Consider the following 247,730-nt stretch of genomic DNA (forward strand, 5'->3'; position numbering starts at 1 on the left):
AACTATTTCTTTTCTATGCATCATTTAGTATATCTTTACTTCAACACTGATTATGTGATCTGAACATGAGATAAAATAGCTTGTTCTGTTAAAAAAAATTCTAAATTTAAAGTTAGTTTTTTCTGTGTGAGATTATCAAAAGTTTTTTAAGTGTTTATTTTTGTTTTAATATAATTTCTTCTCTGTTAAAAATAATGAATAAATCAAATTGTTTTTTTTTATACAATTAAATGCATGTATTTTTTTAAATTATTTTTTCTCTCCATTCAATAAATATGATCTCAGTTCTTTAAAGTAGGGGTCACAATTATTTTCCAAAGAAAGGCACAGACGTTTTTTTTTTTGGGCTGCAGCAAATTTAGTTTTTATTTTAACTAATATTAATTTAATTATTTCTTATTGTAATAAGAACAATATCAATTTGGATTAAATTAAAAGACAAAATTTATGCATAATATTTTCCTGTTAACTAACATAGGATGTTTTTGGACCTTACTAAATTTAGAATTCGTAGCAGGATTTTAAATTTCCATGAGAAAAAATTAAGTTTAATATTTTCTTACCCGTATCTTTAAATTTTACAGTGCATTATGTTTGTTTTAAACATGCTTTGGTTAAAGAAAATTTTCAGTAAAAAAAATATCCTAATTTTGAAAAAGAAAAGTGTTTTGTCATCTTGAATTAGTAGCTCTATATATTTGAATTTAAATGTTATAATATTAGTATCTTTTCAAAGTTAAAATATAGTTTTTTAAATTAATTTTTGGTCAGGAAGCTATGGGCTGCACATTCAAGGGTCCCATACCATATTGTGAACCCTTACTTAAAAGCAATTAAACCAAAAGTTTATTGAGTGTATTTTGAGTTTTCATATTCTATAAGTTAGTGAATTCTTTCTATTTATTTGATAAAGGTTTAACTTATAATGTCTTAGAAAAAAAATTTTCTTTGACCCATATTATATGTTTTATCCCATTTTTTTCCCATTGTATTTTTTAGACCTTTCTATATCATTTTCTACTGCCAATTATGATTGATTGAATGTAAACAATAACAAGCTTCCTTACACCTGAAAAAATTCATAAAACTTCCGGTGTATCCTTCCATTTACTGTTATGCTTACAAGGTGGTATGTGAACAGGCAGAATATCCAAAGAAGTTTTATTATTGTGATTTTTGTTAAAATGTATGCAAAATTTTACCGTTCATAAGAGTTTTCTGTAATTTATAAGTTTGAACAGTTTGTGAGCCTAAAACAAATTTAAAAAGCTAATATCACAACAAATAAAGTTAGGTTTCCATTGTTTTCAGTGTTATGCCTTATTTGGCTATATTTGTGTAAAATATTGCAATTTGTTGTGTTTTAGGTACCATTATTGCAGAGTCTTTCAAATTCATTTGTGGTTTCTGTAAAAGCTGAATTGTAAGAACACGTTATATTGTAAGCATAAGTCTAATAATATTTGATGATGTGATTTTTCAAGCTTAGGCATAAAAATCAATTAGAAGTTGTAACTTGGAAAACTTACGACAAATTTCAATTCTTAGAGCCATCTGCTCTTAGCTTTACATGGTTAATGCTCCATATTAGTAGCTCTATTTCCATTTTCCGATTTCATTGACTAAACATTTTTGATTAGTTCTATTTTTTGCTTTTATGTGCATATGTTGGTTTTATTATTATTTATTTGTGTTATGGTATGATATTTGTAAATTTTTGGTATTAAAGTGAAATCTGTTTTGTTAAAAGCTTGGTTTATAAGTTTGAAATGTGTTAGAAAGTTTAAGTTATTGACTAAAACATAATACTATTTTAATTTATTTACTTATTTTATAATTTATGTTTTCTTAATTTTTTTTCATTATTTGCATATATAAAATACTTTCAGTTGTTATATAAATTCCAATCCTATTATATAGGTCAATCAAGGTATATTTTGAATAAAAAACTATTTTCTGATACAATGCTTTGATTGGATTTCCTTTCTGCAAGTTAGTGATATTCATTTAAAAATTATAGCAGTATTTTTTTTTGTTACCCAGTAATACTGTAGCTAAGTAATACAACTTTATTAGAAAGTGTCAAATGATTGATATACAATCTTTTCTTTAAATTTAAATTAGAAAAATAAATGTTTCTAATCATTTTTTAAAAAGGTAATTAAATTAATTTTAGTTTTTGTAGTTAAATGCAGTCACTTATAAATAGTTATTCATTGAAATCCTCTTCTTAATAATTGGAATTAAGAATTCATTCACACATGAAAAAAACAAATCTATTTTGTTTTCACTCAATTAATCAATTCTGAAAACATTCAACAAAACTAGATTGTGAAACGTTACATTAAAATAAAATTATGGTAAGGAAATAATTATATTTGTTTGATATCACTATTTTCTAATTGGTATTTGTGTGATCAAATTGAAAAATTGATACTTGACTAACGGTAAAAGAATTAAAACTGTTGTATAAGAGTTACAGTTACTGCAATCATCCCATATTCATGCGATAAGATTAAATTTCATAGCGCAGTTTCTAAAATTAAACACTTTTGTTTTTATCAGTTATAATTATTAGGAATTACTTTCAATTTAGATTCAATGGTTAAAAATATTCTTAAATCATATGAATTAAATAAAAAATTAAAATGAAATGTAAAGATAAAATTAAAATAGAGTAAATTTAAAAAAAGATCTATTATTTTAATCTGTAAATTTTTTTAATGAATTCTCTTTTTTTATGATAAAGTATATTTTCCCCCCATTTATTGTTTCAAACTTAAAAAAACTTTATTAACTTTTTGCTTTATATTCACTGAGTAATGCCAGAATGTCTATGGTGTTGCTCTCGTCAAAAATTTTAAAAATTAGAAGCAGGCGATTTAGACCTGATTAGTGAGATATTATTTAAATAAAAACTGAATATGGATTCAAAGCAGTGATTCATACAATTAAATTAGTAAACCAACTGTTCAAATGCGTAAATGTGAAAATAGTTTCAATTCTAAAAAAATCATCAGTGGCGAAAAAAAAGATATTTTTTTTTAATTTGAAACATAAACATTTCATTATTTTATGAGCTAATAAAATATACATTATTCTTTTTAATTTATAGATGTAACTGAATAACTTTTCCCATGGTTATAAATTACTTATTAAATTATGTTTTTTTACAATAAACAAATTGTGTACAAAGTAATCGCTATGAAAAATGTCTATTAAAATCCAGGAGTCACTTTTTTTAAAATCATAAATAATATATTTTAAATTGAATGTGTTGTTATAAATAATTGTCTGGAAAATGTTAAATGAAAGAGAGTATTACTAGCACAAAATGTCCAAACATTTAATTTATTAATAATACGTTCTGTTGAAGCATTAGTGCATTGTCCATTGCAGAAATAAGTGCAGTATCTTGATTGTTGATTGAATTAGTTTTAAAATATAATTTGTGTATTTTTAAAATACAATATTATTTTATAATATTGTAAAGAAAAGTTGGATTCATGAATTGGGAGAAAAACTTGATCTCATGTGTCTTTTTTGCTTTGTTTTCTTTTTTCAAATTTAATGACTTCCAAAACATTTTCAATTAAATTACTTTTTAAAATTTTTTTTATTCTAAATTTTTTTGTCGTTTTTTTAAATCTAGTGTGAATTAATTTCGTTAAAATAGATTCTGTGGATTCTCAATGAAACCAAACATTTAAACTCTGTTTAAAACCATCTTGTATTGTCTTCTTGCATTATCTTTAAAATCTGGTTGCATATTTTCAGAATCTTGAGAAAAATGAATTAAGAATTCTGCCACTCATTTAAAAAAGCAACGTAAGTGCGTCACGGTAGATTTCCAGAAAAGTGACTCCACAACTATTTTTCTTTCTATTGCAATTGCTATGAAATAGAATTTCAGAAAACTGATAGAACAAAATTTAATTTTGAAAATTATTTTTTGCAATGTGTAGCTTATCATACATAGATGCAAAAATCTCAATTTTGAATTTTTTGTCACTTACGTTGATTTTTCTATTGCACAGCAGAATTCTTTTTCAAATTAATCACTTTGCATTCATTTGTACTTTTAATTAAAATCCAAAACTGATGAAAACTTAAAAATTAAACTTTTCTTATCAACAATAACATGTATGAATATTTATTAAAACATCTTAAAGGAACAAAGAAATAAAGCTACACGTTTTGGGAAGAGTGAGCTTCCCCTCATCAGGCATTTAGAAACACTGATTTAGGAGGAGAGGCTTGTTCTTCTCGAAATATATAGCTTTTTTTTCTGTGTAGATGTTTTAATAAGGTTCTAAATGTTTCCACACCAGTTTTAATTTTCAATAATCTGTGTCCTGCTCTTAATGCAGGATATTTCTGTGATATATAAATTAAGACTGCTTTTTAATCTTATTTAATAAATTAAGTTACTTTGATTTGTTTTAGTTTTCAAATGATTGAGTTTAATATCGGTTCTTTAGATTTAGTATTTTTTTTTCTTAATAAATGTTTATAACGCCACATTATTTTCATTTTTGACAAGGATTCTGAAAATGTGGAAATTTTGACAAGGATTCTGCAGGGTGGAAATTTAAGAACATTTTGTAGTCAGTTAATGATTGTGCATTAGAAATTTTTTTAGCCACTTTAATTCGATCTTTTATGTGTAAAATAAATTTCTAAGTTTTGTTTTTGTTTGCTTTTTTTCCCTTATTTAAAATGCTCTAAAACAGGGGTTCTGAAAGTGTTTGCAGTGTTGAGAGAGAGGGTATTTTATCAGGTGCCTACGATATAGATTCTTGCCAAAATTTTTAAATTAACATACATTTCAAGGGGAAAAATATGAGCTTTATTCTCAAAAACTAATGTTTTAAATCGTTTGAAACTTATTATAAAAAAAAATTAGTTGTGGTAAAACTTAAGACTGTGATTCGAACACTAAACATTTGTCATACTTAGCAAGAGTACCTTTGTACGTTTTCCAACTGAAGTTTAGTGTTTATTTTCAATACACGTTATATTAATAATGTATATATTCTCCTTACTTCTATAATTTTTTATTCATAGCCTCATAAACACAAAATAGATTTAAAACAATGTATCACAAATGAATATTGTTTGATTACGGGGCAATGATTCCAATAAGTTTTGGAACCCCTGCTCTAAAGCATTACTGCTAATGACTTCTTATGATGTATGCTGTTAATGTGATGTATAATTTATTTATTGGTTTGAGGGAACAAATATGATTGGGTAAAATGTTTTGAATCAGAAATCAAGTATGTGACATGAATCTTTTATTTTACAGTATTTCTCGAGTTTTATACATGTTTTTTTCCACAACAATTGTAAAAAGCTCTTTGTACTCTAAATAAACACTTGTTTTTAACTGCATAAGTTATTTGTTTTAAAATCCAAAACTTTGGCTGAGGTGTACAAAAAGACTACTAAAAAATTTTTCGCAGTAAATTGGTTTTTATATCTGATTGTGGAATTACAGTAAGTTTTTAAAAGCGTATAGATATTCAAGTTTTCCAACATTTCTTTAATGGCCTCTTATTTATTTTTTTAGTAAATTGTATTACTTTGTAGGTAACTATTCATTTTACACATAAGATACAATCAACTAATTTTTCAATTCTGAGAATATTTTACTTATTTATTTGTATATCTTTTGTAAAGTTTAAAGAATTAAATTTATTTATTAAAGGTTATTAATCATGTTAAGAGGAATGCACTACTTGTGGAATATCAGTTCCGCAAGCTTTATTTTGGCTAAAATACTAAATGAAAAGAACTACCTGAAAGCATCATTACCAGTTCGCCTACCACCTCTTTTACGTAAAATCGCACAAAATAAGCTTTGAATCTTGAAATATAACTTAAAGAAAATTTATAATTTAACATTATGTTGATAATTTAACACAGTTTTCATTGCACATTGTGGTTTAAAGTTTTACCCTGATAAGTTTTAAAGCATCTTTTAAATATGCCACCGTTTTCTTTTCTCTCTCTTTTTATTTTTAAATTTTTACATTTAACAGTAGCTTTATCAGTGACACATAAATTTTTATATTTTTTAAATGTATCGAATAGAAATGGAAAAGTCATGGAGTTTCTTGTTTGCAAATTTTTATAAGGAAAACTTATTTTATCTACTGTATGCTGTCATTCAATTTAGACTTAGTTTAGAAAGTTATTTAAAATGCAATCCATATATTCACTTATAAAAAACTGCAATTTTCTAAAGAATTAAAATTCAAAAAAATTTCTCGAGTTTAGAGAATTTATTACTGTAATTAGAAAATTTAAAAGTAAATCCTTGACTTCTAACAAATCAGGAAGCACATTGTTAATATTTTACTAAATACAAAAATCTAGTGATGGTGTTCCAGTTTTTCATTGTTGTCAATACATTTTTATTGTTTTCTCTCTCTAATTTTCATATTGGTTTGCTTGACATCAGTATAAAACTGAAATAAGTTATAAAGTGATTATTTTCCATAAATATTTTCGTTCCCCTAATATGATGGTTAAAATTATCTTTTAAAATGCCCGTCAGTCAACATCATCATTAAATTACCTGTACTGTTATTACATTTATTATTTATTAGTGCAAATTCCATTAATATTGTATTATGAATTACGCTTAAAGAGATTCGTTAAATGATTTAGAACTTAATTTTTAGCTTCACGCAAAGTAATGAATGCAAAAATTGTATTAAAAATACATCCGTTTGGTAAGCAAAAATATTAAATCCCGACTGTTAACTCGCCAAATTCGTTATAACTTTTTATACTTTTAAATTTTAAATGTTATTTCAAAAAATGATTACTTAGAGAAATAATTTATGTTCACTTATAGACCTTAATAGTATCATAAGGGAAATATTTAGAAGTGGAAGCACAAGTGTTCATTTTAGTACATATAATTTTTGCGTATTTCACCATGTCCCCAAATTTTTTTTAGCGAATTGAAAATTTTTTCACATAATTATAAAATTCGTTTATCCAAAAATAATTCCATGCAAGAAATAACTTTTTTGCAAATGTTTATTATTTTTTGTTATTTTATTTAATAATAATCGAAAGTATACAGTTCGATTTCGCAGGAACTTTTCAGCCGATTTTGCTTAAATTTTGTATTTCACCATGGAAAATTACTTTCTTTAAAATGATGAAAACTTTTTATTCAACGTAATGCAAAATTGTTTTGACTATTTTTAAATAAAATAAATAATTATTAAAAATGATTTTTTCCTGTGGAATTATTTAAAAAAAAAAAAAAACGAATTTTACATGCAAGAAAATCTTCTGTTCGCTTAAAAAACTCGCGAGGTATGATGAAATACACGTAAGTATAATTAACATTAAAGGGTTAAAATTTTCGACTGCTCTCCTGACCAAACTATTTCTCAGCTTTCCGCACCCTATATTTTGGGTGTCAGATAACCGAATCAGTCGAAGAAAAAAAAAAGGTATTTTTTTTCAGAGAAAGTACGTTTTTGTCTCTCATTTCGTAACTTAAAATATCGTATGCACTGATTAATTGACATATTTGAAATCCCATCTTTAAACCATTATGATTCAGTCCCTAAAACGTGAAGATCCGATCATTAGATCAAAAGTTATTCAGGATGGTCCGTTTATTTTTTTCTTTGCACATTGATCGTGATAATCAAGGTAATTTGATTGAATTAATCTGCGTAATTTACTGTGCATCTTTTGGTGCCCTTGTTTAATTTTTTTAAACCTCATTTCTAATACATACTTGCGCTGCAAGTGAAGTACTTAGGGTACCTTGATTCTGACTTGTTGTTAAAACATGGCATTTGTTTACGTTAGCAACTGTCCTTTCCACTCTATTTCGAACAAACCAAGCCCATCAAATATCAATTCTCTTAAATGACGCATTCTATATTCTTTCACTAAGATTTTTTCACAAGGATTTCCCTTTATACTGAATATTTAACGCGTAATTATGCATCGAAATTGCCAGGTACACAAAACAAAAATATGTCACTGTTACAATAAAATGCATAAACTAATTATAAATCTAAGTTAAGTGAAAGATGTAGACGATGAAGAATATTTCAACAAATTCGATGTGCTGTACGGTGATGTATGTAAGTAACATCTCGTTAATTAACATTCTAACTTACTTGGAGAAACTTATCTCAACTTTAACACGCCATTTTGTTTATAAACGATCAGCTGGAGCTGACGTCAGAGGTTACATGTGTGGGTTTCTGTGATCTTCTTCTTCTTGAAGTGCAAGTTCCCAATTACGGCATTATTATTTTAGGTAACTATGTATTTTCTTTAGGTGATTTAATATTCTCATTTTGAGTATAATGAAAGCTAAAATATTATAAAAATCTTTACTTTAAAATTTTTTTTTCTTCTTCTGAGTCATGGTAACTTTTATGTTTAGGGCAACCTTTATAATGGTTGTCAGCGCATTCTTATTGGCCAGAAAATCACATAATCAACTTCTCTCATATGAAGAATCCAGAATTTTTGGTGGTTTTCAGAATAAAACTATAATATAAGTTACAAAGGTACTGTTTGCATGTAAAATATTTTTTTAGTCATAAATTAAATGCATTTACCTGTAATATTTTTTTATCCTCTTTTTTTTAAAAGAATTCTCAGATATTATTCCGAAAATGTAATCCCGAATAGAAGGCTCAAAACTAAAGCGGAGATTCTTTATTCTAATGTAATCCTGATGTTGTCGTAGGACATTAAGGCAAGGGGGTGCGATGGTTCTTGTTTTCCAGCGGCGTTATTTATTAGCAAGAATTCTATTTCTGCCACGCACATACGTCACAGCTCGTTTTAAAGGACACATTCACTCATGCATCCATTCATTCATCTACATATCGTAATTTTGACCTAAACCAGAGAACGATCAATCTCCACTTCATTACCCCCAGAAGTATAATTTCGTATGGGAACATGGAGGACTTTGTAACTCGACTGATTTAACGTGCACAAGTCACCATTTACTACACGGGGAAACTTCAGCAACTGGATTCGAAATCTCTTTCTCACAAACGTGAGTCCAGCACCCAGGGCCTATGTAATTCTGTGATATTACCTTATTGCGCAACATTTTATGGTTAACACATTCAAATCAGTATCTAAATTTATTAACCAATTTATAATTATTAAACAGTAAATAAATTATGTATACTATTATTTTAAGCTCCGATTAGTCAACAAATAAAATTAAATAATAAATAAAAAGTTGCAGGAAACTGTAGAAATTAACTTTTAAACTACAAATGAGTAATCCTTTAGGAGAAGGTCATTTAATAAGTTTTTAAAGCAATAAAAAATTCAATAGGAATAAAAAAAAAGGCAAAAATATATATATGAATATAAAATTTCCATGAAAACTGAGGAAAATGATTAGGTTCAAATTTTGTCCCAATCGAAACGGGAATAAAATATAAAAAACCAATTCTATATTAATACAATATAACATTTTGGGATTGTCCAATTGAATAGTGTTTAGATTAAATGCAACCACGCATCAAGAAGCAAACTAAATAAATAAATGAATAAAATAAAAATAAAAATTGAACAATCGTGGGGGTCGGTGAGCGAAGCGGAACAGAGGGTAGGGCACCCTAGTAATTAATAATACTGTAATTAATGAAAATAAAATTATTAATATCTTCAGTTTTAATGATAATAAAAAGTGTAATAAAAATATAATTAATAATAACAAGCTCTTATTTTGCAATTCATTTGTTTTTGGCACAAAAAAAAACTTTGATATTGAAAAACAATTTTTTTTTTTAATTGTTTCGAAAACTGTGTGTGAATACTATTACGTGCCAGTTTCTTTAACCAATTGGAAGTCACAAAGTCATCTTACCCAAGGAGGCAACTGTGTCACAGAAAACGATTTTTTTTTGTTTAATTCCACCTTCCACAATTCAAAAGAGAATTGCAAATACTCTATTTAATGCCCGCCCCAATTTAATGAACCCATATTTACCAAATTAACTAATTAATTTTGATTTACCACTTATTTAAATGAAGGCAAAAATATATATTTTATAACCGTTGTTGAACAGCCGACCCAATTTTGTGTTTACGACTACTAATGTTCAACCCCGTAGCCTTCCATTTTTGAACCCAGTTCGAAAGACAATGGAACTCCTGGATGGAGAAATTTTGCCTTCTCGGAGGACTTTTTTGATGGAACTAAACCGCATTTTCGTTACCTGGTGAGGAAAGCCCCGAAAACCTCCCACATTTAGTTTGACGGCAAGGGGACTCTAACCCATGATCCGCCGCCTACCACTGAGGATATTTTACGTCAGCACTGTGGTCGGTGCGAGCTGGGTGCGGAAGTCGTATCGACCAGTCATCGCTGGGATTCAAACCCGGTGCATCTCATTGGAAGGCAAACGCTCTATCCCCTGAGCCACCACTGCTTTGAGAAAAATATATAATGAATATGTACTTAATGAATAAAAATGAACTCGATGTAACGAATACTTTCCTTTTTTTGAAGTAGTTAAATTTATTGGTCTTTTAACCTCTTTAGCTAAAGGAAAAATTCTTTTATTTATTTATCAATGTTCCGAACATCTTCAATTTGCAATTTTAAAAAATAGTTAATCCTCAATGATGCCATTCGCTCTGCAGAAATTTATTATAGAAAGTTACTTATGAGAAAAAATTCATAAACGGCCAACACTTTACTTCTTCTATATTTGTATGACTATCTTGAAGTAGGTTGTTGTATAAGATAGGTGCAGAAATTTTTATTTTTAGCAACTGGTATTACGAATTGCACTCTATTGAACTAACAAAATGTTTGGAGCCTGGGAATTCCGTTAAATCGGGCTTTTGAATTGTATGATTTTTTGCTAAGAAAAATTGAATGAAAAAAAAAATATCAGGAAAAAATCAAACACAACGAAATTTCGCAACAAATCTTGAAAAATATTTATTATTTCTTCGAAATAGTATTTATTGTATCCGTAAATGAATAGTTCGAGTTATAACCAGTCTGATTTCTACTGTTGCGAGTTTTCAAATTTTTTTGTTCGTAGTAAAATCTGTAAATCCTTTTAAATTAGTAAAATAAATATTATTTTACGTGCTCAAAGTATGTTTTGAATAATTTATTTAAAAAATGTCCAAAGGATATAGGACTATTTAATGAAAATTAAGTTATTCAGAATAATTGAATAATTTACTGTTGATAAATTTGAGCTCTTTTGTTTTGTGGAGCCAAAAACTTCGTAGCTCAATTTTAGATCTTCTATAAGGTAAGAAGCGATCAGTTTTCATATTATGATAATTTGATAAATTATTTATTTTTTCTGGTTCTTCGTGTAATTTTGTAATAATATAATAATTTAATTACTGTATTCATTCATCTTCCTTTTTTATTCCATTCAGTCAACCTTCTTTCGATAAAAAAAGTTTGCGAAGTACATTAATTAAAATAAATTTTTAAAATTGAATAAATTTTTTTCGTGTTACAATCATTTTACAGCTTAATGTAATACTTTTATAAAGAGTAAGAAACAATGAGTTTTTTTTTTAAACTAAAAAGTGCTGCATTTAAAATTTTACTTGTATTTGATGTAGTTTTACAATAAACTATTACGATTTTTTTAGGTGGTTCTAAAAATTCATCATATATTTACTGGAAAAAATTTTTTTTTTGATAATATAAATTAGTAAGTATTATTTCTTTCGAATTTAATCAATGACATCACGTGAGTCGTGGGGGCTTAGGGGATAGTGCACTTGCCTCCGGATAAGGTTAATCGGATTGGAATCCCAGCAATGACTGCTCGTTACGAATTCCACACCCGGCTTGCACCGACCTCAGTACTGACGTGCAAGGGTTAGAGTACCCTTGCACCAGGCTACACGTGAAAGGTTCTTTTCTCCATGGAACGCAAATGCGGGTAAGTTCCATCAAAAGTCCTCCATGAAGGCAAATTTATTCCAATACTTGATCCAGAAGTTCCCTTGTCTTCTGGATTGGGTTCAAAATTACAAGGCTATGAAGTTTAACATTAGTAGCGGTAAACCCGAAATTAGGTCGGATATTCAACAAAGGTTATAAAAGAAAGCACTGTCAATCTCATTCTGTCCTAAAATTTTTTAATATGAAAATAAAAATAAAACTTACACGAGATGTTCACGGTATTGCATTGCATGCTTCATTATTTTTTTTATAATTATATCCTTAGTGGTAGACTGATCATGGGTCAAAAGCTTTTTGCCATCTGGCTAACCTTGGGACGTGTTCGTGGTTTTCTTCTCCATGTAACTGAAATGCGGGTTAGTTCCATCCAAAAGTCCTCCACGAAGGCAAATTTATCCCAATGCTTGATTCAGGAACTCTCACGTCTTCTGGATTGGGTTCAAAATTACAGGGCTACTAATTACTAGGCTCAAGGGAGAGAGCGCTCGTCTCCCAATGAGGTGACTCAGGTTCGAATCACAATATTGGCTCGTCGATGCGAATTCTGCTTCCGGCTCGCACTAATCACAGTGTTGAAATAAAATATTCTCTGTAGTAGACTGGTCATGGGTTAAAATCATCACGTCACTTGACGAACCGTGGAAGGTTTTCGATAATAATAACGTATTTTATAATTAGTTTTTTCTTTTTAGGAATCCTAGTTCTTTAGGTGTACAACAGAAGGACCTTTTTAAGGAGTGGAACTGCATTGAGTTGCGAAATATATATTCTAAGATACCGGCTGGTTTTTAGTAAGACATTGAAGAGTGTGTTACTTAGGAATTATTTAACGATGAGAATTATTATTAATACTATTTGTAAGTATAACACATTGTTTCAATGATATCTGTAATATTTTTGTTTTATAGAAATAGAATAATGTGACTACTAAGTAAATATAACAAATATATATATATATATATATATATATATATATAGTGAAACCTCCGTTAAGCGGACATTAATGGGACCAAAAAATTTGTCCGTTTATGAGAGTTGTCCGTTTATGGGAAGGGTACCCTAATAACGAAATTTAACACCGTAAATTGTTTTTTGAATATTCTCAAAGATGTAGAAATTATTAAATAATATCTACAAGGATACTGTAAATATCTGCAAGAATATTTATTTAAACAATAAGAAAGATAAAAAAGAATATATAAAGAAGTTTGATATAAATACATAATTCTGGATGTAGCTACAGATAAATAAATATAATTTTCCTATTAGCATAGATACTCAAGTTAGACATATGATACCAAATAGGAGCGTACTGTCCTCAGTCCGTTTCAATTATTAGGTTCACATCCCCTTACACCTACTTATCAATTGATAGGGAACATGGTTAATACCTTCTTGGAAAATAAACTTCCCATGATTCACAGAAAAAAGAGTAATGCATACCTGTAAGTCATGAGGACCTATGGAGATGATTATTCACAATTGATCAGCTATCAAGTGTCTGAATAAATGTTTCATTTATATAAACATCTCAAAGATTATACTTCCGTTTTCTTTTTTTTTACCCCAATTGTGTTAAATACAGTCTTCAAATTGATAAGAAAATTAAAGAAATTTCCAATGGGGAAGAAGCATTGAGAAAAGCAATTTCAACTTGAGGGGTCTCATAACCTGTGTGGTCCAGATGAAAAGATCAAAAGATGCCGATGTCAGAATTTTTTCAGGAGTGCAGTACCATTTTCTCTCCTTTCTTTACAAAGATAAGGCAAGGTGATAGGAGAAAGATTGATTTTTCGCTGGTGAAATAGCTTAACAATATTTTTAGTTATGGATAAGGCAAAAAGTTTTATTTACATGCTTTAAAAATGGTGAAAAGTTGAATTTTTTTAGCTTGTAATTTATTTAGAAAAAGTAGTGTCCGGTTTGTAGAGATAAAAAACAACGATTCAGGACCAAAATGACTGTCCGCTTCCGGTTACGGGAGTGTCCGCTTTGCGGAGAATGTACGTAATGGTTTATTCATAGAAGATTCCCAGGGAATTAAAAATATGTCCGTATTGAGAGGCGTCCGTTTTGCAGGAGTGTCCATAACAGGAGGTTTCACTATATATATATATATATATATATATATATATATATATATATATATATATATATATATATATATATATATATATATATATATATATATATATATATATATATATATATATATATATATATATATATATATATATATATATATATATATATATACCGAAGAGCCATTACACTATGACCACCCTCCATCTATAACAATGGGCTCGCCCAGGTTTTCATGGTTTCTCGCCCAGGAACAATGTTTTCATGGGGCACATTAGGACCCATAATCCTCATAGAACAATCCCTGAAAGTTACTTAAACATAGTTGCAGACCAGGTTCACCCATTCATGGCAACAGTTTTTCCTACGGGGGATGGTGTTTACCAACAGGATAATGCACCATGTCATAAGGATCGAATCGTCATGGATTGGTTCGAGGAACATTTCAGTGACTTTCAAGTCATGTCTTGGCCCCCAAATTCACTTGACCTTAATCCAATAGAATATTTGTAGTCCTACTTGGAAAACCAAATTCGTGCTACCACGCTACCCCCTCGCAATGTGAGGGAATTGCAGGACCAGTTGATGAGCGCTTGGTACCAGATACCTCAGACTACCTATCAGCACCTTGTGGAATCAATGCCACGGTGGGTGATAGCAGTTTTGAGGGCTTAAGGTGGTCCTTCGTGTTATTAGCAGGGTGGTCATAATGTAATGGCTCGTCGGTGTATATTCTTTTATTGTTGAAATATTTTTTCTTTGTATAGTTCGAGACTTTCAGTTATAAAAATTTCTTTTCCAGGTTTTGTTTTTTTTGTCTCTGTAACTTCGGCTAAAATTGCTAACAATGGGGTAAATGAAGTATTAATTAGAACAGTGAGATTCATTCCACCGATTAAAACTGTAACTGGGATTGAAGGTAACAATATTTCTTTTATAATTTACCTACTGATGAAGAATTAAATGAATAATGTATCAGTGATTTTAAAACGGTATATACAACATTTCTCTGGAAAAAAACGTGTTCGAAAAAAATTTCTATAATTTACAATAGTGTTAGTATTAAGTATTTTTTGAGTAATAGGTCAAGAATTAGTTCTTGTTGAGTAATGATAGTACTTTATACTTGTTATATTGGAGTACAAATTAGTTCGGTCAGTTTTCTTGCGATCAAAAATGCATTTATTGCAGAACAAAATGAATGGACAGATTAGTCAAAGTATTGTTCATCACTGGCTACTACTTTTTCCCACCTCTCAGGCAATTTTCGAATTCCATATCGAAGAAATGTCTCGTCTTTTGAGGTGATACAAGTTAGGAGCCAGTTTTCGATTTCTGCGAAAGAAGTGAACTGGTGACCTGCTAAATCATGCTTTATACGTAGGAACAACCAGTAATCAGAAGGAGCAATGTCCAGCGAATGCAGCGGGTGCGGTAAAATATCCCACTTGAGCGTTTCCAAATAATTTTTTACGACTTTTGCAGAAGAATAACTCTGTCATGTCTTTGCTCGTATTCTGGCCGTTTTTCTCGTAATGCACGGCTCAAACGAATCAATTGTAGCCTATAACGATCACCCATGGAATCAGCTCATAGTATACAACACTATTCACCATTCGTGAAACGTCGAAACCATTCCCTACATAATTTATCAGTTGGAGCATTGTCACCATGAATTTCTACAAGCAATCGATGCGCTCCAGTTGCACTTTTCTTCCAATTTAAGCAGAAACATAAAACCTCCCTTAAATGGTGCTTAGTTACCACAAAATTTGACATATTCAACAAAGTAAAAAACGGTTTTTGTATGAAACTCAAAGCGATATAAACTGAATATTATTGACAGATGTTTAACCTCTCTGAAACCACCGAAACCAGCTATCTCTATGAAACATTCAAACCATCTCTTAAAAACGGACCGAACTAATTTGCACTCCCAATATAATAAGTATTAGTATTAATTTAGTAATATTTAGTATTTGTTGAATTACGTTAGTATTTGTTGAATAACGTTAGTATTTGTTGAATAAAATTAATGTTTAAGTGTTTGTGGAACAATATAAGTAACTAGTATTTGTTTAGTATTATTAATAAATAGTACTTTTTTAGTAATATTTATAAATAGTATTTGTTGGATAATGAACTATTTTTACTTATATTACTACTTTAGTAATTTTAGTATTTGTTGAGCATTATTAACTTTTGGCTTCTGAGTAGTTAACATTTGTTGAATTATATTTGTAATTAGTATTAGTATATATAAAACAATATTAGTGATTATATATTATAAGTATAATTATAATGATTTTTGTTACAAACTGTTATTTAAAATTCGTTGAATGATAGAATGTAATATCTATTGAGTATTATTTGTAATTAGGTATTTAGTTTATGCTCTATGATTAGATTAATTTTCTATTACTTTTTTACTTATTATACTTCAAGTGGCTTAGATTTAAATAATTACTGGTTCCACGTTCCCTAGGTGCTTGAATGGTCTTTCAATCTTTTTCTTGCTCACCTCTTTTTTTATTTTGATTTCATGTATATCTTTTTTTTAAATGATATCTTATTTTATGTTGGTGTTGTAATTTTTCATTTCTTCCCCTTCAGACACTAGTTTAAATTCTTTTTTCATTTTGTGTCCTCGTGAGTTTTCTCGATTTTAATTTGCGCAGCACAGCGGCATCTGGCCTTTGTGACATCAAACTTACAAACATCTTTCGCCTAGTTATTTCAGTGTTGAAAATGCTTAATATGCTAACATGATGTAGAAGAAAAGCTAAGCGTTTAATACAGATGTTACAAAATTATGCGAATTTAAATTTCTGAGAAAAAACAAAATCTTGAACACTATTATAGTTTCAACGACGATAAACTTCTTTCGTTACTTACAAAGTACTATTAAGACACACTTAAGAGTATTTTATTTTATTTTATAACTGCCGTTGAACAGCAGACTTAATTTTGGGTTTACGACTACTAATGTAATATGGTGCCACTGAAAGCGTGACCAACAAATCTGCCCTACTGATACCTGAATGACAAGTGTCAATAGAAAGGGCATTGAAAAAAAAAACTACTAAAGTTCAACTCCGTAGCTTTGAACCCAATACAGAAGACAAGGCAACTCGTTAAGTATTGAGAGATATTTACCTTCGTGAAGGATTTTTTGATTGAACTAACCCCCAATATAATAATCGACTAGCCATCGCTAGGATTTGAATACGGTTCACTTCATTGGAAGGCGAATGTTCTATCCCCTGAGCCACCACGACCCACTAAGAATGATTTGCCTTCGTGCTATTTTTTTCAAAATTAATAATAATAATAATAATAAACATAGCGTTAAACTGAGTGGCCAATTCTAATCAAAGTACTCGCAATTAGTAGGCACTCGTACGGAAGAGTGCCCAATTAAAATGAAAACGTGTTAATTCCTGTAGATTTGGTTTACCATTTTTTTTATTGTTTACAACAATTTACAGTACAAAGGGCGCGGATTTTGGAGAGGATTTTGGGACAACCTTTACAAATCCAAAAATTTTCAATTGATTCTTTTTAATGCTTATTGCAGAATTTTAATTCATTTTTTTGTATGTTTAAAGGAAGGTAAAGATAAATGAGCATTTATATGGTAGAAAACTTAAATTTTAATGAGATATTCTACGTAGGAAACAAGACTGTTGTGAAAGTGGAAGAGACTTCCGTTCCACGTTTTGGTCGTTCACTGAGGAATTGGAAGGTTCTATCCCACGAGCCACTACGACTCAAGAGAAGTCAAGAGAGAGAACAGAAGAATTGTCGATATCCGAAATTGACGGATGATTCAGATATATTCTGTAAAATCTACCCATCTCAAATGTAAGTCTTTATAACTCCTATTTTGCCTAGGTTATCCAGTGTTTTTATTCAATTTTACATCAGATATGTTTAAAGAAAATTATCTTGTGTTTATTTTCATGTAACGCTAATTGTAGAATATTTAACGTATTTAAACTACTATTTTTTATTCTTTTGTGTGAAAAATTAGCTTACAGTAGTATAACAATTATTATTAAAGAAATAACGAACTATAAACCAGCAGTACTTTAGATTCCAATACACACTCACACACAATTCAGAACATAATCATTAATTTACTTCAAGGCTTTTATGCATCGTCTCTCGTGTATGTGGATATTTGGAACGGTAAATTTAGGCTAAACTATGTAAATGTAAGTTAGCTTCAAATTGGGGAAAAAATCTATTTTTTGTTATTTTTGATGTGTTAAATTTCAGACAAAATACGACATCATTATTTTTGTATAAAAATCTGAATTTCCAAAAAAAAAAAAAAAAAAAAAAAAATTTATATATATATTTTGAGCGCAAGGGGAGAAAAGAACAAAGCGTTTCCAGTTCAATAAACCCATCTTGTAAAGATCACTTTAACAGTATACAAATTAAATGCATTTTGTACGAAGTCTAACTCCTCATGAGAGACTTCAGCAAAATATTCCTTGAACTCATTTTCCAAAAATGCAGTGAGGTCTGAAAAAGCTAACATAATCTGACAGGCCTCATTTTCTTTCTTGGAACTAGAATGATTAGGATAATACCTACCCCAGCCCTAGTATGGGACACCTGTGTTAGTAGATTTCATTTAAATGTTATATATCTTTATAGAATATGTAACCAGACTTGCATGTTCGGCTACACTCTTCCAAAAGGCCCTACACGGATTTTGAAATGTTCTTTCGAGGATGATCGATGGAAGCCGGTGAGGAAATTTGAAAGTTGCAAACGTAAGTAAAAACACAGCGTGTTCGAAAAGTACGGGAAAAGTCAAATATCTCGAGAATAACGCACCAGATGAAAATTCCAAAAATACTCGTCTGAATTATTTTCAAAAGATGCATTTGATGATAATAAAACTTTACTGCTTCCTGAGGCAGGGCAAACGATCATGGGTCCAGGCCGAAATTGGAAAATGGGGATCATTTTTAAAGGTCATGTTTCAAAACATCAAACATATTAATTAATATTTTTTCAATCTAAAATACAATTCTCGAGATATGTCCATAAACAATTCGTACTCTGTTTAATATTATGTTGACAGCGCCATCTGTGAACCAAAATACAAAAATTATAGCTAACTTGGAGTATTTTTTCCCCTGCATAATCCAAATCTACAATAAAAAATAAGGGTTTCTGTTGTTTAAACTAACTTTCAAGCTTGATTGAGGCAGAGTTTGATCTAAATAGAATGCATCTTTTGAGAACCTTTCACACATGCAATTTTAAATTTTAAATTCAAGCGTATTTCGAGAGATTGTTGACTGCTACCATACTTTTCAGACATCCTGTTTATGTAGAATTTATTCCATCTGATATTCTATAACCATTACTCCTCCCTCGTTGAATAATTATTCTGATTCAGCCTATATTTAATTGTTCGTCTCTAAAATCTTGCAATTGCATCTTGGTCCATCGGTAAATGTTAATCTGGGATCTCGAGCCAATTTCGAGCTCTACTGGTGTTTGGTGTAAGAAAGATAACATCATTTATATTATTGTAGATTTCCAAACATATTTGAATTACGATCAAACTTTAAAAGCAAATATTGATCTAACTTTTTATAGCCATACTGTACATTATCAGAGTTTGTTTTGAATGATACAATGTTATAAAAATATTGCTCGTTATAATATCAGATTGATACTGCAATTCATAACATGGCTCCAGTTTGATTAATTGATGTATTTATGTAAATAAACCTTAATAAAAAGAAATGTTGAAACTCATATAAAGTAACTAGATAGAGGCAATGAATTTTGAATTTTTCTTTAATTTTTTTAAAAAGAGCAAAGCAATTTATTATTATTTACTAGAAAAAGAATGAACTGACAGGAAATATTTCGGTTTTTTGGAATCTCGTGATCTATATCAATGGTAATAAAAGCCATTTATATTAAACTCACAAAAGAAATAAAAAGGACAAAATATATAAAGTTGAATAGACAAAAATACAATGCATACAAATACAATGCAAGTGGCTAACAGGTATGCCATGTGTAAAAATTTGCAGGCACTTCATTTTGTGAGACATACAGGGAGAAAAATTAAGTTAAAAGGGATTCTCAGTATCGTTATTCGTAATTAAGAATTCCTTTAATTTTTGTTTTAATGAGCCTATGTTCGGTACTTTTGGCAAATCGGTAGGAAAGTTATAAAAGAATTCTGAAGCTATATAGCTGAAGTTTTTGTATAATATGTTTTTGTAAGGTATCGGTAATTAATATGTATCAAGGATATATGTTTTAATGAGCCTATGTTCGGTACTTCTGGCAAATCAGTAGGAAAGTTATAGAAGAATTCTGAAGCTATATAGCTGAAGTTCTTGCATAATATGTTCTTGTAAGGTATCGGTATGTGATACCTTACAAAAGTACCGAACATAGGCTCATTAAAACTTATATCAAGGATCTAAGTTTTAATGAGCCTATGTTCGGTACTTCTGGCAAATTGGTAGGAAAGTTATGGAAGAATTCTTCAGCTATATAGCTGACGTTTTTGCATAATATGTTTTTGTGAGGTATCGGCATTTTATATGTTTCGTAAGGTTTTCTTTGGTTAATATTTTCGCGTTTTTTTTCACTCTTTAAATGCGCGTATGGGATGAAAGAAGTTCTCGCCAATTTAGAAGACTGTTTCCTTAAAAATAGCATTTTTTTTATGATCGCGAGCTCGATAACTGCATATTAAAAGTTAACAGCTTAGACATTGCTAATGGAGTCGTTGCTAACGTTGTCTAAAGTTTCTCCGATAGTCTTATATAATTATTGGGTCAGTCCCCTGACCCGGAGCTTTTGGAGCGTTCTCCAAAAGCTCCCATTTCCATCAGTTCTAAGACAAACTGATAAGCTTTATTGGTTTTCATCGTAAGAGAAGAGTGAAGAAGTTCTTATCTTCCCTTTTTGTTATGAAAAAACGATTTTTTTTTTGTAGGAATAAAATGTTTTGAAAACAAACTTTTCATTTTAATACAATATATTTTCTAAAAATATACTGACAATTTTTTGTCCCTTTACATTAAAATAAAAATTTACATTTTGAAATGGAGAATTTGTTTGGCGCTTTAAACGGTACAATGAAACCATATTCAGTCGAAATATTCTCTCAGTTTGTAAAAATTATTCTTTATTCTTAATTTTATTATTCTTTAAGATTTAAACTTTTTTATTGCAATTGAATTATTTGAAAGAAATATTCAAAATTAAAAAAAAAAATTATAAGTAAATAAAGAAAAATGACTTCACGTAAAATTTATGAGTTCAAAAATCCAACTGTAAAATGATTAACAACCCTTAACCATAAACTTCTCAAAAGTTTCAGAAATTTGGAGCGAGTTTCAAAAGCTCCATGCAGGGAAGCATGAACATTGATTAATGAATGAAAAACTCAATTTGCCACCATGTTGTTAAATATTGTAATTACTTTATGAATAGTACCTGCGCTTTTGTTATGTAAACTTTATTTTGAAACTTATATTATTATGGTAATGAATTTTTCAAGTAAATCGGACGAATATTGAATACACACTTCTTTGCTTCTCTTTTTTGCCATATTCTTAAATACAGTTCAAAAATAGTTTAGAATAATGTAAAAATATACAACTAGCAAAGTAAAAAAATAAAAAAGCGAAACATCCTGAGTAAATTTTAATCTAATGATTCGGCTCACTAAGATGCCATCTTAGTATTCGAATCTTTAATTTAAAATTGTTTATAAATAAGTGCAGACGATTTGAAAATGGAAATGATATGAATTGGGATCCAAAAGCATTCTTTCGCTTTATAAACACTTCGAGTTGATTAAAATAGAACAATTTTTGTGACATGTATATTTATTTCGTTCGTCAGCATTTGTAGATTGTACAGTTTCCTTGGGACCAGGAGGTAAAATGCTTTGCCGATCTCATTATATGGATCACGGTCCAATCTGTGAGATATCGTGCAAGCACTATGAAGATAAACCTGCTATTGCCGCCAAAGAGTATCGATGTGACATAGATGGGAAGTGGCATCCTAAGTTACCTTTCTGTGCATCTCCTGGAACAGGTATGTTAATAATAAATACAGAGTGATCAGTAAGGTATTTAATCCATCTCGCTATGTATAAAAGCAAAAATTTTTTTGTGCCCATATTTAAGGTAATTAGCATATTTGTTTGGTTTAAAATCTTAGCATTTGTATTTTATTTTATAAACGTCGTTGAACAGCCGACTGAATTTTCAGTTTACGGCTATCAATGTTCAACTCCGTATCCTTGTAATTTTGAACCCAATCCAGAAGGCAACGGAACTCCTGGATAAAGTATTGGGAGAAATTTTACCTTCGTGGAAGACTTTTGATGGAAATAACCAGCATTTGAGTTACATGGAGAGGAAAACCACGAAAATCTCCCACGGTTAGACTGACGGCAAGGGGACTCTAACCCATGATCCGTTTACCACTGAGGATATTTTACGTCAGCTCTACGGTCGATGCAAGCCGGGTGCGGAATTCGAATCAACCAGCCATTGCCGGGATTCGAGCCCGGTTCGTCTCATTGGGAGGCGAGAGCTCTATCCCCTGAGCCATCACAGCTCTAGCATTTGTATTGTACTGAACAATTTAATAACGAATTCGGTACTTTGGATTATTCCGACGACCCTCACGAAAATGCGCAAATCCTTTGGCGCCATCATAATAAAAACCAATTTCCAAAATAAACATTATAAACACATTAAATGTATCAAATAATAATGATAATAATAAATGAATAAGAACAAAAAAAATTAAGTGTAAAAATACGTAATAAAAAGAATCAAAACGAAGAAAAAACCTCGATTTTTTTTTTATAATTGCACATTGTATTATTCTTGAATCTAACCATATATGTTATTATAAATCATTTCGGCGGCCAAAAATTCTTGATAGCTTTTAAAGCGACAACGTCAACAAACAAACAAGTTCTGCAGTCACAGCCACATAAATTCGTTTAAATCCAAGTGTTTTCGGGTAGCTATTTCAACACGCTAAGGAAAACTAACTCTTGTAGTCAAGGATTATACATAGTAAATATGATAAAATTATCGGATATTGGCGCAGCAGCTACCCTTTAGGCGATAATATCGGGTTTAGCGAAAATGGTCGACAACATAATCCCAAAGTGCCAGAAATTCACACTATAGTACCCATTTTTGCCAATTCTGAAAAATCTGTAATAAAAGAAAATTCAATCCACTCTCCATTGAACAATATGTGTTTGTACTTACATATTGTCTTGATTTTTAACTGTACGATTTATAATCTCTAAATGCTTGAAATTACACTTATTAAAAGAGGCGGATCAGCTAGTCGCCGGAGGGGCGGACACCGGTGTCCTATCTGAGTCAAAAGAACATTAGAATGAATGGTACTCAGTGCGGATGTTACGTCCGTACGAATGTAAAATTAACATTACGTCTATTAAATAGCAAATGAGACTATGTATTGGTCATTGTAATAGAAAGGTCGCAGTGAGGGGGATCGAACTTAAGAGCGTAAACTGCATTAAGGATGTATAATAAATTAAAAATATATATGGGTATACAAGGCTGTAACATCTTGTATAACTATACATATTTTTCAAATTAGTTTATAATCAAAATATAGGTTGGATAATTTTTCAATAACTACGAATGTGCACATTAAAAATAATTTTGATTTATCACTACACACTGTATGTTCCATACTGTATTAAGGGTGTATAATAAATTAAAAATATATATGGGTATACAAGGTTTAATGTAAACAAAAAAAAAATTATTTACACTAAGGTGCCAAATTTACATTTGAGAAAAAACATAAACCCGATCAAACTCTGACGATCGAATGTCTAAGTATAATTATTCTCTGCTCTGACTGGTCAGAAGGTATTTCGTTTTATCGTCACTTAAATATTAATTTTCGACCACTATTATACATAGCATTTTTTACTTTTCTATTTATAAATATTCTAAAAATATATATGAAGAGCGCTCATTATTGCTTATAGAACTACCCTGTTTTATGAAACTACAAAGTATTGTATTAATTCAAAATATCTACTCATTTTTTTCAGATCTCAACCTGGTGCCCCGTCCTGAAGATTAAAACTTTATGACTAAGTTTAAATATATGCTAAAAGGCGCAAAAGCCAATTTTTTTGTGAAACGTAGAATTAGTTAAATAAAAATATTTCAAAGCTTTTTTGTGTGTGTTTCTCTATCTTCTCAGGTTCAATAATCCGAACATTTTGTAAAAACAATTATTAACTTATATTAAACATTTATTAACTTAAAGAACAAATTTTTAACTTGAAGGTTAAGAACAACCAACACATTCTAAATTTCAATTGAACTCATCACTTTGTTAGTTACAATAGATTTTGTACAATTAATTATTTCAATTGTATTTTTTTAAAATTAAACTAGAAGCAGCAAACTTCTATCGAATGCTAATAAAATTATAACTAAATTATTAAATCTTAACGGCTACCGTTGTTTTCGGTGTTCAGCGTAACGTTAACTTGTTGTTTCTAATGCCACTTGCCAATGACAGCAAGCCTGGCAGATGAAACCAAGTGCATTTAAGGCAGAGGGAGCGTTTCTTGTTTTTCAGTGGAGCCAAGAATACAACTTCAGCCACACATACGTCACAGTCCGTTCATAGAGTGGACACATTCATTCAACCTCAGATCGTAATTTTGATCTGATCAATCTTCAATTCAGTAATCTCAGAGGTAAGATTTGTTATGGGAACATGGAGGACTTTGTAACCGGACTGATTAAACGTGCACCAGTCACAGGGAGTCTTCGGCGGCAGGGATCGAACTCACAAGCTCTTGGACATGGTCCTAACGCCCTACCAACCAGGCTATCCCGGTCATACGTTAACTTGTTTCCACCAGTTGGAAAAAACACCATGAGTGCGGGAAACAACAAGCTGCGGGATTGAACTAGAGTTAAAATTAAACTTGGTGGAAAAGCTATTCAATTCATTCGAAAGTCATTGCAACTTTAAATGCTTTTTTTCAGTCATAATAATAAGCATGTCGGAATGTTTCTTAACCATATCTCTAGAAATATACTGAATTTCATAGTTTTTAAGACAACAGGAATTGTGTTATGATGGAGAACAGTGTGCCAGAAATTATTTAAAGCAGTGGTAGACAGTGGCGTAGTGAGCTTAACTCGCGCCCGGGGCACAATACCTTTTTAGCGCCCCCCCTACTCGAAAACCATATAATATTATACGTAAAATATACTCTCAAATCAATAAATATGTATATAATCATCTAGAATTAGTTCAAAAGATACCTATTATTTATTTTATATATTTATAAAGAAATATTTTAAAAACACGCAGTTTTAAAACAATAAAAAGTAAATATTTATTATCTCTAAGGAGATACGTATTTTTAACAATAGTATGATTATAATACATTTATAAAACTAAATACTATGTATAAATTTTCCTTACTTTTGATGAAGCAAATTTATTAATAATATCATCAAAGGTGATCATTTCAAATTTTTCTCCTTCCACACTTAAAAATGCTAGGTCACTTAGGCGATCTTGTCCCATCGTTGGTCGTAGATATGTCAAAATTAATTTTAATTTGCTGAATGAACGTTTGCAGCTAACAATTGATACTGTGATAGTCAGGAGTATTTGAAGTGCCACTCTCAGGTTTGGAAAAACATCTTCTCCATACTAGATTATAAAAGTAAGAAATTCTAATGGAGTTTTGGGTTCAATTTCTTTTCTACTGCGGAGTAACATTTTGCAGTCACATATTTCGATAAAGAGTTCTATTCCATTGATATCTGTATTATAAAATTCACTCAAATGTTTGCAATTTTTTTCAAGGTCGTTATCAACATTATCCTCGTTTAATAAATTTTCAAAGTCTAGTAGAAATCCAAATTTGAAATTAAGATCACTTTATCGTGTACATATTTCTTGTTGGAGTCGATCAAAAACGCTTTTCCTAAAGCGAGAAATTTCACTTTCTGCTGAAAGACCAACATCTCGAGCCAATTCTTCGGGCATTTTGCGTCGTCTTCTTACACGCATTGTTGTATCATTATCCCATTTTTCACAAAGAAACTTCGCTTTTTCGATTGCCTCTTCACAGAGCTTGTCTCGAATTTCGGCTAGTTCAGTCGTTAATGATTCAAGATCATGGAACGCTTCTCTAAAATTCAGTCTAGGATCTTGTAATCTTAGCTGCACACTATCATTCCTCCTTAAGATTTCATACCAGAAATGAACTGAAGTTATGAAACTAAAAGTTAGTACATTTTGCAACAGAATTGTAGCTTCACTGCTAGTGTCACTTGTAGTGGTAGTGTCCTCTGCTAATTTTTCAAATACTTCTACTATATTCTCTAGCCCAGTCATGTCAAATATACGGCCCGCGATCGCGATATGTCACAGAAAGGAGAATCGTGTTTTTTAGAGCTTTTAGACTTCACTCGATTCCTCTACGGAAGTTTTAAAATGTGCACACTACATTTACAAGTAATTTCAAGGGCAGCGCGTGCCTAGACAAGCGAGAGAGGTAGACAGTAACGACATTTCTTAGCAGCAAGCGGAATCTTCGACTGGAATATACTTAACAGCACAACTACGGATGGCGCTACTGCCATGGCTGGCAATCATTCGGGCGTTGTAACTAAATTAAAACAGAAAACATCAGAAAATTTTGTGGGATTTCCCTGTATAATTCATCAGGAATCATTGGCATCCAAGCATTTAAAAATGGACCATGTCATGCTACCTATAATTAAAAATGTAAATTTTATAAGGAGCAGAGGACTAAATCACCGACAGTTCAGGCAGTTTTTACAAGATTTGGACGAAAAAATTTTTGATGTCCCTTATTTCCCTGAAGTTCGTTGGCTCAGTCGAAGAGTAGTGGATGGAAACTTTGTTATTGTTAAAATCAACATCTACAAACCTAACGACTTGGGACATTTGTTCTCGATGAGAGATATCAGGAGTTGAATCAAACAAAAGTCTATAATATTTATTTCTTTTGATATCATTTATTAGTTGATTTCGAACTGTAGATGCCAGAAGATGAATGAATTCATTTTGAATCTGTGTTGACAAATATGAGACAGTTTTTGGATTTTCTGTGGCATGTTTAAGATGATTTGCTAGTAGCGGATCAAACTGAGCTAAGTCTAAGTAAAGATAATAGGTTTCCTACATTTGTACCATCTTGAAGTGCTAGTTTTTCAGCAAGGCCTCATTATTTGTTTTTTTCTTACCAGGAATGCCTTGAACTTGAAAGGTGAACACAGTGAAATATACACTATAATTTATGCTAACATTAAACTTATAACATTTAATATTTCATAACATTTCATTTTTATTCTAAGCAGAGCGCGATGACAAGGGCGCAAAACTGAAAAATACACACACAAAATAACTTAAACGTTAATATTTCGAGTATTTCTCGAATTTGTTGCGGACTCCCGCAACCTGTCGCAAGTTGCACGGATACGTACAGTCACAGAAAAAAGTATCCGGAAAGTAACAATTAGAGAATTATTTATTTTTTAATACAGATAATTCTCAGGCACACAACAAAGACGGCGTTTGTGTCCTTTCCTAGAAACGACAAAACGCTGTATTTGTTCTGTGCCTGAGAAGTATCTATATTAAAAAATAGACGATCCTTCAGTTGTTATTTTCGGGATATTTTTTTCAGTGACTGTACATATAAGTACATAAGAGTGTTGTTGTTATCGTTTTCAAGCGTAAGCTACATAGCGTTTATAGAAATAAAAATAATTAGTGTTCTATTCTGAAAGAAAGAATGTTTGTACTTTGTACACAGCAAATATTCATTATGACATATTATTTCATCAGACAAATCAAGAAAGGAGATAATTTATGTAACCACACAGCGTAGATGCTATAAGGAAGTGCAGACAGACACAGGTCGAGTCAGTCCTGCCAGTAGAAAAGACGTGCCATTTCCATTATGAATATATTATTACACTTTTATTTAGACTATTAGTGTTCCTTTTTATTTACGAATTAGCATTTATTATATTACACTGGCACTAAATTTAAAATATATTTTCCAGAAATCAATTATAATAAAAATTATCCTACAATTTTTTGTTTTGCGGACCATTTGGCGCCCCTTTGCGAGTAGCGCCCGGGGCATGATGACCCCCCTTGCCCACCCCTCACTACGCCACTGGTGGTAGAACCTTTTTTATTATATAGATTAATTTAAATACTTTAGGGAATTAAAATACAGGGTAATAATTATGGAGCCACAAAAAAACTTTGAAGCTGTTAACGAGATTAAGATATAGTGGCCCTTGTGTATGGTTTCCTATATCCAATATTAGCTTTTTCAGTTAGAAGAGAGGTGCATGCGACCTAATTTAAACTATAAGGATTAAAATTTAATGTAATTCAAGCATTTTCAATGAAAAAGACGTATGAAATTTGAAACTAGTATACAGTTCTGCCTACTATACATTGAATCATGTTTCTCAGGGTATAATTTTACCCTGAGAAACATATATATTAAATCATTATTGAATAATAATAAGCTTGAAAGTTTTTGAAACATGCACAGGGTAGTTATAATTAAAATTATCTTGTTTATACCAATATCGAGAATGTTTTGGTTGATGGAGGCATGTGAAATTTTGTTGTGCATTATTTGAACTAGAAAAAGAATTTTGCAAAAAAAAAAAAAAAAAAAAAAAAAAAAAAAAAAAAAAAACTCGTTCACCAAACGACAATTTGACGATAGGGAATGCAAAAAGAACATGCAAGAAATAAATAGAATAAACGCTCCATCAGCCTTGCTTTCTTAGAAGTCTTGACACAGGACTTTTAGGGAAACAAGAAAAATAATGAATCATGCAACACAGTATCAATAATTTTATTTTGATATTAAAATTTTAGAACCGACAGATTGTAAGTTTTTTTTTGCATTATTTAATAAATTAATATATTTAAAATTTTGCTCTGGCGTAGTTGGAAACAGAGACAAAAATATATATTAATTTATTAAACCAGTATAATTACATCAAAAAACAAACATGATGGCTCAGGAGATAGAGCGTTCACCTTCAATAAGGTGAACTGGGTTCGAATCCGAGCAATGGCTGGTCGATATGAATTTCGCAACCGGCTTGGGCTGACGTGAAAGGGTTAGAGTACCCTTGTCGTCAGGCTAACCATGGGTGGTTCTCTTCTCCATGGATAGCAAATTAGGGTTAGTTCCATCAAAAAGTCCTCCATGAAGACAAATTTATTCCAATACGTGATCCAGAAGTTCCCTTGTCTTCAATATGACAAGGCTATGGAGTTGAACATTAGCAGCCGTAAACCCGAAATTGGGTCGGCTGTTCAACAAAGGTTATATATAAAAAAAAACACTGCCAGTCTCATTCTGTCCTAAACATTTTTAATATGAAAATAAAATTTACACGAGATGTTCATACATTGCATGCTTCATTATTTTTTTAAAAATTTTCCAACAGGCTCAAAACCTTATTTAATCATAGCTTTCAAAACAGCTCTAAGTTATAGATTTGCTACCTCAAAGGTTCATCAAACATATTAGCTCCGTTGTGATCACAATCACGGATACTTTATTCTTAAAATGAACTATATAAATCATTGAAATATAATAATTGCTACTGTATAATTTTTCAAAAATAAACACTTGAATATTTCTGATAATGAATGAGATTTCTATTAATGAAACATTTCAATTCTGGCACATGGATAATAAAATAAATGTAACTTTTTCAAGAAAAGGGCAAGTATTAAAACTGGCTCTTAAATGCGGGAGATGAAAACCTGTTCAACTATTTCAATTTTTTAAAACATATTTTAAGGAATTTGATCGGCATTTTAATCCATATAAGTTAATTTCATAGTACAATGTTTTGCTAATTTCTTAATGTTTTTGTATTGTCTAAACAAAACTGGTACAAAATCTAGCTATAGACAGAAAAATTGTGGCCGGTTTAATAGAGTTTAGACAGTTTAACCCACTGACGGTTCTGCATGTAAAAAGTCGCATTTTAACCTGCAGTCTTCTCTGCATAGCAAAACCGGTTTTTCCATGTTAATGGATAGGGGAACTGTGTGTAGGGGAGAAACGTTCTCCCAATTTTGCCCATTTCATTAACCGCCAGTGGGTTAAGATAAGATGGAAAATGTCATGGTTTTTACAAGACAGTCTCAAAACTTTGCCAAACCTGAAATTAAATAGCATAGATTGCATTTAATGGCAAATATATATTTAACAAGGTATTGTTAATGAAATGTATAAATCAAAGAAATAAGGCAGAAATTACAATAATGGAAACATTTATTGGCAATATTTAAAGGAAAATAAATAATAAAGTTACAATACTAATTTTGAAGCAAGATAAATAGCAAAAATTTAAAAGCAAATTTAAATAAGCTACAAAATCAATGTCAGATATCATAGAAACACTCGGAAAAAATGGACAAACAGATAAATAAAATTCTACGGCAACTCTACAATTTTTTGTTGGGAAAAACCGTTTATATTCTTATAAATTTTTAAAAATGTCAAGTGAAAAACATTGATCTTGGTACACCTTATTTGCACATTTAACAACAAGTATTTGTTCTATCATTATCACGGGCAAAGAGGAATTCATGAAGGATAACATTCTGATATTGCACAGTTATACAAATTCACCATTGACATCAAAGCTGAATGATCGCATAATTCTAAAATAATGATATCCAAATTAAGTAAACAGTAAAAGTGTGTAAAAAAACATACAAATAAAATAAAAGATATATAATAAAATAATATATTAAAAAAGTAAATAGCACATCTAAAAATCTAGCAATAAACCAGAGATTCCAGTGAATAGTTTACTTAGAAAAAAAGATAAAGAAAATAATGGATTTAAGAGCCAATGCAAGAAGAATAAAAGATAAGTTTCCACATCACATGAATAAAAATGGGACTATAATTCATCAGCTACACAAATGTGGATGGAGGCAAAATTGTCTGCTAAAAAGGGCAGAATTTGCAACATGCAACTAATGATGATAGTTCATTTATATAATATGCCAATGAAAAAAAAAGAACAAAGCAGTGAACACAATTTTAGAGGGGTTGCATGTAGATCCATCAGAATACAATTCAGATTTTGTCATTACTGGGTTAACATCAACACCCTGGACTTCATATATCTGAAAATTATACAAATAATTAATTAATAGAATTATAATTAGAAATTAAAAGAAATATATTGAAATAATATTTAATATATGTCATGAATTATATATTTTATTAGTAGAGAAATTTAAAGATTTGAATTTTTTTTTTTACATGAAACAGGAGTCATCAAAGTGTACTACATTTTAATAATGGTTTTTAACATAAAACATAACATTCCCTACTAGTCTGTATGCAGACAAATAAATATAAAAATTTAATTAAGACCAATTACAAAAGAAACCACAACATAATAATAATTTGTTTTGTGGGAAAATCAGTAGATGATAACTCTAAACTCAGTTTGAGATCCACACTTAAGCACTAGACCAAGTGAAAATTTCTAAATTTTCGTGTTATTGAGTTAAGATGAAAATTTTCTAATGATTTTATCAGAGATAACAGGATTTGAGATTCATTGTTATTGAAATCTGTTAACTTTATGGGTACGTTACAAAATCTTTTTACTATTTTATTATAAATTTTTTTTTTCTTTGCAAGAAAATATGGTCCTATGGTTCGATTATCCACCTTGGACAAATTTTAATTGGGGACGGACTGATCTCGGTTAATTGAAATATTTCTATTTTAGAGGTTACATCCTTTGACCCACTGAGCGTTAGCCCACCAGTTTTTCAAATGCTATTTAATAGGAGAGTAGTGTGTAGCAGGAAAATTTCCATACAATTTGACTTCGGGGCTAAATGATTGAAAGATTAATAAATATCTTTTTGCCAAATAATAAGAATAAAGATATTTCATCTTAAAATTCTTCCTTTACATCATTTTTATGGAGGCTTAAAAAACTCCTTTAAATTCAGAATGAACTTTAAATATCAGAAGTATTCAGATGAAAGACATCTAGGTTATAATAGTTTAACGAAACAGTGTTTTGTAATAAATAAAAGTTAAAATTATGAGTTTATTACATTTTTACGATGCTAACATCAACATCTCAGAAGCATGATTAACAGAAATACTACTAATGTCTGTTAAAAGATATGAACAACTTTTTGCACAAGTCAATCATTTAACAATTTTTTATCTCGTTTCACTCTACTTTTCAACACCGAAAATCATATTTCAAAGGAGTTAAAATAAGTTGACAAAATATGGATAAAATCAGAGTTAGAAATAAGAAGGTAAAAGTTAGGCATTAATGGCACCTAGTAATTTTTACCAGTTACCAAAAAGCTGTGTTTAGGTGCAATTTTTAAACTTTAAATTATGTTTGCTTCTGTGTAGCAGCTAAAGCAGATTTTCTAATGACATATAATCAATGTTGTCAATCTCACAAAAAAATCGATATTATAGAAAAAAGAAAATCAAAACATGAAATTTTTTATTCACAGTCGTGAACAGAAATATTATTTTTAAAAATTTAGACATTTTCCTAATCACTATTTATTTAGATCCAAGGTTTCCAAAATGGGCAATATCACACCTCCTTTGAGCAGTGAAGACTTTTAGAGGGGCACTAAAGAAATCAGAAAGGTACGCAGATTTATAAGAGGTAGTTAATGAACCATAGATGAAATAAACATTAAATGTACAATATAGGTCATCGTTTTTTATCGGAAAATTATTTATGTTTCTAATTCACAATATAATATTTGTTATTAAATCAGTTGTGTTATTAAAATTGCTTGTCTTAAAGAAAAAATTATTTTTAAGGATGACAAGAAATTTCTATAATACCCCTATGAATTTTATAATTTTCCAGTTGAATAGTGTCATGATTTTGGTATGGATGTCAATTTTTTTAAATTTAATTCCCTAAATTTCTGGCTCATGCCTTCTTGAACTTAATTAAACATGCCATTTTTTTTTAAAGAGTCAACATTTTACTCAAGAATTTCAAAGTCATTTGCACATGGATTTTGAGTAAAAGAACAATGAATATAGTTTTTTTTAAATTAATTTTATATGCCTTGATTCACAATGTTATAACAAATTATGCATCTGCAGTAAACTATTTACATTTCTACTCACCATATGATGATACAGCCTTTGATGTCTCGATAAGGATTATCAGATGGGCTCATACCAGTTACTAAAACATCAGCTTTTTGATGCTCATTACAGTATTTCATAAGACTAAAAACAAAAAATATGAATTAAGTTCTAGTTAAGTGAGTAGAAAACTTTTTGCACACAATTGTAAAATTCATTTACCCTAAGAAAATTCCATGCAAAAAATAACTTTCAGTGTAATTTTTATTATTTTATTTAAGAATAATTTAAAATTTTTTGAGCTGAAATGTATATAATTTTATTGCCTCATTTTAAAGAATGCAATTTTACACAGCAAAATATTAACTTTGAGCGAAATCGGTCGACTGGTTCCTAAAAAATTTAATTTTAAGTATATGACTTTTTTTAAAATCTTGTTGCCTTCATACAATTTTTACCAATATGCTATTCTGTATCCTAAAAATAAAGATTATTTTTCGCATAACACACTTTAGTTGCCTGAAAGAGAATGGCTAAAAACAGCATTAAGTAAACAGGAAGGAAATTGTTATAAAATTAATATCACTATAAAATGGAACAAAATAGCTATCTTAAATAATATACTATTTAAATAAACAGGATTTTATTTTTTACGAAATGAGATGAGAATTTCTGGGGAGATTTCCGTATCGTGATCTGTGGCAGAATAATCGTCAAGTCTTGGAAACTACCGGGCAGTGGCCGGCGAGAAACTAAAGAAAACATCACAGAAAAGGATAGGTATAACTCGTAAAACATCTACATGCTTTCTTAAAAAAATTTGCAAGTTCAAAATCTATTTGGCATCTTGGCGATTGTAGTTGGCGAGACAGATCACAATACGGAAATATTCCTGAGTTTCTTGTCAAACTTCCCATTTTTCGAGATTATTATCTTCTTTTTCAATGTTATTTAACTTAAAGTCACTTAAATTGCTCATATCATTTCTCTTTCCTTAGACAATTAATATTAACTGTATTGAAAATTATAAATATTAGAGTCAAATATCATAATATAGCTAGGAATATAGAAATATCATAATCCTGATTATACAATATAGGTTTAAATGTTAAGAGAATGTAAATCCGGTCATTAAAAATATTCTATTGCTCCCAATCGTTTGTAGCAACACCCATTATATTTTTCGAAATAAATTCTAAACACTCGAATCAAATAGAGTAATTTCTGAAAAATGCAAAAAATAAATTATATTTTACACTATAACTTAGATAAGTACTCTGTATGATAATTAAAAAGTTATCATTCGAGGATCGATTTCTATCGCTACATCTGAGTAGTTCCACTTACTCATCGCAAGCCTGGGAAACGGGTATTCTTTGAATATTAGCCTCCTGACGTAATTGGTTAACAGTTTTCTTCATTGTTTGAATTTGGGACATTTCAAATTTAACTTGATAGTTAGTAAAAAAAAGGTTTCATCAAAAACAGGCGTAAAACTTTATAACCAGACGAGTTTCGATTATTAATTGACAACAATTAGAGTTGAGTTGTATGGAATTAATAAAAGATTCCATAAACCGTGATGGCCCGATTTCGTTTTCGATCAGTGAATCACCTTAACAACCATTCTTACTACCTGCAATTTTTTTTTTCCAAGAGAAAAATTCCATGTGAACCAGATTGGTGTAAAATATTATCCCATGAGAAACTCGCGAATCAGGATCTTGCTCGCGCACAGTGAGATTGGCTCTTTATGGAGCATTCTTACTGTATGCGATTCATATAATTTTCCGTCAATTCAATTCGAGCGAGAATGCTCCCTGAACTTTATTTCTCGTTCTTAAAAAGGATTTGATTCCACAATAGTTCCACTTGGTTCTCAGTAGACTATGGAAGTCTACCATCATTGGCAACAGACAGAGGGTGGGTGACCATTTGTATCAGCTTGAGAAGGGATGAAAGATGCGCGGTATCGGTTTTTCCCCTCCTCTAAAAATCAATGTGCAGTCCCTGACGTGTATACTTTCTTAGCTTCATTTTTGATAAGTATATAAATTCTAGGAGATTATTATGAGGCATTCTGAATATTTATGTAATGTAAGAAATTAAATATGTATAAACCATGTTAATTAATATTGAATATGCGCAATGTATTCACGCATTACATATTCTAACATACACAAAATTCAATTTTATTTTTTGCCATTTTTTAATCACATTTCTATGATAAAAAATGAAGTAATATTATAAAAGTAACTAAATTTTATCCAAAATAAGTGGGAGAATCATGTCGTAGTACATAAGTCAAACTCACAGTCTATCTTATGATTTTTTTCATCACTATTGTTATCGATTATAGTACTACAATTTCAAAAATTTTTTCACTACAAGTCAAATTCATAGACTAGCAATATAAGAAGACTGATCTCGCAATTGGTAAAATCACATTGACTTTGAAAACCTTGCTTTAAAACCAACACAACAAAATAATTCAGACAGCTGCCTGAATTACTCCCTAATTAGGGAATAATTCAGGCAGCTGTCTGAATTATTCTTGAGAACGTGACGGTTAAGTGGAAGGTAAACAACGTTAGCTAATTATACCTATATTTGGCAATAATAGTAAATAGAAAAAAATTTTTTTTCTCAATGTCATTAAATTTCGGCATTGAAGTCATCTAGAATTTCACGTTTTCCTCATATAGCAAAATCAACGACAAATGTTGACTACCCTTAACGGCGAAATTACTCTTCTTTAACAAAATTAAAAATGGAATAAATATTTACAACATAGATTATTCAGATAGCTGAATAATCTATAAGAATATAACTATACGAATGAAAGCTTTCTTTCGTAGAGTTTAACCCTAACATCTTTTTGTTTTTAACATCGCTTTTTTACATCCTTTTGTGAGTGACCTATCTGCAGGGACCTTTTTTCTTCTTCTGGTTTTGTAAGACCATTTCTTCGTCTTTTAATGCTGGTTAAAATGAAATAAAAAATTTATTCCCAAAACTTGGTTTGGAATGTTATATATTTGTTAAATCATTTAGGGTTTTGATTTTAAGTTTAAAACTTTTTTTAGCTGTTCAATTAGTGCAAATTAATTGTGTTCTTTAATATTTTGCACATCGTCCACCGATGTTTTTTCTTCTATCAAAATAAAATTATTCTCATCCAAATTTAGGTCACAGAATACTGTTTCTTCTTGGCCATTATTTTTAATTTAATCTTCCTTGTTTTTAAAGTTTAAGAAAAAAGGATTTTATGGGACATTTTTCAACTAAAGCTTGCAAAGCTGTCTAGTGTTTAATAAAATCAAATCTAGTGTTTAATAAAATGAAATTTTCGAAGTGCAAAAATTTAGTTGATGAAAAAATATTAACTGATAATTTCTAGAGCAGATATCTTATTAACTAGTCAATATACCTTAAACTAATTTACAACATTTTTCACATCATTAAATGACATGGAAAATTGATACTGTTATCCAAATTTACCTTTTGTTTAATAATTAAAATTAGATTTTTCAAGTATGCAATCAAGGAATCATCGAACTCTCTAAAATATTTTCTCCTAGAAAATCACAAATAATTAACAAAGTAGTGTTCGATTATGAGAAAATGCTAAGTGCAATTAATTGAAAAAGTTTAAAGACTAATTTGATATACATTTTATTTAGAGGAGTTCATATTTATTGTGGATTGATGAAAGTAATTTCGAATAATTCTACTTTTTTTTCTTAGTGAATATTCCGTTTCTATTTTAGAATTAAATAAAAAGTACTCATACAAATTTGCTACGTTATTCCTTTTAAGAAACTATAACAAAATATTTTTAATTTGACCCCTCCTGATTAATTCATTTGTATATATTGCCATGTTTCCAGAATGAAATGAAAGCAAATTCGTAAAATCGTGATACTGTTCCTTTTCGAAGGGAATATTCTACACCAGGAAGATTGACATCGAGAATGAGTAATTAATTTGGTTGTGCCTGAAGTATACTGCCTGAAGTATGCACGAAAGATGTCAAAGACCGCGACTTTTTTTTCTTTTACTTCACCCATGCTTTGATGAAATTGATGTAGACCTGAGGCATGCGCAAACGTGAGGAATACTTACAGATAAGAAATATCCTGTACCACCATTCTAGACAGAGGTACTTTTTTATGAATAACAAATGAACTGGGTGTACTAAAAAGTTCTGCTATTGGCAATAAATCTTCTCTCTTCAACACTTTTATTCCCCTCCGCAGAGGATCAAAATTGTGATGGAATGTCTTCGGATCATCCTCCGGGATGTTTCTCAGACCGTCGCCAATAGCCCATTGTGCAGCTCTAGTGCGACGTAAATTAACAACAACAACAACAATCAACACTTTTACAATATGAAAAATTTAAATATTCCAATATTTAAATTAAAAAATCGAACGTGCTAAAGTCTTGAATTAAAACTAGTTTAAAGAAACTTAACATAATTTTTAAAGTAAACTTTTTTTCGACATCTAATGTTGCATTAAATAGAAAGACAAACGATTAAAATTGTATAAATCGTAATTTTTATCGAAAAGCTAGACTGACTCTTCATGCTTTAATTTGTTCTTAAATTGATATTAGTATTAATCTATATTTTATACAATGTATTTTTAGCATAACCAAAACTTCATGTGTTCATAACATATCTATATTAAAATGTCAAAATTCTTGAACAGACTGCATTTAAATAAACAAAAGTTGCAAGATTGTATTCAGCATAATAAAGTTTAAAATAGTATTTTTAAAATAATGAAATACGAAAACTTCCTGTAAATCTCGAGTATAATATGAATGATGAATGTTTTAAAAATTTTGAAATTTATTTCACTGAAATGCTGCTACGAGCTGGCATTTAATGGATGCTTTCTATACATTACGGGGACATCTATCTGCAACAGGAAAATGTGCAGGTGTGGATCGGAAGTTTCGAAACGTCTGGGGGAGTGTGGGGCATGAAGTGGAGGTGGTAGACTGCCGTTCTGCTTTCTCTTCGTGTTTCACACTCATTCAGCCGTTTCGGAACTTCTCGATCTATGCGTGGAAGTTTCTGCTGTGGATTAATGTCCTCACACTGTGTCGAAAGTTTAACGTTAAATCTTAGTGATTACAGCATTTTCGAAAGTAAGATATAAATTTATAAACTTATTCATTAATACACACTACGCGGTAATTTAGCATAACAACCAAAATTATGGCAACACATAAACATGAAACTACACGCCAAGTGTAAATTTGGCTGAACTATTAAATTTGCATTCGAATAATATAGATGTATTATAGTATATTATTTAGAAAAAAATGCTTTGTATTCCAAAACTTACTTGCACATTTGCTAAAAGGTCGCTAAAATTTGTATTAAAATATGTTTATTTAAATCTGGTCTATTCCTTTGTAAAAAAGTAAAATGCAAAAGAATTTTTTTTTTCAAATTAAAACGTGAATTTTACAATTTTGATATATTTTAAGAACATTTTCTTTGAATGCTTAATTCAGTACTATTATTCATATAATTTAGTTTTCCTTCTAAAAATCAAATTTGTTGCAATTGTTTTAATAATTTTGCACATAATTTATACTAGAAAAAAAACTGTTAATACTCCATATTATTTTTAGCAGGAAATATTTAAATCTTACGGTAAAATTTTCTTTGCTGAAAAAAAAATCCAGTGTTTTAAGAAGAGGCATGACTTATTCAATCCCCAAAGCATGGCAACATGGCATAAATGTGTTAAGATAAAATAAAGCAAAGAAACTTCAATGAATATTTAACTAGATATTATCCTGTTAATGAACTCTAAAAGATTTTGATTCAAAATTAAAATACAATGATATTTAAAGTTTAAGTGAGGTTAAATTTTTGAGTGAAGAAATATTAAGTAAATGTATTTATTTGAAAGGAAATGTGTTGATTCATAGTTAAACTAAGTTATATTAATTACTAAATAATGAAACATAAAATTTGATATCGGATTATAAACTATATTATTGGGAATCATGCTTGTAACATTTTTGAATTTGAAAATTTCAGGAAGTAATCAAACATCGGAAACCATGGTTAGTCAAAAACCGCTTTATTTGCAGGTTTATTAGTCCGGTAATCGTCTTGTGAATTATCTAATTTAGTTCAGCGTATAAGATTAATTTGAAAATATATTTTGTCTGTCAAGTTAGTTCCTTGACAGCATTGTAAAGGGTATGCATAAATAAGCGTCGGAAGTAGTACTTTACATAAAACTCCTGAACTTTTTGAACTATTTGGTCCATTGACGTGGGTAGTTTCATTCAATTCACCATAAGAAATTGTACAGAAACAATGCGTCACTTCTTTACGTCAGATGCGTAATATCAAGAACATAAAATACGTATTCGTAAATAGTTTAAGTACAAATTTGTACTTAAAGCGCTTATGACTTCTAAACTATTAGTATCATAGTTTGGATAGCGATTTCATTCTTTTCAGCGAGAAAATACAACGGAAAATGTCTCGCTTCCCTGTCTGAAATAAAACCATTTCTCTCCCTTAAATCATTCCAGTTTTTTTTTAAAGGAAGCAAAAGAGTGTTTGATTTCGTTAATGAAAACGTGAAGCTTTTTTAAAAAAATTTTTTTTCGTAAATTTTTCCGAAGAAACATAATTTTTTGCTATAACTACTGTACTAATATAAAAATGTGATTAAATGTGACGTTAACTACTTTTATACCTTCCCTATCCCCTTCGCACCAACTGGCACATAAGGCCTCAAGTCTTTCCAGGCATTACTATTCTGAGCTAGTCCTGGTGCCTCCTCACATCAATTTAATTTTGTTTTCATAAATTTTGGTGCATGTTTCCTTACCAAGCAAAGTCTCCGTCTTCCTTTTTAGCATTTTTCATCGAGTGCCCTAGTAAGTGCTATGTTAGCAGGGCTAACCCGTTTTGAACTAAGAGTATGTTCCGCCTGTCTCCATCTTCTCTTCAAAATTTCCTCATAAATCTGTGATAAATTTGCCTTTGTTATATTTTTATTTAAAATAATATTATGCCAAGGAATTTTTAAAACAATTACATTTACGCTCAGGGTATTAAAATTTAAATTAATCAAATGAATAAAAAGAGAACGTTATCGAGTGCATAGAATCCGAAAAATGCCATTTCATGTTTGGGAAAGATATTAAATTTACACGTCACCGCATTCTGTGCTATAAGTCAAGTTTCATTTCTACGAAAATGTGCAAACTTTTGATTTAAATAGAAATAAAAATAAACCTATTCTTTGAAAGTGTAGAAACAGATTTAAATAAAATGAAATTTAAAATTTCTAAAAGTTTATTCGATGAGCGGGCTGACTTTTCTCGTTTATATGAAATGTAACGTATTTGAATACATAAAATTATATAGTACCACATCTAGTGCGTGGAAATTTTTATAATAATATTCCCATTCAGACAGTTTTAAGGGTTTTATTTTTTAATCCTCAACTCAACGCTGTCAGACTGAGAGACAAACGGCAGTCTTGTTTTAGGCTTAAAGATTATCCACGCAAAATATAAGTGACATGAAAGTGGATATCTCGGGGCCCCAAGGAAATATTTTCCTAGATTGATGGAGAATTAGTAAATGGAAACTTTAAATTTCCTAAATATTAATGAATTTTGCGAAATCATTGTATTGTATTGGATTAAGTTCATCTTTTAAATTTCCTATTAATATTTCTGACATATATGGATGTTTTCCGGCAAATTGACGCTCGCTTTTTAATATAAATTAAGTTCAAATTAATTCCTTGTCGTCAAAAAATATAAAACACTCTCAAAATGCCTGCTTTTTGTTAGTGGTATATTTTCTAGATTTAGCATGCATCGGACAAAAGAAATTTTTCTTCAAAATTTCCTGAAAATATTTTTTGACAAAATGAGTTTTTTGACAAATTGACGCTCATTATTTAATATAAATTAATTTTCAAATGATTTCCGTTTCATTATAATTTCGCCATTCTCAATGTGTGCTATTTTATGTTATGATATATATTTTATATATATAGCGGGCAAGACAAGTTTTTCTTTAAAATTTCCTTAGAATATTACTTGACATATGAGCAATTCTACAAATAAACGCCAATTAGGCGGTATAAAAAAAAGAAATTTTTTTTTGGGGGGGGGGGGGAGGCACACTATTTCTACATTAATTTTCTTCTTTTTTACATCCTAAAAAAGCAAGAAAAAATCGTGAACATGAAATTTCTTCTTTGTGACATACTTTAAATGACAAAATACCAATTTTAAATTTTTCCCGATTTTTTCAATTTACGAGATAAATCTGATAAATCTGAGCCATTTATTCAGATAAAACGATTTTTACATAAATATAATATTATTATAATGTCTCTTTAAAATGTATTTATAGAGATTTCTTACTGTAAGATTATATTTTAGTATGAAAAACAAAAATAAAGAAATTTAATCGAAGTTCGTAAATTGAAAAAATCGGGAAAAATTTAAAATTGGTATTTTGTCATCTAAAGTATGTCACAAAGAAAAAATTTCATGTTCACGGTTTTTTCTTGCTTTTTTAGGGTGTAAAAAAGAAGAAAATTCATGTAGAAATAGCGTGCCTCCCCCCACCCAAATTTTTTTTGGCCGCTTAATTGACGTTTATTCGTAGAATTGCTCATATATGGGTATTTTCTGATAAATTGACGCTCACATTTTAATAAAAATTAACTTTCAGATTTCCTTATTTCTAGAAATTTTGAAACATCCTCATGTGTCATGTTTTGCAGTACAGGAACGTGTGTCATGTTTTACAGTATATGGATATATTCTTTGAATTTAGATTTGAATTTTAAAAAAGATTTTCTTTAAAATGGGTATAATTAATGGGTATAATATAATGGGTATAATATAATGGGTTTAATTTCTTAATGGGTATTTTCTGACAAATTGACACTCACTTTTTAATATAATTTAAATTTCAAGTGATTTCTGCATCGCTATAAATTACCAAACACTCTCGATTAGTCCTGCCTTTTGCTTAGAAATTTCTTATAAATAAATATAATATAAATATAAATTTCAAACAAATATAAATTTCTTGACGTATATGGGTATTTTCTGACTAATTGACGCTCACTTCTTATCATAAATAAAGTTTTAAGTGATTTTCGTTCATTCAGAAATTATAAATCACTTTGATATTGTCCTGACTTATGTTAGCGATATATTCTCTTAATTTATTATGTACTAACAAAACGAGTTTTTCTTCGAAATTTCCTATAAATTTTTATTGACATGCAGGAGTATTTTCTGAGAAATCGATGTTCATTATTTAATGTAAATTAAGCTTCAAATGTTTTCCATTTGGCCAGAAATTATAAAACATTCTCAAAGTGTGTTGCGTTATGTCAGCTATATTTTTTCTGGATTTAGCATATATCGGATTAAAAGAGTTTATCTCTAAATAATAAAGTATTTATTAATAATAATTAATTTCGTATTAGTTTATAAGAAAATTATTTGAATAGATGTTATTTAAGGAAATAAATGAAACATTTTCTTTTGATTTTATTTATTTATTTTTTAATATTACACTGGATGAAATGTTTCGTGAAAACTCAGTTAGGACGACGTTCTATGTACTGCCGCAGATGTATTAACAATTAAATATAATGAATCAAATTATTCGCAAGAACAGTGTGCCTAGTTATATTCCGCGTCTAAAATACAAGCAAATCCCCAAATCAGAAGCAGAATACTTGCATTTCTTATTCTATACCTTTTCTTTAAATAATAAAGTATTAATTAATAATAATGAAATTCTCTTTAATTTATAAGAAAGTCAGTGAAATAGATGTTATTTAAAAAAATAAATAAATGAAACATTAATTTTATTTATGTTTTTTTAACATTACATTTGGTGAAATTTTTCGTGAAAATTTAGTTGGAACGACGTTCTATGTACTGCAGCAGATGTGTGAACTGTATAAAATGCATAAAATTATTTCCAAGAATAGTATGCCTAATTGTATTCCGCGTCTAAAATTGAATCAAATTCCCAAATCAGAAGCAGAATAGTTACATTTCTTATTCTATACCTTATTTTTTGCCTTATCTCTAAATAATAAAGTATTCATTAACACTAATTAAATTCACTTCAATTTATAAGAAAAGCAATGGAATAGATGTTATTTAAGAAAAATTATAATTTTTTTTTTTTTTTTTTTTAACGTTACACTTGATAAAATTTTTCGTGAAAATTCAGAACGACCTTCTATATACTGCAGTAAATATATAAACTGTAGAAAATGATCAAAATTGTTTGCAAGAATAGTATACCTAATGGATATTCCGCTTCTGAAATATAAGCGAATCCCCAAATAAGAAACAGATTAGTTACATTTCTTATTCTATACCTAAGTTTTTTCTGATGAATATGTGCAATACGATGTTTATTTGAAGTTATGATTGAGTGCGATTCTAATAAAGTAATATGTATTCAGCAAAGTCCTATGTATGACTGATTACATTTCTGCAGCATGAGCTGTGACAGCAACAGCATCGCATTTAGTCTCTATTTTCCATGAATTTTCATAAAGCTGCTTATCCAGTCTCGATGCGTTCAGCGTCCATGCATCATATATGATTAAATGCAGCATATATTTTTCATGAACATGACACAGGTCTGAAAGCTTTTTAATCTTAGGTGTTGCTGCATAATAATTCCATCGTTCGTAATGTCCACTTAATTTGAAGAATAATTTGGGAATTAATATCATGTTCGTCTTGCTTTCGTGCACAAATTGGGATTGAGGCAAAAATTAGTTATTTTGAATTTTTTTCCATGATTTTAAATTTCTCATTAGCTCAGAAATTTTTGAAAAAAAATCTAAAATCTATAATATAAAAAATATTCAGGAATTCCAATTTTTTAAAGCTCATTTATAAAAGTAATATAGAAAAGAATAAAAATATAGTAATATAATATATAAAGCACTGGAAAAGCAAAACAGACTAATTTAATAAGACGTACCAAGTATGCAAATCGATGATTTCACATTACGAATTTATTTGGAATAATTAGTTTATTCTTTAAGAAAAGAACAATATTTATTAAAGAATTTCGAGCAAACGGAATCAAATATTGTGTCCATTTTCTTCAATAACTATGTCCATTTTCCTAACTACGCATTTTGAGCTGCGTCCTCTTTCTTACTCACGCATTTTAAGCTGTGTCCATTTTCTTAAACACGCATTTTAAACTAAGTTTATTTTTCGTAAAAAAGCGTTTTGAGCTGTTGCGATTTTCTCAAATACTCGTTTTGATCAGTGTCCATTTTCTTTAACACGTATTTCGAGCTGTGTCCAGACTCCCCTGATGTTATTTTTCTTTTTTTGTTGTTGTTAATTTTGCTTCTTTTGTTGCAATTCATGTTTGCCTTGGAATAATGTAAATTTTTATGAGATAATTAAGAACGAACTGTTTAGGGCACATTTTGTTTAAATTATTGTTTTTATGTTTATTTGTTCAAGAATTTGATTCAGATAATAGGAGTGCAGTGCCTGTTTTAAGTCAGATTGAAAATGTCCTTTAAAAAAATTAAATAAACAATTGTTAACACATATTACTTTGCTAAAATTTGCTCCATTTTAGCAAAGAAGTCAAATTATTTTATATTATTTAACAGGCAATTTGTAAATATGTTCTAATTTTTTTTGATGTGAGGTTCATTTAGAAATTGAAATAATGGGTATCATAATTTTGAAAATATCTATTATTAACATTGCATATTTATGGAAGAGTCCTTTTTTAGCATTAAAACAAGTATAATAGTCATCATGCATTCCCTTACCATTTATTTTTTTATTTTTGTGGTGGAGTCTGATTGTTTGATATGAGCTGGTGGATAATTTGTCACTTTTGTAAAATAATTTTTCATACAATTGAATTACTTGGAACAAGCTTTAGATAAAGGAATGATTGTCGACAAAGTTTTAACATTTCAGTTAACTGACATGTCCAGAGAAAAAAAAAAGATCACCTTACGTAAAAGTGTGTAGTGATCAAAATTAAAATAATACATATTAAAATAAGTTTCATTGCTCTTTGACTGATTATTTTTTAATTTACAACCAAATCATTCAAACACTTCTAACATTAAAAATTATCATTCATTCTTCATTGCTTTTTTCCCGAGCTATGGTAGGCCTGCTTGGTTATTTCCCAGCTTCATGAATATTCAACTTTTTTTGGTAAAATTACGAGTGTTGTTTCGAATGTTACTTGCCTATACCAGCTAGCCTGTTTGGTGAAACCAAGCGAAATTAAGGTAGAGGGGGCGTTTCTTGTTTTTCTGTGGCGCCATCTATGGCCAAGAATACAACTTCAGTCATGAACACACGTCACAGCCCCTTTTAAAGGGCGGATCCATTCATACATCCACAGATCGTAATTTTTATCTGAATCAAATAACGATCAATCTCCAATTCAGTACTCCCAGAGATATTGATTTTTTATGGAAACTTGAAGAACTTTGTGACTTGATTTAAAGAGCAACAGTCCCAATTTACAGCTCGGAGAGTTTTCGGCCGGTAGAAATCGAACTCACGACCTCTTTGACATGGGCCTTACGCGTTACCAACCAAGCTATTTCGGTCGCAAAACTATGAATAATGTGGTCTAACCAGAGTTTTAAAACACTTTCTTTATTTCAGATTAATGATTCATTAATTACCAAAATTACACTTGTTCTGAATGCTTTTCCAGCATTTCATATGATTAGGGCATTGCTAGATTCAATTTTTTTTTATTAATAAAACTGATAGAAGAAATTAATTGAAAGGCGAATAGAATTTACCAAGGAAAAATATTATTCTAATGACGAATTTAACCGCATTTAACCGCATTTTCAAAAATAGGAATTGCACTTCTTAAAAAAAATAAATTGAAATTTTCTGATTATACTGTTGTTTTTAAAATAATATGTGAAAAATTTAGGGAAAAAACAATTTTAAAAGAACGTTATTATGACAAATTTAATAAAGTCGATGTTTATGAAAGAGTTCTTGCTTTCCCTCCCTACAAGAATAAAGCAATGAAGAATGAATAATTTAGTCAGTTGTTAAAACTACAGCCTAGAGTAATATTTTTTTTCTTCACTTTCATACAAAGTAAATTTACTTAAAACGATTAATCTGAAAAGTTAAATAAAATTAAGCATCTTAACCTGGAAAGTTTGAAAAGATAAAAAATGGTGAAATGGAATGAAACTTTAACATCAAAAAAATATTATTCGTATAGCTTAAAGTTGTTCTATGGAAAACACATTGATTAAAAAATTCATAAATTTCTGAAAAGTTAGTTTTTTTGTCACGAAATTCCAAAAGTTTGAATTAGAATACCAAGCATAGATATGTGTTTTTAAATCAAATTATTTCAATTATTCGGATTTCTGAAATACTTTTTCTTAAAAATATATTTCATGTTAAAATTAAAATGTCAATTATTATTTATGAGTCTCAGTCGTGCTGTTACGCTTTAAGATTTTATACTATAGCACATTTCTAATAGGTTTTACGAATTACATGTCATTTATTTGAATTCAAATTTATTTTAATGACTTAGTATTTACTAAAAATATGTAATTTTTTTTAAGAAAAAAAAAGTTGTTATATGGATTTGAATGATTGTTTTGAATTCTTAGAATTTTGTGCATTTACAAAGAACCTAAGTTAGTAGCGAGCGAAGCGAGTTTGGTTTACGAAGCAAACCATATAAGATTGCGTAGCAATTTTCGGGGGTTGTCGAGCGTTAGCGATTAGGGGGCGCAGTCCACTAGTATTATAATATTACTTTACTTTATAATGTTATTTTGCTATGTTATTAGACAGAGGAAGGTTTTTGACGAAAGAACCGAAACTATACAGTGAGTCCATTTCCGTATCTGATTTACGCTGTGTTTACGTTGTTTTTCACTTTATTTTACATAGCGCAAAGTATAAGTTATTCTTTTGAATATAAGGATATCGTGAAAGGCTGTTAGCGTCAACAAGTAAAATTACTTCTCATTTGTTATTTCTTACTGTGTCACACATTTCATATTCTTAAATTTAAATATTTACACTCCAAGTAGAGTCAACTATTTTTCAAATCAAAGTAATCATTCATTTTATTACTATTAACATATTAACAAAATTAACAAATGAAAAGTATAAAATTTTCAGGGAAAAGCTAAAGATGAAAGAGAGGCTACCACTGGGGTAGGCGAGCGTGGTCTCTTAGTCTATTGAAAAATTTAATTTAATAATCCAATTAATAGTAATAGAATTAAAGTTTGAGTGTATTAATTTGTCTATTAGATAGATGTGTGTACACCGTAGGCTGGGTACCCGGAGTCGTTACCCTTTCCCTCGGACGTTACTACAAGAAAATTTATTCTACCATATCGTTATCGCGAAATTTAAAAAGTACCGATTTTTTTGAATGTCACCTGCCTTTAGTATAATCTACTTTAGTACATTCGAATGAGAGGTAAAACAATCTACAGAGCATTAACCCTGAAAAAATTATGTAAGTACTTAAAATGAATTTTTTAGAAGAAAAAATAAATAAATAGTAAATAAAAAAATCGATTTAAGTATAAGTCAAACGACGAGTGAGAGACGAATAAATATTTACGTTACACGCGAGGACAAAAATAAAAGCAATAATTCCTTACAAAATATTGTGAGACAACCCTTTCGTGTTGCTCTCATTTTTGCTTTTCAAACTCCCCCCAATCAATGTCGAACTTAAAACGGAGGGAGTTCATTATTTAAGAGACTCAGGAATGGCAACAGCTGAATCGAAATAACAGCATTCCCACGATAGGATAAAAGTAATGACCAATATTGAATTCGAAAAGCCATGCAATAAAACTAGGTCATGTATGTACTACTTCGGGCGTTCGATAGTTGTAATGATGTTTTCAAAGGATTCTAGTTCGTTTTCTAGTAAGAATTGAGAATAAGAATTCTAAATGTTACGATTATTTAACGTACTAAGAAAATACACACTTTCCTCTCGTCTTAGTATGTACTATCGCACTTAGCAACGAGCAAAATTACTTATGTTAAAAGAAAAGAAAAAACTAAGATAAGATTTTACTGCTTGTAGTATCATATATGGTATAACACTTTTATACCTACATTATAGCTTTACACCTCTTAAATAAGACTCTAATTTTTGCCGATTCAAAAATCCTTGAGCTGTACTTCGTTAGTTTTGAGAATAATTTCGTCACGAAATTACGTGGTTTGTCAAATATGACGAAAGTGTTTCCTCTACTCTAAACCTCGTCGTTGTAGGAGATTATTATCACTTTATCGTGAGCACTATGTTGGGGATTATTAGAAGAGTTATATGCACTAGGTGCTACGACATTTTTTAAAATATTTTTTTTATGGAAGGATGAAACATTTCTTTAATTTTGACAAAATTTGAGTTCTCGAAGAAACGAAGTTGATTATTTCGTCACCAACGTAATTTCTCCTCGGATCATATACCAGGAAACGGTTTCATCAAAAGGAAAGAAGTTCATTTTCTAATAAAAATTGAGAATAAGAATTCGAAATGTTGCGATTATTTAACGGACGAAGAAATTCACAGTTCGGTCACCGCTTAGCAAGTACTATCACACTTAGGAACGAGCAAAGTTACTTACATTAAAAGAAAAGTTTTTAGTGTCTATAGTATCATATATACATCGGATAACACCTTTATACACTCCCAGAATCCCTTCTTTTTTTGTCGATTCAACAATCCTTGAACTGTATCACATAAATTTTGAGAATCATTTCGTCACATCACGTGATTTGTGATAAAACGCGAACTCTCAAATATATGACGAAAAAGTTTCCTCTACTCTGAACCTCATCGTAGTGTATTGTGGGAGATGTACGGTGGTTAATCAGTTTGTCTCGTACAAGGAATACCCCGGTTTTTAATCCAGCATTGGACAGACATGGGGGTAATTTATCTCTCTGTCTTTCTTATGCTATTAGAGAGACACTGATGCACCAACATAGTGCTTACTATAAAGTGATTAATATTGCTGCTGTTGTTGTAGACCATTAAGCCATTGTTCTTGTTTTCCAGTGGCACCATCTATCCCTAAGATTTTGACTTCTGCACCCATAAGTCACACCAGTTTATAGGGCGGACCACATTCATACATCCACAGATCGTAAATTTGACCTGAATCAAGGAATGATCAATCTCCAATTCAGTAAGCCAGAGGTATAATTTGTTATGGGGACATGGAGGACTTTGTGACCTGACAGGTATAACGCGCATCAGTCACCATTTACTACACGGGGAGTCTTCGGTCGGCTGGATTGGGAAGTGATTATTTGAAAAGCTATATATATTAGGCACTACGAGTTTTTTTTTTTTAAATTTTTAGAACGATGAAATATTTCTCTCATTTTGACGAAATTCGTTCTTTCAAAGATTTTATTTCGTCACTAGCGTAACATCTCCTCGGATCATATACCAGGATACGGATTGATCAAAAAGGAAGAAAGTTTCGCGAAATTGAAGCATTAATTTTTTACAGTGTACTAAACTTCCGCATCGACTTTTTTTTTTAAAATTTTGGGAAAATGTGCCTATTATGTGTTAGTTCCCTAACTGTGAGGAATTTCTATTGCAGCAGGAGAGAATAGATTCAATCGAAAATACACGTGTAGGTTATTTGAAGATGACATTGAGAAAACAAAATCTTTCGATTGAGAATAGTGCGATTTTGGATGGTGTTTTGAAAAAAAAAATTCTTTCGTTGAATTTTTAAGCTTGCCATTGAAATGTAATAGGTTTAGCCAAAATGTGATTCATATACGTACACATGCAAACGTAATGGTTTAACACAATTTTCAATTATTGCTGGTACATTTTAACTGGCCAGAAAATCACATGTTAGGATCCAGCTTCGCCCATTGACTTCCATATTATTTTGTTTGTCGTCAGCATAAAATTAATAAAAGTCGTGTACCAAATTGGATACTTGCACTTCAAGAAGATCACAAATACCCACACATGTGACATATTACGTCAGATGATCGTTTCTAAGCAAAATGGCATATTGAAGTTGAGCTAAGTTTCTCCACATCGGTTGGAATGTTAATTAACGTGAAGTTAACAGCACGTATCGGTCATCGAATTTGTTAAAATATAATTCCGTCTCGATTACGGCTTTTACTTAACATAGATTTGTTTATGCACCTTATTGTAACCGTGATATATTTTGGTTTTGTGTACCTGGAAACTTCGATATATAATTAGTTTGTTTATGTTCTGCATGGCTCCTTGCCTGTCCTTGAGCTAAGTAAGAAATACATAGTGAAACAATTGAAAGCTCTGCTTAAGAATCTTTGTAAAAGAATATAGAATGAGTCACTTAAGAAAATTGATACGTAATGGCTTAACACAATTTAACAGCAAATTCCTCGTTTCAACAACCAATCAGGATCGAGATGCCAACAGTACGTCACTCTAACAGCAGGCATCCAATTTAAAGGTACCTGTACTGCTATTGTTTCATCTTTGATTTCGATTGTTTTTTAAATTAAAAATTTACAAATAAATTTTTTTTTATTTTTTATTTACTTCATTAATTTTTTAATTTTTTTTATAATTAAGTAATTTACGTTCATTTTAAGATAAAGTTATTTAAATCGGCGTGTAATCTTATTAACCGTTTCAAAATTATTTTTTTTTGTGCTATTTTCATTTATATACTATTATAAACTAAAGTTAAAGGGATTCGTTAAATGATTTAGAACTTAACGATTAGTTTCATGTACAATGCGTTTCAAGCAAAAGTTGTATTTTATATATCCGTCCCTTGGTAAGTGTAAATATGAAACTAGGGTTGTGAACGCACAAAATTTGTTATAACAATATACTTTTAATTGGACGTGGGAAGGGGGGGAACAAGCGTAAGCAAACATAATTCTTTTCAGTACATATATAAAAGAACAATTTCAACTATGGTAGACAAAAACTCATTTATGCCAAGAAGCAATTATTACGAAGCAATCATTAGGACTGGTGAGAGGTAGTGAACAGGAGGCTTAGTGCTCTAGTTTATCATAAAGGAAAATATAGTAACTGTTTAATGATTGTTGTCATTGATAAATTCTAAAAGAAAGAATGATATAGTTCAGTAAAGTTTTGTACTATCTTGGTTCTATCTCCTTAAAGGACATCTTTTCTAGATGTTGCACATTTGCTAACATTTTTATTTTTTGATATAAATAGTTCTTTTAAGTTTTGCGAATTTGGCTCATTAAATTTGACTTATTATTTATTGACTTACACCGGTTCATAATTTCTAAAAATAATGAACATCATAATAGTTATGTTCTAACCTTATTCTAACACATTTTGACTGCTTTTTCATTTGCAAAAAATGTACAAATAATAATGCATAAATTAATATTTTCTTCCCAAGTGAAGTAAATTTTTTTATTGTTAATATTTACTAATAACTTGTTATATAACTGTAAATAATGTAAAAAATATTAAAAATTAATTAAACAAATTTCTTTACACATTATTTATTCTTTTACAATGCAGTCATTTTGACTGCTTTTGGGCAATGAAGGTATATACTAAGTTTCAGTCTTTCTAGTGTTAAAAAGAGTGTCTGATATTATAAATCTTCCCTCCATATTTAAATAGAGCATGGTTATTTTGTTGATAAATGGGAAACAATTTGTTAAATTAGATATTTTCTAAACATTATTTATAACGTTCTTTTTTGCACTATATTACGAAAAACTGGTAAAAAAAATACTTCTTTTGTGACATGAAAGAAACTTTGAGTAAAAAAATGAAGAATAGTAGCTCCCAACGGTCATATTCGTGGACTTCCCGGATATGACAGACTACCCTGTACTGGAGTAAGTGAAGCAAAGCTGTTATTCACTGTTTAAAAAAAAAGAAAAGAAAAATCAATACCAAACCTAGTGGTCCTGGTCTTATCTAACTTCACCAAAAACAGCCCTAGACTATCAATAGCGATCTACAGTGGTTTCAAAACAAAGTTGCTGTTGTTTCTTGTTATTGTTTTCTCCAGTTTATCCTCAGAGTTTTCTGTTGTTGTTTTTTCTTTCTCCCACTTCCCTTTATTTCTCCAAATTTTCTTTAGGGGAATCCTACGTCGGGAGTTTCAAAAAATATTGTTTTCGGTTGCTAAGTTGCAATAAATCTGGAGTTTTACGGTTACTGCTAAAACGAAGTTTCGGAAAGATATTTTTAGCTTTGTTTTGGAAAATAATGACAATAAGGATAGTGAATCCCAATAAATAATTCGCAGGTTTTTTTTTTAAGTATTTCAAATACTATAACAAGTGTAGCGAAAAAGTGATAAATAATCCTAAAGTTATTTTAAAGCTGTTTGTTTAGATTGAGTGAATACACTGTAAAAAATAATTGTAAATTCTACATAAGAAAAACATATTTTTAATAGAAAAAAAAACTGTTTAAACAGACTTACTTTTTCTGTATATTTGATAGTTTAAAGCTGTTTTGTGATCAAAATGGTTTTTTGCTATTTTTTATCCTAATTATAAACGGATTAAAACCGCCATTTTATTTACATACTGTTATTTTTCATTTTTATAGCTTTGAACATCGTACAAGTAAAACTGCGATTTGACTTATTAATATTCTACCTTATTATTAAATTTCTTATTTGATTGGTGCAATAAGTGTAAAATCTAAAACAAAGGAAGACTGCTCAGATAACTTATAACGAATTTATTTATCATTTTTCATGCTAATTTTTCCATTTATCTAACATAAAATAAAGCTTCAGTGTTCAGTATACTAGTTTCAATAAACTTTAAAAGTAAGGGAGTGTCAGATAGTACGGTAAATTAAAATAAAATCAGTTTCTTTTTAATATTTTTAATTAATGATTACTTAAAATAATTTTTATCTTTTTGAAGGAAGCTAATTTAACAGGTGATTAACCCCTTGCTTGCGTTGCTCGAATTCAGTTCGGGAATTCCGTGAAACCCGATTCAGTTCCTCCAATGCATAATATGTAATTTACCATTTTTCTAATAGATGGCGTTTTTAAAAGTTTGTCAGTTTCGCGTCATTTGTTGGATGTTTGTAATTTGATATAAATACTAATGTTGATAGTTGAAATAAATGTTGAACAGTTGATACAAATAATAATATTGTTGTATTAGTTTATTATATTTATCTTGAAAATTATGCCATTTGATTTATTTTACTGTAATTTGAGGAAAAAAAAAACTACTGTAATCCATTTACATTTCTCATACACGTGAAATATTGATTATAGTACTTATTTCATTTAAAAAAAATTCTTCAAAAATAACATATTTTGAGCATTTTGAGGATAATAACAAACAAAATGAAAGAGAAAATTTTTCTCCCTTTTTCGTTTTTCTCAAATATATTTCACATACAAGGGGTTACATTTTTTGAATTGAAAACGAGATATCTATGAAGAAAAAAAAACTTTCTGCAAATATTGAGTTAATAGTGTTTTGACAATGTTTCGATTCTATATATGAATTTAAAATATTTTTTTTAAAAATGAAATTTCATGATATCTAATCAATATCGTTAATGAAAAATTTAATAATATTTCTAAAACATAGGATATCTTATCAGTATTACTAATAATTTTATAATTACAGTCAGTATCCTTAGTAATGAATTTTAATTTTTTCTATGAAATTCATCACATCTAATCTGCATCTTGTTAATAAATAAGAAAATTCATGCTATTCGACACTTCCCTAAATAATAAATGCTTCATAAACATTTGTATACTTAAACATCTGTACAATAAATTTCAGAATAATTTGTAACAACTGATATATAGTAACTGTTATTTACATCAAGATTTGGTAATAAACAATAAATAAACAAAAAAAAAAACATTAAAGATAAAATATAAACTCTGTAGAAATAAATAAGAATACAAATGAGTTTAAAATGCATTACAGATGATATTATAGTATCCGTTAAAGGTTCTAATAAACTATGATAATCATGTTAAAAACAAATGGTAAACAAAACATGAAACAATATATGGCACATTTTATGCGACTTAAAACGTAAAAATATGTATGTAATTGTCATTAAATTCGTGTATTCATTAATTTTTGTTGATGAAATTTTTAATGCCAAAAAAGTGAATATCAAAACTTTATAAAAAATGTATATAAATAAAAAAAAAATAATTTATGCCAGAACAAAATTAGTAATTTAAAAAATGACTTTGTGTCAGAAACAGTAAGAAATGAAAATTCTTTGAAATGAAAAAAATGAAGAAAAAAATGAAGAAAAAAAAATGAATTGAAGAAAAAAATGAATTGAATTTAGTTAAATCATCATTGACCATATTGTTTAAAGAAAGTTTTCGGAAAAAATGTTAACGATTTTTTAATCTCAGAAAAATATGGTAACACAAAAAATTACTATCTCAGAAAAATTAGAAATAAAAGAAATAATTTCATATTAGCCAAAGTTAGGAATTGAAAAATGACTTCGGGTAAGAAGTAAATGGGAAATGAAAATTATTTTATGTTAAAAAGATTTTATGTGAAAAGATTTTTTGAATTTAATTTAAATGTCATTTGACCATTATGTACAATAAAGATGTCAGAAATATGACAGGTTTTTAATGTTAAAAATAAGAGCAAAAAAAAGTAAATAAATAAAAAAAAATTACCATGGAAAATTTACAAATCGAATTTTTTTTTTAATGTTTGACAAAATTTTAAGAAAAATTATTTTTATGTCAGAAAAAAGTGTGAAATAAAAATAATTTTATGAAAAAAAATAATTTTACGAGAAAAATTATTTGAATTTAGTAAAACTGTCGTTGACCATAATCTATAAAGAAAGGTATCGGAAGAAATGTCAGGGTATTTTTTGAAACAGAAAAAATTGAGAACACGAAAAATTACCATCTCAGAAAAGTGAGGAATGAAACAATATTTTTATGTCAGCCAAAATTAGAAATTGAAAAATAACTTCATGCAAGAAGAAAATGGGAAATGAAAATTATTTTATGTTTTATGCGAAATTAATTATTATTACGATTTTTATTATTACCATTGATCATGATTTATAAAGAAAAATCTAGCAATATATAAAGAATGTTTCACAATCACCATTATTAATATATATTCAATCATTGCCAAAAATGAAGAAAAAAGTATACAGTGTCGAAACTTAATACTTAGGCGAGGAAAGAAGAAAACAGAACTTAAACAAAAGTTGAATAATAAGTAACGAGGAAGTGTATATTACAAATTTCAAGACCTGCACCAGGAGATCAAACTAGTTTTGATGCTCTTAATCACGTCTTCCTCAAATGTGTTTTATCAGATTTTAATAACTTTTTTTCTTGATTTAAATATTTATTTGTGATTCTTAATATTTATATTAAGACTGGTGATTACAAAACAAGCTGTATATAAATGTACAGTACATAAACTTCTAATCCACTTTAAATATTTTTAAAAGTATATGTACACATTTCTTTTTGTGAAATTTCATTAGTTAAAAATGATTGTTTTGTTTTGATTTATGTAAAATGTTCAGCAACAATAATGAACTAAGCAAAATATATTAATAATTAAGTTCATCTTAAAACGTAATGAAATTTTACAATACATTAATACTACAATACACTATTATACATATTTAATTTTATACAATATGTATATCTTTCAATACACTATTTGCGTACGTACTAGTTTTTAGTCATAAATTTTATTATCAATAAATTGAAGAAAATGATTCTGTCAAATTTAAATTTAGTGATACTGTCATGCAACTTCCAAACATCAAGAAAAATATAATACAAATTTTCATTATTCTTTGATAAAAAAGTTTACATATCAAAAGAAAAATTTCAATAAGAATGGATAAGAAAATGACAACAATATTATACATGATATGTATGTTAAATGCTTTAATCTACTTGTTCATATTTCTGTTATCCATGTCACTAAAAGTGTTATATATATATTTTTTTAAAATCAATTTTGAGTAACTATGAGTACGTGTCACTCTTTTTCTGTACCGTGATTTTAAAACATTTAAATAAACTGATATTTCACCCATCTGTTCATAAAATTTAGCTTCAAAACTTTTGTTTGCAATGAAGATTTTCTTTTTTTTTCTCTACGAAATTTTTGTAATTAATTTTTATAGATAAATCCGTGAAAGAAACGAAATAGTTTCGCCAGCTTATTAGTAGTCTGAATTTACCCCTTTTCTTTACAAAATTTTGGTTTGATATGTCTTTTTCCTTTTACAACGAAATTATTCACTTCCTTCAAATTTTTTTTTCTTCAGAAAAATGTTTCAGAAACTTCTGGGACTGATGTGAAATCTATACACTATAATCTTAATGAATTAAGAAATATTCAAAAAACTAAATGGAAAAAAAAATGTTAACAAATTTCTAAAAATGTAATTGAACAAAGGAACAGTTTTTTTCGATTATATCAATATCAACCTTAAACATAAAGTCTCAATATATATTTATTATGTAATATATCTACAACATATTACATATATGAGATAACGTAAAAGAAATTTCGCGTGAAAAATTTTTAAGAAGTCTTGTTACACATTATTTTCAAATTTAATTTACCGACGTCCCAAAATTTAGAGGTGAATTAAAAAATTGATACAAATAAAATGGGAAGAAGTAGAAAAGTATGTTTTTCATTTCAGAAAACAAATAATCTAATCGAAATTAGTTAGGAAGTTCAACAGTTAGCTCTGCTGATTAGAGAAAAACTATTAAACAATGTAATGTGCTGAATATCGGAGCATCTAAAATATATACTGAGGCATTGTTTTTGTCCTCAGACAACTTCACGTGATTGATATACGCAAATAGTATTTGTTCCAAAAACATTGTTTTTTAGTTTCTCCTCCTAGCTTTATGCGCCCTCTCTTGACGAAATTTGAAAATAATTTTGAAACTTTGAGACAAGAAATTTTCTGGCTTCCTAAGGGGAAGATACATTTCTATGTCCGTTCGTTTTTATTAATTTATTTCTGAAACTGTCGGGCATTTTTGGACACCTGTAGCAAAGATAACAGAAAACTGAACAAGTATTATAAATGGCATCTTTTTCAATCGGAAGTCCAATTTAAAGAAATGCCAGATTGTTTGAAGAATTGCTTATTGTGTGGCGCGTAGAACTTCTTCAGGGTTTTGATCACAAATGGCGAAACTGTTGGATGTTTTCTACCTTTACTGTCATTCAAGCATTTGTCGGCAGTAGCATTCCGCACACAAAAGAAGCCTTTAGTCTCATTATAGTAAAAGTTATCTTTTTGCACCCTGTGATCCAGACCAAGGAAGTCTTCGATCTTCCGAATTTCGCCATGAGGATCGACAATAAGATTGTCTCCATCAACGATATGTATTTGACTTTTGGGAAACGTTCTTAGCCACCTCGGAAAGAACAAAGAATACATTCCGATTCGAACAGCTTTGTAACCGACATTAACAGATCCATCAGTCCTCAAGACCAAATCCTCAAAGGATGCCAATGTCCTCTCTTTCCTCGCTTTGTTAGAGGCCAGCTGAGCGTAATCTGATATCAGACGAGTCACGGGTTCTCGGACAATGAGGAGGAGTTTCACAGAAGGATTCATCTTTCGAATGCGATCGGGGACAGTTGGAGTTATGAAATAGGCTGGACTTTTTTCGACAGTTATTTGCCCCGGGAAAGAATAAGGCATTTTTCGTCTGTACCAGTCAAGTCCCAAAGAGTATTTGTCATCGTCATCGAAGAAATGGATTTCTTCTGCTGCTTTTTGAATCATTGGGTGCAAATTGAGAAATTCTAGTAGAGCCCTTGTTCCACACTTGCGTACGCCTATTATGATGCACTGTGGCAAACGGCGTTTTGTTTTCGGAAAACGAAGACGAGCACCATCAGCTAACCTAAAAAAAAAATGAGGCAATTTATTTATAATCTTTTATTTATAATAGGTCATAAGGCATAAAGATAACACTGTTAAAAAGTTTGGACCGTGTTATTAATATATTAATTTCGTAAATTATTATTTCCCCCTGATTTCATGATAATAAGATTTAAGTTGAAAGGAAATACGGTTCAAGTTTATGTCTAATTTTCGGGGAATTTGGTTAAATGGAATTAATGGTATTTGGTTAAAAGGTTTATTTGGTATTATGGTATTATTAATATACCGATATTGTGGTTCAACACTTAGCTTATTTTTTTTAAAGTGACATGAAATAAAAAGGTTTAGTATCAAAGCTAAATAGTAATTGATTGCTTAGAAAACATTTGATTCTCAAAATGAAAATTTTGTCACTTGTAATCATCATTACGAAATATTTTCCACTATAAAAAGGATGCATTAATAGTGGATATTTTGCTCTATAATTGGTACTTTTTGCTTTGAAATACGCATTTTCACTTCGAGAATACTAGAACTATCAACACTTTCAACATATGATCATCATGGTGTAGCAGAACATGTTGTTGCTGCTTCTAATACAACTTGTCAAATATCAGTATGCCTACTTGGGAAAACTAAGCAAATTAAAGGCAATGGGTGCGCTTCTTTCTTTTCAGTGACTCCATTTATGGCCAAGAATACGATTTTAGCCACACACGTCACAGCCCGTTTTAAAGGTTGGACCCATTCATGCATCCATTTGTTCATCCACACATCACAATTTTGATCTGAACCAGAGAATGATCAATCTCCAATTCAGTACCCCCAGATGCATTAATTTGATATGGAAACTTGGAGGGCTTTGTGACCCATCATGATTTTTATTTTATATTTTATAATCATCGTTGAACAGACGACCCTATTTTGAGTTTACGGATACCAATGTTCATCACCGAAGCCTTGTAATTTTGAATCCAATTCAGAAGACAAGGGAACTGCAGGATCAAGCATTTGGATAAATTTTGCCTTCGTGGAAGACTTTCTGATGTAACCCGCATTTGCGTTACATAGGGAGGAAAACCATGAAAACCTTCAACGGTTCATCTGGTGGCATGGGGATTCTAACCCATGATCCGTCTACCAATGAGGATAGTTTATGTCAGCGCTGTGTGATCTGGAAGCGGAATTCGTATCGTCCAACCATCTCTGGGAACCGAACCCTGTTCACTTCATTGAGAGGCGAACGCTCTATCCCATGAGTCACCACGGCTCGACCCACCATATTTAACGTGTACCAATCACCATTTACGACAGGGGAGTCTTCGGCTGGCTCGGACAGAACTCATGATCCCTTGGGCATGGGTCCAACGTCCTACCAACCAGGCTATTTCGGCCTGAAACAGAATATAAATGTGACGAGAGCACGCTCAGATCAAATTTTCATTTCAAAATATTCAAATTAAAATTTACATTGTTTTTAGTACGAAGAACAAAATTTATAGCTATGTATAACAGTTTATAGTTTTCTGCATCTCTCTAATTTGAGGACATGAATGTCAACGAAACATTTCACTTTTGAATATAAATCTAAACATAGTTCTTTAACGTAAAATTTATAATGAAAAATATTCACTAAATTGCTACAAGTTGAATGTACCAAATATATGGTGCATAGTACTCGAATTCATGCTTCAATGAATCCTTCGAAATTGAGTTTGAGATACCTACATATAACTGAATAAACTACCCAATTACTATTCGAAAATATATAATAATATTAATAAAACATAGTTTTAAAAATTTATAAATATATTATTCCAATCAATATTCTAATACAGAATAAAAAATGTATGAATGCAATTCAAGCGTGTAGTATACAAAACCCAATTTTTGCGTAAAAATTTATTGAAAAATTTCTGTGTCACTATATTCTGTTTGCGTTTTGAATTATTTTGTTTCTATTGTTAGTTTTCATAAATATATGAAAATAATATAATAAAATAGAATAACAAATACAAAATAAAAAAAATTTTCTTGCGATCACATACTCCGCAATTTATATTCACATTTTATCATTTTATGAAAAAAATATTCTTTTTTATTTGTTCGAAACATGTTTATGAAAAAATAGCAATATGGAAAATATTTGATTGGCAATTTATTATAGGAATCGTTCACTTCAAAAATCTTTCTAGTCGTATTACTCACTGCAGTATATATACTTTTTATTGTAAGTCTTAGGATATTTTTCATTTTTGTTAAAATAAGCCTCATACTCTTACTTCGACTAGCGTTGTCATGGGGCAATATATTCTGCATATTTGTTCATCGAAAAAAAGTATATCGAACGAAATTTGAAAAGAGAACTACACAACATCGATGTATTTTTTAGACTACGAACATTTTTTAAGTTTAATAGAAAATTTTTCGAATTTAACTTGACGAGTCATTTAACATTTTTTTTCTCCATATTTTTCGATTCTATAAGTAGTTTGAATTTATGTGACGAGTAGTTTATTTTAGAGGAACCTTATTTTCATAATTTTCTATGATAAAAGTAGTTTGATTTTACTTGGAAAATAATTTATTTCATAAGAAGCATATTTTTTATAATTTTTTATTCTAAAAGTAGTTTGATTTTACCTGACGAGTAATTCATTTCATAAGAAGCATTTTTTTCCTAATTTTCTATATATATATGCTAAAAGTAATTTAAACTTTTTAAACTGGTAATTTATTTTAGAAAAGCATTTTTTTTAAAAATAATTTTTAATGCAAAAAGTAGTTTGCATTTTTTTGACGAGTAATTTATTTTAAGACAAGCATTTTTTTAAATAATTTTTTATGCTAAAAGTAGCTTTTTGGACGAGAAACTTATTTTAGAAGAAAACGTTTTCCCCATAATTCTCCATACTAAAAGTAGTTAGATATCTATTATTTTATAATTTCTTAATGCGAAAAAATATGTATAATTATAATAAAAAATTTGATTAAAAACTGAAAGATTTCAATTGAACATTTATACACGCGATATTTTGTTTGAAATCCGACATATTTTAGACAGATTGGAGTTAAAGCTGTTATAAATACTGTTTTTAAGCACAGTGTTCAGAATACAAAGTGAACATGACGAATAACTTTTGATTTAATGAACGGCTTTTCTTGTACTAACATGCAATCTTAAAGATTCTAGAGGTACACTTTAAATATGTTCTTTAATTTCTGCAAATGATATTTTAAGTTACGATGTCAGGTACAAAGACCAGACACGGAAGTCGGGAAAAGAACAAAAAGTGGTGTAATGTTTGGACCCCTTAACGTTAATTTTACTTTTTGCGTGATCTCGTGAACTTTTTAAACGAGTTGAAAATTTTTTGCACACAGTCATAAATTTCGTTTATTCAAATATGCAAAATACAAAATATGCAAAATATGTTTATTCCATGCAAAATATGTTTATTCCATGCAAAATATACATTTTAATAAATATTTAGTTTTTTTATTATTTTTTTTTTAATAATAGTCGAGAAAAGTTTGAATTATAAGGTATACAACTTTTATTTCATTCTAAAGAATACAATTTTGAAAGGTAAAATATAAAATTAGAACGAAATTGGTCGAATAGTTTCTGAGAACTCGAATTTTGAAAAAGTCATAGCTCTAAAAGTCATTTTTCAGGAACTATTCGACAGATTTTGCTCAAACTTATTTCTAATATTTATTTGATTTCTATAATATAAACGACAGATTTCTAATATTTTTCTTATTTAGAATACTTTCTCATTTAGAATTATTGTAAAAATTGCGGTTTATGGAATGTTTTATTTAGTTACGTGTTCCGTTAAAAATGGATTTTACTGTAATTTGATCAGGAATTTTTTTACAGTGCAGTGTGATTAAACAAATTGCTAATTTGATTACAATTTTTTTTGATTAGTATAGCAATGTCCACTTACAATAGTTTTTGCTGTGTGTTAGTTGAAGGATCATCTTTGTCGTTGAAGGAGCTATCGCAGATGATTGGAGAATAATTGTCAATACCACCCGCTTGAAATAGAACCTGTACAAATAAAATTGAAGAGGTGCACAGCAAAAAGATTAAACAAAATGATGGTGACAGACGAATTCTCTGAAAATAAAATAAAAATATATATTTATATTTAACATTAAAATTTTTTTTTGAATAAAACATTTTAAATTTTTATTTTTTTCAAAAATGAGGAAATTCAAATTAATTTAAAAATAATATTTTTTCCTTTAATTAGTACAAAAAAGAGTTTTAGGAAAAAAGCAACAAATTGTTTCTGAAATAATTTACTAGTTCAGTACACAATAACAAAACAAGACATGTAAAAACGTACCTGGGAAATGGTTATGCGCTTATGAGTAGGAACTGTTGTATCTTCAGGATTGATGAGCAGGGTTGAGGTAGATAAGGTACGGGAGCGCGGTGATTGTGATTGGTTATCGGCAGTTGAGTCCTGGTGATGGTGGTGGTTGTAATCAGAGATAGAGCCAGCTACCTCGATGCTCATACTGGGCTAACCCATCTAAAATATCAGGGAAGGAAGTTAGTGAAATATAAAATGTCAGTCAATAAAATAAAATAATATTGAGTCACCGACGTATTATTTATAAATTATATAAATTACAGGTTTATTTTTATAGGTATATCAATTTTCATAGTCCATTTACCAACACGTAAACTTACTGATTCTCTAATCCATTGCTTAGTGTATTTATTGATTACCTTAGATTATTTTTCATTCATATTGTCTTTTATTCATTCAGTATGCTAAGAATTATTCACTCAATTTATTATTCAGTTCATAAAAAATATTAAATGGCGAAAGCTTAAGCATGTATCCTTGACTAACGCAGGTTAAAAAACTTAAAATAAAGTTAAAAAAATTATTCGATTTGTACAATAAATTAGATTTTATAAGTTTATGAAAATGCTATTATTGACCACAACTTAACCATAACAATAATTAGCATAGAATTAACAAAGTTTGTGAAATAGGAGAAACACAAATGCAAGATCTTCAGCTATAAAAATGTAAACACTACTTATGCCGAGATTTTTCTTAGTGAGAACGTTGTGTAGCAATCATGGACAAAATCTGGTTTCAAAGAGAAAAAGGATTTTATCAAATTTATCACACTTACTATTAGCAATGAAGTAAATTTGAAAATATTTTCCCTGAACAATGAATTTTTAGACAAAATTTCCTTTGAACAAATTTTAAAATGTTTTTTTTAGGGGGAGTATATATTCAGGGTGTCAGGGTGTATAGTGTCCCACCTTAAATAATGATTGTCTCATTCATGAACTATGACCATATGATTCTTTTAGACGTGCTTTCTTTTAGACATTATAAAAATACAATTTTTTTACGTTCAATAAATGATTTTTCTTAAAAATTTTCAAGGTATTCCTTAAATGGGGAAACTAATTTCAAAGTAAACTATGTTAAATTTGATCCCTGTAAACAAAAAATGATAAAAAAATGATATTTTAAAATTTAAAAAAATTATTCTTATATTGTCAATTTACTATTCCAGAAAGCTAAAAATTATTAATAATCCAGTCAGGGAGAAAATTAATCACCTTGATTAACATTAGGTTAAATCATCGGATTCATTGGTCAAGTCTCAAATATACTTAATAATTAATTGTTATAATAAGGGAAACGAAGGAAATGAAAATAAAAATATGACCACCGTAGCCGACGTCTTCAGGGGGTACCGGCCTCGGTAGACATAAAAACAAAACGATTTCTAATTGAGGGAGAAGCAAATGCCTAAATTAACTCCCTCAGGCACTTTAGGCATTTGCTTCTCTCTCAATTAGAAATGGTTTTGTTTTTATGGCTACCGAGGCCGGTACCCCCTGAAGACGTCGGCTACGGTGGTCATATTTTTATTTCCTTCGTTTCCTTTATTGCTACTTTTTTATGAAATTTCTGTTGCTTTTTAGCGCGTTTTTTTCAGAGAAGTTTTATCTAGTTAGAATTAAAAATATTTGTTTTTTCTTTTAGTATTAATTGTTATAAATTATATTAAGAAATAAGAGATAAGAGTGCAATTTAACTGTATAAATACACCTCTTTTTATCACCCTTCAAATAATTTTTTTTAACATTATTATAATTTTGACGAATTAAAATTTTTAAAAATTATAAAGTTAAGAATTATAATTTAAAGATTTTTAAATAACTATTCATACTTTTTAAATAACTATTAATGTATTTTTCTAAATTTAGATATTTGTTGTTCAATTTATTAATGTAAAAAATTATCAATAAATTAATTTAATTAAGTGATTGCTGATAGGTGTTTTTAAGTAATTAAGTATTATTAAACAATTAAACTAATATAATATTCAAGATACATTAATATTATTCAAACGGCAAAAATACAAAATAAATAATATATTTATTTTTATTAAATTATCATTGAAAAAACTAATTTGTATATGTTTTTAAAAATATTTTTTCCAGAATTATGACGGGAAATTCTTATGTAAAAATAACGTAAAAGAAACAAACCTTTAACCTCTTTTTTTGACTTATTTGTTATGGTCACGTATGCTAGATTGCAGAAAGATCTTATGCAGATCTTCTATTTTAAGAGTTTCGAAGCCATAAATTTTTTTTCATTATTCAAAGAATGCACGTGTTTAGGTCTGACTTTAATTTAATAGTTAGCTTTACTAAAAATCTCGCAACTTAAAAGTGTATTTTAGAATACTTATTCAAATAGATTCAAATTTAACATAACAAATAATAAGAGCTAACATAATAATGGAGTTAACATAGCTAGAATTAACATGAAGTTAGCATAATAAATAAATAGCTAAATTCTTGAATATATATAGAAGTAGAAAATAAATTTATCTAGATATAAAAATATAAACAAAAATCTTGATAAAAATATATATAAAAATCTTGAATAGAAAATAAATATTTTAAGCATCCAAAAGGTTTTTAAAGTTAAGAAAAAATAAATATTCTACGGATTTAACTTTTAGTTAATATAGAGGTTAGCCCAAGATATTTATAGGTATGTTATTTATTTTATGGTATTTGACCTAGTGAAAAAGGTTCCCGAAGTTTGACTCACAAATTAAGTTGAATTTTTCATTATAGATTTTTATTCTTATTGGTTAGGAAATAATATTTTGTTTATTTCGCATTGGTTGCAGATATATAAATGATTAAAAATGTAAGTTTGGGCAAAAAAAATAAATTTTTAAAGACTTTTAGAAATTTCGCTAAATGAGCGTTAAATATAACATTTGGAAAAATCACGTTTAAGGTACTTAATAAAAAATTAACGCCGAACGAATCCCCGTTAGAATTCTAATTCAGCTAACCGATTGTTATTATAAAACATACCTGGAAAATAACTATGTAGGGGCTTTTTGAATTTATAGCTCAAAACAATGAATTTTAATTGTAATATAATAATTTAAATCTTTAAAGAAGCCTAAAAAATTGCTAAACCATTACTGACGCTAATGAATCTGAATTAATTTAAAAATTTTTTACTGATTTAAACGAAAAATAAGCTAAGTATTAAAACAAAAAAAACTATTGGAGTAATAGTAATAATTCGTTTAGGGGAAAAGTTAAAAATCATTACAAATTTTTATGCTAATGATGCTCAATTAATTTTATCGAATTAATTTAAATGAAAAAAATAGCAATAAGATATGTACTGTAAAGCAAAATTAATGGAGCAATGGTATTAATTCGTTTAAAAAAAATGCAAAAACTCGCCGTGTTACATTGACACCAGCGATGCGTAATTTGTTTCGGTAATAGGTACTAATTGAAATAATAAAATAAGCTATGTAATGAAAAGTAAAATAACTGAGAAATGGTACTAATTCGCTTAGGAATAAAGTAAAAAATCGTCTTACTTCTTTCGACGCCAACGATGCTCAATTAATTTTGATAATAAGTATTAATTGGAATTAAAAAAACTAAGCAAAGTATTAAAAAATTAAATTCATGTAGAAAATGTACTAATTCATTTAAAGGAAACTAAAAAATCTTATCATTATTGACGCCAATGACGTATTTTTGGTAATATGTACTACTGGTATTATGGTAACTAGTGCAGTTTCAGTGGGTACCAAATATACTATTATTGGAACTTTTTTTGTATGAGTATATTTTGTACCTATTAAAACTGTATCGAAACAGTGCGGTTTTAAAACAGGTACCGTAGAAAGAGATTTAAAAAAAACCCGAATGTCATAAGTATCAGAGAAAATGGCTTGATTGTGAAAAATTTTGACAGTCAGTTTGCCTCGAGCAAGAGTATCATGTCAAGTGATACTGAATGTATTTTTAATCTTCATTTGTATTGGCTGAAAACGTGTTTTGCTTAATCTGATAACGTAAAGTCCCCAGACAGGACAAAATATTGCAATAAATAAATTTAAAAAAATGGAATTATTCTAGTTTCATTAACTATGATGGTATATATCATTCAGTTTAGTAAATATTTTGAAGTGTTGTTCAGCTCTAACTAATTGATTATTTAAATTTTTTCCCTATGCGAAGAATGGGTATTCAGATAATAAAAAATAATAATAAATAGCAGCTTCAAGTGCAGTTTATAAAACTTCTTTTAATTTCTCAAACTTTCCGATTGATTAATGTTTGTTGTTCATCTTTCTACATTTAAATTAATCATTAGAATATAAAAGCTAATTTTAGTAGTTGAACCACTACTCGGAATCATAATTATATTTGCCGCACGCAAAACTTTGAAAAAGTAAAAGTTTAATCATAAGTAAAAGCCAGTAAAAAGCAGTTACTTTTATAAAAATGTTCGATTTTTCCTATTAAGTTCAAATTTATACAAGACCATTAGAACTGATTAATTTTTAAAGGGGGAAAAAGGAAGAACGCTCCATCTTTTATCTGATATAAAACATTTTGTTTCTATTGATTTGGTTGAAAATAGTTAGGGGAACAGATGGTGATTAATATCAGTGAGGATTTCTTAACATCATGTAAACTGCATGATGTTATGACTTATGTTTTTTATTAGTTTTTGAAATCTTGGAAACAGATAATGGATATTATTCCACATGTAACGAAAAACGCATTATAATCCTTTTTATTTTTTGGATCGTTTAAAACTCCTTATTAGTTTCTGTCCGTTAAATAAATTACTTTTACTTACTTACATTTACTAAAACGGATTTAACCAATATATTGCAACTAGACTTGTTTTTTGACTAAAAAATATTGAAGTAAATGCAAGTTCAAGAGATTTGGTTTTCATTAAACTATTTTAGTAAACTGTAAAACATTTTGGTTTACAGTTGTCACCATTTGTGATGTTGAGGTATACTAAAATTTCTTACAGTACATGTGATCATATTTTTTTATTTACTTTCCCACTGGTATGTTTTTATTTTTTGTACACTTTTTGTTTGTTAAATTACTGACAAGAAATGTTTTCATACGCATTAAGATCAATTTAATTGTATCATAGTATTTGCACTTAAAGAAGAGGATCACAAATACCCACAGATGTGACGTTAAAGCCACACCTATGACGTTAAAGCCAGCTGATTTCTTATAAGTAAAATGACGTGTAAAAGTTGAGCTAAGAAAAAGCATTTCTTTAAATAATAAAAGTTGAACTTTTAGTTAGGTAATGAGCATTAGAGTTACGTTTCATCAAATGAACCGTGGAATGTGGTTTGATTAGTTTATCCTGTTATTTCACACATAGTAAAAGATACGGAATATTAGAATATGGAATACTAGAACGCTGCCATCCATGCGTGAGCGAGAGCATCATATTTTAAGAGTCCAGGGTCACAAATTAAGGAGAGGTGGACTCGCTGGTACTCGAGCCCCCGTTCTGTCGATCATGAATTGACAGATTAGCCCTCTCGGCCATAACACGTACCAAGCTGCTAGGAACTAAGTAGCTTCATTAGTTGAGCTTAGTTGGTACTTGGTAGTATTCAGTTTTTAAACTGTTTGTTATTTTTAATAAGTGAATAAATCTCGAGTTATTAGAGAAATGGCTTAAAAATAAATTTATAAACGATTATAGTTCGTGTTTATGAAAACTCTAATGAAATAAACGCATCACTAAGTTCAATTACATCTCCAGTACAGTCATAACTTTTATTTTATCTTACGTGCATTAGAAACAAAATATATGTTGTGCTTAGTTAAAATAAAATATGTTGTAGTAGCATTTTTTTCAAAAAATTTTAAGCATTTCCTCCGAGTTTTGCTGTCCTTCGTTCGCAAGTACACATTAGTACTTAGTCAATCAAATGTGGCCGTAAATAAGAAAAAATGAGAAATAATGATAATAAATATGAACTACGAAATGATAAATATGAACAACGAAATGATAAATAAGAACTACGAAACACAATGATAAGTCTTAAAAGTCCATTTATTTACAAAATTAAAAGTAATGATAAATCATGTAAGTTCAATAATAGGAATCAATGATAGCCATAACTGAGAAAAAAAAGATAACCACATAACTGGAAAAAAAAATATTGGCTATAAAAGTGTACAAACTAGCACAATATGTTTATAACTTAAAAAAACTATTTAATTAATAATTTAACAAATTATGAGCATTTTTCCCCTAAACTAAATTTTGATATGTGCTTTAGTTTAAAAAATTTAAATTGAATTAATACAAAGAACCAATATAAACTACAACTTAACGTCGAAAAATAACTATTGAGAGCTTACGTTGGGTTTTTGAAGTCCCTAAAAAAGAGGTCAGGTTTTGGCATTCAGTAGTAAATAATTTATATTTCTGCGGCAATTTTGATGTGGGGAAATGTTAGAATATTACTATATATTTTCGCCTGTTTGTGTATGAAAAAATGAAAATATAATTATGGAAAATGCAACACAAGGAGAAAAAAAACTTTTTTCGTATCTAACTTTTTGCATTGGTTCTGATCGTTCACACGCAAATGTTCAGGTATAGTTGGAATGGGCATTCATGTTCTTTATAGATTTAGGTAATCCCTTAAGAAGAAAAAATAGTCGTCTGCAACCAAAAGAACATGTTCATTGTAAGCACTATCTCGTTAATCATTCTGTTCTTGTGTCGTTACCTCAGTCTCAGGAAGAGAAAAAAGGAGATCTAGAATAACATTCTCATTTACTCTTTTTGTGCTTCTTTTCTTTCTTTTCTAGAAGTACTAGATGTGTTCTGGAGTCTAAGTTGGTTAAGCACTGTTTGCGCAATCGAACACTCAATGCACGAGTTCGTCAACAGAAAAGATAGGGGGACAAAAGTTTGTATTCTTCATTTCAGTTCGTTAGCGTTATTCTTGTTGGACCAAGAATTGTATTTGTTTGGCTTAAATTACATTGTTAGGTGAGTGGGCAAAAGAACAAATGGAGTATAAATAGATATAATTTGTAGCAGCTCTTTTTCAATATTATTTAGCTAGTATTTCTTGGATGGAATTGATGTTACAGAATCCCAATAAAAATTTCAATAGTTTATATGAATATGGCAATTCAACTATATTTATTAATTGGAATGAAAAGTTTTGCTTAATTAAGTATGTAATATATTTAATAAAAAATAATTTCAGGTAGAATGTAATATTTTTACTTAACATTTTTGGAGTGAAGAAAAAATACGTGCGATTTGTTTGGCAAAAAGGGATTTAAAAACATTTTTATACTAATAGCATTAACATAAAATTCTTTTTTTCTAAGTTGATGAAACTATATCTTTTAGAGATAAATTACAAATTTTTTGTGTCAAAGAATAGCTTACAATTTGTTTGGAGTTAGAGAAATCAAAATAATTTTTACAATAGTAGGCACATCAAATTTTACTTCTCAAGTTCAATGCTAGTATTTTTTCCCCATGAATGGCTTATAATTTATTTTGCCAACGGGATTAAATTTTTATTCTAGTAGAGACATAAATATTTTCACTAACAAGGGAAACTAGGGAAGTGTGACTCGCCAATCTTGAAATAAACTAGTGGGATGTATGCCTTATGACGAACAATTTTAGGGGGCAACATTCGTTTCGGCCCATAGATGGTCTTGTGAGAGATAAAAAATAATTCAATATATGAAAAAATCGGTATTTTATTAGTTCAATGCAGACTATTAGTTATTGTAATTGTCTCACAGTCCAATTAATTTGTAATTAATTGGATAATTAATTAATTTTTTAATTAATAAATTAATCAGAAATTATTAATTAATTAATTGATTTGCAATTACATACTCCAATTAATTTGGAAAGTTCTTTGAAAAAAAAAATTTACAAAAATTTGATGTCAATTTTTTTTTATCTTCAAATTAACCTAACAGGTTTTTCTGAAAAACTGCAGATACATAAAATTTTCAAAATCAATTTTAACAATAAATATGCTGTGACATTAGGTCACAGCCTAATTTATAAATATCCTTTTTTTAATCAATAATACTAATTCTTTTAATTTTGTAATACACGTTTTATTTCATCATCTTTCTTTAGCCCCTTAAGCGGTAGCGCAATTTGGACATTCTCCCCCTAAAATTCCTTACCAGCTCCTTAAAGAGCCCCTTTATTTCGAGAAGTTTCCACCCTTTTTTTTTCTGAGAATTCCACTGGTCGTCGGCATCTTTCATCTCCGCGTGTTTGTTGTGTTTCTCAACCGTAACTTTTAACGTATAATCAATTTGTCGTCTCAACTCGTGATTTTTAGATAATTTAACTTTAACTTGCACAACATGCACTACAACTTCAACTTTAAGTTTTTGTATCTTATAAAAAGGAAGAGCGCGAAAGACGAATAGCTTTCGATAATTAGATGGTCAGATAATTTCCTCCCCTCCGCTTAACGGAGTTTTAACATTTTTTTGCTCCCACCTCCCTAAGGTGGAGAAGCTTTTTTTCGAAGGATGGCTTCCTTGCGCCATCTTTATTTGATGTTGGGCTTTGTTCTCTGAAAATAACTCAAGTGGCTGTTAATAACCATGCTGTCCTTTTCATTGTCTCTGATGAATGCTTACTAAAGGATTTTCCTGATAAATTGAATTAATGCCTACTAATGAATTTTCCTGATAAATTGGATTAATGCTTACTAAAGAATTTTCCTGATAAATTGAATTAATGCCTACTAATGAATTTTCCTGATAAAATTGGATTAATGCCTACTAATGAATTTTCCTGATAAAATTGGATTAATGCCTACTAAAGAATTGTCCTGATAAATCTCCAGCTTTTTTTATGATGATCCGCTGACCAACTACCGTCAGGGATGGAAATCCTTCTCAGTCATTTTCAAACTCCTGTTCCAGTCATCACTAGTTCCACAGTCTTGGGATGTGCCATTGATGATTTCTAAAATGATGTCGTGCCTCAAATGTGATGATTTTTGAATATATTTTTTCTCCAATAAAACAACAATGATTTTTTTCCAAAAAAAAGGAACTGGACTGCTTCATTTTCAATAACCAAAGTTTTTTGTTTTTTCTGTTTGTTTCATCCTGCCTCAGAGAACTGCTCTGAAGAAGAAGGTATGTTTTTTTGAATATACTTGTTATCTTCTGGAACGTATTTTTGAAGAAGAAAATTTACTATTTTTCTGGGTTAGCCAAACTTCGCAAATGTACCACTAACTATGTTTCACCCGGCCATTAATTTTTTTAGTTTTTTATTTTCTAAATTGTTTTTCATTTTTGCAACTTTTTCATTTTTATTCTATACCCAACCGTAACAGGGCATCTGGTGCCGTTCCGCTTTTCGGTTGGTGTATATAGTTTTTAACTATAATTATTTTGACCAGTGATTTCAAATTAAATTTTTTTACTATGAGTAATGTAAGATATTATTATTCAATGTTTTCAATAAATTTCAATATATACAATTAATTTCAATAAATTTCTTTAAGTTTGGAGTAGGAAATGAACTGTTTATTTCAATAGTTTTTGATATAATAGCCAAATAAACAATAATAAATTATGCAATGTAATCAAATTTTTTTAATAGACTTTATATTTTGATTGGTTAATTAATATCTTGTTTTGGTTATTTACTAATTTGTTTCATACAATAACCAAATAGATAATTTTTTTAAGTTGAGTTGATAATAATTATTTGTCATAATTTCTGTAATTGAATATTACAATTGTTTTATAATAGTAATTAAAAATAACGATTTTGATTAGGATGATTAATATAAATATTTTTGATTAAATAATAAGTAGTAATTGGATAAGATTTGGTAAATAATTTTTCATATAACAATTTAAAAATAAGATTCCTTTTATTTATAAAATTGATGTTTACATAAATTATTTGAAAAATATTTTTTTTCACAGCAATTGGTTAAAATAATAATTATTATTTAATATTTGGTAAATTTTATGTGAACTAAAAAAAAAAAAAAAAAAAAAATTTTGATTCTTATGCTTTTGAATCAGGTCATGTTTAATAATTTAATTGATTATTTTGTTGAAAGGTTATTGAATTGATTTTTAATATGTATTGCCAATGTCTTACTCTCCTATATTGCTAAATTATTAGTGTTCTAATATATTATACTACAATTACATATTTATGATTGATTGGTTTTTGAAAATGTTTGGGTATTTATTTGCACTTTGAAATAATTAATGACAATATTTTTTGCTAATGGTTGATATTTCTTGTTTATGCAAGTATATCGTTATATGATTAATTTGAAGGGTTACCTAATTTTTTAATTGTGTTTTTCTTGATACTTAAATTTATTATATTTCAATGTTTATATTATTTTCATGAGGTTATCAAATGGTTACAATTAGTAATAATACTTGTTTAATTGATACTATCAGTATTTAATTTTTTCATTAGATGACCCCAATTCAAACCCGTAATAGAACTTATTCTAATCATTAATTTTAACACCATCACTATCCCTAAGGTTTATCCTTATGGTTTAACAAATAATTTTTTTGATAATAATTTTTGTAATTAACTTATTGATATATGTGTGACGAGTGTTATTTGGGCATCGTTGTGTGTGATGCTGGTCATTACATATCCGTGGAACAGCGGGGTCTTGTAGCAGTTGTTATACAATATCAATGACTGTTGCATTTATAAAATTTATTTCTTCTAACTTTTTAATGTTTCTAATTTTACTAATGTGCTTTTAATTGAATGAGGTATTCAAAAATGAAGGGTTTTTTTAATGATGGAGGATGAGCAGTTTAATTTTGGATTTTTCTTTTGGTCAATTTTTATCATTTTTTTCAAAAAATAATTCTCTTTCCAAATTTTTTATTATCTAATGTTCTCAAATTTGGCTATCTCCCAATTTTTTTATTATGTCATGTTCTCAATTTTAGTGAATCAATGTTTTGATGTAAGATTTGCCAAGCTTATATGTTTGAATGCGTTACGATTTTCTTACTGGAGTATCTGATAATTTAATATTTACTTGAATTATTACAAAAAAAAAAAAAAAATTAAAATATTTGGGATAGTGAATTTCCTGAATCGTGTCTGGTAATACAGATGCATCAAAATTTTTTTGGGATTAATTTATTAAACTAATTGGGAAGAATATGTCCCGATTGCTCTGGGTAATACCTGAGCTCAACAATTTTTGCTGGTAAATTAAACCAGAATTTTTTTTTCCTTTACTTTTCCCTGGCCATAATAGAGCCAGACGTTAATTATTAATTTTAGTTTCCTGATCAAAAATGAATCAGAAGGTATTCCTGGTCAAAGAAACCAGAAGATCAATTATGATACCCTGGTCAAAGAACCGGATGATATATATGACATATATATATAATAATAATTTTAATTAAATAAATACTAAAAAAAAAAAAAAAAAAAAAAAAAGATGATTCGAGTCAATTATTAGATAATTGAATTGTTTTGATGCTCTTTGAGGAAAATCTTTTGCGTAACCTTTGAATATCCATATGTTAATAATTACTAAAGTACATAACTTTCACAATGTTACCTTCACTGTTAATGTTAAACTAATAATTAAATGTCTTTTGAGGTTAAACATTTTTTTGCTTTGTTTGAGAACATTCTTTCGTTTGTGTTGTAATAATATGAAATAATCATCAATTCTTTCATAATCAATAATACATTGATTAAGTAATCACTAATTTTCAAAACGAACAAATGATACAACGTTGTTCATGTCTAACTGATTGCAATTTTTTTTAACAAATATTTCATGTTAATATTTGTTTTTTTAAATTACTTAAACACATAATTGTAATTAATTAATGACGTCTGATTTTCGAATGCCAAATTTTTTTGTTTTTCGACCCTGTAGTTCTGTACAGTATTTTTTTTCCTTTTCTAGTATGTCATAAGTCACTATTATTACATACAAAAATTTTTTTTGGATTTTTTTGCAGAGTGTGAATTCTCTTTGCATTAGTAATGTATACAAGTACACCTCATTGTACATCTCAAGGTGTCACAACGGTTGTTATGATTTTGTTATTGTTTTGTGTTATGTTGTTTTATACAAATTGTTGATGCGGAGGTTGTTAATTGTATATTGTTCAGCAATTTTTGTTAGGTAATGCTTTTTGTAAGCAATGTGTCAAGGCCTTGTTTTGTGTTTGTTTTGTTTTTAGCAGTTTTTTTTGGTCAAAGTTCTGTGAGTCAATTTGTTGTTTTTTTAAGTGTTAAAATTCCTTGCAGTTTTTGTTAAGTTTAATGTTTTGCCTAGGCTTTTCCTGTTACAACTAGTAAATTTAATTGCAAATTGTTTTAAATTTTTTTTCAAGTCTAAAATTAATAATTTTAATGCACTTATTGCTCTCACTAATGACTTTGATTTGTTTCAGGTATACAGTTTGATGTGTACTAATTTTTTTGTCGTTTTAACTCGGATTACTACTTATCAATCTTGTTTGATTGGTTTCAATTTTTTTTCTCAAAATTCACTTAATGGATTGATGTACAAAATGTTGTACAAAGTTTTTTCGTTTAAGCTCGGAGTATTGTCAGTCTACAATGGTAGCCTGATTTTTTTCGTTTGTTTGCAATTTTTCAATTTTTTTTTCATAATAATTTCCAGCAAACAAATCAATTTTTTTTCAATTCCTTATTACAAGGAATAATTTGAGTTAATGTCCTTTACCTCAAAAATTGCTTTTCCACTATTACTAAGTGAGATTTTCTTTTTTGAATAATCAATTATCCATTTTACCTCCTTAATGTTATTTTCTTTGGAGAAGATTTTCTCAGTCTACTTCATGTAGCATGAATTTTTTTATACGGGTGTTATTGCACTTATAGGCATTCACATGCATCAAGGCATATGTTGTTTAAGTTTAATTTATAGTACATGTGTTGACGATTCATTGTCAAAATGTTTGTTTTCATGTAGCAAACAATTAAGATTGTTTTGTGTTTTTTTCGTCCATTTATCAAACAATTAACATTGTTTGGCCATCTCACTAATCAAGATGCAGCCATGTAAAGCTGCTTATATGTATGTGTTGTTATGTGTTACTAATTCTTTGTATGTCTTATGTTTGAGGCACAGCTTTTCTCATTTCAGACTCTTACTATCAAAAGTTTTGATATAGATTGTTATGTAAACATCTGACTATTTGTAAGTGGAGTAGTGGTGAACTGGAGTTGCAGGCTGTTAGAACTTAATTTCATTTATAAATTTTTTTGGATTAATATTTTTTTGGCAAAAAAAAAAAAAAAAAAAAAAAAAAAAAAAAAAAAAAATTTCTTCAAAATTTTTTTCTGCAGTGGGGGGTATAATGTGACATTAGGTCACAGCCTAATTTATAAATATCCTTTTTTTAATCAATAATACTAATTCTTTTAATTTTGTAATACACGTTTTATTTCATCATCTTTCTTTAGCCCCTTAAGCGGTAGCGCAATTTGGACATTCTCCCCCTAAAATTCCTTACCAGCTCCTTAAAGAGCCCCTTTATTTCGAGAAGTTTCCACCCTTTTTTTTCTGAGAATTCCACTGGTCGTCGGCATCTTTCATCTCCGCGTGTTTGTTGTGTTTCTCAACCGTAACTTTTAACGTATAATCAATTTGTCGTCTCAACTCGTGATTTTTAGATAATTTAACTTTAACTTGCACAACATGCACTACAACTTCAACTTTAAGTTTTTGTATCTTATAAAAAGGAAGAGCGCGAAAGACGAATAGCTTTCGATAATTAGATGGTCAGATAATTTCCTCCCCTCCGCTTAACGGAGTTTTAACATTTTTTTGCTCCCACCTCCCTAAGGTGGAGAAGCTTTTTTTCGAAGGATGGCTTCCTTGCGCCATCTTTATTTGATGTTGGGCTTTGTTCTCTGAAAATAACTCAAGTAGCTGTTAATAACCATGCTGTCCTTTTCATTGTCTCTGATGAATGCTTACTAAAGGATTTTCCTGATAAATTGAATTAATGCCTACTAATGAATTTTCCTGATAAATTGGATTAATGCTTACTAAAGAATTTTCCTGATAAATTGAATTAATGCCTACTAATGAATTTTCCTGATAAAATTGGATTAATGCCTACTAATGAATTTTCCTGATAAAATTGGATTAATGCCTACTAAAGAATTGTCCTGATAAATCTCCAGCTTTTTTTATGATGATCCGCTGACCAACTACCGTCAGGGATGGAAATCCTTCTCAGTCATTTTCAAACTCCTGTTCCAGTCATCACTAGTTCCACAGTCTTGGGATGTGCCATTGATGATTTCTAAAATGATGTCGTGCCTCAAATGTGATGGTTTTTGAATATATTTTTTCTCCAATAAAACAACAATGATTTTTTTCCAAAAAAAAGGAACTGGACTGCTTCATTTTCAATAACCAAAGTTTTTTGTTTTTTCTGTTTGTTTCATCCTGCCTCAGAGAACTGCTCTGAAGAAGAAGGTATGTTTTTTTGAATATACTTGTTATCTTCTGGAACGTATTTTTGAAGAAGAAAATTTACTATTTTTCTGGGTTAGCCAAACTTCGCAAATGTACCACTAACTATGTTTCACCCGGCCATTAATTTTTTTAGTTTTTTATTTTCTAAATTGTTTTTCATTTTTGCAACTTTTTCATTTTTATTCTATACCCAACCGTAACAGGCCATATGCATTATATAGTACGTGAAAGTAATTAATTATCCAATTAATTACAAATTAATTGGAGTATGAGACAATTACAATAAATAATAGTCTGCATTGAAGTAATAAAATACTGATTTTTCCATATATTGAATTATTTTTTATCTCTCACAAGACCTTCTATGGGCCGAAACGAATGTTGCCCCCTAAAATTATTCCTCATAAGGCATACATCCCACTAGTTTATTTCAAAATTGGCGAGTCACACTTCCCTAGTTTCCCTTGTAAGTTGGATGTCAATGTTTTTTCCCTAATTTGAAATATAATTTACTTGGCATGAATAATAGCTATAACTCGTTTGGCCCTAGGAGTTGCAATTGCACATTTCAGTAACGGAAGCAAATTTCACTACACTAAGTTAACTTAGCTAAGTTAAATTAGTGCAGCTTGGTTAGCTAAGATAACTAAACCAACCAAATTACAATAACTAAGTAAAGTTAGTCATTATAATTTGTTCTCAGTTAAACCGACTCAGTTAAACTATCTAGAATCGAAACGTAAAGTTCTAATTCATTCAGTTGAATGTTAATTAATTTCCAGAATTTCAAAAAAGTACTGCTATTTTTTTCTTAGCAGGAACGAGTGAATATTCTCAGAAAATGGTGTTTATACATTATCAATATTCTTTTTGTATAACCAAAACACCAAAAATTACTGTAATTTTCATCGAAGCAGTTTGGTATGACTTCTGGTAAATATAATAATACAATATGATTTTATAACCAAAAAACAGCATTATTATAATTTAAGATAACGCAAAAATTTTCAGTTTTACAATCTCTATTTTATTTAATAAATTCTTATTAACTTCTTTTTTCGTCGTTTAGTTGTTTTCATTTTAATGTAAGCCATAAACTGACATAGACCAACCTTTAAAGCTATAAAAAAAGGTATTCGTAACTATGCAAATGCCTGGACAATAGTCAAGGCTAAACTAAATCAGTAATTTAATCATTACGTATCAGGCTGTTCGAATATCCTAAAATGGACGCTTGGAGAAAGCGAGTTAGAATCCTACCACAACCCAGGAATTATCTATTTACTTACTATTACAAGCCCATATGCAGGCTGGTGCGCTCATTAGAATAATCGGCTTATAAGCTCTAGTTACGTTGAAGTGCAGATAGCAGAAGATATGGAAAGACGTCACTAAAATATATCCAGGGATACGAACCAGATACTCACCGGTTACAATAGCACAGTGGGCCAGCATCCAAGGTTTCGTGACCAAAATTAGTATTTCGATAAAATTTGTTTCAAAATTTGTATTTAGGGGTTTTTATGCGCAGATAAAATGAATTAATAGTTGAAATTTTGAAATACACTAAAAATACATAAAGAAACAAAATGACGGCTGAAATATGGCGAGCAAAAATAAAAAAAAATTATAGTACTTTTAAATAATTAAATATAGCAATGAAAATATAATAGTTTTCGTAATTTTTTATTGAAAATGAGAAGCAAATTATATTTTCGAAGTAATGTTACAAAATAGCGCGAAAACATGAAAAAAAACATAATGTTTGTTTTTCTGTATATTTAGTCCACCTTTGCAATACGAGCAAAATGGGGCAGGTTTTTTCGAAAGAAGAAACATCAAAGAAGACAACAAAAAGAAAGTTTAGCTAATTACCTTGTGGAACTTTTTGGAACTAATTTTCGAAAGTCATTCAAGCATTGTAAAATGCCAAATGATAAGATATAAACTATAAGTTTGCCAAGAGTATTAACTAATCCAACAAACTGAAAAATTGAACTATAATTTAACACTAATTACTCTGATAAAAATGTAACAGTAAGGTGAAATTCCGATATATATTTCTGAAATAAAAATTTAAAAGTTACATTTAAAACAATTTTTTAAGCATGTTTTTCAGTAAATTGTACTCTCGTCGGTTCAAAAAGTAAACTATAATGTTTGGAATGATTATGAATACTTAATTTGGGATATATTAAAACTGTCTACACATATTTCAGTTGAAAAATTAATTTTTTACTTTTGGCCAAAGATCATAGTCTTCTGGCCCACAGTGAATAGGTACGTCTTTCTGATGCACAACGATTTCGAACCCGCTACCTTTACTCTTAAAAGCGTTTGGGGGAAGGACAATACTCTTCGGCAAGTTCAATACCCTTATAACATTAGAACAGCATAATTTAGGCCCATATTTACTGTTTTAACTGTAAGAAAATAAATTATTAACCGTCATTTAACTCCTAGCAACCATTTAAATGAACCTTCATTTTAAATAAACCATAAACGTGCAATCAGGTTATAAGGTTTATTACTATTCTGTTTGGTAAAAGGCATAAGCATCAAAAGGCTGAAATTACCAACTAAATGGTAAAATAAATAATAGTTCTGAAGAGCCTTTTGGTAATTTTGTGATGAAAACTATTTATTTCGGCTAAATGTACAATATTTTATATTAAATGTATATTAAGAAGAAGTAAAATTTTGAAAATCGGAATTTATAAGAAACCGTTATCATAACAAGCGGAAAAATTACTAAATAAATGGTTTAAATATCATATATTCTGGTTTCCTTACCAGAATTATCCATGGAAGTATGTTTTTACCATATATGAATTTTGACAGAATTGTTTCTTCTTGTGTAATATATACATTATATAATATTTCAAAATCATTCTGCTGTGTTGAAAATTAGATTTTAAACTCGCACGCAATTTTTTCTTTAAATTTTAGAAGTTCAAATCGAAAGCTATTTTTAAATACTCTAAAAGGCAAAAAAAATAATTGTTTTGCCTTTTAGAAATCATTTTGCTATTTTAAAAAATTCCCTTTCTAAAATCGCACGCATTTTCCCTTTAATTTTAAATAGGAAAAACAACCGTCATTCCTTAAATTATCAAAAAATGCAAATAAGAATTAATTGTATAGCTTTTTCTAAGTAAGTGTACTATGTTGAAAATTCCTTTTTAGGACATTTTTACTTAAGGTTAACAATAAAATTAATTAATCTAAAAAATGAATTGTAATCCAAGGGAAAAGTCTTTAATGCCGTGAGCGAAATTGAAGCAAAATATTGTTTACACTAAGAATCATATTATTTATTTCTAACATTCTATTGTACTTCATCAAAAAGTAAAAAAAAAATGTGTATATATAGATTCTTTTAGCATTTTTCAAACATGTTCAAAATATTGGCAATCAATGCATTGATCTTTTTCAACTGAAAAAACTCACGAAACTATTTAACTCCCTTAATTAAATTCGTGGAACTGTAGATAAAACTTTATCGAGTGAGTTGACAAGTCTGAAATACATTTTTTCTTCCAGACATTAACTCGCTTAACGAATTGCTCACGCTAGAAAAAGTTGTCCAAAGATGAGATGGAAGAAATTTTTTTGGATGTCAAAAATCTTTTCAAAGTTCATATTGAAAATCAATTAAATAGCTCAGCAATTAAGTGATTCATATCTAGAGATTATCGCAATACAAAAAATAAATTATTTTCTATTATTCTGGAAAAATAAATTAATTGAAAACTAGTCGAAAGTTTTGAAGATAAATTATTTAATGTTTCGTTTTTTAGCACAAAGCAATTAAGATATAAGCTGTTTATAAGAGTTTTATCGGGCGCATTCATAAAAAATTCTAAAAATTAAGCATTATTCTAAGGAATAGTAAGTTTAAAAATGCTCCCTAAAAGAATTAAGATTGATTAAAAAGCTCTGTAATCAGGAGAAATAATGCTTTTTTAAGGAATAATAAGTTATTTTTAAAACTGCTTTGTTTGCATCGATTATAGACTAAAATATATTATATAAAAGTTTGTTAAGTGAAATAAATGATTCATAGTAATATTTCTTCAAAAAAATTATTCTTGAAAATAAATTTCAAAAAGAATTATGTCCCTTAACTATAGAGCTTTAATGCTAAACAATTTGTATGTTAGCAAATAAGCCTTATCCGATGGACGTGTGCCATTGTTGAAACAGGAACCATGAGGAAAATAACACATGGTATTGACATTGTGTATGTTACATTTAACGCTGTTTTTCAAAGTTCTGTCGCCAAGGAAAATAAAAAAAGACATAGTTCAAGTGCCTTACACTTGAAGCAATGATACGATTTTAAACTATATATATAATCTTGCCGGGCAGAATCTGGGTTTTAAAACAGACAAATAAGTTATTTTAAAAGTTATTAAAAATTTTTAAAAATTGTCAATTTAGCTACATTGATGAAAATTACCAAAATCACTGCCTTTTTCTCAGCTTTTGCAAAATTTTATAGGTCCAAGTAATGTAATATTGGAGTACGTTTTTAAATATTAAAAAATTATACCACAAACGCTTTTTATTTTCCCTAAACTGTGGCTTTTCGCCATTTTGATGCTTTGCGCCATTTTGAAAATGAGTGTTGACAGCGCTTGCTTGAGTAACAATTGCTTGACATGAGTAACAATTGCAACTAACAGCAGTTATAAAAATACTATATTATTCACAAAAAGCGTCATTTCATATTTCGAGGGTGTCTTTGAAAAACAGCAGAATACCAAACTATTTTTCATTCCGAATGGATATTCGAAAATTTGTCCATATTTGCTTAGTTTGGAGTCAAGTTATCAAAAATTAAGAATAAGAACTACAGTTTCGAAAACCATAGTTTCCGGTAAACCCTTACCAGAAAAAATTACCGAAGGAATGGTTTAAGTACTTTATATTTAGGTCTTATTAATCAGAATTATGGTTTTCGCTTAGCAGAATTGTCATTACCGTACAGTACGGAAATTTTATCAGAATTTTGTTCTCCGTGTATTCTATGCACTAACTTTAATACTAATTAATTCTATGCACTTTTAATTCTAAACTTTAATTTTTATTATTCTATGCACTGTTTATTGCGTTATATCCTTACAGATGTCGCTATATTTTTTAAAATGTCATTAATTTTTTCTAAACATCAATTTCTGTTAATTTTGTTTCAGGACTATTCCACCCTCTGCAACGTATTCAAATTAATAAATTTTTGTAGTCACGTGAAAACATTTTGCAGCCGTGTATCTACAGAAAAAAATTATGAAGAGCATTCCCTCTGTTGTTAAAGCATGTACTAAGAAGACTCAGTTATTTTCAAACCGTAGAAAAGTGGCAACAGTTATCAAATAAATGTGTACAGCGCCTCACTGCGGTGCGAAATACTACTCGTTAACGTCTTGTTTATATCATAAAAGAAAAGATCAAATTTTCTCTTAAAATATTTCAAAATTCACGCAATCCTATTTTGATTCAATTGTTTTTATTAAAATGAAGTACGAAGAAAAAACTCTACTTTGTAACTGTTACTATAATCGCACTATAGATAAAAAATGCACACAAGTTACATGACAGATACATTAAATTATAAATTGTGAAGTGGCAAATTAATAGCATAAACTGGTGTATTATTTTTGGAGTAGAAAGTATATTTTTTGGATCAGTATTGAATTTTTTGGAAAGTATTATTTTTGGAGTATATATATATAAGTTAAGAAAAACTATTCATAAAGTTTAAGAACTTTAAAAAAGTTTCCTTTATTTTTTCCTAAATAATTGTTTTTAAAAAACACTGCTGCATCTTTAAACAACTCACGCTTGTTTTGATTGTAATTTTTTGGTTGTCGCGAAGGGCAGAAAATAAATTAATTTAAAACCACTGATTTTATTTTTTAGCAATATTAAACATGCAGTGTTCAGTTTTTGTTTTGTCGGAAGGTTATTTTTGCCATATTTAACCGTTTTCAGACTAATTTTTTTAGTTTGTAAACTGTATAAAATTGCAAACATTTATACTTTTTGTATGGTATTTGCCCACAGCTATTTTTTAGTTTGTAAACTGTATAAAATTGCAAGCATTTATACTTTTTGTATGGTATTTGCCCTTAGCTATTTTTTTGCTTGTGAACTGTATAAAATTGAAAACATTTATACTTTTTGTATGGTATTTGCCCTTAGCCATTAATTATGTTTTTTTCCAGTTAAATTCGAAGTAAAAAATAGTTGCTTGAGGTAAATAGAAATATGCAGAAAAATTGCTTGAAACGCGTAAAACAGAAATTCACCCGAAGGTTTAAAGTTGATTTAGAACTTAAGCATTTTTTGTACTGACAAAATACAGCAAAAGTCAAAACTTTTCAAGATCATGATGACAGATCGGAAGTTTAGCGCGCGGCTACTGAATTTTCTGTGCTTGGTTCTAAACCCTAGCCAGCGGCTTTTAATTAATTTTTTTACAGAAAAAGTTAAGAACAGATTTAAACATTTTCATGTCGACATATTAGATTTAAAGCAATTTAAATAAACCATTTCATCCTTTTTTTTCAATTTTTTTTATGCCTATCATAAAAAAGAGCCTCGGTTTTTAATCATTCAAATGGTTGACAATTCAAATAGTTGAAAGAAATTAAATGCCTATTAAAATAAAACGAAATAAAAATTTAAAACGTTTAGTATTGTCACTTGTGGATTAAATACAATGACATGAAAATAAAGTAGTATTGTTTCTATTAATAAATGAAATTATTACCATGCACAGATTAAAAAAAGATATAGTGATAAATTAAGTAGAGGTTGCTGATATCGGCTTAACTATCCATGAGCTAGCTACGGTGCTACTTGATTTCTATGGATTATAAATATTTAAAGATTATAGTTATAGATTGAATTAGCGATTAACGATATGATATACATTTAATGATATATATATTAAATATTTTATAAAAATTGTTACATAAATTTAAATAGAAATAATAGTAAATTATAAATATTTAAAGATTATAGTTAGTGATTGAATTAGCGATTAACAATATGATATACATTTAATGATATATATATATATATAATGATATATATATATATATATTTCGACGGATTCAGATTTTTTAATTTCCAAAACGTAGGGGTAGCAGCAATATGGGTCATGGTCTCAATATTTTTGTCAGGAGAGCGATTCAAAGTTTTAACCCCTTAATGTAATTCTTTTGCGTACTGCACCATAAGCCGAGAACTTTCAAAGCAAATTTAAATTTTTTACAACACAGTTATAGAATCCGTCTATTCAAGGATAATTCCATATAGAAAACAACTTTTAGCTTTTTTTTGAAAATTTTATCTAATAATAATCGAAAAAAGTTTAAATTGTCGGGTATACAATTTTTTTATATCATTTTGAAGAATGTAATTTTACATGGCAAAACACAAAAACTCAGCTAAATTTGTCGAATAGTTCTTAAGAAATGGAATTTTATAAACACGTCTATTTTAACGTTTGATTTCTCAGGAACTATTCGACCGATTGTTTTGCTCACTTTACATCTAATTAAAGAGCATTCCAAGAACTTATTTGTACGAGAGAAGAAGGGGGTAAAATTTAAATTTTTTTTTTAATCATTCTGAATGTGGAAGAATAACATTGATGATATGTTTTGTTTAAAAAGCTTTTATTTATCAAATTTATTTAAGGTATCTCTAAATGGTAAATTTAGAAAAGAAAAAAACGAAATTATTATAAGGCTTAAGGATTTCAATCATGATTATATTAAAAGGTAGTTACGAGTAGCAACAGAATGTATTGTCTATTAAAATATACTGCTATTTCCATATAGTAATTAAATTTAAACTTTAACAATTTTAATCAATAATTTTAATTAATTCTTCCTCGCAAGTGTTAGAAGTCAATTAGAATAACAAGTGAATGAAATTTTAAATTAAGCCTAAAAGGTCAAAAGTGAAAATTTAAAATTAAATAGTTTTTCAATAAACTAGGCTTTCTAAGCTCTCTTTCATTAAGAAAACATTATTAGAAACGTGTTAATATTTCAATTCACACCCACGCACTAATTTGACAAAAGGAAATTTACATTCATTTTATTACTGTTGCACACCAAGCTGAAAAAAATAACCTTTGTTCTTATTTCCGCGCTCCAAAATGCATATATTTTTAAAACTTCAAACGCTATGTTGATTTTTCAAATCAATTTTTAAGTAGGTGTAAACAATAGTTTATTTATGACTTTGAGAACGTTAACTAAAGCAGAGAGTGTTTGGAGTAGTGAATTTAAATTCAGGTGTGATTAAAAATTGCTGAGAGCTAGAATGTGAGGTTTCTCTCAAGAGAATATTTGTTTACTTGCTCACCGCTCATAAATATCATATTTTGATTATAATCTTCCTTTTATAATTGTAGGCGTAAAGAAGTTTTAACTGAATGCATTTTTACGAAAAATATTTTGCTACATTTTAAAATGGAAATGATGGAATATTAAAAATGAAGAGATTGCTTATTCACACTATTTTTATCTCTTAAAATTTCTAATATTATGTAGATTTTTAACGGTACAGTTTACAGTAATAATTACCATTAAAATAATTGACTTACTTTAATTAAAGAAATATTACTGCACGAGATTACGTTATAATATTTCACGGTAAAAATGGATTTTACTGTAAAAAATGGATTCTACGTATGATGCACCCTAAAGTGCCGACATCCCAATGATTCACCCAATGATGATCGTATGATGTACAGTGCGCAAAAAAAGAAGAAAAAAGAACGGACCACCCTGAATAACTTTTGTTCTAATGTTAGGATCTTCACGTTCGAGGACTCATTCTTAATGGTTCGATGGGTTAACCTCAAAAATGCAATTAATAAGTTCCGACGATATTTCAAGTTATGAAACCTGACACAAAAACATACTTCCTCCGAATAAGCATACTTTTGTTTCGATGGATTCGGATGTCTTACCCCTAAAATATAGGGGGCAGCCGCAATCTGGGTATGTCAATCTGGGAAATATGGTCCCAATAGTAATCTCCGGAGAGCGCTCTAAAGTTTGGATCTCTTAATGTTAATTTTACTTTTTATGTATTTCGCTTTTAGCATATCTCTAGAATTTTTTAAGCGAACTGAAAATTTTTTGCACAGTTATAAAATTTGATTATCCAAAGAAAACTCAATGCGAAAAATAAATTTTAGTAAATATTTATTATTTTTCCATTATTTTATTAAATAATAGTCGAAAAAATTTTGATTTGTAAGTTACACAATTTTTTTTCATAATTTTATGGTGTGCAATTTTACATGGCAAAATACAAAATTAGAGCAAAATCGGTTGAATAGTTCCTGAGATATCAAATTTAGAATATTTGACTGTTCTGAAATTCAATTTCTCTGGAACTTTTCCTCCAATCTTGCTCAAATTTTGTATTTTGCCATGTAAAATTATAATCTTTAAAATAATGCAAAAATTGTATAGCTTACAATAAATTTTTTTTTGACCTTTATCAAATAAAATAATAAAAAATAATAAATATTTACTAAAAGTTTTGTTTTTTTAGATGGAATTATCTTTGGATAAACGAATTTTATAATATTAAGCAAAAAGTTATTGATTTTCTTAAAATGTTCTAGAGACATACGCAAAAAGTAAAATTAAGAGGTCCAAACTTTGGAACGCTCTCCTGACGAAACTATTGGGACCATATTTACCAGATTGCAGGTACTCCCTATATTTCAGGGGTCAGAAATCCGAATCCATCGAAAAAAAAGTATGTTTATTCAGAGAAAGTACGTTTTTGTGTCATGTTTTGTAACTTAAAATATTGTTTGCACTTATAGTCAGCATTTTTGAGGTTACCCCATCGAGCCATTAAGATTAGTCCTAGAACTTACAAATCCAGTCATTAGATCAAAAGTTATTCAGGGTGATCCGTTTTGATTTACGCACTGCACGCTAATGTACAACCTTAATGTTATTTCAAATTTTTTACAGTGTATCCTTTGTGTTGCGTAGATTAAAGCATTGTGAATAAAATACAAATAAAGTACAGAAATAGACATACTACAATTTCAGTTCTCTGAAAATGGACCTTCCTCTGTGTCTAAACATCAAATGACAGTAGAAAAGTATAGAGATAAACACGTGTAAGTAATTTAACCAATGGGAATGGAGGCACAAGTTTAAACAAGATAATTAAAAGAAGGGTAAATGACATGTTGGCGATTGTTTCACATTGATGGGCCTGAATCATGTTCTCAATATTATGAATTCGATAGAGCTTTGCATTCAACTCAATTTGAAAAAGAAAATAATAAATGGTTACCTTTCCTAGACGTTCTTATTAACCGTAATTGGAATAATTTTCTCACTACTTTTTATCGGAAACCCTTTGCGATTTCATTCCCTTGTCATTTTTTTCCATCTCACTCGCCTAATCAAAAGATTGCTGATTTATGGGCACTTGCTTAACAGTGCTTTTAAAATTAAGTTTTAGTTTACAAACTCTCCAAAAATGAGTTTATACAAAAATGGACAAATTCAAATAAACACGACATTTATCAAGTAGCAGCTAATGGCTGTGTAAGTGTTATTTATCTCTTATTTTTTTTATATTCGTTTTTTTCAGACTTTATGATAAGCTTCTTAATTATGCAGGGTTATTCATAATTCCCCCCGGGGTTTCGAAGCGTTATAGTAAAAAAAAAGAAGACGAATATGAAAAAAAGAAACATATGAAAATATTCCGGAACTATTCAAGTTTTACTTACATACATTACAGGTGTTCTATGTGTGAACCATTGGTCACACGGCATACATCAATGCGATAGTCCAGTTCCTGCCCGGAGGGAATTATGAATAACCCTGTATAATAAGTCACTTACTTATTAGTAAGCTGTATTTAGGAATTACTGGTACTGTTTATTGTTTGTTAGCGAATATATAACATAAAATTAGCAAATTATTCATACTTTTGTAAAACTTTTGGTCATGAAATAAAGCAAATTTAAACAAGCATCATTTTTGTGCAAATATTTATGAATTCGGATCAAATATAAAACTATCCTCAAAAATATATTTTAGATGTCGTTAAGGAGCTAAATCTTTTATTATTTAAAAAACTAGTAAAATAAACAGCTTGGTTTTATTTCTAAATGAAAGAGAAAACCAATAACAACGTTGGTTGGCCCTTGAAGCTTATTTATTATTAATAATAGTATACTATTATCGGATTTAAATGTTGCAAATATTTAAATGTAACACAGACAAATTCCTGTGCAGTGAATGATAATAATAAAAAATAGAAATTTTAAGTCTTTGCTAGTTATTTAAATTGTATTGGGTAATAATTGTGAATTAGTTTTAATGAAACTGCTGCTAATGCTTCGTAAAGCACGATTCTTTCTTACACACAGAAAAATTGCTTTAGCGTATCTTACGAAGTCGTAAATGATTGCTTATGACATTAAAATTAATTATTATATTTCATAATTTAATTTCAAGGCGTCACATTAGCCAAAAGTTGACAAAAGTATTGAATATTAATTTATTGCTTATACTAAGTTTTTAAATAATTCCAAACACAATGAAAAAAATGTATTTCTTTATTTGCATTACTTATAAAGTTTTGAGCGTGTTTTAGAATGAAAAAAGTTGAGGTTTTTCCAGAAATTTTTTTCTTTTTCACATTTATGTTTTTCTGATGTTAACATGCTATTTGAATCCCTAGGGATTATTTTTTCCTGCTGAAGATGGAACTTTAGGGTATTTTTTTAAATTCATAAACAACCTAAAATGAAATTGTGGATTGAATAAGCGTTTTGAAAAGTTTTAAAATTTTCACAGCATGTGTTATTTATATCTATGCATTCAAATTTTTTTTTACTTTTTTTCTTTTCAATTTTACATTAAGGGGACTTAAGAAAATTTTATAATTGATATATAAGCAAACGAATGCGTGGATAAACTGCATGAACTATAATGCTTTAAAATAAATTTTTACGAAAAATATTGCAGAAATTTATAGTTTGAAAAATTGGTAAATTGTACAGTTTTTAAATTATTAAAAAAATTGAGTTACATTACTAATTTAATTGATTTTTATTAAAAGTGTGCACGTCATTGCAACTGAAAAGATGTTAATTCTAATTTTATTAAAAAAATTGTTCTGAGGATACTTTGTTCTGAGAATTTTTAGACGAAAAATTATGTTTTAATGCGAATTAACATTTCGTACCAGTTAAGGACTGAAAAATAAAATTAAAAAAGACTATATTTATTTTTGAAAATAATTAATATTATTTGAAAGTCTTACAATCTCAAGAGTCGAAATAATTTGCTAAATTATTTAGCCTCATTTTTATGCTATAAGCTCCGTTTATTTGTAAATAACTGTTGTGTTCATGTCTATATTATTTCAACTTGGAATTGAAATGTTTTACTTATGGTACTGAAAGAATTCCTTAGAGCTTATTTTAAAATAGCAATTTTATGAATGTGCCAATAATTCTTTGTCTCTTTTCTAACATATTATGTTCTTAGTCTCGTGATAGTTTCCACATTCAAATGTATCATTTCTTATTTTCTAATATATGATTAAATTTCATATTTCATTACATATTAGAAAATAAGAAATGATACATTTGAATGAGGCTTATTATTTTGATATTAAAAATAGTTTTGATAAATCATGATTTAAAAGTGAAAGGAAAACTCTTCTTATAAGTTGTCAGCATTAAACATAGTTGTGATAAACGTTGCTTAATTATTGCTGAAATTTTTATTTATTTTTTATTCTTAGATCGTTTGTCCTAATTGTGATAGCCGGTGCTATTCACAACATTTATACTATAAAACATCCATATTTGTTTATATCAAATTCTAAGCTATTGAAAGGAGAATCTTTTTTCGATATCATCGATATTAAAGTAGAAAAGTTTTTTAAACGAAAATCACTAAAATGGATTATTTAAAAGTCTGTAAAGTAAAATAAATCAGAATCATATATCTTCCCAGAAATTACTCTTAAAAAGTATATTTCAAAAAACATTGTGTCCTTTAACTATAACAGCCTTAATGCCAAAGAAATGGTAAGTTTTCAAATGAGCCTTATCCGATATGGACATGTGCCATTGTCGAAACAGGAACCATGGGAAAAATAACACATGGTGTTGCCATTGTGTGCGTTTTATTAAAGCAGAATACCAAACGATTTTTCATTCAGAAAGGAAATTATCTTCCGTTTCTTTCTACACTTCGACAACAAATAGAACATGAAGTTTACCAGTCATAAAATTCTTTTTCATAAAATTTTGTTTGTTTATTTTTGTTTTATCCAATCTTCTAAATCTGCCTGAGGCTGATGGATCGAATCAAATATGCGTTCTACATTTCATTTATCTTTTAAGAATGAAAAGTTTCTTATTCCGAAGTTACCATGGGTTAAGGGATAAAATAATGGATTCTTTGGTCTAGTTGCCATTTTTCATCATAATGATGAAAGGTAAAATTGCCGATGCAATAAAGAAATAATTTGTTGTACATGCATTCACGAATTCCGAATTTTATATCTCTTGTGGGATTTCTGACACTATTAAATCTAATGCCGCGAAGAGAATTCTTATTTGAGTAAAATAGCTTTCGGGTACTTTCAAGTTCTGTTTTCAAATGTTGGCTTTAAGCTTTATGTATTTTTTTGATGACGCAGCCAGGATGTTTTATTATATTCTGCTTTAGATCATATCAGTAAATTACAAACACAAGATATATACTTAGCAGAATTAGATAGCTTTAAAAAAAATATAAAAATACGGTCGAAATTTGAAATTAAATTTCAATTTGTCTTCTGTCTCTGTTCGCAGATTTTAAGAATGAATCTAAGATGTTTTATTTTATTCTATTGCAGATTATATCATCGAATTATACTAAAAGATAGACAATTGGAAAAAATTAGATAGCCATAAGACAGTTGTTAAAGTACTGTCAAACTTTGAAATTAAATTTCAACTTATCTTTGGTTTGTGGTTAAATTTCAGTAATGTATCTAAGATGTTTTATTTTAATTCTATTGTAGATATCATCAAATTATAATTATAAGATAGATATTTGGAAAAATTAGATAGAAATAAAACGGCTGTAAAAGTACTGTTAAATTTTGAAATTAAATTTTATCTTGTTTTCAGTTTGCAGGCAGATTTTAAGGATGTGACTGGGATGTTTTATTTTATTCCATTGCAGCATCAAATTATTATACAGCATAGACAGTAGAAAAACTAGATAGCCATAAAAGAGCTTAAAAGCACTGTCTAGTTTTGAAATCTCATATAATCTTTGCTGCTCGGTTAAAAGAGGCACATTCTTTTGTGAATGTATGAACAGCACGTGATTCTCATAATTAAGTACTTCCGAAATAAATATATAATCATTATTTTTGACAAACAAAGCCAACTGAGCCACGATGGTTAAAATCTCAGGGGATAGAGTGTTCGCCTTTCAATGAGGCGAACCGGGTTCGAATCATGGTCGATACGAATTCCGAATCCGGCTTGCACCGACCACAGTGCTGACGTGAAATATCCTCAGTGGTAGACGGATCATGGGTTAGAGTCCCCTTGCCGTCAGTCTAACCGTGGGGGATTCTCATGGTCTTCCTCTCCATGTAACGCAATGCGGGTTAGCTCCATCAAAAAGTCCACCACGAAGGCAAATTTCACCTAGTACTCTATCCAGGCGTTTCCTTGTCTTCTGGAATGGGTTCAAAATTACAAGGCTACGGAGTTGACCATTAGTAGTCCTAAACCCATAAAATTGGGTTGGCAGTTCAACAACGGTTATAAAAAAAGAAAAATAAAAAAAAAAAAAAAAAAAATAAAAACTGACAACTATATACATAACTATATATATAACTCATTTTAGCCATGATTTAAGTATTAATTTGCTTTCACAGTACTAATTCGTGATAATCGTGATTTATTTAAATTCAATTTTTGAAGTTAATTACTAATATCACGAATGTTTTTGAAATCACTTTTGGCGAACTAATATGACGGTTCTACCATATTTTTATTAAATCTTACTACAAATCATCTCATACTGGACACATTACTAACATATTTTTGTCATTTACTAACCTTTCCGATAACATTCAATTATTAGAAAAGTCTAAACGAGAAATATTTTAGAAGTTTAACTCACTCAAAGAAATCTTAACCATACGTACAATAGAATTCCACTTGTGATAGTTAAGGTTTATCATAACAGTTTTCTCAATAAATTAACACTTAATACATAACTTTGAATTATTTAATTATTATCATTATTTTTATAATATAGTCATATATTATACATGACTATTATTATTATTTATTTAGTTATATATTACATATAATACACCGATAAAAATAAAATGAGAAAAGTATTACAAAAAGTATTGTTATTTGGACTTATATATGAGGTACAAATAATTTAGATTATTTTTTCTTCGGAGAAAAACTACTTTTGATTGGAAATTTTAAATTCAAAATCCATCATTATTAACGGAACGTTTGAGTTTTGCGGCCATCGTAGCAAACGATTACTAAAAGAAATAAATGAGAGAAATAGACATTAAAAATTAATTTACATCAATTTTATATCGACAGAATAATTCTTCCGAGCTTATTATGCACTTTTAAAACTGTGGTAAAAAGAGATTGTAGGGTAAACCAACCGGTGAAGGAACACTACCCAGTGAAGGAACATTTCATATATATTGATTAAAAATAAGAATTTGAAAGCTTTTATTTAGATTATTGGTAACAATAACTTACTGCCAAGCAATAGGAAGTCATCTAGCAATGTTTTGGATTACCTAGTCACGTAGACTTCCCTGGAAAATTTTTTGAATTTGTTATTATCTCTGCAACACCTTGTTTCTTTGAAAAAATTATAAGGTAAGTGTTTGTATTCATATGTTTGAAGTGGAATTAATTGCATGTAATAGTTTTATTTAGAATTCAAAATATAGTTATTGAAGTTACGTTTTATTTTTTTTAAATATCATAGCATAATAAAGTGCTGAGATAAGGGAATGTTGGAATTCACTGGATAACCAAACGATGAAAAACCAGTGAAGGAACAAATGTTCCTTTACTGGTTTTTTTTCTAAGTTAATAAAAATAAAAGATGAACTTCAATTTTCTTGTACCTTTAGTGATGTTCCGCACCAAAAGTATGTTGAAAATACGAAAAACAACTTCTAACCTGTGAGGGAACAGGCATCTTCCTTTACTGGGCATAGATTTCCCAGTGAATGTGTTAATATGTTGACACTTTAATTTTCAATTCATGATAACAAAAAAAAAGTTTAAATTTTCCAAGTATTTGTATGTTATAATTTCAAGAATAGACTTGTTTTTAAATATTTATGGCTCATAAATTCATAAAGAGACTTAAAAAATTACCAAAATTAAGTGTTCCTTTACTGGATGTTCATTCACTGGTAAGAGCTGTTCCTTCACTTGGTCTTCTAACTACTTGTTATTTGAACCTCCAAAACTTTAAAACAATATTATATAGGTTCTCTACAATTTTTTTACATATTTTGCAATTAGTAACAAATATGTTGACACTGTCATTTAACTAAAATTACGAATTTTGAAATTAATATGATTTTTTAAAAGCCAAGCGAAGCTTAAGTGTTCCTTTACTGGTTACTTTACCCTAGACATAAAAAATTAATTTCCATCAATTTTATATCGGCAGAATAATTCTTCCGAGCTTATGATGCACTTTTAAAACTGTGGTAAAAAGAGACTGTATCTCAGGTCTTTAAAAATAAAATGAGCATAATATTTCAAATATTGTTATTCGGAGTTATCTATGATGAGTAAATAATTTAGATTATTTTTTTCATCGGAGAACGAAGTAAAACTATCTTCGAGTTTGAATTTGAAATTCTAAACCCAACATTATTAACCGAACGTAAGCTACTATTGATGCAAACGATTACGGAATAAATGAATGAAATAAATATTAAAAACAAATTTCCGTTAAAAGAAAAGTATTTCTGAGCTTATGATGCAGTTTTAACGTTGTTCTTAAAAAGAAATGCGGGTTTTAATGGATTAGGAGCTATTAATTTTCAATAATACTTACAAAAATGAAGTACAAAGATCGTTATAAACGTAAATGGATACAACAACACAAAGACATTAAGAGTTACCTTTGACGAGTTATTCATAAAATAAATATTAAAACGAAATGAAATATTTTTTTATTGCTTTAAAAGTCGTTCAGTTAGCTATTACACTCATCGTAAACCGTTATTTTTGTATATGATGTTTCAAACTTACATTACATTGCATGACATAAATAAAAAATTAGAATGAATAGATGTTCATAACGAAATAGGAAATGAAGTTAATTTTTTGTGAAAGATTACTTGCATTTTTGCATTAAATAAAAGAAAAGATTTTTTAAAAGAGTTCTTGCATTTTTATATAAATTTAAAAAATCTATTAAAATTTCAGAATTTTTTTGTTTAGTTGAAACTTTCTAAAGTTTACTTTTTATAGGAGTGCGATGCTAAGCCTAATTTTAGAATTTATTTTGTGAAATTTGCAATATTTGAGTCCATAAGTGATTATAGAAATTAAAATTATAATAAAGTGTTCATGAATCCCTGTCAAAAATGGAAAAATGGTGTTTACATTTATTGGTAAGTATTAAATCAATGAAAAGTAAGTTTCTGGCATAATCCTCCATCCTCTACTTGAAAACAAATCAAAATATATAGAACTATTAAAAAAGTTATATTATATAGCACTGTTAAAAAAGCTTCAAAAGATCGAATGTTAATTCAAATAATCTCGAACTCAAAAGTATGAAAGTTGTTTCTGAATTCAAAAGCATTTATTAGGGATTGATTCGACATTAATTCGGCAAATAAAATGTTGTGCACAAAATGGCGCTCGACACCAAAATCATATCAGTTTTACGAACGAATGAAAGAATACGCACGAATGAAAGTATGAACGAATGAAAGTTGCGCACAATGAACAAACATCAACAGATATAAAGGAACAAATGTCACATTATATATTTTTCAATTTTTCTGAAAACCGCCCCACTATGCGCTTTCACCTAAAATGGTCTTTCTGTTATAAGAAACTCGTTATTAATATCGAGACAGTTAAAGAAAAATTCTAAATAAAAAAGTACTAAATAAAAAATACTACTAAAAAATAGCTAATTCTTCTTAATGCAAAAAAATTGGAAAACTTTAAAGAAAGGAAATTGTTTTCGCAATGTACGGTTAAATTGTACAGCAGAGATACAAAGTTATGGTATAAAACTATTATACAACCAGGACTATGTATCCGAAACTTGGACTCAAAAGTTCTGATTGTTTTCATTTAAAAAAAAAAGAGGCTAATATTGACATTTGTGAAAGAAAGATCTTGTTAACTATTTTTAACTGTGTTATAAAAGGTGATTTCTATAGAAAAAAAGCAGAATTTCACAGATATTTAAGGGACATTTATGTAATGAAATTAAAAAACAGAATGTGAATTGTTGAGCACATTTGCCTCTATAATACAACAAGCCAACGGGTGGATTCCATCAACATGGATTTTAAAAAATCAAAATAAGAGACAAGATCTGGCAACAGAGAAAATGAAATAGAAAAATGATCTAGAGAAGGCCAGGGCCCACTCCAGGTCTGCGTGCCAATGATGATGTTCTTATAGCAGTAAAGAATTTCTTCTGATGGTGTTTGTTTGATTAGAAAAAATACGCTTTGGAATAAGATAATATACTATACCATTTAAAATACTAGGATCTGAATTTGTCTTAGCGGGGTAATTCGTAAAGACCACCCTTAATATGCATTTTTAGTATCCATATAAAAAAAATTGCATATTTTTAGTCAAAAACTAATATATATGGGGGGAAAACCAATAGCGTTATCGAAATCTGATAGTATAGGAAGGCGAATGTAATAAACAGCAAAGCAGATTTGATCGAGGAAAGAATCAGAGAGGAGTTGATAGATGATTATTAGAAACACCTTAAAACTTGAACCTCCAATTAAACCTGTTTTGATGTAAATTACACTCACTATTCTCTAACTTAATTTGTCCGATTTCATAGCAGTTTTGTTTTTTCCTCTTTATAATAGTAGTTTGCGACCCCAATGCACATACTTTTTTAGTTTCATTTTTGATAAGGATTCTTAAAAATATATGATACATCTTTTATTATACACTTGCAATAAATTGTGGCCGAACACTTAGTTTATTATCTGACGTCTCGGAACTTATTGAACCACTATTTTCTGCAAATTTGTTGTAACCGTAATAAAGCGTCCAATTTAATTATAGTTTCGTGCAAATTAACCTTTTTGAACTTGATTACGCACTGAAAAAAAAGTATGGCGAAAACTACTAGAATATGGTAAAATTGGGTACTAGAATATGGTAAAATTGGGCGTGTTTTTGGCTCTATGGGAACACCAAAACACTCGGTTATTTTAACCGAAGTGTTTTGGTAATGATTCTGGTAAAGAGAACAATAAAAGATGGCTTTATAATTCGTGACAAAATTTGGTAAATGTGGTAAAATTGTATAATTTTACCATACAAGCACACCATAAAAACCATTCATTCGGTTAATTTTCGATTTACTATTTTTTTAACCATATGTGTGGTAATAATAACTATAATATTGAAAACCTGAATTTCTGGTTAACCATTACAGAAATATTACCAGATCAATATTCTAAATATCGTATATTTTGGTTTATTAATCAGAATGTGCTTTTTTAACCAGAATTTCTTTTTGGAAACAGAAATGTTATAATTATACAACACGATAACTTTACCAGAATTGTTTTCTCCATGTATAAACAGGAAATTTGTTGTAACCGTAATAGGATGTTGAATTCAACTATAGTATCTAAATTAAACCGTTTTGATCTTGACTAAATGATAATATGGTTCGACTTGAATGGGATAAGGTGCATAAATCATATCAGTGTGTAATAAATATGCTGTTTAAGTCACGATATGTCTTGATATTTATCAACACATATATATTTCTAAGTTCCTGACATATAACAAATAATAAATTTGAAAAATTTATAAATTCTATAGCCAATTAAGCTTAAAGTTTTTAAACGATATTTAAAGGTTTATTTTAAGATGTTTAAATTGAGCTTTCTTCGCAAAAATGTATGAAAAACCACGTATAGAGAGATGAAATGATTTATAATGCTTTTTTTTCAGAAAAAAAAATCAATAAATCACTATATTTTTACAATCAGTTTAAATCTGTTATGACGTGTTCTATGCTCATTACAACCTTCTAACAAGATTAAAGTCAATCGGCCTATGACCTAAGAGCCTTTTCAGACAGAAGAAAAAGGCCATAAATCTGGCATCGCCCTAGTAGCGTGATTGAAGATAGGTCAATTTCGACATAGATATCTTTACGATCCTCCAAAAAACGGCGATTCGTGCCTTGTTGCTGAAAAGTTACTTAGTGCGCTCAGTTGACTTATTCTTAGAATCTATTACGCTTTATCGTTCAGTAGTTCAAGAAAATATAACTTGTTCATAAACATTTCAGTTCTAATCTTTTAGAAAGTGACAAGGTAATTGAAATAGAGAAATAATGACAAGAGGAAATTTAGATGAAAATCTTGCCTACACGTATCTTGCCAGTTAATGATAGTAAAATTTTGTAGTAGTATTTATGGGGAAAAGTACGTGCAGAAATAGATAGTGTTTGCTTGTTTGATTAAGGTTAAAATTATGACAGCAACTGACGGTTCAAATGCGAAATTTAGAAGAAAATTTTGCCAACACGTATTTTGCCAGTTAATGATAGTAAAATTTTGCAGTAGTATTTATGGGGGAAAGTACGTGCAGAAATAATTGGTTTTAAAGATAGTGTTTGTTTCTTTGATTAAAGTTAAAATTATGACAACAACTGGCTGTTCAAATTTGAAATTTAAAATAAAATTTTGCCTACACGTATCTTGCCAGTTAATGATAGTAAAATTTTTTAGTAGTATTTATGGGGGAAAGTACGTGTAGAAATAAATGATTTTAACGATAGTGTTTGTTTGTTTGATTAGAGTTAAAATTATGACAGAAAATGGCGGCTTAAATGTAAAATTTAAAAGAAACTTTTGCCTACACGTATCTTGCAATTTAAAGATAGTAAAATTTTGTAGTAGCATTTAGGAAAGTACGAGTAGAAATAAATGATTTTAAAGATAGTGTTTGTTTATTTGATTAAAGATAAAATCATGACATCAACTAGTGGTCAAAATGTGAAATTTAGATGAAAATTTTGCCTACACGTATCTTGCCAGTTATTGATAGTAAAATTTTGTAGTAGTATTTATGGAGGAAAGTACGTGTAGAAATAAATGATTTTAAAGATAGTGTTTGTTTGTTTGATTAAAGACAAAATTCTGACAACAGCTGGCTGTTCAAATTTGAAATTTAGAATAAAATTTTGCCTACACGTATCTTGCAACTTAAAGAAAGTAAAATTTTGTAGTAGCATTTAGGAAAGCGCAAGTAGAAATAAATTATTTTAAAGATAATGTTTGTTTGATTAAAGTTAAAAATATAACAACAGCTGGTGGTTTAAATGTGAAATTTAGATTAAAATTTTGCCTGCACGTATCTTGCAGTTTAAAGAAAGTAAAATTTTGTAGTAATTAAAAACTAATTAAATCAAAACAAAAGTTTGAAAATTCTCTTATTCGGCAACAATCCAAATCAAACTTTTAAGGATGAAACTTACCGGATCGGTTAGTTCGTTTTGATCAAAGACGTTAAGCGTTGCTGTTAAAATCTTCGTTCCCTTATTAAAAAAACTGAAGATCCATGTTTTGGCTGCTAATTTTAACTTGGTCCTTCAAAGTTATCCTTACTTTTATTAAATCTGTAAAGAAAAAAGAATTTATAAAATACAGAACTAAATATAGAAAATATATAATATTAAATTAAAGATAATATAAAATATAGAATTTATATAATATACCGAAAAAAAAGTATATAAAAACTACTAGAATATGCCAAATTTACCGTGATTCTTGCTCTATTGGCTCGGTAATTTTTACCGAAGTGATTTGATAATGATTTTGGTAATATTAACAATAAAATAAGGTTTCATAATGTGTGAAAAAATTTGGTAAATCTCATCAAATTTGGTATTTAAGATTCCTTATAGCATGGCATAAGAATCATTTATTCGGTTAAATTTACTTTTCAGTTTCGTATTTTTTGTAATTAATGTGTGGTAATTAGAACTATAATTTTGAATACTGAAATTTCCGGTAAATTCCTCATTATATAAATGGAAAAATATGAAATCAAAAGCTCAAAAATCGGATATTTTGGAATTCATTAACCAGATTTATTGATTTTTTTTACCAAAAAAGTCATCACCATACAGTATGGAAAACTTACCAAAATTCTTTTTTTCACTGAAAGCTTTTATTGGTTAAAAATATATACACAGGAATAAAAAGTAACACCCCTCTGGTCTTTGTACTGGGATGTAATTTACATCTCACTTAATTATTTGTTTAAAAACCTAAGTTAGTCTGAGAAGAGGGGATATAAACTTTGACGAGTGCCATTTAATTTTATTTTTCAACAACGAACAGTGAGTCACTCACTATCGTTCACTTCTTGTTTGCTTTACTAAATGATGTATGCATACATAATGATGCATAACACGGGGTGTGAATAGGTGAGTACATGAATAATTAAGTAATTAGATGGATTAAGTGATGATTTTACGAATCAGCAAATGAACACATTAACGAATTAATGAGTCAATAAATAGGAGAATAAGTGATACAATATGCTCTACTGAGGTGTTATTTATGCACGTGGTACGGAAACTATATCATCTTGACTTTAGGTTCTGCATCAGTGAGTGATTAGTTGTAAGTTAGAAACATGACAATAAAGAAGCAAACTGTAGTCGTCCACTGCTTTATTACAAATTACTGAATTTTGAATGTTTTTAATGAATTACAAAATTATGCATTTATTTGCAGCTATTTAATGATTCGCTGATTTACTGATTCACCCCGAACAATCTAGTTGCCGATTCCTTGATTTGTTAATTAACGACTGCGATGTTTCTTTTTTTTCCTCAACCTCATTTAATTTCTCGTTCATTTCTTTTTTTTATTTTCGCGCTATATCAAGAACCATATATAGTAATAATATATACAGTTTATATTATATATACTCGCTACATATGTCATAATTATTGTTATATATAATATCTATAGCAATAATTGCCATAGCGACACGTTATTTAAAAAAAATATTAAATGACGTTTACTGAAGTCCATGTTATTTCCTAGACTAAAATTGAAAAAAAAAAACTAATAGGAGGCGATTTCATGATAGGCATATAAATAAATGAAATATTAAATTAAAAAATAACCTTTTAGTTTTCTGAATAATAAAATTTATCATTTAAAAAAAATAATTAGTACATTAGAATAATCAATATTCAAACATCATAAAAAAAATTCTGAAAAGTCAAAGCAAAGCAGAAAAAATAAGGTTACTATATTGTCAAAAAAATTATATTTTCTCACTATATTACATCCTTTCAAAAGGTCTGAAATTTCTTATTTTTTTATGATAAAAAGAACAAAATTAAAAATTGCAATAGGTACCATGTAAGCTGCAATGTTTTTTAAAATATTTATTATACAACAATATAACATCATCAAAAGCGTCTTTAAAAAAATAAGAAAAAAAACTTTCAACATAAAGAGTTTCATAAGGAGAAGTATTTCATTGAAAATGGAAATTTTCCCACCTACAGTCTTTTCAATCATATTTCACTTTTTCTCTTTTAAGCTCTATAATTACGGTATTTTAGGACAACAATTTATTTTTAAATAACCCAAAATTTTTCAAAAAGATAAGTTTTTTTAAGCATAGTTCACGATTCCAAATGTTTTTCTACACTTCAAAATCTTATCGATTTACTGCATATATATCTCATTGAAAAGAATCTATCAATAGCGAAAGGTTTCTAAAAACATTTATGCCTCACAAAGGCTATTTTTTGGCGGACTTTTTTTCAGACAATTTCCTTTTCTTTGTGCTGCATCAAGAAGAAATGTAGTTACTTCTTTATAAATTGCAAGAGAATTCAATGGTGGACAAAAGAAAAACTGAAGTGTTAGTATTGTCCTTCAATCACAAAAAACGGCAGACGATATTTTACTTCACTTGAAGTTTCAACTCTTGAAATGGAATTATTAAACACAGATCAATAGTATTTCAAAAATATAGGTGATTCGTAATGCTACTCTTTAACTCTTACTTATTTGAATTATTTATCTTTTAAAAGGAATTTGTTTTACTTTTCTTATGGAAACTAGTACATTTTTTTAAAATGTTTTTAATTTTCCGTCCCATTATTTTGACGATTAAATTAATTCCATTTTGTATTGGAACGATTTTCCTACTTTTGTTGTATCATAAATTTTGCATTTGCTACTTTGTTTACAATGAAAAAATAAAAAATAAAAGGTTTTTTTTTTGAATTTTCATTTTAGAATTTTTTTTACTGTTCACCAATTGATTTTTAATTTTAGTCTTACCTTATGTTTAAAAAATATTAAAAATGCGTGTTTATTTAAATTTTATTACAGAATTCTTCAAATCTATTCACCATTCCATTTTGTTTTTAGAGCAGCTGTTATTTTTTAAATTTGTTAATGAGAATAAACAAATAAATAAAATAAATAAATAAATAAAATAAATAAATAAAGTAAATAAATAAATAATATAAATAAATAAATAAATAAAATAAATAAATAAATAAATAAATAAAATAAATAAATAAAATAAATTAATAAAATAAATAAATAAAATAAATAAATAAAATAAATAAATAAATAAAAAAAATAAAATAACATAAATAAATAAAATAGCTTAAAGTAACATAAATAAAATAAAACAACTAAAATAACAAAAATAAAATAATATAACTAAAATGACATGAATGAAATAAAATAAATATACATACAAATAAAAAAATAAAAATTATATATATATATTTGTTTTTATTGCAGATTTTTTTTCTTTTATTTTCCATCACCTCTTCTGATGATTTAATACATTATATTTCATATTTTCACAGTTTTGAACTTTTTAGTTTTACCTTTCCTATTTTGTTTACGCTAAAAGAAACAGTAACTTTTTTATTGAGTTAAAAGAGTTTTTAATTATATTATTGATTTTAATGTTTTATTTATTAATTAAATTCCGTTTTATTAAATTCCGTAGTTAAAAATATCTTTTATATTCGACTTACTTCACCAACCATCCTGAAAACAAAAATTTGAAAAAAAGAAGCATCTTTTGTAGCAAATGAGTGCAAAAAAAGAACAACAGTTAAAAATGTAGCTAACAGAGAAGCTGCTTAGCCATGTAAGTGTGAGTGAGTATATACATAATTTGCATAATAAATATATTTTTTGCATTTTCAAATATATTTCTGTATCAAATATATTTTTATCGAACCTCAAATAAATTATTATGAAATAATTAATAGCCTAAAAATGTATTTATTCTTAAAATTATTTTTTTAGACGAGGTTTTAATGCCATAATTTGAATTAAAACGATTTTCCTAAAAGGAAGCAACAAATGTTTTCTTTAAAAAGAAAAAAAAACAGATAAATGATGTTAAAAGATAATTTTAAGTAACAGATAGCCATAAGGACTACTAAATTACACAAAATAGCATCCTTTTAGAAGGAGTAAAAATCTTCGTAGGCGCGCCTTGGCGCCGAAGATGATTGGCGCTACTTACTCAAAATAGATATCAAGAATATTGTCTTTATAAAATCTATTGGTAAAAAAAACATTTATCGAACAACGCCACTTTTGTATTCTGATAAAAAAAAAATCCCAATGAAAGGCGGTATTTAAATATCATTTTTGGAAAGCTTACTTATGCTGCTGAAAAATGTGTGTGTAATTAAAGAAAGCATTGTATTTATATGTAGTCTTATTGACGTGAAAAGCCGAGTTTGGAATTTTAGAGGTTTTGGAATAATCAAAGCCTATTTAGTAACATTAAAAAGAGTAATACAACTTTCTTTACATTAAAAAAATCGTAGGAGCCGCCATTGCTTCGGGCGCTCAACTTAATGTTACATTTTGTTTTGCTGCGAAAAGTTATAAAAGCTTTATGTTGGTACAGGTAAAAAAGTATATAACTTTATTTTTATACACAAGTTTTTCACAACTTTTAAGTTGTTAGTGAACTGAAGTGTTCCTATCAATTGCTTAAAAAATACATTGGAATCAATAATTCACATACTTGGATAGCAGGGGCAGATCCAGGTATTTTTCCTGGGGGGGGGTCTAGACTCAGATCCTCCCCCCACAATTAATTTTTTTTATAAAAGATTTTTTTTTTAAAATATTTTTTTTGAAAAAAAAAAACTGGGGTTTTTAATGCTAGTCTTCTGATATATTTTTTTCATAATGAACAATAGAACAATGCATAAATAATTCAAGTATTCAAAATCTTTAAATAATAAATGCTACGAGTTTCGCAAGTTTCCCATCTTCCCCTTTATACAATCCTTGGTTAAACCTGTCGAAGCACGCTTCAACATTATTAATGTTTTCAATGAAACTATGATGAATCTCGTTTTAATCTTTTGCATTATGATTCTTGAAACAGTGATGAACATAATTAGATGAAGGAAAAAAAAATCGATTTTTCCGACTTTCCTAGGTGTATATGCCCCCTTAAATGATTTTTAAAATATTTTACAAATAAATATTTAATAAATAAATATTTAATAAATATTTAAATACTTAAATAATAAATATTTAAATAAATATTTTTAAAATATATTATTTAGTATTTCTTTTGTAAACTATTTAAAAAATTATTGATATTTTTTTTTCAATTTTGACCCCTATGACCCCCCCCCTCCCGCTGGATCCGCCTCTGTTGGATAGCAATATCAGACGCATAAATATCTATGAGTATTAGAAGGCTGAGTATTAGAAGGTATGTTTTAGTATGTATTGCAACTAGTATGTTTCGCCCCGTTTGTTCTAGTCACGCTCAGTCAATTCTAGACAGAGACTAACAGCTCGAGAGAGAGTGTTAACTTCGGGAAGGTGTTAACCTCGGGAGAGGTGTTAACCGCGAGAGAGGGTGTTAACTCAGGGTTAACTTGAATCGCGTTTTTTGAAAATAATTTACCGCTTTGCCATAATTATTTCTATATTCAATTATTCAGATACTGGCCTCAAAGTTTAATGGTTATATTTTATAAAAGTTGAATCAGTTACCATAGATCTGTAAATTGATTTTGTTTCTGTTTTACTAAAGACTTTTTTCCGGCCAATTTTACGTTTGTGTATTTTAGGCGAAGGTAGTTAATGACATTGAAAGTTGTGCAAAATTTCAGTTTCTTTAAAGTAAATTAAAAGGTCATGCCAAATGTAGTACACATACATGTTGATTTTTTATTAGGTTCTCCTAATTGGTATATATTCACAGAATTACATACCTTTGTGGATCACGCTTAGCAAGAAGACGAATTCGGCAGTCAAAATCTAAGAAAATAGCCTAATTTCCAAGATTTTTAAATGACCTTTGACCTTCAATGCAAAGGTTCGCCGTAAGCATGTCAGAATAGTTAATGTGGAAGTAACAGAACACAAAACAGCGGTCAGCGCCGTAGTATACTCATTTCACAAAGCACATTTTATTTTATTTTATAACCGTCATTGATCAGCTGACCCGATTTTGGGTTAACGATTACTAATATTCAATTCCGTAGCCTTGTAATTTTGTGCTCAAACCAGAAGAACAGGGAGCTCTTGTATCAACTATTGGGAAAAATTGGCCTTCGGGGACGATTTTTTAATAGGACTAATCCGCATTTGAGTTACCTGGAGAGGGTACGAAAGCCTCCCACGGCTAGCCTGACAGAAAGGGGACTCTAACCCATGATTCGTCAACACTGTCGTCGGTGCAGTCCGGATGTGGAATTCGCATCGACCAGCCATTGCTGGGATTCGAACCTGGTTTACCTTATTGGAAGGCGAACGCTCTATCCCCAGAGCCATCACGGCTCGTTGTTAAATGTTTAGGTGAATCAGACTAAAAAGCTAATTTATTTATTAAACTTTCAGGGGAGTTAAGTCCCTAAACTGTGCAATTTAACTAATGTTATGCATGTTTTTCATAAGAAACCCCAAAAGAAAACACACACAAAAAATGCGTGTACATACGGAGATAGAGAAATACTTAAAAGTTACAACAAATACCATATATAATTTAGATGAGATTTCGCTGAAATAGAAACCATATTATTTGATTAACACCTGTTTGAATTGCCAAGGCTTTGGAGACCCTACCAATTTTGAATTCCTAAAAGCCAATTACTGAAACGTGTATTTCGCACATCCTGGAAGCCAAAAAAGAAGTTTTACCATCCATTTTTAATAAATTTAAGCATTTACGTGGAAATATAAATATCGGAGAATTCTGGAAAGAGTTCCTAAAGCAAATTAAGAGAAGTAATCCAGTTTCGTAGTTATAAGTTTGTGACATAGACATGCAAATACCTGACAATGAGCAGTGCGCAAAAATAAAAAGCGAACACGTTAATGTTTGTTTTAATGCAAGGTTGGATCTAATCACCTTTTCTTGAACTAAGACTTAATAATAGTGCTTGGATAGCTTAAAATTAAATATGTTAAGCGTCTGCACTAATTTATTAGTGCAAGCGATAATTTAAAAGTTATGAAGTCAGACACAAAAACGTACTTTCTTTAAATAATATGTTTTATTTTTCTGCTTTTAAGTTTTTTTAACCTTCATAATATGGTGTATATAGCCACAATATGGAAAATATGGGCCCGAATTTAAATCCGAAATGATAGAAAGATTGAACAGCTTTCTGCTAATTCCACTTTCTGCGAAATTCGCTATATCTCAGTACTCCTTACACCAGTGTTTCTTAACCTTTTTGATATAATGGACCCCTTTTAAAAAATTTCAAGAAGTCACGGACCACCCCCCTGTGAAAAAAATAATTGCAAAAAACATCAATTATTAGAAAACATTTAATTTTATTATTTTAATAGTATACAAAATTTTTAATGTGAAGGTTGCTGCTGCTTTTCCTTAATTAATAAATTGAATTGGAGGATGTTTTCGACAAAGCAACGTGCATATCATGTTCAACATTCAATCGATTTCGATGTTATGTTTGTGTTGTCACAAGTGTGGTAAATTCCACTTCGCAAAGATACATTGTAGCAAACGGAATTACAGCTGCCATTGCTCGCTTTAGAAGCAATGGGTAGACTTCCAAACATTTTAAAAATTAGGAGTAGTCAGCGGACCCCCAAAACTAACTCATGGACCCCTTTTAGGGGTTCATGAACCACAGGTTAAGAAACCCTGCCTTACACGAATCGAAAATTTTTTGCACGCAATTATAAACTTCCTTTATATAAATTTTTTTCATTCGAAAAATAATTTTTAATAATTATTTTTTTATTATTTTATTTATTAAGAGTCAGAATTATATTTTCACGATTCAGCTCTGCTAACTGATACAGCATTATGTACAGAGCAAATTCGGTCACATAATCTAGAGCAAAACCGCCGCGGACGGAGACTTCGTTTTTCGTAAATTAGACCAAAGCGTTACGAACAGAAAAGGTTCTGTCGTTATCTACGCGAGAAAAGTTTCTGTTAAAATTACTTCACTGTATATGACATTTCTAGCAACAAAAAAATAGCAACAACATAATTCTGGTTAATGAAACCAAAATATATGGTATTTAAACCATTCGTTTGGTAAATTTTCAGTTGATATGGTGACTGGTTAATGAAAATTCTAGTTTTTAAAATTATGATCCTTATTACAATATATTTAGCAGAAAATACAAACTTGAAAAGCAAATTCAACTGAATAAATGATGTTTATGCTACGTTCTAAGATATCATGATAAAATTACTAAATTTTATCACATATTATGAAAACATATTTTATTACTAATTTTATCAAAATCTTTACCAAAGAGCTGCGGTAAAAAATACTGAGAGATTTGCTGAAGAACATTCGCCTTACCTGGAATAAGTCTTAGTGCATGAAAATTTAGTGTATTCTCTAATATGTTGGTATAATTTGAACGTATGCATGATCTTCATATTACATCTAATTTCAACCCATTCAAAAAAAAAAATTCTTTTTAAAAAAATTATATAAGTTCTGAAAGAAAAGTTTTTCTTTAAAATATGTTGTATTGAAAAAATTTTTTTTTAAAAAAAAGTTCATTAATATTTTGAAAAATAAAATATTGCTTGACGAGAAAATATAACAGGTACCAGTAAGTCTTTTCTACTAACAAAAACGAAAACAGAAGGGTTCCTAAGAAAAACATTTTAATTAAAAACATCTCAATTTACATAACAACAAATATATTTCCGGTGTATTAAACTATCTTAATGGTTTTATCCACGTTTTTTCCCCCAAGAACACCAAAGAGATTAACCAAAGAGAATTCTTTTTGCCTTTTCTGCAAAATTTCTAAAAAAAAAAGGAAGAATTGTTCACTTTTCAAATTCAAACATCTCAACAAAAACAAAATAGAGAAAAAAAAATTCAATCAAGTACTCAACTAACTCTCTAAAACTAAATGTTGTTTTTTATGTTTTAATCAGCGATAGACTACAGGTGAGAAAAAAAGCACTTGGCATGTACTAACTATACAAAGTGCTTAGAGAGGATTTAAGAGCTTCTTGTTTTATACGTGGAGGATTTTCTTGACTAATCCCCGTAAAACGCTGCGTCTTTTTTCAAGAAATAAGGATTACGATAAAAACTTCAGAGGAACCTTTCTACGCATTAACCTAATTTAAACTAAATGCCTTACAGCTTCGTACCTGACATCTATTAACCAGTGTTTGTAGAGTAAAAGTTCTATCTTAAACTTACTATTTTATTGTTTATGCTATCAAAATAGCTAGTGTGAAATGAATCGTGTTGAATGTTTTGGGAGTCGTTTTATTTATTTAAATTTATTGGGCGCCATACTGAGTTATGTTAAATTACAGGAAAATTATCTATTCACATTTTTACGGTATTCTTGAACCTTACAAAATTGACGATGCAGTAAGAAGTACACGTTTACTCAAAGAGATACTCAAAATTGGGTACTTGAAACTAATCACATGATTCTGTCTAATAATGTGGCTCTACGTGGCGTGCTAACGTTACAGCTTTAAGGCTATCACACTGAAACAATTTTCAGATCAAATTTTTTTTGGTTACCTGCAAGCGACGTCATGCGTGTGCGTCGAAACTGATTGACTGGCCAAAGCCTTGACGTCGGTTAAAAGTATCCAATCGCTGCTGTTGATACTTTTTTCTGTCATTTAAAAAGAAATCAAGATCTAAACCAATTAATTTAACTGATACTAGTTTATACGTAGACAAATATGAAACAATTTGAACGTGTTCCGATAATGTTTTTTTCACACGCTTTGATCACGATCTTTTACATATTTTAATCATGATCTTCCTTAGTTTTGAAATCATAATATTTCCCAATTAACCTGGGTTCTTTTAAATTTTTTTTTGAGATAGAAAATAGCAGACAGCTTTTTTGATATACTTTTTAGTTACAGCAAATATATTACACGCTTCCGTGTTTAAATAAGAATAAAAAAAATTTAAAACAAATAACATTTTGTTCGAGATACTTATTCTGTTGACAAACTGCTTCACATAAACAATCATTATAGTTAGTTTTACAAACGACAGAAGAAAACATTATCCCAAAATTTGATTTATATAGCAACTGGAAAACATTGTTAAGTTTTTCTTATTTAACAAAACATTAGACAAAGGATTCACACGCAAATCATAACATATTTTAGCCAAATTTATTTCAACAAATTTTAACAGTTAGTGATTCTTTATTTTATAAGCAAAATAAACGGTTATTTGGATTCATGAGTTCAAAGTTAAGGCAGAAACGATTTGAGCAGTAAGAGAGTCTTTTTTATTTTCTTGGAATTTTTTTCTTATTCTTAAATATTTTAGCACATTTACCTAAGTACCAATTGTTTTAACTGTACTCAAATTTCTCACTAGATAATCTAGGAAAATGTTAAGTACGAAAAGGCAGAAGTGGGGTAAAAATGGGATAATAAAAATGCTATTAATTTAAAAAAAAATGTATAAGATTTTCTATTATATTTATCAAATCTTGTTAACGCAGATGGGAAAAATAACGCATTATACATGAGATTTTCAAGTTGAAATAAATAAATATTAAATGATTAAAACAATAAACATTTATTAAGTATTTTTGAGAACAATCACATTTTAAAAGTGTGAGCAAGAAGAATTGGCAAACAATTGTTTTGAGGCAATAAGTAAAGATGCTGCATAACCTTTATTTATTGTCTACAAAACGATAAAAATAGGTAAGAATTTCTTTTATAGTTATCAAATCTCTTGTTAGTGCAGTTGTGAAAAATAATGCATTATTTATGAAATTTTCAAACTGAAAGAATTAAATATTAAATGAAAACAATAAACATTTATTAAGTATTTTTGAGAACAATCACATTTAAAAAGTGTGAGCAAAAAGAATTGGCAAGCAATTGTTTGGAGGCAATAAGTAAAGAGGCTGCAAAATCTTTATTTATTGTCTCCAAAACGGTAAAAACAGAAAAGATTTTCTATTATATTTATCAAATCTCTTACCAATGCAGATGTGAAAAATAAAGCATTCTTTATGAAATTTTCAAGTTGAAAGAATTAAAATAACATTATTAAATGTAAAATTTATTAAGTATTTTTGAGAGGAATCATATTTTAAAATTGTAGGCAAAAAGAGTTGACAAACAATTGGTTGGAGACTATAAATAGAAATGGCGTAATACCTTTTTTGTATAATGATAGAGAAAAGTGAGTCAAAACTACAATCTTTATTCTGAGTAATATAAAAATCAAATTTTTAAGTTTTCTTTAGTTTTTAAATCTGTGCTTAGTAAATAACAATGAAATCAACAATAACATACATTTATTATATTGCATATATCAGGATATATTCATTGAGGAAACTGGTTTTTGTTTACTTAATACACAACCTCTGTCCTGATTAACTGAAAAAAATTATTGGGGCCATATTTTTAAGCCTCCCTCAATTCTCCTCTGTTTGTGTGGATTGAATTTGACAAAAAGTATACAGAATGTTGACTAGAGAGACTTCATTCTTTGTTTAAAAAAATCTCTATTCTGTTTAGTTGTCAAAACGTATGCATTTGACAAAAGCTAATTTTTTTTTAATCCAGTGCTGTCATAATGAACAGAACAATAAAATAATTATATTTTTACGTAATAACGTAAAATTCCAATTATTTTATCAAAAGTTAACCAAGAATTTCTGTTCTACTGACTTCAGAAGTTTCACTTGATGTTCTTTTTTAGCAGAATTGTTATTATTACAAATTATAATCATATTACCATATAAACCATACCATATAGCGATATCATAAACCCCACCGTAAACCATATAAAGCGTATGATACGTAAAGCTATGAATCGAAAAATGAATTAACGCTTTTTTGATTTAAATTTGTTGCTAAGTCTTTTTTTGTTTTCGAATTTAGGGCTAAGTAATTTCTTTTGGTTAGTAAAAAAAGGGAAAAAATTCTATTAAATTTCTTGGGTTACGTTAATTTGTGGAAAAATGAAATGGAATGGTATAAAAAATGAAAGCATAAGAAAATGTTTTGATTGCTTTTTTGAAAGGGAACTTATATTAAAAATATTCGCGTGAGAAAAGATTATATTCTATTTATATTTGTTTAAAACATGAAAACTCTAACAACGCATATTATACCGCAAAATTTGTATGCATTTGTATATGCGCGTATTATATAACGATTTTGGTTACTAGGTAATACAATGGTTTATAGTTTATAGCTTTTGAAATGATTTAAATAAATCAAAATTTAATTCCCTCTAAAGCCATCCATAGTTCTGTAAGGTTCGCATAAGTCTAATTTTATTATAGCAGAGAATAGTTTAACTTTTATATAAAAAGGTGGCAACATTCAGATATGTAAATAGAACGCTTCGTAAAAACATATATTTCGCTGTTATTATTTTTCATTAAATGCTTTTATAAAATATCTCTTCGCTTATTTACTGTATTGCATATTAATTAAATTCCTTGTCATTCAACTTTATCTTATAGTTCGTTATAGGATTTTTCAATAATTTTCTGCAATCTCATTCTTAAGTAAAATAACAACTCCTTTTGAGCTATTTTTGCATATGACATGAAAAATTTACATAATACGCGATTCCTTTATGGAATAAATTGTCCTGTAATTCTAACAATTAAAGTATAAATAAACGATTAAAATTGTATACTTTATGACCATATATGTCGATCAAATAAATTTTTAATTGAATGTTTCAATAATTCGCTTTAACCTCATTGTCGAGAAAAAGATTTATTTTATCTCTGGTTGGCAGAGACGCATTTGAAGTAAAAGGAAATTTATCATTTCTCTCTTATCGAGGGTAAAGTGGATCCCAGACGACTGGGTACTAAATCTAACAGTTGACGGCGAGATTGAAATTTCAAATTAGAGTATTCAAAAGACACACTCTGCTGATTTATTGAGTCTTCAACCCTTGTAGGAATGGAACTCTAATAAAAGGATTCAAACATTTTCTGGTTCAATCCCCCAAATGGTAGTTGCATCTTTGAGGAATTGAAATTTTCTGAAGGACTGGGAGAGACAGTGGTATAAATGTAAAACACGAAAGAGATTTTGAAGAAAGAAAATCAATCGGGTTAACAAAAAGCAAAACAACAATAATAAATCAATCATTCTGTTTTTTTAAAAAGTAACTTAACTGTCCAGTGAAGAAAAAAAAATTTATTCGAGAATAAAGTATGGCAAAAATAACGGTCTATGGTAAAATTTATTGTATCGTGCTATGGTAACACCAAATATCTCGGTAATTTTTGGTAATGATTTTGGTAAATCTAACAATAAAAAAACAATTAAATTTACCGTGACTTATCCAGATTAGCAATGCTATTCTGAGAAGCAAAGTATATCAAAAACGGTAAATTTTATGGTAAATTTTAGTGTGTTTCTGGCTCTAACGGAACACCAAAATCTCGATAATTCTTACTTATGTACTGTGACAGTGATTTTGGTAAAATTAACAGCAAAGTATAGTTTTATAATATGTGATAAAATTTGGAAAATGTGGTAAAATTTGGCAATTTTATCAAGATATATAGAGCATGGTAGAAAAACCATTTATTTGGATAAATATACTTTTAAGTTTTGTATTTTGCTCTAAATGTGAGAACTATAATTTAGAAAATCAGAATTCCCGGTACACCATTACGATATGAACGAAAAAATTACCAAATGAATGGTTTAAATACGACATATTTTGGTTTAATTAACCAGAATTATGTTTTTTAAACCAGAAATGCCGTAAGCTAATTTTACCAGTTTTTTTTCTCCGTGTAGTCAATAAATAATCTCCGTGTAGTCAATAAATAAGTATATAAAACAATGTTTTCCAAAACCGATAAACTTACTTTAATGAATGTTCGAAATTGTGGCGAAATTTTTCATTGCATCTAAGTACTTCAGTTTTAAAAATTTTAATACAATGCACAATTAATGAATATCTATTTCAAATAATGTTGCAGCTATAAAAAGTCTATAGAAATCGTATAAGTTTTCTCGCTGACAATAGTTTTAACTAAATAACAGTAGATATTATCAATAATACATGTGGGTAAAGGATTTAGTTGAATGAAAATTTTTTACACGAGTTCTAAAAATATTTATTTAAAGGTTTATTGAGGAATACCTTTAATTTTTTTCAATATTTTGTATAATATCTGTCATGGTATTTAGATACGATTTTGTTTAAGATAAAAAAAACACACACACACATCTTAATCAAGGAATTAAATACATTACGTTAATTTGGTTAAAACTTTTTAAACGCGTTATAAAATGCACCATGCGTTATAATTTATATAATTCTTTATGTGAGCAAATTAGAGTTTAAATGGGAAAATTAGAAATTAATGTATGAAAATATTTATTAAATTTAATTTAATATACAAACGCTTGTAGGAAGTGGATAAATTCTTCTTTTAAATTTCAATATAATGAGGTCTGAAAGAATAAAATGATAAATCATAAATTAAGTATTAACTATTAAAAATTTAGTTACGTTGTTTCGAAAAATAAATTTATCAGTAAAGAGGTTTTCTTTTCCTTAAATTATTAATGTAGTTTTAAAAAGAGGATAGCTTTTCTTTAGAGGAATATTTCCGATAACTAAGTATAAAATGAAAGTAAGTATTTATTCTTTCTTGCTCTATGTTGTAATAGATTTTGTAAGTAAATTAGTAAATATCTCATAGCTCGTTAATTATCGTTAAAATAGTTTTACAGCTTATTTGGAAAAATTCTTACGAATTTGTCTTCTTCTGTTGTGCTGTATAGTTACATTGTAGAGCAAATTAACTGCAATTTATTAATTTCTAAGGTAGTTTTTGAATGCATCTAAAACTTTTTACTGAACATTTTAAATAATAAGCATGATCATTATTCTTTTTATAAAGTGATGTTAGTTTTCATTTCTTTATAAATTCATAGTATGTAAATTCATAGTATGTAAATTAATTAGCATCAAAACCTCCTCGAAGAAAAATTAAATTATCCTTTTAATCTCAGCGCATGAATAATTTAAAAATACTTTTTAAACCTGAAGAAATAGAGCCGAGTAATAGGCATCTAATAACATGTTTTCGAGAAAATTAAATTTCTCTATGATCAGAAATGTTAATTAAAAGTTGGATTATTTTCTAAGCGAAAATTAATATGAAAAAATATTGTTAGGTTAAATATTTAGAAATATTATTGAGCCTTTTGCATAAATATAATCGATAAAATTGATTTATTATAACATTTCAAGTGGAAAATATTCATTTTGTTACATGAAACAAAAATTAAAATAAAAGTATGAACAAGTACTTTAAAATTAGAAAAATACTAAAAAAAGAAGCATTTATTGAATAGCAGGGTTAATTGAAACATATTTTACATACAAAAGAGTATGTAAGAGTAGAGTAGCTTGAAAAAGTAAGAGTAGCTTGAAAATGTTAACTCGTGGCAGAATGGTAACATGTTAGTTTTCAAAGTTGATTTTTTTTCGGGAATGCTATTTACATGTATTCATGTCCCGCAGTAGACTGATCGTTAAGACACGGTTCCCAGCAGATCACTGAAGGTAGGCATCACTGACTGTCAGTGTGCGGGTGGGTGACCTCTTGGATCAGTCTGCGTAGGGACCGATGGTGTGCGGTATTGGTCCTCGTTAAACTGTTCTACCGTAAAGTGCTCGACTTCGCGTGCAGGTCGCTGGGCTATTGAAGAGGGGGTGCCACCCCCTCTGCAGAGGATCAAAATTGTGGTGGCATGTCTTCGGATCATCCTCAGGGATGCTTCCCAGGTCGTCGCCAATAGCCCAATGTGCAGCTCTAGTGCTCCGTAATAAACTACTACTACTTATACGTATTCATTGAATTTAAAGAAATAACTTCAATAGAAATATAGATTATCGAATTGATAATCAGCCTTAAACTGAGAAAAAAAACAACAACCTTAAAGCATATTTTTTTTAGAATCCTCATTAAAAATGAAAGAAGAAACGTTTCACACAGGTTGCAAATTAATATTTAAGTGAGAAAAACAAAAATACTCTCGCAAACTGTCGAGCTGTCAGTGAGAAAGGCGGAATGATAAACATTAAACCAGTTTGATTGCTTGATGAAACCGTATTGGTCTTTTCTTCTAGCAATTTTGATGATTTCTGTCTTATTTTCTTTACTAGAAATTCCTTAGATTTCAATAGCGTTTTTGCTTTTTTTCTCCTTTAAATATCAATTTGAAACCCCTGAAGTGCTTATCTTTTATGTGCTTATATTTATGCATGATATCTATGCTTATCATATTATGTGCTTAAGCTTATCATATTATGTACTTAAGCGTATCATATTATATGCTTAAGCTTACAATATTATGTGCTTAAGCTTATCATATTATATTTATGCGCATCATTTATGTGCTTATATTATGCTTATCATTTATGTGCTTATTATTTATGTTATTCCCTTAGATATTAAATATATATTACTTAACTACCTTCTATATTTTAATTAATATTTAAATTTATTATTTTCATCAAGAATTTTAATAATATGCATCAAAGACGGTTATTTCGGATACCTTGAATGGGTAGTAATATTGAATTCCTTCACTTTATATATAGAAATATACATCAGAAACATTGGATAATTTGATGAGCTATCGAACTCTGCAGAAGTCGTTATAGTATTTTTTTTAAAATTTAAACCAACTATCCGGAATCCCTGAAACAAAATCTTTACGATTTTTAGATATTTTTCAATACCTAAAAACTTTGTTTTCTGTCAAATAACTGCTCAGTGGGAACACAAAAAAACTCGGTAAGTTTTACCGAAGACCTTTGGTAATGACTTTTGGTAAAATAAACGTTAAAAATGGCTAGATAACATGAGATAAAATTTGGTAAATGTGGCAAAATTTGGTAATTTTTTCACGACACCTTTGAGCGGGGCACAAAAACCATTTATTCGGTTAAATTTACTTTTCAGTTTTTTATTTTTTACTAAATGTGTGGAAATAAAAACGGCAATTTTAAAAACTAGAATTTCAGGTAAACCACTATCATATGCACGATAAAATTACCTTTTGGTTTTATTAATCAGAAACAAGTATTTCTTTTACCATTGTTATTACCATACTGTCATTTTACCAGATTTTTTTTTGTACACTAAAGTTAAAGGAACTATGGCATATTTCAATACCCATTAATTATATTTTAATGTTTTATTTAAAATTAAAAATAATATACTCTAATTAAATATAATTGCATGAACTTCGGTAAATACATATTTTAGTCATTTTCCTTCAGTTCTTTTATGTAATTGGGTAATTTTATAATTTTAATTTTCTTAATGATAGTGATAGTTGAAGTCAAGTGATAGTTGTGGTCAAAGTTGAAGGAACGCTAAAAAAAATTTGAGATAGCGAGTTTTTGAGATAACAAGTTTAGAAATGAATATGCTCTAAAAAGTAGAAAAATATATTGTAAAATATTACTCTAAAAAGTTGAGTCATGAAATATAAGAATAACTACTATTGTATGTAATGATAGTTGACTATAAGTCTAAATACAACTGAAATTTTATTTTTACAATGATACTATGATGCAATGATAATCTTATTTTTAAAAGTAAGACAAAAATAATTAAATAAAAAAAAATAATTGGTTTACAATGAACTTACATTGTGATTTTTGTAAAAAAATCAATTTTCTATTTCGAAAAAATTCGATATTACAGGTTTTGAGAAGAATCCCTTCGACATAGAAATTCAAATTCATATTAAGTAGATATGTATTGCCAATGGAAAAAAATATTTTTTGACATAACAATGTTTTCGAGATATCGAGAGTTACAAAAAGAATCTTTTCAAAGATAGTGATTTGCACCATTTCTCCTTGCATCAGCAAACGAAAGTGATCAAATGCGCCATTGGTGTTTAATGAAAAGTGATCATGAATTATTACGTTTTCGCAGAATGGTGCACAGATGGTCTCCCAATTAAATTGGTATCTGCCGAAGAGAGTGGCAGGTAATGTAAGTAGCAGCTTTCGTCCCAAAGGAAGCTGGCACAGAACATTAAAGTTACATATTTGATGTTATTACGAGGTGTTAAAGAATGTCTTTGTTCCATTTTAAGACAGCCTTTATCACCCTCCTAACAGAACTTTTAGATTTCCCAAATTTATGTGTCGCCAACACGCAAGCAAAATTAGCTCGGTTAATTTTTTTTTTGTCTTTTAATATTCTTTATCATTTAATGCAGAAAGTACCTCAACAGTTTGCCACACGTAAATTGAGCTAAATTTATCTAATACGTAATTTAAAAGAGAAAATTATATATTTTTTTCTAACTTTTCAATTCCATAAATTAAGTTCCCGTTGAATCGTAATATCATGCAAATTCGTATTTAATTTAATAATTTGCTAAATTGAATTACGCTTAAATTAATTATATTTTGTTGTTAATAAATTGTTGTTGTTTCTTATAACACTCGGACAAGTCAAACAAGCCAGCTAACTAAGCGAGGCCAGGTGCGTTTGACAAGAGAGCGCCGCACTGGTGAAAGTACATCTTAGTTCAGAGCATCATGTATAGATGGCAGCACGACACATTCATGATGCCACTTCCGCAATTATTGACATATATCTGAAGAAGTAAATTTTTTACAGATCCCTATACTCATGGTACTACTCAGCAACCGACCACAGAACTTTCGATTCCACAGATTTTATGAGCACGTATATAGCTTGTACTAGGTGGGTTTTAGAGGAGTAGAGGATCGAAACTAGGCTCCTCTGTGCCGGAGATCTATTATCCAACCTCTGGGCTACCATGGCCACTTGAACCATGGTAGAAATCAATTAAATATTAAAATTCAATTGATTTCTCAAGATCTGCTAGTGGTACGATTAAGAAAACTGGTTGCCTATTTCGTACCATCTGCTTCTCTAAATTGTACTGTCCTTGAACTTGAAGAAGAGTTATGAATTAGCAAATGAATATACCATGAAGTAACTCGAAATAAAGTGTTTGATATTAAAATTAGAAAAACAGAATTGCACTTTCTTAATTGTTGCGAGTTTAATAAAGGAAATTATAATTTTAAAAAAAGTTGAAATGAAGGATAACAGTTTGTTGCTTGAACGCTCAAATATGATTTATCCTAGAAAATTAAAGCAGAAGGTGATATTTGATTGTTACTATACTTGGAAGTAAAAACGATCTTGAGGACAATAGTACTAGTTTAAAAATAAGATAATTACCAGTATAAACAACAACTATATATATATACGAGCATAATAATAGATAGATAATAATCAATACTGATAGATAATCAATAAATAGAGTCAAACCACTGTTCAGCAATACTATTTATTTCTAAGACCTCGTTTACCTTTTTGAATTAGAGATGAGCTCGAGGTCGGAGCCTGTCCAAGCCCGAAGAATTTTAATCAAAACCCATTCCAGCAGGATATTCATAGGACTATTAGAGTCCGAGTTCGAGATATACGTTAAAAAAAGGTCAAATTTTGCAATCTCGTCACTCGCTCTTTCATGTCTAAACAACGAAATTAGTAATTAAAAAACTTTCTGTCACTAACCTGTGATAGAAAAAGCGAAGATGAAAACTGAACCTACTAAAATGCCAAGATAAGTAAAAAAAAGAAAAAAAAAGAAAATCGAAGTATTAAGATGAGTGAAAGTCATTTGACAATTAATGCTAGTCTCACAAAGCAAAAGCGTCGAACAAAAGAAGCCAGATCGCTGGAATCTTTATACTTTATAAATTTTAAATTTTTTTACTAAACGAAACTTTCTAACAACGGGACTAAACTTTTGTTTAAAAGTTGTAAAAAATTGTAGGAAAATTTTATCTAGAAATAGAGGAAAATTTTATCGAGTTTCTCCTAACCCGAAACATTTTTCCATTAAACGAGTCCGTGCCCGCGCAACATTTCCTAGAAGAAAGACTGCCTCAACACTGATCAATTTAGTGATTTGACGTAACGAACACAAACTGCGCAGTGGATGAAATAATCAGAAAGATGTCATTACATTTGGGCTGTTAAGCTGCGCAGTGGCGGAAATACGAAAGGTCTCATTACGTTTGGACTACTAAAGCATCAAATGTTTTGTTTATGGTAACCCGTGTTGAGACCTTCTCTTTTTTAGGAGGTATAGGCCCGCGTCGGGCCCCTGATCGGACTTTCAGGCTTGGCATTAGCCCGTCTTATCTCTACTCGCAGGAAAAACAGGCATTTCCATTTTTATATTATCTCTGGCCCATTTTTCCCATTTCGTCCATTAAAAACCAAACTCGTTCTTATTTGATGCGCCATCGGAATTCTAATTGGCTTATTTCAGATGGATGACAAATGTTGACATGGGCAATCATGGTGACTCTTCACTGTTTATTTTAGCCCTGAATATGGGATAGCAACACTAGGAACATACCCCTAACATAGACAACTACCTGATGTAAAGTATTCTTTCAAAACGTTTAAAATAACTTAGATTGGAAACTCTTGCGATTATAAATGAATTATTGACTGCTCAAAATTACCAAAACAAAGTAATTTGTCATCAGGCTATTAAATTTATCCGTATTTGTTTCCTTATGGAAATAATTCGAAAAGTCCTTTGCCATTAATGACTACCAATTTATAATCTTCATCGTTGTTTCGAATTTGGATGGTGTTTAGTAGAAGGTAATTTTCGAATAATGTTCTTAAACTCTCGAAAACTCCAATAAACCACTAAGACTTCAGATTAAGAATATGAGTCTTGGCTATAAGTTACTGGTATGACTTTTGACTTGGCGCGATTTGCTTTAAATTATGATGGCAAGTTATGAGAAAATAAAGTAGCAGTTCAATGATTAAAGATAGAGGAGGACTGTATAAGCAATTTCAATAATCAGTTTAACAGTTCAGCAATTATTCATTTTAGAAAATATTACATTAATATTTTATTATTTTGTTTCTGCTGAGAATAAATTAAAGTCAAATAGCAGCTACTTATTTGAGTAATACGAGATCATTATTAAAAATTGTCCCGAAACAAAGTCTAATACTATTTTCATTTCTGAAAAACTAAAAGTATGTACAAAAAATGGTTACATGGAAAAAAAACTCTAGTAAACTTTGCAGTATAGTTATGACATTTCTGGTAAAAATAAAAAATCATAAATTTGATTAATTAAGCCAAAATACACGGTATTTAAATGATTCATTTGGTAATTTCTCCGTTCATATCGAAACCCTAGCAGCAATTTTACCTTGGTCCCGGTTGGGTTCAAAATTGGCTCGATATGAGACCTATAAGAATATGCACCTAGGGACCAATATCAGGATGTCTAGATTTTTTAATATTGGTCCTAGAATCACCTATACACTGTCAAAAATTTCTCGGCAAAAATGGTTAAATAACAATTTATTGAATGGTTATTTTACCATATTTAATCAAAACTGTCAAATAACCATAAATAAAATGTTAATCAAACTGTTAAGTTTGAGAAAAACTGTTTATTGACTGCTTTCTCCTGCAACAACCAGAATTTTATACCAAAACTAGACCCACCTAATAAGCTACTTTGCAACTGCGTACATATCATAGCCGAGCGGGATTATCTATCAATCTCATGACCGGCAGTACCGGAGTTCGAGTCCTTGTGTTGACACCGCAATATTTCCTCCATTCTCTTCAACATATCAAGAATTTCCAATATTCGCACTCTCCAATGCCCATTACCTTACGAAAAACTGAGCTCCTGTGTCTAGTTACATAATTTTTTTTTTAACGTGTTTGAAAAATGCTAGTTGTAAATGGCTAAAAAACGTATAGCTTTGTATTCATGGTTTCATTACCATATTTTTTGTAAATGGCTTCAAAACCATAAAGGAAAAAATGTTCTTTACTTCAAACTTTACGGTTAATCGGATGGATAGACAGCTGCCAGTTATTTTACCATAATTTTAGAATAAAAATTTTAACAGTGTATAGGGCCTACATTGGGCAATTTAGAACCTACATTGGGTAAACAATGGATATAAAATATCTGATGAATTTGACAATTTTATATAGGACCGATATGGGCTGTAAAGTGGCAGTAAATTATCGGCTGAATCGGAATTTCTATATTGGGCCAATATCGGGAAAATAAAGGCCCTTTCAACCCTTACTAAGCCAAGATTCAGGAATATTGGCTCAATAAAGAGCCAAGTTATTTTACCACTAGGGAATGGTTTACCGGAAATTCTGGTTTTCAAAATAATATTTGTATTACCACAGATTTTTCAAAAAATATATGACCGAATCGGATATGAACCGATTCGGATACATATTTTTTTTGCCATGCTCTAGAAAATCAAGATAAATTTACCAAATTTTACCGCATTTATCAGACATTATCACATATTATAAAACTATATTTCGTTCTTATTTTTATAGAAATCATCACCAAAGCACTTCGGTAAAAATTACTGAGCTTTTTGGTTCTCCCATGGAGCCAGAAACACGATAAATTTTTCCATATTCTGCTATTTTTGACCATATTTTTTTAAAAAATTTCTGACCATATAGAATAATATAATTTTGAAAACTATTATTTTAAAGTAGGTAAGAAAATAATTCTAATTTTGTCAGATCTAATAGGAAAAAATAGGGCACATCACTTTCGTAAGACCGGAGGGAGGATGTCTTCCGAAACGGGGGTGATGGAAGTTTTGAACGAAAATTGTAAGCTCTACGCTCATTCTTTCCAAACTATCTTTATTCTACTTTGAAAAATGTATTTTATTTCATAATTTTATCCTTTTTAGTTTGAGTTTATTAATTTGTTTAGATCCGAAACACACTGAACGAAATTTCAAATGGCGATACATTTTGTTTGTGCCACTTATATTGTCTTCATACCGACAATTTTCCAACTAATTATTCCGATATAAATTTTTCATCTATTCCCAAGAATTTGAATTTGAAATAAAAGTTCATGAAATTAGAGTGTCTGCAACTTCTTTAGAAAAATATTGATTTGACGGAAATATAACTAGTCGACTTTAAAATTCTTTTAAAGAGTCGTAGTCAGTTTTAAAATATAAAACATAAACAGAACTTAATCCTTTATTTTAAATACACATAAATGCATACATTTGCAACTCCAATCAAATGAATTTTTTTATTATAAAGGTTAGAGAGAAACTGTATTTTGTGGGAATTAATTAAGCGTCCGCATTCTTCATTATTCACAATTTATTGAAAGTGCCAAAAGAGCGACAAAAAATCATTATTCGAATCATTCATTTAGTTAGGAGACAAAAGCGACTGTCAGCGAATGCAATATTCTATTTCAAAGAAATCTGCGGCCTAATGATTTTTTTTTATTTATTATAATTGCGTCGCATTTTAATTTGGTGAACAAAGAATTTAACAAGGAAGCAAGGTTAAATAATTTTCAATTAGTGTATAAAATTGATTAGCTTTTAAAATGCGTAGCTAAGTTATCTGCATTCATTTAGAAATGATGGTTTAAGATATTCATTGAAAAGTAATAGATAAAAAGATGAAGTAATAGATAAAAAGATATAAAGTAATTTAAATGTTAGGTATATTTAAGACGAAAAAAAAACAAGCCTGATAGTTTTTTTTAATGGAATTTACAAACACAGCATATAAATGCATATTTCCACATTGCGAACGCTATATAGTGTATTTCGATAAAACAGTATTTATTATAATGCTGTCTATGAACAACCTACTTAAACGGATTTGGGACATTAACTTTTATCTCAGTGTGCTTGCAATTTGGAACTTGACTTAGAGACTAGAAAATTTTTGTGTGTTTCAAGTAACTTTTAATTACAACAAACACGTTTTCTAAGAGAGTTTACTTAGTTAACCCTTTCACGCCGGGTGTTGCGCCTGAAAGCGGGACGGAAAAGAGAAAATACTGGTAGAAGAACTATTTCAATATTAGATAATATTCGGGAGGAGTTAATCTATTCTCAACAATAACAATTCACTGTAGGGAAATTTATCACGGCGAAGAAGGAATTCAATATAAAAATTGCATCCGTTAAAAACAATTGGTAGTTATGGATTTTTATTATTCCCGGAAAAAAACTAAAAAATGAAATTTATTTGTTACCAGTTTTTACACCGGTGCGCCGCCCGACGAGACAATCTAGCGTGACCCACCGGTGGGTCACCCCGGCGTGAACGTGTTAAACAAACTTACAGTACTTATGTAGCAGGATACAGGATACATTTTACAGGATATTTAGTGTATTTCTTTAAAGTTCCACAAAACTCAAATAGTTAGATATTTATGTGCCATTAACTATCTGAAAGGTTTCTTCCTTTCAGGGAGCATGCATGGCCTTTGTCATGACACTCACTTCATGCTATGCTTATAGTCTTATTTCATTCATAGCTGTGGGGAACAATTTTTTTTTTCTGTTGCGTAAATTTTTTTAACAGATTAGTACTTTTTCTGAATTTGATCTTGGATCGCTGATTCAAATTTGTAGTCGGTTTTTTCCCCTCCAAGCTGCAGTTTTTTTTCTTGTTGAAATGTACAAGATTTAAATTTTTATATAACAAGGAGTCACTTCAATGTTGCAAACTTCTAGGGAACTAAGGGCACAGCAGCAAAAATAAAACTCCATAGTAACCCATGTCCGGAAATGTCCTCATATGCCTCTAGGGGAGCTTCTCGATTATGAACTGCCTCTTCTTGTGCTTCTGAAGAGGTGATAATAGGGAAGTGTCTCTAGTCACGTACCAGCACGAGTTCCTATACAATATTAATCCTGATGATGTGTCCTAACTCCTAAAAAGACTTGTTGCAACATTCACGCGACTCCCTACCATATATAACGTTTTTCAACTTGCATATTTCGACAAAAATAGACTTAAAAATGTAATTTAAAAAAAATCCGTAGATTTTATATTTATTTTGTAAATGTCATTGAACAGCTGACAAAATTTGTTTGGGTTTATGACTACTAGCAATGTTCAATTCCGTAGCCTTGGAATTTTGAACCCAATACAAAAGAAAAGGGAACTTCTTAATCAAGCATTAGAAGAAGTTTGCCTTAGTGGAGGACTTTTGGTTGGAACTTACCCACATTTACGTTACATGGAGAGGAAGACCACGAGAATTTCCCACGGTTAGCCTAACGGCAAGGAGACTCAAACCCATGATCCGTTTACCACTGAGGATATTTCACGTCAGCACTGTGGTCGGTGCAAGCCGGATACGGAATTCGTATCGACTGGGATTCGAACCCAGTTCGCCTCATTGAAAGGCGAAAGCTCTACCCCCTGAGCCATCGTGGCTCTGTAGATGTTATAGAAAAATCCCCGTACCCGAATCAGGCAAGATTAGGTACTTGTACATATGCAACAAAAAATTTGTTCCCCAGTGTAATAGTTTTACGTCACGTCATTTTAGGTCAACATCTCTGAAGAAAGATTTTTCGCATTTAATTTCCCACCTTTTTAATAATTTTTAGCTATATTTAAAAATTTCGAAGAACAAAGATAAAATCGATTAGATTTTTACATAGATAATAGCTTTTTGAAGGTATACAAATAAAAAAGAATAACTTAATATTATTTATTAAGTAATAAGGTTGAACCAATATTGGCCAGTATATTGGACTCAGAAAGACATATTTGACCACGGGTTTAACGGAATGAGTAAATTTGGTATTTCAATGAACTCAACGAAAGTTTTAATTTTTTTTAAACGAAAATGTTTAATATTCGTAGGAGGAAGAACAGAAACTAATAAAAATAACTCGACTCTAAAATCGCAAGGAGTTAACGCTCAAAAAAAAAAAAAAAATTCTTTTGTGTTTTCAGCACCATACTTCCTTTCCTTAATTTCCATTATCTAAAAGCAAGGTCATAGTTGTTTAATCTTCCCAAGCAAAAGTGGGCATCATCTATTAACTCTCCATTAGGCAATGTTTTGCGAACATTTTCTGTTTTGGGGGACGAAGAATAATTCAAAAATCAATTCGCTTGATGCTTTATAATGCGTTTCTAATTTCCGTTCTTCTGCATTACTTGTTGTACACTTAGAATAATGATAGGGCATTTTCATTTTCCAGAATTTCAAATCTTTCAGCAGTCGAACGAAATCACTGATCGTTTTCCATTGAAAAATATTCTGCGTTTTAAATCTGTTCTCCTTGGATGACGATAGTCGATATGAAAATTATCGTTCCGGATGATTGATGATAGTGATTTAATTCTAAAATCGAAATTCATTTCTAATATTGAATAACACAAGTTTAATCAAACTGTTGAGACAGGAGAAATAATAATATGCTTGAAGGGCTTAATATTTATTAAACAAAATGCAACCATGAAAGGGTTCTAAAATGATATCGAAAACTAAAGTGATCAAAGAACGTTTTTTGAGACATAATTTTTTAATTCATAAAATCATCTCCAGCACTTAACGTTTTGATAAATAAATATATTTACAGCTAATAAATTAATATGGTAATTATTCGGATTGTAAATGTAATTCATCAGAATTAAAATTTTTTTTTATGTTTGGAAATGCATCTTTTTCATTAAAAAAATGTACTTACATACAAGGGTCGCTATAATCCATAAATATCATCAAGTGTTAAATTTAAACTTACAAAACATATGGTTTAAAAATATGGTGGCTGGGTGGCGCAGTTGGTTCGTCGTCGGCCTTCTGCACCCAAGTCTGCGGGTTCGAACCCCGGCCCAGACACAGGATTTTCGGGATGCAGAAAATCCTCAGCGGCCATGTCGTATGATTATGCGGCATGTAAAAGGTCCATGGAGTGCCTCATTGGCTCTTGGCATTTCCGGCAAAATTAAATTCCTAGTGCACTTTTGCATCCAAATAAGAGTCCGGTGCTGCCATCTAGTGTGGCAGAAACTAGACGTCCAATTTTAACATGACCAACGGTATCTCACCCATTGTGGTGGTCCTGAAAGGGTGGATACCACTTCTGGCACTAGGTCTGCTCATGTGTGAGCACTTGTGCAGCTCATTGGAAATAAAAAAAATTAAAAAAAAGATTAAGGTTGCAGTTAAATCGATTACCAAGATATACAGTGGATTTCCTGTGTCATTGACATATGTTATTTATTTACGAAGAAATTCTTAACTACGAAGCAGTAATTTCATTCTAAGTTTTCCTACAAAACAACTTGTATGATGGGAGTGGTTGGTCTAATTTAGTGGTTAGTTGAGTATAAAGCATATTTAAAGCATACTCTATTTTTTTCTTGCTATATTAAAGTGACATTGACCCAGCTATATGATGCCCACGATAAAGTGATTGTTAGAAAAGCTAGATATATTGCAATACAATATATATATATATATTTTTGAAAAAGATAAAATGACGAAATATTTTTTTACTAATGACGAAATTTGTTTCCTCAAAAAATGACAGTTACTTCGTCACTTTAGCGAAATATTCGCTCGAGCATATACAAGGAATTGGTTTCGTCAAAAACAAAGAAAGTTTCGTGAAATTTGAGTGTTCATTTCTTACAATGTATTATTATTCTATTTTATACAGTATTATTCTTCGATTACTTAAATATAAAATAATGACGAATGATTCACTAAAAGTCATTTATTGAGTGGAATTATTTTTGGAAAAACGAATTTTATAATTGTGTGCAAAAATACTTCAATTCGTTTAAAAAAGTTTTCAAGATATGGCGAGATATGCAAAAAGTGAAATTAACAATTAGGTGTCCAAGTTTTGGACTGCTCTCCTGACTAAAGTTTTTAGATTAAATTGCGACTACCCCTCATATATTTGGGGTAAAAAGTTTGAATTCGTCGAAAAAAAATGGAATGTTTATTGAACGTACGTTTTTGTGTCTGATTTTCCAACTTAAAATATCTTCAGCATTAATTAATTACTATATTTAAGGGTAACCCTTGAACCATTAAGATTGAGTCTTAGAACGTAAAGATCTGATCATTAGATTAAAAGTTATTCAGGGGAATCCATTTTCTATTTTGCTCGCAGTGCACATTAGTTCAAACTTTAAATGGAAGAGCATGTAAATGACATGATAAGAAAATAAAGTTTTCTGTTAAGCAGATTTTATTACATCTAACTATCAATAATTTCTTCTAATTTTTACATAATTTTTTTAAATAATTTGGCAAAAACACATGCACAGAGATCCAAATTTAGAAGCAGTAATTGAATTATTGGGAATAAACAGGTGGAAAAATCTAGCTCAAAGTCGCCCACCCTGAAGGCAGCTAATTGAGAAAGCCTTAGCCAGCACTAGGCTGTAGTGCTGACGAAGAAGAAGAACTATTTACTAGTTCATAAATCTACCACTGACATTGGATTTGAGATCTAATAGAGACTCGTTCACGTTGTTTCTTCTGTGTTTGTTCATTTTCTACTTTCATTGCATTGTATTGCATAGTATAGAAATAAATTATTATTATTCATAAATTATTATTAATGATAAACTATTATTAATAATAAAGTATTATTAATAATAAATTATCATTATTATTATTAAAGTGAGATATTTCCTTTCACTATAAGCTATTATATTGATTATCAACACAATTATCTATTTAAAATTGATGCACTGAATTATTTTATGATAACATAAATTAATGTATGACGTTCATTTTTCACGCATTTTTTACGTTGATTTTGTTTTTGCTATGAGAAACTTGAGGAAAAAAAATTAGAAAGACATTATATGCATTACAATGATTCAATTTAATAAAAATAAAAAATAAAAATAAATTTTTTAAACTTTCCAGACAATGTTCACATTTAAAATTCGATAATAACTAAATATTCTTTTAATGATTTAGTTAAAACTCATGCACTGACATCCAAATTTAGAAGCAGTAATTGCAAAATTATTAACTAGTTAATAATTCCACCGTTTTAATGAGACTGTCTGATGTTAAATGAATGTACAAGAGTAGATTAAATTAACTAAAGCAAGCAGGCTAATAAGGAATCCCAAATTATAATAGTTGTAAAACATTAAAAAAAGCCATCTGTCAGGATTTCGTGTATGAAACCATTAAGGGGCTGAGATTAAAAAAAAGTTTGATTGCATGGCTGTGATCATTTGATTATCAGTCCGACCATCTAGTTAAAACTCAACAGATTTCGTGTAAACCGCTGAGATGGTTTAGCTCGCTATTTTCTTGTTTTGTAGACTTTAGATAATAAATATTTTTAAATAAAGAAATCGCTCTTGGTATGTTATTGATGAATTTCATTGCAAATAAGTATAATAGTTATAAAACAATTTATCACCAGAGTAAAAAAAAAAAAAAACTTTTTTTAAAAATATCAACCTGCAATGAAAGAAAAGGTCTTAGTATGAAAAAGATCAATGTATAGTGTAATAAACACGGAGTATAAAAAAACATCAATTTACAGAATAAAACAAGCACTGAAAGAAGATCTGTTTGTAGTGAGAAACCAGCACTCAGTATATAAAAGCATCAATGCGCAGTATAAAATAAGGATTCAGCATAAAAAAATATTAATGTGTAATGTAAAATGAGAAATCAGAATGAAAATGCGCAATGGGGCTGTACACTGTAAAAAATGTTCATGTATCTTATTCTAAAAAGGGTGGTAACTATTTTACACAAAAGTGATATTCTACTACATCAAAAATTTTCATTTACACTATTTGATGTAAAGTAGCCGTCTCAATTTTTTCCATCCAGTAGCACTGAAATTTATAATTATAGTAATAAAGAATGCGCATAATGGTCCGTAGAGGTTTTTTCGATACAATATTAAGCAATAATCATTATTTTACAATGCTTAGAATAAAATAAGATAAAATAAAAATAATAAAATGAGTTTTTAAATATCTTTCTTAAAATAAAACATGTTTGTAAATCAAACAAACACGTAGCTCAGAGGGAATATTAAGACGAATTAGAAATAGGCCTAACAGAGCAGAAACGAATGGAAATTATACATTCCAAAATTATTTAATTCAGTTTAAGGAGACTATAAATAACCTAACTAAACTAAAAACATACATGTTAATTAGTAATCGATTGTAAATAATTACAGGCGTACCAAAAGTACTCCATTGGAGTTTTCGGCTGCGAAAATTTTTAACGTATGCGTGAAGGCGTGTGATCTAAGCCTAAACTTTTTGCACTTTAGGTGTTAAAATCTGTCACACACCCTCTAAATTGTATACGAACGCTTGATTTGGTGTCAACGTTGTAGAAAATGGTAATTCACGCAATTTTTTTGGGTTGTTCAATATCAAATTCAGAGAGATATTACGCCATAGTTTATACTGTGTATAAAGTAAGATGAACACTTGATAAACACAATGTAAAATAAACACTTATGCTCAAAAGATCAATGTGTAGTGGCTAATAAGCCTTCAGTATAAAAAGATTAATGGGCAGAGAACTCATGAATTTTCAAAAAGATCATTTCAATGCTGAACCATAATACTGCGCAATTATTGAACTGCGCGCTTAAAAGAATAGTTATTAAATGATATATAAAATTGTTTCTGCGAAAAACTAATTTAAATTTCAGTTTAATTAAAAAATAGACTGAGAGATATTGTAATTTAATTGAAAAAATGATAGCAAAATGTATTACAGAAAATTAATTCAAAAATTAAGCAGAATACTTTAATAACCTAAAAGGAAGCTGGAGATTAATCTTATTTTATTTATCATAATACCTAAACTGAATTTTGTAGCCCCTTACAAGGTCCTAAGAGGTGCAATAGAGACTCGTACACTTAGTTTCTCTTATGTTTGTCTGTTTCTTATTTTTATTATAATGCATTGCAAAGTATTGATTTAATTAAATTGTTTAATTTATAGCAGTTTATTCAAAAAATGATATCTTAATGCATTACAGAAATTTAATTTGAAAATTAAACAAAATACTTTAATAACATCAAAGGCAGATGGATATTAATTTTATTTTATTTACCATAATACCTTAACAGCATTTTGTAGCCCTTTAAAAGGATGTAAGAGATGCAATAGTGACTCGTTCAGTTTTATGTTTGTTTGTTTCTGTCTCTTATTGTATTGTATTGTATAGTATTCATTTAATTAAATTAATTTAATTAAGTTGATTTAATTAAACTGTTTAATTAAATTGTTAATTTATTGTAGTTTAATTAAGAAATGATAGCTAAATGCATTACGGAAAATTAAACTAAATACTTTAACATTAAAGGAAGCTGGATATTTGTAGAAATTATTTTTATTGGATTCAAGAACTGATTTTAATTAATAACATTACTAGAATACATAATTCATTTTCATTTCGAATTAGCTATCAAGAATAAGCACTCTGCATAATGACCGGATGTGAGCCGTGCCAAATCCCAATAATCAAAATAATTTTAACGAAAATAAAGCAAGTTACAGTTAGGAGTTCATAATGTCAGGCTTAGGGCAGATAAAGTTGACTTTTTCTCATTTAGATTGGTGCAGGAGATAAGAAAGATTATTATTAAGATTAAGAACATTTTGTAAATTTTTGAAAAGCAACTTATTAACATACGGATGGGAAAATGGACCACTCTGCGTTAAGGTTATCGATTTAACATTGTTATGGAAATGACTCATAAATAGGAAAAAAAACTCAACTAGACATTTCAAAGATAACAAGACTTATTTTCTAAATAAAATAATAAATTCGAAGTCTATTTTAAATGTTTGCAGTTATATTATTCTTGTTTATATTTTTACATTTAGGGTTATTATAATAAAATTAATAAAAAACATTTGAATTTCTATAACGAATATTTAGATAACGAGTATTAAACAATGTATTATAACGAATATTAAACATACGAGTGAGAAAATAGACCACTCTATATTAAGGTAATCGATTTAACATTGTAATGGAAATGGAAAGAAAAATCTATTAGACTTTCCAACTATAATAAGGTATATTTTCTAAATAAAATAATAATTCGAAGTCTATTTTATAAGGATGCAGTTTCATTATTCTGTTTTAAGATAAATTTCATAAAACTTCAGATAATACATTTGTTCATTTAAAGTTATTATTAAATTTGATAAAAAAACATAACGAATATTTGAATAACATCATTTTTAAGAGAATGATAACAGTTCGAAATATCTTAACGCAAATAACGCAATAATAGAATACAAAAAAGCAAAGTAAATATTTTTTCATTATTTTAAATTAAATTGCATCGATGCAATTTTGATAAGTAAAAAAATCTTTTGTAACGATTCCATGGAAATTGTAACCGTGTATGCATACGAATCTTAATTTAACTAAAAAGACAAACAAGTTTATTTAAAATAATAAAAACAAATAAAAAAATTTATTTACAAATTTTGAGAATAAAAATTTTTTACTCTAATTTCTGATTAAATTCTCAAGCGTTATTTAAGATTAAAACTATTCTTATAAGGTTTAAAAATTTAAAAATGCAGATAAATTAATCTCTTTTTTTAGTTTTATGAGGTTGGTTTTGATTATTTTACATAAAAGTATGTAACATATTTTATTGTTACTCTGTAGAGAATAAGTATTTTTTTTTAATCATAAACACCTCAAAGGCATCGAAATTTCAATAAATTTGTTTATTTTTCACATTTCCCATTAGTTTTAAACACGTTTTGTATAAAAGTTGCAATAAATAGAGAACTTAAAAAAAATCCCAATTCTTATTACAATCTTATCATTGACTAAACGACACAAAGGAAATTAAATTTATGTTTATTTCAATGGTACGGAAAATATTTACAAAGAAAAAAGAAGTTCGAAACGTGTCTCATTTTAAAGAAAAGAATAAATGCTAAACTGAGAGTTCGCAAATTTAATTCATACTCTTATGAAAGTAGCTTTTGGAGTTGAAGTTAAATAAAATATATATTATACATAAGTTTGTTGACTTTGTAAGTGTAAACATATATATGAAATTTTAATGGAAAATTGGGGAAAGTTTATTGAATAAATAAAAAGCATTTTCTTATTGAATAAAAATAGTTTTTATACAAGGGTTGTTTTTTAAGTAAGGGCCATTTTGTAGTGTGCGAGTATTTTTGTCGTGTACCGGCTTTCCTTGGGAACAACTGCGCTCAGTTGCAGCTGTGGAGGTGAACTGCATGGTCAGTTGTGTCTTCAATGTTCAAATTTAGCAAATCGCCCGCCACGCATAAGATAATGTCAGTGATGCATTTTAGTCAGCAAAAAACTTGTCTGCTGCATACAACCACAGTGCTGACGTAAAATATTCTCAGTGGCAGACGGTTCTTGCGCAAGAGTCCCCTTGCAGTAAGACTTACCATGGGAGGTTTTTGCGGTTTTCCTCTTCATGTAACGCAAATGTGGGTTAGTTACATTAACAACTCCTCCACGAAGGCAAATTTCTTTCAATATTTAGTCCAGTAATTCCTTTGTTTTCTGGATTGGGTTCAAAATTACAATTGAACCTAATTGAACATTAGTCGTAAATTCAAAATATTGAGACGGCTGTTCAACGACAGTTATAAAATAAAATAAAATGGTTGCTGTCGCATAAGCTGCAGTTTCCTTCAAAAATCTACTCTCTGTGCATTGTTTGCTTCAAACATGGAGAAATTCCGAAAATCCAAGAATTTGTTTTTTTTTCTTTCTTCTTTTCAATAGAATGTTTTTCTTAGACTTTTCTGTCCAATTTCAATCCAGAAAAAATCTATTTGTAAGATCTTTCGTAATTTAAAGAAACTTTAAGGAATAAAAGTAACGAGAAAAATAATTATAAATAATTTATGAGAAGACTAGAGCTATATCTGCATGTGAACAATTTTACCGTGCCTCTCTCTTTCTTAAATCAACAGTAATATTTTCTAGATGTTTTTCTTAAAATTTTACGAGTCAATGGGTTTGTGGATAAAATTAAACTCTGAAATCAAGCACTAAAACTCACCCCTATGACATCGATATTAAGTTATATTATGTGTTACCATTTTTCTCAAATAGATAACGGTAAATTTTTTTTCCATCTTTCTAATAGATAAATACTCATTTGGTTCTCACTGCTTCCTTTACAAATGTTTTGAAAAAAAATGCAAAAAATCAACATATTTTGTTATTTTATTAATAAATACAAGGAGCTAAAACAAAACATCATACACAAGTTTTAAGTTAAAATTTTACTTTTTTATGAGTAAAAAACATTTAATTTACCATCAGTTTATTAACCCAATTTATCTCGGGTAAACGGAAAAAGTTAAATTTTAGACTTCGTATTTGTTCACATTTTCATAATCTGAAAAATCACCTGCATTACTTTCGATTTCGTTAGCGAAAGCCATTTTTTAAAATTCTTTTTTCTATGTAAATTCAGCAACCATCGTATATACAATCGCACAAAAACACGTATATAGTCTCACTAGTGGCGTAGATTCAATGTATGTCTGCGGGGGTATATATATATATATATATATATATATATATATATATATATATATATATATATATATATATATATATATATATATATATTAATTCTAAATGTTTAAATTACAAAAAAATGAATCATGAAATTTTTTTATATCTAGATCCTACTTACTGTACAATAGTTCATTAAACAATTCAAGTTTAATTTCACAAGTTAAGTTAACAATACAACTGCACTCTCAGAAAACAAATCTCCCTTTTGACGATTCAGCATTCCTTGAGCAGTATTTTTGAGATTAATTTTGTCACAAAATCACTTCATTTGTGACAAAACGCGAACTCTCAAATCTATGACGAAAATGTTTCCTCAACTCAAAACATCATCATAGTGCAATCAAAAATAAACTGACAGAACTGTATGGTGGTCAATGCGTTAGCCTCAAACCTTTAGGATTTGGAATTCAAATTCAGTCTCTGGCATGCATTTAATTTCTATACATTTTATTGTGTTGTGCCAACTGCAAGTGATTGCAACAACTACAACTACAACAAGCCCAAGTTATAGTGATTATTGGAAAAGTTATATATAAGGCACTACCAGATTGAATGATGAAATATTTCTTTAATTTTAACGAAATTCGTTTCCAAGTAGAAGTGATAATATGCAATTAAATTAATTAAATGCAATTTAAATTAAAGTATAACTTAAATTTATGTCATTGTATCTTTAAACATCAATAAATTTTCTCTTAAAAAGCTTTTAAAAATGAATTTTTTTCTGCATTAATATATTACATTATTTTTATTCACAATAAATTTTACAAAATTGATAAATTTTTTTAACAACTTATAATAAGTAAAAGCTTTGATAGAAGAAATAATAAAAAGGAATTTTTATCTTAAAAAGCTAAAAAAATATATATATTTAACCATTTCAAAGAAATACTATCTGCAAATATTTATCATTTCATGAATAACGTATTTGTAAATAGACTTATACGTTTGCAGCCAACAGTATGGCTGTTTCTAACTCAAATATAAAACGCAAATGCGTTTTGGAATGAATAAATTCCGAAGTATAAAGCTCATTTTCAGTCTAGTTTATAAAGAAGATTCTATAAATATATAAATAAATAAAATAACTAAAATTGAGAAACTTTTCCTAATATGATATACTTTGAATGAAGTGAAATTGTAAAGAAATAAAAAACTCCCGACACAATAAATTGTATTTCAAATATTGTATTTTCATGACATATTAAGCATTGATATTTTACAAAATTTTAAACATAAAAAAGAATCAATCGGATCACGAAAATCGTGAAGTTTTTTATTCTTTAAGAACAATGCAATTGATTATCTTCAAAAGTGAAGAGAAACTAGGTTTCGTTTTATTCCCAAGTGATGATTCTTTGATATCTTCAAATAAAAACTTTGATACGAAAAATGATATCTTTAAATAAAAACTCTTTTCTCCTTGATCGTATTTTTATGTTTTCTTTCGAGTTTTGAAGTGATATCTCGTATCTGAAAACATATTAAATATATTTGCATGGAATTTTGAATTTAATTCGATATGTTTTAGTTTTTGATTTTACTTTGTTTTTATTAAATTATTTATTCATATTTAAATTATATTATATCGTTTTTTTATGTAACAAAAAAAGATACTGGCACCATTACAGCTGTCTCAGAAAATTTTCACCAAGTGTGCTTCTCACTCTCTTAGCTCAAAAACCATTTGCCAAATCAGTATGAAATTTCCCACATTTCTAGTAAAATGTTCATCAAACATTCGTATAGCAAAATGTTATCAATGCTGCAATTACGTTTTTAGTCATTTTACGCCAAAATTAAATATATGTCTATATTTTTTTTGCAGATACGCACTTATGTTTTTAAATGCGTAACGCATCGTACTGTGGAAAATGAAATTTGTTTTGGAATTATTTAAATAGTTTATATTGATGGTTTTTTGGACATTTCGGGGTAAAGGAAAAACCAATAGTAGCAAAATTAGACTCTTTTGTAGACAAGTACTATCATGACTGCAGATAAAAAATTTGTCGGCTTTTAAACTTCGAATTCTTCGAGTTGCGGTAATTTTGAAACTTTGCTAAAAAACGTAAAAAAAAAAAAAAAAAAAAAAAAATCCAAATTTGTTTCGTGTGGAGATCTGCAGTTTTACTTAGAAATTTCTTAAAAAGTAATTTAGTTCTGAAATTTTTTTAATTTTATTAAACACTAGTAACAATAAAACATTTAAAAAAGTTTTAGTATTAAACCTTAATATTTTTCAGTTGCATGAAAAAATAGAAGCATGATATTTTTTCAAATCTTTGGAAATTATTTATGAAAAATTAAGAAAATATATAGATTATAAAATTATTTATAGAAAATATAACGAAAAAGAAATTCAGTTTGAGAAAAGTTTTTAATTTTATTAAAAACTAGTAACAGTAAAAAAAATTAATATGTTTTAGGATTAAATCTATATATATTCAAATACCTCAAAAACTAGAAGCATGATATTTTTTTAAGTCTTTAAAAATTATTTATGGAAAATTAAGAAAATGTTTAGATTATAAAATTATTTATAGAAAATTTAAGGAAAACGTAATTCAATTTGAGAAAAGCTTTTAATCTTATTAAAAACTGGTAAAAAGGAAAAAAAATTAAAATATTTTATTTTTAAACCTATACATATTCAGTTACATCCAAAATTAAAAGCATGATATTTTTTTCAAATCTTTAAAAATTATTTATAGAAAATTAAGTAAATATATAGATTATAAAAGTATTTAATGGAAAATTTAAGGAAAAAGTAATTCAATTGGGGAAAAGTTTTTAATTTTATTAAACACTAATAACAAAATGTTTTAGGATTAAACTTTAATATTTTCAGTTATATCGAAAATTAGAAGCATAATATTTTCTAAAATCTTTGACAATTATTTATAGAAAGTTTAAAGTAAAAGTAATTTAATTTGAGAAAAGTTTTAAATTTTATTAAACACTAGGTAACAATAAAATTTTTTTTCTTAGGATTGAACCTTAATATTTTCAGTTACATCAAAAATCAGAAGCATCATATTTTTTCAAATCTGTAAAAATATTTTATTGAAATCTGGTATTAAATTCCTCTTAAATTTTTTGTAAAGTACAGCAGTATAAAAATAATTTACAGCAACGCCTACATTAAAAAAATAATAAATAATGATGCGCCATGGACAAAAGTGCATATACAAGCGTGGGAAAAATGCAATATTTTTAGCTTATCACAAATGTATATACAGTTAACAAAATCAAAATAAATAACTTTAACGTTAATAAAATCATTACCTTTTAATATCAAGTAGATATTTCGGTAACTTCCTCAATAATATACTTTTGGTAATACTAAATCTGAAACCTTTTTACACTCAAATGATTAATAAAATTGAAAGATCGTGTACAGGTTTTTTATGGAGACATCTTAAGTTTAAAAATAACACGAAGAGTTTCTCAGCTACTGTCCACTCTTTAAGCGATAATTTCCGATAAGCTCTTGATGGATAGAAAATCGCCAAACTAACATCTCTCACGCCGTTTTGGCTACAGGTTAGCCGACAATAATAGATGTATTGTATGTATTATCTTAAGTGTGCCGGATATCAAAAGAACATTGTGTATCAATAACTTAAAGAGCTATCAAACACTGAATTAATATGTTTATTTGTTTCTCTACATGTGTTTTTGTACGAATTGTCTATTTTCTAAAATATTTTTGTTTTTTGTTCTTTTGAATAAGTTCTGAAATAAATATCTGAGTACGTATTTTTTTGTATCAGAAAGTTTATTTGTTTTTAATACACATTTTAAAGTATGAATAAAAGAGAGATAATAATAAGCTTTTCATTAGAAACAATATTTTTCTTCGTAAAAAATTGGCATTATTTTTGAATTCTTAAATAAAAAATTTTTCTTAAAAATGAAACGATAACTAATTATCTAATTATTAGTTATCTACACTTGATATGATATCTGATTAAGTATCAGTTAAGGAATTACAATTATTAAAATATTCTAAAAAAACAAAATTAATTTAATTTTTTCGAATAAAGATTCTTTTTATCTGACACTTTTAAGAAAATGAGTAAAATTTGCACTTAATATCAAAAGTATTCTTAAAAGTATTAAAACTGTAAAGTATGCATATGCATTGATAATAGCACTATTATGTCAATTATGCATAAAGATTTTTGGAGCAGAATGTTTGTATATTTTGGAAAAATTCCAACCGCAGCTTTTGCACTTTTAGAATAGCTCGGAGTGATATTTTTTATTTTACTATACGATTATAATGATCATATAACGATGGGTGTAAGATTATACACGGAGAAAAAAAAATATGTTAAAAAAGCTCACTGTATGGTAATGATATCTGATAAAAAAACAACATAATTCTGGTTCATGGAAGCAAAGTATAAATTATTTAACTTATTCATTTGATAATTTTGCATTTCATATAATAACGACTTACCATAAATTCTGGTTTATATAATTATAGTTCTTATTACCACACATTTAGTAAAAAATACAAAACTGAAAAAGAAATTTATAAAATGGTTTTCATGAAATGAATTTAATGTGATTCTCTAAGGTGTCATGACAAAATTACCAAATTATACCACCTATACCAACATACATTTGCCAACCTATTCATACATTTGCCATTTTGCTAAATTTTACTACTTCATTTATCAAATTTTAAAACAATATTTTATTGTTAATTTTCAAAAATCATTACCAAAGCGAAAAGGTAAAAACTGCAGAGCTTTTTTGGTGTTTCCATAGAGCTATAAAAAAGGTAAATTTGAAACATATTTTGGTAGTTTGGACCATACTTTTTTCTCAGAGCATTTTTTGTTCAAAAGTTTTAGAAAAATAAGTTTCACTCTGCTCTCATTACAAATAAAGTATTTTTAATGCAGCACAAATCATTGAGAAATAATTCAAAAATCATTTAAACATAATTCAGCTTAACAAAAAAAAACACACCGAATTTCCATTTCTGCATCGATTTTTTATTGTTTGAGAAAATTTGGAGGTGTAAGTTTGGATAAATGTCTTGTTTGGAAAAAGGTAGAAGGGAATTGGCATCAATTTCCTTAAGATGTTAATTTTGGAGAAGTTAGAAATACCTTTTTTTGCTCTGAAATTAAAAGAAAACTTTAAAGCTGTAAAGCTTTAAAGCTGTAAAGCTAATAAAAAAAAACATGCTTGAGCAGCAATTGCATGCCTAAAAAGTGAGAAACTATTTTTATTCTGTGATATTCTGTCAAGGCGCAAATGGCAGTAGTTACTTCAAAAAATTAAATACCATGAAAATCTGGCTGCTTTCAAATAATATAAACATAAAATTATGAAGAGAGTCTTTTTTTAGCAGGAAATATAAATGTGCTTACATAAAAAAGACTTTGGAAGAAATAGAGACTGGTTAATTATAGTTAGAATAAACCAGAATTAAAACATTCATTACATAAAAGCAGTTACGAATCTAAAAAAAAGTATGGTAAAAAAAAACAGAATATGGTAAAATGTACCTAGTTTTCTGGCTCTAGGGGAACATCAAAAAGCTTGGTAATTTTTACCGAAGAGGTTTGGTAACGATTTTGATAAAATTAACAAAAATGTGGTTTCATAATATGTGGTAGCATGGTATTAAAACCATTTATTCGGTCAAATTTACTTTTCCAGCATTTTTTTTACTAAATATTTAGTAATAAGAACTATAATTTCAAAAACCAAACTTTCTAGTAAACCGTTACCATATGAACGGAAAAATTATCGAATGATTGGCTTAAATACCGTATTTTTTTCAATCCTTTTAATTTCTGGTTTATTTCGCTTTTTCGCTCTGACTTTATTAAAGAGATGAAACGCGAAAAGAAAAATGCACACAGTAATTAAACTTAACAACTGAAAATCCTAATACTAGATCAGAAGGTTATAAGCTGTTCATTTTCATCAGAATTCTACCCAACTTTCAGTTTTAAGTGTAGATAAAAAGATTCCCTTTAAAAAAACAATCACGCATTTCAGATCTTTTTAAGAATATTTCTCGCTACCAAGTATTAAAGCGCCTCACTTGAAATAAGTAATAAACCCTTCAAATACATTTTCCTTTTAATAAAATGATCCTAAGCTGAATACTCTCTGTTGAAAATTTTATGAGTTTTCCAATGAAACAATCAAATATTTTGGCGCTGTTCTGTTTGGCGCTCTAAAGGAGCCATTGATGAGTGCTGCAATATCAATAACTTTCCTGAGCGCTATAGGAAGAATTGGATAAGAGAGATGCTTCTGTTATGTTTTATGCTGTAAACATTGATAAAACTTGAATGGGTGCTGATGTAGGGACAGTGGAATTGGCTTATTTTTGAAAAGAAATTCCGTTGTGAAGTTGCTTAAGTAGCTCTTGGCGTCTTGTGCGGGGATGAGAAAAAGATGGAAGTAAACAGTTCTCTTCAGAATGGTCGGAATCGCATTGTTTATGATGCTCTTATGTCTAAAATTTATTCGAAGAAGTTTATCTTTAAAACTTTTTTTTATGAATAGTGCTTAAAAAATCCAAAATTCTATTTACATCTAAAACTAAAAGCAGTATTTCGGTTTAAATCTATTTCAAATATAAAAACAGTCACTTTATAATTTTCCAGATGTAAGAAATGTATGTAACTGGTATTTTTCCATTAGTCGAATAGGCTGAGAGTCAATTAAAATATTTTTGTTTTCGGGTAATGGCCATTTTGTTATGTGTTAAAAAAAAGTTGAATTTATTTGCGCTGGGCTAACGGAAAATTATTTTACCAAATTATTTTACGTCTGTGCTATAATCTTATTGTATTTTTCACCTTTGATTTCATAGTATCAACTCGGTAGGTTTAACACTTTTTGTCGCGGTTTTTAAGACTTTATTTATATTTAATAAAACCATATCACTTAATGACTAGAAGAATGTTTAAAATTTTATTTTTGCTGCGTTTATTTCCGAAAGATCTAAAGAGGATTTCAGTAAATATCTTTTCAAGATGATGCCCAATATTTAGTTTTTAAAACTGAAAAAAAAACATAACAGGTTGTGGAAAATTTATTTTGACGTTTTGAAATGTATCTAACTAAATAGTATACTAATAGTTTTTTCAATTGGTGCATGTTCTTTTTGCATTTAATAATCAGTACATTTTATTACACTATTAGTAAGACAGATGTTGATGTTTAGCTAATCATCAAATAGCATTTTTATGGTTTATTTTTTTAATAGTTTAAGACAGGGAAATAAAAATTTCCCAATATTTTAAATTTATTTTAACATCTTATTTAAATCTTTAGCAAAAAATGTAAATTAAAAAGAAAACGTTTTCTAACTAAATTTCTAATTAAAACTAAGCAGTATACTTTTATTGCTGTATGAGACTTTCAATAATTATAACGTTAAGGAATATTTAAAGACATTCACAAAAAAGTTTGATAATTAGACTGCTTTGTACTATGTGATAGAATAAAAAGGTTTTAGTTTTCACACGCGATAAAGTACGTACATTGGCCCAAAACTTTCTTACTGTCTTACATGATAAGTAATTATATTTTTCCTAACACGCAAGAATTAGTTATTTAAAAGCTGAACACCAAGTTGTAAAGTAATTAAATCAAGCAACACATAAAAAAGTGTAATGTATTTTAAGGTAGGAGTTTCCAACTTTATTTATTTGGGAACCTAGGAATTTTTGGTTAATTAACCTAGGAAATTTTGGTTAATTTTTATATAAATCATATTGCATTAATGCAGAGGTGTCAGACAGTCGAAAAACAATTTGAAAAATAATATTTTGATTTTATTTTTGCCTCCAAAATCTTACGAAGTAAGTAAAAAATATTGTTTAATTCTAAAAAATCTGTATGGTCTAGAGTAGACATTAAACAGGAAGAATAAAAAGCTTTAGTGGCTGAGAGTAAACATTAGACTGGAACAGTAATAAAGTTTTGGTGGCTGAGAGTAGACATTAGACTGGAACAGTAAAAAAGCTTTGGTGGCTGAGAGTAGACATTAGAGTTGAACAGTAAAAAAAGCTTTGGTGGCTGAGAGTCGACATTAGTCTTGAACAGTAATAAAGTTTTGGTGGCTGAGAGTAGACATTAGACAGGAACAGTAAAAAACTTTGGTGGCTGAGAGTAGGCAAGGAGGCAACACTGTTTATTAAATATTAATTGTTACATAAAATAGATTAAACGAATGAGTTTTCAAAATAAGATAAACCAATAGGGAAACAAACTGTTAAGTTATCAATGAAATATACCTATGTAAATAATAATAGGATTCCTTTATAGAAAGGAGATTGATAAAATAAATAATGATAGGAAAAAAAAGGGGTAAAACTTCAAACTTTTGTAACAGTTATACTATGAAAAGAAACCTCGCAAAGTTATGAAATAATTTTTTAATGCATGTAAAATGAAAAAGTATGAAACTCTTGCGAAATTAAATACAAAAAGCAGAAATTACATGAACAAGAACTCAAAACAAAGTTAATTTTTGTCTCAGGGAGGCATAATATTGGTGGAACCTTACACTTTAGAAGCTTAAAAGCTACTAACGATTCGCTCGTCTCCACTAGATAGTGTTCGATAAAAATAATTACGTACAAATCTATAATAATTTCGTTAAAAATACGCGAGAAGATTATATATAAAATTACAAAATCAGACACCAAAATTAACTCTTCAGTAATAAGCATGCATGATTTTCAATGGATTTGGATTATGACTCTCAAAATATGGGGAAGGGATTTTATCATAAGAAAATTATCACGAGAAACGTGGCATTAGAACCATTTATTCGGTTAAATTTACTTTTAAGGTTTGTATTTTTACTAAATCTGTGGTAATAAGAGCTGTAATTTTGAAAACTAAAATTTCTGGTAAACCGTTACTATATAAATATACCATATATAACAAAATTACGAAATGAGTGGTACCGTATATGTATTTTTTTATTAACCAATTTTTTTTCAATCAGAAATCGCACTACTACACAGTATGGTAGCTTTATCAGATTTTTTTATCCTTACAATAGATAAAAACCTAACCAACATTTATAGATTTTGATAAAATGATCAAATTTTTTGAAATAATGGAGAAATATGCTCGAGCAAAATAGTTTTAAAGGTTTATTTAGTTTCCATTTTTCAATTAATAAAAAATAAAATTATTATAAATATTTATTTATTTTTCATTTTTCAATTTATAAAAAATAAAATTATTATAAATGCATTTTTGCTTTTTATTTTTCAATTTATAAAAAACGAAATTATTATATGTTTATGATTAATTATGAAACAAAAACTGAATATGTTACAAAATCGGTTTAATACTTCCCTAGAAATAAAATTATTTAGGAGAACCAGCTTTTTTCTTACACTGTAAGAAATTACAGTAAAAAATATCGGCACTCAAGGTGCCGGTTCTATTTACCGTAGAACTATTTTTACCTGAACATGTTACGTAACATTAAACCGATATACCTTAATTTTTACAGTACTAATTACAGTAAAATCACTGAGTAACTCTAAGTAAATAAATATTACCGTAACAGTTATGGTAAAATATTTAATAGTGTACTGTAAAAAAGAATTTCACGGTATCCAAAGTGCCAGTACTTTATACCGTAATTTGATCAGATATATTTTTACAATGTAATTGCTTGTGTATCGAAACTGTACATTTTTTAAAATCTAACAATTTAAAATAATTTTGATCCCTATGAAATCAAATAACAAAAATTAATTACCTATATTTTTTGCACATTTTTGGATAGTTGAACTAGTTTTATATATGAGGCAAAATAATCAGTTTTTGTAATTAGTGCCAGAGATATGATAGAAAAAGCAAAAAGTAAAAATTGCATTAAAACACCCAAAATTTAGATAGCGTTTCTGACTAAACTGTCTTTTTTTATTCTTTGGCTTAACTTTTTTTCCTAAACTAAATTGGGACTACATTTTTAAGGAGGCAGATTATTTTAATCATTTGATTAATATTTACTTTGACTTCCCCTAAATATTGTTGACTGTAAAAAAAAAATCGAATCTAAAACGTCGCTTTTTCTTTTATAATAATTTTTTTTTGGCAACTACATAGGAATGACTAAAAATTATGTGAAATACTTTCTTACCAGTTTTATCTTTAAGTGGATAAAAGTTGCACTTACCGGTATATTTCGTACTTTTATGTAACTGCAATACATCCAAAAATTGAAACATGATATGATTTGGATTATTTTACAGTCCCTGAAAGAAATAAAATTTTATTCGTAAGTTAAATTTCATAAATAAATGTTTAATATAATTCAATTACAAGGTTGTAATAACTAAGATTTGCGCTATGTTTTAGATTTTTATTAAAAAACAACATCAGAATGTAGATAGATAAACTATTTAAAATCATTTGATTTTTATGTAAATAAGGCTAGATATATTTTCTTTCATCTTTGACATTATTTATTCATGTAATTAAGTTGGAATATATAAAACTAACTAAATTCAATTTTTATTAATTATTAGTAAATGTACAGTAAATGTTATCAATTAGTAGTATAAGCAGACTTGAATTGATAATGATCATTATTAAAAACCCTAATTATCTAAGAAGAAATTCATGTAGTCTACATTGAGAAAAAAGGTATGGTCAAAATTACCAGATTATGGTAAAATGTATTGAGTTTCTGGCTCTAGGGGAACACCGAAAAGCTCAGTAGTTTTTATCGAAGTGCTTTGGTATTTGAAAAATTAACAATGAAGTATGATTTTATAACATGTAATCAAATTGGAGAAATGTGGTATGTTACAAAGTGTTGATAGTTTTATTATGTTACCTTAAAGCATGATATAAAAATCATTTATTCGTTTAAATTTACTTTTCAGTTTCATACTTTTCTAATGGAGACGGTATACTCGTATAACGATCATCCGAAGAGGCTACAACAGTTTTGAGCAGAGGGCAAATGGTAGCGCGGAAAACTTACCAAATGGTTTAAATGCCGTATATTTTGATTTCAATAACCAGAATTATGGTTTTCATTACAAGAAATGCTAACATTCAGTATGGTAATTCTACAAGAACTTTTTTTTCCCTTATAGAACTTGAGTGGAATTTATTAAGACTGGAAATTAGATTTGGGTGGGAGTTCTTTTTCTTTTCTTTCTATTAATTACTTTTTAGTGTATCTAAGTGTATTTTTTTTATCGTCATAGAATTTTTAGTTAATTTTTGACTTTTTGTACTTGTTTTATTTTAATGTGCGTTGTTAGTGAGATGTTTTTTTGAAAAATCGACAAAATGGTTTACATGATAACTTCATTTTGAAGTGGCTAAAACACAAAAGACGAATAAATTCGTAATGTACCAAGTTTTGGTTGTCGTGTTAACTAAACAATGAAATTATCAAATATATAATACAAATTAAGTTTATGCCATATCCACAGGATTAAAAAGAGAAAAAAAAATCTTATTTGACGCAAAAGAAACTATCGATACACAAATAATGTACACAAATAAATAAAATAAAAACCGCCTACAAAATAAATAAAATAATTAACAAAATAATTTCGCTATGATGTTAATGACATTTCAGTATCTTTTTGCTCAAGTCTTTTTTGATAGAAACTTCTTTAACTCGTTCATCTCGTCGGACGAGATAACTCGTCTTCCAAGAATATTCTATGTGCTCTACTGTATTAGTGACTATGGTTATTGATTGCAATTGATTATTTTTTTAAAATAAAATAAGCAATTTTTAAAGGAATTTCGTTTAATTAAAGGAATTAATTTTGTTTCAACTTCAGAGCTCTAAGCGCAAAGGGTGAGACAAACTCGCGTCATAGCCCTTATTGAAAGTGTTAGTCATAAAATTTGAAAAATTTCTTAAAAAGTATTTAGATAAATAAATAAAATACATAAAATACATATAAAATAAATAAATAAATAAATATATAAGAATAAATAAAATATATAAAAATAAATAAAATCTATAAAAATAAATAAAATATATATAAATAAATAAAATATATAAAAATAATAAAATGTAAATTGTCGTGGTAGACTTCTGATTCCTTAGTATCTTCATTTCTAATTCCTATTCATCTCCCATTAATGAAAGAATGACTTTAACTACATAATTTAACTATATTTTTTTAATAAGTTATTAGATAAATAAATAAATTCTAAATGAAAATGTAGTAATATTCTAGTATTTTTTCAATAGGGACAGACTAAAATATAAAAAGATTCCTAATAAAGTAAAAATAAATAAAATGAAAAAATATATAAATAAATAAAAGATATCCCTTTTGAATAATTTTCAGAACACACACGTTTTCATCAGCAATTGTCTAAATTAGCCGCTCATAATGAAGGCATAAACAATTATTCAAATATGTCTACGCAATTTTTAATGTATTAGTAAATGAATAATGAATTTTTTTTACAGAAACTCCTATTCTAACTCATTTTGACACCCAAAACTGAAACTTTTTTTAAGTGCGAACAATATTTCTTATCACGTCCAAAAAATGCTTTTGCATTAGTTTGCTTTTTTTCTTTTATTTTTCTAGAAAAAAAAGAAAATTCTTTTTCTTTTCTCCCAATTGCGTTTTTTATTTTTAATGGCGTTTGTATTCTATACTCCAGGGTGCACGTCGCATCTGGTGTAAACGAGAAAAGAATATGTATTACTCATTCCAAGCTAATAAGCGAACACCATTTTCTGTTAGATAAGTTAAATAAAGGCTTTTCAAGGCAATGTGAATGATCATCTAGTTTCTTAAAATCATTAATATCAAATTATACTTGAAAATATATCGATATACATAAAAATAAGATAAAAATGATTGGTTTGAACATTCGAATTGAACTGATAAATCACATTTTAAGACAGTTCTCTTATATAAAGTTTTTTATTGTTCTCAGCGTTTATTTCACTGCTTATTTTAATGTTAATTTAAAACTCACTGAGTAATTTTAAAATAAATAAATATATATTTTATTAATTAAACAAAGAATAAATTTACTTAGAAAATTAATTAGTCCTTTTTTTTAGGAAATCAGTAATATTTTTCTTATTATCGTAATTCAATAGGTAAAAAATATGAATTATAAAACTGCTTTTAAAATTGTTATTTTTTATCATCGAACAGTAGATAATTGATCATAAAAATACTTTAGAAGTTATTATTATTTTACCGAATAATAGTTTGTCAACTATAGTTATAAAATTTCGTATTTGTCTCATTTAATGATTCTTTAGTTAGCGAAAAAACAGTCATGAAAATTTGTGTGAGCTTAAATTTGTAATACCAGCTTATCATGGAAGCAACACCATCAATTTATATAATAAATAACTTTTAAATCTTAAATAAGCACACTTGCTTGAGACTTTGGTTAGTTATGGGAGAAAACTAACTCATAGATAAATAATAAAACATCTCAAACTAAAAGATTCAATGTTCAAGTTTTGATTGATATTATTTATAAATGATATGCAAAAATGATTTGAAAATGTAAATCAGGCAAACCATTTTAAGATTATTTCTGTAATATTCACTATTTTAGAATAATTATTATTTATGTTTTATTATGAATTTCAAATTCAAACCACATATCCAAAAAAATGCTTGAAAAACTAATAATATTAATGATATATCATCATCCTTTATTAGATTTTTAATTTATTTAGCTTTCATCACAATGCAAACAATTGACATCAACCAATGCGAGTTTGTATTTTTAACACTAATAGTTTAAATTTAAGGAAAGGCAAGCAGTATTCATTAAAAATGTCCAAAGTACGAAAGAGAATTTATTTCATTCGATTGCTTTTCAGCGTCGTAAATAAAGCGGAAATTCTCTGTGCTGGAAATCCATTCCGTTTCATTAAAAGCAATTAATTCTAATTGATTATAATTCTACAGTTAGAGGATGAGACTGTTTGTTGGTTTTAGAAATATATTATAAGCATTTACTGTCAAAGTAAATTAATTCTTTGAATGTAGATCTAAAATTACGATAAAATTAATTCAATTATTTATCATTCACCACAAGTACAGAAGAATTAGAATTTGAAATGTTTTACAATTAGAAAAGCTTTGGTTATGGATTTTAATTTCACTTTTGAAATATTATTCAATTGAATCAATAATTTGAAATATTTTTCAATTGAATAAATACTTTGAAATAGTATTCAATTGAATAAATAAGAAACTGATGGAAATTTTGGGTATGCTTAGAACTTTAAGACTGTATTTCAAACTTTAAGATTGTATACTCGTGTCAACACACAAAATAAAGCTGCACTTTTAGAAATGAAACTCACTTTTGACACTTCAGCAGTTCTTGAGTTATGATTCGTTAATTTTGAGAATTATTTCCTCACGAAATCACGTGATTTGTGATGAAACGGGAGCTTTCAAACATATGACGAAGTTGTTTCCTCAATTCGAAACCTCACCGTAGTGCATTGTGGGAGATTGTTAAACAAAATGACGAAACTAGAATGAAGGCTAGATAATAGAAAATAAAGTGACGAAATTAGCCAACCAGCCTATGGTGGTCAATAAGGAGTTGGCTTCATATCGGGTTCGAATCCCAGTGGGGGATTCAGTGTAATTAATGTATCTGTTCTATTTGCCTTATTTGTATTATTAAGGTGACATTTACTCAGCTATATGGAGCCCACGATAAAGTGATTATTAGAAAAAGCAGCTATATTAGGCACAGGAAGGTTTTTTTTAGAAAAAAAATAGAATAACGAAATATTTCTGTACCACTGGCAAAATGAGCTTTCTTGAAGAAATAGCAATAGTTATTTCGTCACTTAGACGAAATGCTCACTCGGAACATATACCAGGAAACGGCTTTGTCAAAAAATTTGGGTATCCATTGCGAAATTTGGGTATCCATTTTTTACAGTGTTTATTTTCATAACAGCTGATAGTTTGCAACAGTTATTCTTGACTACCAGTAAAGTTTTGTCTATTTAGTCAGCGACCTTTATGCTAATTCTGAAAATGTCCGGCAACGTCAGTATGAAAAAAAAAAAAAAAAACAAGCTGAAAAAAAGTCAAGAAAATGAAAAAAGCTTATGTGATCTAATTTTTAATATTTAAAAACTTACTCCAATGCTACATCATCTGAACTCATAAAAATTTGCAAAAATTGGAATAATTCATTGATTTTAATAATTTTCACAGATATGAATAAACCTCGCCAAGTTCTTGATTTGTAAGACAGCTTAATAACCTTTAATATCTGCCCGTTTTAAGGCTCAGACAACATTTTATGTCAAGAAGGTACGTATAGTTTAAAATTATAACTTCGTCTCCATGTTAAGCTGTTTTTTATTATCTTTGGTGAAACAGTTAATACCATTCAAATATGTGTTAAGTTAATGCAATTTTTTGAATCATCAAATGTGAGAGTTTTTTTTTTTAGAGTAAGTGGAGATAATTATTTTGCATTTTACAGTAATAAGTTCTTAAGTTACTGGAAACTACATAAACTCAGGGAATGCAGTAAAATGACACGCAAGTGATGAGGCAGCTTTGTCAAATAATTGAAAATTCACGTTTATTTCAAAATCACATGATTTTGTAAATACCAAAAATAAAATATACAATGGGATAACTGCAAGTGACGTAATGTGGGTACCTCTATCCTGATTGGTTGTTGAAACGCGGCATTTGTTTCCGTTAGCAACTGTTCTTTCCATTATATTTCGAGAATGCCAAGCCCGTCAAGTATCTATTCCCTTAAATGACACATCCTGTTTCCTTCGCAAACATTTCAATTCTTTCATTATATATTTCCTACTTAACACGAAGACAGGTTCGAAGCCATGTGGAGCAGAAAAAAATTAATTATGCATCGAAGTTGTCAAGTACACAAAACGAAAATATATTGCAGTTACAGTAAAATACATTAAAAAAAATAAATCTAATTTAAGTAAAAGAAGTAGACTAGAAAGAGTTCTATTTCAACAAATTTAATGCGCTACACGGCACTGTATTTAACTAACTTTACACTAATTAACATCCTAACTTGTGCGGAAAAACTTAGCTCAACTTTAACACGCCATTTTGCTTATAAACGATCAGTTGACGCTGATGTCATAGGTTACATGTGTGGGTATCAGTTGTCTTCGTCTTGAAGTGTAAATATCCATTTCAAGGAATTTAAAATTCATCTACTGTGAGAGTCTAATTTTTGAGAGTGAGTGGAGATAATTACTCAACGTTTCACAGTAATACTTTTTAATAAGACGGGAAACTACGCAATTTCCCAGAATGCATTAAGGAAACACACCAGTGAAGAAGCAGTTTCAACAAATAATTGAGAGTTCACGTTTCGTTAAAAACCACGTGATTTCGTAATTGCCAAATATAACGAAATACAATACGAGGAATTTCAGTGCAAGGTGAGAGTTTTGTTTTTTAGAGTGCAGTGGAGATAATTAAAAATCTATTTCTAAGAATCTCTTAGACAGCTATCTTTTTCTTTGATAGAATAATGAAAATATTACAGAAAAGACGAAAATAACATATTCGTGCCCTGTCACTTAACTAAACGACATTAATATTAATAGCTCATTCGATAATAATAAGTTCATTATTGAGTGTATATTCTACATATATTAATTTCCCATTCTTTAACTCGATTCATACATAATAAACGCGTGAGTTTCTACCAGATGTTGGTTCTAGATTTCAATTACTCGTACAAGTACAAACAAGAATTTTTTTTTTCATTGATCGCCTCTAAGACCTGACATTGTTATTGATATTCTGTCGCTGTTCTTATAACGAAGAACAGTTGTCAGAAATCAATCACCGTAGAACAAGATACGAAAAAACACCCCTGGCAGTTCCTGAAAAAAGTTACGAATCGTAATACCAAGTACACGAAGTGATTGATATTGGGTACTTTTTTTTGAACCCTAACTTTTGAAGAAACGAAACACCTCGTGGGTTTTTTTTTCTGTTTGTATATATATATATATATATATATATATATATATATATATATATATATATATATATATATATATATATATATATATATATATATATATATATATATATATATATATATATATATATATATATATATATATATATATATGAAGTAACCGAATGGAGAATAGTATGTTATCACTAAAAAAAAGAATTTATGTTTGCGTTCTTTTCTAGCGGATGTATGTTTATATCAATGGCATTTAGGTGAAAGATGTAATATGTTTTTTTCCTTGATATCCGTCAAATTTATTTTATACGTTGTTGCGACTTAGATTTGTGATTTGAATTACTGTTTTATTGACTAAAATGATATAAATTTATTATTATATTTAAATTGCATTTTGACTCTAATATCTGTCTTATTTAATATCGATTTTAAATACTTTTTATGGGATACGAAGACTTTGAAGAACGATGTGATCATTTTTATTAAATAAAGAGTACTTTGCGAAAGCAAATGCTGAATGTTTACTGTAATATTTTCAATAAAAAATAAATTTAAAAGCTTAATTTTTACATTTAATTTAATTAAAATGTAGTATATTTGCCATTGGCCAATAAAAAACCTGCCTTTTCTCAAAAAGTCGCCATGATTTCGCTATATGTCAACCTAATTTGAAAAAGTCCCCTGAGTTTTCTTGGACAGTGTTTAGGCTTGTCGCTATAATCCCACTTTAACTTTAGACTAAGCACACTGTTAGAAATTTCGAGGAAAAATAGTTAAATAATGATTTATTTAAATATTATTTTAGCATATTTAAAAAAAAACAGTCAAATATCATTAGATTAGATGGTATTCAAACTGTTAACTGTGAGAAAAACAGTTTATTAACTGCTTTTACCTTACACGGTTAAACAACGAGAATCTTATCACACAGTCTAGGTTACCGTTTAGTGCTTATCACACCGTTTAGTGCTTTGCAACTGAGTACATATTATAGCCGAGAGGACTACACTGTCAGTTTCATGACCGAGAGAACAGGAGTTCGAGTCTCAACGTTGACATCACAATATTTTCTCCATTCCCTTCAATTCGTCCTGCACTCCTCAATTTGTGACCCTAGACTAGAATACGATACTTTACTTCACGTATGGATGGCAGCATCATAAATCTGTTTATCACAAAAAGTCTAGTAGTTACCATCACTTACGATAGGTGAAACAACCAGATAGCTAATTAAATAACATTTCACAGTTCGCTTTATAAAACACAACTCAACCACAACCTAACCCCAATGCCCATTACCTAAAAGAAAGTCTAGCTCCAATTTTTAGTTAGATTTTTCAAAAATACAAAAATAAGGATTAAGGGCTTTAATACAAAAGGGTTAAGATTTGATTACCTCTTGGCAATCAAATCTTTTTGCTTTCAAATCATGACTACGAGTAGTCATGCTTACATAAAATCAAAGATTTAAATTTTATGATAATAATGACTTTAAATCATGATTACAAGTAGTTGGTTTCATATTATTTACTATCATGTTTAACGATTACAGTTGTTATCGACGCCCTAACTTTGGCCTTATGTTTTATTTAAATGTTTATTTTAATGTTTGTTTTAATTATGTTTTTTTTTATATATATAATGAGTAACTTTGAAAAATCTGTCTCATATTTATCTTCTATTAACAATAAACATTAATAAAAAAATACTGTTTTCATTTTCATTTTTATTTAATAATAAAATTCACCTAAATCCGAGTGAATTCATTTCTTTGTGGAATAAAAAAATAAACCCAACAAAAACAGAATTTTAAGCGAGCTTACTTTAAATAATAAAACTTTTTAGATAAAAACTACGTTGTAGCTAAGAAATAAAATCCTTTTGTGACTGAACAATCAAGGAAAGAAATTTAGAATAAATAAAAAGATGCTATTTTGGAAAAGATTCAAGAGTTTTTTTTTATTCGACCCTCTTGAATCTATGAAAAGACCCAATTGTGTTTCTTCACCCGCTCTTTTTTATTTTATTTTTTAATCTCGAACAAACTTGTAGATAGGGTTGCGTTATTGATACGGTGCCAGACATGTTGTTTAATAGTTAGAGACAGATTGCCTAATGTAGCGAGAAAATTTTGAATAATCAATTCTCGTGTTTTGCACTCTATCGATATTTGAACGCTTGCTTCTGACGATGATAATAAATGGAATTTAATTTCTAGGGTTAATCGATTTATATATTCTATCAATTTTATTATCGATAGTTTAGAATTAATGGGACATAATTTTAAAGTGATTTGAGTAAAACTGCCTTAAAACTGAACTGCCTTATGTTTAAAAACTAAATTGCTTTTTATGTTTTAAAAATTAAAAAAGTGTTATTATTTTGAAAATTCTTTTTTTCGAAGCATAAATTCTTTAAGCTTCGAATTAAATTGCTTATAAAGTGGAAGTTTTATGTCAGAAGAATCATAATATTTTTATTAATTCGAAAATGGCTTTTTTCTCCTCAAAATTTGTCAGTGTTTTGATATTTTTTCTTATGAAATGCATATTGGTGCTTTTTTTAATATAAAATAAGTATTGGTAATTATCAAATTGGTATATACCTATTTGATAATTTCAGATATTTATCGACCTATTTATCAGTTAGCTTAAGACTTCTATTTATTAACTTTGAATGCATTTAAGTTCATATGCACTTTCGTTTGAAAAAGCTCTAGATATTTTATTTTTAATTCGATTTTTGAAAGTCATTAAATAATCGTTAAAGAAAATAGTGATTATTTCTTACTACACTACTTTTTCTAAAAATGCAAATCAGATTCTACTATTGGTTTAAGAGGAACAATTTTGTTTTTATTTGACACAACAAAGCCGCTCATTTGTTAAATTACTTATAATGTGTAAGTTATATATGTTTTAAAAATTCTTCTATTTTCATTTTTGATTTATAATTTTCTTCGAAATTTGCTAGTTTTTTTTTAAATTTTTTATTATAAAATAAACATTGCCTATAGGTCTATATCTGTTTTACAATTACAAATATCTATCTTCAGGGGTGGATAAACTAATGAAAACACTTCTATACTCATATATTTTTTCACACTTCGCAAGAAATACTTAATCAATCTTTTTATAACTTCAGAAATGTTTAGATCATAAGATATCTCATACTTATTAACGAAGTTTGAAGCTTTTAGAGCTTTGAGGGACCAACAATAAATTACAAACTTTAAAAATATTCAATAAAATTAAACAAAATTTTCAGAGTAATTTAAAATTAGTTGCAAAATTATTGCTTTGAAATTTGAGAAAATTTCGTTTGAAATAGCACAAGATTTGAGCAATTAAAGTACTTTTATAGTTCTTTCATAAAAATTAAAAAAAAAAAACTTTTTTACTTTTGTAGTAGATAGTATTTGGTAACTAATAAATAAGTCCGAGTTGAATATCTTAAAAATTTAAAAAGTTTCAAGTAATTTTCTAAGCAGTTTTTGTATTTTTAAAAGAAACTCAAAATTATTAGGGGTTTTCAGTAAATTTCATTTTGAGCCATTTATTAAAAATTATTGTTGAAAAATTTAGTAGATATATTAAAATCCCCATAAAAGTATCTTTTCTTTCGTCTATTTTCTTTCCAATACAATCATATTTTAGTGCATGTTATTTAATTTTGTCTTATGATATAAACTAATATTTGTAGAAAATTTCTTTTCTCTGAGATAGCAAAGCTGCTCATTTATTAAATTACTTACAATGCGTAAGTTTTATGCTTGAAAATCCTACTATTTTTATTTATTATTATTTTTTTAATATTTTAAATTTTCATTATAAAATAAGCATTGCCTGTAGATCTATATAGCTATTTTACATTTACAATTATCTACCTACACATTTATCATTTAGCTTAAGATTTATATTTATTAATATTGTATGTATTGAAGTTCATAATCACTTTCTTTTGAACACCTTCTAAATAGATATTTCTATTTAGTTTTTAAATGTTCGTCACATAGATATAAAATAATCGTTAAAGAAAGTAGCGATAATTTTTCCCTGTACAAGTTTTTCTAAAAAAGTATCTCAACATTGATAGATTCCACTATTGGCTTCAGAGGAATAATTCTTTTTTCAACCTATATAGTAGTGCTATTCATCTGTAAAATATCTATCTCCATGTATACTGAGAAAAAGTATAGTAAAAACTACCAGAATATGGTAAAATTTACCGTGTTTTTGACTCTATAGGAATGTTTGGTAATTTTTATCAAAGCTGTTTAGTAAGGATTTAGATAAGATTAACAAGTGTGATAAAATTTGGTAAATGTGGTAAAATTTGGCAATTATATCATATATTTTGGCTTTATTAAACAAAATTACATATTAAAAAAAACGGAGATGTTTTTACCATACATTACGGTAATTTTATCATAATAATATTTTATGATAAATCAAGACATATTTTGTTGTACATTTTACCAAAATCATTACCTAAGTACTTTGGTAAAAATTACCACAGTGTGTTCTTATAGAGAGTCTGGTTTTCAAAGTTATTGTTCTTATTACCATCCAATTAGTAAGAATAGAAAACTTAAAAGTAAATTTTACCGATCAAATGGTTTTCGTGCCATGCTCTAAGATATCACGGTAAAATTATCGACTTTTATCGCATGTTATGGAAGTATATTTTATTGTTAATTTTATCAAATTCATTACCAAAGCTCTTTGGTAAAAATTCCAGATCATTTTGGCGTTCCGATAAAGCCAGAAACACCGTAAATTTTATCCCATGCTAGTAGTTGACCATACATTTTTTTCAGTGTATGTTGAAGAAGAATATCAAAATTCATTCATAGAAGCAGTTCAAAATTATTGTGTAAATAATTGCGTATGCATGAGTGATTCAATTTAAGCCAAGTATTTTTCCAAAACAAGCAAGCTCAGTATTACTTTAAGCACGGAATTATTTTTAGGAGAATATTCGATGCATACAACCCCACCTATGGACGCATACGATCCGCGAATAAACACCGCTGATTTAAAATATCAGTAGCATCCTATTAAGTTGGTAAACATTCTGCAAGGTTTCGCCCCTTAAACCAAAAATGCCAACTAGTATATAAACATTATTCATTGATTAATCAAATGTTATTTATTCTAAACATTTGTTCACGCGAACTCTTCATTTATTCACCACTCTTAATCAAATAGAATGAAAAGGTGAATTGATCTTATTTCTCAATCCATTAATTCTTTCAATCGGTTTCGCAATATTTTGCTCAATGCAATTTTAACCCTCAGACGGCATTATTGATTATTTACATTAATAGTTTTTTTTTCCGTAAGAATTAATTTTTCTTTTCCAATGTTTATATGAAACGGTATTTTTTATTTTAGATTTAAGGGCATTAATTTGATACTACAATTAGAAAAATGTAGAGTAAAATCTACCATGGTAATATTTTACATGCTTCTAGTTCTATAGGAACACCAAATAGCTCGAAAGTTTCTACTGAAGATGATTTTGGTAAAATTAACAATAAAGTATGGTTTTATAACCTATGATAAAATATGGTAACAGTGGTAAAAATTGGTAATTTTATAAAATAAATTGTGTTTCATAAAAATATTTATTCGGTTACATTTATTATATTCTTTAGGTTCTTTATGTTTTACTAAAGGTTTGGTGATAAGAATTATAATTTTGAAAGTAAGCAATTACCGTATATGAGTACCAAGTAAATGGTTTAAATACCGTATATTTTGGTTTTATAACCAGAATTATGTTTTTTTTTTACTAGAAATGTCATTACTATACAGTACGGCAATTTTATTAGAATTTAACAAGAAACAATGGAGTTTGTTTTAAATAATTTTTCAAAAATTTATAAATACTTTTTTTTTAATATGAAAATGTGACACATTTCATTGCATTTCAAATTGGGCTTTTACTTTTAAAATTACCTACTTTGTCGAATAAAATTCATAATGCAATCAATTTTCTCAAATATTTATTGAAACTTAGTTCCTAATGACAATGTAATTTTCGATAGCTTTTTAACCGTCATAAAGTAGAATTCAGTTCATTTTTATCTTCAACTAGAATTTATCGTTAATTGAAATTCCAACCTTCTTCCCACTATTTACAGATCTGAAATTTCCACTAGGGCCCGGAATCTGATGGCAGTATCAATTGTATCAATTTCTAGACATTTTAATCAGCATTAATATCATCATTTTATTGCCAGTTGGGAGTTTGACCAATTTTGGGCTTACACAAACTAAAAGACTCAAAGTTTAAAAAAACAATTTATAATAACAGGGGTCTGTCTAGGTTTTTCTAAGAGGTACCTATTTTGTGAAAATTTAGACATAATTTGTGAAAAATTAAAAATTATATTAAAAAATCAACACAAAAATGTGATAAAAATATGGATTTATCGTTTCTTAAGGGATGCAAAAATAAAATTTTAGGAAAAAGTATTTTGTGAAACTACCGTTTTTCCTAAAGTTAAATTTGTGAAACTACCGTTTTTCCTAAAATTGAATTTGTGAAGGTACCGCTAAACCGTAGCAAATTCGGCCTGGACAGATCCCTGAATAAAAGCAAATAACAATTTTTAAATCTTAGTTCTTAAAGTAATTGGAGGAAACCATTTCTTGTAACACCGAAAAACAAAAATTTAAGAGGTAACACTTTCGGCAGAATTGGTTTTTTTCAGTGGTGATAATAGTTAGTTATGAAAAGAATGCGTCCAAAGTTTTTCGTTTTTATCTCTAATTACTCCCTTAAAATAAACCAATAAGTGAAAAACTTTTGTATAAAATTTCTATCACAGAGCCGACAGCTCTGGAGAGAGAGCGTTCGACTCTTAATGAGGTGAACTGGGTTCGAATCCCAGCGGCGGTTGGTTAATTCGAATTCTGTTCCCCTCTCGCACAGTGCTGACGTAAAGTTCTCAGTGTTAGACGGATTATGGATTAGAATCGTCTTGCCATCGGGCTAACCGTGAGAAGTTTTCCTTTCCATGTGACGCAAATACAGGTCAGTTACATCAAAAAGATCTTCACGAAGGCTTATTTGTTCCACTGCTTGATCCAGGAGTTCTCTTGTCTTCTGGATTGGATTCAAAATTACAAGGCTACGAACTTGAACATTGATAGTCGAGCTTAGAGTTGGGTCACGTTGGATCTGCACTGGTCATACAAATAAATAAATAAATATAAATTTAGATCACAACCGAAAACTATCTTAGTCTTTTGAAAATGATACACCCCTCTTTTTTGGTTTTCGGTCATACAGAAATAAAATTATTTTCTTTCTTTTTTAATCATCTTTAAAAACGAAGATTTCAAAACTGCTATTCTATTTCTTTTTTAGATCAAATTATAATTATTTTAAGAATTTCATCAGACAGGGGATCTCGTTTTCAAGAAACGAACACAAGATTCTGTTAAAAATAGTTCTGTTCGAACTTGCAAGGTTTACTCAATCCGAATATTTTATTACTATCTAAGAATACGCATCCAATCAAGAAAGGTTATAACATTTTTATTAAGTGAACTTGAATTCGATGAGCCTTGCGTAATTGCTAACACAAGCCTACAGGACGTAGAAGAAAGGAGAGAGAGAAAAAAAAAACTAAATTTAGATTCGAAGCTTCAAGCAATCTAATTACGGTTCTGGTCGAAAAATAGAGGTGAAAAAGCTAAACCCTCAACAAAACTGCAGTTTCACCAAAGAATAGGATCCCCTGAGTACCCAAAAATAAATGTTAATGACCGTGGTTTTACAGTATTCTTTTTCGTGAGATAAGTTTTCGCATTTCTTTTTCAAGTAAATGCGCAAGAAAGAGTTTTTTTTCTTCCCCCAATAAAAATAGTCTAAGATTTTTTTTCTTCTTTTATATATTTTGCTTAGGGTTGTAAAAATGTTTTTCTAGTATCGGTGATATCAATTAAGAATCTTGGGAAATTCGAATTTCTTTTCTTTTTCTAAATAAAACCGTTGCGTGTTTAAAATGTGATGAGATTTAAAGAATATCACTGTTTTTTTTATGTGTGAGGAAAGAAGGAAATTATTCAAAATGCTTTCAGTCAATGGTTTGTGATTAAATTTAAGAAAAATATATTAAATATGTATAATTGTAAAAAATGGGGTTTGGTTATGTTAAAGAAACATAGATACCATATAAATACTTGGTTTTTAAAATAATAAAATATATCCTTTGACAACGTATTTATAAAAAGTAAGTGATGCTCAGACTTTTACTGAATTTGAATTGTTATTACGGGAAATCGGTAGAGCATATAAATGCTAAACTGGAGCCTTTTCGATGTACCTTTTCTCAGCATCTAAATAAAATACTGATTCAATTTTTTTTATAGAAATTATACATGTTTACACTGTTAATCCATACCTTTGGCAGAAATAAAAAAGAAAAAAAGAACAGAGCTTTTTATTCTTTTAAAAAGTTTAATCATTTTTGAGGAAAAATCTTGCGTAACTCAAAAAATATCCCCGTTAATGCTAAAACACTATCACAGCATACAACTGATATTAACTCAAATGATCCCAAAAATTTCAAAGCTATATCGAAAGTAGTTTCTTACAGAAAGTACATCGAAAAGGTCAGTTTCAGGATTATTGATTAATCCCCTTAATGCTAAATTCAATTTAGTTGCGTCCAGCAGTGGACTGATCATTGAGACAGCGGTTCCCAGCAGATCACCGAAGTCAAGCACCACTGGCTGCGGTCAATGTGCTGGAGGGTGACCACTTGGATCAGTCTGCGTAGCGAACCGAGGGCGTGCGGTATTTGTCCTCGTTAAACTGTTCTACCGTAAAGTAATCGACTTCGAGTGCCGGTCGTCGGGCTACCGAAGCGGGGGTGCCACCCCCTCTGCAGAGGATCAAAATTGCGATGGTATGTCTTCGGATCATCCTCAGGGATGTTTCCCAAACCGTCGCCAATAGCCCATTGTGCAGCTCTAGTGCGGCGTAAATTAACTACAACAACAACAATTTAGTTGCACAAATTTTAAGAAACAACGATAAAGAAAATTTAATATTAAAGTAGTACTTTTGAGCATCATATGTATGACACCAACGAACTGGTAGTTGGACAACACTAAATATATGGTTAGGTAAGTTGCCTTTCACCAACGGCAGTATTTTTTTTTCTATGTTAAAATGTGTTAGCAGTTTTAATCAACATGGATGAGATAAATGGTTTCTCTCTATGATATAAATGGTTTCAAATATCTTTATTAACACTAAAGCACCGTTTATCAATTGTGTAAAATGTGGAACAAACCAATAATAAATATAAAAAAAAGAAAACTTTTTCTACCTCTTCCCTACCCCTGTAATCATTCGGAGGAGAGGAGGGTGGAAACCATTTCAAGAATTTCTGCTGTGCCTCTAAATATTGTTTTATCCTTCATACACAGGGACCACACCAAACCTTGGGGGACTGGTTTACATTATGTTTACATTATGACTGGTTTACATTATGCTTCTTTATTATGATCTAAGAACTGTATATGCTGAAATAATAGAGAACGGCAGTGGATACTTCAGATTAAGAAAGCATCTGCAGTTTACTTTTCATCTCAGATTATCTAGTTTTTTTTTATTTATAATTACTGTACGTCTAAGATGGGATCACCGACAAATATGCGAATTGGCGCAATAAATTCTGATACCACACATATGATCAGATTTTATATTAAATATCAAAATCAAAGACATATTTAAAATTAAGAAAAAAACCCAATTCATTACACACAATTTGAATAATTCTAATTCAACATCAGCTAGGATTTAATAAATTTGCATTTGTTTATATTCTTTAGGCAATATTTGCGTTGAAACAGCTTTTAATACTCTTTTAAAATTTCTCTTTTGAGAATGTTTAACAGAGTGATGCATTATTTGTTTTAAACACAAACAAATAACTGGAGCAGTTATTAAGTTAATGTATACACTATTATATTTTGGTACGCATTAAAATAAACTCGCAATTCTCAAAAGCAATCACTCTTACTTAGATTAATATTCTGCAACATTCCATCAATGCAACCAATTAAGATGTAAATTCAAACGAGGTTTTCAATTAAAATGAAGTTTCAATCAGTAGGCGAGTTATAACTCTCCCCTTCTAGTCCTCTTAATCACCCACGTGCTCATTTGATTACTTATTCGTCGCATGCCCTTTTATTGGCTTCGATTAGGCATCGACAGTGGCGCAATTAGACGGGATAATGTCCCACAGTACTAATTAGCATAGAGCTTTGGCGACTAGTCGATTAAAAGTATTCCCACAAAAGCCAATTCTGCCTCTTGGACACTCTCTGCATCCTCTGAAGGGGCTGAAAAGGCTGGAGATTTGAAAATCGGAAATTGCAAAGGCAGAAAGCAGACCTATGCAAAGGCCATATGCATTGAATGGGAGTGCGTTTAATGAAAGTGCGATCGAGCTTAATGATTTATCATTTCGGAAGTTGATACAATGTATGCTTTCAATTGATTTATCATTTATTAAACATTTAGATTTAGAAAGATAATTTCTTAGCTATCGGAAATTATTATTTTGAAAGTAAAACTGTCGTGCGCGAGATGTTTTTGGTATATTTATTTAGCATTTATTTCGTGACGCATTGTATTTTTTAAAGAAACACTTAGGAAAATGTCTAAACAGCTTTTATTCCATATGGGTGCAATTTATTTTTGGCCAAAATTAGTCGATGATATACAGTGTACTGTAAAAAATTTCGGATCAATTAATGGTAAAATATACCGTTACCTTTTTGTATTTTTTACCGTCACCCTTGGTGTCATACATTTTACTGTAAAATAAGTTTTTTACTGTATTAATATCATAATTTTAGAAATTGTGCCATTTCTATTTATGTTCCACAATGATCAGAGAAAACAAGCAATTTTACAAATTTTAGAAAAAATATTTTATACACTTTTGCAATTTTAAAATTGCAAATTAAATATTTTAGGAATTATTTTTGATTATTTAAGGGGTCATTTTTTAATCTTTGGGGAGGCTACATTTTTTTCCCAGCCAGATTTATTATATGATTAATTATCTAATTTACAATTACAAAAAATAACAAATAAGAGAAGCACATTATTTAAGATAAGTGATTATTTTAGGGGTCATTTAATCTGTGGGGAGGATAAATTTTTTCCAGTCAAATTTATTATATGATTAATTTTCTACTTTACAATTGCAAAAAATAACAAATAAGAGAAGCACATTATTTAAGATAAGTGATTATTTAAGGGGTCATTTTTTAATCTTTGGGGAGGATGCACATATTTTTCAGCCAAATTTATTCTATGACTAATGTTCTACTTTACAATTACAAAAAATAACAAATAAGAGAAGCACATTTACAACTTGTGGTTTAGTTTGAGGTTGAGGGATAAACGCGAGTTTCTTGAATTGTGTGGTTGGATTCATAAATTTTTTTTTCTTATTTTTTATTTTTTAAAGGGGGATACTTTTCGGATTTTCACGAAAATAAGCCTGAATTAATTAAAAATTAAGTGAATTTTATTTTAATTAATATAATATTGATGAATTAATAACGTATTGATTTAAAATTTATGAGCACTAGCTGCCTCCGACTAGTTGGTCCACTTTTTTAAATAAGCAGAATTTCAAGTGTTTCGAGATTTATAATCATATATTTTATTTTATAACCGTTTGAATAGCCGACCCAACTTTCAGTTTAAGACTACAAATGCTGACCTACGTAGTCTTGTAATTTTGAACCCAATCCAGAAGACAAGGAAATTCCTGGATCAAGTATTGGGAGAAATTTGCCTTCGTGGAGGTCTTTTTTGAGGGAACTAATCAGCATTTACGTTACACGGAGAGAAAAACCATGAAACTTCCCACGGTTGACTTGACAGCAAGGGAACTCTAACCCATCATCCGTCTTCCACTGAGGATATTTTACGTCAGCACTGCGGTCGGTGAGAGTCGCGTGCGGAATTCTTATTGATCAGCCATCGCTGGGATTCGAACCCGGCTCAAGTCATTGGGAGGCGAGCGTTTGATCTCCTGAAACACCGATGCTCAGTTACAATCATATAGTCAAGAACGAGAGTGAATTTAATTTTTGACACTTATATTCGAATTTTCCAATCGTAACGATTTTGAGAATTTTTGAGGAAAATGGGTATCCTGGTGAATTTGTTATTAAAATACTCAGTAAAACATATGCTAATACTTTAACCGAAACAAATATGCTAATTAGTTCAATGGCGCTTTTAAAGTGAAATTATACAAATTAACTAATTTTGTTATTGCCGTAAAAGTAATTTAGCTAAATGGCACAGTTGAAGAACAAAACGGCAGTATAACCAAGTAAATGAAGAGATATATAATTAAAAAAATACATGAAATTTTTAAAACTTCCTTCCGCTCATCTTAAATTAATTCTCATATATAAATAAATTTTTAAAAAAAATATCCAGTTACATTTATACAAATGAAGTAACTAGAATATTACATTAAATTTGGGCTCAGTGGCTCGATAGTTGATACAATTTTTATATAATTTTTATACAATTGATATAATTTTTAAAGGGAACAACATATTACCACTTGTTCGTCAGTTCTGTATAGCAGTTTTTGCATAGTTTTCTTATTTTTTTCTTCACAATATTAATTTTGTCGTTTAAAAATAATGTTTAAAGAAATATTTCTAACTGTGAATCGATTGAGGTCAAACAGACAAAACTTAAAAATTGTTCCTTAAGTAAAAATTTTATATGTATTTTTGCTGTTTGTGGAAATGATTAGTGTAGAGTTTTTACATTTCAGGACGTATATTACTTTCAGCCTTGGGGAGGAAGGACACCCCTGCAAACTCGTATAAAAGTTGTTATATTTAATATTTTTTTTGTTTAGTTCTAAAGGCACTAAGTTCAAAATACTGAAGACAGTTTTTGTAAATTTTTTTGTGTTACTTTTTCTTTTTAAAATATTTTATTTTTATTGCAATACTTCACTAATTAAAAAAATGAGTTATTCTAAATATGGCAGGCCTAAAGAGTTAGGCATAAAAAGCTTAAATGAAGATAACGAAGGAAAAAAAAAGGAACAAATCACAAATAATGTCAGGTGTAAATTTTTTCAAATGAAAAAGGCTATACAATAGTTGTCTTTGTCTCGTTTTACTCACTAAATCTTGCATTATATTAGAATATTACAAGTAATTGAAAAGTGAAAAGTTTTTAAAAAATTTCTTTGGAAACACTCTAATTTAAAAACTGATTTCAAAACAAATTTCAGGAAAAAAGCATAAAGACCATGACATCGTGTTTTTTTAAAAAACTAAAAGCTTAATTGTGACACATTTTTCATTAGGCAAATACATTCACTGCTGTAAGACCTCATTCGATGATTAAAAGCTACTCACAAAATAATTGCTTATTTTAATTACATTTTAATTAAATGTTTATTTATTAAAAATGCAAATATAAATAAAAACATAGACTATTCATATATATCATTTGCTTAACGCTGAAGAAGTTTATATTCATCTCCAATTTTTCAAACTTTAACTTTTTATTTTTGCTGAACGCACCACATATTTTTTCTGTTGGAATCAGTTGAAAAGCAACAAATTACAAAAAAAAAAAATAGTAATCAAGCTTACTTTTTGAAATAATGAATGGTTTAAAACATATACGATTTAATCATTATGTTGTAGAAAAAAAAATTAAAATTAATTACACATTTTTATTTTTAGAAACAATTTACATTTTATGATTAAATAGAAACAAGTTTAAAATTGTAGCTCGTAGAAACATTTATCATTCTTTCCTCATTTTTTGTTTGGAAGTTCTATAATATATTACGGGGAAAAAAAGAGTTTTTACCATAATTATTTCAAAATGCTATAATTATTCATATGTTTTCAAAATCCAGAAGCGAGTTACAGAAGGCTTCAAACCAAAACAGAAAAAAAAAGTTTTTTTTTTTAATTGAATAAAATAATTTGTTTTTTTTTTTATTTGAAGGGATGAGAATAGTATAGTACTAAGTAAGGTGACCAGATATTTAAATCATGATTTGAGGACAAATCAGCTGAGCGTTCTGAAGAAATTTTACGATCCGAGGACACAAATGGAAAAAAATTTATATATGCAACAAAGGTATCTTTTAAAAAAAAAATAATAATAGCTAATATTAGATGCTGAACCATCTTCATCACATTTAGTATCATTATTAAGCTGTTTTGGTATGTCTCATATGATATTCAGCATTTATATAACACTTGTAAAACGATGGAGTTCATGATTATAAGTTTTTTTTTGCTGACATTATTTTATTTCATTCTAAAAATAATTTCTGGAACTTCCACAAATTATTTTTAAAATTATTTTTTGTTTTTCGATATTATTCGCCAGACAAAATTATCTTGTTTAATAAAACATGCGCATTTCTGATTTTTTTGTTGATATTTCACTGCATATAAAAACCGATGATATTTACGCACCATTCGAGATCATTTGAGAGGATATATTAAGATTTGAGGATATTTTCTGGGCTCAAGCAGTTTGTAAGTTTTTGAGGACAACTATTGAAGTTCGAGATCTGTCCTCAAGATTTGAAGACCTCTTTTTACTTTAGTAACTAAGCCACATTTTAAATTGCCTTTTTATGTGAAAAACAAAACGATTTCTTCGTAGACAATTTGATGTTTTGGCGTCATGCTGCTATATAGTGGAAATTTTCTTTTAAAATTATTTATTTGTAAACAATACTAAGGAACAGTTTGATGTCCAAATATGACGTTCGCTATTAGTGTCTATTCACTGTAGAGGTGCACAACCTGCGGTCTGCCTACTCTCTGCCCACAGGGGTTTCAAAACACACACACCCACAAAAATTAAAAATAAAAAGTCAAAGATTTTGAATCACACAACTAATAACGAGCTCAATTTGCAGAGATTTAATGATCCATGAAAAATCTATTTTGTTTCTCGATCGCTTTTTCCACGGTAATTGCTTTGAAATTTCTCATGATTTCGTTTTTTTTTCTTTTCTTTTTTTTTAATATTTTTAATGTGATATTACGATACACAAATTTCGAGTTAGAGTAATCACTCTTTTACTCGCTTTATTTTTGCCGATTTCAATATAAATCCAATGAAAATGCGTATGATAATGGGAATGCGTATGATATGCTTTTTCACGTGGCACTTAGAATCCTGATATTTTAATACAATGTTGTGGCACAAATTCGGAAAGTGGAGTAAAACATAAATTTTTAAGCTGCTGAATGTTTGTAATTTTATTTTAAATTTTTTGTAGTTTAGGTTATTTTAGGGAAAAAAACGCTATTTAAAATTCACAAAACCTCTAATAATTCAAGAATTAGAAATAATACCAGTATATATTAATAATCAGTATAATATAAGTATAAATGCCTAGTAAGTATTTAATCTTATTTTGTGCTATAATAGTTTTGTTTCAATTTTTGATTTTTCTTTAAATCCTAAAATTTTTCTTAATTAAAATGCGTATCTAGTTTGAATTCATATTACTCAATAAAATAATTTATAATTTGCTTTATACTTCGATTTTGTATATATATATATATATATATATATATATATATATATATATATATATATATATATATATATATATATATATATATATATATATATATATATATATATATATATATATATATATATATATATATATATATATATATATATATATATATATATATATATATATATATATATATATATATATATATATATATATATATATATATATATATATATATATATATATGTAATATAGAAATTCTCAGACGAGTCTTTCTATATTAACCGATAAGCTTAAAACATATGTTTCTTATCAAAGTTAAGATATGGAAGCCGGTCTCTCACAAAGAACCATAAAAAGTCAAGATAAACCAGATACGGCCGGATAAAAGATTATTTTCTGAAGCTAATGGTCTAATAATTCGTAAATGAAGTAGACATTAAAATACCCCAAAAACTTCCCACCGTCAGAGTGGCGATATCCTTTTAACGAATCAAAATCTCTAAAGTTTATCAATTGAATGACGTTTCATTGAATAATAAGATGCTTGCAACGCCCTCCCCTTTACAGGACCTTTCTTTAAAAGCTCGGGAGAGGCAAAAATGCGTGTCTTTTCCATATTTTCCATGGCTAGAGAAATCTAGGCCAATCCAAACAATCCCTGAAATGGGGAAACCATAATTGTAAAGATTTTATGAACACTGATTTCCATACTCCATATAAGTAATAAAATGCCTTTTTAAATGTATTCGCCTAATTCTCTTCAAATCTCTAGCCTTTAAAGGCATAACATGACAAGCCGGCATGTGAAATGTAATTTGTTTGGAAAAATTGGCCGCAGACCGAAAAAGAACGTGAAAAGAAACAACTAATAATATGTCAACAAGCTCCGATGGATGGGGTGAAAAAAGCTGAATTCACTATAGTTCCCTCCGAAGAAAAAGTAAAAGAAAAAAAAAAAAAAACTTTTGATGCGTTACTATTCTGTTAAAAGAAGAGAAAGAAGATGAAAAGTCAAAAAAGTTTCACATAGCTCCTTCCCAAAAAGAAAGAAATAGAAAGAATCATCAAGTGGCCCACCAGCAAAATAATTTTATATTTCAACAAGTTCCTGTGCATGGTATGAAAAGACAGAAGAGTAATTCCCACCCAGGCTATTTGAGATAACGCTGCCTTCATCATAGACATAGAACTGCTGACAAATGAAGCCCTTACATCTAACTTCTGTGTTCCATCTGGACAGTAAAAATACAAACCGTCAAATATTTGTTCCTAAAATGCTTCCAAAGACTCTTGTTTAGTTCAGATGAAATGTCACTTCGCTTGTGCACTAACACCTAGGATACTTTGTAGTGAAAATGAAATACATTTTTGTTGTTTGTAAAATTCTAATGCTTCTAATTTTCGAGTGTCAACAAAAGCTACCAGATGGGTAAGTCTATTACTGCTCATTATTTTTGAAGATATAATTTCTAATAGAATTATTAATTTTAAAAATGTTTAAATGTAAATAATTATTCACTTTTCTTTTAATGATATAATAGTGTTTAAATTTGTTATTGCCATAAAAATGTCGTTAAAAGATATTGAAGCTGTGGCTAAGTCAATAAAAACAACTCAAGTAACTAAAGTTAAATTATTGGATAAAATTATTTTTCCTAATAACAAAGCGCGCTTAAGTAAAACAAAAATTTTGAATTTTCCAGGATTTCAATTCGAAATCTCTAGTGATAAATTCAATGAAAAGGTAATGAAAGTTATGGATGATTTTAAATTATCCGAATTAATTCATATAGCCGATGTATTAAATATTTCAGGTGATGGTCAGATTGAGGACCTCGCGAAAAATATCGTCACCTATTTAACGGATTTTGATGCTCTTCGAAATTCATTAATTATGGACGATATTTCGGAAGATGAAAATTTTAATGACTTAGACACTGGAAAGAAAAATGAAGCAGGTAATCGAGATTCACAAGCAGATAACATTAATGTTAAAAAAATAGATTCTCATTTAAAAAATGTAACAATACAAGAGCAAAATGTGAATGAACCTAGATTACTGCTTAATTTTTCGGATATTGAAACTGTTACTCCTCTTTTTAAAGGAGAAAAACATGAAAGTATTACTGTATGGTTTGAATCATTTGAAGATATATCTGAAATGTTTAATTTATCACCGATTCAAAAGTTTGTATATGCTAAAAGGTGTTTGAGAGGAAACGCGTTATTATTTCTGCGTACTCAGCCTCATGTCGTTTCATATTCAAAATTAAAAGATGCGTTAATGGATGAATATCAAATACCGTACAATTCTGCTGATATTCATGAAATGTTGCAGAGCCGAAAAATGCGTTCCCACGAATCCCTGCAAGAGTATTTTTTGAAAATGCAGCAAATTTCGGGTCTAAGTAAGATAGATGAGAAAGCATTAATTAAATATTGTATTGCTGGCATTCAGGACACAATAAATTACAAAACAATTTTATATGGCTCTACTGATTTAAGTGATTTTAAAAATAAATTACGCATATACGAACAACTATGCATGGATAGAGTTAAAAATAAAACGCAAATGAATCGCGTACCTTATTATACTCCCAAATTCGACAAACAAAAGCCAGAAATTCGTTGCTATAATTGCAACAAACTTGGCCACAAATCTCCTCAATGCAAAGAAAACCGAATGAGGAATAAACCGAATATGAGTAATTACCAAAAACAAAGACTCCCAACTAATCATGTGATACAAAATTTGCCGCCCAAACCATGCAAATTTTGCGCAAAGATAGGGATATTTAATGATTATCACTGGGGGCAATCTTGTGTGAATAATCCAAGTGTTGCGGAAACCCAAGATAAGACTATACAAAATCAAAAGTAGCAATTATTAGTATCCGGATACATAAAAAATGATACGTACGTACGGAATAAGGAAAAGATAAAGAACAAAGATAACTCGAGTTGCATGCAAAAATTAATGTTAAATTTGGATACGGGATCAACAATAAATTTGATACCCGAGCATATTGTATTAAAATTGAAGGTTCCCGTTAAAAGTTGTAAAGGAATAAATGTTATCCAAACAAAAGGAAAGTTAACACTAAATAAAATATGCACACTGGATCTAAAAATTGGAAATATTGTGAAATCGACTGAGTTTCTGTTACTTAATACCGATCTCACATATGCCATACTTGGATTACAGGCATTAAAGGATTTTCAATTAGTGATAAATTGTGTAAATCAAGTTTTTTTTCAAAGGAACAGAAAACTGATCACTTTCTCTCCAGTCAAAGTAAATAACTTGTCATTGCACTTCTCACCTGAAAATCCAATACCTATAAGTGTTAACCAAAATAAACGAAATGTAAATATAAAAGAAACAGGGAACATTGGAGAAACAATTTCAAAAATAAATAAGACAAAAGAAGTACACAAAAATAAAAACTGTACGAAAAAGAATGAAACTGATAAACAAATAAAAATTTCGAATGTTTCTGAGATAAATTCTGATAATAAGCGCGCACATTGTCAGATAAACGTCAACGAAACACCGAAATTAATGGAAAATGTGAAAAATTCTGATTTACTCAAAATTCTAAAGGAATATGAGGACATATTTGCAAAAAATAAATATGATATAGGCAAAGTTAGAATAGAACCGCAACGGGTGAGGTTGACTTCAGATTTACCGATCTCTTTAAGGCCGTATAAAACATCTCCGAAACAACAGGAAGAAATCGATAACCAAATTCAGGAGTTATTGAAACATAATATAATAAAAGAAAGTTCTTCTCCATATTCTGCGCCAGTAACATTAGTATTTAAAAAGGAAGAAAATAAAAAAAACGCGTTTGTGTGTAGATTTTAGAAAATTGAATCAGGTGACGAAGTTGGACGCTGAACCGTTACCTCTCATGGAATCTCTAATTGATAAATTAGCTCAAAGTTCTTATTATTCTTCAGTAGACCTGATTTCTGGTTATTGGCATTTACAAATCCACCCAGAAGACACAGAAAAATTAGCATTTGCAACACACAATGGGTTGTACGAATGGTTACGTTTACCTTTTGGTTGGAAAAATGCCCCAAGCATTTTTCAAAGAACTATTCGTAGAATCCTTACTAAACATAAAATTAAATTCGCTGCAAATTATTTTGACGATATAATTATTTTTTCAAACAGCTATTCTGAACATTTAGATCATATTAAACAAATTTTTGATATATGTAGACAAGAAAGTATTAAATTAAAATTTTCTAAATGTTCCTTTCTAAAACAAAAAATTGATTTTTTGGGATATGAGATAACAAACGGCACTGTTACACCAAATAATAGTAATATTGAAGCTATTAAAAAATTAAAACCTCCTACAAATGTAAAATCTTTGCAAAGATTTCTGGGATCCATTAATGTTTATAACAAATTTATAGATAAATATGCATCTATTCGAGCTCCACTAAATAATTTGTTAAAAAAGAATACTAAATGGATATGGACAGATGAATGTCAGAAATCTTTTGAATCTCTTAAATCAGCTTTAACTAGCAAACCAATATTAAAAATATTTAATCCTTCTCATGATTGTCATATTTTTGTTGATGCCAGTACAAATGGTATTGGAGCTGTACTTAAACAATGTGATGAATCTGGTGTACTGTATCCCGTAGCGTTCCACTCCCGCTCATTAAAGAATTATGAAAAGAACTATTTTATCACTGAGCTGGAATGTCTCGCTATTGTGGACACATTAAATAAATTTCATCATTACCTTTTTGGAAAAAAATTTACTATACATACGGACCATGCTGCCCTCCTTTGGCTTAAAAATGTTAAAAATCTTAAAGGACGATTATTTCGCTGGTCTTTACACCTTAGTATGTATGATTACGTTGTAAAATATACAAAAGGTAGTACAAACATAGAAGCAGATATGCTTTCGAGAGAAACACCAGATTCAAATGTAAATGTAAACAATGATGGAGGTCAAGTATCACATCTGTTGCAATTAAATGAAATTATAGAGGCTCAAAAATGTGACAATTTAACTGGAAAATTTGTAGAAATTAATGATGTATTATGCCTTCGTAAAAAAGGATTTACTAAAATTGTAGTACCTTTTTCATTACGGTTAAAATTACTCAAAATTACTCATGAAAAGTTTGGACATCCGGGTATTCAAAAAACAATTAATTTATTAACTCCGGTATATTATTGGCAAAACATTACTTCTGATATCACTAAATTTATTAAGCATTGTCACACATGTCAATTAAATAAGAAGCCCCGTCAAAAAAGATTTGGGCTCTTACAATCAATGCCTCCTGTTGATAAGCCATTTGATTTACTTGCAATAGATAGTGTTGGTGGTCTTAATCATTATAATTCAACAAAAAAATATTTGACCTTAATTATTGATCATATGACTAGATATATATGGGCATTCGCTTCAAAATCTATAACAACAGAAACTTATACCACTTTTCTTCATCAAATTTTTCAAAATCAAATACCTACAAAGCTTTTAAGTGATAGAAATGCAGCTTTTACATCTTCGCATTTCAAAAAATTTCTTAAACATCATAAAGTTAAACAACTTTTAACTACAGCTCATAGGCCTGAAACTAATGGCAAAGTAGAGAGATACTCCAGGATACCGTGGCCTAAAGTATAGGATACCGTGGCCTAAATTATTAAAAGAAGTTGTTCAGGAATATAATTTAACTCCTCACTCAGTTACGGAATTCCCGCCGGCATATTTATTAAATGGCATAGTTCCATATGAAAATCCTTTAAAAGAGGATATTTATCCTCCAATTGAAGAAGCTAGGAAAATAGCTATAGAAAACACAAAACGATACCACGAGAAAAATAAAGTTTATTACGATTCTAGATTTGTAGATATAAACTTTTCACCAGGTGACACAGTCATGTATGAAGAGTTTAAATATCCTAACACGAGAAAACTCTCTCCAACTTTTAGTGGCCCTTATAGCATCATTCAAAAAATGTCTGAGGTAAATTATGAAATAAATAAAAAGAATAGTCACACTAAAGAAAAAACAGAAATTGTACATGTTTCGAAACTAAGAAAGTATTATGAACCAGAGAAATTGAAGCTTAATCATGAATAAAAGTTATTAAATAAAAAATGTAAATATTAAAGAGAAAAACAAATATATGATTTGTTTTGCATCATATAAATTTGATGATAGGAAATTATCATGTACATGGTTCATTTGAGCATATTACCCCTTTTTCACGGAAGATCTCACCCCTCAAAATTTCTACAAAGGGTGTGTTTACCCGAATCCAAAATAAATATGGGGTGAAATTTCTCATATAATCTAACCATCAACAAATAATATTTTTCATTGTTGTGTATTTTGAGATAAAATCTGCCGTATCAATATTGATGAGATACAGAATTGTTCTCCTTCTTTTCGGGACTACAACGTGGTATCCAGTAGTATGCCCTTAACGATACTAGAATCTTAAATTCTAGAATTAAGACACATTGTGTCCTTTTCATATTTTTTCTTTCATTTATTTTAAAAAAGTATGTGAATAATGAATTTCTGTATATATGTTTTTAAAATTATTATTTTTAATTTGTTTCCTTTATTTACTTAAAAAAGAAACAAAAAGAATCTTTACTTACAGCATTTTGTGGTGTTAATGCACAGAACTTTTCACGAAAAAAAAATGCTGAGTAATACTAGAGACTCTAATTCTTTTTGTTATATGCTTATGTGCACATAAACTTTAATACATTGCATATAGAAGATATTTTAATGTAAACATTACATACTGTTATATTTAATAGGTATACATGTTTCTTGTACATAGATTTTACTTTACATTTTTTATTTTTATTTTGCTTGAATATTTTGTATTTGAAAATTTAATGTGTGTTTTGTTATAATTTCATTGAAAATTCTGATGGAAGGTGTTGCAAGTAATTAGATATAAACTTTCTCCTAAATTCTAAATTTAATATAAAACGAAACTTTTTGGAGAGGGGGGATGTAATATAGAAATTCTCAGACGAGTCTTTCTATATTAACCGATAAGCTTAAAACATATGTTTCTTATCAAAGTTAAGATATGGAAGCCGGTCTCTCACAAAGAACCATAAAAAGTCAAGATAAACCAGATACGGCCGGATAAAAGATTATTTTCTGAAGCTAATGGTCTAATAATTCGTAAATGAAGTAGACATTAAAATACCCCAAAAACTTCCCACCGTCAGAGTGGCGATATCCTTTTAACGAATCAAAATCTCTAAAGTTTATCAATTGAATGACGTTTCATTGAATAATAAGATGCTTGCAACGCCCTCCCCTTTACAGGACCTCTCTTTAAAAGCTCGGGAGAGGCAAAAATGCGTGTCTTTTCCATATTTTCCATGGCTAGAGAAATCTAGGCCAATCCAAACAATCCCTGAAATGGGGAAACCATAATTGTAAAGATTTTATGAACACTGATTTCCATACTCCATATAAGTAATAAAATGCCTTTTTAAATGTATTCGCCTAATTCTCTTCAAATCTCTAGCCTTTAAAGGCATAACATGACATATATATATATATATATATATATATATATATATATATATATATATATATATATATATATATATATATATATATATATATATATATATATATATATATATTTATATATACATATATATATTATATATATGTGTGTGTATATGTATGTGTATATATATGTATGTGTGTGTATATATATATATATATATATATATATAATATATATATATATATTATATATATATAAATATATATATATATTATATATATATATACACACACACACATTGATTTTCGAAAAAAAGGGAAAATGATTTTTTAGAGTATAAGTTTTTTCATTTTAGAATGAACTCAAATCCCCGATTAAAATTATTTAATTTTTATTATTCAGTTTTCTCAGGAAATATTTAGTGCTTAGAACATTATTGTTTATTATAAAAATTATCATATTTGCTGTCTACATGCATAACGTACGTGTGCAAGCCTTCGTTACTCAACTTGCTGTGCAAGTGGCCCTTCAGTCGGAAAGGTTATGCATTCTTACTGCGTGATCTCAGGCTCTTCGTTTATATTTAATATTTATGCATTTCAATGGAGTATTTTTAAAGGTACTCCCGGCAGAAATGACTATTCATTTACTTCATAAAACTCCTCGTTTCTGATTTTTTTTTCTTTAATTTAACAAAGCATAGAGAGTATTCTGGTTTTAAAAATTACAGTTCTCATTACCACACATTTAGTAAAATATACAAAGCTGGAAAGTAAATTTAACCGTATAAATGGTTTTCATGCCTTGCTCTGAACTATCATGAAAAAATTACCAAATTGGCCACAGGCTACAGGCCACATTTTCCAAATTTTATTACATATTATAAAAATATATTTATAGTTAATTTTTTCAATACAATTACCAAAGAGCTTTGGAAAAAATTACTGAACTTTTTAGTATTATCCTATAGAGCCAAGAACACGGTAAATGTGACCATACTTTTTTCTCAGAGCAGTAAATTACAATTCAACCTGCACTTAATATTTTTTTATTTAATAGGTTTTCATCTTTGCGTTTTATTAAGGTTGCAGCAAATTAGTACGACGTTACAATTCAACGTAAATTAAAAGTTTTTATCGTTGTGCTTTATTAAGGTGGCAGTAAATTTGCACGACATTATGATTCAATGTGCACTAAAAGTTTTATACTCTATTAGTTTTTTATCATTGCGTTTTATGAAGGTTGAAACAAATTAGTACTATACTCCGATTTTATATCCGAGTATTGCTAAATTTTTTTAAAAATCTAATAGTATTTCATCTTTACTCTAACATTTTATAATCATTGCTATGTTGAAGCAAATTATAACGATATTATAATTCATCGTATTTAACAAAAGATTAAAAGCGTATCAAAACAATAACCCTAAATTAATCTTTTAATTAAACTAATATAAAAAATCGTTATAGTGTTATGAAATTGCCTTATTTCTATTAAATACCTTATAAAAATTTTCATCATTTTATCACAACATAAAAATTAATACAAGCATAATATATTTTGTTTTAACAAATAATATCATTATGATGCATTAGAATTAATTTTGTCGACATTAGTTTAAATAGTGTCCTCGAGTATCATTTCATTCTTTATCTAGTTAGTCATTTAAGTTTTCTTCATTTAATTAATGTTAAATGTTTAGAGTTTACCGAGGTAATATTCTTCCGTTCTACTCATCTTCCGTTCATTAATTAACTTAATTCAACGACCCATCTTTGTTAACTACTAATTACTATCTAATTTGTTTTAATAAATTCAAGTATCAGACTAATAAATGCATGGAAATAAACCTTTATCGTATTCTTTGCACTAGATTTCATTTTACACGATTCAATTGAGTTTAGAGTATCATTTATTATTTTAACTTTGATAAATAGTTTTTAACTAATTTATGAACCATTTAACACCTTAAAAATGGTATTTAATGCATGGTTTTATGATTTAATATTTAAAATAATGGATATAAAAACTCATGTTGCAAAATTTACTGAAAAGCATGTGTATTTTGATTTGTTTTTGTTCACAACAGATTTAAATTTCTTTAATACTTTGAAAATGTACACAAGATACTTCAAATCAGATTTTACTTTGAGCATTTTTTATCCACTTTTGTTTGAAAGAGATGAAATTTAATTTTCTGGTATTCAAATTTATTCCTGATATCTGAGAAATTTCACTACCCTAAATTTTTAGCTATGATAGATGTACAGTGCGGAAAATGAAAAAACGGAACACTCTGAATAACTTCTGATCATCATGTTTTAGGGCTCAATCTTAAAGGCTCGGTAGGACATTAAAAGTGATTTTGAAAAACTCGTAGGTTTAAAATTCGATTTCTCAGGAACTATTTGACCAATTTCGCCCGAATTTTGTATTTTGTCGTTTAAAATTGCATTCTTTAAAATGATTTAAAAAAATTTATATGTTACAATTCAAAATTATTCGACTATCATTAAATAAACAAGTAATAAATATTTACTTATAATCATTAGATAAACGAATTTTATGATTCTGTGTGATTTTTCATTTCGATTAAAAAGTTCTTAAAATAACTGATAATACTCAAAATTTAAAATTAACACTAAGGGGTCCAAATAGACCCCTCTCCTGGTCAAACTACTAGAACCGTATTTCTCAGATTGATTATCTCTTATATTTTGAGGGTCAGAAATTGAAATAGGCCGAGAAAAAGTAATTTTCATTAAGATAAAGTTCGTCTTTGTGTCTGATTTCGTAACTTAAAACATCGTTTATAATTAGCAAATTTGATTAATTAGCAAATTTGAAGAAAGCTCCTTGAATCATAAAGATTGAGTCTTAGAACGTGAAGATCCGATTTCAAAAGTGCTTCCAGGGTGGTCCGTATATTTTTTCTGCATACTGTACAATATAAATGCAAAATTAATTGTTTCTATTGCGCATCTTTTATATAAAAATATAACTAAAGAGATACGAAAGATTTGAGAATGACGTAAGAATGGGGGATAGTTTCTTGAAGTGCATAATATATGGCCCAACTGAATCTAACATTATGGCATTCAGTAGTATACCATATTACTAGACACCTACAAGTAATTACGTTAAAAAGCATTTGTTCGTAAAAAAAATACAACATATTATGATTAGTTTGAATAACATAATATGACACTCAATATTATACCACATTAATAGATTCGTACAAATAATTGCGCTAATAAGTATTCCTTAATAAAAGATAATATGATTAGTTTATTAAAGCATATTATGATTAGTTTGAATAATATAATATGGCACTCAGCCTTAGTATGCCTTACTATTAGACTCGTGCAAGTAATTGCGTTAAAAAGTATTTGTTCGTTAAAAAAGACAGCATTAGTATAGCATATTATGGCGCTCAGTAATATACCATATTATTAGCCTCGTTCAAGTATTTGCATTGAGCCGCGATTGCTCAGGGATAGAGCGTTCGTCTTCCGATAAGGTGAACCGGGTTCGAATCCCAGTCGATTCGAATTCCACATCCGGCTTGTACCGGCCACAGTGCTGACGTGAAATATCCTCAGTGGTAGACGGATCATGGGTTAGAGTCCCCTAGCCTTTAGGCTAACCATGGGAGGTTTTTGCAGTCTTCCTCTCCATGTAACGCAAATGCGGGTTAGCTCCCTCAAAAAGTCCTCCACGAAGGCAAATTTATATCAGTACTCGATCCAGGAGTTCCCTTGTCTTCTGGATTGGGTTCAAAATTACAAGATTACGGAGTTGAACATTAGTAGTCTTAAACCCATAAAATTGGATCAGTTCTTCAACAACGGTTATAAAAAAAGTATTTGCTTTAATACGTATTTGTTCACTAGAAAAGACAACAATTACGACATATTATAATTAGTTTGAATAATACAATACGGCACTCAGTAGTATACTATATTATTAGACTCGTACAAGCAATTGCGTTAAAAAGTATTTGTTCGTCAGAAAAGACAACATTAACAACATATTATGGTTAATTTGATATTCGCATATATTATGCAGAAAACATTCCAATGCAGTTTTAAATATTTAAAAATCTAAATAAGAACTTGCAGTTATCAAGAACCTGCTCTTATAAAAATTAGCTTCATAAACCAAATTTATGGCTGAGTTTAAAAGTTTATCGTACACATTTTCAAAAACAACATAATCTGCCTTTTATTATGAACTTTGCAAATAACAATATTTAAGCACAATGTACCTAAACATAAAGGGCCGCATATTAATGCATAAATTAATCAAAAGACATCGAAAAATCTATCTAAATCTATTACTCATCAATATTCATCGAAACATTAGCAAGGAAACCACAGAAAAGGTGGAACTAAAATTATCAATGCAAATTTTTTTCAGAAATTAAAAGACATTTTTTTAATAACTTACATTAGGTATAATAATTATTAACAGAACACCTTTTAGTTTCCTTTGAAAAATTAAATGTTGTTGATAATCTCATTTCCATTTCTGGACTTCCTTGATTACTATTGGTAACAAGTGTAGATTCCTTTCAGAATACGTATAAAATGGAATTAAAAATATTAAAAAAAAGCTAATTCCAATCCAGTTAAGGAAATCAAACGAATTACTTCAAGCCTAGAAATTTGATTTTTTGTTTAAATAATTTTCTATTTACTAATTAAATTTCTTTTGCGAAACAAATTAACTAATGAGCGGATGTTGCAAAAGAAACTTATAAGCATAATGGCCGTAAAATAGCTTAATCTTTTACTCTAATCCTCATTTTTACAGCAAGTTTCATCACATGGGACTAACATGGGAACGTTTAAGTATACATAGAGAGAGTGAGATGTATCTTATACGTTAGTCCCACAGCGACATAAGAAAACGTGAGGGAAATTTCGAAATTTGTTGACTGTAACTGTAATTGCGAATCTGCGGTTTTTATTCACATGATATTTAAGCTAACATAATTTACCGTCGTCTATAGACCAAAGTTCAAATTCATCTCACTGAAATTTAGAGTTAACAATGAAAGTGGTATCAGTTTCAGCACAGAATGAACCATTTTAAATACCAAAACGCACAATATAATTTCTTGTTAATTTTCAACAACTGATTCTTGAACGCAATATTTAAGATATAATGTTTAGGAAAAATATTAACATTTTCACATTATTTGAAATATTTACTCTTTGTTTATAATGCAGCAATCTTTTTGAAACATAATTTAATAGATTACATAATAAAATGTTATTAAATTATTATTATTATTATATAATAATATTAATAAACTAATGAATTATAATATTATAGATTGCATAATAAAAAATAGTGAAACAAATTGAGTACTATATTGTACAATGGGTCATGTCAAGCCCAAATACAGGCTACAGGCGTTGGGAGTCATAAGGAATTTCCTGTGGATAGTGATGTTCAGTTACATGTTCATAAGTTGATTGTGAGCTGGAATTTGTTTAACAGAATTAGTTTAGATTAGTTTGATCTCTAATAAATAGATGGCAGAATAATTTGACTTTCAGAACTATTCCTGTTATTCATTGCTATATAATGACAAATTCTCTTTAAGCTAAATAAGAAATAGGAGAATCATATTGAAAGAAACAGCTTATTTTTTCGCTTCTTGTTTAAAAACACTGCTGTATGATGACGCGGGAAAAATGATATTTTCCTTATTCAATAAATTAAAATTCCTTTGAAACGCGAATTTCTCTTTAACCTGCCTACTTGTATATGTTTAATAACTTACAATTTTAAAATAAAACAATTTGGGAAATACCTTAGCCTTAAATTTAAAACAACATCAAAATAGGGAATACCGGACAATGGCTTTTAACTTAACACGGGCATAGGGAATACAGATCAATGGCCCTTGAACATTAGTGTCACAGTAACGGAAATCTATCTTAAAAAGGGATATTTCGTACAACAGGGTTAGAGGTTAATAATTCTCGAACTAATTATTATACTAACTAACTAATTATCATACTAATTAACTGATTACAGTACTAATTATAGAACGAATTATCGTTTCGTTCTGAAAAGTATTTCTTGTACATTTTTTGTGCAGTGAAACAAAATACAGAGTTAAGTTGGATAAACAAAATAGCCGCACAGCAGTCCACTATGATTTAAAAATAAAAATAAAAAACGATATTTGGAAGCTTAGTTATTTTCCTTTACACGAGTCCGTAAAACAAAGTTATAAACTTTAATTTGTCTCGAAAAATATAACTGTACAAGAGAGAAGCTCAGTAATAAAGTTTAAAACATATGTATTTTTACTTATCTAGCACGGGCATAAAATTTAAGACAAATCAATTAAGTTAAAATTATGTCACAATCCTAAAAATCATCGTTATTTTAAGCACACGTATTGATCTTTTTAACACATTTTTGAATGGTTAAATGTTTTTAAAACGGAACACGAATTTTGTTTAATAGTGATTTGCTGTGAATGAACGAGGATAAATGCAAAGGAAAAAAAATCTAAATGTTGCCGGTCTATTTTTAGAACTTAATCTCAGACATAATTAACAAACACGTGCGCAATTATTTTACCGCCAACGCCTGGATTTCAACAAAAGAAATTTCATTACGGTATTAATTATTTTGCTCTTCCTTTACACAAATGATTGATTTTCGTCCAGACACGGCGAATTCATTTTCAGTTCATAAATGCAGTCATTTAAATTTAGGGATGTGATTTTTATATTTTTCTGCATTCTAATCATTTAATACATGCGAAATGTCAGGTGGTAATTATGATTCATGTTTTCAGTCATTTTAATTGAATGATAAATTACTTATATTGTTAGAGATATTAAGGTATTTAAAATATTTCAAAACCAGCAATTTTGTTAATTCAAATAAGTTAATGTTTTAATTTAATGTTAAAAACTTATATAATGCATATATATAATACATATATATAATTCAGAGTGTATAATATATATAATATAGAGTATTAAAGTGTATAATTCAGTTATTTCATAGAATAACTAGGTATTTTATGAAATAACTAGACAAGTGAGTTAAGGGATGTAATAGATGAAAAATTTCATACTTTACCTAGTTATTCTATGAAATAACTAATGATAGACCGTTGAAGTGAAAAATAAACAATTTCAAAGTTATTTTATAAATTAATTGATCTTAAATAGCTGAAATCTCTCGAAAAATACATTTCATCCCTATTACGGATGTTTAATTGATAAATAATGAGGAAAAGCAGATGTTATAATTTATTATTGATCATATTGCAAGCATTAGTTAAACAGAAAGCAAAAAAAAGAGAGAATATGTTGCAGAGATAGTTATATTTAATAAAGATTCAAATTTCTCTTGCATTAAATCTTTCTCATTCATAGTTTGGTCTTTTATTCCTGCAGAAGTCAAGGCTTGAAAACAGGTTGCAAAAATATTAGGTAATAATCCAGAATGTAAAACGCTGAGATAAAAATACACCGTCTAAATTCTACGTCTGAAAGCATGGAAATGAAGCGTACACACACAAGTCATTTGCAAAGCAGCTATAAGCAGTTCAAAACTGACTAAAAGCTGCTAGAACAGGTTCAAAGAACTCTCGAGCGCCATATTTCATACTTTAACTATCAAGTAATCGTTATTCTATGGAATACCTAGTTAAATCGCAGAATATTCTGTAATTCTATATACTTTAACTGACATGTCTAGTTATTTTATGAAGTACCCAGTTATTCTATGAATTAACGTATTTCATGCTTTAACGGCAACATATACATTAATTAAATGCTAATAAGTACAACTAGTAATTGGATTACGCATTTATATGCGTAATAACAATGCGTTTAAAAACAATTTGAATACCCACCTTATGAAATAACGGATTTCAATACAATTTGAAGACAGAATTTATGAAATAACGGATTTTATTCCATAAAATAACGGATTTCAAACTTTAACGGTAACATATACTATGAATGAAATACTACTAAATACATCTAGTAATTGGATAACGCATACAATTTAAAAACAATTTCAATACCAACCTTACGAAATAACTGATGTCAATACAATTTTAATACCGACCTTATGAAATAACGGACTTTACTCTATGAAATAACAGATTTCCCACTTTAACGGTAACATATACTATGAATGAAATACTACTAAATACATCTAGTAATTGGATAACGCATGCAATTTAAAAACAATTTCAATACCAACCTGCATGTACATTGATTAATTGCTACTAAATACAACGAGTAATTGGATTACACACATAATTTAACAACAATTTGAATACCGACCTTACGAAATAACTGATGTCAATACAATTTTAATACCGACCTTATGAAATAACGGACTTTACTCTATGAAATAACAGATTTCCCACTTTTACGGTAACATATACATGAATTAAATGCTAATAAATACAACTGGTAATTGAATTACACACATAATTTAAAAACAATTTAAAAACCGACCTAATGAAATAACGGATTTTATTCTATGAAATCACGGATTTCGTACTTTAACGGTAACATATACAGTAATTAAACACTTCTAAATACAACTATTAACTGTATTAAACATATAATTTAAAAACAATTTGAGTACCGACCTTGAAAAGACAAGACAGCTTGTTTTTAAAATTTGGTGAGCTTGCCGTAGCACTAGGCGAAACAATTAGTAAAGAAAAACAAAGCAAGAAGTAAAAATAAAAAAATAAAACAAATTTTGGTACCACTCCCGTTTCGTGTACAGACGCAGCAAAAATAGCTTTTGTCACAAAAGCTAAGAAAAGTTTCTTACGGGAGGAAACAAAGCATGCCATTCTTTTGCGTGGTAGTTTTTTTGAATCTGAAAGTTGTCGGAATTACTGACATCTCTGATATTTTTCTACTCTCATTTTACTCGTAAGAAATGAGTGATTATTATTGCGTTGAAAAGGGATGAGTTTCACCCTAGCAGAAAAAAAATGCAAGCAGAATTCATGAGTTAAGACATTTAGTTGATCTAGCATGGCTGGTTATTTGTTTTATCTTTGATAAATGGTTTATAAACATTCTATTTCTTTAATTTTTTATTTAAAAGAACAAGATTTACAAAAAGAAATTTGTCAATTAAGGAGGATGAATTGTTTTGTTTTCGTTGCTTTTTTTCTTCTTCTTCTTTGTTAGAAATTTTAGAAAAATTCAAATCATTCTATTGTTCTATTTTCTTCAGTCTTGTGTATTTACCTCAGTAATAAAATCAGAATCGTTTGTGCTAGGGTCTTAAAATTCGGGCAGAGGGGCCAACAGATAATGTTAGCCCCCGATCTTAAAAGTCATTCTAAAATTTCTATTAGTTCATAATAAAAAATGAATTTCAATAGGTCTAAAAATGGCATTGTCATAAATTAAACTGCAAATGATTTTGTTAATTAGCATACTTTAAAGATAACATGAATGAAGTGTTGCTAGATTATAGCTCTGTTAGTTCTATTGCACGTTTTTGAACAATTTTTTTAAGCTCAATAGTAAACGTAGTTAGCATACGACGGCTTGGTCACAGAATTTAATTCTAAAGTTACTTAAAACTACTTTTTTATTTCGTTGATAGGTAAAACTTTTGAATCCATTACTAAAAATTAATTTATTTGAAATCTACTGTAACTGAATTAAAGAAAGTTATGTACGAAAGAGCAAGATTAATAGAGAAAATTGCCTCATTTTGGTCAATTATGACTATCATGAGCTTTCGTGATCAATAGCATCATTTTCGAAGACGAATGATACGGAATATAGTTGAACTAAATTTTGAATAGCTGAACTTCTATAAGTAAGTGTCGCTTAATTTAAGTACGTAAGGTTAAACGCATAATAAATCAAATAATGAAACAGGAAGGGCAACAAATAATGAAATTATATTCAAGATAATTGTATTTGTATGTGCCTTTTAGTTTTGTGCATGGTCTAGTAGTTTTGACTAATACCGATTTATTGATTGATTACTTTTTTTTATATCCCATACGGATATTTAGTCTATTTTCAATAAAAGGCAAGAAATTGAACTACATTATTATTCATATCAACCTCAATTACTGTTAAACTCTTAAACGCTCTTTTTTAGGTTCACACTTTAACCACATAACTTTTTATTAATGTAGCAGAAAATTTCCAATACATTATATTCAAAGTTGAATCAATATTGAGTGTAGAAGAAGAACTCTATAAATAAGAGAAAATCAATCCCCACTTATTAAGAATTTTAGTTCAAGGAATAAAAATATTTGTTTCAATCTATCCTCTCGTTATTTGGTATTAAACATTGAATGTAATTAATAGCAAAATAATAAATTCTAATATAAAGAAATCTAATATAACGAAATCTAATATAATAAAAACAATGATTTAAAAATGTCATAAGGTTGCAAAATTTGTTCTACAAGAATTTCTGAACTATTCATTTCGAAATTTAAAGAGTTCCTTCATTAAAATATTATAAAGAATTATTTATTGATATAAGAAGTTTTATTGAACGAAGTTTTTTTAAGGAAGTTTTTTTTAAACAACATATGCCTTTAGCCATTTAACCATTCAACTTTTTGAATATTATTCGTGCAAGCGTATAAACTTACTAAAAGATATATAGAAATTAAAAGCAATGCGACGATTTTTCTTCCAATAAATTTTAAGAAACGTATGATTAATTTACGACATCAATGCTTTACATAATTACACAGAAAAGTTTTAAAATCTTGTTCAATTATTTTATTCTGAAGTAAAAATAAAATGATTATTTAATGAATGAAATATAAAAAATGTATGAGTGAAAGGTTTTTACGTTTTTTTTAACCTTTATATAGTGAAAAGATGGGATACAAAATGCATTTGTTTGATTATCCAATTACCATTTACTAGAGCGTTAGAATTCGTTACAATTGTTAGAATTTTCCTTCTAAAATTATGGTAAAATAACTGGAAGCAGTCTGTTCATCCGATTAACAGTAAAGTTTACGGTAAAGAACATTTTTACCTTTACGGTTTTGAAACCTTTTACAACTAGTAACGGCAAGAAAGAAATTTAACTGGACATAGGAGCTAGTTTTTTTTGTTTTGCTAGGTAACGGACACTGGAAAGAGCAGGACAAATAATGGGGAGGGCAGCAATTTGGAAACTCTTCACGTGCTTAAGGAGTGGAAGAAATACTGTGGTGTCAACGATGGGACTGGAACCCTAGTTCTGTTGGTTATGAGACTCTTAGATAAGCTCTCTCGGCTATTGGGTGGGTTTAGTTGGTGCGATAAAATTATGGTTGTTTAACCGTATAATGTGAAAACAGTTAAAAAACGGTTTTTCTCACTGTTAGCAGTTTGATACAATTCTGGTTGTTTAACAGTATAAGGTGAAAACAGTTAATAAACGGTTTTTCTCACCGTTAACAGTTTGATTACCATGTTATTTAGGGTTAATAGACTGTTTTATTTGAATATGGTAAAGTATCAATTAAATAAATTCTTATTTAACATTATTTTCGTGAAATTTACCACAGTGTACTTTGATTAATATCACACACATTATAGTCAAGAAAGAAATTAACAAAAGTCTATCAAATGAATACAAAGATTTTTTAAAATGGCTAAAAGGTTTGCTATGAAATTATTAAAATTTAGTTTACAGTCATTACGTAATATAAAATAAAACTAAACACTTTTTTATTTAAAAAACATCACTATTTAACAGTAGTTAAAGCAGCAATATTACAAATACTAACTGAAATTCTGAAAAGTTAAAAATATAAATTCATTTATCAATAACTAGAAACTTGAAAAAAAAAGGTTAAATGACATTTTTTATAAATCAAAAATCTGATAAAGGTTACCGAATTTCCTTTCAAAAGATGACAGATATTTGCCCACCATTCATCCCAAAGACAAAAATAGCTCAGATAAAATATAAAGTTACATTTTATTCCTTTCACTAGCACTTCTGAAATGAAGATTTAATAATTAAATTTTTAAAGTTTACATTGAAATGCTCACCACACGTTCTTTGTAAGTTACAGAATGAATTAAGTAGAATACGTTAATTAAATCAGGGCATGCGAGAGATAAATTTAACATAAAATTATTTTCATTTTTATTTATATTCATATACATTTTATGTTTTTTTCTTCTAAATATTCCATACATATTTTTATAAATGAAAACCTACGCATTTTCTATTAACAATAATTTAATATATTTTATAATTAAAATTTGTCATAAAGAATAAATGTTTTTTTTAATTTCCTGCAATATTATCAAAATATAGAATATTTTCCTAAATTCAATTACTTAACAATTTAAGTAAACATATATTACTTTTAATTTAACTTTATTTACAAAAATCTTCATGTATTTATTCACAGTAGACTTCGTACAGAATTTTTTTTTTATATAATGGTATAAATATCCAAACTATAAAAAAATTAAAGCCAATATTATGCCAAATACGCAGTTTGGTTTATTCTACATGTAATTTCATTGATAATTGCTTTAAATTATTTCATAAATGAATATAATAGTTGAAATATAATTTATCAGATATTTTAGATCTTAAAAGAAATGTCTGAGATAAGATTTTATTATATTTCTCTTATTTTATAGTTAAATTTAATTTCTCATAGTACAAGGTTTAAATTTAATTCACCAAGTTAGGTATGTTGCAGTAAAATTTAACAAGCAGACATAATAATTTCAAAATATATAAAGCAAAATTTTATGTGAATGTGATTAATTACCATAAAGAGAAATTAAAAAACGTCAACTACATTAAATAAAAGAAAATGTGATGGTAATTGAGAATAGTAAAAAGAAAACAAAATTTTTACAATCGAATAATACGTTTAAATGAATAAAGCAAAAATACATGTAAATATTATTAAGTACAGTTAAAAAAATTACAATGTTTGAAATAAAAACTTTCAAATATTTAAAGAAAATAATAATTGAGTATATGGAATTGAACTAATATGTTTTTATAATTGATATTCTGAAAATATATAAGCAAAAATAAATAGGAATGTGATTGAGAACACAAATGAAAATTTTTTTGAATTTTATCGTAATTATTTCCCACTTCTTTTATCTCCAAAATATTCCAAAGCTTTTGAATATTTAAATTATACTATAGTAAATTTAATTTGCTTACAGTTTCTTATAAAAATTTAACTTTCCCCTTTTTCTTTTAAACAAATAAAAATGCTTGAAATTTATGCAAAATTCTGTATAAATCAAACACGTTAAACATATTATATTGATAAATTCATTACATAGCTAAATATATTATAGAGTAAAATGTATTAAGCGCTTAAATATATTACATTGCTAAATACATTATATTGTAAAATATATTACATTGTGAAATATACTACTTGGTTAAATATATTATAGTGTAAAATCTATTAAATTGTTAAATATATTACATTGTTAATTACATTACATTTTGAAATACATTACATACATCATTAAATTTATTTACACATATTTTTAAAACTGCGCTGAAATAAATGATTACGTCAAAACTTCTAAAATATGGTAAAATTTGCTGCGTTTCTGCTTCTATAGGAACACCAAAAAGCTCAGTAATTTTTATCGAAGCCCTTTCGTAATGATTTTGGTAAAATTAGCAATAAATATGGTTTTTTAATAAGTGATACAATTTGGTAATTGTGGTAAAATTTAATAATTCTTTTATGATACCTTAAAGCATAACATAAAAACTTTTCAGTTTTTATGTTTTCAAATTTTCATTTACTTTCCAGTGGTGGTAACGTGAGGTAGTAAGATAAGTAGTTATAAGATCTATAATTTTGAAAAACAGAATTCCCCCCAAACCATTACCATATGAATGAAAAAATTACTAAAAAAATGAATTAAATACCGTTTATTTAGGCTTTATTATTCAGAATTATGATGTTTGTTTGTTTTTTTACCAGAAATTTCATAACCGTAAAGAACGGTTATTTTACCAGAATTCTTCTCCCTGTGTGTTAATGAAATTACAACTTACTAATTCATTTTAATTATAGTAATCTGTAAAAATTGAATCGTTGTAATTGAATAGAATAAAAAAATCATTTTTAAATAAATTTAAATAGTTCTGAAACTTATCGTATTTATTCTTCAATTTATGAATTACTTTTTTTAAAAATTCAAACCTCATCTATGTATAACAAAGCTACTTTTTGTTGTCCTTAATTTAATATTAATTTGCAACTCATAACGGGTCTGCTATTAAGACATAACTTTTGACAAAGTTTAAAATGAGTTTAAGAATATGAGGTTATAGCTAATATGAAATGAGGGGAGAGTTTTAACATTGGTAATGAAGTTTAACAGAAAACAGAGTTACAGAAAAAAAACTTTATTTTCGCTTAAAATATTTACTAATAATTTGAAAATAAATAATTCATTTTTGATAGGAGAAGAATTTTTAAATTTAAATAATAGAGAACGAGCAAAATTAAATTAATAACTGTAAATTTAAAAGTAATGGGTTCTGGCATTTCTTCAAAGTTATACGCTTTATCATTTGAACTTTTATCTCAGAAATCAAATTATTAAAAGTCTTAATACAAATTTCTGCAACTTATTCTTTTACCTAAAATATTTAAAAAAAAGTAAAACTGAAACATTAGCGGAAAATAATTCTTGAAAACTTCCAATTACTTTGATACAATTGTAATACAAGATTTATAAGAATTAAATTTTTAAAAAACAGTGCATATTTTTGGTATAGTTTAATTGAATTTGAAATAAAATTGTTTGTGTATTACTTAAGAATAATATTTTTATTTTACATTGTTTGATGTATAGAAATTGATAAATTAATAAGAAAAAAATTAACAACACAAATATACGATAACATTTCCAATGAAGTGACTTTCTTTTATAATGACTGAAACTTCATTTGAATAATGCATTTCTAGCTTTGCCGAATCTTTCTTTCTTTTCTTTTTTTTAACTTTAATGGGCTTTAGTTCAAATAGTTGGAAATTTTTACGATCTGGCGCTCTCTCCTAAAAAACACATTAAGGTTCAAGTGCTTCATGCATTAAAAATGAAAATCTCATCGCTCAGATGATTTAAAAATTGTATTTATCATCAATAAATGTCTACATTTTTTTTTATAAATCCTCATCACACACGTAAATGATACTTTTCTAAGTATACTATAAAATCAATTCATCAATATTTAAAAGCATAATATTTTTTTTACTCAAATGGATTGAAAATCTATCAAGAGAACATATAATGTCTAAAAATAAAAATGAATAATTTTGCCAGAAGAAAGTTTGTCTTTTTTCTCCTCTTATGACCTTGTGGTGCACAAAGTTCATCTTATCTCGTACAGTGTTCCGGTGTTCATTGTTTAACGCACTGTATTCTTGTGTCCATTTTATGCCACAGAATGCACTTCAGGTGCAGAGTTTCAGTGTTCATCTTATCTCATACAATATTCCGGTGTTCGTTTAATGCACAGTTTTCTTGTGTCCTGTTTTTGTCGCAGAATGTTCATCTTCAGGGAAAAAGTTCCTGTGATCATTTTATCACGTACAGTGTTCCGGTGTTTATTTTTTCACTCACAGCATTCTTGTGTCCTTTTTATGCCACAGAATGTTCACCTTAGGTGCTGAGTTCCAGTGTTAATTTTATCACGTACAGTGTTTCAGTGTCCACTTTTATGCTGCTGAGTATTTTTGTGTCCCTTTTATGCCTTCAGATGCCACGTTCCAGTGTTCATCATATAACTCACAGTTTTCTAGTTTTCATTTTATCGCTTTTATTATCCCAGTCTTTATCTTATGGCACATAGTCTTCTAGTGTTCATCTTGTGGTACACAATGCTCTTGACCTCATTAAACGGCACAGAGTGTTTTAGTGTTCATTTTGTGATGCACAGTGTTCAAGTGTTAGTTTTACGGCACACACAAAAGCGTTTTCACTAAGAAATTTAAGGAAAATTTGAATAATAACAAACAGTAACAGTTAAGAAATTTAATTAAAATATTCAATTATGAAGATTTTACTCTATGAATACATTAGAAATGAAAATATCGGCGCTCGGAGGATTTCTAAAATGTATTTATCATCAATAAATGTCTATTTTGTTTTTATAAATCCTCATTATACATGTAAATGATACTTTTCTAAGAATACTATGAAAACAATTCATCAATATTTAAAAGCATTTCTTTTTTTTTCAAAGGGGTTAGAAAATCCATCAACATCAGCAATGTCAAAAAATTAAAATGAAAAAAATAAAAAAACGCAGTTCATAATGTTACAAGAAGAAAGTCAAACTTTTAAAGGGAAAGTGATTCATCTTTTTTTCCTGCTCCAATCACGTACAGTGTTCAGGTGTTCATTTTTTGATCCACAGTAGTTATTCTTGTATCCTTTTTATGCCGCACAGCATTCATCTCCAGGTGCAGAGTTCCAATGTTCATTTTATGTCACACAGTTTTCTAGTGTTCATTTTATTGCTTACATTGTTCCAGAGTTAATCTTATGGAGGACAGCGTTGCAGTGTTCATCTTGTGTTACACAAATCTCCTCATCAAATGACGCAGAGTGTTACAGTGTTCAGGTTATGATGCACAGTGTCATGGCACATGCAAAATATTTTTCGAAAAGAAAGTTAAAGAAGTTAGTGAGAATTATGACAAATAATGGTATTCAAAAGATTTAATTAAAATCTTCAATTATGAGGATTTAACACTAGCAAGAATGTTTATATATACCTTAGTACCTGTAACTTTGTGTCAACCTTATTTATTTTTTGAAAGCCCAGCGTATTAAATAAATTCCAGTTTTGATCATAAAACTTTGACTAGTCAAAAAAATAAGGTTAAAAAGCTTTATTGAAGTTTATTGAAGTTCCCTACAGCAATTATAATAAGCATCTGCGGAACATTTACCCAAGATTTATCCAATCAAAAAGAGAATTTAATAAACACGGGTTTGTAAAAATCTTCTTTTTTTGGTACACAAGTAACGTTTTAATCACAATTATATCATTATATTAGAATTAAGGACTTCTTTTAAAGTCGAACGATATAAATTTGCGAAAAAATATGATATATCATACGTTTTACAGTAATAATTACCAGAAAATCACTGAATCACTCTAATTAAATAAATATTACAGTTAAAATTACGGTGTAATATTTTACGGTAACAACGGATTTTACGGAAAAATGACTTTTGCGGATTATGCATGCAAAGTACCGGTACAATATACCGTAATTCGATATGGAATTTTTTGCAGAGTAAACACTCAAAAAACCATATGTTTCGTGAATTTTACTCATGTACTTTGCATTCGGCTTACTGCAGTTATGCAATGACTGACCCACCTTTAAGTTGACCACTAAAAATGCACTTAAAGTGGTCAACTTATGCAGGTTTCACTGTACAAATGAAAGTTATCAATAACAGAATTAATGGTAGTATCTTCTATTATTTTATCAAAAGAAAAATTGAACTGAAACTTATAGTTTTAAAGAAATTAAAAAATAACGGTATTCGTAATCTGCCTAAGCTTACAATTAACTACATTAGTTTGAAAAAGGACAGAATATATTAATTGTAAAAGAAATTACATCTGAGTGCAAAAACACCGAACATTTTTGAGAATTTTTTTAATGTATTTATTTTGTTAATGTATTTGTAAACTATGACGTATTTTCTTTGTTGTTATTATTTGCTGAATTGCGGAAACTTACTACCACATCCTGAATTTAATCATATTTCTAATTTTAATTAATTTCCATTCCGGAAATTAATTATTTCTGATGCAATTTCCGCATTTACAATTTAATCAACTTAAAAGTCAAGCAATTCTTTTTTTTTCTGTTTCAGTTTGCACAATACTTTAAATCTGGCTTCTATGGAATTTTTTTGGACACATATTTGACAATAATTGATACATTAAAGTAAAAAGGAAACTGGTAAAACAAGCAAGGACGAAATAACCAGAGGTTTATTAGCGATCTTTTTTTTTCCAGATGTTTTAACGTTTAGATGACTTGGATTGCTGCTAAATGAGCTTTCACAGAACATTTTAGTGTTCAAAAGTGAAAGCCTGTCTCATTTCCTATTTAACTCACAAACCTATTTAGAAACAGAAAGTAATTTTATTTTCCGATTAAGAGTCGAAAACAAAATCATATCTCTATAATTAGTGCCAAAATCCGTACTATTTTATCATATAATAGAGATTTAAATTTTTCTCTATCTCATTGTGATTTCGAAAGTAAGTTTTTATTTGAAATTACATTTCACATTGCCGTAATGTACTCTAGATGTTGACGACACATATGTGTTAAAGACTAGATATGATAATTCCTACTCAGACATATAATCTCAGTACATACACCGAGAAAAAAGTATGATCAAAACTACCAGAATATGGTAAATTTAACCATGTTTCTGGTTCTTTGGGAGTTCCGAAAAGCTCAGTAGTTTTTACCGGAATGTTTTGGTAATGATTTTGGAAAACTTAACAATAAAATATCGTTTTTTAATACGTTTATATATGCAGTTATATTTATAATAATTTTTTAAAAACTAATTACTTTAAATCTTTGATTAGATGATTTATTTTTGTATCTTTTTTTCTTTCTTAGGTAAAAAAAATTAATCAGTTCTAATTATTTTCTTCACAATGAGAAAAAAAGTATTGTCACAATTACCAGAATGTGATAAAACTTATTGCGCTTCTGGTTTTATGGGAACATCAAAAAGATAGGTACTTTTTACCGGAAAGTTCGAATTTCTGGAAAAACCGTTACTACATTACCGGAAAAGTAAGTAAATGAATAATTTAAGCACCGTATATTTTTTTGCCAGAATTAAGTTTTAATTTACCATACACTTCGGTAATTGTAAAGTAATTTTTATCTCCTTGTTAATTGGTTTTAAAATTTGCATTAAAATTTTCCATTAAAAAAACTATTTAACAATTGGGCATATTGCAAAAATCCGTGTACTTTTACCCGACTTTGATTCAGAGGTAGCACATGATAGACGGTTAATTTAACAATTATCTTTTGCTTTGATGAATATGAATCGTTGTAAAATCAAAAACGCTAAATCGATGAGTCAGCAGGATCATAGATTAAGCCCGCCAACTCGACTTCAACCCAGGTTCGTATTTTGGAAAATATTCCCGGACGTAGCTGGATCATGGATTCAGAATCCCTTTGCCATCGTGCCTCTACGTATAACCAAATTTCGGGTTAGTTCATCAGTCATCCTGATCAAAATTTTTTCAAAAAAATGTCAAAAAGTGTCAAAAAGTGTCAAAAAATGTCATTTCCGCATTTACAATTTAATCAACTTAAAAGTCAAGCAATTCTTTTTTTTTCTGTTTCAGTTTGCACAATACTTTAAATCTGGCTTCTATGGAATTTTTTTGGACACATATTTGACAATAATTGATACATTAAAGTAAAAAGGAAACTGGTAAAACAAGCAAGGACGAAATAACCAGAGGTTTATTAGCGATCTTTTTTTTTCCAGATGTTTTAACGTTTAGATGACTTGGATTGCTGCTAAATGAGCTTTCACAGAACATTTTAGTGTTCAAAAGTGAAAGCCTGTCTCATTTCCTATTTAACTCACAAACCTATTTAGAAACAGAAAGTAATTTTATTTTCCGATTAAGAGTCGAAAACAAAATCATATCTCTATAATTAGTGCCAAAATCCGTACTATTTTATCATATAATAGAGATTTAAATTTTTCTCTATCTCATTGTGATTTCGAAAGTAAGTTTTTATTTGAAATTACATTTCACATTGCCGTAATGTACTCTAGATGTTGACGACACATATGTGTTAAAGACTAGATATGATAATTCCTACTCAGACATATAATCTCAGTACATACACCGAGAAAAAAGTATGATCAAAACTACCAGAATATGGTAAATTTAACCATGTTTCTGGTTCTTTGGGAGTTCCGAAAAGCTCAGTAGTTTTTACCGGAATGTTTTGGTAATGATTTTGGAAAACTTAACAATAAAATATCGTTTTTTAATACGTTTATATATGCAGTTATATTTATAATAATTTTTTAAAAACTAATTACTTTAAATCTTTGATTAGATGATTTATTTTTGTATCTTTTTTTCTTTCTTAGGTAAAAAAAATTAATCAGTTCTAATTATTTTCTTCACAATGAGAAAAAAAGTATTGTCACAATTACCAGAATGTGATAAAACTTATTGCGCTTCTGGTTTTATGGGAACATCAAAAAGATAGGTACTTTTTACCGGAAAGTTCGAATTTCTGGAAAAACCGTTACTACATTACCGGAAAAGTAAGTAAATGAATAATTTAAGCACCGTATATTTTTTTGCCAGAATTAAGTTTTAATTTACCATACACTTCGGTAATTGTAAAGTAATTTTTATCTCCTTGTTAATTGGTTTTAAAATTTGCATTAAAATTTTCCATTAAAAAAACTATTTAACAATTGGGCATATTGCAAAAATCCGTGTACTTTTACCCGACTTTGATTCAGAGGTAGCACATGATAGACGGTTAATTTAACAATTATCTTTTGCTTTGATGAATATGAATCGTTGTAAAATCAAAAACGCTAAATCGATGAGTCAGCAGGATCATAGATTAAGCCCGCCAACTCGACTTCAACCCAGGTTCGTATTTTGGAAAATATTCCCGGACGTAGCTGGATCATGGATTCAGAATCCCTTTGCCATCGTGCCTCTACGTATAACCAAATTTCGGGTTAGTTCATCAGTCATCCTGATCAAAATTTTTTCAAAAAAATGTCAAAAAGTCATTCAGTTCAAAATTACAAGGTTGCGGAGTTGCAGCAAATTGAACAAGTATAAAATTGGCATACAATAAATTTGTGACTGTCTTATTATAATTTCAAAAGTTATTCCGTGTCATACTTCTTTTTTGCTCATGTTTTGCTGAAAAGTTCCGTTGTGTTCCTTTAACACTTTACGTTGGAGTAGTTAACTAATATTTTTTGTCTAATTGTTTTTTTAACTATACAAACTTTTAGAAAAATTTAAAAAAAATGTCAAGTAACAAACACGTATTATCATTGAAAAGCAATCTCTTTTAGCTGCATTAGTTTTTAAATCAAAAAAAAAATATGAAGAAATGATGGTTAAATACTAATTCTAAATGCTTTATCCGAAATAAAATATAAAAAAAATATTTTTTCTTTATTTTCTAGTTTACAATATAACTAAGCAAATATCAAATTTTATAAATGCATGATATTGCCAATTTAGCTAAATAATACAGCTACTGCTACTTTCTTTTTTAAGTAGACATTTTAATTAGTCTTTAAAAATTTCTTGAGATCAAAATTTTCTCGAGTAATGTTTACATCGTTATCGCTGAAAAGGAAAGAAAAATAGTATTTTTTTTTGGAATTTTAATTAACAATTTTTAGAAATATGTTCTTTAATATTGTCATTTTTTATAACTCTTTTAAAAGAGTTAGATGCACTTTTCATTCTCCACTGAAAAGCAGATGTTATTGCATATTGGCTTAATTTTCAAATTTAAATAAAATAAAATAATACCGTATTTTAAAAGAAAATTACATATTCGAATGCATAACAATTATGAATTGTATATACCGTTTAGAAATGTACTTATTGAGTACTTATCGTGCTTATTATTATCTTCATTTTTTTCAAATACATGTTACGTTTTGGGAATTTAATTCAATTTGATTTTTTTTTCAATAACCAAGCGGTTATTTGGAATTAAGAGGAAACCTAAAAACATAATTTTGTAATATATTACCTACAGCAGTAACTGATAGTTTAATACGGTTCTAAAATATTTTAAGTTTGTTATTTTATGTTTTCAGATTAGTTAGTCATTCAAAAGTTTAATAAATATCTAAAATATCAAGTTTAAATGCTTTACAATATTTTAAAAGACTTATAAAGAATAACATAGTTAAAAAATTTTTAGATGAAAAAGCGTTAACTATTTTCTTTAACACTTCTTACTTATGGTTAAATACAACTATTTATTTTCCTTTCTAATAAATTAAAAGAAACGTCATAAGAAGTCACTATATAATAACTTTTTTAAGTTTATTATCCAAAATTTCCGTTTAAAATTTCATCAATGCAAAGAAATTTTGATTGCGGAAAACTAATGATATAGAATGCTCCGTAATCAACGTCCTTAGCATACATTATTTGAATTCTTGTCGCAAGCGAAGTAAAACAAATACTAAATTGACATTCAAGCTAGGAAAAATATAAAAATATGATCAAAACCTATTGGTTCTTTAATGAGGAAGTCGAGATTAAAAACATTAAAGCCTGCTTCAAGAAACTGAGAAATGATGTTAAAAAATATTTCTAGGTTTCAATAGGCAATCACACTGGTTTTGAATTTTTCTTTAAATGTATATTTAGTTTTTCTAGCTTAAAAAGTAATTTGCGACAACCACTGAAATACTTTTTTTGACTTAGTTATTTATAAAAATTCTAAATATTTTTCATAAGAGTGATTATTATAGATCGCTTTGCATCTCTTATGTTGTCTTATGTTATGAATGTTATGTTATGTCTTATGTTATGAATTTTACTTTTCAGTGGCATTAAACAGCCGATCCACATCAATATTTTATCCGTATCCAATGGATATATATATATATATATATATATATATATATATATATATATATATATATATATATATATATATATATATATATATATATATATATATATATATATATATATATATATATATATATATATGAGGATTTTATAAAACTCTGGAGATGCCAACCCTTCAACAAAATAGTTTTCACGCCGAAATAATATAGAAAATTTTCATTAAAATTGTCGATAAAAATATTTTTAAATTTGGCTCCATACTTTGTATAAATTATGATCAATTGACGTAAAGGAATTTGTTGTCTAAATGATGTAATGAATGCTTTAAATTGTAAAAAGAAACTTTCAATTCTACGATTTTGTGATCTTTATAATTAGTTTTTGATGAAAAATTAAGTAATGGACAAAATAAACAAATCGGGAAATTTTTGAGATAGTGTAATCAACTGTAAATTGAGAAAATTTTAAAATGTTTCCCACATTTCTTATAAAAATATCAGTCTATAGTACATTATTTTGTTAATCTATTGGCTTGTCATGTTTAATACAGTTTAATATTTGAAAACATCAGCGAGTAATAAATGAATGCAATAGTTAGATCAGCGTTAATATTATTGTCGTTTTCAATAAAAAAGAAAATAAGTATCCAAACTCCTCTTAGATAAATGATCTGTAAGCAAATTGAGAGCATAAAAGCAATTTTTTGGAGGAAAAACATTAAGAAGATAAATAGATTCACAATTTGTTAAATAATGACTTTTTGAAAAGCGATGATCATAAGCGATAAATTTCGATCTTTTTAAATTAATTTACAGATAATTAGATACGATAAAAAATTATATGAGTTGCTCACAACACCGATTTCTTTTTTTTATTTCGAAAGTATTTAATGTACTTAATACACTCTATTACTACAACTACGCGACTTCACTGCACGGCTCTTTCGAATTTTCAACTAAATAAATTTCATTGTCATTAAATGCTACAGCATACTAATGAAGCGCTAATACAGTTTATGTTGATGCATTTTCATAAAATAATTTTTTTGGGATTATATAATAACACATTCAATTTATTTTTCTTTAAATCATAAGATTTATTTTTCATTGCCTTACATTTATTTATTTAACGATAAACATGGTAAATTAATTCTTTTACGAATCTTGGGGGTCGTGTATAAATTACATCAACCTTTCTTCAATATTTTTCTTAATCACTTCCTCCCCTTTATTGCATAGTGTTCCACTTCATCTTATCTCCTATCTCTTTTTTTATATTTCTTATTTATTTTTATAACCGTCGTTGAGCAACCGACCCAATTGCTTGTGTTTAAGATTACTAATGCTCAACTCCGTAGCTTTATAATTTTGAACCCAATCCAGAAGACAAGGGAGCTCCTGGTTCAAGTATTGGAAGAAATTTGCCTTCATGGAGAACTGTTTGATGGAACTAACCAACATTTGCGTTACATGGAGAGAAAAGCAACGAAAACCTCCCACGGTTAGTCTGACGGAAAGAGGACTTTAACCCATGATCCGTCTACCACTGAGGATATTTTAAGTCAACACTGTGGTCGGAGCAAGCCGGGTGCGGAATTCGTATCGACCAGCTACCGCTGAGATTTGAACCTGGGTCACCTCATTGGAAGGTGAATGCTCTATCCCCTGAGACACTTAAAATGTTATTTCAGTAAATGTAATTGTCCCTTTGTCACTTATCCTGCTATTTTATTTAAGCATATATTTCCCATTAGAAAATACTATATCCTTGAACTATGTGTTTTAATGGCCTTTGTAAGCATAACAACCATTAATAGTTAGATGTCCACTCAATTTGATGAAAAATATTAAAATCTAACTATACAAAAATATTTAATTTATTGATTTTAAATGTTTTTATTTTTATCAAAATGAGTGATACTTTTTGATACTCCCACCTTTCCCCTTACCCACTTTCATAGTTTTAAAAATACCCTCCCATCCCCTCACTGCATCATTAATAGCCGGCCCTTTACGGAATAAAAAGTAAGATCAAAACATATTATGTCAAATCTATCAAAATTTTGACCATTATTCTCTGTTAATATTGGTCAATATTTAATAACATTTTATGAGTTATCGTGGTTCCTGAACTTCCAAACTTTTAACTAATTCATTATGTTTTTAATAGGAAACATTAATCATTATGTTTTTTGTTATGATATGCTTGCAAACTCAAAGTAAGTTTTTAATAAGAATTAAGAACTCCTAATTTGAAAATGCTGATCTACTGATACGGATACAAATGGTGATCTGCTGTTTTCCACTTATCAATAATCTCTGCAAAATAACAGAGAACTGTAAAAAGAAAGCATTAGTGAAAAATGTCAAAAAATATTCAAAGGAAGGCTGAGTTATTTTCAGAAATAAAACGAGAAAAGAGTTTGTAAATTCCGCTCCTTCTCAATTACCACTGGAAAAATAACTTAAAATTTAATCAAAGAATTTAATTTAAGGAAATACAGTAGGACTAAAACAGAATCGAATATCTAACCCCAACCAAAGTCGTTGTAGGAGGAGACTCTATCCACAACACCAAATTGACAGTTACTTATCCATGAATCGAATGACAACACACTGAAATATCTCAAAGAAGACCCTTCTAGAAAAATATGCAGGAAAAAGCAGTATTTTTTTGTAAATCTGTACTGGAGAAATTAGCTTATCTTGACTTATACGAAGTTTAAGGGGAAGAACGGTATATGTCCATGAAAACTGAATTGGAGAAAAAACGAATTTCAAGGTTTTCTCCTGCATGAACAATCTTCACTTTATAATAACTCTAAGGGAGTACCAGTTTTCCACTTTTTTGATTTGTCAGAGATTAGTAATCCTCAAAATGCAACAGATGGCGATCCAATCGTCATAGAACTTGCAAAATTTAACAACGATTCTTTTTAGTTTCTCTGAAGTTTAGCAGAACTTTTTTACAGTATGTTTAAATTATGATTTTTAATTTAAAAAGGAGTTTAGAAATTCTCCCCTCAAAGCTGGATTTTTTCATAAGATCAGTAATTTACTTAGGCTGATAAGCAAAATTTTTTGATTGTATTCAAATGAACTGTATGAATTTTCTAAGACTTATGATCTTTTAACTAAGTACAAAGTGAAAAAACTTTGCTGATCCAAACTTTATTACGGAACCTTTTAATGGAATTAAGAATTTGAGATTGTAATGAAATCCACTGGAAGTTAGGTAGTTTATATAAAATAACAAAAATTAAAAACGGAAAGTTAATGTAAAAATACTGATGTGTAAAAAATAGAGAAAAAGGTAAAAAAAAAATGTTTTGCACTAATCATCAATCAAAAGTTTTTTGGTGCCTATAAACAAATAACAAAACTTATAAAATTAAACTGCTGTTTGTAGAAAATGCAACACCATGAAGGAATCATCAGAATCAAATGAAATTCGCAGCAAATGTCAATTATAGGATATTATGCAAATTAACAAAGTTTCAGAGCCATCGCGCGTGCGTGGCGCGCGCAGCGCCCTCTGAATTGATGCTGAAAGCGTATAAATAAAGTGCTGTAGCGGGACGTTGAAAATAGTCTATGATTATTTGTTAGTGGCAAACGTTTAGTGAGACCTGAGTATGCCTCCACGACGGAAGAATAAGAAATTCAAGCAACTTACGGAGTTTGAACGAGGGAGGATAATCGGCCTTCGAGAAGGAGGATTTTCCTATCGCGCAATAGCAGCTCGTATGCAGCGGAACAGTTCCACAGTGATGCGAGTTTGGAAGCAGTGGACCGACGAGCACCGAACAACTCGAAAAACAGGCACTGGACGACAGAAGGTGACGTCAGAGCGCGATGATCGACACCTGCTCCGCATGGCGGTGAATGATCGCACAGCTTCCTCCAGGCAGCTGGCAGCACATTGGTCTACTGCTACAGGTGTACAATTGTCGGCTTCGTCAATTCGTCGTCGTCTGCTGCGCCGTGGATTGCGTGCAAGGGTGCCATTATACAGGATTCCCCTCACGGCGGATCATCGACGGCTGCGTCGGCAGTGGGCTCTTGAGCACAGAGACTGGCGAGCTGATTGGCACCAAGTTGTCTTTTCAGATGAATCACGCTTCAATTTGTGGACCCATGATGGCCGTGTTCGTGTTAGACGTTATGCCGGTCAACGCTGCCTTCCTGAGTGTATTATTGAACGACATAGTGGTCGAACACCCGGAGTTATGGTCTGGGGTGCGATTTCGTATCATGGACGATCCAATTTGATACGAATTGAGGGTAATCTCAATAGCAACAGATACGTCCGTGAAGTGCTACAGCCCGAAGTCGTTCCTTTCCTTCAAGGCATCCCTGGAGCTATCTTTCAGCAGGATAATGCACGCCCACATGTTGCGCGGACTGTTAGAGACTTCTGTTCAGCACAACGCATGCAACTTCTTCCTTGGCCTGCTTATTCGCCGGATATGTCGCCTATTGAGCACGTGTGGGATATGGTTGGTCGGCGTCTCACTCGTGATCCGCGTCCTGCAGTTTCCAAAGACGAACTTTGGTTGCGCATACAAGCGATATGGAATTCTCTTCCTCAAGCAGATATTCAACATCTGTTTGACTCCATGCCACGTCGTATAGCAGCACTTATTGCAGCGCGTGGTGGCTGCACCAAATACTGATTTCGGACGCTTAATTTGTTTCTTTTGTTTTGAAAATTTCATCATTTATTTGTATCAGTACAAGTCGTTTCTGCATTAAATTTCATTTGATTCTGATGATTCTTTCATGGTGTTGCATTTTCTACAAACAGCAGTTTATTTCGATTAAAAAAAAAGCATGTTTATGAACTTTTGAAAGGCAAGGTATAGAGGCTTACGGCTTTCTATATTTTATCTTGGATCTAGACATATAGTCTTAGCTTAAAAAATACACGCCATAAATTTTAAATACGAAACTGCGTAGATGCTATGTTTAAAAATTTGTAGAAATGCAAGTTCAGATTGAGAGTTTTTTTTAATATCCATATGTAATGGAAGAATTGAGAAAACCAAGAGTGACTTTTTTTAAATAAAGAGTGAAAGCATAATTACAAATGATTATCATATAATAGTGAATGTTTTGTGCGGGCTATCGTATCGCTTTAAATTACTTGTACCAAATGAATAAAAAAATACAACTTATTAATATACTTCTAAAAAAACATATTAGGTATAAAAACATACATATAAAAACATAGAACGATATTAGTTATTAACGAAAGAAGTTTTTTTTTTTAAAATTAAATTTCATAAGTTCTGATTGCATATTTTAACTTTTTTTTACTTACAGGAAAACAGGGAAAGGAGATGTAAGACTGGGGAAAATGCATACAATGATGAGGATCTTTTAAAAACTCTTCATTAAAGCTATTAGTTTTAGTTAATCAGAATAAAAAAATCAAAAGTATATACCACACAAAAATGAAAAGCCAATCATGAATAGGGGAAATTATTCGCAAAATTAAAGGCGGATTTTGGACCTACCTAAAAACCTGTGAAAAGACAATAATAAAATAACCATTATGTGGAAATTTCTTTGAACCTTGGGAAATCAAGACAGGAAATTGACCTGTCATTTCTGCCTGACTTTATGCATTTACCAAAAAAAGCACTATTTCAAATTCTAGAGTTTTTTTCTTCTTAAATATAAAGATATTTATTGTTAACTACCACTTAACTAGCTATGATACCCAGTTACGGAATAGCTTAGGTCCCTAGTCATAGTAACAGGACCTAGATATCTATCGTTACAGAATGGGGAAAAAAACTTAGAAGTAAAAATATTGCATCTGTCAATAGAAAACAGAGTATTTAAAAAAGTTAATTCGTTTGAATTTCAATATATGTTTGGAAGAAAATGCAACAATAATACTTTCAAATAATCAGCTCTTAAAATATTGAGTACTTTAATTTATCACACAGAAAAAAAAAAGTAAGGTCAGAATATACGTGTTTCAGTCTCTATAGAAACATCAAAAAGTTCGGTAATGATTATGATAAAATTAATAATAAAATGTGGTTTTAGGATATATGATAAAATTTGTAAAATATGATAAAGTTTGTTAATTTTATCATGGTACCTTATAGCATGGTATGAAATAGAATTATTCAGCTAATTTTCAGTCTTGTATTTAATACTAAATGCGCGGTTATAAAAACTATAATTTTAAGAACCGAAACTTTGAATTAACTGTAACCATATGAACGGTTTAAATTCCGTATATTTTGGTTTTTATTACGTATCAGAATTAGAATTTTTTACCAGAAATGTCAACACTATACAGTACGATAATTTTATCAGAATCATATTTCATTCATTAATAAATTAATTGAATCACAGTTTTGTGAATAAATATAGTTCTTTAAGTTCTATTTCTAAACAATCTATTACTATTCTTTTTAGAGGCCATTTGTATGATTACAAACAATTTTTTTTCTCTTTTAAAAACATTGTATACGTACTAGATCACATTTTATGATTTATTAACACTTGAAATTATCAAAATACCAAATCTTATGTTTATCAATCACTAAACACGCGTATCTTATCACTGCCGGGAAAGCAATTTTTATATTTATTCCTTCTGTTTAGTAAGATAAAAGAAATGTTCTTTTAATTTAAGGAAGGAGGCATGTTTATTTTATTTCTGTAATTAGTTAATGAATACGCAAATGAAAATTGGCTGAGTTTTCTTTTTTTCTTAATTAAAATTAATAAACTGATGTGTTTAAAAAGAAAAACAAGTTTCTATGCCTGAAAATAAGAGCAAAATTGAAAAATTACCATATTTAATACTTTGTAAAATTACCATATTTTATACTTATAACATAGTTGACGAACACATCCATACAGTGGGTGTTCAACTCCATGCCCTCCCAATTTTGATTCCCACTGAGAAGGCAATGTAATTCTTGAGTTAGCGCCTTCAAGGAACAATTTTTGAGTGCAACTCACCAACATTCAAATTAAATGACGAAAAATTCAGAAACTCTCAAAGTTAGAGAATGATAAATGACCTTTAAAAAATAGACACATCAACAATTGTTAAAAATTTAAATCTATTACAGTCAGTATAAAGCGAGAGTAATATAATAATCAAACGAATCTGAATGACGAAAAATTCGGAAACTCTCAAAGTTAGAGAATGATAAATAAACTTTAAGAAATTGATACGTCACCAATTGTGAAAAGTTTAAATCTATTATAGTCAGTATAAAAAGAGAGCAATATAAATCAAACGAACCTGCTTTTCTAGATTTGAAGCAAATACTATACTCTCTGAGAAAATCCTCAAGGTGAAAAAAATTGTTATAAAATTACCGTCATGAATGTTAATGACATTTCTGGCAGCAAAAAAAACGATAATTCTAGTTAGTAAAACCAAAATATACGGTACTTAAATTATTCATTAGGTAAATTTTCCGATTGGTAAATGAGGTAACGGTTTACTGGAAATTCTGGTTTTCAAAATTATAGTTTTTATTACCACACATTTAGTAAATGAAAAACTGAAATGCAAATTTAACCGAATAAATGGTTTCATGCCATGCTTTAAGGTATCATGATAAAATTGCCAAAATTTACCACATTTATCAACTTTTATCACATTACTTAAAACCATATTTTATTGTTAACTTTACCAAAATAATAATCAAAGCTCTTCTATAAATAAAACTAAAATATACAATATTTAAACCGTAAATTTAGTTATTTTTCCGTTCATATAGTGAAAATTAACCAGAAATTCTGGTTTTTAAAATTATAGTTCTTATTACAACACGTTTGCTAACAAATACAAAACTGAAGCGAGCATTTAACCGAATAAATGGTTTCATTGCTATGCTCTAAGGTGGTTTGATAAAAAAATTAAAATAACTAAATTTTAACATATTTAACATAATTTTACAGAATTTTACTATTGGGTGTTTCCATAGAGTCAGAAACACTGTAAATTTTAGCATATTCTTGTAGTTTTGATGATATTCTTTTTTTCAGTGCAGCAAAATATAATCGTTTGTCACTTTTTTTAATATAGCAGCCTTCTGCCTATGATTAAGTATTTCAGGGCAGAATTGGATTATCGCTTCAATATTTTACGTACGAATAACATGAAAACTGCGTCAAAAATAATATTTTTTACAGCTGAGTTACATACAAGAAGCATAACTTAGATGTCTCATTTATTTTTTGTGCGACTGCATGTTGAAAATGGAAAGATGATTTTGAGACATAGAAATATTATTCTTATTCTGAGAGAGAAATATTATTCTTACATATATTTTGGATACTATATTTTTGTGTTTGCTTTTTTTCAACATTCCATTCTGTACATGTTTCAAATATACAATGAGTACATTTGTGTAAAAATGCAAAACTAATGAAAGAAACATTATTTCCTTTAAATAAAAGAAAAAATCGTAGCTTCATAATAGGTTATTAGAAAATATTGTAATTACTACATGAAAATTCGGATATTTATCACGTTGCTTAAACGATGTTGATAGTTCAATGGTGCTTAAAGCGATGAATAAAACGTTTCATAGCAGGTTATTATAAGAAACTGTATTTACTGTAGGAAATTTTGGATATTTATTATGTTATTTAAACGATGTTTATAGTGCCAACGGTGTTTCAAACAATGAAAAAAACTTCGGAAAAATAAAAATTTTGTTCTTCTGAACATTTTTACCCATGGAAATTTTCTCAGTACTTACAGTGTGTGCCAAAAAAAAATGCAACTCCCTAAATAACTTTTGATCTTTAATGATCGGATTTGCACGTTCTAGGACTCAAACTTAATGGCTCGAGGGGCCAGCATCAAATTTTCTAGTTAATAAGCACAGACGATATTTTAAGTTACGAAATCAGACATAAAACGTACATTCTCTAAATAAGCATACCTCCTTTTCAAAAGATTCGGATTTCTGACCCGTAAAATATAGGGAGTAACTGAAATCTGGGAAATATGGCCCCTATAGTTTGGTCAGGAAAGTGCTCTAAAGTTTGGACCCCTTAATGCTAATTCTACTTTTTCCGTATTTTGCTATCTCTGCAGAGTTTTTAAAGCGAATTGAAAAAAATTTTAGACACAATTATAAAATTTGTTTATTCAAAGATAATTCCATGCAGAATGCAACTTTTAGTAAGCATTTATTATTTTGTTTAAGAATGGTCAAAAAATTTTTAAATTGTAAAGCATACAGTTTTTTGCACCATTTTAATAAAATTTATAATTGTGAAAACGAATTCTAAAATTGCGTGAAATTTTTTTTTAATTCGCTTGGAATTTTTTTCAAGATATGGCGAAATACGCAAAAAGTAAAACTAACATTAAATGGTCCAAACTTTAGACTGCTCTAGAAACCAAACTATCGGGACCATATTTCACAGATTGCGGCTATATCCTATATTTTGGGGGTCAGAAATCAGATTCCATCGAAAAAAAAGTGTTCATTCACAGAAAGTACGTTTTTCTGTCTGATTTCGTAACTTAAAATATCGTCACTTATTAATTAACAGATTTGAGATCAACCCCTCGAGCATTTAACATTGAGTAGAATGTGAAGTTTTGAACATTAGACCAAAAGTTATTTAGGGTGGTCAGTTTTTTTTCGGCGAAATGTACATTTTTTAGTGCAAAAACGCAGAACCAAATCTTAAAATAATTTTAAAAAAAAACTAATACAAAAGTTTATGTTCACTTGAAACATGGTATTGATTAGAAGCGTCAATATTTATTTTAAAAGAATTGCGTGAAGTTTATAAAACGAGGAAAGCGTTGTTTCATGATTGGTTGTTAGAAGAAATTGTCATCAATTTATAAAAATGTAAATATATTTTGCATTTAATTTACGATGTTGATAGTATCAAAAGTGTTAGAAACAATAAAAATTTCGTCTCTTATGTTTGCTTGTATCTTAACATTTTTAAAAATAATATATCAATTTTCTTTGCTTGTACATTTGTTTGCCGAAAAACGCAGAACCATAAATCTATAAAAAAGATAAAATAAATAAATATATAAACTTATGCAGAAATTTATATTTATTTAAAAAATGGTATTGATTAGAAGCTAAAATATTTATTTTAAAAGAATAGCATGAAGCTCTTAAAACGAGAAAATTGTTGTTACACAATAGGTTATAAGAAAGAATTTCATTTATTTTATGAACATTCGGATATTTATGACATTCATTAATGGTGTCGATAGTGTCAACGGTACTTAATTTGCATGCACTTTTAATCAATGGCAGCGGAGAGCACGATTTATTTTGACGTGTGTTGCTATGATTACGCATAAATGTTTTTAGAATTTTCGCTAAGTATTCGAATTAGATTATTTTTTCCCTTGTTCCGTAAAGCTATCGATCACAATAGTTCTAATAAATCTGTTAAGAGAGGCGCACGGACCGCGGGCAACATCCGGCCCACCTACTTACCAATTATAGACAGAAGGGAGGCTTCACATTTTTTACTTCAATGAAAATTGAAAATTATTTATTAAATATACTTCAAAATTTAACTTTTAGAAATTCATAAATATTTAAGATGTACAGTGCACAAAAAAAGCGGACCACTCGAATAACTTTTCATCTAATGATCGGATTTTCATGTCTAGGACTCGATCCTGATGGTTTCAAGGGATGACCTCAAATATGCTAATTGATTAGTGCAGACGATATTTTAAGTTACGAAATCAGACACAAAAACGTACGTTCTGTAAATAAAAATATAGTTTTTTTTCTTACGGATTCGTATTTATGACCTTCAAAATATAGGGGGTAGTCATAATCTGAGAATTCTGGTCAGAATAATTTGGTTAGGAGAGTGATTCAAATGCTTGGACCCCTTAATGATAAATTTACTTTTTGCCTATTTCCCCAGATCTCGTCAACTTCTAAAACGAATTAAATTTTTTTTTTACACAGTTATAAAATTAGCTTATTCAAAGAGAATTCTATGAAAAATATAACTTTTAGTAAATATTCATTATTTTTTGCTATTATTTTTTTTTCATAATAGTATGAGAAATTTTAAAACTGTAAGACATACAACTTTCTACATTATTTTAAAAAATATAAAATTAAATGACAAAATACAAAAATTGAACGAAATTAGTTGAATAATTCCGGAGAAACCGAACTTTGAGAAAGTCGAATTTTAAAAAATTCGATTTCTCAGGAATTATTAGACTGATTCCGCTCTAACTTTGCATTCTATTTAAAATTGCATTCTTTAAAATGATGTAAGAATTTGTATACCTTACAATTCAAAATATTTTGCACTATTTATTAAATATAAAAAAATTAATAGATATTTACTAAAAAATATTTTTTGCTTGAAATTATAGTTGGATAAACGAAATTTATCATTCTGTGAAAAAATTTTCAAATTTGATCGAAAGCTATAACATATGGCAAAATACACATAAAGTAAACCTAACAGTAAGGGGTCCAAAGTTTGAACCGCTTTCTTGATCAAACTATTGAGACCATATTTCCCAGACCATACCCCCTATATTTGGGGGGTCATAAATACAAATCCGTCGAAAAAATGCTATAAGAGAAAGTGCGTTTTTGTGTCTGATTTTGTTACTTAAAATATCGTCTGCACTAAACAATTAGCATATTTAAGGTCACCTCCTCGAACCATTAAGACTAAGTCTTATAATGTGAAGATCCGATCCATAGATCAGAAGTTACTCAGGGTGGTCAATTTTTTGTACTCTGTACTTTGAAATAATTTTATTTTCAGGAAATCAATAAATTGTTAAAAAGGTTATAAATTTGTATATTAGGACTTTATTTGTTATAAATTTGTATGCTATAAATTAATACGTCATAAATGTTATACTTGAGATAATATGAATAGTAATGCGGAGAATTTAGAACAACCTGCGGCATGATACAGAAATTTGCTATTAAGAAAATGCCACGTTAAAATAATGAAATGTATGCTCCATTTTTTAAGATGTTATGTTTGTTATATTATTGTTAAATCTTACTTTAAATTAACAAAATAATATTAAATAAAGCACTTTGTTTTTTTAAATTTGCAAAGAGGTGTATTATACATACATACACTGACAGACAAGTTTGGAATAAGTTAATAAATTTTGGGTTCCAAAAAAGAATACATTTCTTTAAAAATAACCCGGGAAAACTTTTCCTGGTTTACGTGATTGAAGATATTATAAAATGTTTGATTTGCTTTGAGTCAAAATATCCAAATTTTAATTCTTAACAGAATATATTAAAAAGTAAAAAAAGAAGCTTTAAACGGAAAAAAAAATTGCGGTTATTCTTTGAAGTTAAGATTAAAAAGTTTTTTCATTATTACAAATATGGCTGATATTTTCACAATTATTCTTACTGAATAAGCACGCATTAAGTTTTATGCATTGAACCTTTTTATTTTACGAAATATATATTGAAGTGAACAAAACATGGAAAAAAAAATATTTTAGAGAATCATGAACACATTTTAAGACTTATAATAAATAAAAGAAAACAAATCTAATTTTACAAATGTTCATATATTCATTAAGGTTACAAAACGTAAGCTTATGATTAAAAATATTTTACAGTTTAGTTAAGAAATTGATTTGTTTACATTTAAAATAATGTGTAAATATTCGAAATAAATCTATATTAAAACACTTTTATTTAGATTTTAATTAAAACCAGTTTTTCATGCTTTTTATTTAATCTTATTTATTGTCTATTATAATTTTTATTAGCATCGAATGTTATAATGTTATAAATTTTTTCGATGTTAGTTAAAAGTTTCTTTAAAAATAGGATGATAGAAACACGGAAAACGTAACGAGAAAAACTTTTTGTTTTTGAAAAGGGTGAGAATTCTATGCGTTTCAATTTTAAAACAAGAACTCAATTCAATACCTTTATCCAAAGAAATAAGCAAGTAAACAAGCAGATATTTTTCAGTACCTTCTTTTCTCTCTCAAAAAAACTTTCCCACATTTAGTTTTTAATTTTTTTAAAATTGATATCACAACGTTGCATTTTCATTAACAACATTTTCTAATGTAAGTATCGTTATTATTTGCAAGCAAATGAATATGATACTCTTTGGTACAAAACATAAAGATTATAAGAAAAGGGAATGGGATAAATGCTATGGAGAATATATGACGGAAATTAAAAATAAATAAATGAAAAAGAAGATAAAAGTACATAAAATGAAAAAGAAAATAAAAGTATATAAAATGAAAAAGAAAATAAAAGTACGTAAAATGAAAAAGAAAAAAAAAAGAAAAAAGAGAAAAAAATTATAAAATAGAAAATAAAAATAAATAAATAAAGGCAATTTTTCTAATACAAATAAAACATTAACGAAAATAGGATTATTATCTGTATAATAATTTAATTAAGAGAAAACCAACATAATTTTATTGTAACTCACGTGTTACGAAATTATCTATACAAGGTGCTCCACGATCACCACCCTTAATAAATATTTTTTAATAATCCTTGCCAAAAATGAATGAAAAAAGGGGAACACATTAGGGGTCGCGATTTAATATTTAAACGAGGAGAAAAAACACTATCGAAATCTAACAAATCACTACTGAAATAAGTTGGAATGAAAACAATAACACCTGCTTAAATGCTGCACTGTAAAAAATTCTGGATCAGATTATGGTATTAAATACTCAGGGAGCAGGGATATTTTACAGTAACATTTAACTTAACAAAAATCTGATATATCAGAATATATACAGCAATATTTACTGTAAAGTTGTTACATCACCATAATTAAATAAATATTACTGTAAAAATTACGGCATAAAATTTTACGGTAAAAAAAGATTTTACAGAAGATGTACTTAGGGTGCCAGTACTATTTACCGTGATTTGATCAAGAATTTTTTACAGTGTGGAGGAAACAAAGAGGAGTTGAAAGTATAATATTATTAGAAAAGAGCAATCAAACTGGTTTCACCAGACAAATGAGCTGATTTTGAGGTAACGATCTCTTTCGTCACTAATGATTCGGCAATGCTTTTATTTCTTCATTGCTTAGCTAATAATTTGCAACCCTTCATGTGTATACTTTGTTGACTTCTGTTTTGAAATGTTTTTAATTGTAAATATATATTTAGTGCGGTGACGTAGAACAGCTTCTTTATGTCAAAAAATGAGGACATAAATTAAATTTTTAATAAATTATTAATTTTTTTCTTCAAAAATTTCTGATGGAACAATACTTCTAGTCGCTTACCCTCTTATGAAATAAAAACTTACTGTGATCACGATTAAAATACTTATAATATTTTACAAAATTGGTTTTGTAGAAATTTCGTTTATAAAATTAAAATTCTATTACTTTCACAAATTTTATATGTGCACTAACCCGTAGTTAATCGAACTACTTAACTACTAATTCGATTAATAATAGCATAAAAACTTTTCAGAAAAATCAAATACCATAGGAAATTCAGTTTTTTATTTTTATTAAAAATAATTAGAGAAATGGAATTTTTATTTAAAAAGTTTTATAGAGGGTTTTTAATTGAACGAACAGGTTAATTAGAAATTTAGTATTCATAATAAAATTTCTTTTGAGATTTAAAATAAATCTTTAATTTAAACTTTAATCACCAAAGCGATAATTAGTAATAAAATGTGCAGAATAAAATGTGAAGTAAAATTGTTCTAACTAGCATCGTGAACTCAACAGGTGTTGGAATAAAAAATGAAAATCCAACCTCATTTCGCCTTCGGAGATTCTTCTTTTGTAAAAAGTCTTACAATAATTCCGAAATTGGTCCAGTTATTTTCTTTTCGGTTAAAATATAGTTCTCCATTTCTTTTTAATATCACATCGATTCTGACAGCACTCGTGATAAAAGCAAAACAAGAACATTTCAACGCGCTCCGACGGAAATTCTACGGGCATTTGGTAGCAGACGATTACTCGCGCGGTATAGCAGTGATAGGAAAGTCATCACGTGATTCCAGAAGTCTTTCTCATTGGCTTCTGGGTTTTCACTTTGATCGCAGCGCAAGGTTTGTTTCTCTGATGAATTTTTTATTGCACCTTATGAATTTTTAAATAGTTTACCTGATTTTTTTGTTCCTAAAGAAAGGTAGATTTCTTTCTATGATGCTGCGTTTCACGTCATGTCACGTGATATATAAAACGGCAAATCAGGTAGTAAAATTTTCCTGAGATTTCGCAACCCGTCAAGGCAGGAAATTCGCTGGCCACTTAGCTTTATAGCCTTCGCCGACAAAGACATAAATAAAAGAGTTAGTTTTTGGTAGAAATAGCCCTTTTCCTGCATACAATAAATTAGCATTTCCGTTGTTCACTCATTTCTTATTATTATATACTGTTTGTGTGAAGTTAAAATATAATTCGTAACAATAAAATTTATGAAATGCAAAGAAATTGTTGTTGTTTTTTTACATAAATGTTACAATTAAAATTAATTTACTCTAAAAAAGTATAAAGCAGAATTTTTATTATGAATTTAAACGAAATTTTAAACCAGCAAAATCAAGGCTATAATTTTTTTAACAGTAATTAGTTTAATAAAATTAACTGCTGTAAAATGAAATTAAATAATACTAAAACCGATCCTGCCTATTATTTTAATTATAGAACGAAACCTAATATCATTGGTAAGAGTGATAATACTTAACGCATGCAAACAAGGAAAACTAACAAAACTGGAAACAATGCACAAACATAGTTTTGCACCAATCCAAAAGACAAGGGAACTCTTGGATCAAGCATTGAGGAATTTTTCATGGAGCTAACCCGCATTTGCATTACATGGAGAAAAAAGCCACAAAAAACTCTCATAATTAGATCAATGGCCAGGGGATTCTAACCCATGATCCATCTACCACTGGTATTTTATATACTGACGACAGCACTGTTGTCAGTGCGAGCCGGGAGCAAAATTCGTATCGATCTGCCAAAGCAATGATTCGAGCCTAGATCACCTTATCGGGAGGTGAGCGTTCTGTCTCTTGAGCCATCGTGCCTCAAACAAGCATTAAAAGATAAAGAATAACAATAAGTATTCATAACATAGGGAAACTGAAATTTAAAATTACAATAACACAAGAGTTTTCTCTGTCTTGACAGTAATTGCTTTGTTGTTGTTATTACGTATGCCACTCGCGAATACTTGGGAGATCAGGCGAGTTTTTAAAGCAAGGAATGCTTTCCTTATTTTTTTTAAGTGGCGCCATCTAGGGCCATGAATACGACTTCAGCCACACACACGTCACAGTCCGTTTTACAGGGAGGATAAAGTCATAGCCCATTCATTCATCTACAGATAGGAATTTTGACCTGCTTCGAGGAACCAATTCGTACCCTCAGAAGTAAAGATTTGTCATGGGAATATGGAGTGACCCCGATAAATTTAACGTGCATCTGTAACCATTTAATAGGGCATTCTTCTACCGGTGGGATTTGAACTCACGTTCTCACGAACACGAGCACAACGTCCTAACAATCAGGTTATCCCGGCCGACAGTATCTGTCACAGAGACTATCTCTAATAACTAGACGTAGTATAAGATGTTTAACAGTCATTGTTTGTTCACTGTTGATAAAACTCACAATTTAAGGAAGGGAGTATCTCGAATGCTAATTTACAATCCAGCAATCTTTTACAACTGGCTTTCTTTTTTGGAGATTTTTCACTTGGCCTTAATAGATTGCAATAGTAATACAAGCTTTTATTACATTTAAAATTTGTTACCTGAGCTAAGAAGAAAGTCAAAAATCATGTTTTTCTTAATTTAAAACAATGCCAAACAGGAGAGCTGGTTGCTGAAAGCCGCCGGAAAGGTAAATCGCATCCCGAATATGTTCAAATAACCAGGAAGAGCAGTCATATCTGGTTTCTGAAGGCAGAGATGACAGGGCTGTCCTGGAAACTATAGTACTCTTTCTATTTGAAAAAGTTGAGTGGTCACTAAAATTTAGAGATTTAATCTTAAAAACATTAACTAGTTATTAAATTAAAGATCTAGAAATTAACTATCACAATCTTTAATGACATAAAATTTATAAAGTAATAATTCTTGCAATTGTATCCAAGTAAATTAATTACTAAACAATTAAACTAGCTAGTATTTTTAATTGCATAACAAAACACTATTTTTAATTTTATTTTCAAATTTTATTTGTCAATTAAAAGACGATACATTATTGACGGCACTTAGCCCACTTAATATGTATCAGCTCAAAAGAAATGAATACTTAAAAATAATTTGTTTAAAAAATTATTTTTTTTCTCAATACGGATTGAAGAAACCTAAAAAATAGAAAAGTAATTGGTATTCTATTTGCTTCTTTTTTTAAATTGTAGCTCTCAACCTCAAAGAACGCTTTAAGTTCATCAATGTCGAGAATATTTATTTTTCGTTCTAGAAATGCATGAACTCAATGGAAAAAAATTCCAGCACAAAATAAAGAATTTTCTCAAAATGTAAAAGATTGTTTCAATAATTTAGTGGAAAAAGAGAAAGTCTCCCTGATGTTGATTTTACACTGTAAAAAATTCCAAAACAAAATGTACCAGTTCTTAAGATACCGGTACTTTTCCGTACCGTGTTACGGAACAAAAAAATTCTGATGTACCATAATTTTTAGAGTAATAATTACAGTATAATATTTTACGGTAAATTGGATTTTACGGGTGACGCACCCAAAGTGCCGGTACTTTATATCATAATTTTTTACAGTGTACTTTTTGCGTACTTCGATATGACTCGTGTACTATTAACGAAAATCTAAAACGTTTTGTTTATAATAATAAAATTCGTTTGCATAAAGATGATTCAATGCAAAACTATAACTTTTAAAATTTGTTTGCTTGTAAGCTATGCAAGCTTTTACATCATTTTAAGCTATGTAGTTTTAAATTATAATATAAAAAGCATAAACGAAATCGATAGTATAATTTTGGAAAAAATAAAAACTTAACAATGCGAATTTTTGGAAATTATGTAACTCAGGAACTATTTCATCAATATTGTATTGATTTTGCATTTTGCAATTTAATTGCATTTTGCAATTAATTTGTGAAAGAATATAGAATGTGTCACTTAAGAGAATTGATACTCTGCGGACTTGTTGTTGTTGTTCATTCACGTCGCACTAGAGCTGCACAATGGGCTATTGGCGACGGTCTGGGAAACATCCCTGAGGATGATCCGAAGACATGCCATCACAATTTTGATCCTCCGCAGAGGGGATGGCAGCCCCGCTTCGGTAGCCCGATGCACGTGAAGTCAAGCACTTTACGGTAGAACTGTTTAACGAGGACCAATACCGCACACCCTCAGTCCCTACGCAGGCTGATCCAAGTGGTCACCCACCCGCACACTGACCGTAGCCAGTGATGCTTGACTTCGGTGATCTGCTGGGAACAGTGTCTTAACAATCAGTCCACTGCGGGACTTGGCGGACTTTGATTAGTCGAAATAGAATGGAAAGAACAGTTGCTAATGTAAACAAATGCCACGTTTCAACAACCAATCAGAATCGAGGTACCCGCACTACGTCACTTGCAGGTATCCCTTTCTCGAGATATTTTAAAACACAAGACGTGATATTAGCATTGAAGGATCCTATCTCTCCAACCCCTCGTTTGACTAAACTATTGAAACCAAATTGCAGTACTTGATGTCACATCTGTTGACAAAAGCTATGTTTATTCGGAGAAACTGAGTTTCTTAACCTAGTTTCATAATTAAATTTATACTTAGCACTAATGATTAATCATATTTGAGTTCAATCCTTTGAGCAATTTAAATTGGAATACGACCATTGGAAAAAAAGTTATTCATGATTAATGTCCCTTTTTTTTGGCTCACTCCGCTTATATTGCAAAAAAAAAAAAAAAAAAAAAAAAAAAAACATTGTAATTGGATTTTTTTTTTTAGTGATGCAATAGTTCAATATCACAACTAGAAGCACAGAAAGGAAAGCAGGATATTGTCTAGTTCCTTTTCAACTTGAATTAAAACCAAAACATAAAATCATATTTTAATTATTTCAAATTAAAGTTCCAAATAAAAGTTTTTTTCAATTTTAGAACAATCAAGTTTTGCTGAATGTTCCTTTAGAAAATTAAAACTAATTTTACAAGTACAATTTAAAACGAACCAAAATAATAATTCATATCTTCATCCAATTTAAATATAATTAATAGCTGGTTGCTTTAGTTAAGACGAAATAGTTAAAAAGGGAAAAAGCTTTTTTCCAATTATGTAAGTCTGGTAGTAAAACACCTGTAAGAAAACAATTTTCAAAGTAAATACGAAATAAGAAAGACGACGTCATATTTTACAGATATTTTCTGATCCTTTATAATGAGTTTGATTTTAATTAAATTTATCTCCTTAATTATTTTTAAAATTTAATGTTAATCATTTTTGATGTATTTGAAGAAATATTAAAGAAATATATGATACGGTTACAAATCTATTCATTCGATTTATTGATTAATGATAGTAGAACAATAAAAATGGATCATTGTAGTAGGCTCTAAGTGATTTAAGCTTCAAAATGCATTAAGCGACTTTTTAGTTCGTTATCTGGAATTTATAAAATTGTAAACAATGTCACCACTGTTTTGCGTGTTCAACTATGTGTTACAAATTTGTTTTGCTGAACAAAAATTATTACACTTAGAAATTCCAAATTACAAAGCTGAGTAAAATATGTGTAGGAAGTATAATGGAATAAAAAGTTAACGTTAAATAATTAGTTCAGAAATTATTAATTCTCAAATTTGTAGTAAAAAATACTTTTCGGGCTGCTCTACAAATCGCAAAAGGGCTATATTTGTTTGTTGTTCTGAGATTTTATTTCTTTAAAATTCCAATTTGTTCGAAAATTATTTCAATTTTAAAAGCAATAATTGTGTATTTCATTTTCATGTTTTTTTTTTATTTTTTCCTTTTTGTGGAAAGTATTAGTTTTGTAAATATTGTAAAAAAAAAAAAAAAATAATAACGAATGAGAAACAGGTATATGGGTTGATTAATGAGTAGACCGGGGGACAAGGGACATACAGATAAGGGTTGGAGCCTCCCAGTCTATAATAAATAAACGTAAGCTCCTTCGCTGCTGTTATACAAGTAAAGAAAGTGCATAGATTACATACCATATTTATAAGAATAAATTGCCAAATTGCTCATCTAAATAAAAATATGTATTTTAAAAATAATTACTGAAAAATTTTATGCATTATAAATATACAATTTTATCTGCATAAAGCCTCATTACTGACAAAAGTTATCTATAAGGGTGGTTGAAACATTGTTTTGGGGCAGTCCGGTGTCTCTTGAAAATTTTCGTGGTTTTCCTCTCCTGATGCTGGTTAATTTCATTAAAAAATCATTAAATGTAAGTTTGCTTGAAAACTGAGTGGGACTAGGTGAGAACTACTGAGTTGGATTAAAAGAAGAAAAATAAGATTAAAGAAAATTAGAAAAAGTTAAATGTAATACGGAGCAAGATTTTCTCATTTAATGCCATCAGTTTCCTTAGAACGTGCTGAAAGTTTTATTTTATTTTAGTATAAGCAGGATACCTAAATCTGTACTCTGTAATATTCTGTACTCTGAATATATAGTAAGGATAGAGTGAAAGAGGATGGGATGCACGAAAATATGATGGTTTGATGCGGCAGGATCATATCAGGTCATTTTGATGCTTCGTATTCTTGTTTCATTTACATGAATACCGATACTCTAATTGACATGAGTCATTTATCAACCCTAAGAAGCACTTGAAAATGCAACATGCTCAAAGTTGCCACTCTTGACTAACGCAATTTTCAGTTTGGTTTTCACCTTTATTAAACAGCTTCGCAGCTTTGCTTTTCCTTTTTCAAATATGTTTTATTTTCCCCATTCACGCGTGGTGAGTCTTGAAAATGGTTGCTTGTTTTTGAGCGCTCGAAATATATCACCCCTTTCCACTTTTTATAACAAATGAAGCTGCTACATTATCAAGTATATCTTTCCATTTCACCTTTTAGGCATTTTTCTTACGATAATAGCAAAGGTCATCATGAAATCTATCTCATTGGAAAGGAATTGATTTTTCACCCTTCATCATCAATCACTAGATGATAATATATCAAGTTAATATTTTTCGATGCAAATTTTATAGAGAAAGATAGCTTCTCCGTATTTGCAAAGTAAAACTTTTCAAGTTTCTATACAGCTCTGAAATTGCAAGATACATCACAAATCCGAATAAAACACTACAGGAAGAAATGCAAATCAAGCAGACACCAAGATTTTTAGCACTTAGAGTCGAACCCAGGCCTTTATAACGATAAATAGCATTTATTTACTATTTACCGATATGTATCAATATCTCTCCTAATCATTATTTTGATGATCTAGTGCAGGAAGCGTCTTTTTCCTTTTAGAATTAAGTACCATGCACAGGTACGCTAAATTAATACATCACGTGTATAGGTCTCACATCTCATTTTTTTCTGTGCCGTACATTAATATACACTTGTAATTTTAATTTAAAAATATTTACTTGCCATTGTTACATAATTTTTTGCATGAAATTTCTGGTTTAAAAAATTTTAAAAAACAAATACTGTGTTATTTCTTTTTTATTCCTGATCTTCATATTCCACTATAAATTGATACTTTTTGTTATAAAACGTATTTTTCTACTATAAAATGAGACATAATTTTCATCTTGATAATATTTTCCAGATGATACTTCTCATTGATAATAAATTTAAGCTGGAAAATAATATTTATAATGAGATAATTAAGAACGCGAGCATTTGTTTTAATGTTCTCGAGATAAACAAGTATTTTATTTTATTGTGAAAGGTACCAACTGCAGATAGCGTCTGTTTCAATATTCTCTAGATAAAAAGTACCTTATTTTATTGGGAAATGTTCCAACAGTGGAAAAATTAGCTTTTGTTTTAATAAAAGATAAAAAATATCTTATTTTATTGTGAAATGTATCAAACGTGGTATCGCTTTCATTTGTTTTCATATTCTCAAGGTAAAAAGTATCTCATTTTACTGTGAAATATACCCACATTGCAAACGCTAGCGTTTGTTTTAATATTCTCAAGTTAGGTTTCGTATTTTATTGTGAAAGGTACTAATTGTGAAATGTAACATATATACACTGTAAAAAATGGATACTCAAATTTAGCGAAATTTTCTTCGTTTTTGACGAAACCGTTTCCTGGTATATACTCCGAGTGAACATTTCGTTAAAACACGAAATAACTATCGTGACTTCTTCGAAGGAACGAACTTCGCCAAAATTAAAGAATTATATCGTTATTCTATTTCTTCAAAATAAATAATCAAATAAAATAAAAGAATTTCGCAGCTTCTAATGAGTTAAACTTTTAAAAAATTATCACTTTATTGTGAGCACTGTATAATGTTGATCACGGGTAGGTCAATGTCGTTCTAACACAAAAAGGACAGATAGGACAGACAAGTAAATTGCAACCATGTCCGAAGCGAGATTCAAACCTGTAACCTTCCTGGGACGAGGCCAACTCCTTAACCACCATACAGCCTTTCGGCTTACTTCGTCACTTATTTTTGATCGTCTAGTCTAGACTTTATGTAAGTTTCGTCATCATAGTAAACGATTTTCCATAATGCACTTCGATGAAGTTTCGAGATTAAGAAACATTTTCGTATTGTAATATTTGAGAGTTTCAAGCGATTTTTCACAAATCACATGATCTTTGTCACGCAATGAATCTCAATATTAACGAAATAGAGCTCAATGATTGCTGAATTGTCAAAAGTAAGAGTTTTATTCTTTATGCTTCATTGAAATTTTTTTATGATGAATAATTAGCGGAAAAATGCATTATATTTCTTACGAGTCCACAGTAGTATTTTAAAAGAAGAATACAAAAGCTTAGCTAAAGTTAAATATCAAACTGAGAGAGACTTTAACATTAGGGTAATTATTAATTTCTATGCAAACACCATTTCTAAATTTACCTCTTTTCTTAGTTTTAGCGCGAACACGAAGCGATCAGTAAAAATAAATTGCCTCCTAAAATTGCAGAAAATTCTTGAAAGATACTCCAGTCAAACGACTAAAGTATTTGAGCCATCTGATTAGATGTTAATCACTTATAACTAGTCTAAGTTTTGCTGCTAAATCTTTAGGAAAAATTCTGTTTTCAGTCGAGTTCTTTATCGTCAACCATTTTGAAAAGATAATTTGTGATGGCTGTGAGATTTTCGATAATTAATGCATGCAAAATAATTAGTAAAATTACTTTTGCGAGCAATAATTATGCTCCTTGTTAGTTTTGAGTACTAGTTTAATTAAGCCCTGATATAATGATAAGGCGCTTATTTTAGTGAGACACTTTGAAAATGAGCCATTTTTAGAAAGTAATATTAGTCAAAGTTACTAATTGATCTTTGCTTGTTACAATCGAGCTTAACACTCAGTTTCTATTTTAAATCGTAGAATCATTTTTTGAGACTATTGCTTATTGTTATAAATGGAAATACTTGATTACATGGTGCAGTAAAAAAAGAAGGAGAAAAAAAAAACAATTTTTAGCATAACTTTACAACAATTTTTATTGTTAAGTTGTTGTAACAAATTTTGTGTAAACAATTTTTGCTTTTGTTGTTTATAACTTTACAACAATTTTTGTTGTTGTTGATTTTAGCTTTATAGCATTTTCTTAAATATAACTTTACAAACAATTTTTAATACGATTTTATTAAAAATAAACAAATTACCAAATATTAAAAATAATGATAAAAGTAAAACGTTTCAAATCAAAGTAAGGTGAAAAGTACTGGCACCCTGGATGGGTCGTCCGTAAAATTCCTTTTACCGTAAAAACCATTTTTTTCCGTAAAATATTATGCACAGTAATATTAATTTAATTTTAGTGATTCAGCGGTTCTGCAAAATGTAAAAAAAAAATAAAAGCAAAATGTAAAAAATTTCAAATAAAATTACCGTGAAAAGTACTGGCACCGTGGATGCATCAACCGTAAAACTCATTTTACCGTAAAGTCCATTTTTACCGTTAAGTATTATATAGAATAATATTCATTTAATTTCAGGGATTTAGTGGATTCAAAACAAACAATACTGTAAAAATAATGATTAATCAGATTTTTTGTATTTTTAAAATTTTACCGTAAAAATTAATTTTACGGTAAAAAGTACTAGCAATCTGAGTGCCGGTATTTTTCACCGTAATTTGATCTGAAATTTTTGACAGTCTAGACTTTTACTAATAAATATATTTAATTGGTTTCAAAGTGAATGTTTTTTTACAGCGATGTATAGGCGTGAACGCGCATTAAAATTTTCAACAGTGGGTCTTCTACCTTTAATTTATCGTATTCCCGCGAAGCGATTGTCGTAAGGAGTCCAAACTTTTCTGTAGAGCCACGATGGCTCAGGGGATAGAGCGTTCGCCTTCCAATGAGGCGAACCGGGTTTGAATCCCAGTCGATACGAATTCTGCATATGGCTTGCACCAACCACAATGCTGACGTGAAATATCCTCAGTGGTAGACGGAGCATGGGTTAGAGTCCCTTTGCCATCAGGCTAACCGTTGGAGGTTCTCGTGGTCTTCCTCTACATGTTACGCAAATGCGAGTTATCTCCATCCAAAAAGTCCTCCACGAAGGCAAATTTCCCCCAATACTCGATGCAGGAGTTTTCTTGTCTTCTGGATTGGGTTCAAAATTACGAGGCTACGGAGTTGAACATTAGTAGACGTAAACACATAAAATTCGGTCGGCTGTTCAACGACGCTTATAATATAATATTTAAAAAAACTTTTGTGTACTACGATGTGTTTAGCAGGAAACGAACGATTCCACACTGTCGTTTTTCTTGCTTAAACAACTCTAAATATAAGATCTTAATGTTTATTAAGTCAAATTTAGATTGGTTTTTTACAGGTGTAAAAAATATAAACTTTTAAGATGCTTATGAAGTCAGTTTGTTTTTCACAGGTATTAAAAAATATGATTTTTAAGGATTATGAAGTCAATTTTAGAAAAACTTCAAATCAAACTTAACATTTCAAAACAACCTCAAAAACGCCTTCAATTCTTGTGAGGAGTTATAAACATGTTTACAACCTTAAAATTTAATGTTTGGTAATTAGGTTCCATGTAACATGCTTCGAAGAATAAAATGAAATAAAAAAAAATCGAAAATATGAAATAGCTAAACTAAATAAAAATGAGAATTCCAAATATCTGAGGGTAAACATGGAGGTTGTAAAATCCCCTTTCTCTCTGAATATATTTTCCCTCTTTATCCCTTTTTTCACTTAAAAATTAAAAACAAAAATTGATTACTACGCTAAACAAACTATTTTTTTTTTAAATTGGAATTAATATATATTATCGAAAATTTTTCGTAAGGAATTGCTTAGATTTAAAATGATTGCAAGCCTCCTTTGGTTCAACAGCGTAAAGTTTGTAATAATAATTTTTTTTTAAATTGCTGATTTATGTTTTTATATTTGCTTAGAAATTTAATTTTATAGAAAAGAATTTTTTTTAACAAAAATTATTATGCCTGAGATTTTTCAGTGAAAATTTTTAAAGAGAATTTGTTTTAATCGAAGGTTTAGATATTTAAGCTGTAAGGATGAAACATTTTTTTTGTTGAAACACACAGATTTTGTCAATCTATTTATTCTTCTCAATAATGTTTTGTTTTAATAACGATAGGAAGATAATTAAAGCTCCAAGGAAAAGGAGTTTGGCTTGCAAAATCCTACGTGGAATTTTTTTTAGCTTTGTCTTATTTAAACTGAATACATTATTTAAAAAGTTTCCAAAATAAATTCAAATGCATTTCTTTTTCTTTCGCTGAGAGTATTTTTTAAGCCTTTTTAGTTCCAATTACCTTGAAAAAAGAAAAGAAATTATGATATTTATAAAAAGAAAACCTCTATCATTAAAACAGGATTAAGTTTTTCATTATCTTTTAATAATTTATTAAACTAAATAAACCAACCTAGAAACAATGTTATCGAAAATTTTTTCGAACGAAAAACTATACGTTTTGTTTAAGGAAAAATTATATTTAAATTAAAAATTCGTAATGAGTCCTTGTGGTATTTTTTCATCACATTAAATAAAGTCTTAAAATTAATAATGATCATTTATTGATTTGATTTTCAGAAATATTTCAGAAATAAACAGAGCTGTATTTCCTGCATTTGTTTCATAAATAAGCAAATCGGTATATTTAAAATTCTATTTTTCATTTAATTAATTTACTTAGATACAATATTTATGTACTTCCTTCATTTGTTTAATTAAAAAATAGCATTCTATTAAAATGCTTCAACTTTCCTTTATGCAAATTTTCTTGTAAATTTTCGTTCTTACTATGTATGATTTTTAACTTTTCATATAAAATAATACTTTTCATATGACATATAAGATTAGAATTTAATATAAAACATGCTTGGGCACAAATTTTAAATTAATCGAAGAAAATCACAAACTTCATCAAAATCTGAAGAATCTCAATCGAGAATGTTACCTCTACAAAATATCAAAGTCTGTTTGAGTGAAATTCAAAGACGTTTCTACAGTGTAAAAAATTTCCAGAAGAAATTACAGCTAAAAGTACTGGAACCCGGAGTACATCATCCGTAAAATCCATTTCACTGTAAAATTTATTTTAGCGTGAAATTTCATACCGTCAATTTTAAGTAATATTTATTTAATTACAGTGATTCAGATATTGTACAATAAATATTACTGCAAAAAGTTACGGTGTATCAGAATTTTTATCTCGTAAAATGTTTCAGTAAAAGTGAAATTTATGGTAGAAAGCACCCTGAGTACTGAAGTTTTTCCCCATAATTTGATAAGGAATACTTTTACTGTGTTATTATCCTACCTATTATTATCCTCAATTCCTACCTATTTCATTTGGCAGCCAAACAGGTTTTGGTGTTTTAACCACCCGCCTTCATTAATTGTGATTCAAAGCAAACAATGGGAAATTGAGTCGCTATCTAGAAATTGTAGACCTAATAAATAGTAAGTTTATTTGAATTTTTGCGTTTCTTTTTTCTTATATATTTCCTTATTTTACAAATTTCTTTCACATAGAAAAGTCGTATCATTTGGATAGGATATTTTCATAAACAATATATTTAAAGAAAAATTATGACAAGAATTTTTGCTTACCAAGTTAAGCACAAATTGTAATCTTGAAATTGTAGATCAAATAATAAGTTAGAATAGCAGTGAAAGTTGATTTAAATGTTTTTTTTTTAATACTATATGTTTTTATTTTGCAGAAGTTTTAGCGAAACAAAAGTTGTATAATTTAGATAGGATATTTTTACAGACAATGTAGTTTTTTTTTTAACAAAAACCTTATGTAAAGAATTTTTCCTTATCAAACTAAGCACGAATTCCTATCCAGAAATTGTAGACCTAATAAATAGTAAGTTAAAACAGCAGTCAAAGTTTATTTTAATTTTTTGTTTTTTTAATACGTTTTTCTTATTTTTTTATTTTGTAGAACTTTTTGTGAAAAAAAAGTCTTATCATTTGGAAATAATATTTTTATAAACAATGTAGTTTTTTTTTCAAAAATTACGTAAAGAGTTTTTGCTTATCAAATTAAGCATAAACTGTAAGAAACAGTAACATTTTATGAGGTGTGAGAAAAAAAAGAGAGATTGAAGTAATTGAACTTAAGGTTTATTTTACTATGCTTTGACTTTTTTTTATAAACTAAAATGCACTTCATTCATGAGGACATTTCTAAGTTTGTATAAGGCCTTTCCTTATTAAATGTAGCTTCAAAATTCTATAGCTTTTGCAGTTTGAGCAGAATTAAATATGAATTCAAACTCCCGAAATTTAATTAAGCCGCCTACAATGTTAGAAGTGTAAACAGTATTTCATTTTGATAATGTATTGAATATATTTTCCGTAGAAACGAATATTTTAACCGAATAGTTAAAGAGAATGTACGGAAAATGTGCGGAATTCAGAAATTTCCCATTGCATTGGAGAAATTTTTACTCTGCTTTCTATTTTTCTTTGTCTTACTAGCTGTAATTAAATTATTTTCAAAGTTTCTCTCTACTTTAAAAAATCATAATAGTTCTGGATGTTTAACAGAAAGTTACATTTTACTTATCTGCGCAAGAGTTGCAAGACTTAAAAACTTGAAAATATGCTGGTACGACAGAAAGAAGATAAAAAAAATACGATTAAACAAAAACTTTCTCCATTCGATAATTAGTTATGCTTAACTTGTTAGAATTATTTATGTTTAATTTGCAGCAAAAAATACCACGCAGGCTGCTTTGCAGCTCGTAGAAAGAAAAATACAGAGTTAACATTTTACTAACTAAATTAGCCAGTTTTGCATGTAAACTTCGTCAAATTTCTTTGAAATTCTTATTTTATTGAAAGTTATTGCAATTTTAAATGGTTTTATAAATTTATCTCACTTTTTGCCTTAACTAATAACCACATAATCATTGTTTTAAGGAGAAGTAGGGAAATTTATTTATAGATTATAAATTATACATTAACATTACATTTTATGGTATTTAATTTCAAATCCCAAATTTATATTTTCCTTAATCGTTTGAAAAAAATCGATATTGATTTATATCCTTTTAACTGTTTTACATGAATTAAAATTAAAAAAAAATTCAAAAGAAATTGTCTTAAGAGATTTTTAATTATATTTATTTGTTACTAATTGAGACTCAGTTCATTTATCTTTAGTTCGTTAAACCTTATCCAAGTTTTATTTACTTCTTTAAAAGAAAAAAAAGTAACATTCACAAAACAATGCCTTGTCTCCCAAGAACTTAGAGACAATATGGAATCATTTTAAAATGCAAATTACTTTGCCATGCTTAAAATTCAAAGTAATTTTCTATTGAATATCAAACAAAAGGTAACATTTAAGAAGAGAGCCATTCTGGAACAAACTCCATTTATCCTTTTGATTTTACTTCGGAATAAAAAAAAAAAGAAGTTCCAATCTCCGGGTATAAAGTTCCCGCCAAATTGGCCCCAACTGGCATAGAATGTTTAATACTGTATCCAGACTTGTAAGACACTCTCATTAAAACAGTTTTATCGCCCTTTTGCTCATTAACGAAACACCAGCCAATTAAAGAAAAACAGGCTCAGGTTTTAGATTACTTCTCCCACCAGGTGGCTCTGGATGTAGTTGTTACAGCAATCAACGTTGCGGTGATGGAGCCATCAAATCGGTTAAGTAGCTTTCTAGCCGTCTTTTTTCTCTTTTTTAATCAGCAGCTGGACTGGACTTTGATGATGATGCCCCTTAAAAAGGCATTTTTTTTTCTCTCCCCTTTCTTTATAGACGTTAAAAATTTCAATCGAATCGCATTTCATGGAGCTGTGAACTAATTAATCGACTTACGTCCTGAAGAGGAACAAAGAATATACTTTTATTTGTTAGTGAGGGTTATCAACTTAAAAAAACAAAAGTTATTCAAAAAAAGTTAAATTACAGCACATAAAATTTTTAACTTGATTAACTTTTTAAGTATATTTTACCGAAATCAAGAGATTGTCGACTTTCCCCGGTGAATGTCGACTATCACATAGTCGCTTTGGTGAATGTCCGAAATATTTGTGATATCTGATTTGATATTAATTTATTCGTTGATATAATTATATTTATTCGATATTTTCAGTTCTGCTGAGGATAGATTAGGAGAAACATCAGTGTTCGGAGTACCGGTTAAATGCCTACTAGGCAGTGGCACTTGACCTTAAAAAAGCTTTGATGTAGGGCATATCGGGCAAATGCGTACAAGGTAGCGGCACTGAACTTTAAAAAAACATCAGTGTAGGGTATACCGGGCAAATGTATACCGGGAAGTGGTAATGGAAAAAATACGGTAAATTTTACCATATTCTTTTTTTTTTTATCAGTGTACCAACGATTCCTATACTCAGTGCAGCATTGAAAGATTGGCACTTCAATCAGTTCTAATAATGCGATTAGTCACTCTTCCTTCTTTTATTTTTATTCTATTTTTTATATTTTATAGATAATAATGTAACTGTAATTTTACCAAAAGAGCGTTGCACAAAAATATAAAAATGTAGTTTTTCAGTTCTCGAGTTACATGTTTAACTTGTCTGTTGAAAGTTCATTACCAAAACGTTTCGGTAAAAGTTACCACTCATTTTGGTGTTCCTGTAAAGCCAAAAACACGGTAAACTTTACCATATTCTGGTAGTTTTGAATATATTTATTCTCAGTACTGGATAGACACATTCATTTAGTTAACGAACCTCTTATATTGCTAATATACTATATTTCACAGATTTAAAATAGCCGATAATATTTTTATTTAAAACTTTATCTTCACGGTTACAGTTAAGAGGCTTCTTTCTTTACCATCATGGAATTTAGGTTAAATATTTGATTTGCGTTTTATTTTTTTATGACATAAATGCTTTTGGTAATAAAGTGTCTTTCATCAAAACTATACATTTTAAAATAGATATTAAACAAAGGTATCTCTTTATTAAGTTAGGAGAAATACAGCGTGATATTTTTCGAGCTTAATAAAATGTAAAGTAATCCTCTAAAATGTAAAGTAATAAAATTTTGCGATGTATGATTTTAAGTAATGCAAATACACATTTTTCTATTTTCAGATTTTTTAAAAAAAATGTAATTTTATTATAAATGAAAACAATAAAAGTCGAATTGGATAATACTAAAAAAATTGCCATCGTTCATTACGCAAAAACCAAGACATTTTTCAGAAAAACTTACAAATGTATAATACTAAACTACCTTTCATAATTTGCTGATTGCAGAATTGTATTGATATAATATTTTCAGAAAAAAAATAGAAAATCTAAAATCCTGCACGCTTTTTATGTATCAAATTGTGATTGGATGATATGTTTGTATTTCACGTGTTCGAAAAATACTGCCTAATAGAGTAAATATTCGTCATTTCTTATATTGTTTACGACGATTTAAGAGTGGACTGTTAATTTAACAAACAGTTTTAATACAAGAAGTTCACCATAGAATGTCCTTAACAAAGAATGATATATTATTGGTTGATATCCATATTTTTTATTATAGGACGCTCATCATAGAGCAGTGTTTCCCAAAGTGTGGTACGCGTACCCCCAGGTGTACGGGAACAGTTTAGCAGAGGTACGCTTTCTTATCCAAAATATCTTGCAACAAACGAAAATTTCAAATTTTTTTATTTAAAATCAAAGCTAGCCATGAAAATTTACGATTACGTATTTTTCTATTGGCTATTTTTTGCAGAGTTAAGAGTTAATAGTTGCTGGTGTCAACAGTCAGTTGCGATTTTTAACTTTTTTGCTATTTTTTTTATAGAAACTAAAACTAAACTCAGATGCGCGACAGCACTAGAGGGCCAAGGCCTACTGGGCCCATCTAAGTTTTCTTGACCTTGGGCTCTGGGGTGCAGAGGCAGATGTTCCTGTCAGGTGGTCAGCCGAATGCGGTTTTTTATAGAAAAAGTACATTAATTTTTTAATAAGTGGTACAGAGCATTACGAAAAATTTAAAAAGGGTACCAAAAAGTCATAAGTTTGGAAAATACTGCCATAAAGCATCCTCATCGAAAAACGCAAAACAATAAGAAACGCTTGCCAAACTGTCGAACTATCTTTACATGGCGACAACAAGAAATTTAGATTCATGACATTTAACATATATGTTAAAATTAAATAAAAAGGATTAAAAGCAGTTTTTTCCCTCTTCATCTCCAATCCTACGACAGTTGAGTCGGGGTCGGGTCGGGAAGAAAAAAGCCCTCTGACTAAAATAAACTCATAAAGTTCGAATTATTGAGGAATATATTTTTAAAAAACAGTTTGAAAATTTAGGAATAAACAAAACAAAAATTTATTTCGAACTCAATATTTTATAATAGTATGCATTGTATTGAATTGGTTAAATGATTAGTGCATTGATCTTATACTTTCTTAAATGGCACTCTATCCTTTAATCTGCCGATGTATAAATTCAAGAAAAACGTGACTACTTTTTGTAAACAACTCCATAAAAAGTTATTTCGCTGAGTCTGCTTTTACCAACACAAACCGTTCAATGGATTCAAATTCTATTGCCCATTTAAACGAAAAAGTAAGAGGTGCAATTCTTTTACTCTTTAAATAGCAGGGTGTAGTTCAGTTCAGTTTACTATTTATTTCAGATCACGCGCCCATATTTCTGAAAAAAAGCTAATAAAAGCCATTTTCTTGCTCTTAAGTCGAATACCGATGGTCAAAATTTAAAGTAAATATTTCAATTTTTATGATTGTTATTGATTTGTGTCTGAGGATTTCGAACAATTCCTAAATAGATCTATTCAGAGTTAATCTTTTCTTATTTATTTTTTAATTTTTTGTCACATTGGAACTATGAAACTAAATAATCTTTAAAGGTTTAATGCTGAAAGTAAAGTAAAATGACGAAATATGTTATTTTAAAGCATTTGTAACCCACCGTACTAATAAAACGTATCCCTCTAAGCGAATGAGAGTTAAAGAATTTGCTTAAAGTTGTTCATAGGGGTAAGGGCAACAGGGTGCAAACCATTCTCAATTTCGACACTTAATTATTTTTAGCGTCAAAGACTAAAATTGCAAAAATTATTAATAATTATTTTCTCTTAAATTTCAAAATTGATTAAATTCAATGATGTATTCAATTCAATTCAGGAAAAAAGGAATTTTTAAAAAATTACGTAAGTGATTGTTTATGCAGCTTGTCATTTTGTTTTTTGCTTGTAAAAAAAGGCTTACGTTGTATTTAAACAGTTCCGCAAGTGTATTTTTTAAATTTTTGAATATGATGTGCTTTTGTTCACGAAAAACCAACTAAAAGTTTTGTTTTAAATTTAAGCATATTCGCTCAGTATCAAGAATAATTTTAATGATATAAAATTTTAAGAACTAATGTTCCAACTTTAATTTTCACTAAAATGAGTTTGATTTTAATTAAATTTATCTCCTTAATTATTTTTAAAAAATTAATGGAAATCATTGACCCAATGAGCAGCCATGCTCACTTTTGACACTTAATTATTTTCAGCTTCAAAGACTCAAATGGCAAAAATTATTAATAATTATTCTCTCTTCAATTTCAAAATTTATTAAATTTAGTGAAAGGAATAAAGATTTTTTTAAAAAAGTAACGTAAATGATTGTTTATGCAGTTTGTCATTTTTTTGCTTGTAAAAACATGCTTACGTAGTATTTAAGCAGCCCCAAAAATGCATTTTTTAATATAATGTACTTTTGTTCACAAAAAGCCAAGTAAAAATTTTGTTTTAAATGTAAACGTTTTCGTCAGCAGTATCAAGGATAATTTTAATAATACAAAATTATGACCACGCGGGAGTGACCACAGTCTCTACTCCACAGTCAAATGATCGCTTATGGAGATTGGTCATTCTTAGAGGTAATCTCCATTGTTCCAAATTGTTAGAGGTTATCTCCAAAATTGTTATCGGAGGTAGATGATTTTTTGAGAACGATTTTAATTTTAGTCAGTGTCATTTTCCTGGTGCGGAAATTCCACTTCTACTGGCGTTATGAAAAGATATAAAAATGATCCCAACTGATATAATTATGTGTAAAAACTAATTTACCAATTATGAATGATAAAGCCATTTTAAATAAATTAACAATTATGTTTTCTGTTTAAATTTGAATTTAATTTTATATCACAAAAATTAGTTAGCTTTAAAAGATGAGAAGAGGTTTGTTTGTTTAAAATGCTTGTTTTATCTAAAATAACTTTCAACTCTAAAAGTAAATTATCGTCATTAGTGCATTTTGATTGCGACATGAGACTGTATCGTCGAAAAAAGAGCTCTCTAAATCAGAGCCTGATACAAATATTTTTAACCATTTTAATCTACCTATTAATTTTGTTAATTTTTTTGATTTGATATTTTTTTGTGTTTCCTTATTAAACATTTTCCGCATTTGGTGCAAATGTTCGCCAGATAGCTGGGAGAGGTTTTTAATGGTCTCTCTTAAAGGTTTTCTTCAACACTAAGTCAATGGAAAAAAATTCCGTGCCTCCCTAAAGTGGTTGTAAGTAGAGGTGGTCGCTCCTGAAGGTCTCACTGTATAACCTTAAATGAAGTAACATCCTTTTTACCGCATAATATCGCTCATTTGGGGAAACAATGACGTAACTGCAAAATCAAGTTACGTCACTGTTTTACCAAATGAGCGATATATAGAACACTCTATTCCCGCTAAAATAACAAAAGAGATATTAAAAAAATAATAAAAAATAAAATAAATAAATAAATAAAAACTTAATCCGAATTCATCCTTCTTTTGCCATTGGTCACTGTTTTTCAAAGGAAAAATAATATTTTTTATATCGCTCATTTAGTGAAACAATGACGTAACTTGACTTTTCAGTTACATCATTGTTTCACCAAATGAGCGATATGAACTATATAACATTTATTTATGTCAGAAATATTTCAAAGTAAAAAAAATTGCGAAGTACATTACAGAAAAACCATTTTTCTTGCTCCAGAACACTTGTAAAAATCATTGAAATGTTCTTGTTTACATCTTTAAACGCTATAATCCTATTTTACTGGAACTCTCCATTCCTTCTGTTCGGATTAAAAAGTTCAGGAAGAATTTTAAAAAAAATAAAATAAAAAATTCTAACAAGTAATCAAATAAAAAATTGTTTCTAGTAAAATACGTATTTTATAGTTTCGCGCTTTTTCCAGTAACTTTTGCCTAATATCTGCCCCAAACTGGTGATGGAAAAAAAAGCATTTGATACATCTTCTTTATTCTACTGTTGGCGGATTTCCAGAAAAGGTAAATGATCATCAACTCTGGTCATAAAACATTACGAACTTGCATTCCCTTTTTTTCTGGTAACAACATATCGATACGTAGATATGTAAATGAACTGCTCTTTTTCTTTTCTCCTAATACTCATCTTAATTATCTCTCTGAAGTTAGGACGAAATATGGGAGGAAAAAAATGGGCCTTATCCTGAAAACATTTTTGTTGCAATTTGCTTTTTTTTTTCTTCCTCAGGAGATTTAGAGAGAGAAACTGAAATGTTTATATAGGTCGTAATAGGTGTGAGAATAGATCCTTAGCTTAGAGATTAGGTTAAAAGTGTAATTTAAAGGAACTATGCAGAAAAAATCTGTAAGTTTCAAATAATTGTTACAAAATAATCTATTCATGCCATTTTTTATTGGACCTCTTCAAAATGCTCTGTTAAAATGTTTACTTATCGCTCAAAATAAAATAAAAAATGACTTCCTTATTTTTTATGTGGGGCGTTGAATTATGGGACAAGAGGGCTTATATTTAAAATATTTTTGTGACAATTTAAAAAATATTTTAAATTATAATATGTAATGTTCAATTACTTATTTTAAGAATGAAAACGAAAGAAACTCTTACGTATGCACAGAGAAAAAAAATCTGCTGAAATTACCGTACTTAAATGGCTATAACATTTTTTATAAAAATGATAATAATAATAATTCTGGTTAATAAAACGAAAATATTTGGGGTATTTAAACCATTTATTTGGTGATTTTTAAGTTTATATGGTAATGGTTTACAGGAAATTCTGGTTTTCAAAATTATAATTTTCATTACCACACACATTACCACATAGCAATAAAGACAAAATCGAAAAACAAATTTATCCGAACAAATGGTTTCCATGCCATGAATTAAGGTATTGCGCTCTAATTAAAAAATTTTACTATATTTACTATCAACCAGCATTGCAATAAAACTATATTTTAATGTTAATTTTTCCTAAAGTTATTACCAAAGCGTTGCGATTAAAGTTACCTTGCTTTTTGGTGTTCCCATAAAACCTGAAACACGGTAAATTTTAACATATTTTGATAGTTTTAATCATAATTGTTTTCACTGTGTATGAACTGTGATCAAACCACGGAGCATTAAAAGATTACGAGTGGCACAAGGCTGAAAGACTATATGTATCAAGACGGAAAAGAGAATTACCAAAGCGCTTCGTTGAAAATCATTGTGCTTTTTCATGTTCTTAATGAGCCAAAAATACATTAAATTTTACAAGTTCTGGTGGTTCTGACCATAACTTTTTTTCTTGGTGGAAGTGGCGTTTAATAGAGAATTCCAACATTTTTATCATTATTTATATCATTATTAAGAATTCCTGGTAAAAAATAGTTAAATAACAATTTATTTATTTGTTATTTTGACAAATTAAATCTAAATAATGGACTTACCATAAAAAAAAGATGGTTTTCACACTGTTAATCTCGAGAAAAATCTTTTATTGATCGTTTTTACGGTTAAACAACCAGAATTTTAACCGCGCAAACTAAGCCCTCCTTATGAAGTCACTTAATTTCTTGCAACTGACTATATATTATCGACATAAGGGCTAACATGTCAGTCTCATAACCCGATAAATGGGAATTCGAATCACAGGGTTCACGCTGCAATAATACCGCAGAATCGCTTAACATAAAAAAATTCCAGTATTTCCCATCTTGGATGATAGTTGCCACCACCAGATAAACTAATTAACCCATGCTCCACCAGGATTCATTTGAGAAAACAAAACTCAACTTAATTCCAATGTTCATTATCGAACGAAAAGTATAACATACCCTAACTCAAATGACAAGTAAAATTTCATTTTTACGGTTTTGAAGCCATACTAGCTGTAAACGATTACATAACCATATAGTTTTGTATTCATAGTTTTTTAACCATACCAGTTGTTAACGGCTTTAAAATCGTAAAAGCAAAAAAATGTTCCGTAACCGTAAATTTTTTGATTAATTGGATGGGCAGACTGCTGCCGGTTATTTTACCGTAATTTTAGGATGAATATTCTAACAGTGTATGCTTCCCTGAGACTTATTTTTTAATTCAACAGGACAAAGGGATTAGAGGTTTAACCACCGTAATTTCCACTGACTATATTTATTAAAGGACGTTTAAAAAGCTTAATCATAGACAGCAGATGGTTTCGAAAAGCTATTAAAGTAAAAATTAAAAACATGCTATTAACTTTCAGAGAAATTATTTGTTGACTAAATAGAGCTGTAAGCTCTCAGAAGATACATATATCGTCTTTTTTTAAATTACGGTATATTACAGTAAAATTACAGTATATCAGATTTTTTGTTGTTCATGTTGTTTCGTTGTTCCGAAAAAAATGCATTTTACGTAAAAAGTACCAGCATCCTGTTGAATGCCGGTTCTTTTCACCGTAATTTGATCTGGAATTTTCTTACAGTGTGGGAGAAAATTCATTTCCGTGCTTCAAACTATGCGTCGAAATGAACAGTGTACCGAAATTCACTACAATTGGATGAATAGTTTGAAAGTCAAATGGGACAGTAAAACAAACATTCAATAATGTGTATATGTTACTGTGTACCTAAATCAAGAGAATGTCTACTTTCACCGATAAATGTAAACAATCACATCGCTTCGATAAATGTCCGAAATATTTGTTATATCCTATATGATGTTAATTTATTCGCTGATATTATTATATTTATTCGATATTTTAATATCTTCTGAGGATATATTAAGAGAAACATCCCCTGTTCGGAGTATCGGTTAAATGCATACTCGGCAGTTTCACTTAATCTTAAAAAAACATTGATGTAGGGCATACCGGGCAGTGGCACTTAAGAGGACCTAGTATATATTTCGGACATTTACCAAAGCGACTATGTGATTGTCAAGATTCACCGGTGGAAGTCAGCAACCACCAATTTCGTCTCTTCATAGTAACATTCACCGAAGAGCCATTACATTACGACCACCCTCCATCTATAACAATGGGCTCGCCCAGGTTTTCATGGTTTCTCGCCCAGGAACAATGTTTTCACTGGGCACATTAGGACCCATAATCCTCATAGAACAATCCCTGACGTCTGTAAGCTACTTGAACAAAGTTCACCCATTCATGGCAACAGCTTTTCCTGCCGGGGATGGTGTTTACGAACAGGAAAATGCACCATGTCATAAGGATCGAATCGTCATGGATTGGTTCGAGGAACATTCCAGTGACTTTCAAGTCATGTCCTGGCTCCCAAATTCACCTGACCTTAATCCAATAGAGCATTTGTGGTCCTACTTGGAAAACCAAATTCGTGCTGCCACGCTACCCCCTCGCAATGTGAGGGAATTGCAGGACCAGTTGGTGAGCGCTTGGTACCAGATACCTCAGACTACCTATCAGCACCTTGTGGAATCAATGCCACGGCGGGTGCTGGCAGTTTTGAGGGCTAAAGGTGGTCCTACATGTTATTAGCAGGGTGGTCATAATGTAATAGCTCTTCGGTGTATATGAAAAATCTAGTTTATAAAATGCAAAAAAATATTAGAAAACTTTCAGATTAGAAGTTATTCAACACAAAAAAAATTTTCAAGTGGAAAAATTATCCTAAAATGTAAAACAAGATGCCTTAAAGTGTTAAAAAAATGGCCCAGATGTTATGAAAACATGCCCTAAGCCTTTTGCTAAAAATGCTCTAAAATTTAATAAAAAACATCGTAGAAGAGAAAAGTATATGAAATCACAAGTATATTTATAACCTATCTGTAAAACATTAACCCGTTTTAGAACAAGTATGCAAATTTTATAAAATGTGGTATTATTTTCATTGAAAATAATAATCGTACATTTGATAGAAAATGTGTTGATCGCAAGGTAAGATTAGAATATTGTTAATCATTTTATTCAATCACAAATTAATTCATGACATTGGAAGGGATTCAATTTAAATTATAATAACATTTGTATAATTTGAGACCAAAATCAAATAAATAGAACGAAAAAGTAGCGATCCTTTGAGTTTATGAAAGATTTTTATTTATGTAAATATTTTAATTTATCAAAAATGAAAATATTAAAAAAAATTCTTTCATAAAAAGTATACTTTTCTAATTCCTTTAACTCAAATTTTTAGAAATATTGATCGAGTTGCTAAAATTTCATTATTTTTGTTCACGTATTATAATAGATAGAAATTCTTTATTTCTTTTTATGTGTGAATTAGAAATCGGAAGAGCTATAATATTCCAAAAAGGTGTTAAACGTTGAAAAGATGTTAAAATATGTATCTTCCGTAAGTATGGAAAGTGTAAATAAGGGACAAAGAATTTAAAAATTTGAAATTATACAAGAAGCAGTTGTTTGGCTTAGGCGGAAATTTCTATTTCTTTGTCTGTGAAACAAAACAAAACTGTTTTCATCATTTATCTAATTAATTCACAGTTTCGTCGTAGAAATTGTATATTTAAATTAGTGTAATGAGGTACATTATTTGCTAGTTTTTTGCCACAAAATCTAAGGCAAATGTTTAATAAAGAAAGTAGGAAATAATTTTTAAAAACAACTTTAAATTTTAACTTCTGTGAGCGTAATTTTGAATTTTGTTTTAATTGCATCTTTATTAGATTATTTTAACGTCTTTCTTAAACAAAAGCTTCCTAAGCTTGGATAATATTTTTATAAGGTGTTAATTTTATAATTTGGTGTTTACTGTATTGTAATGCATTTCAATTTTTTTCTGTAAACAGAGAGGTATATGAGTATTAAAAAATAAATTATAGAATGGAAATTGTATTAAAATGGAAATTTATTCTTGAATTATATGGAACATATCAATATTTGAATAAATAGCTATTCATAGAAAGTTTATCTTTAAAGCAGACTTTCATTTTTCTAATAATATTAATTCAAAACAGAATAAATAAATAGCACTTAAAATTCATAAAATTGTTTGATGCATTTTAATGAAATGCATATACTGTCCGTGTGCTGTAAAAAGATGGTTGAAGGTAAAAACCATGGTACAGCTCCAATTAATAAGGATAGGAGTTACGTAGAAAATAAAACAAAAATGAAGAAAGAAAAAAAAGCTGGAAAAAATATTGGGATTAGCGATTTTCCAATCCAGTTGCTTTTAATGACCGGTTCTTTTGCTTAGAATTTTCTTAAATAAAAAAAGAAATATTATTGTATTTTTTTTCAGATCAGGAAACAGATTTAAAAAAAAAAGAAAAGCCTTCATTATAGTCCCAAACAGTGACAACCATGAAGAAAATCTCCGAAAAGGAGAACGAGCTGTTAAAGGTCACTGGATTGTAAATTAGTAAGCGGGAAATGATCAATACAAAATAATACAAAATAATAAAAAAAAATAATAATCTTCAATACAAAATAATACAAATGCACTTCGAATTGAATTATTCCTAGGTTAATCTTCTTCTTACGGCCAAATTACAAGGTAGTTCGAATTCTATTATTGACTTGTATAATTAGTTACTTTTATGTTGTGTACAAATCTGATACAGGACTTACTCGAGATACAAGGCAGCTCCTAAATTGTTTTTGTTTCGGAACATGCTACATTTGTAGCGTTCAGGCGAGCATATCAACTGAAATTTTTAAGACAGATGTGTGGCGAGGAATATGTGGAAAAGTATTGAAAACAATTCATTTAACTTAATGATAAAAATTAAAAAAGAAACTAATATAATTCGTCCGAAAAAAAGGCATTTTTAAACATTTGTTGCACAACAGGGACTCCAGACACTTTAGAAAGAAAAACATGCCATATTTTCAATATTTTTTCACAATAACAGGAAAAATTAAATTTAACATTTAGATATAGGTCTCATTACCTTTCGTAGCAAATTTCCATCGCCACCAAAAAGTTTATCCATATCTTTCGAAAATAATACACCCAATGTATTACGTTTTAGGTCGGGCAAAAATAATGTAATTTTTCTATTTTAACAACTTGAAAAATGTATATTTAGTTTTTTTTTATTTATTAACTAATCTTATAAGCATTGTAATTTAATAATAATTACATACTAGTAAGTTTTATTTTTGTTCAATGGTTACCTAAAATGTATACGTTGGAAATGTATACTTATAAAAATTGAAACTTCATAAACGCATCTGAACAAAACTCGTTCTTCAGAAGATTCAATAAATATGAATTATTCAGTCAAAATTACTGAATGTTCAAAGCAATTCAATTAAGTTCCATTCTGATCTGAATGATAAGCATGTTGATATTGTATCCATTTTATTATCCAATTAACATCCCAATCGATACACATAATAGTTATCTTTGAGCTTAAACTAATTCCTCAAGTTTTCGAAATGATCTATTAATTTAATGTTATACCCATTTAATGCTGCAATGTTATGTTAAATTAATGCTGTGTATATCAGTAGTACTGATTATGTTACTGATCAAAGAAAGAGCAAAGAAAGTCAATTTGCATGAATTGGAAAGAATATGAAGAAATGGAGTCATTTTTAAATTTTGATTATTATACTAAAATTAAGATATTAATTACTCTAACCCATGATCGAATCACTGAGGATATTTTAAGACAGCTCTGTATTCGGCACGAGCTGACCTGTGTCTATCTGTGTTGACTGTTTTACTGTATTTTTATTATTCCGCTTTCGCTCGGGTATTGATGGAATGTTTCAATCAAAATTTTAGCCACTTTCTGATAAAGTAGAGCTCTCAACCGAAATTACTCGAGAAAAACCGCTGAAATATTTCTGTGTTTTATTGCCTACCGATAAGGTTGGACTATTGGTATAGTTTTTACCTATGCAAAATTGTGGCACTTAAACTTTTTTTTGATTAATTTGATTCTAATCATAAACATATTCTCGACAAAGAAATTTTTTGGGGGGCCGAAACCAATTTAAATATAAATAAAATTTATATGAAATTTTCGGCTGCATGGGAACACCAAGAAGCTCGGTAATTTTTAACGAAGCGCTTTGATAATGATTTTATTTAAATTAACCATATAATATAGCATATATGTGATGAACTTTATTAAATTTGGCAAAATTTGGTAATTTCATTATGATACCTTAGATCATGGCATAAAAACCATTTATTCGGTTAAATTTACTTCTCAGTTTTTTTATTTTTTACTAAATGTTTGGTAATAAGAACTATAATTTTAAAAACCGGAATCTTTGGTAAACCGTTGATATATTAACGGAAAAATTATCACATAAATGGTTTATAAATACCCTGTATTTTGGTTTTATTACCAGATTCATGGTTTTGTGGGGAGTTGTCATATCGACAATGTCAACATTTATCTATGAAAAGGTACTCGTGGTAAATAACCATAGTGTTAAATAACCTGGTAAATAGCCATAGTGGTAGTTACGCCACAGTTTCTTTTTCCAAGAAACGCATCATCACCATGCAAAACAAAAATGTTGCAAAGCTTTTTCACCGTGGAGTCATTTTTTATACTTTTTCTAATAGGTAAAGAAAAAAAGGTCTTTACTTAATACTGAATAAATAACAAATTTAAGGCAATAGAGTTTGCGGACCTGTGAATAGTGCTTGCGGCCTGACAATGGTTCGCTGACCGGCGGTTGAGCACTCAAATGGATGACAATGAAATATTCAACCGCTCTCTGACCAATACAAACCGAATTTGTCGTAATATTATCAAGTAAAAGAGCTCACAGTGAATTAAAATTTTGACCACTTTGTGAGAAACTAGAACACTCAAGTTTTATTGGATCTCTGTGCTGTATGACGCCGCTAACTTAAATCGTTTTGAGATCACCACTAGCAAAACTGATTACGATATTATTACCAAACAAATATCTTCAATTATATTTAGATCACTTATAAGCTAAATAAATCCCTAAAAAACTTTAATTGAAGCTCTTGGGTAACATCATAAGCAACAATTGTTTTTTGATTGCTTTAACATAATTTATCGCCATATTATCGACAAATAAATATCATCTTTAATCAAGCTTTTGCTAATTTTCGAAATTCATTTAATGATTAAATGCAACAAAGAGATCAAATTTCAACTGAAATTCTATGTATTATAAAAATACATGTTTTAGTGATTTTACTCACAGCTACGAAAAGAAGTTAAGCCTTAAATGGAATTTATCGTCAATAAAAATTTCGACCACTTTTAGACCAGCTACAAGTCTTAAATTATAACTACATGTTTGTGCTTGACTAAAATGAGAAGTTCATTTATTATCTGCCGTCACAAATAAAATTTATCAACTAACGCTAATTAGAAATCATTATCAATAGAAATTCAAATCGGCTAAAGTTATAAAATTTTCACTGACGTTTTATATGTAATGAAAATCGTTTCCCGACAGCTACTCTTCAACCGATATTCTGACCCGTTTCCAATGAGCTAGGAGATTCAAATTGTAACACGTTTGTGAGTTAAACAACAATGCAAGTAACAATGCACATTTCAACAGCTTCCTAACTACTAATTCAGAATTTATTTATTCATTTTACGAACCGTTTATTTTCGATCAAACGTCAAATTGAACGATATTAATGATTCACAATAAAGAATAAAGGATCAGAATTCGTACAAAAAATACATTCATAAATTTCAAATGGAAAAAATAGTGGTGAATTTTTATTTACACAGAAAAATATTATAGTTCTTGAAAAGTAAAATAAACGTATCAAAGGCTTTTATTTGACGAAAGCTAACCGAATTTTATTTTAAAGCGATGCATTTGAAACTTTATTCATTGATGCGAAATTTTCATTATTCTAACTTAAGCGATAAAATGGCAATAGAAATATCCAAATATATTCTTCTTTTAAGCGTGCTTTATTTCAATTCGTGATGAATTTACTTTTCACATACATTTCATACTTTTTCACATTCGAATAATTTTTCTTTCATGAGTTCGCAAATATAATAATGTACAGTAAACAAAAGAAAGATATCACTCTCAATTACTTTCGTTCTAATAATCGGATTTTCACGTAGGAACTGCTCCACAGATTTCACTCAAATTTCATATTTTGCCATGTAAAATGCGAAATGTCTTTATTATATATTCCTTAAAATGATATAAAAAAATTGTATATTTTTGTTATCTGTTGCATGAGATTTTTTTAAACATATATTTGATACTTTCGTAAAGTTGATTTCAAATTTGACATTGGTTTTTCTTTCCAAGCTGAAGTTCTTCTTAAAAAAAAAAAAAAAAAGGATATTTTCAGTCTTTTTGTTTATTTGAAATCTGCAAGTTTAAAAACATTATATATAACAGGCGGTTGCGGTAAACTTCTATGGGAGTTAGAGGACATTATAAGGATTGAAATTTCATACTAACCCATACTCGGAAACGTCGTCATACGCCGCTAGGAGAGTTTCCTTTTTATGAACTGTTTCTTCGTGTGCTCCTCATACGTGACTGGCTGCACTTCTCTAGTATGAACTGTTCAAAAGCACACGAAGAAACAGTTCATAGAAAGGAAACGCTCTTAGAGGCGTATGACGACATTTCCGTACTTATGTTCCCATGGATTTTTAATCCTGATGATGTTCCCTAACTCTTCTAAAAGTTTGGCGCAACATGTACTCCACCCCTTGTTATATACAGCATTTTAAACTTGTACTTTTCGATAAAAAATAAACTGAATATAAAATTCTGAATATAAACTGAGAATAACATTTTAACTTTAGAAGTAAAACTAGGTTCAAAATTAAAATTCCCCCACCCGATTTAGGAAAGATCAAGTATTTATTTAAATGCAACAACTAATTTGTTTCCCTGTGAAGTTTAAGTATATAATTGTGTGCCAAATAAATAATAATTTTATAATAAGTGCCTAATTTTAGCATATAATCATGTGCAAGATAATAATAATTTCATCCTCAGTTGATAGGTTTTAAGCATAATCATGCATCCAATGGTAATAATTCTATGGCAAACCGATATATTGAGCATAATCGTGAATCAGACTATCGTAAGACTAAATTTAAACTTACATTTTTATTTCTATAAAATTCAAAGTTTTAGAATAAAAAATTTATAAAACTTCCATCTATGTTTATATTTATTGCGCTAATACAAGCACATCAACAAAAGCCAAAACATACGCAACTAAAGAAAAAAAAATATTTGTGAATATATTTTTCTTTTAAATTTAAAATAGCAGGTATTTTTTTCCTTTCTATTTCATCTCCATGACTTATGACTTTTCAGCACTTTCGTTTCTTACTCACTGATTTAAATCATCGTCAAATGAGCCTGAAAACTCTATTCTTCCTTTTTTTCTCAAATTTTGCAGATGTTTTCCGGTTTTCAGGCACATTTATCATCATTTCTAGCCAAAGATAGGTGACAATTTCTCCAGGATTTCTGCCAAGTCATCTGCTGCATATCGCCAAGTAAAAGTCTGCCTTCGTTGGACGTATTCGGATTTTCTGGGGTAATGAGGCGACGATATCTGATATCGAGAACTCAGATATTCAATAAGATTGCAGAAAAAGAACCTATTATTATTTCTATCCGTTTTATTGTTTTAACGAGTTATAATAACAATGTACTCGAAAGGTATCAAAATTTTAAAGTTATATTTACATGGCGGATGTTTAAAGTTTAGATCATTAATATTTATGGGAAAAACTATGAATACATAGTTATTTTTCTTTCATTCTCAATAACTATAGTTGGCTGGTTATTACTTTTTTTCAAAGTTGCAAGTCATTAAATAAAATTTTATCAGTGTTAGATGTACTCTAGATTTAATAAGGCCATGACAAATATATTGGGATTCTAAACAAGAAGTGAGATCTATTTATTTCATTTCTTTATTTACACGTATATACGGGCTTGTGAGCTCATTAAGTGCATAATATACCTCAAGACAAATAGAAGACCAGAAAGCATAAATTAGAGAACAGCGTAAAAATATTTCCAAGTTTACGTCGAAAATGGAAGTCACGCTTCACAGTGGGCCAGCATCCAAGGTTTCGTGGCCAAAATTAGTATTTCGATAAAATTTGTTTCAAAATTTGGGGTTTTTTATTTAGGGGTTTTTATGTGCAAGTAAATTGAATTCATAGTTGAAATTTTGAAATACACTTAAAATACCCAAAAAAGCAAAATGGCGGCTGAAATATAGCGAGCAAAAATAAAAATAATAATATAGTACGTTTAAATAATTAAATATAGTAATGAAAATATAATAATTTTCGTAATTTTATATTAAAAATGAAAAGCAAATTATATTTCCGAAGTAATATGACAAAATAACGCGAATTCATTACAAAATAACGCGAAAACATGAAAAAAAAACATAATTTTTGTTTTTCCGTATATTTAGTCCACCTTTGCAATACAGGCAAAATGGGGCAGTTTTTTTCGAAAGAAGAAACATTAAGGAAGACAACAAAAAAAAGTTTAGCTAATTACCTCCTGGAGCTTTGTGGAACTAAGTTTCGAAAGTCATTCAAACATTGTAAAATGTCAAATGATAAGATATAAACTATACGTTTGTCAAGCGTATTAACTAATCCGACAAATTGAAAAATTGCACTATAATTTCAGGCTAAAATTAATTATAAAAAATTAATTAAAATTATAAAAAAATTTTTTTAACATACTTTTAATTAAATTGTACTATCGTCGGTCCAAAAAGTAAATTATAATGTTTGGCATGATTCATCATCGTCATCATAGTTGGCCACACAGCCCAATGTGAGCCAATGCCTTCCTCTGAAGATTTCTCCATGACGATTTCTGATTCACCTTTAATCTCCAATTCTTTTCATTAATTGCGAGAAAATCAGACTCCACTGAGTCAGCCAATAATTATGAATACTTAATTTGGGCTATATTAAAACTGCCTACGCATATTTTAGTTGAAAATTTAATTTTTGACTTTTGGCCAAAGAGCATGATCTTCTGGCCCAAACTGCGCTGGAAGATTGTCATTTCTATTTGTAATTATTTCTATGTACTCAGTGGCGATGCAATTATTATAATGTTATGTAATCGCATTTCGCAAATATGTTAATGGTAATGAAATAAATGATTCTCTAGAATTTAAATATAATCAAATTATATTTGAAAAAAAAAATTTAACTTAAGGAGAACAAAATGTGCAGCACATTAAGTGGAAATGAAAGAGAAGTAATTTAATTCATTAACTATATGTATCTCGCAGTGCCTTTAAGCTATTTAAGTAATATTTGAAGACATGTCTTTTACAAAATGCACATCTCTTTAAAAATCAAATTGAACACAATTAACATTAATGAACATTAACGAAAAAGGATTATTAAAATGTTATCAAGATAGAAGCAATTCAAACTTTAAAGAAAAACTCAAGAGTGCAAATGGATTTAAAGGACTTCGTAGAAAATGATACTTGAAAACAGCAAAGCCTATCAATTTTATTGATTTTCTAAGCAGAATAAAATTTCGTATTTTTGATCCAGAAAAGTTTTTGAAACTGTTTTGCAGTTTCTTTACACCTGCAATTTTTTATGCAGATTTTTATTCAAATTTTTCTTTTGAAATAATAATTTTTTTTAAAAAACAAATCAATTAAAAAAAAGGTTTTGGGATGTTTTTTCTAAATTATTTCAATTGAATTTCACGTAAAAAATATGTTCTGAAACATGGGGACGTTAAAAGTGACGAATAACTACTACAAGTTACATAATTTTGAAAAATATGATTTTAAAGCTAAAGCAATTTTTTAAAAAGTATTGATTTTGAAAATAAAAATAGTTTTTGCAAAATTACGAATTATATGTAAAAAGTAGTTTTCTTTTTGAAAGTGACCAGCGAAAAGTACAAGTAAAGGCGCTAAGAACAAAATTAAAAAAAAAAAGAGCACCTTAGTAGATTATGATCTAATAACCGGATTTTCTCATGCGAAGAATTGATCTTAGAGGTTTAAAAGTCTTCATTAAAGTCTCCATTTTTCGAAATTTAGTAAAAGAACACGTTTAAACTTAAATTAGTAAAGATGAACATTCAATATCTAATCTCTTGTTTATCAAAAACACAATTTCTCTGCTACCAAAATTAAAATATTGGTACTACTCGATCTTACACATGCAATCAATAACCAACAATACTTACAATAACCTATCATACACACTATCACGCATACCATTACGTAAGGCTGTATCATTTCATTCTTCCTTTTTTTAGTTTGAAGTCTTCATGCTCTGGTTATCATAAATTATGGAAAAAAATCACATAAATGTCCATTACTTCACAAGTTAGATACTTAATTTAATGAAACCGGCTCAAATTTTATCTTACACGTAGTAATATGCAAAATAACATAAAAAAAAGTATTAATCAGACATATATGAGCTTACAGAAATTAGTCTGAAATGAGTAAGTTACTATGAATGACCGAAATCAAAAGAATGTCGACTTTCACCGGTGAATGTCAACAATTGAATGGTCGTTTTAGTCCTAAATATTTGTTCTATCCGATTTTAAATTAATTTATTTGTCGATACTGTTATATTTATTCCATATTTTAATATCTGCTGAGGATATATTAGGAGAAACATCAGTGTTCGGAGTACCGGTTAAGAGCATACTAGCAGTGGCACTTGGCTTTAAAGAAACATTGATGTAAGGCATACCGGACAAATGTATACCGGGCAGTGGCACTGAACATTAAAAAAACATTGATGTAGGACATACCGGGTAAATGTATACCGGGCAATGGCACTCAGCTAGAACTGGTATATATTTCGGACGTTTACTAAAACGACTACGTGATTGTCAAGATTCACCGGTGGAAATCAACAACAACCAAATTCAGTCTTTCACATTAACAAGTATATCAGATGTGTCAGTTTGAAATAGTCAATTGGGTACCTTCAGTATGGAGTATGATCACCTCTTTGCAACAAAGCAAGACATATAGTGATTTGTGATGCTTTCAATCATGCGGTTGACCATTTTTGTTGGAAGTGTGAGATATTGTTATTGAAAGGCAGTTGCAATTGTGTCAAAGTTCTGAGGTGGAGGATTGAGATCAGTTGCACGTCTTCCTAAAGCCTCCCAAACACGCTAGATAGAATTCAAGTCCGGTGATCTAGCTGGCCTCTCCATGGATTGAATTGTTTGCTGTTGAGGATTATCATCCATGATGCGAGCTCTCTGTCGCGAAATCATCCCTGATTGTACCAGTATAAGAGCGCGTATAAACTTCGAAGTTGTCATATCATATTTTGATATCATTTCACATTCACTTTACGTGAGCATTTTATTTAATACAGCCGACAACAGCCGATGTGTTAATAACTCCCCTAAAATTTTATTGCAGCGTATACGTGATCTCCTGTTACATATAACATTTTTGAAGATTTTCAACAAATAATAGACTAGGGCCGGGATAGCCTGGTTGGTAGGGCACTGGGCTCATGTCCAAGAGTCCCGAAAAGTTCCCGTGTTGTAAAATGGTGATTGATGCAAGTTAAATCTGTCGAGTTGCAAAGTCCTCCCTGCTCCTATAATAAATAAATACCCCTGGGGGTACTGATCCAGAAGTTCCCTTGTCTTCTGGATTGGTCAAAATTACAAGGTTACGGAGTTGAACCTTAGTAGTCGTAAACCCCAAAATTGGGTCGGCTGTTCAACGACGGTTATAAAAAAATAATAGACTAAATATAGACTAAAAATGCGACTAAGAAAATCTGTACCTTTCGCAGCAAAACTAATTTCAGATTTGAAATCACCACACTCGAATGAGGCAAGTTCAGGTATTTGCATAAAGGTTAAATTTTTTTTTGTAGTTTAACTTAACTGAACTACTTATTAACTTGGTACTTAGAACTATCAAATCAAAATGATCATCTAATTTTTTAACCCTAATTCTAAAAACACAAATAATATATTTTTTTTACGTCAAAAGCGTTTGATTGAATTAATCTATCTTCTTTAAAATTCATTACAATGGGGAATATTTAAATAGTTTAGATTTCCACGCTACGAAAACTTCAGTTTTGTCAGATTAGCGAACTTTTAAGTTTAAAGTAGTTATTAATATGTATGAAACTTGCGATGAATTTTACAAAGGCTTATAAAGACTCTGGTTCCGGAAAATCTTTATTTTTCAAGTACTACTTAAACCGATACTAATACTTGAGCGCATTAAAAGAGCTTTGATGAAACTTTTAACAAGAATTAGCTGAGAAAAGCCTAGAGGTTTTCTTATTGATTTCTTAGTTTGACTGTATTAGTTTTCAAATAAAACATAAGAATTATAAATTGTGTGGTTAAAACATGTTTGAAGATTATTCTTTACCACAGCTCTGGAATCTGCAGTTAAAATGTTCGACGCTGAATTTAACCCTTTAACGCAGAATTTTAACTAAAGATATATTTCTTACTTATTCACTAATTTGTATTAATTTAGGTCAGAATAAGTGAAAAATATAATATTTAGCACTTTTATAATTTATGGTTGTGAAATACTGCATGAAACACAGCTGTCTATTTTTCTGTTAAAGGTACAATTTATCAAACACAACTCACTTCCAAACATAGTTTTTAACATTTACACTTATCTGCTCCTATTTAGATCTCTGAGAAACAGTTAACACACCATTGAGATTTCTTAAAATTACAAAATCAATTACTGATAAATTTTTGAATGAAATTGAAATTTTTGTTGTTGTTTCAAACTACTTTTTTTGGATTTTACATTTTTATTGCTTTTTTGGAATTTTAATATAAATATAATTCCGATAATCTAACATATTTTTTATTAACTATTACACTGCTTTTTTTAATTAAAAAAAAAACAAAAACATTTTTGCTTGTAATTTGAGAGTCAGAATAAAAATATATAAAGAGGTGTCCCATTTGCGTCACAGGGTTAAAATCAGGGTTTAACCGATTCATCTGAAAATATTATTACCAAATATTTAAGCACCATATTATGCATTTTATATAGAGCTGAAAGTATTTAAAATTACGCTTCATATACTACATAACAGATGAGGAAATAAACTTCACGAAATATATTTGTATAAAATTTTGAAATTGTACAAAACCATAATAATAGGAAACAAGATATCAATATTTTACATTCACACTCGCAGATTTATGAACAACTTATTACAAAAAGATTGTTTAAGGAGTATTCTAAAACTGGAGGAACTATCCTATCACTAATGATGCATAGAATGGACAATTAATCAAATTTTCATTTTGTGGAAATTAGTCAAATTTTTATTTTCAACTCTTAACCGAGCTTAAAGCCAAAACGTAAACATGTACTTTTTTTATAAACGCCACTTCTTTGTTCTGAATGTAAACGAAAACCGATTCTAAAGCATGCGAGGAAGGTTTTTTTTAGGCTCATACAC

At 28.8% G+C, this 247,730-nt stretch overlaps 3 protein-coding genes across 5 annotated transcripts; 1 reads left to right on the top strand and 2 right to left on the bottom strand.

Moving 5' to 3' along the window:
* Positions 1 to 11,026: 11,026 nt before the first annotated feature.
* On the top strand, positions 11,027 to 24,310 carry LOC107440392 (uncharacterized). The gene is made up of 7 exons (XM_016053301.4): positions 11,027 to 11,297; positions 12,664 to 12,828; positions 14,856 to 14,972; positions 17,728 to 17,917; positions 18,722 to 18,840; positions 21,959 to 22,156; positions 24,183 to 24,310. The coding sequence occupies exons 2-7, from the start codon at positions 12,804 to 12,806 to the stop codon at positions 24,212 to 24,214; spliced, it is 681 nt and encodes a 226-aa protein (XP_015908787.3). The 5' UTR covers positions 11,027 to 11,297; positions 12,664 to 12,803; the 3' UTR covers positions 24,215 to 24,310.
* A 6,139-nt stretch (positions 24,311 to 30,449) lies between these two features.
* LOC147816376 (guanine nucleotide-binding protein G(I)/G(S)/G(O) subunit gamma-12-like) lies at positions 30,450 to 34,864 on the bottom strand. The gene is made up of 3 exons (XM_087161636.1): positions 34,659 to 34,864; positions 33,351 to 33,455; positions 30,450 to 31,333 (listed from the first exon to the last, which is right to left on the bottom strand). Coding segments are annotated over exons 1-3 (198 nt in total). The 5' UTR covers positions 34,751 to 34,864; the 3' UTR covers positions 30,450 to 31,332.
* Positions 34,865 to 53,109: 18,245 nt separating this feature from the next.
* LOC107440390 (heparan sulfate glucosamine 3-O-sulfotransferase 1) lies at positions 53,110 to 211,397 on the bottom strand. Of its 3 annotated transcripts, XM_016053298.4 has the most exons (6): positions 211,155 to 211,397; positions 143,744 to 143,822; positions 99,042 to 99,182; positions 62,673 to 62,861; positions 62,268 to 62,440; positions 53,110 to 58,330 (listed from the first exon to the last, which is right to left on the bottom strand). In XM_016053298.4, the coding sequence occupies exons 4-6, from the start codon at positions 62,844 to 62,846 to the stop codon at positions 57,511 to 57,513; spliced, it is 1,167 nt and encodes a 388-aa protein (XP_015908784.1). In that variant the 5' UTR covers positions 62,847 to 62,861; positions 99,042 to 99,182; positions 143,744 to 143,822; positions 211,155 to 211,397; the 3' UTR covers positions 53,110 to 57,510. The 3 variants fall into 3 exon arrangements, with proteins under 3 accessions (XP_015908784.1, XP_071036120.1, XP_042906444.1); XM_071180019.2 differs by lacking the exons at positions 143,744 to 143,822; positions 211,155 to 211,397 and adding an exon at positions 136,837 to 137,015; XM_043050510.3 differs by lacking the exons at positions 99,042 to 99,182; positions 143,744 to 143,822; positions 211,155 to 211,397 and adding an exon at positions 87,568 to 87,663.
* Positions 211,398 to 247,730: the final 36,333 nt, after the last annotated feature.

Source organism: Parasteatoda tepidariorum, chromosome 1 (assembly GCF_982258835.1).
Source record: "Parasteatoda tepidariorum strain Cologne lab strain chromosome 1, Ptep-v5.0, whole genome shotgun sequence".
Taxonomy (NCBI): Eukaryota; Metazoa; Arthropoda; class Arachnida; order Araneae; family Theridiidae; genus Parasteatoda; species Parasteatoda tepidariorum.

Coding starts and splice junctions, on each gene's coding strand:
- LOC107440392 (XM_016053301.4), top strand. CDS start 12,804: ATGAGAATTATTATTAATACTATTT. Junction 14,973..17,727: donor AACTGTAACTGGGATTGAAG/GTAACAATATTT, acceptor TATTCTACGTAG/GAAACAAGACTGTTGTGAAA. Junction 18,841..21,958: donor GAAATTTGAAAGTTGCAAAC/GTAAGTAAAAAC, acceptor TTCGTTCGTCAG/CATTTGTAGATTGTACAGTT.
- LOC107440390 (XM_016053298.4), bottom strand. CDS start 62,846: ATGAGCATCGAGGTAGCTGGCTCTATCTCTGATTACAACCACCACCAT. Junction 62,441..62,672: donor AGCGCATAACCATTTCCCAG/GTACGTTTTTAC, acceptor TTTTATTTTCAG/AGAATTCGTCTGTCACCATC. Junction 58,331..62,267: donor AACACACAGCAAAAACTATT/GTAAGTGGACAT, acceptor TTTTTTTTTTAG/GTTAGCTGATGGTGCTCGTC.
- LOC147816376 (XM_087161636.1), bottom strand. CDS start 34,750: ATGTCCCAAATTCAAACAATGAAGAAAACTGTTAACCAATTACGTCAG. Junction 33,456..34,658: donor GTTTCCCAGGCTTGCGATGA/GTAAGTGGAACT, acceptor TTTTGTTTTTAG/TCTTATGAAATACTGTAATG.